The sequence below is a fragment of the Spermophilus citellus genome, assembly GCF_964194105.1.
Source record: "Spermophilus citellus genome assembly, chromosome: 5".
Taxonomy (NCBI): Eukaryota; Metazoa; Chordata; class Mammalia; order Rodentia; family Sciuridae; genus Spermophilus; species Spermophilus citellus.
The window spans coordinates 125,882,714-126,171,071 of NC_138186.1; the positions used below are offsets into that span (position 1 = coordinate 125,882,714).

At 37.5% G+C, this 288,358-nt stretch overlaps 3 protein-coding genes, 1 long non-coding RNA gene and 3 pseudogenes across 11 annotated transcripts in view; 3 read left to right on the plus strand and 4 right to left on the minus strand.

The window, feature by feature from the left end:
• Positions 1-513: 513 nt before the first annotated feature.
• On the plus strand, positions 514-161,486 carry LOC308648858. 2 transcript variants are annotated; one of them, XR_014021926.1, is made up of 3 exons: positions 514-721; positions 22,522-22,650; positions 161,348-161,486. It is a non-coding gene; the product is annotated as an uncharacterized lncRNA (long non-coding RNA). The 2 variants fall into 2 exon arrangements; XR_014021927.1 differs by lacking the exon at positions 161,348-161,486 and adding an exon at positions 42,535-42,696.
• Positions 122,711-123,617, minus strand: LOC308650418 (COP9 signalosome complex subunit 8-like; annotated as a pseudogene). The gene has a single exon. The product of its transcript is annotated as a COP9 signalosome complex subunit 8-like (transcript).
• Positions 134,234-225,216, minus strand: MCM9 (minichromosome maintenance 9 homologous recombination repair factor). 3 transcript variants are annotated; one of them, XM_081293927.1, is made up of 13 exons: positions 224,910-225,216; positions 221,916-222,234; positions 217,023-217,339; positions 215,846-215,927; positions 211,767-211,967; positions 207,867-207,992; positions 206,071-206,190; positions 173,479-173,653; positions 148,208-148,263; positions 147,123-147,326; positions 145,922-146,004; positions 145,309-145,454; positions 134,234-141,867 (listed from the first exon to the last, which is right to left on the minus strand). In XM_081293927.1, the coding sequence occupies exons 2-13, from the start codon at positions 222,217-222,219 to the stop codon at positions 140,412-140,414; spliced, it is 3,270 nt and encodes a 1,089-aa protein (XP_081150053.1). In that variant the 5' UTR covers positions 222,220-222,234; positions 224,910-225,216; the 3' UTR covers positions 134,234-140,411. The 3 variants fall into 3 exon arrangements, with proteins under 3 accessions (XP_081150053.1, XP_081150052.1, XP_081150054.1); XM_081293926.1 differs by having other exon boundaries at positions 148,061-148,263; XM_081293928.1 differs by lacking the exon at positions 221,916-222,234 and having other exon boundaries at positions 148,061-148,263.
• On the plus strand, positions 165,753-166,808 carry LOC308650031 (non-histone chromosomal protein HMG-17-like; annotated as a pseudogene). The gene has a single exon. The product of its transcript is annotated as a non-histone chromosomal protein HMG-17-like (transcript).
• Positions 190,061-202,737, plus strand: ASF1A (anti-silencing function 1A histone chaperone). The gene is made up of 4 exons (XM_081293930.1): positions 190,061-190,524; positions 196,451-196,566; positions 200,657-200,833; positions 202,279-202,737. The coding sequence occupies exons 1-4, from the start codon at positions 190,416-190,418 to the stop codon at positions 202,489-202,491; spliced, it is 615 nt and encodes a 204-aa protein (XP_081150056.1). The 5' UTR covers positions 190,061-190,415; the 3' UTR covers positions 202,492-202,737.
• A 22,639-nt stretch (positions 225,217-247,855) lies between the features above and the next one.
• FAM184A (family with sequence similarity 184 member A) overlaps positions 247,856-288,358 on the minus strand; it is a 129,989-nt gene continuing 89,486 nt past the window's right edge. Inside the window, exons 10-18 of one of the 2 annotated variants that reach the window (XM_081293924.1) lie at positions 277,902-278,114; positions 271,570-271,723; positions 263,555-263,682; positions 262,013-262,197; positions 261,429-261,575; positions 254,557-254,674; positions 253,013-253,117; positions 249,716-249,918; positions 247,856-248,221 (exon numbers count right to left, since the gene is read on the minus strand). In XM_081293924.1, the coding sequence (XP_081150050.1) occupies positions 248,140-248,221; positions 249,716-249,918; positions 253,013-253,117; positions 254,557-254,674; positions 261,429-261,575; positions 262,013-262,197; positions 263,555-263,682; positions 271,570-271,723; positions 277,902-278,114 (1,335 nt within the window). In that variant the 3' untranslated portion in view covers positions 247,856-248,139. Of the gene's footprint in view, positions 248,222-249,715; positions 249,952-253,012; positions 253,118-254,556; positions 254,675-261,428; positions 261,576-262,012; positions 262,198-263,554; positions 263,683-271,569; positions 271,724-277,901; positions 278,115-288,358 lie in introns of both variants that reach the window. The other variant, XM_081293925.1, reaches the window with a different exon arrangement.
• LOC308650337 (cytokine receptor-like factor 3) lies at positions 274,211-275,339 on the minus strand (annotated as a pseudogene). Its single transcript has 2 exons — positions 274,397-275,339; positions 274,211-274,285 (listed from the first exon to the last, which is right to left on the minus strand). The product of its transcript is annotated as a cytokine receptor-like factor 3 (transcript).

Here is a 288,358-nt window from a genome sequence, read left to right on the forward strand (position 1 = left end):
AGGCCCAACATCTAAGTTTCAGCTCACAGCAGGCTTAGGAGAACAGTGCAGGCTGGAACATCTAATCCCACCCTGGCTTGCCCTAAAATGGCCCCAAATTTGCTTGGCTCCTGAATCTGCTGCAGGATTAACTCCCTGAAGCTGTTTTCCAGAAAATTATAGAAGAGCAATGCTGCATTTGCTTCAGTTTTGATTGGGGTTTTATCACATTATTTTTTTTTTTAAGAATTTTCCATCTTTCCACATACCAACTTTTAGAACAGATGGCTTAAAATGTCTTAGAGGAAATGAGTTGTGGCAAGCAGATGAGCATCTTTGGGTTTCTGTGGCAAAGGTAATTATCACCCCTTAAGTATCTACCTGCTAACATGAAGCTGGGTCTGGCCACAGGAGTTTTTCTGTTGCCTTCTCATCCAGGAGTTTAGGATGAATTTCCTTAAGATGGTTTGATTATATATATACGGGCATTTGGCTGTGGCTATAACCTCCATAAGAGGGAAACCTTGTAGACTGCAAGGTGGCTGTCTGCTGAGGTGACTGCCAGCCTCCCTGGAGAAGGTGTCAGCTAAAGGAGACTCCTCAAGGGAAAGCCACCATGGAGTTCACAAGCCTTGATCCCTTTTCAAATGCTGGCAAAAGGCCAGACTCAGAGGATTGCTACAGGGAGTAGCTGAGTGAGTTGGCAGATTGCCAAGAGAAGGGCTGTACTGTCATTTATAAGGTAATGGTTTGTGTGGACTCCCTGTAACTCATCCTGCCACTTACCCAAACCCAGGGTTTTTTTTGGGGGGGGAAGAGCCAGATTGCTCTCCTATTAGAAAAAAAAAAAAAAAAAAAACTTAAACAAACACTAGACTTAGATTTGTGGGATTTATATGGAATGTGTGTCTGAAATACTTCAGTGTCTATTTCAGCATTGCCTTTGCATGATTGCATGTCCAAAGCACAAACTTTTCCTGAGTCTTTGGAGACTTTCTGTTCCCATGTTGCCTTTCAGGTCTCTCAGTCCACCATACTCAGGGACTTTGTATTGCTGTCTTTAACTGCCTTATTAACTCCCACCATGAGTCCTCTGAATCTGGTTTTCTTAAATATCAGGAGAATGTCACTTAAAGTGAGAGATGTCAAAATATTCAAGTAAAAAATGAATATTGATAAACTGAGTAAAATATAATCACCATATGGTATCATTTTCAAATCTTCTTTTAGTTTAATACTTCTTTTAGTTTAATACTTTAAACTTTTTAAAAAGTTTATATTTATTGTTATGGTCTATTAATACATTCAAGAGTCTATTATAATTTATATCCAGAGTACTTTTTCTTGTGCCTTGAGAAAACAATTTTAAAAAGGTGTCCTAAAAATGGTTTACAAGTACATTCCGATGAGGTTTGTTATTAATTTTCTTTTAAAGTTAAAGGGAAGTTACTTATACAAGGAAATTTTGCTGATTTATGATTTATAAAATTTTAATCCTACTTCATAAAACTATTAATAAATATTTAGGATCATTATGATTATGTTAAAATGTTTAGGTTTGACACATTAATGAACTAAAATCTGGATGCAGAAATTATTTTATATTTTTACTTTGATTATTAAAAAGTAAGAAAAAAGTAAAATACTATGAGATTCTTAATATCTAACAATATAAATATGATGTTATTAATAGTAACATTATTTGTTGACTTAATAAGTATATTTAGTTTATAGAAGCAATAACATATTTTTATACACAATATTCAGAAAAAAATTTATACGCGCTCGCCTGGCATGCGTGCGGCCCGGGTTTGATCCTCAGCACCACATACCAACAAAGATGTTGTGTCCGCCGAGAACTAAAAAATAAATATTAAAAATTCTCTCTCTCTCTCTCTCTCTCTCTCCTCTCTCACTCTCTCTTTAAAAAAAAAAAAATTTATACACAAAATTCAGAAAGCAATCCTAAGTGAGAGAGACACTGGAGTCTCTCTACAACCACTGTGTTAAAGGTCAATACTAAAACTACTATTGTACCACGAAGTGACTTGTTAAATTCAAAGTTGGCAGAATTGCAACAGATAAATGCAAAGAATGAAGTGCTGGCACCAGAGACTCAGGATTGGACATCAAATGGGATCATTGTAATACAAGCTCATCCAGCCATTGTGTTTGTGGGATGTTTTTGTTTTATTTTGTTTTGTACTAGGGATTGAACTCACAGGCACTGTACCACTGAGCAACATGCCCAGCCCTTTTTATTTTTAATTTCTGAGATAAGTCCTTGATAAGTTACTTAGTACCTCACTAAGTTACTGAGACTGGCCTTTAACTTGTGATCCTCCTGCCCCAGCCTCATACAGCCATGTGTGAAGTTAATATGATCATGTTTGAAGAATGCTTCATAATTCAGGTAATCTCATCTTTCTATGAAGGACAAAATAATTCACACAAGGAACTAGAATAAATTATAAGGTAGTATTGAATGATGAGTAATATGCAAAGAACTTTACATGCACTGCCTGCTTCAACTTCAAACAACCTGATAAAGAACAGGAAGAGAGCCAGGTACACACCTATAATCCCAGCAACTCGTGAGGCCGAGACTGGAGGATCACAAGTTTGAGGCCAGACTTACCAATTTAGCAAGCCCCTAGGCAACTTAGAGAGATCCTGCCTCAAAACAATAAGTAAAAAAGGACTGGGGATGTGGTTTGGTGCTTAAGCTCCCCTGGTACAAAAAAAAAAAAAAAAAAAAAAAGGAACTGTTACTATCTTCATTTTATAGATGAAGTAACTGAGGCACAGAACGGTCTAAAGAGATGTGGTTAGCAAGTAGCAGAGCAGGAATTCAAAGAGCTCTACCTGACTCTAAAACCTGAGCACTTTAATATTAGCTATACTATAGGGGAAAAATTCAATTTCATTAACAAGCAAAGATTTAATAACATACCGAAATGGAAATGCAAAAGAATGACAAACATCAAATTCCAGTTGTCTCTGTAAAGGAAGGTGAAGAGGACATTGGAATTGAAGGGAGTATGCAGATTTCAATATACGTAAAATTTTATTTTAATTAAATTTAGAAAATTTAGAAATTTGTTAAGATTTGGTAAGCCAGGTCCATGGGTTATACAATTTTTTCCTCAATACTTTTCTGTATGCTTAAAGTAGTCATACTAAAAAATTAAAGTAAACTGATATCACCCCATTTCATTCATATGAAAGTTTGCATTTTTAGGAAATAATTCTGATGATGGTTGGAAGAAACTGACACTTTCATATATTTTTGAGGATATAAACTGGTTCAACTCCCTTAGAAAGCAGTTTAACAAAATATATCATTTAAAACCATAAAAAATCACATTATTTGGTTCAGTAATTTTCCCTTGGGAATTCTATCTGATAGAAAAAAATATCAAAATATAATACACAGAGGCTGGGCTTGTGGTTCAGTGGTAGAGCACTTGGCTAGCACATGTGAGGCACTGGTTCGATCATCAGCACCATGAAAAATAATAAAATAAAATAAAGGTATTGTATCCATCTACAACTAAAAAAAACATTTTTTTTAAAGAGAGAGAGAGAGAGAGAAGTTTTTTAATATTTATTTTTTTGTATCGGCAGACACAACATCTTTGTTTGTATGTGGTGCTGAGGATCGAACCCGGGCCGCACGCATGCCAGGCGAGCGCGCTACCGCTTGAGCCACATCTCCAGCCCCCTAAAAAAACATTTTTTAAAATATATAATACACATATTCGCAGAGATGCACTGAAAAACTATATATTATATATGCATAAAGATGTCAAATACAATGTTATGCTAGTGTAATATAATCTAAAAGTTTAACTATAAAGAAATAGTCAATATTTTGCAGCCTTTGTAACTGTCAAAGTCTTTATAACAACTTGAGTAATGGTTGTGATGTAACATTAACTGAAAAAAAATCAGGATATGAAATTGCATAAGATTAAGTCAATGAAAAAGTAAGCATAGAAAAGTTCAGGAAGAAATATCCTAAAGCAAGGAGTTCAGTATTTATATTAAGATAATGAGATTAAATTTTTTACTTCTCTCTTCTGGTTCTTTGATAATATTTATCTGCCATATTGTCTTTGAAATGTAAAATTACCATACAGCACGAATCTTGCTTTGGAAACAGTGAGACACATCTGAAAGTAAACTTGAATACAAACTTAGAATTCAAAGAGTCTAAGAAAAGTTGAAGACAATACACAAATCAGTGCTGAAGTGACAGGAAAATCCATCAAGCTGGGGGCAACAGGCATGCTTCATGAGGAGAGGACATCAGTGTGCTTCAACAGTTGGCAGAGCAGGGTAAAAACTAGGTGGAGACTAGGACAGGGGTGAGAGAAGGGGGCATGCAAGCTGCAAAGTGGAAAGATCTAAGATGTTCTCAGGAACACAACACTGCATGTCATGGAATATGTTATTTCCAGTTTTTATCTTCTGATTTTTTTTCAGAAAATGTAGTGGCTTTAAAGTTTTCACAGTTGAATTAATTCTACAAAACAACTTCTTGTAGAATCATAGCAACATAATTATGAGTTGTGCTTCTGACTCTAAATCTTTTATCTAAAAATAATGGCAATGACTACATCTTGGGAAAACAAAGCCATTACCTATTCTTGTGCTCCAGCTATCTTGGTAGTCACTTACTGGAAAATGGATCACAAGTTAAATAACTATGTTTTTTTAGAACACTGTTTGTCACTCTTACCTTAAGTGAGTTGATTAATGAAATAATTTAAAAATTTTCAGCCTATAGGCATTCTCTAAATTGTGAATATGACTTAGACAAAATTCTTTACCATAACACAAGCCTGCCTGAGCTCTCCACAAGGCACAGCCCCAGCATTCCTGGAAGCCCAGACCGTTCCTTTAGGGAGTATATTTTCATGTACAAAAAGAAGAGGCAGGCAGGTGGCTGAGATGTAGGAAGATAGAGGAAGGATGTTAGGAAAGTCTCAGCCTTGATATACTTCACTGCCTCTACCGTGTACCATCTGCTCATAGTCCAGCTTCCTCGGGTTAGATAAATATTTCTTGAATAATATATGAATTAACAGGATGAATGATGATAGCTGTCATTTATCAAATGATTACTCTGTGCTGGGAGTTTACATCCATTACCTTTAATTGTCATTAAGAATCCTGCTGAGTCTGTAACTCAAGTGCCAGGGAACTGAGGTTCTTCAATTGATTCTGGTTTTTTAATCCTTTAAGATCAGGGTAAAATATAACTTTCCAGTTGTCATCTCACATGCTGGTGAAAAATCTACTGTTTCTTCCCACATCTCCAGCTTTCTTTCTTTGCTTCACATTCTTTTTACTTAGCAGGCCAAATTCTCCATTTGTCCTCACCTCTCCCTGTGTTTGCTTTCCTTTTTTTGCTGTTATCACCTCACCTAAGGCTATAAAGCATCACCCCAATCCCTTTATTCCCAAAGTATCACCCACATATGACTACCTGGGAAACAAACAGCTCTTTAACTTAGAGGAAAAAGTAAGCAATGGTCCATTCTATTGCCAAGTAACAAATAATTTAATATCGGATATTAAGACTATTGCTACCAATAGAGTTCCAAACTGGGCGATTTTATTGAACTTCCTAGTGTTGTTGCTTTCATCTTCAGCTCTGGGATGCTCATAATTTTTTTATTTTATTATGCAAAACAATTTATTCTCTGCCTGAGGCTTCCTCCTTCATACCCATAAAGGTGTTTATTCCTAAATTTACGAGTCCTAGAAATCAGAAGCCTATAGTCTGCAAAGTTTAAATAGCATTTTGTTCCACTGGTATGTTATTATCCGCATTTTACACAGGACCAAACAAGTTTAGTGAAATTAAAGAAAAAGAGCCAGGGCCTGAATTAAAAGCCTGGCTTGCCTAATGCAAAACTTGTATTCTTTTCACTACACCAGAATGAATGTTTAAGAATCAAAACTTCCTGAATATTTCATCGTGCTTAGCACTAAAAGCTTTAGGGCATTAACTCATAAAATCCTCACATTAGCTGATATCTATTTTATAGATACAAAGCTAGTAAATTGTTCAGGATCACGTAGCTAACAAGGGGGAAGATCAGGAGAGAACCTCGGTGACTGTGTCTCTGTGGTCTCATCATTAACCGTACTCCTTCACCATCCTCAAGCCTCAGCTCCCCTCACTTTCTCCCATGGTTGGAAATGAGATCTGCTGCTGGGTGATAGTGCAGTCTGCACCCTGAAAATAACCCAAGAGTGGGTTGGTAACTCAAATTTTCTGAGGGTGCTTGGAGTACAGGGGCATTGTGGGAGTCTATACCATTATAACTAGATTTACTCAGTGTCAAATCAAGTGGTAAACTTTGTAATGGCTGCTTTCAGAAACAATCATGTTATTCAGTTCTTCCCATTGAATGAGTTGTCACAAATTGACTCAATTCATTTTGCCAGTCAGTCATTCAAGACTGAATGTCCTCTGAATGTCAGGTACTATTAGGCATAGAGAAAAGATGAATCTTTCAGATCCAGGTTTCATCTTTAGTAGCCCTGAAGCTTGTGGGGACTTTGCAGTTCAGAGCATGCTATCACAGGACTAATTTACCAGATAGTTATGCATTTGATGATATTTGAAGCTAGAGAAAGTCAGATTTTTCAATCAGTGAATGTAAGAAATGTCTAAGAATTACTATTTTGGAAAAAGATAAATAGTTTTATCTCCAAGGGTGACAAACTCTGACAGGGGAAATGGATAAGCAAAGCCTGGGTGACTACCTGGCTAGAATTCTATAAAAACACTTAAATCTCTGAAAACTCAAAGAGAGTCCATGATCCCTATCCTGAATTCCAGAGGAGAATCATGTAATAGGTGTATGGAATTCTATCAAAGGCATAAACAGGCAGGTTAAAGGGTGAGATTATGGTAAGTATTTAGATTCTCTCCTAGTTCCTTTTATTTAGTTATTTTTTTCAGTACTGGAGCTCTCTACCACTGAGTTGTATCCCCAATCCTTTTAAAGTTTTTATTTTGAGACAAGGTCTTGCAAAATTGCCCAGGTTGATCTCAAACCTGTGATCCTCCTGCCTCAGGCTCCCAAGAAGCTGGGATTACAGATCTGTGCCCCCAAACCCAACTCTGGCCCAGGTCTCTAGAGAAAAAATTACTAACATGAGGAAGGGCATTAAATTAGGTCATCATTGCTTCTCGAGAACACAGAACTCACTTTGATTTCTTTTATACTCCAAGTTCTGCTTGAAGTTTCCATTTCCTTAGGGGACTTGAATATCAGGGCAAATGTCCCATGTAAATGATAACAATCAATATTTGGGCAGGAACATCTCTCACTTTAATAAGACGTCTTCTTGTAGAACTGGATCTTGAGCATGAAATAAACCAGTTTTTTTCCAAGCTGTACTTCCAGGGCCTCAATTGCACTCAATGAGCCTTTTTGGCGGGGGGGCGGGGGCGGTAATAGAGATTGAACTCAGGGGCACTGGACCACTGAGCCACATTTCCAACCTTATTTTGTATGTATGTGTGTGTGTGTGTGTATATATATATATATATATATATATATATATATATATATATATATATATTTATTATTTTTTTTTTTTAGAGACAGGGTCTCAAACTGAGTTGCTTAGCACCTCACATTTGCTGAGGCTGTCATTGAATTCGTGATCAATCCTCCTGTCTCAGCCTCCGAAGCCACTGGGATTACAAGCATGTGCCACCACACATACAAACATTTTAAACAGCATATTAAAAAAACTGCATCATTTTTGGTGTCTGGTTTATATTTTGGATATCTGCAATCCAACTTCATTTAGGGGGAAATAAAGAGCCCCATTGCAAGAAGTGAACACCTCTGAGATTTTGGTCCATTTCTCAGTTCACTAAGGCCGGGAGATGTTAACTAATTCACAGAAATGACAGAGGTAAATCTTAACCCCATATCATCCTCCCAGCCTGTTCACTGTTCAGACCTCTCACTGTCTACAGCTGCCCACAATCAGCCTAGAAAGCATGGAAGTCACTCAGGTCAAATGGGAAAATTCTATGAAAATATTGATGGGCCAGCCAACATTTATTATTTAAATGATTAAGTGCTATGCATTCTTATTTATCCTCACAGTGATATGCTGACTTGAGCTAAACAAGTATCTCACCAGCCCCATTCCTAGTTTTATGAAAGATAAAACAGTCTCAATGAAGTTGAGTTCCTCAGAAATTATATTATTAGATAATCAAAAAAGGCTCCAATTCCAATGTTCTGACTTTTAGAAAGACTAGGCTCCATTCATTATATATGTCCTGTTTGCTGTGCCCATGTAGACAGGAGAGCAAATGATATGATTAAAAGGGAAAACTCCCCAGATTGACAGGCACAAGATGAAAGACAAACGTTAGATACCAACCCATGTTGCTTGGATGTCTGCAAGCTTTAAAATTACTACCAGGGGACGTACAGTCCCACGAGGTATGCTTATCTACCCTACATAAGGTGGCTTGCGTTGATATGTACAACCCATCTTAAAATGAATATAGATGTCCTCTTGTTCAATAAGGTATGATTTTAATAAAAAGCATTACTGAGTTTATGGCAATGTGTTTTGCCCTTATATACTTTCTTAGTCAACTTCTACTAAAAGTACAACTACTATTATGTGAAGCTCTGTGAAATGTTTTTATGCTAAAAATGAGATCATAGTTGGAAATTGGGGGACCATCTGTTCAAGGCTAAAATAAAGGGAACACAAAAATATGAAGATAGGAAATCATTATTGCAAAACATTTTGCATCTTTTTCTGTATTTCTATTTTAAAGTTATGTATTTAAATTATTGTTCTGTTTTCATGTTGAATGGTTGCTAATTATCCCAGCTCTGTTTATTGCATGTGGTCAGATCATTGATTCTCAGAAAAACTACCCTGTAGCCTAGCCCTACATTCTTCCAAGATAATATCATCTGCAGGAGTCAAGTTTCTTGCCAGGAGAGCTCATTTGCAGAAGTAAACAAACTGGAAGTAAAAGCATGAAATGTTAAAGAAACTTTCAGCCTTGGACAGGACATTAATAACAAATAATATCTATCGTAAGCTATTTTATGTCTTTTTAAAAAATATAATATCCGGTCAAACTGACCTAGGAATTAGAACAGTAAACAGAGCAGAACAAGGGCTGTCAGCAATACCATCTAGGAACACTGAGGTAATGGAGAGGCTCCCTGTCTGCTGGGGAGCTCCAGAAGAACAGCTGCTCCCTTCTCTCAAAACAGTCCCTCCTCCAGTACTGTTAGCTTGCTAACCAGCTCAGATCTGCTTTTGAGGAGCAAGCCAAACACATTGCCACTGGTGATTAGGAAACTTAAAAAAACAAAAGTCAGCTTGAAAAGACCCGATTTTATATCTTTCCTCCGTCTCTGGCAACCCTCCACTCCCATTTCAACCTACCCCCTTGCCCTTCCTTATATTTGATTCTTTGTTCCGTGAAATGTGGGGACAATGGAAAGCAACTGGGAAACAAACCAAACATTTCCTTCTGGAAATATTGCCTATTTAATAACAACAGCTAGGAGCCTGTAAATATTTTTTTAAGAAATTCACTGCCCCCCCCCAACACCCATACTCACAGAGCAGTCATTCTATGAAAAATCAATTTCTCTAAATCAGAACCTAAATTTTAAAGCCCCCCCCCCAACACACACACACAGTACTACTAAAGGTCTTCATATCCACAGCCAATCCAGGCTTATACTCTGAAAACTGAAGCTCAGAACCTTGCATATTTATCTCTCAAACTAAACTAAGAATTCCATGTTGAATGTTTGGAGGTAGAGTGTAGAAGAAAAGTTATAGCATTTAGTTCATATAGAAGACCTTTAAACTTATTGTGTGATCTTAGCCCAATCCCATAGTTTCTATGGGCCCCTGGATAACTCATCTGTAAAGTGAAATGATCACCCTAGACAACCTGCAAATTTCCTTTCAGATCCAACTCTGTACAATTCTTAGAAGTACAATTATGTGTTGCACAACAGTGTTTCAGTCAGTGATGAACCACATGTACACGGGTGAACCATAAGATCATAACAAAACAAGAAAACTCACCCAAGTTGTAACCATCCTGACATGGTAGAGTGTCTGTAGTGGGATGGTATAAACAAACAACTACATTGCTAGTCATATGAATGTATAGCATATCTATACATAAAAGTACATAATGCTTCTTAATGATACTAAATGACTGTTACTACCGTGCGCAGTGGCACATGCCTATAATCTCAACGGCTGGGGAGGCTGAAGCAGGAGGACCTCGAGTTCAAAGCCAGCCTCAGCAAAACTGAGGTGCTAAGCAACTCAGTGAAACCCTGTCTCCAAATAAAATAGAGAATACAGCTGAGGATATGGCTCAGTGGTTAAATGCCCCTGAGTTCAATCTCTGGTATAAATAAATAAATGGCTGTTACTGGTTTATGTACTTAGCATACAATACTTTTTATCCTTATTTTAGAGCATATGCCTTCTAATTTTATATATATATATAATTATATATATATATATATATATATATATATATATATGTTTTTTTTAAAAGATTTACTGTAATACAGTATGCCATGTTACACCAGCAGCAGCCACATACATCTTTTTAACCACATCAGGAGGCTACATTGAGTAATCTATCCATCCCATCCAAGTTTTTTTTAAATATGTACACTCTATACTGTTCACACAAGAACAAAATGGTCTAAAGTCAATTTCTCAGACTTTATTAAGTGACATATGACTGTATGAAATGGGAAATAAAAGATGAAGGAGAATATAAAAAAGAATTATGGCTGTAATAATTAGATTAGTTTCAATTCTTCACTCTCTCCCTGTTCTAGAGTCACACATTTGTCAAGTGGCTTGGCAATATCTCCCATCTGAGTAGGTAGAATGTATTTCCCCACCTACTTCATGCAGGAAGTGGCTACATGTCTTGTTTTGGCCAGTTGAAGTTAATAGATGTGAAGCTTTTTAAAAGCGGTCTTACTACTTTTGCTTCTATAATATACTGGATACTCACTAGTTTAAGAATGAGGGAATAAAGAGCTAATCAAACCTTTGAGCAAGAAAAATAAATATTTACATTGTTTAACCTCTAATAATAATGACTGGTTGTTATGTATCAGTATTACAGCAGAAATTTGACTGCTACAATAAACTTCTTGCTCTTTTACTTTTTTGAGGCTGTTGAGCTATGTTGGAACCATCTAGATATTTTAGGTTGATTGTGTAAATGTTCCCATTAGTACCACCAACAGGACTATTGCTGGTTTTGTGAATACCATAGGATCAGAAAGTATTTTACTGATTTTCTGTGTAAAGAACTGTGTCCTTAGCCTATATTGAGAATCAACTTCTTTGAAATGTGCTGTTGGCTGTAAGTATGGTAGTCATTATGATTTACAGTATAATCTTTGTGGCAACCTGTTGGAGAAATTTCTCTCAGGTTCCAGTAAATGCAGAAATTTTGCATCCTGAGCAACTGGTTGGTGTAAATCTTATAGACACTACCTTTCAACTGGTGGTAGGGGCCTCTTGAAATGACTTGGGAAAGTCAAAGCCAAATATGAGGCCCTGCACAAGCAAGGACTGTATGTGACCCCTATACATTTTGTTTATGAAATTCCCTCCTGGGCTCATTTTCTTTTTCCTACACTCTTTTTATTCTTTTATATTTCTTTATAAATTATGGATTTTGTGTTAACTGTTGTTATATCGAATATATTTATGTCAGTTCCCTTAAATCCTTTTGGGAAAATAAGTGAGAATGTATAAGTAAGAAAAATATTAATTTCAATTAGTATACTGAAGACAAAAGTGCAATTTCATCACTAATCAATCAACTCTTTTACTTATTTATTTGTCAGTTTAGAGGATACTGGGGATTGCAATCAGGGGTACTCAACCACTGAGCCACATCCCCAGCCTTATTTTGTGTTTTATTTTGAGATAGGGTCTCAGTGAGTTGCTTATCAACTTGCTCTCGCTGAGGTTGGCTTTGAACTCACAATCCTCCTGCCTCAGCCTCCCAAGCTGCTAGAATTACAGGTGTGTTAGGATTACAGTGCGCCCAGCTAATCAACTCTTTTATTATTAAAACTTGCTGAGGATCTGGTATTTCTGTATTCTAAGTAATCTCTAGATAGGTATTACGTACAAATTCTGATAACCACTTATATCATTTCAAATCTATAAATATAAGGAGAAAGCCTATCTTTCTTCAAGTTGTTTGAAATAAGGAGAAAGGTGTTTTTTTTTTCACCAAAGATTCGATGTAATATTCAAGTTAATTTTTCCTTTAACATTTGTTTAACATGTGTGTTTACACGAGGCAGGGTGCAATGGGCAATATAAAAATGAAACAGGTATTTCAGCATCTTTAAGGATCTTATGTTGTGTATCAAAGTCCATACTTGTAATCCCAGATACTCAGGTGATTGAAGTTGGAGCTCACAAGTTTGAGGCCAGCATGGGCAACTGAGTGAGACCCTGTTTCAAAATAATAAAAAAAAAAAAAAAAAATTAAAGGGCTGAGAATGTAGTTTTCAGTACACTTGCCTAGCTTTTGAAAAACCCTGGGGAAAATCCCAGGATGAAGAAAAGAAAAAAGAAAAAGAAAACCTCCTGTGTGTTAGGTGCTTCTATATTACAAAGACCTAGTTACCTTAGGTGTCACTGAGGCTGTCTAGGAGAAGAAGGAAAGGCCAGGCAATATGGAAGTACTAAGACCTTCAGAGGAAGCACAGTCAGGTTTCCTGATTTGAGTGAAATGCTTGAAATCAGTCACCAAGGTTGGTGGCAGGGAAGCTGAGACAGATGAGTATAGGAAACCTCAGCATAAACATAAAATAAGAGCCAAGGGTGAGATGATCAATGTTACTGAGTCACAGTCAGATAGGAACAAGACATTCTGGTGTGCTATTGCACAAAAAAGATGACTATAGATAACAACAAAGTATGATTCTGTTCCAAAAGTTAGAAGCATGAATTTTGAAAGCTTTTACCTTAAGGAGATGGTAGATGTATGAGGAGATAGATATTTTTAAACTGCTTTAAACATTACCCAAGGGCTGGGGCTGTAGCTCAGTGGCAGAGCACTTCCCTAGCATGTGTGAGGCACTGAGTTCAATCTTCAGCACCAGATAAAAATAAACAAATAAAGTAAAAATAAAGGCATTCTGTTCATACTCAACTACAAAAAAAAAAAAACTTTAAAAAACATCTCCATCTCTCTCTCTCTCTCTCTCTCTCTCTCTCTCTCTCTCTGTCCTGTTAATATAGATAACTTTATGTTTCTCTGTACTAGTTAAATAATAAATTCAACAGTTTTTTTTTTTAAAAAAAGGTGAGGAAAATAAAAACATGAGCAAATCTGGGAAGCCCAGAATAATCAGTAATGAACACATCCAAATGAGAAGCTGAAGAAAGGTTCTAAATCAAGATATTGATCTGAATTTATATTTTGAACCACCACTGAATATCCAACGGAATAGGAAAGGCAGGGGGTGGGGGGATAAGAATCAGTGCCTGCTATGAACTTTAGGGAATTTCTATTACAGTGTTCTATGTCTGGAAGCAAATGTGAGATATAGGGCAGTCAGAGAGAGTCAAATACCAATCCTACCATCATCTACAAAAAGTCCAGTAATACTGGAGTTCACAAAGGGTGTTTTAGTCAACTTTTTGCTGCTCTGACTAGAAGACCCAACAAGAAAACTGTAGAGGAGGAAAAGTTTATTCAAGGGCTCACTATTTCAGAGGTCTCAGTCCATAGACAGCCAGCTCCATTCCTATGAGTTTAAGATGAGGCTGAACATCATGGCAGAAGAGTGTGGTGGAGGCAAGCAGCTCAAATGATGATCAGAAAGCAGAGAGAAACTCCACTTGCCAGTTACAAAATATATTTTGCAACTGGTACACCCATGTATAAAATCATGCCCCCAGTGATCCACCTTCTCAGCCACACCCTAACCACCTTCAGTTACCACCCAGTTAATCCTCACCAGATTAACTTTTGGAGGATGCCTCACATCTAAGTCATAATACAGAGCAATATCCCATGGACTCCCCAGACAGCATACTAAGTAGTGTCTTACTGCCACAGATACCTAGAATCCAAATTTATTAAAAGTAATTGTGGTACATTTTAAAATTTTCCCTTCTCCCACTGACTGAACTTAACATTTGAACGAGACCCTCAAACAATTCTGACATTAACTGTGAATCCATTCATGGACATGAATGCCGTAAATAAATATATAAAGTATCTATTGGACAAAAAGACTCAGTTTAATCCTATAAAAGGAGAATTAACCAAAGGGATGAATTTAAATGTTTCACCCATGAGATGGTTGATAACAAAAAGAAGACAAAAAAAAAAAAACTTTAGAAAGATTTCTAAATTCCAAGTACTGGAAATATACTGGGTTATCAACAAAATTCAAAAGAACATACCATATGCACACTATGTGCAAACTTTAACATAAAATGAATCACAGACCTAGTTGTAAGAGCTAAACCTGTAAAACTCTTAAAAGAAAATATGGTAATAAATATTTGTGACCTTGGATTAGATAGCAGCTTCCTATATATGACTCCAAAAGCACAAATAATAAGATAAAAGTAAATAAATTGAACTTCATAAAATCAAAACCTTTTGTGCTTCAAAAGTAACCCATGAAATGAGAGAATATTTTTTAAAATAAATAGATAAATCATATAAATAGAAGATGATTTGCTTCTAGGACTTTGACAACTCAACAATAAAGAGATAATCCGATTTTTAAATAATCCAAAGAGGCATTGCTTCAAAGAAGATATGCTTATGACCAATAAGCATATGAGAAGATGCTCAACATTTTCTGTAAGTAAGTGCAAATCAAAACCACAGTAAAATGCTACTTCACACTTAGTAGAATAACTATGATGAAGAATATAGACAATAAAAATTATTGGCAAGGATGAAAAAGTTAAGACCCTCATACATTGCTGGTGGGAATATGAAATGGTACAGTCACTTTGGCAGATGGTTCGGCAGTTCTTCAAAAAGTTAAACATAGAGTTACCCTATGACCCAGCAATTCTATTCCTAGGTATTTACTCAAGAGAAATGAAAACATGTTTACACAATAATACATACAGCAATATTTATACAAGCATTATTCATAATAACTAAAAAGTTGGAAAAAACCTAAATGTCCATTAACTTATGATTGGTTAAACAAAATGTGACACACACAGGAACATATAATTCAGCAATAAAAAAGGCTGAAGTACTGACACATGCTATAACACAGATTTATTTTGAAAACATTATACTAAGTGAAATAAACCAGACACAAAAGACTATATGTTTTATTATTCTACATATATATGAAATGTCATATATCTAGGAAATTCCATAGAAAAATAGTAGATTAATTGTTGTCAGGGGTTGAAGGGGAGAGGAAACAGGGAATGACTGCTAATTAGTATGGGGTTTCCCTTGGGGATAATGAAAATGTTCTGAAATTAGATAGTGTTGAAGGTTGCACAACTCTGGATATCCTAAAACCACCAGATTTAAAAGAGTAAACTTTGTAGTAAATTAATTTTATTCTAGTAGATCTGTCAAAAAACTAACATGGTATTTTAAAATGGAAGCAATTTGATATTAGAAAAGATTGCTTTAGATATAAGAACATGATGCTACAAGCTTTGAAAAAATGAAATGGAAGCAATTAGAAAATGCCAAAAATCAGATCAATGAATTTGAAGACAAGCTCAAAAATACTTTAGAATTCTGAGGAAAATTATAAAAAGTGAGTAAGATGAAAAAAACAATGGTGTATTAGATTTGGATTATCTAACCTTAAAAAGAAATGATGAATAATAATAAAATATTTTTCCCAAGATCTAGAGAATCAGAATTCTTATTTTTTTACTACTTTTAGTCATTTTGAAAGTATTTTTATCAAACTAATAAGTGTATATATTTATGGGATACAGTATGGTATAATGGAATAATAAAATTATGGCAACTAACATATCCATCATCTCACCTACTTATTTTTATTGTGTGTATGGTGAAAACATTTAAAACTACTCTTTCAGCAATTTCAAAATATATATTAACAATAGACACCTAGTGTGCAAATAGGTCACTAAAACTTATTCCTCCTGTTTAACAAGTTTTGTATACTTTGACCAATATTTTTTGTTTCCCCAAGCTTCTCCTTACCTCTGGTAATCTCCATTCTACTCTCTGAATTTATGTATGTGACTTTTTAGATTTGCATATAAGTTCATGCAGTATTTACCTTTCCATGTCTGGTTTATTTGGCTTAGCATAATGTCTTCCAGATTCATCCATACTATGGTTAATTGTAGAATATCCTTCTTTTAAGGGATATTCTATATTCTTTTAAGGAATATCCTTCTTTTAAGGCTGTAGAGTATTCCATACTATTTTTTCATTCATTCATTCATTGACATGCACTTAGGTTGTCTCTACATCTTGATGCTTATGAATAATGCTGCAATGAATGAGGGAGTACAGATACCTCTTTAAACGATAGATTTCAATTCCTTTGGTTATATACTCAAAAGTAGGATTACTGAAGCATATGATAATTCTATTTTTAGTTTTTAAACTAATTTCCTTACTTACTGTTTGGCTGTACTAATTATATTCCCACTAAAAGTACACCAGGGTTCCTTTTATTCCCCATTCTCATGAGCACTTGTTATCTTTCACCCTTTTATTGTAGCCATTCTAATTGGTGTAAGATTATATATCATTATGGTTTTAATTTGCAATCCCTGATGATTAGAGATGTTGAACATTTCCTCACACGTCTGTTGATCATTTGCATGTATTTATTTGAGAAATGTCTGTTAGCTTGAAATATGTTGCTTGGAGAACTGTGGAGTCTCTCTACTCTGTATTTTATTTCAGTAGAACATTATGTCATTATCCTGGAAATCTGGGTTTTCTCACATATGTTGCTTGCCAGGGAAGGTGGCTTTGGACAAATCATTTAGCCTCTTAAGCCTCAAGTTCTTCATCAGATTAAAAAAAAAATAAGGGAGAAGAAAAGAGAAAGGAAAAGTTTGAACCAGATGGTTTTAAGCACAGTTGCTTTAAGCATTAGATATGGTCCAAGAGAGAAATAGGAGGGAAGGCATAAAATCTAGACAGGGGAGATGATGGAACCATTTAATGAGAGTGGGCTAAAGAGGGGGTGGGGATATACAGGCAATCTTGCCACTGTCCATAGTGCTTAGCCATCATTTTTGTGTCTGAATGCCATTTGGAGGAGTCAGAAATTGCTTTCATAAGCAATATGGAGATCTAACCATTTTAGAGCAGAACAGTGACACCCTAAGCTCTTTCACAACTATGAATTTAACTACCACATATATGCTGACAATTCCCTAACCTTTATCTCTAGCATTGACCTTGCTTTTGTTATCTTAATGCATAATTTTAACCATCTGCCAAGCATCACCTGATCTTACTGCATTGACCTGGCCAAAGTAAACTTGTCATATTTATTGATGACCCTGCTTCTTCCCCTATATTTTCTATTTTGATTAGTGGCACCAAAATTTATTATCTGTGCCAAGCCAAAGACATAGGACACTTAGATGATTTAACCATGCCCACCACCTATAATTAACTAATCACCAGATCCTCCTGATATTGCTTTAAATACATATTGCATTCATCTCTTTTCTCCACCCCATGATCACTGCCTCTATTTACATTCAAACATTTATTGCTTGGATGATTATAGCATCCTTTTAATTAATCTCCTTCTCTTGAATTTTGCCCCCGTACACTTATACATACAATTAAGTTGTTTCCTTGCTAAACACCTTCTCTGGCTCTATTTGATTACAGCACAAAATCCAAGTTACATAGAATGATACTTCATCCTAAAACAATATTTATTAGGGAATTCCCCATGGATCAAAACCTGTGAAAGAATGGAGGAGGCTGGGGTGGGCAGAGGTACAAGTTGAGCTGTGATCCAGCCCCAACAAAGGCCTCTCAGCCCACCGCATATGTAGCTCTATAGCTGGAATGGCCATCCAGAGTTGTTCCAGGTTGGACCAAGTGGGCCAGGGATTCATGGATCATGCATTGGATGCAATATATCTCTGAAAGGAAGTATGGCTTTTGACAATACTATATTTTGCAAATTATTTTCTGGCAGCACACGCAGAAGCTAGATAAACAAGTCCTTCATTTCAAAAGGTAGAATTGAACAGCATTATCAGGAATTCTACCACACACTTGTCTATCTGTACACATCCTCCTCGGCTTCCTTGGCCCTCTGGACTTATTTTATCATAGCACATACCACACTTTCTTTTTTTCCCTCCTTACTACTCTATATTCCACATTAGACTGTGAAATCTGTGCAATAAATCCTGTAAGGATGTAAATTGTTGTTACATCCTTAATGCTTAAAACAACAAGTCACTAGATAAATGAGCCATTAAGCCAATGAATGTGTATTTCATTTCTCCCCATTCTTTATTCTCTGGTGGACCAGTCAAACCAAACTGCTTGCACTTCCCAGAATTTCACAAGACTTCCTTTGAATCCACGTTTTTGCATTTGCTCTTCTTTTGAATTGAAATGCTTTTGTCTGACATGATCACCAGCTGAGTGTCTACTTTTCTTTCAAGAATCAGCTCCATTGTCACTTTTGAAAAACTTTTTCCCAGGCACAATCCCAATCCTCATCCTCTGCTTTCCACAGAACGTTTTTGTATCAACTCTCACACTCCTGCTCTAATTTACATGTCAGCACTCTTTCTGGTGGTACAATACCTTCAGCAGTATCCATTTTTGTTTCCTTAACACTTGAAGGGGATTGGGTCACACAGTTAACAACAACAACAACAACAACAACAACAACAACAACAAATGACAATGATGAAAAGTGTAAGTCACACACTCCAGGAATATTATTTTGAGAATGGATTAAAAAGGGAGTTGTAAGAGAAAATTATTAGGTTATACACAAGGCATGTGGCTGTGGATTCTGAATTGAATATAGTTTCTTATTCCCCCCCAAAAATTCATTTTTTCCATGTGCAAGATGAAGAACAGAATAACAGCCTTAGTATAAGATGGTTGTTTTGCCTGGCATATGACTATATCATGTCAATTTATTTCTTATTCAATTCCATCATAAAAGCATCAAAATCAATGCCTTCAGGGGGTCACAAAAATTACCTGAATGTGCGGTGATCCAGTGGAGAACTAAGAGTCCATTGGATATATATTTAATTCAATTTAAATCTTGTGGTCATCAGACAGAACACAGACATGGGCTTGATGTGGCCTGCAAACCACCTGTCTACACATTTTGAAATCTCATTTTCTAAACTACATTGGAACAGAGCAGAGAGAGATATGGACAACATTTTCATACTTGCAGAAAAAGAGGTACTTTGCATATTTCTAATTAGAAGTAAAATTCTTTCTGAAGTAGTTTCATAATGCAACAGGAAAGTAGATCAGAATTTCACTGGCATAGATAACACTTGGCACTCTTTGGCACTGCTCTTTTTTTTTTTCCCCCAAGTTTATTTTCTTCCTAAAAACTAATGCAAGCTCTGTATAAAATATTTAGAAAATAGATAAAATAAAAAGTTAGGAGGTAATCTAACAAAATTCTACCTCCAAGGAGCAAAACTCTACCAGAATATTAGTTTATGAGTCAGGTACTAGGAGAGATTGTGAAATGGTCATGCAAACTCAGAACTAGGTAGCAGATAGGAAGGAAAATAGTTTGCTCATGAAGAGTCTGGTTTCTGGGGGCTGGGAATGTGGCTCAAGTGGTAGCGCGCTCACCTGGCATGCGTGCGGCCTGGGTTCGATCCTCAGCACCACATACAAACAAAGATGTTGTGTCCGCCAAATACTAAAAAAATAAAATAAAATAAAATATTAAAAAAATTCTCTCTCCCTCTCTCTCTCTCTCACTCTTTCTTTAAAAAAAAAAAAAGAGTCTGGTTTCTGTAAAAACTTATGATCCAACAAAGCTAATAAAGGTGTCTGAGATGACTCTAAAATGCCTGACTAAAACCAAATGTCCACAGTATAGGACCAGATGAGGAGGAGTTTACTGCTACATTGTTGTTGAAATGGAACTTGGTTCTGTATCCACAACAGAACTATTGTGCATATGACATTTGCTTTGAGTAATGAATACTGGATTGACAGTACACAAGAGCTTTTGAGTCCAGTCCATAAAGAACTTTCACTGGTTGCCAGTGTCTTACCAGTAATTCAACATAGAAAACTACAGTTCTTGACCTTAAAAAACTGAATGCAGTCAATGTTAAAATTGAAAGATGTAGATACCTCTTGAGAAGAAAATTACTATTAACAGAGCCATGGTTTGTTTTTTTAATTTTTAAATCAGGAACCGTGTTGTGGTTTTATTTAGAGCATTTGGTGCCGAGGTATTCTCTGGCTCATCTGTAAAATCGTGAGGGAGACAGGAGTTAAGAAAGAAGGAATTAGGTAGGTCAGAATACTAATTATCAGGGATCTGGAATAAAAAGAAACTCCACGTGTTCATTATGAATAGTAATCAGACCCAATGTTAATATTTTTAAGAAAAAGACTTAACAGATTTCAAAATAGCTCAAGTTGCTGAATTTTTATATTCTTGCAATTTTTCTTTTAATAGTACTTTGTATATCCCTTAAAAATTTCCTGCAACATAACTGGTATATTTGGGAACAGAATTTTAAGAATATCTCAGATGAGGGATTAGAAAATTTAATCCAGCCAGGTGCAGTGGTGTATGCCTATAATCCCAGCAGCTTGGGAGGCTGAGGCAAGAGGATTGCAAGTTTAAAACCAGCCTCAGCAAAAGCTGAGTTGCTAAGCAACTTAGTGAAACCCTTTCTCTAAATAAAATACAAAATAAGGTTGGGTATGGGGCTCAGTGGTCAAGTGCTCCTGAGTTCAATTCCTGGTACAAAAAAAAAAAAAAAAAAAGAAGATTCAATCCATTATAAATATGTTTCAAATATAGATCAAACTTACTTTAATATAAAAACTGCATTGAACTTTTTTTTGGCAGTACTGGGAATTGAACCCAGGGACATGGTATCACTGATACCAGGGTACACCTACAACCCTTATTTTTCACTTTGAGACAGGGTCTCACTAAGTTCAACCTCCCACATTACAGAGGTTATAGTCATACACCATCATGCCTGTCTCTGTATTTCACTTAACACCATGTTGCTTTAAAATGTTTTTATCCACATTAATATTCACTTCAAAATTTTTGCTCTTAGGAAAACAAAAACAATCAAGGAAGAATATTGTATTGAATCTAAGAGTTTAGATAACAAAAGCAAGCAGCTTTTCTTTCAAGCTAAATATCATAAACTGACTTAATAAGTCTTTCACTTCATAGTCACAGCAGTTTCTAAACACAGGTTTACTAAGTCATTAATTCCTTTTATTCCTTTCACTTCCCAGCCATGGGTTTTGTACGCTATGAACCCAGGTTATACTAGACACTGGAATTCGGAAACATGGGCTCTCTGTAGGTAGACACAGGCTTCCCCTCCAGGGTCTGTAGTTTAATTCCATAAAGAAATTTTAAAGAAGGGATGTTTCACCATGGATTAAGGAAACATGTAATTTGTCATCTAAAGCACAAGGAGCACAGTGTCTCTTCTCTACTGCTAAATTAGCCATATTTTCTTACGTTTCAGATAAGTGAAATTTCAAACAATATGTCCTAAAACTTCCAGCTAGAATAAAAAACCCTCCTATCTCCTCAACACACACACACACACACACACACACACACACACACACACACTTGGCTTGCTCTAAAGTGTTGCTCTTAAGTAGCAAGTAATTCGTACCAAAATGCTATTTTTAGAGTTCAGTGTTCCAATACAGAAATATGTCTAGGATGTGGATCTAGAAATTTATGTCTTTCTTTTAAGTTCCAGAGTGCTAATAATAACCACAGTGAATACAAGGAAAACAACAGAACAATCAAAACTGGGCAATATTGCCTGGATTTGAAAGAGTACCAGTTTTTATCAGGCATTAAGATTAAGGAAGTTGGAGCCATCAAGTCACTACTAAGAAAAGTTGTAGACTAGTTCTTCCTGGAGGCTTCCAAGGAGCCATTGATCCTGAATCACAAAAGTATGCAAATTTCTGAAGAATGCAGGCAAGATGATTTTGAGAGATCTCATACTATGACTACAAAAATCTGATAACTACTTTTTAATATTGCATTGTGGTTTTGCCATTTAAGATGGCAGCAATTTCATCAGACAGCTTTCTTTGGGGAAGACATCCAAACCAGTGTCTGGGGAGGAATCTAACCTTTTTCATGCCAAGGTGGTGGAGTTTTCTTCCTGCCTTTGAACATTTTTATGAAAGGATCTGAACTGTATACATTTCTATATGAAACCCTTTTTGCCTTTTACTAGATCCATTGCCCGGAATCATTTGGCCCGGGAGGACAGGAAAAGTAACTTTCCCCAAGGCAGACTGCAACCAATCTTCCTTTTACTTCCTCAACTCCAACAGTAATGCTGGTAAATCGGTGCAGCATCCTGGTGAGTTTGACAATGATCACACTTTCTGGTCAACATATGGTGACAGATCAATGTCCATCCATAGATTCAGTTTTTTTCTTACTGAAATAAGAAGGGATGTATCTGGGTGTAGTCTTCTACAGCTGCCTAGTTTCATAACCCTTATACTAGTTAATTAAAGGGCAGGATTCAAAAACATAATCAACTCAGTAAATGCCCTAAACTTAATCAGCTGTTTCTTGCAAATGTCAGCTGCAGAGTAAAGAGGCATTTGTTGGCTCATAGGCTGCTCCACACTGGAAAGGGATCTTTCTAAACACTGAGCTCTGTTTTCAGGGAGCCTAGGTGGAGGACCCAAAGCAACCTATTTTGCCAAAGTTCCCTTTTGCCTTGCCAAACGGTCTTTCCTTTCAAAACACTGAGTGGAAAACAAATGTTTAACTTTTAGTAATAACAAATTCTTTTTGTTTAGTTATCCCCAATGATTTCATATCTATACTAAACATCCATCCCAAAGGATTTACACAGGAAGTGGAGACCAAAGCTAAAACAAACTCACACCCTTTAAAAAAAAAAAAAAACAGCAATTAAAAATCAAAACATCAAACAAAACCCTTTCTACTGAGATATAGTTCCCCTAGACTACATTTATAAATTTCACCCTACTTCTATATGGAATTTTTGCTCCTCATGATTTTTGGTTCTCATTATTGGGGTTTTAACAAGCATGTGTAAAGCTTAAAGATATTTTGAAAAATATCTGTAAAAAAAAATCAAAAAATTAAGAGTGTACTCATAATGAAGGAAATGAAGCCTAAGTATTGTTTCTTCCTGTACTTATCCCAATAGGGCTGAAGTTTCTTCATACCTCTGAATGGCATGTCTGTGTGTATCCATCTCCCTTAAGATAGGACTAATAGTAACCCACAGCCTCATAATTCACATAGCAGGGCATTAGGATGTACATGTTTCCTTTCAGATGATTTTAATGGAATTTAAAATCTCACTCTTCTACATTTTTGAAACTAAGAAATCAATATGCTTGAGGATAAACATATTTTGGTTTTGAGTTGTTTTAGCTTTTTGGCTATGATGAACAATACTGCTAAGAACACTTGTGTGGTCTTTGTGTGGACGCCTACATGCATTTTATGCAAATTGTTGGCCAAGAGATCTATCTGTTCATAGAACATACAAAGACTTAGGCATCTTCTGCTCTACAACTACAGGGACCACAACTGCATGAACACACTTCCCACACAGCAGCCACAGTGGACTTTTAAGACAGAATATAGGATCACATCCCTCTTCTGATAACATTTCCCAGGAGCTTCCCATCACACTGAGAATGAAGCCTTTATTCCTTGACATAGCCTGCAGGTTACATTTCATTTCACCTCTTACCATTTCTCTTCTCCTGTTCAACTTCACTTGTATTGAGCTTTTTGCTCCTCAAACATTAGGGCTTATTTTAACCTCAGGGCTCTTAGGTTATTCTTTTAGCCAGTAATACCCTTTCCTAATGTTCTTTGGGCTAACTGATTCTCATTCAGTTATCTCCAGAAATGTCATTCATGTAGAGAAGTCTTCAGTGAGTGCCCTATCTAAAGTAGCAGCCATGTTTTTCTATTACTTTACCTTGCTCTGTTTGCCAACTCAAATTCTGAAACTACTTATTATTTACTATCCCCCAACCAGAGTACAATCTAAAGACATGTATATCAATCTTTTTAAATAAATTTCCACCACCTAGCATGAGATGTTTCTTTAATTTTTCAAATTAATGTACAAATTAAAAGCAGAATTAGCTGAGCATGGTGGTGCTTGCCTGAAATCCCAGCAACTTGGGAAGCTGAGGCAGGAGGATTGACAAGTTCAAAGCCAGGCTCAGCTATTTAGTGAGACCCTGTCAAACAAACACATAAATAAATAAATAGGGCTGGGGATGTGGCTCAATGATTAACCACCCCTGTTGAACAATCCCTGGTACCAATAAATAAATAAACAAATAAATAAATAAAGCAGAATTATCCCTTCTTTTTAATATTTCTATGCTCTACCTCTAGAATCTCCAAAAAATCAGTTAGATCATGCTATGAATTCAGTGTGAATTGCTAAGTCAAGTGCACCACAGGTCAAACAATGACAAGTCATGTGCCTGATTTGGTCCTCAAGTATGTTTGTTTGATATAGAAGATAACTCGGACCACATAGCTAATATTTTCACTCACTTCTGTTTTACTTGCAGCTTCAGTGGAGAGTTTCTGCTTTAGTTAGCTTATCACCACTGTGAACAAAATATCTGACAGGAACAATTTAGAAGAAAAGTTTATTTTGGCTCACGATTTCAGAGGTTCAGTCTATGGTTGGCCAAATTCATAGCCCTGGGTCAGAGGTGATGCAGAACATTGTGGCAGAAAGGTGTGACCAAAGAAAGCAGCTCAGACATGGCAACCAGAAAGCAGACAGAGAGCTCTGCTTACCAAGGACAAAGTATAAACAACAAAGGCACATCCCAGTGACCTACTTTCGTCAGCCACAATTTACCTGCCTATAGTTATCACTCGGTTAATCCATACCAGTGGATTAATCCACTGAGTTCCCATCTCTCATAAGCTAATAATTTTACCTCTGAAAATTCTTGCATTGCCTCATACATGAGCTTGTGGGGGGACATCACATATCTAAACCATAACAGTTGTCCTAAGAGCTCAAGTTCACCTTCTCATTGACAGCATACCACCTCTCACAGGTACAGAATTATTTCTGTTTTCTGCCTCGGGGCATCTCCTATATTCTGAAATCAGTAATGTGAGTATGGTAGTGGAGAGGGATGCTCTTCAGGGCCATTATGTTCCCTAGGACAAATGTCAGTCATCAACCAACATGGAAGCCCTGTTTCATCCACTCTTTCTTCAAACAGAAAGTTTTGGAAGACATTTATACTTCCCAGATGTTCCAGGAAAAATAAGTCCCGTTACCTTTAGCAGAGATTTAGATAAGATCCTTTGGATTGCCTTCTCTTCTCCTGATTCTCTCTACTCCCTTACTTTTGGTTCTTGGAATCACCTCCCAATCCCATGACCTGAAGCCACATCTTTGTCTTCTCCTCTGCTCTCAGGGGAAGCCAGATTAGATTTATGACTTGCAGTTTTAGAAAAATGTAAATAATCTGAATTTAAGGCTCAAACTATTTCATATTAAATTCTGGGTTTTCAAATTTATACCATAGTATTCTGTAAGTAAGTTCATATATCATAATTTTCATGGCTGTTATTTGCTAAGGAAACTTACAATTCATATATATAGACATTAGCTTGTTTTCAAACCTTCAACCTTCAGTTGTTAATAGGTCATTTCGGCTGTTCTGTGAGGAACTGACCTCTTAGGAATGGAAGGATATAGGGAGCTATTTCTATTACTGAATGTGCCCACCCCCCCACACACAAAAAAAAAAATTAAGGAGTTCTTCACTTCATTAGATTTCCTGTGGAATGGAAAATCAAGCAACTAGTAACCATAGTGCTAAAATGAACAATAGATCAGTGCGTGTGAGTATACCTTCTTTCTTACTAACACAGCTCAAATGTATGGTTTCAAGGCTAAGGCAATTGTAACATGTGAACAACAAAGGAATTAGATTTTTTTTTTTTGAAGTCCCAAGAGTACCACTCATTTATTGGAGTATTTGTAATTAATGAATTACAATAGTGATACATTTTTCTCACCTTTGCACACTATGTTTGCTTTTAAGAGCACACCCTTTATCTTCCCATCTTCAGTAGAGTCACCTAATTGTGGTTCTTGTCCCAAGTGTAGCTATATCTCCTTATCCCCTGCTTCTGATTTGTTAAGTTTACTTAAAAGCAACTTTTTATGTCTGAAGTGACACTAGCATTTGATCTTATTTAGAATAGAGACTTGCCTGCTATTCTGGAGACCATTTTCTATGCCTGTGATGATACAATGTATCACCTTGCTATGCCTGAACCAATCTTGTAATTTGGGATTCCCAATTCTGTGTCTGGCATGTAAACCCTATCAAGGTACCATGCCTCACTATAACCCTAATACTCTCCTGCTCTTTTGGACCTATATCTTCAGAATGAATGTTGAGTATACCACATTATATCCAAATCTGTTAAGTTTTGAATGCACTAAAGTTTTTTCTTTCAGGAAATACCTGTATGCTCCCTGGTGGGACTGTTAATCTCAAGGCATCATTTCCCCCTTGCTTAGTAGTTGGTAAATTTATTTATTTTTTTTAAAGAGAGAGTGAGAGAGGAGAGAGAGAGAGAGAATTTTTTAATATTTATTTTTTAGTTCTCGGCGGACACAACATCTTTGTTTGTATGTGGTGCTGAGGATCGAACCAGGGCCGCACGCATGCCAGGCGAGCACGCTACCGCTTGAGCCACATCCCCAGCCCAGAAGTTGGTAAATTTAAATTTCATATTAAAATTATCCAGGCTGGCCAATTTACAGTAGTCTACCCATCAATTCCAGAATTGGTTCAGGGATACAGACTAGGTCAATCATAGTCATGTTTTGTAATTTTCTTCAAAACCACTAGGAAGAGGTTAAATCTTTTTCTTTTTATTAAGATTGCTATTTAACATAACTCCAAAACTGCTGGTGACCATTTTGCCAAAATGTGGGGCATTTTCCAAGAAAATTGACTTATTAGAAGGGAAAATGAAGGATAAATATGAAAAAAGGAGACATAAACAACAATAAAGAGATAAAACAGGATAGGCAGAATTAATATTGTCAAAATGACCATACTACCAAAAGCATTATACAGATTTAATGCAATTCTGATCAAAATCCCAATGACATTTCTCATATAAATTGAAAAACCAGTCATGAAATTCATCTGGAAAAATAAGAGACCCAGAATAGCTAAAGCAATCCTTAGCAGGAGAGTGAAGCAGATGGCATCACTATACAAGACCTTAAACATCTGAACAAAAACAGCATGGTATTGACACCAAAGTAGACTGGTAGGCCAATGTACAGAATAGAGGACACAGAGACTAACCCATATAATTACAGTTATCTTACATTAGACAAAGGTGCCAAAAATATGCATTGGAGAAAAGATAGCCTCTTCAACAAATGGTGCTAGAAAAACTAGAAATCCATATGCAACAAAATGAAATTAAACTCTTATCTTTCACCATGCACAAAACTCAACTCAAAGTGGATCAAAGACCTATGAATAAAACCAGAGACCCTGCATCTAATAGAAGAAAAAGTAGACTGAAATCTCCATCATATCAGATTAGGTCCCAACTTCCTTAATAAGATTCCTATAATGCCAGAATTAATAAGTGGAATGGATTCAAACTAAAAATCTTCTTCTCTTTAAAAGAAACAATCAATGAGATGAATAGAGAGCCTACATCCTGGGAGAAAATCTTTACCCCTCACACATCAGATAGAGCACTAATCTCTAGGGTATATAAAGAACTCAAAAAGCTAAACGCCAAAATAACAAATAACCCAATCAATAAATGGGCCAAGGACCTGAACAGACACTTCTCAAAAGATGATATACAATCAATCAACAAATACATGAAAAAATGTTCTTCATCTCTAGCAATTAGAGAAATGCAAATCTAAACTACTCTAAGATTTCATCTCACTCCAGTCAGAATGGCAGCTATTATGAAGACAAACAACAATAAGTGTTGGTGAGGATGTGGGAAAAAAAAGTAAACTCATACACTATTGGTGGGACTGCAAATTGGTGCAGCCAATAAGGAAAGCAGTATGGAGATTCCTTGGAAAACTTGAAATGGAACCATCATTTGACCCAGCTATCCCACTCCTCGGTCTATACCCAAAGGACTTAAAAACAGCATACTATAGGGCCCAGCCATATCAATGTTTATAGCAGCACAATTCACAATAGCTAAGCTGTGGAACCAACCTAGATTCCCATCAGTGGATGAATGGATAAAAAAAAATGTGGCATAGATGCACAATGGGATATTACTCAGCAATAAAAGGGAATAAAATCAGGACATTTGCAGGTAAATGTATGGAGTTGGAGAATATAATGCTAAGTGAAGCACGCCAAAAAAAACCAAATGCTGAATGTTTTCTCTGATATAAGGAGGCTGATTCTAACCTTTAGTAAAACTTAACTAGGACACTAAGGGTCTCAGTTGAACTAAATGGTGTTCAAGAAAGAGCCATGTACTCATATAAGGGGCAAAGAAATGAAAGCAGATAACCAATCTTTGCCTTCCAAAGCCAGCGGTAATACAATCATTAAAATAATCTCCAAGGATAGTATTCAGAGCTAAGGGTTGAGACTATATAGTACAATCCCCCCTACCAAGAGGAGATTCACCCTCATTCACTACTTTGAAGCATCTGGATTTTGTTTCTTCAATAAAATAATTTATTTATTACACCAATTACATGAAAGCATAAAACTAGATGTCTGAAGTGAAAAAAAAAAATAAGCCTTCCGAATAGAAAAGGCAACAATGCCCAGGTTCTTTAACAGACCTATTAAAACTTACCACTACACTCCTAGGCTCATGGTACAGCTGGCAGTGAGCTGTACCACTACAGAGGAAATAAGATAAAGTGAAGCTACCTTGATAGTAGGGGGCATGTGGGACTTTTGCTGGAGGCAGGGATAGAAATCATTAGAAAAAAATATCCATTAAAGTTTGAGCTTTGGCTTTTTTGTACATTAGTGCATCCTTAGTACACATGCTAGACACATGCCCAGCTCATGGGATACCAAATTGTGAGGTTAAGGCTATTTAAATCCTTTTAATTCTCTTTGGATTGGGTCTAACAAATAGGCATAAACAGATTCTGAAGGTGGGAATCATGTGTCCCCAACTGTTGAGATGAGGTGGAAAGAAAACAGAGACCTCTACCTGAGATGATTGGAAAAACAGCTGAAATTACTGCATTCCTTTCAATGCCAGTTCAATGTTAAATTTTTAAATCCTTGTAAGAAAAAGGGTTTCTCTTATTTGCCCCTCTAGAGCAGTAACAAGCCAGGTCTAGCACCACAAACAACATGGAAGGCATTGCCTTTCTTTTCCATTTCTAAATCTGAGATTTGGTTTTCATAGAGTCAAATATTTTAAAAAAATTTTCTATACTTTGAAAAAGAGATGTTTTCCTCTTTAATTATTTGTGTACCAGCTGGAAATTGACCCAAACAATATTACTACCAGGTGGAAAAACATTTGTCTTCCTAACTTTTAATATCATCAAAAAGTAAAACTTCTAAAAATAGTGTTATTGCTACAAAATGCAATTGTTTCTTTTAGAACAACATCTCATAATTTGATACAGAAGATCAATGTCAACCAGGAAGCTCACTGCAAATAATACAACTTGGCTCTGCTCAATTTGGTCAGAAAAGAGAGTTATTGGAAATATATTGGTTAGCTCAAAAAATTGTCAAAGATAACAACCTTGCTCAGAGGCAGTGCATCTGGGAATACAACCAAAATTACATCACAATACTGGTCCTGTTTAGACATTGCTACTGCTGCCACTTAGTGTCAGATAGGGTCAGCTTTCACAGTTGACATTGTTGGTGCTATACTTTGGCTACTACTGTGGATGTGGCTGACTATGCTATCCTTGAGGTGTTCCCTCTTCTTATTTGCAAAATTTGCTCCCAATTCAAAGGCCATTGTTTGAGTCTAGAGCATATGCCCATATTCTAAGGCAACCTGGAAAGCAAATACCCAACATTTTGTGTTTCTGCAGTGAGTAGTGAGCTCTGACTCCCAGCAAGACTTATAAGATAAGGAACTGCCCAAACAGAAGCAAGAAAACAACCTAAGACCACTATAGTCCACACTTTTGCTTGCCCAGCTACATATATTCTTTACTTAAGTTAATTCAGTATGTCTGCCCAATATTCTGCAGATATATCTTAAACAGCAAAACATACTCCCCAAAGAAAAACTAAAATGTAATTTATTACTGCATCCAGTTTCAAGTTCAAAAACTTGATTTCTATTCACTTTCTAGTTCTGACTTAAATCCATTGTGATATAAACTATGGATTACATTGTTCAAGTTCATTACCACCACTCAATATAAAAGAATGGAGAGGAAGAAGAAATTTTCAAACTAGTTAAAATATAAATATGAATCATACTTTACCAATCTAAATATATATATATATTTCCTTATAATTTACCATGTGTGGAATCAGTCAATGGAACAACATCTGAGTGGCAATTATGGTATTGTATTTTCATTGACTTTTAAAAATATTTTTCTTTTAACCTGTGCAATAAAGTAATATATGATGGAAATTGGATCTAAAAACATCTAAAATACTTAAGAAGTATGAAGTGAAAATTCTAAATGAAAAGCAGGAATCACATCATAGTGCAGTAAGTAGGTGGTGTGTATGTGAAGTGTGTACACTTGTGTGTGTGCGTAAACACTAGTACATAAGTGTACATCTTATGATTTATGGCCTTGTGGAGTCAATGAAATAGTACATAACAAAAAAGTAGGAGTATATACTATGTATAGTATACTTTATGCAATGATTAAAAATTTGTAGTGATAGATTCCTTACTTTACCACTCATTTGAAGTTCCCATTTCTTCCAGGACTCACCCTCAGTTGGTCAGTGTTTTTTGCCTGGTAGAGTGGTCCAGATCTTTATTCCTGAGGAATAAGAGCCCAATAGCTTGTCCTGTATATGGAGGGTTCTTTTAGTCTTTCATTACAGAGAAATAAGCAATAGAGCTCATAGCCTGTGTCTTACCATGTGTCCATTAACCAGAAACAGAAGCAATTTTTGAGATAAATGGCCATCTTGTGGTACTGTCCTAAAGAAATGTGATTGTTTCATATGACAGGGTGGAAGGTGTCCTAAGAGACCCTCTTTGTTCCATTAATACTCTTTCCTTTCCCTAATCTTTACAAGCAACCCCATTTACTCTCTATAGACAGTGTCAATTATTCAAGTAAACAGCATAATGCATTCTTTCCTATTTATTGAGTGATAAGAGGATACAAACATGGCCAAATTACATTTTCAGTTTCATACTTTGGTAAAAAATTCTTCTCTTTAAAATAGTAGGGTTTTTAGTTACATGGATGAGAAGGAAATATAAATATAAAATATGTGGTAAACTACTGCAACTGGATCATTTGAAGCAATAATGGGAGATATTCTACAACTTGATTGGTAGGTATATTGTACTTATGGGGTCAAGGAGTTGGTTGATATTTAAGAGTAGGGGTTCTCATACTTCAGTGTGCATCAGAATTTTCTGGAGGGCTTAAACATTGATTGCTATGCCCATCCCAAGACTTTCCAGTTCAAAGTCTCTAGGACATGGCCATATAATTTGCATTTCTAACAGGTACCCAGGTAATGCTGAAAATCTTGGTCTTGGGATTACGTTTTGAAAACCATTGGTTCAGAAACTATGTTGCTTTCTATGAAACAGAATCCCAATTTTATAATTTGTCTCAGAGCCACCTCTTTCTGCTTAATAGACATATGGTAAGTCATAAGAATAAGCTTTACTGCTTATTCCACTAGAAAATGGGTTTTCAGATCAGAAGCAATGTTTGCAAGATACCATACTGGTGTGTGAGTAGGGGAAATTTATAATTTGTCATTCAAACTGGAACACTTTTGAGAGTAATTGTGCTATTAATCATGCCAGAACAATGGCAATAAACTGGGACTCTCTTGAGCAAATTGGAATGATCACACAGTGTATAAGATATTTAATATGCCCAGGATGATTATACTAGCAAGTGTCTGGAAGGAATGTTAGTCAGAAAAAGAAAATTCAAACCCCTCAAAAATTTCTGGTACAGTGAGGACAAATTTCTGTCTTTTCTATGATTATAGATAAATAAATTAACCTGCCGCCCTACAGCTGACTGGCTGGTACCTTTGGGTATAATACCATATCAAAAGTTCAAGATTCACTGTTGCTTATAGCAAAGTTGGACATACAGCAATGACAGTCAGCGCTGGTGGTGGAAGGTCCATATCACGGAGTCTATGCATAATCTATATCTATGTTTCTATGGAAACTTTTGTTCATAAGCCCACAGAGTGAACATGGGGATAGATGGAGAAGGACACTGACTAACATGTGCAAGGTGAATCATCTTCTCCACTTGCTTATTGAATCTCTTTCACTAGAAGGTTATTTATTGAGTGTTATAGACTTTTGGCTGCAAAGAAATTAAAACCCTGGATAGTTGGTATAAACAATAAAGCATTTACTATTTCACATGTATTATGGTAGCTTAAGAGTTGGTTGATTAGATGGTTCAGCAGCTGCATCAAGGATCCAGGTTGTTTCCATCTTTTTGATTTGCCATCCCAAACATATCACCTTGACTTATTTCATGGTTGTAAGAAAGCCACAGCTATTCTAAACAACACATCTTCACACACTACATCTAGAGGCTGTAGAAGGGGTGATTCCTATTTTTACTGTGATAAAGAAACTCATGGAAATAATTCCACAGTAAACTTCCTTAAACATCTCATTGGCCAAAATGGGGTCTCATGGCCCTTTCTAAGTCAACCACTCATAAGGAGAATAGAACCACCAGAAATACCTAGATTCATTGCTAGGGCAGAGACATAGTCATTCCACCCTCTAGCATGCATGAAATCACAGGGAAGATCTTGGCTACCTATACAAAACTGAAGTTCTATTTACAAGAAAGAATAATGGCTATTAGATTGACAATGTAATGAAAATGTCTTTATATCAAGGGCCCATTTTGTTTATGCATGCAAATACTTCTCAGACCCACTTGTTACCAGTCCTCTCTGGTTTTGTTCTTTCTGCTTCCATCACAACCTAATTAAACCATTTGTTACTGTCTATTAGGCTGTATATTTCCAGGAAAAGGCAAGATGATATGCCATGCAAAGTTCTAACCCACTGGGAGAATTTTACTTCTCCACTTTCACTTTGGTGGGACTGAATGGAACTGAATGGACTATCACAATATATTTTGTGAGTTTATTTTTTATTGTGCCCACTCACTATTCAAAGATAAAGCTGTGCTAAAATTTTCTTTTTCTCCCATTAACCAAAGTAGATAATAGAGAATTATTTACAAAAGTATACTTGTTGGTATTGGAGAGGTGGCAGTGTGGCATGACCGGGAATACTAGGAAGATGAGCCATCAGCACATGAAACTTGAGCTCTAAGGACCTGCTCAGATGCACTCACTTATATACTATTTCCACTTGGATGCCTCTGACTTTGTAACTGGGTAGATCAGGTAACTTTCAGTTCATGATAAACAGCTTTCATTTCATGGTCACCTGGTTACCTTCTGGTCCCAGTAGCAAATCAAGTGCTATTCCTCCAAAGAATAATGACTGCTCACTAAAGAAGGTATAGCTTTGCTCTAAAACCCTGATGTTTTTTCTCTGAACCTCATAATCAGTCTTTTCACAGACTCATTTAAATTTGAGAATCACTGGTCCCACTAGGTCCTAAGGGACAAGTGGGACATTTCCAGCCTGGACCAGCTGCACAGCCTTCCTCTGAGCCCTACTTAAAGTTGTCAACTTTTCAAGTTACTTAGGAGAAAGAGCTGAGGATCCTACAAAATGTGGTATATGTTGCTTCTAAAATCCAAAGAGCAATATCAATCATAGGACATTTTTATAGAGGTAGGAAACCAATAATAATAATAATAACAACAACAACAATAATAATACAATTTAAGCTCTAATGTAGTTTAAATGGGAAAAGTGGGTAAAAATAGTAATATGTGCACATCTTTAAGTATATCTTTTGATTCACCTGTGCCTTCCAAAGCAGGTTGACACTTTCCGAATCTGGTAGAATAAATTGGTTACAGTCTTGTTTGCAATTCCTTCCATCAAGACATTAAGCCTATTTTTTTTTTCATGCTTTAAATTTGCACTGGTCTTGTTACTTGCTTTGAACAAAATGCTGCAGAAGTGACATTTTATGACTTATAAACAGGCCTCAAGAGGCCTGAGCAGCTTCTGCTCTGCCCTTTTGGGGTCTCTACACTAAAGAAGCCTGAGCCCATCTGCTGGAGAGACCAAGAAGAGGAGAATTGTGGTACCCAGGCCCTTAAACTCAGATTGCTTGCAATTGCAAGTAAACCCAATCAATTCCATCTGAAGCAGGACGAGTCACCTCATCTGAGTCCTACATGAATTGCTGCCCCAAGAACTATGAATGATAAAAGGCTGTTATTTCAGACTTGTAAGTTTTGAGGCAAGTTTCATGCTGTGATAGATAATGGATGCACCAAAACTTTCACAACTATCATTGTTCCCTCACCTCTTTCTGTTTTATCTGCTGAAAAACAAAACTAAATTTTAGAACTGTATGGGAGGTGATAACCTAAGTAACTTCTTACACCCCTATGAAATGTGATATGACAGCCCAGAGCAGAGATTGGGAAAATGCCATTCCAGTCCTGAGTACTACAATACCTAATGAGCCGGTACTCCATGCCCTTATAGGATGCATTATGGTAGGAGGCACTTTAGGTTGAGGGTTGTTTGGGGAACGGATAGTGAAGATGGAGAGGTGAAGGTTCCGTTAATAAGCAAATCCCTGAAACAGTGAAATAAAATTTAAAATATGCATCTAATTTTATCTTTATCTCATTATTCCTAATAAGTCTATCATATTCTATTGATCTGTGTTTCATTAGATACCTCATGTACATAATTATGAAAAAAATTGTGCATATGATAAGCAAATGCTCAAATTTTAAATATTTACACATGATAAGGATCAAAACATGTGGAGGCTGGGCCAGGAAGCATGTTTGCCCTTTTAGGAGACAAATATAGAAGAGAACTGTACCTGCCATGGAATATAAATAAACTCATGCATGCCTACAAGATATCATGTAACCACCATACAAAGACACTGGGAAGATCTCAAGGCACATCTATCCATAGTAAATATTTATTGACCTGCTCTGTGCTATGACCCTGTAATAATCTGTTTGGAAAAATCAAAGATGGAATTAGAAGTTTTCTTGCCTAAAGTATATCCAGTTATCTTGGGGTTTCCCTTTTGGGTCAGACCTGATGTAGTGGTCTAAAAATCTTAAAGTTATTTTAGGGTCACTCAAAGGGTTTATACCTATTATAAAATGTTATAAAAATATCCCTGTAGCTACCCTGCCTCCTGAGTCATTCTCTGAGTGGCCTAATGAGACTTAAGTGGTGTGGAGTTTGTTCTGGCCATCTTGCTCCAGGTCCACCCTGGTGTGACCTCAAACACCAGGAAAGAGCCCAGTTTCAAGTGGAGTGTTCTCTGTACTAGGGCACTTTATCCCACCATCTGCCTGGCAGCTTCCACTGCAGATGTTCTTACCCTGATGGCTATTTTCACCTTTCTTTCAGCTACTTTTTTTTCCAACTATTTTTAATTCACAGTCTTTTGGCTTTTAAATACCTACCACATCCATTTTCATGTTTCCCCCTCGAAGCTCTGCAGTGCATTCTCCTCTTAACCTCTCTCACCACCACATATGCTTTCCTCCCTTTCATATTTTCCCCATTCATGCATTCCCTGCTGTCCTATTTTTCTTTGTTCAATTCAGAATATCAGCCAGAAGCTTCCCTGTTGCTAAGAAACCACATCACCCACACACACCCTTTTCCACTCTCATTTCTTCTTCTGATATTAAAAAAAAAAAAAAAAAAGAAAATGAAGGGTGCTGCTGTTCTATTTCATACCTCGGGGATGTGCCCCCTATCACATCTGTCTCCTCTCATTAGATTTTTGGCTTCTTGATTTATTAATAACTTGCCCCAGGCTGTGAGATACAGCACAAAATGCCCTTTGAGCTACACAAATTATGAAAGTCAGGAAGAAATATAATTCCTACCAAAGAAACAATGAAAGAGAAAATACTTAAAATTTAGTTTTGAGGCCTGGCATGGGCTCATTCAGGGCTCTTGTATAGATCTCTGAATCAAATCCAGCCCTCCCCAGTAAGAGGCTTCCATTAATGATCAAGTTAGCTGACAAGTCCCTCTTACAGACCTTCATCCTGTCAAGTTGTGAGGAAGCTGCTAACAGCATGTTGAGTGTGGTCTACACAAACTAAAGGATAAAAACAATACAGAAATTCATTGTGCTGTTTTCCAAATCTAAGTCCTTTTCCAGGCATCAATCTGACATGGCGCTTGTGTCGGAGGCATAATTGGAGGTGTGGCAGCCCGTCTTACAACATGTTCTTAATGGATTCCAAGTCTGCTGGCACGCTTTAATACTTTAATGGGAATGGTAGCTCCATATGTCCAAACACTAGGGCAGAGGAACAGATACCACAAGATTTGAAGAAATCTCCTTTCACCCTTGCAATACCATAAATAATTTCCCTCCCTGGTGTGAATTCTTTCTCTGTCTTTGTGCATGGATGCCATGCCTGAGAGGCCTTCCCTGCTAAGCCTGCCCCCACACAGTTGCTCTCAGCTCTTTGCCCACTGTTAGCACTGCACTAATTGGGCGGCGTTAGGAGTCCCTTGGCTGATAGTATCCCAGCCTTTCATGTACATATGTTTGCTGGCTTCTGAGTACTGCTCTCTGTGAAAGAAGGACTCAGAGCCTGCATGTAACAAGTGATCAATAAACTGCCTTAAATGTAATCAGAGAACACAGATATTCAGATAAGGAGGATATTTTAGTTTCATTTTCTGGAGAGGAGAAGGAACAGTTGTTTTCTTCATGTTAAGAATCAAGTTCATCAGCAAAGTAACAGAAATGAAACATGTACTTTCAGACAGAGTATTTCAGACAGTAGAGAAAAAGGTCCAGAACTTTTTTTTTTTTTTTTTTTTTTTGTCAGAATCCACTGATATTCTGAAAGTGGAATCCCTGTGAGACTAAAACCCACTCCAAGGTATTCTAAGAATGCCTGACCAGAACTACAACTGGCAAGTTATCACTATTTTCCTTCTAGAATCCAGCCCCTAGGAGATGTTAGGTCTTCTGAGAGGTTCAGAAAGTTCTAACATGATTTTACAGTTTTTATCTCAACTATTGAAACATGTATATGATCTTTCTAGGATTTATATTTGATGTCCTGCTTATTGTAAACAACTGAGAATGATATAAAATGTCTACTTTCATGTTCATTTCTCATTCTCTTGAGGTTGGTCAACATTGCCAAGTTATGCTAATTTCTTTTTTTTCACATTTATTTATAATTAATTCTTTTTTGTCTTCCATCCCATGCTATCAATATGGTCTATAGTCTCATAGTGCTTCCTGTCACTGAAAACAGTGGCATCCATCCCAGAAAACAGACTAATTTTCCACCTGAAACCTCTACTGGTAATATAACCAGTGCCCTGGAGGCCTCTCATTTTTCTTGGCCTCTCAGAGCAAATAACTCCTCCTCCTTTCTAACTACAACCTCAGTCAGCCCCTCCTCTTCTGGGTCTGCTTCACTCTGAATCCAATAGGTCAATGTTTTTCTCTCCATCACAATCCCCTGTTCTCCCAGCTCTCAGTTAGCGACTCTTCACACCCCCTGCAGATTTCTGCTTGGTGAGTGGTGTCCAGACATTCTTTCCCTCTTAGTTTCCCTTCTCTCTTTGCTCCTTTTTCTCCTATTTGAGCACCCAGGCAGGCAAGTCCTAGTCCTCAGAGTCCAGGCTGGAAGACTGAAACTGAAGCTGAAATTCTAGCAGTTAAAGCGGAGCCTCACACTCCAAAAAGCTGTAACTTTGTATATTGTTCTAGGAGATATATAAAATATCAATTTTTGCTAAAATCTAGTTATTTTCTTTTTAAATATTACAGAAGTAATGAAAACATTCTCTTTTTTAAAAAATTCACACATTACAGAAGTACTAGGAATAAAAGTGGGCTGTCTCAACTCCCCCTTTGCCAGGCCCTCTCCCTGCATATAAGCCCTGTCCAGGAACCTGAAATGCATCCATACAAACCTTATTTCTGTGGGTTTAAGTTCATAAAAATATTTTCAGACATGTACATACACACCCACCCAGTGGAAACTACATAATAAATCATCTAATGGGGGTGATATTAAATATTCAAAGGTGTTTCTTCCTTTAGATTGAAATAAACTTCCCTACAAAACAAATCACCTGGACCTAAACTTAAGTTTTAAATTCAGGTAGTATGTATAAGTTGAGAAGAAAACTAAATGATAGAAAATGTTAAGATCCAGGAACAAGATTCAGTGAGTCAGCTAATAGTTTGTAAGATTAAAGACAATAACAAAGAATTTAATTGCTGGCTTATCAGGATGAGTGAAGATTTCAAAAAGTCATTTTGTTATACACTTTGGTAACAAATTATATTGGAAGTTAGGAAATACAACAGATAACAACTCCAAAATGCTTTCACTGCAGACTCAGTATTTTCCTATCTGACGTGTAAACGATGTTGGGCTATTGATGTCAAGGTTTTCAAAACACATTTTAAATAATGTTGAAAGGCATACACATGGCTAATACAGATAGAATCAATAGATAATAAATCGCACCTCATGTTACTCATCAGAAATAGCTGAACCTACAGGGAACTACCCCTATTGAGCTTTCTTTTCTGCCTAGAACTAAAGTCATTTATATCCCACATTATAAAAATAAAGTGCATTTAGAATTAGACCCAGCTTTTATAATTGTTGTCTCTTTGTTGCCATGGGTCAAATAATAGTTTGTAAGATTAAAGACAAAAAGAAAGTCACTCTCATCCACAACGATGGAATTATTATATTATATATTATATAATATAATAATTATATTATATATTATATAATATAATAATTATATTATTAATTATTCTATTCTATTCTATTCTTATTATTCTATTCTTATTCTATTCTACATTAAAGAATTGCCATAACTTACTAAACTACTTTATGAAAGTTCTTTTTTTTTGTTGTTATTATAAACAATTCCCTAATGATCCCATTATGCAGTTATTTTCATTTATATACCTAAGTATTTCCATAGCACACTTTAAATTGGAATTTTTAGGTTTTAAAAAAAAGCTTTGTACTTTTTTGTTTTATATATATTGAAAGAAATATAAACTTTTATGTGTCAAAATTAAACAATGGGATTTTACTTTATAGCTATTAAACCATCAAAATTTTATAAGATCAATAAAATATGTTATTGGTGGGAATATGGGAGAGAGTTGTGAACATCTATGAAAATTTAAAATACATATAGGTTTCAACCAATGAACCTGCTAACTCTTAGACTCCAATGCCATACAAGTAGGACTTAAAAAAGAAAAAAATTAGAATACCTAAACAAAGATATTTCTGTCAACATGTTTTTTGCTTAAAATATTAGTACTAAGTCCCATATTGCCATCACTTCAGGGATGGACAAAGCACAGGCTCTACCTTCAGGTACATGCACAAGCAATTTGAGTTCACAAGAGAGGTTCTAGGGAAGTAAGCTGGGCCCAAGGTGGAGTGCCACAGAGTTCACCAAAAAGCTGATGTACATGACTACAAAATAAAGCACACTTCACATCTGGTGAAAACATAAACTTGCCATCAAACAATTGTGTTAATTAAAGTCACAGGTTCTCTGGGGGTTTTTTGTTTGTTTTGTTCTGTTTTTTCTGGTACCAGGGATTGAACCCAGAGGAGTTTAAGCACTGAGCCACATCTCCAGCCCTTTTTATTTGATATTTTGAGACAGGGTCTTATTGAGTTGCTTAGGATCTAAATTGCTAGGGCTGGCCTCTAACTTGTAATCCTCTTGCCTCATCCTCCAAGTTGGGGGGATTACAGTGTGGGCTTTAATTTTTCTAATGTTAGTAGAGCCAGAATATGAGATGCACTATGAAAAAGGGGTTTGCTTTTTCACAAACAGAATAACAGACCAAATGATGGTTTGTTTAATGCCTGGTACGTTCTTGAAAAGTACCAGACCAAATGATGGTTTGTTTAATGCCTGGTACTTTCTTGAAAAGTATTTGTTGAATCAATAAGACATAAGAGCATTATAAAAGTTTAGCTCACATAAACTGGATTCAGTCAAATCTCGCCTGTTCAAGATTGCCAGGAATAAAGCATAAATTTTTTCCTTTCATCCTCCTCCTTCTCTACTTTTTCCCACTCTCCCTCCCCTTCTTCCATTCATTTCCTCCACCATTTTTCAGGAAAATGAAAGACTTCAGTAAAATTGAAATACTAAATCCTGTTAACCTCACTTTGACCCCATTATTTCACTATTTAACAATGAAGTGAAACCACCAGCTCTTAAATAATAGACTTGAAATGCCAAAAGAGAGCGCTGAGCAATTTTAAAAGCACAAATGTTATATAGGGAAAAAAATGGCTAACATTAAAAACAAACAAAATAAAACATAACAGCTCATTAGAAGTTGATGATGTATGACAATCCCTTTGGTAACAGATCTCCAGAAGGGATTGCTAGCCCACAGAGGAGCAAGGGCAGCCTATCTACAAGGTCCACTTACTCTCTAACTATTGTCATTTCAGGGAAACCCATTAGCAAGGTTCTGTCACGGAAAGGCTGGGACCTCCACAGAATAATGAAAATGTTCCCAGAGTCTAAGCACTGCCTGGCATGGCTCCCATATCAACAGCAAAACAACTGCATAGCAACCTGCATTTGGTTGGTTCCTTATTCATGGCTGCTCCAACAGAGATGACACTCCTGCTTACTCCCTGTCCACTGTGTAAAGTGTGTCAAGCAGGAATTGAGTCTATATGCCAAATTGAGGAGGGATGCAGGCTGGCATTTCCCAGAGCACTCTGTTCACCACGTGGTCCCTGGAGCGCTGCCTCCTGGCTCACAGAGGAGCCAGGGCTCCTCTCCCCTCCCCCACTTCCTCTCACAAAGACAACATGTAACAACCATTAGCAGGTATGTGTGTGCAAGCTCCCAACTGTCCAAGTACCTTTCAGATCCAGTGACCTGTTTTATGAATAATAGGGAAGAGTTTCCAGCCTGTTTTCTGCATTCTTAGGAGTATGCAGAGTTCACAGTAAGAGAACAGCCACTCCTAAAACAAAGAAAAACCACTCTAACTGCTGCTTTGCAAGGAGCATCTGCCATCTGTTCATGTCCTGTGGCAGTGCTGCTGATCTGGACTCCAGTAATGGCACCATCCTACCAATCCAGACCAGGGCACTTTTCCTCTGTCCCACAGGGTGTTTCCTTGCACTTTCCCATCTGTTTCTAAGTAAGTGCAGAAAAATATTATTTATAAAATAAGACTAGCAAGTGACTCACAGCACATAAAAATAAGTCAGGGTGCAATTTGTCGTCATCTTTAACAAGAAGAAGAAGAAGAAAAAAAGTAAAATGCTCCAGAATTGGAGAAACAACTTACTTTTTCAAACCTCCTCAAGGAGCGTCTTCAAATGATAGGCAGGAAATGGACTTGTGGGGTGAAGTTAAGCTCAAGCAAACTCGAGTGGCAAGAGCACCAGCCCCATCATGCATATTCATAAGAGGCAACCTGAGCGCCTGTGTAAAACCACAGTGTGGCTGTGTTTCTTGCACATACTTTGCATCCATACTGCCAGGAAACACGGCAGCCCTGAAGAGACCCAGCACTTTGCTGTGTAACATGGTTCAGAAGAATGATCATTGTTCTTTGGAGATTTAACCCACACATCAACTAGATTTTCTCCATAGGCCTGTAACAACCCAAGAAGTGCCCATCTGTCAGGATGCCGTTTTAGAATCATTATTGTACAAGTGTGAATTTTAAGGGTTTTGGCTACTAAGAAGCAAAAACGAATATGGAGATTGACTTTCAGTAAAGGATTTTGTATTTATTATCAATACGATAATGAAGAAACAGGTCAGTGTGGCATACACAGGAAGATAATTGTATTCTCTATGCCGCTTCTCTTCTTGACAGATTTTCTACAAACAAAATGCCAGAGTTGGTTTCAGCTGCCAGAAAACATAAACCAAGGGCTTTGTTTCACCAGGCTTTGGAGTGCATTGGTGGTCTAGTAGTGAACATAGCTGCCTTTCAACAGGATTTGTGAAGTATGTACTGGGTTTTTCATTCATTCACTCTTACAAATATTTATTGAGTGCCACTGTGTGCCAGTTACTGTTCTAGGTACTTGGAAAACCACAACAAACAAAACAGACAAAAGTTCCTCCATCATAAGGCCAATGACCACCTGAGTGCTTCATATTACAATGCTCTTCTAGGGAGAAAGAATACTTTGTCACGTACCTATCATTAAAGGGTCTGGACATTTTTATTCAATTTCTCTCAAATATCCTCCATGATTCTATAAATGAAGAAGTTGGTATATGTGTGCCCAGATGTGCTGTGTAAGGAAGAGAGAGGGGGAAAAAAGCACAGAGAATAAACTGAGAGGGAGATTATCCAAAAAGTGATAAAAAACTTTATGATCTGGTAAAGATGGAAGACACTAGTATTGGGAAACACAAAAGAATACAAGTACAGATGGAAAAATCTATGAAATACACAAAATAGTATCAAGATGTCAATTCTTCAATTTAATCTACAAATTTTATATGAAATAATAAATTTTATAATTATGATTTGAATTAAATAAGCTGATTTGAAAACATGGGGAAAAAATCTGAGAGGAGAAATGTAATAAGGAAGGAATTAGCCCTACAAGATGCTGAAATATAAAGTTTTGATAAGTAAAATAAGTGAGATACTAGCCCATACAAAAATAGACAGACAATGGAACTGATTTAAAAACCAAGAAATAGTTCCAGATCCATTTGGGAATTTAATATCTGTTCAAGATAGCACATTTCCAGTGAGTCTGTTGACCTCACTAGCATCAGTATGGTGCTTTGCCTCCTTCTTATTAGAAGGCTGGGTACTAACCACAGGTTCTGGGCATTGAACACCTAGGAGTAAGAAATAGCATAAGGCTTGAATGGTACATCACCCAAGCACTAATCCTGCTCTAACACCCGTAGCTTGATGACTTTGAACACACAGCTTAACCATGTTGAGAGTTGGTTTCATTGTCTCTAATAAGTGGGTAACAAAACCCATCTTAAAGATTATTCTAAGGATAAGTTGATATACAAGTAATATATCAACAAGTAGTAAGTACTTATAAAAATAAACATTTCCTAGTTGAACAACTTAATAGGAATCTTAACTACAGGCCAATAGTCTCAGAACCTGTCATCTGCAGACAGAAATTGCTTTCCAAAAATCTCAAACCCCTCCTTGCCACACCACATGCAAACAAGGCTTGAAAAGGGGGAATAATTCTTTTTAAGCACAACTTTTAGAATTAGTGATTTTCTGCAAAGAAAACTCTTTAAGAATGAGATCAAAGTTGTGAGTGGGGTTGATGAAATCAAGCAAGAGAAGTTTTCATTGCATAGCACAGAAAATAATGTTCTTTTTCTAGTGTGTGGAAGGAAGAGGAGGAGTTTTTAAAAGATGGCCCTAGACTGAGTGTGACATTGATGGAAACCTGCCCTGTGTTGGGCTCCTGCTCCCTCAGGCCTGACCTGGGTGAGGTGTTGGAATGGAGACTTGACTTTTGTACAAAAGAAGGTTGAAAAATTTATGGAGAAGGGCAGAAACACAAATAAAATTCCAGATAAACTTTTAATTTCCATCCTTGGTGGTAATGTATCACTCAGTGCCTAAGGGATAAAAGGATGTTGAAGACTTTTGTTAAACAGGGAGTTCACATCTACTCTTGAGAAACTTTACAACAGTGGACAACCTGGAGCAGTGTTGGAAAGGGATGGAACATGCCAGGGAGAATGGCTCAGAGGTGGAAGGCAGCCAAAGAGGGAACAACAGCAAAGGGTTTGATGTCTGCAGTAGGGCAAACAAGATAATGAGCGAGAGATATGCTGATAGAACATTTGCCAAACAACCCTGAATTAACCCATTCTCCAGATGCATATTGTAATGCTAGATTCATGGGACCCCAATAGACCTCCAGGAGCCAAATCCGACGCAATCACACAAGAGTCTTTATTGCAAGCTCGAGCCTGGACTCAACAACTGTTCCCAACACAGCGGTCCCAGGGAGTGAATCCCAGTCCTTTGTTCAGTAAGATTTTATAGGTTTTGGGGGGGATACTCTATGCATCACAACATCACACAGCAAATCATTCCATACTGCGGGAAAGTCAAACAACAACTCTTAACATTGATTAGCACATTCACTGGCAGGAACAAGTTGGGTAAGGGTGATTGGTTAGTCCAAGAGGGGAATTCTTTGAACTGATTGGTTTAAGCCACAAGGGGTGTACGTGCTAAACTACATGGTTTCCCAACATGTTATCAACCACCATAAACTGGGGTTATCTGGCATTCCAGGTATTTTCCCTGTCTCATGCTGATTGGTGGTTGCTAGGGGGTTGCTAGGGGTCCTCACCTAGCCTAACTGAGTCAGGGACACCTGGCACCGCAGATCTCTCCTGTTATTTGTAGATAAACAACTCAGCAGGGTGGGTATGTGCTTAGGAGTGCTCTGTGGGTTTTTCCAAGGACAAGGGTCACGCCCCCTTCCTTGGACAGGCTTTCCTCTGAGGTAGAGGCTGGTTTCTCAAAAATGGAGTCACATCAGTTTTTCAATATGTTCAGAACCCATGGGGCTGAAGACATCCAATGGCTTTGAGAAACACTATAGAGCAAGGAATCATGGCATTGGTGATGTTTTTTGGACAAAATTATACCAGAAAAGGTTTAGCAAGGTTGGGAACATAGAAGGCTGGCAAAATACATAGCCATTGACAAGAGAAACCTTCGGATCTGGAAAAGGTTTATAACCAGAATAAGGATGAAAATAAACTGATTTTGTCTACAAAATTTATCTGTGGGTGGCAATCAATGAACATATGACCCCCAACTCCACCAGAGGCAAAATCAAAGCTAAATATAATTAAATTCAGAACTTGGAGCAAAAGAATATTGTGCTATTTTTTTCATCACAAAGCTTTTCCCATTTATAACAGGCAGAAAATATACTTATGAAGGTTGTGCTTACCCCTGACCTACATCTTCTGTAAAGAATGCATATGTTACAGACACCAACAAAAAGATCTTTCCTCCCTGCCCCTCCTTGACAGAGAAAATAGCAAAGGAGCACATTTTGACAGTCTTGTTAACAGGGAGAAGCATTTCATGAGGCATCATCAGCTCCACCATCTGTTTTGCTCCAAAGTTCACCAGCTGCTAAATTAATGAATTTCCTTTAGTCATCATTTTGGTCCTTTTTTGGACACTGGTCATTAAAAAGTTGAGTCATCATGGGGACTCCCAGATAGATGTCAAAGATGGGACCATGGCTGGTTGTGATGTGAATACGAGATATATATATATATATATATATATCTGTCACAATGTCATCTAAGAAAATCAACATCATTATTTATCATTCACACCTTCTTTTTCTAATAACTGGATTGATCATTCATTCAATTCACTGGGTTTGCTTTGAATAATGTTCAGAACTCTCATTCCCACTTCCCATGCCAAGGCATGTCCTCAACATTTTTTCCAGAAATTTTGAAAAATTTTCAGAAGAATGTATAATGTTTTCAAGCATTTTTAGCAGCAGAAATCATATTTTCTGGAACTGGGGCTATGGCTCAGGGGTAGAGCACTTGCCTCGCATGGGTAAGGCACCACACAAAAATAAATAAATAAATAAATAAATAAATAAATAAATAAATAAATAAATAAATAAAAATATGTGTCCATCTATAACTAAAAATATTTTTAAAAATTTTTTAAAAATCATATTTTCCTAATGAGAACCCCAACATACATTTTAAGTAGTTGACAATCAGGAAGGTCTTTCTCATATCATTTAAATTTTTAGGGATTAATGAAAAAAGTCATTTTTTTGTGAACCTTTGAAGTATCTTTGAAAATGAAAGTAACTCCAAAAGAGACCCCAGCATCTTTTAAGCACCAACAGAAGGGTGTGGCTACCTGATTGCATACAAAGCCAACAATAAATGGTCTGATGTGAATTTTTTTTAAGAGAGAGAGAGAGAGAGAGAGAGAGAGAGAGAGAGAGAGAGAGAGAGAGAGAGAATTTTTTAATATTTATTTTTTAGTTTTCAGTGGACACAACATCTTTATTTTATTTGTATGTGATGCTGAGGATTGAACACAGTTCCCCGCGCATGCCAGACGAGCGCGCTACCACTTGAGCCAAATCCCCAGCCCCTGATGTGAATTTTTTAAAAAGCATTAGCCACACCTTGTGGTATACAAAAGCACACAGGGTTTAGACTCAGACAGAATTGGCTCTGAATCCCACTGAATGATCTTGAGTAGGTTACTTAGCCTCTGCTAGACTCTCTTTAAGCATCTCTGAACTGGCCATAATAATATTTTTTAAAAGGTGCTATGAGGGAAAAATTGGACAATGTGTATAAAAAACTAGTACAGTGCCTAACATACAGTGAGTGGTCAAATATGGTAGGTTTATATTACTAGCACTAATAATATTGGCCTTATTTTGTGGGTATAATCAACACAGTGCATAAGAAAGCACTGTGGGTTAGTAATAAATTCATACCTGGCCAGTTTGACTCAAAATGGAATTTCTAATTCACCTAATGTTAATAACATTGGCAAATAAGACACTAAGGAATCAAAATGTCTCCTGGGTGTAAGGTTCACCAACAGATCCGTTGAATGGTGTACCTATGATTCTAGTTAGAAGACCTTGTCAGCTAAACCCAGCCTCTTCCTTCTGGATCCTGGATGCTCTGTCTATAGAATAGTCAATATCTTATTTTAAGAACCTCTAGGGAAACAGATCACACAACTGCTCTTAATAACCTATTTCAGTATTGGTAACTGTATCTCAGTAAACCTGAAGAGCCAATCTGAACCTTGTACTCTAGTTTAAGGCCAGTCACCTCATGTTTAATTTAGTATTGATACCTGGAATGGCATTGAACCAAATTACAGCTGCAAATACGGACAAATGTGTGAGTTTTCAGTATGAGCATGTGCTCTCGACAATCACCTATGATGAGTTATTGTTAATGTAATCAGAGATATTATTTTAGCCAGCCTTTTCTATTGCTACAACAAAAGGGCCAGCAAGAACAATTTTTTTTGGGGGGGAGTTTATTTGCTGTTCACAATTAAGAGGTCTCAGTGCATAGATGGTGAAGTCCATCACTCTGGGCCCACGGCGAGGCAGACACAGGAACTTGTGTGGAGGAGGAATGCAACTTGGAACATGGCAATCAGGAAGTGGAGAGACATTTCTCCTTTCACCATGGACAAAATATTTACCCCAAAGGCACAAACCCAGGAACCCACCTCCTCCAGCCACACCCTACCTGCCTAGAGTTACCACCCAGATAATCCCATTTGGTGGATTAATATTCTGATTAGGTTAAGGCTCTCAAAACCCAATCATTTCACCTCCACATGTTTTTGTATTGTCTCACACATGAGCTTCTGTGGGATGCCCCATATCTAAACCATTAACAAACATATTAACAGTGTTTATTTAAAGCACAGCCCTAAGCTCATCCTTGACAATTGTAGCATACTGGTTTGTGTGACATGAATCAGAAATGAGTAGTATTTTAAAAGCTAGCAAGATGAAAGGATTGTCATTGGAGCAGTTTTCTGCAGAGTTTTTGGCTCCTTGAGTCAGCTGCATCCCAGAGATTTGGTTTCCGGGTGTGGAAAACCAACCTTCTACAAGCAATGGAAGGTACTACTTCCTGGTTTACCCTCTAGCATGGTGTCAGGCTTCTGCATAGTGTACAAGATTAATCAAACAGAAATAAAACCAACAAATCCACGCAAGCCAACACCAAGGTACAGCTGACTTGCCTTCTTTTTTTTTTATTTTTAAAGTGCCAAATAATTATCAGTCCAAGTGCCACAGCTTTGTTTTAAAAGCGTTAAAAAGGATCTCAAGTTGGAAGATAGTAGGTGCCCAGGGTATCTTCCTGGCAGAGCCAGGCTGACTACTGAAGTCTCTAAAAAATGTCTTGTAAATTTGGGCAGAATTCTTGAAGTGTGTTTTTTTGAAACATGATCTCTTGAATACTGCCCTCCTCCAAAAGAAAAAAAAAAAGTGGTTAAAAAAAAGGAAGTATGGTGGTGAATTATTGACCATAACCTTAAGAAGACATTTGTGTCTCACTCCAGTAAGAATGGCAGCCATTATGAAGTCAAACAACAACAAGTGCTGGCGAGGATGTGGGGAAAAGGGTACACTTGTACATTGCTGGTGGGACTACAAATTGGTGCGGCCAATTTGGAAAGCAGTATGGAGATTCCTTGGAAAGCTGGGAATGGAACCATCATTCGACCCAGCTATTCCCCTTCTCAGACTGTTCCCCAAAGACCTAAAAAGAGCATATTATAGGGATACAGCTACATCAATGTTCATAGCATCACAATTCACAATAGCTAGACTGTGGAACCAACCTAGATGCCCGTCAATAGATGAATGGATAAAAAAAAAAAACATGGCATTTGTACCCAATGGAATATTACTCAGCACTAAAAAATAACAAAATCATGGCGTTTGCAGAGAAATGGATGGCATTAGAGCATATTATGCTAAGTGAAGTTAGCCAATCCCTAAAAAACAAATGCCGAATGTCTTCTTTGATATAAGGGGGGGGGGGCGACTCAAAACAGCAGGGAGGAAGAGCATGAGAAGAAGATCACCATTAAGCAGGGACGAGAGGTGGGAGGGAATGGGAGAGAGAAGGGGAATTGCATGGAAAATGGAAGGAGACCCTCATTGTTATACAAAATTATATATAAGAGGATGTGAGGGGAAAGGGGAAAAAAAGAGAGAAATGAATTACAGTAGATGGGGTAGAGAGAGAAGATGGAGGGGAGGGGAAGGGAGGTGGGATAGGAAAGGCAGCAGAATACAACAGACACTAGTATGGCAGTTTGTATAAACGTGGATGTATAACCAATGTGATTCTGCAATCTGTACACGTGGTAAAAATAAGAATTCATACCCCATTTGAATCAAATGTATGATATATGATATGTCAAGATCATTGTAATGTTTTGAGCAACCAATAAAAAAAAAGAAGACATTTGTGTCTTATCCAAAGCCTTATACCTAATTTATATTCATTTTTGTGTGTTCCTTGGACCACAGTTCCCGGACTGCTCTGAGACCCACTTTCCTGTTCTTTTCCACACCCCAGAAACATGCTGGGAGGTGGAGATGTGGAGGACCTAGACATGCATGATGGTTAGTGAAATTTTCCTATGTGATTGCATGGATCAGTCTCCTCAAGTTTGCTTTTGAAAAGCAGAAGTCCCTGTGTTGGTGGAAAGAGCCCTGTGGGGCAGTCAGAAGGCATCTGGAGTCACCACTTACTGATTATAATCAATTTTTTGGACTCCTCTGAGATCCAGTCTCCTCCTGCAGGGAACAAGGTCTGCATATAATAGTGCTCCATGCTGTCATACCTGAGTTCCAGATGAGAGCTAGTCTGGATCAAGAACATGGGTGCTCAGCAATGCTTAAACACAAATCACCTGTGGGAGCTGTGCACTGTCATTCCCCCTCCCTGCACCCCACTCAGACCAAGAGCCGTCATTTTTGCTTTCTCCTGCTCTGGTTTCACAGCACAGGGCAGCTGGAGGTCACCACGCCTAGACACTAGCAAGCCCCAGCCACCCAGCCACCATGCACGTGCTCTTGCCACATTGCCTGCAATGGCCAGGGCCTGCTGGAAGTTTGGCTCAGAGGATGTGCACTGAGTGCAGGGCTGTCTGGGTTTGGGGTTTGGGTTTCTCCCCTTTGTTCTCTCAACCAGGAGAGCATTGGAGTCCCCAGCTGACTCTTTTTGTTCTTGTCTAACAAGCCTAATGTTCTTAATTTCCTTTCACTTTCTTTTTTCCCTTGAACTCTCATCTCTCCTTTTTCTGCTTTGATCTCCTTTCTTCACATTTCTTCATGCTGTCCTCCAAGGTCCTTTTGAAAGCTTCTGCACAGATAAGCCGATTCACTTTTCTGCACAGATAAGATGATTCACTTTTCTCAGTATTGGTGGAGCAGCTCCTCTGTGAGCTCCATGCAAACTCTGCAGCTGCCCCGTGGAGCCTCCAGCCCACACTATTTTGCTGTGGAAACGTGCCTTACATCATCAGTCAGTGCTCATGTGTGGATAGAACTGCAAGAATATTTAGCCTTAGAACATTTGACCCATCTTGATATTTTCTATTCCATACTATTAAATTTCTTTTATTTTTTCTTTGCTTCCTTCCTTCTTTCCTTTGTCTTTCTTAAGCTGTTACTACTTACTAAACTAATCTCAGAACTCATTACCATCTTTAATAAATTGAGATTCATAATTTGAAAAATACTGATATAAGAACACTGTCTACCTGCCCTGCATAAGTGACCCATTCCTTTATTTTCTGAAACACAGGTTATCTGTATATAATAAGAATCCACTCCCCACCAAATAGATGAAATTTAGTTCTGGGGTGAAGGTAAGAGATAAAGATAGAAGGAGAACATGTCTCTGCAATATACTGGAGAGCCATCTTGAGGTTCAGGAAATAGCGTGACCTCTTGATGCTTTGAACTCCTCTGACTCCTCTCATCCTCCTTCTTTTTGCCTTTCATTCTCTTCTCCCCCCAACATCCACTCATCAAAACAGCAATAAAAGTTCAGAGGAAGGATCTTGTGGTAGACAGAATAATGGCCACCTGATGCTATCCATGCCCTAGCCCCTCATACCTGAAATGTTAATGGCAAGGGGAAACTAAGGTTTCAGATAGAAGCCAGATGTGGTGGCACATGCCAATAATCACAGCTACTCAGGAGGCTGAGGCAGGAGGGTCACAAATTCAGAGGCAGCTTGGGCAACTTGATGAGACTTGTCTCAAAATAAAAATGAAAAGGCTGGAGATGTAGCTCAGTGGCAGAGTTCTCCAGAGTTTTCAACCCCAGTTCCACCACAAAAAAAAAAAAAAAAAAAAAAAAAAAAAAAGTTGCAGATGGAATTAAGACAGTTAATTAGTGATCCTATGCACAGTGTAATCACAAGAATTGTTTCCACTCCCTCCCCAGTGCTGGGGATTGAACCCAAGGCCTCTTGCATATTAGGCAAGCACTCTACCACTGAGCTGCATCCCCAGCCCCTCACAAGTGTTCTTATCTGTGAAAGAAGGACAGTTAGAGTCAGAGTCAAAGTCTGACAGAGGATAAGATTCCACCCCACAGATGGCAGTTGGCACTGAAAATGAATATGCACAGCCTCTGGAATCTTCTAGAAGCTGGAAAAGGAAAAAAAAAAAAAACATATTCTCAGTGTTCAGAAAGGAAAATGGACCTGCCAGCACCTTGAATTCAGACCAGTGAGACCCATGTCAGACTTCTGACCTCTAGAATTGTAAATTCATAAATTTATGTTATTTTAAGCTTCTGAGTTTACAGTAATATGTTACTGCAGCAATAAGAAACTAACACAGATTGTGCTCTTGGTCAATTGCAACACACTATGAGTTATAGCATTTCCGAGTTCAGGGTTTCTTTATTTAAAATAAATGATTTTTCTTTCTTTTTGCAATACTGGGGATTGAACCAGGACCTTGTGCTTGCTGGGCAAATGCTCTACCACTGAGACTCACTACCAGCCCTCTTTAAATTAAACTTATTTTTTAACTAATAAAGATATGTATAAAAATTATACATACTAATGGAGTATCGTATGATGTTTCCATACATTGTATAATGTTTAAATCAAATTAAACATATCTATCTCCTCAAACATTTATCATTTCCTTGTGGTAAAAATATTCCAAGTCCTTTCTTCTCACTATTTGAAATGTACCTTACATTTGCTGTACAATAGCACACCGGAAATTTCTTGCTTCTTCCTTAATTGTAACTTAGTAGCTTTTCTCCCTCCCCTCCTACTCTACCTGGTCTCTGATAATCATCATTCTACCCTCCACTTCTATGAGATTAACATTTTAGTTTCCATTACTATAACAAAATGCCTGGATGATTCACTTAAAAAGAGGACGGGACTATTTTGGTTCATGGTTTTGGAAGTTTCCATCTATGATTGGTTGGCTCCATTGTTTTGGGGACTGTGGCAAGGCCTATATCATAATGGGAGCACAAGGAGGAGGAAGCTGCTCTCCTTGTGACAGCTGAGAAACAAAGAGAAGGGAAAAGGTCCCAATATCCCCTTCAAGGGCATACCTCCATATGACCGGTAGACTTCCAACTAGGCCCCTTGTCTTAAAGATTCCATCACCTTCCAAGTGCCGCAGATTGAGAGCCAAGCCCTACACAAGGACCTTTGGAGGATACTTATACAAATCGTAGCACCACATATGAGTGAGATCATATGGTATTTCTGTTTCTGTGCTTGGATTAAATATCCAGGGACAAAATACAGAAAATGATTTCCAGTTCCATCTATGTTTTCACAAATAACAGGATTTCATTCTTTTTTTAATGACTGAACAGTGTTCTACTGTATAAATCTACCACATTTTCTTTACCCATTCATTCATTGACAGACACTTAGGCTGCTTCCCTTTCTAGGATCTTGTGAATAGTCTACAATGAACATATGAGTACAGATGTCTCTTTAACATACAAATTTTTATTTCCTTTGGATATATATTTTATTTCTTTTGGATATATACCCAGCAGTGGGATTACTGGATCATTACTATAGTTCCAATTTTTTGAGGCAGCTCTGTACTGATTTCTTCTTACAAGGTTTATTCATGATATTGTCTTTGAAAAGGACAAACAGTCAAGAGATCTTGCCCCTTGAACAATTCTTCAGCCCGACAACCTGCAGAGCTACCACAGAGCTACCAAGTCCTGGGTCACTGTCTGAACACTGCAGAATTAGAGGGGTGGCTGTGAGGCTGAGGAAAGCAGCGGGTGCCTGGGGAACGGGTTCTTCCTCCTAGTTCTCAGCAAAGATCACCAGTCTCTGTCAACCTGTGTGTTGTAATTTTAGCTTATTTTAAAAATAGGAATAAAGACAGTAGTCACTGGGGGACCCCTCAACTGCAATGCTGGAGTGAGGACGGCTGCATAGGACACTAAGATGAGCACCGTGGTGAGCTCCTGTCAGGCTAGACCCCAGCTTTCCAGCTCTCCCTTCTTCATAGTTAGATTCTATCAGGACTGGCATTGCTTGGCATTGCTGTGGTTGAATTCCTTAGTCACTTGAGGTTCAGGGCACTGCCATGCCCTTGCCAATCTCCCTTCTGGGTACACTATCCAAACCATAAATTACTACCATCCTCCTCCAATATATTCTACCTGCCTAAGTTCTTGTTGGCTCACATAATGTGGCCACTCACTGAAACCTGTATCGGGACACTCTGCAACCTTGCTCTGAACCTCTCATTACTCATTGCTGACCTACAGAGCAGCCTGTCCTGTGGCTTTCTGCTAACTGCATTTTCCCTTGAAACCTATTCCCTGGTGCCTGTTTCTTACCAGCCCCTGCAAGTCTGCATGTCCCACTGTAGCTAACTGGGTTATGCCTGGCCGGATCCCAAGATATGTCAACATTTGATGGATCAACATTTTAGGAGCTAGAACATTTTATTAGAGTGAAATGTTAATTAGAGCAGGAATTCTTGGAATGTAGCAGCAAGCAGCCATCAGATTTGGGCAGTGGAGAATGTATAAGCATTACATTAAGGAATTACTGTCTAAGCAAAATGCAAAACTAGTTGCTTCAAACTAAGGAGAAAACACATGGCTGCTGATTTTACAGAGCCTGGAAACCTTAAAAAAAAAAGTTCTGTTGTTTTTGTTGTCAATTTTTAAATATTTTTAAAATTATGTTTAATTGTGATAAAATGCACATAACATAAAATTGACCATACTAACTGTTTTTAAGTATACTGTTCAGTGGCATTGAGTACATTCACATTGCTGTGTAACCACAACCATTTCCAGAACTCTTCTCATTTTGTAAAACTGAAATTCTTACCTGTTAAACAATAAACTCCCCTCTCCTTCCTTCCTTCGTACATACGTACACACATTTCATAAATCTACTCCTCTGTCAATGGACGCTTGGGTGGCTTTCACTTTCAAGATGTTGTGAACAATGCTACTATGAACCTGGATATACAAATATCTTTTTTGACTCCCTGCTTTCAATTCTTTGGGCCATATACCCGGAAGTGTGATTACCCTGGGTCATATGATAATTCTATTTAAAATTTTTAAAAGAAATCTAATACCACTTTCCTTAGCAGCAGCACCATTTTATATTCCTACCAATAGTACACAAGAGTTCCAATTACTCTATATCCTCTGAAACACCTAGTATTTTCTGATTTTTCTCCTTTTTCTTTCTTTTTTATTGTTCTTCTTTCTTTCCTTTTCTTCTTCTTCCTCTTCCCCTCCCCCCTTTTCTTCTTTTTCTTCTTCCTTTTTTTTTTAACTTTCTGTAACCAAGCTAATAGGCATAGGTAGTATCTTTTTGTTTTTCATAAATCATCTGTAAAACATTTACAAGTAAAATCTTATCTCACTCTCCACAGAGGAATTATGGTAACATTTGCTATGTTTTCCCATGAGAACAACTGGGCCCAGATCTAATTTATAATCAGATCTTGAAAAATCTGACAATTCTGTTGAAGCTACTTCCTCAAGACTACTTCATCCTAGCAACTCTCAGGACACCTAATATTGAAGAGTGAAGGAGAAACAAGGTCAGTCCTTTTGGTCTTCCCCAGCGGGAACTGGCGGGAAATGGCAGTCATCTTCCTACCCTTTACTCTTTCTCCTCTACAACTCTATTTTCACTCTTGCAGTCCCAGTCTTTGGGATTTCTCCTGCCCCGACCTTGATCGTCCTTCCATTCTTTCTCCAATTACATTGCATATCTTCAACATTGATTCTGTATCCCTGCTCTCACTTTCTCTTTCCCTGAGTGCTTTTGAGAGGGAAGATAATTGAGGTATGTCAATTGGAGATCACTATCTTCTGCTGACACTGAATATCTCCCCCCAAAGTCCAATGGGTAAAGTGATGCTTAGCATAAAGACAGGGACTCTGTAAATCAAATAGGGGAGAGATTCATTCTGTCAAGTCTGAGGGAAATAGAGAGAAAATTAATAACAATCATGTGAAGAGATGGTCATATGAAGCTTAGGCGTAAAGAAAATGCTAAGTCCCACTTCCTACCCACCTCCAGATCTCCACGTGGAATTTTGCAATTCCCATGTCAGTCCCCTCTCCTTCTGCACTCACCATACTTACTTCTCTCTTTTTCTCCTTCATAATACATCAGCACATCCAAGCATCACTACTTTAAAAATACACTTTAGAATATTACACATCTTAGCAACTCTGCCACTCCTACCCCAGCCCCAACAGCCACAAGATCTTGCCTGGATTATTGTGATAACCTTTAAACTTGTCTTTTTGCTTTTCCATCTTTGCTTTTTATTCTATTTTCAACACAACTATCAGGATGGTTGTTTTAACAGAGAAGTCACATAATATCACTTCTTTGCTCAAACAGTGCATTCATAGCTCATAATAACAAAATCCCAAGCTCTAAAGGATGTTCCAAGGCCTTCTATAAACTTTCCTTGGATGCTTTTCTGAGCTTGTTTACTATTACTGCACTCCAAACTCACTGACCTCGTTGAACCTTCCAGGCAAGCTCCTACTTCAAGTCTTTGCAGGCATTATTCTCTCTGCTTAGAAAGGGGCCTCCTCGATATCCACACAGCTTGTTCTCTGAAGTAGCTCAAGTACTGTAACAAAAGACAGCAGTTTCATATAAGAATAGAATTTTACTTCTCTAGCATGTTAAAGTGCAGAGATGGCAGATCAACTCTGCCGTTCTCAATATGTAGTCTCCAAGGTTGTTCCAGTGGTGACCATCTCCCATTTAGTAGGGAAAAGGCAAATGTCTTCAAGGAGATGCCCTGGAAGTTGCACACATCCCTTTTGTTTACATCCAATTGATCCAAACTTAGCATGCGGCACATGGAGCTGCAAGGAAGGCTGGGGAACATAGAAGTTGTCATCCACTTGCTTAGTAAAAACTAAGCTTCTATCAATAAAAGCAGTAAAAGGACAAAGGATACTACTAGAGGATAATTAGCAGTATCTGTCATACTCCTTCCTTTGATTTGGGATTCTGCTGTAATATGTCTTTGTCAGAAAAACTTTCCCTGTCTTTCTTTCTGAAAATGTCCTCTCACTATAACTCTTTATCTTTTTATTCTATCATTAAATTCCTTCTTAGCAAGTATCATCAGTTGGTACACTTTTTATTTATTTATTCATGGTGTCCCCTCATCAGAATGTACACATCAAACACCCTGAGAAAAGGTACCTTGCTCACTTACTGCTTTATCCCCTAGTGCCTAGAGCAGTGCTTGGTATACAGTGGGCATTAAAAATTGTCAGTGAATGAATTAATCATGTGCCAAACACATTTGGGGTATGAAATAGAACATGACAGAAACAGAACTTTAATTTATTCTTGAAAGTTGTAAAAACACCAGTAAAATATGTCTCTATAACACATTTCCTTTCACTGGAAACTAGTGAATAGAATGGGCTATTTATTTATTACAAATATGTGGCAAAAATTCAGCACATTGTTTCAGGGAAATTATGCAAAATTATGGTTAAAATAAGGATATTGCCACTTGAATTGTTAAATAAAAATTAAGGGTGCATTTTATAAGACTTCCCTTATCAAGTTGAAGAAGGGTATTAGGAAATTTGGGGGTTAAATTGGATGAACTTAAAGATTCCTGTTGCATCTTGAAGTTCTCTCACTATAACTCTTTATCCTTTTATTCTATCATTAAATTCCTTCTTAGCAAGTATCATCAGTTGGTACACTTTTATTTATTTATTCGTTATGTGACGTTATTCCAAATGTGCCCCCACGGAGGTGTACAGCTTAAGCCATAGCAGGAGGGAGAAGTGAGCTGATCACCTCTTGACCTTAAACTGAAAGTTGAAGAGACCCTGAGGAGTGGGCCAGGCCTGTACCAGGACCCAGACTTCACATTTGATGTCCAAAGTGTTGTTTAGGATTGTGAAACATACAACCAACCCTTTGAGTGCCTTCTTTGGGAGATGGGGTCTAACTGATCATGGGGTTTAAGTCCTGTCAACTTAGAAGACTCTGTCTCAAAATTTAAAATTTTTAAAAGGGCCAAGAATGTAACTCTGTGGGAGGACCCCTTGTGTTCAATCCCAATACAAGAGAGGAAGAAGGAAAAAAATAGAGAAAAGAGATGGAAGGAAGGAAGGAAGGAAGGGAGGGAGGGAGGGAGGGAGGGAGGAAAAATAAAATGTATATTCCCATTATCAGCCACCCAGTATGGGAAGGAGATGCCTTAGGACAGAGGAGGAAAGGAATTCCTCTTTCTGAGACTAGACTCCAAGGTAGGAAGATGCCCAGGTGTGTTCTTTGGGAATCTGGCCTCTCCACTTGGAAGCCTGATGGAACTTTCCTCTAATATTCCCTTTCTCTGAGACTGGGTCAGGGTTCAATGACCCTTGGGAGGAACTTTTAGAAGAAGTGTCTGTTCCTCTCCGTACTAGGGGGTTGTTCATTCCTACCACAACCTAGTCTTAGTTAGACCGTGAGGGATAAAGGGAGTAACTAGAGTCTCTGGTTAGAGCAGAAGGTACAGGGATACCAGAGCAGCCTGGAGAAGCCAGATGCAGGTTGGACTGGGGGGCTCAGGGAGTTCCAGAAAGCACACCTTCCTCCAGAGACACTTGAGAGGTGAATCCACAGGAAAGTGGGCTGTTCTGTCATCCATGAAATGGGGCTTCGTTGTAATTTAAGTGCTGAAAGGAGAACATTCTTGTTTATAAGTCTCAAGCTGTTGAGACTGGGGCTGTATCGATCACAACTAATTGAAAATATCAAGAGAAGAAATCATGTCTTCCCCAATTTTTTCTAATTATCCTAAGCAGGATCACAGCTGCTCCAAACATTTCTCAGAAAAAAAAAAATCATTCTAAAAGTTGATGTCATACAGTACCAATTAGAATAAAGGAAACTGATCAGCAGACTAGAGTATACCACCAAACAAGCCCTCTTTGGACATGAATTTCATTCTTAAGGTGCTAATGCCTCCCTTTTCTAATATCAAGCTGATATTCCACTCCTTGATTTTTTCCTTTGCAAAAGAAACTTGCTGCACATTGAACTTACTCCCCCCTTCACATGCTGTTCAGCCCAAGGGTTTGCCTGACTCTGTTTCTGACCCATCTTGTTCACCCTGGCCTCCGTTTTTGTTCATTTGTTCACATCACCTAGCACTGTGTGCTGAGCAATCATCCTTGGATTTAGCCATTGCCTTGAATTGATGCCAAACGTTTGACATCTGTTAAATTCTTCAGTTAGATGATGAGTCCCTCCAGAGGACAGGCAGTTTCCTTTGTTTTGTTTTTTAACTGCACCCACCACCATTCAGGTACTCAACTAGCTCAGTCTCAGTACCACAAAAAAAATACAATAATTTTTTATTAATCTGTCAAGAAAAGTCTGGGAACCTAGAACACATTCTTAAAACAATGTATCCTTCTTCCTCAGGAAAAAAGTTAGAGTTAATTTCCTAATGCTACAGTAACAAATTCCCACAAACTTCATGGCTTAACATAACAAAAATTTGTTCTCTTACAATTCTAGAGCCAAAAATCGGTTTCACTGAGCTAAAATAAGGTGTTCAAGGCCACACTCCATCTGCAGCTCTAGGAAAGAATCCATTCCATGGTTCTTCAGGCTTCTAGGGGCTGTCACAATCCCAGGCTTGGGGCTACATTCCTCCATCTGCCTCTGTGATCACAGTGTCTTTTCTTCTATGTGTCAAATCTCTCTGCCTCTCTTCTATAATGACACTTGTGATTATATTAAGGCCCTTCCTGGATCAACTAGGATAACTCCTCATTTAAAAATCCTTAATCAAATCTGCAAAGAACCTTTTCCCATATCAGGTAACATTTACAGATTCTAGGGATTTAAGACCTGATATTTTGGGGGGCATTGTTCAGTCTACCACAAATTGTGACCTAATAACATCCTTAATATTTGGTTAAAAAACATGATGTTAATGGAAAAAGATAATGTTGAACTAGAAATGAAGAAATGTAGTTTCCAATGAGGTGATGACCAACTCTCTCTACCCCTTCCCTCCCTCTACTTACCTACCCTCCTCTCTCTCTCTCTCTCTCTCTCTCTCTCTCCCTCTCTCTCTCTCTCTCTCATACACACACACACCCCTATATACACAAAAATCTGTGTGTTAGCAGAAGTATATTATATTGCATTTTTAGTTTCTCTGAGAATCAAGGTCTTATTTATAAAAGAAGAATGAAAACCATATTTTAAGGCATTCAACTGAGACTGCCAAAATGACAAGAAATGGGTTGGGCTCTATGTAAAGAGAAATTTATAAATTTCAGTTTATAACTGACGTATTTCGAAACTTCATCAGAAAAAAAAGAAAAATAGCATTTAAGGTTAATGTGGGTTAAGGAATTACTTGAACAAGTAGCCTGAAAGATAAAACACAACTGAATTTGCAAATGTTTCCATGAAATTACAATCTCATTCCACTACTTCCTTCAACATCACACAAGGAATTAAGGAAAACTGTGGGCTATAATTATAATGCCCCACACTTGTATAACAATTTATAGTTTACAGAGCTCTAGACATATCTCATCCTATTTGATTTACTCCATAATCTGGTGAAACTGGCAGGATAGTATTATTACTCTTAGTCTTCAGAGAAGTGCACAAATTCAGAGGAGGCCAATAATTTGTTCAAGAAAACCTAGCAAATAACTATCAGACATTAATGATAATGGGGAGCTTCCTACTTCTCAGTTCAGTATACTTTTATATACACCAGTGTTAAATTCAAGATAAGAAAAAAATAGTAATTAATTTAACTGTTAATTAATAAATTTGCAAATCAACATCTGAGGAAGAGAGAATTCTTGGCTGATGAACTGTTTGTCCTGCTGGAGCCCTGGCAGCTACCCACTCTACCAATCTGGATCTTCCATATTCATCTGGGTCTACCTCTAATCTGGCCCCAAACATAATTCAAATATGGGGATATTCCTGACATACAAAAATACTGGGAGCAAGACCAACAATCTGGTTTTTATTTTGGCTCTGTAGCTTAGTCTAATGAGCATATCTTGGAACCTAACTTTTAGTTAATCAAACAGTATTATTGATCCCAAAAATATGTATAAGATATTATATCAGGTACTATGGAGAACCCTAGAAAAGCATCTGTCATCCACCCACCCATCCACCCTCCCATTCATTTATTCACTTAATAGTAACTGATCATCTACTATGGCCAAACTGGAATCAAAGATGAATGAAATATGGGCTACTATTAAGATGCTCACAGTCCAATGAGGAGAAAAGGCATATTAACAGATCATAAAATAAAATGTGAAAAATCCAACACTGGCTACGTGCAAAGCATTCCTGAGGTCAGGAAAGCATTCCTGAAGTACACCTAAAATGTGTCTTTTAAGAACATGTGAAGTTAGCAGGATGGTAGAAGAGTAAGAGAAGAAAATAGATGACACTTAAATCAAGGCACGGAGCCAAGATACACCAAGGTATGCATTCACTGTGCTCTGCATCATCAGGATCAAGACACCTAAAACCTGGAATCACATTTTTCATGCAAATTCTACCATAAGCTCCCAAATGAACGTTACAGTCACAAGAAATATTCTGGACAAAGCCACTTTCTTAGCAGCACAGGCCACTTGTGCAATGTTTAAAGCTGATGATCTGAGCAGGACCATGCATTTGAGTGTGCAGCCCTGCTGTAAAAAGAAAGGAAATAGGAACAATCATGGTAGCACATGCCTATAATCCCAGCAATTTGGGAGGCTGATGCAGGAGGATCACAAATTCAAGGTCAGCCTGGTCAACTTAACAAGACCCTGTCTCTCAAAAGGGGCGGGGGAGGCATGGGCTGTGGAAGTAGCTCAGGGGTAAAGCACCTGTAGGTTCTATTCCCGGTACTCCAATGTAAAACAGAAGGGAACAGGGGATCTGGTTTCTCAAACTCCATTAACCTTTAGGGTAAGTGGGTGATTTAAGAGCATCAATGACAATCCAAAGGAAGAATCAAAAGCTAAAGGGAATATCTAAAAAGACCTTTCAGGAAGAAACAAAAATTTCTGATGTCCAACATTTTTACTCTGTACCCTGAAACCCTGCTTTTTTTGTCCTGGATCCTTCTCAATGTTCCTTTCCCCTTCCTGGTAGGAAAGAATATAACCCCTAGTGGTTGCAGTATGGCACCACTAGGTATCAGGTAGTATGGTATCAGGGCATGGAGGAATAGGACCACTATAGTGGTCCTGCAGATACACATGCAGTAATCCTGCTATGCGTATACACACACACACACACACACACACACACACACACACACCATTTCATATATATATATATATATATATGTGTGTGTGTGTATACATACCCATACACTTATCTTCATTTACAGAGCCAAACATAGGACACGAGGTTAGTAAGTGACGCTAGAGAGAGTCTCAGGGGAAAGATCAGGAGGCCTTATGTGCCATTTAAAGTAATCAAGAAGAATGCTGCCAAAAGAAATAGAATCTGAGCCAGAAACATATTGTCGAATTTTGTAAGACAATACATTAAAACAACAGGAAGAAAGAGGTCAAATTAATTTTAACAATATATTTTATTAAACCCTATATATGTAAAATTTCATCATTTCCATTTATATATTAAAATACATAATTAATGATAGAAATTTTTTTAATAATAAGTGTTTAATAATAAGTGTTCCAGGTCCACTGAGTATTTCACATAGCACATTTCAATTCTGAGTGGCTCAATAACCATGTGCCACTAGTGGCTGCCCTGACATGATCTATATCTAGAATTTTCCCTTAATGCTCATGGAGTCATGGAGGGTTTCTAAGCAGAGAAGTGGAAAGATGAGATTTGTATTTCAGACACATCACTATAGTAGATTTGAGGAGAATAGATTCAAAGGAGAGTACTAGAGCCAGGAAGATGAGTTATAAGATGATGATACAAGTACAGCTGGGGATTCCCAGGATCCAAATTAGCAGTTGATGGGACACATAAGACGGGAGAGTTAGGATCTGGTCAAAAAAGACAGAACCATCCTAGGTTGTTCAAAGAGAGAAAATTTAAGAAAGTAAATTGATTATCTAGTGAAAAGCCTACAATAAGACAATAAGGCAATTTGGAAGTTAGCAACAGCAGGCTTTGTCAGTGACCAGGTGGATGGGGTGTTAGAAATGGAGTCAAAAAGAGCAGGTCTGGGGACAAGATTGAGTGTTTGGGTATTTGACCAGAAATTCAAGCGAGAGGTTATGTCTAAAGACATAATCTGGGAGTCCTCAGCATATAGGAGTAGCTAAAATCTAGAAATGATGAGATCAATCAGACAGCACCTAGAATGAGAAGACATGCAAATGAGGAAGAAACAAACTGTTTCGGGAAAAAGTGTCCACAAAGGAGGCCCAGGAGGATGGTCAGAGAGGAAAATAAAGAAGGTGCCAAGTCCTTGAAGCCCAGGCGTGGACCCTTTAGTGAGTCATCAGCTCATTTATTTAATTAGTGCCTGTTGAGTGCCTGCCCATGCCAGGCACCTTTCGAGATACTACGGATGTAGCACTGAACAGAGCAAACAAAAATCCCTGCCCAGAAATGATTTATACTGTGGTGTGACTGAAGCAAAGAGGTTCAGATAGATAAAAAATGAATAAAGTCCACTGGATTGAAAATTGCTTTGGTGAAAAATGAAAGCAATCCCAAAATGATAAGTTCAGAAAATAAACCACTGGCCATGTGGGAGGTGAAGGAATAGAGACAGTGTGCAAAAAGTATTCTTTTGAGAAGTTGTATTTTTAAAGGAGCAGAGGTTCACTTGATAAAGTTAGCACAAATTCAAATGAATGTTGTTTTTCTTTGTCTGAAAGCCTTGTATGCATTCTTGCATGGATATATGGGCCAGCTGCTAGGGGAAAGGAGCCAAGAAAGATGAGGAAGTTGAAGCTTTGAAAGGAGCAGACTTGGTGGAGCCAGGTTCTGAAGAGGCTGGGAGGTAAAGTCTTGAGTCTTGCACATTAAGAACACCTTGATGAGTATGATTTAAAAGCAAACTTTTCTTTGACCTTTTTTTTTTTTTAACTTACCACTAAAACAGTGTTCAAGTTCAAAACAAACCTAAGACTAGGCCATGTGTTTCACTGAATGGGAAGAGAAGCTGTTTTCACTCCTCCTTCACCGGCTTTGCACCATCCTCCTGATTTTGCCTCAATAGTATCTTAATAGCTAAGACAGGACCCAGAGTAGCCTCCCTAGTCCATTCAGAGCTCTGCTTGAGCAACTCTCCACCTAATTAGGCCCACATTCAGGAATCCTGACAAGCAAAATTTTCCAGGCAGCAGAAGTGCTCAGGATTCTGGGAATAGCTAGCCCTGAGGGGTCAGTGTGCAGATGTGTGTGGGGGTACCAGGGAGCATTTGAGCACCACTGAGTGCAGATGGTGTGTTTCCCGACCTGGGCTGCTCTGGGACACAGGACATTCCTCAGGACCTGGGAGGTACTTCCCTACACGAGAACTCTCCAGCTAATATGGGCAGATTCATATGGAACAGAAGTCTGCAGCCCCAGCTCTGCCCTCTCCTCCTCATTGTTTGGCTGCATCTTTCTAAATGAAGACAGGACTGACCTTCAAGATCTGCAGTGAGCTGAGTTTATCTCCATTAATGCATTGAAGTCCCTCTTGCCAGGCCCAGCCAGGAGGCATTTGGCTGTCTGATTCATTCCCTAGGTTCTTCTGCCTTGCCACCTGACCCTGACCCAGGACAGAGAGATAGGGGGGCCGACACTTCCCTTCCTGGCTTCCCCAGGACCAACACACCACTGTGTGCTCCATGCAAGTTCAGTGTCACACACACTCACTGAGTTTTCCAGGACACGTTTCCTTAATACCTTCCTTCCTGATATAGTGGTCAAAACAAACCCCAGTTTCCCATGATGTCACCTTTCCCAAATACCTATGGTCACAGGCCAAGTCCTGAAACTATGACAGTTGAAAAGAATGTTTGGAAACAATAACAAAAAAAATCTCTAAAGGGCCAATCAAGGAAAAGGCTGGGGTGTATACTTATTACATATGTATATGTCTACAAATATATTGATGGATTCATGCAGATATATTCACAAACACATCCCCCTAGTGATAAATGTGCACCAAAAGTAATTCATTTCATTCAGAAGTTGTTTCAGAAAATTTTATTCAAATGCTCACCTACATAAAACAACAGAAAACGAGAATTTGGCTTTTAAAAAAATTACTTCTAATGCAGTTTGTTTGTGATTATAAAACAACCAGATGGAAAGCAGTCTGGGGAAAAAATCTGTTTCATCACTGGAGTGAACAAACACAATTAGTATGCTAACAATATTAGGTCTCAGGGAACTGAGCAGAGCAAGAACTTTACACATGCTCCATGATTGGCTGAGTGTGCAATATACTACTGAATATATATATCCACCAAACATCAGTAACCTCTGGAGACGCAATATCCCTCACTGCATCATTTGCAGGCAAAAGAGGAAGAGCTGGCTTACTGGAAATCAGTCCTTCATATTCATTTTTATCTTGCTACACTGTAGCAACAGTGGCCTATCATCTTTGCCTTCCTTGCTGCCTTGCATTTCTTTTGAGTAAAGCAAGATTGGCAGACTTCCCTTACTCACTTACTCATTCATTCATTCACTCATTTTCCTCTTAAAAGAAAAAGAAAATCCCTAGAGTTTTCTTCAAGTGCCTTTTGAGTAATCTGAGCTGAAACAGTCAGAAATTCATTTATTATTAATGTGCAAGTATCTAAGAAGAAAACCATTGAGTAATTTGTGCCATCAATTTCAATAAAAAAAGAAATCTAGATTCAAGACACACAGGGAAAACATGGAACAAAAATGTGGTCAAAGTCTTGAAATCCAGTAATAGAAGACAGAAGGTAAATTTCTATGTGCCTGCCTCCTTATATTTATCACCAAAAGCACATGGTCAGCTACTTAGCCATGTTCTTGCCCTAAAAATGGAAAGTCAAGATTAAATCATATAAAAGTAAAGTATTAAGAGCATTTTAAAGTAAAGGGGTAAACCATATTTCGCTGCCCTGTTATTTTTCTCTATCAACTTCCATTTATAATAAATATTGTAAATTTGTAAATTGTAAAGAAAAGTTCCTTTCTTCTTTAACCAAATCATACTTTTATTATCAAATTTCCTTTCAATAAATGTATTTTATTTAAAATGGAAAAATATGCACTATCCTGACATACATGTTTATATAACCACATCTAGTATTTTGATTTTTCCATATAATTTTTTCCTTTTGCATAGATTCCTATTAGTTATTATTAAAATGTATTAATTATTTTATTCTGTTTTTTTAAACTGAATGTTCACTCCCTGATATTTTTCATTTCTCTTTTAAAAAGTTTTTATTAGTGAATTATACTTATATATAATAGTGGGATTCATTTTGATATAATCATACATGTGTGGAATATAACTGTCTCCGTTTCAGTCTCTAGTACTTCCTCTTTCCTTTCCCTCCTCCTTTCCCCTCCCTGATGTTTTTCCTATGATGCTGTTCAGCATTCTTAATAATCATTTTAAATGAGTGTGCAATATACTACTGAATATATATATGCATATATATGCATATGTTATATATAATAATTTCTTTTGCTAATTTTACCCTTTTGTTAAATATTTACTTGTTTCCAGGTGTTTTTCTACTATAAACAATGCTATAACAGATATCAACAGTATACATTTTCCATATTTTAGATGATTTTCCTTGGGTCTATTCCCATAATTAGAATTATAGGGTTACACTGAATAAATCTTTGTTATAGTTGATGTATTTTGCTTCAATAATTTTCCCCAGACTGCTTTCCATCTGGTTGTTTTATAATCACAAACAAACTGCATTAGAAGTAATTTTTTTAAAAGCCAAATTCTCGTTTTCTGTTGTTTTATGTAGGTGAGCATTTGAATAAAATTAATTATTTTCTGAAACATTAGGCATTGATTCTAATTGAAGTCATTTTTAGGATCATTGCAGGAATTTTCTAATTGATTTATTTTCTTCTTTTTTCACTTTATTATGTCACTAACCAACAAATCATACTTAGAATAATCTGAATAAAACACCAATTTCATTAAGGTTTTCTTGACACTACCACCATAATTTCTCTTCAAAGCAGAAAATTTATGCAACCGATCCTGTGATTCTGTGTTTGCAAAATTGCCTACTCACTAAAATTTATTTGCAACTCCACTATCAATACTCGCTGTGCTTTGGAGGTCACTCACAGGTGTAGGTCAGTGAAATTTAGCAAGGTGACACTCTGCCTTCTCCTTTCATGCTTTCTCATACTGTAAACAAGCACCCTTTTCATGGTTTATTTCATGTCATGTATTTTCTTTCTTTTCTCTCTCTCTCTCTCTCTCTCTCTCTCTCTCTCTCTTTTGGTACAGGGGATTGAACTCAGGGGCACTTGAACAATGAACCACTCCCCAGCCCTATTTTGTACTTTTATTTAGAGACAGATTCTCACTCAGTTGTTGAGCGCCTCACCATTGCTGAGGGTGTCTTTGAATCAGGATCTTCCTGCCTCAGCCTACGGAGCCACTGGAATTACAGGCGCAAACCACTGCACCCAGCCTCTTTTTTTTTAAAATTGGTGATTCACTGTTTAAAATGACCCCCAAGCATAGTATTGAAGTGCTGCCTAGTGTTTCTGAGAGCACAAAGACTGTGATGTGCCACATGGAGAAAATAATTTATTAGATTAGCTTCTTTGGGGCATGAGTTATAGTGTTGTTGGTCATGAATTCAATGTGAATGAACCAACAACATATATTAAATAAGGTCTCTAAAAAGAGAAACACAAGGTAAAAGATAATTATATATTGATCAACTGATAAAAACATTATGATCAGAGGCTTGCAGGAACCTAGCCCTATATTAGAGAAACAATTTAGTATTTGCTAATTCAGTTTTTGAAGTGACTTTATAGTACATAACTACAGTGAATCACAAAAAAAAATCAAATATCTTTGAATAGTTAGTTTGAAAGCTTTAAAAAACAACAACATTATTACAGAATAGTTTACATCCCAAAGCTTTCCATCCTATATCTTTACACCCCAAACTAATTCCTTAAGTTTATTATTGACTAGTCCCCAGTGTAAACTTTTATTACCAAGATTCATGTATGATTCGTGTATGATTGTGAAAGACTTGGTGGAAACAAACACCTTCACTTCTGCCAACAGAAAACTATCAGAAATGCAAGGCTGCTTTAGGGTAAAATTCTACAGACATAAAGGTCTTTCCTTTCAGGCACCTAGAAAAGGAAACTTGCCTATTTACTTCTCATGGCAGCAAGCTCTCAGGGCCCATTGTTTCTAGAAAACTGTTTCATGGCTGCCATGCTACTGACTGCACAGTCCTATAGCCAAGTCTGGCTGTTTTTATGTCGTGCCACATGAGCTCCTGGCTCAAGGGAGCGGGGGTTTGCATGCTGCACTGATGTGCACTCTGACTTTCTTTTAAAACATACATAGTATTGTAGAGAGAAACTAGACTGGGAAGCATAATTAAATACTGACATCATAGTGCAAATCCTATATGGGTGGGTACAAACATTTTTAATCATTCTGCAGAGATTTTTCATATTAAGAATCACAGGGGGCTGGGGCTGGGGCTCAGTGGTAAAGCTCTCGCTTAGCACATGCAAGGTGCTGGGTTCGATCCTCAGCACCACATAAAAATAAATAAATAAAATAAAGGTATTTAAAAAAAGAATCATAGATCATGGAATTTGAATTTTAAATCCAGGCAGTTTCTTGTTTTGTTTTGTTTTGGGCTAAAATGTCAACATTTACCATCACTCAAGATCATTAATGGGCTGGGAATATAACTCAGCTGATAGAGTGCTTGCCTCACATGCACAAGGCCCTGGATTCAATCCTCAGCACCACACACACACACAAAAAGAAGAAGTCTGGTATGTCTTTACAGCCTGTATGACAGTGTATCAGGGAAAATAATAAGAGTACAGCTCCACATTCTCCTTTCTGCAGATGAGAATGCAGAGGCAGCAACAGGGTGTTGAACTGCTCAGTGGTCCAGGGGTTCTAGGCAGTGACCAACCATGCAGCAGGCAGTGCTGGGAGGAGTGAGAGTGGCAACAGAAGTACCTGCACTGTGGACAGGCTCAGAAAGCAGGTGTTTCCCCGGAATATTCGTTGGAGGGAGGCAAAGATGGATCTGGGTTATATGCCATGTATGGGCATGTCGTTCCAATAGACTCCTATTGCCTGTGTGATTAATTACAGATTCTTCAGCTTCAAAATCGTAAGCTTGTGCCCAACCTCCTTACCACATCATCTCCTTCTACCCCACACCAACCATGTGTTCCCTGCCCACCACTCTGTTCTCCAAACACATCGCTCCTTTATGGCCTTAGCTTGCCACGACTGTGGGGATTGCCCTTCTCATTTCCTGCAATTAGCTCCCTCATTTTAAGCTTCCCTTCACCTAACAGCATCCTCAGTTCTGCATGTTAGTCCCTCTGACCTAGACGTCTTCTCCTCTGAGCAGCTTTCCCCAGCCTACTCAGGATGACATAGTTGCTCATTCCATCCTGCGTGTTCCCATAAGCACCTTCTTATCCTGCATGCTGGAACTACTCAGATTGTAGTTATTCCTTTTCATGTCTGCCTATTCGGCTAGGCTATGGAGCTCACTGAGTGGAGAGGCTGCAGCATCTTGCTCCCATTTGGGTCTCAGATGTCGGCTCAGTGCCTGCCATGTGTAGGTGCCCCGGTGTCCTGATGGTTAAATAAATGAAAACAGGGATGCATTTTTGAGATATAAAATTTCTGGTTCTTGGTTGTCCTGTGGTCCCTGTTAACAGTTAAGGCGGCTGGCTCAGAAGGTAGAGTTCTTTCTAAAGTTAGAGGAAGGTAAAGTGATATGACTTGCTGCCCTAGGGATGACATAAGAGAAGCTGCAACCCGACACAGAGAGGAAGAAAGAGACCTGCCTCCACCCACCTAGTGCGCAGGGACAAAGAGAAAAGAGATGGAGGCCAGGGAAGCAAGCAGTCAAATATGCTCTGACTTCATGTCAGACAAAATTCCAAACAAGTGTTGGTTTTCTTGGAATCCTTTTTTGGATTCCAGCCAGTGTTGAGATGTCAGCACTGGCTGACATTGGAGACACAAATAAGATAAAGAATCCGTTACTGCTCTCAGGGAGTTCTGTAACCTAGTTAAGGGGGGCAGTCATGAAAAGGACTCTTTCTGATCCAATCTGAGTAGTTCCAGCATACAGGGTCAGAAGGTGCCATGGGAGCACACTGGATGGAGAGAGCAACTCGGCATTGGCCAGAGCAGGCTGGGGAAGGCTGCTCAGAGGAGATGACAGGTTAGAGGGAACTGACATACAGAACTGGGGGTGCTGTTAGATGAAAGGGAAGCGAAAAGTGAGGGAGCTTATGCAACACTTTCTGGTTAGAACTCTGGAAGGACAAAAACAGGGTAGATGCAAGGCATGTGTTAACATTGCACCACTGTGGTTAAAACACCTAACAAAAACAAATTAGAGGAGGAAAAGTTTATTTGGGTCTAATGATCTCAGAGGTCTCAGTCCATCGATGGCCAGGTCCATTGTTCTGGGTCCAACATCATGGTCAAAGGGAACACTGGACAAAAGCTACTCACCTCATGGCTTCCTAGAAAGTAGTCAGAGAGAAGGGGAAGGGACCTCAGGGAAGATGAACCCTTCCAGGGGATGCCTCGAGTGACACCTGCTCTAGCCCTACCCCACTTGCCCACAGTTACCACCAGTCCATTCAAACTGGGATGAACTGATTAATCCATAATCTATTAATTTCATAATCTAATCATTTTACCACTGAATATTCTTGCATCCACACAGAAGCTTTGGAGGGACACCTCATGTCCACACTGTAACAAGCACGCATGCTGAGAGAATGTCTGGTGCTCCTGAGCTCCTTCTCTTCCCCTGTGGTGTGGGAGGGATACAGTCTTACAAGCCCTGTAGGGACCCAGCAGGTAGCTGAGAAGTAACTGCCATGATGATTCTATCAGGAAGAGTGAGGTAACTTCTGTGTAGAGACTGAGGCTTAGATGATTTAAACCAAAAGCCAAATGCAAAACCTGACCAGGACTTAGAGGGATGCCCAGTATCAGCAAGAGCAGAGATGAGGCTGGTTAGCAAGGGAGGATCAGGGCTCCACCAAGAGAACAAAACTCAGACCACCAACCTCAGGCTGCAGCTATAGATTCTGGTAGAGCTCCCTGGTGATCAGGAAGACAAGGGAAAGGCTCATGACACAAAGGTTCATGAGACCTCCCTATGTGGGTCTGAGTCTTTTACCCCTCTATTAAGTCATATCCATATTCATATCCATAATCATTACTTTGAGAAATAGAGGACTAAGGAAGAAATTTAAAAGATGGAGTATTTATATGTAAAAGAACTGGTTAAGTTAAGAACAACTAGGATATATATTTAACTGGCCAGTTAGGGCTTCCACCTTACCCTATCTACAGAGGGGAAAGCTCAAAAGAAAAATCCACCCAGCTAAACAGAAAGGAATCACCATATGTTACCTTTTCAACCTCACTGGAAACAAAAAAGACACAATAGGTCCATATATATTTAATGAAAAAGCTCCGGCAGTGAAACAGTGCTGCTATTCTGGGAACTCCTCTGCCATTTTGCCCAGAAATCTGTCTCCTGTTAGTATTTTCAGACCTTCCTCTTTTGCAGAGATCTTTGCTTTCTCAAAACCCTGGGAAGAGAAGGAACCAAGCCACACACCACGGACTCTGGCTTCAGAAGTCAGCTGTTGTTCCAGCTGCTGCTGCTGCAGCTGGCAGATAGAATTTGCCTCTTGGCTGCCCCTTGTTGAAACGCGTAGAGGCCCTGTGGGTGGGTGGGTGAGTGTGCGCATGTGTGTGTGTGACACACACTGCTGGTTCCTCTTATTTTTCTCTGAGCTGAAGGGCCTCAGGGAACCAGAGTTCAAAAGTCAGGTCTTACAGATGAAGAAAAGGTGGTCTTGCCCTTGCCCCACCTTGTTGGTGGTCAGGGACAGAACCAGTCTCTCACATGGAGCAGTACAGGCTGTGCTTCCTGGCCCATTACTTTGTCTCTCCTCACTCCCCAGCAAGCACTCAGATTAGTGCAAAACCCGTCTTTCAGTTTCCTACTCTGTGTGGCTTCTGTGTCCGAATTCTAAGTCTGGCTCTTAAAGACCTTGAAATCTATGGTAGAAATTCCAGCACTGGCTCCTCCACCGTGAGAAAGTTATATTGCCTACTTCATTTTCCTCCAGGTCGTCCCAAGTACTAACCCGGTAACTATTGCTTCCTCTATCCACTCTACCTCCAGCAAATGCCGCAGCTTCCTTTACAACTCTCTGGGCTGCCTGGTGCTCACTCAGGAAGTGCCCTCCCACATATTACTCTCAAACAGTTTTATTCTTGCAACATTTTGAAAATATTCATGAGGCAATATGGTTAGCTATAGCTAGTTACCACATATATTCAGTCACTGTGATGGGTGTAACTTGCACTAATTCATTTAGCCCTTCAAGAACTCGAAGATATCGCTGTTTTACAAGTGGGAAAACTGATGCTTAGAAGGGTTACAAGAGTTGCCTAATGCTACAGAGCTAGTACATTGTAAAATCTGAATTTGGACATTTCTTTGCTTGGTTACAAGCACTAAATGCTTAACTTTGCATCAGACAGATCCCCTTGAGAAAACCTTTCCCTTAAAATATTCCTACAATCCCAGCAACTCTGGAGCTGAGGCAGGAGGATGGCAAGTTTGAAGCCAGTCTTGGCAATTTAGCAAGACCTTGTCCCCCAAAATTTTTTAAAGGACTTGGGATGTTGGTCAGTGGTAAAATACCACTGAGTTCAATCCCCAGTAACACACACACACACACACACACACACACACACACACACACTTTACTACAACTCCAAATTTACTTTCCCAACAATTTCCAGACAAGATCTCTGTTCTCATAAAGTTTGATTATACAATTCATGTCAATTTACAACTTGATTTTTTCCACTTACTACTTGTCATTGTCAAAAGACAACTTTTAAAGACCAAAAACAATGACTCTTGTGTTATTATAAAATGAACACAGTACAAGATTTTGTTCAACTTATTAATTAATGACAGTATGGTAAGATGTTACAACAAGCTTAAGGGAGAATGCAAATTACCACATATTTACAGGCAATTAGAAATGCTGAAATGCATTTATAATAACATGCAAAAGTGGTCAAGATTTACAAGGAAATAAACACTTGCATTCCATTGGACATAGTTCATTTGCATTTCTTTTTTTTATGATTTATCCATTTATTTATTTTTTTTTACTTGATGGGAAGCCCGATTTTCTTGCCTTTGATATGTTTTCTCTTTCTGTTTCTTTTTTTTTATTCTTATTGTTGGTTGTTCAAAACATTACATAGTTTGACATATCATATTTCACATTTTGATTCAAGTGGGTTATGAACTCCCATTTTTACCCCGTATACAGATTGCAGAATCACATCAGTTACACTTCCATTGATTTACATATTGCGATACTAGTGTCTGTTGTATTCTGCTGCCTTTCCTATCCTCTACTATCCCCCCTCCCCTCCCCTCCCCTCCCCTCTTCTCTCTCTACCCCCTCTACTGTAATTCATTTCTCCCCCTTGTATTATTTTTCCCTTTCCCCTCACTTCCTCTTGTATGTAATTTTGTATAACCATGAGGGTCTCCTTCTATTTCCATGCAATTTCCCTTCCCTCTCGCTTTCCCTCCCACCTCTCATCCCTGTTTAATGTTAATCTTCTTCTCATGCTCTTCGTCCCTACTCTGTTCTTAGTTACTCTCCTTATATCAAAGAAGACATTTGGCATTTGTTTTTTAGGGATTGGCTGGCTTCACTTAGCATAATCTGCTCTAATGCCATCCATTTCCCTCCAAATTCTATGATTTTGTCATTTTTTAATGCAGAGTAATACTCCATTGTGTATAAATGCCACATTTTTTTATCCATTCATCTATTGAAAGGCATCTAGGATGGTTCCACAGTCTTGCTATTGTGAATTGTGCTGCTATGAACATCGATGTAGCAGTGTCCCTGTACCATGCTCTTTTTAGGTCTTTAGGGAATAGAGCGAGAAGGAGAATAGCTGGGTCAAATGGTGGTTCCATTCCCAGCTTTCCAAGAAATCTCCATACTGCTTTCCAAATTGGCTGCACCAATTTGCAGTCCCACCAACAATGTACAAGTGTACCCTTTTCCCCACATCCTCGCCAGCACTTGTTGTTGTTTGACTTCCTAATGGCTGACAATCTTACTGGAGTGAGATGGTATCTTAGGGTGGTTTTGATTTGCATTTCTCTGACTGCTAGCAATGCTGAGCATTTTTTCATGTGCTTGTTGATTGATAGTATGTACTCCTCTGAGAATTGTCTGTTCAGGTCCTTGGCCCATGTGTTGATTGGGTTATTTGTTATCTTATTGTATAATTTTTTGAGTTCTTTGTATACTCTGGATATTAGGGCTCTATCTGAAGTGTGAGGAGTAAAGATTTGTTCCCAGGACGTAGGCTCCCTATTTACCTCTCTTATTGTTTCTTTTGCTGAGAAAAAACTTTTTAGTTTGAGTAAGTCCCATTTGTTGATTCTAGTTATTAACTCTTGTGCTATGGGTGTCCTATTGAGGAATTTGGGGCCCGACCCCACAGTATGTAGATCGTAGCCAACTTTTTCTTCTATCAGACGCTGTGTCTCTGATTTGATATCAAGCTCCTTGATCCATTTTGAGTTAACTTTTGTGCATGGCGAGAGAAAGGGATTCAGTTTCATTTTGATGCATATGGATTTCCAGTTTTCCCAGCACCATTTGTTGAAGATGCTATCCTTCCTCCATTGCATGCTTTTAGCCCCTTTATCAAATATAAGATAGTTGTAGTTTTGTGGATTGGTTTCTGTGTCCTCTATTCTGTACCATTGGTCCACCCACCTGTTTTGGTACCAGTACCATGCTGTTTTTGTTACTATTGCTCTGTAGTATAGTTTGAAGTCTGGTATTGCTATACCGCCTGATTCACACTTCCTGCTTAACATTGTTTTTGCTATTCTGGGTCTTTTGTTTTTCCATATGAATTTCATGATTGCTTTATCTATTTCTACAAGAAATGCCGTTGGGATTTTGATTGGCATTGCATTAAACCTATAGAGAACTTTTGGTAATATCGCCATTTTGATGATGTTAGTTCTGCCTATCCATGAACAGGGTATATTTTTCCATCTTCTAAGATCTTCTTCTATGTCTCTTTTTAGGGTTCTGTAGTTTTCATTGTATAAGTCTTTCACCTCTTTTGTTAGGTTGATTCCCAAGTATTTTATTTTTTTTCTGAGGATATTGTGAATGGAGTGTTTTTCCTCATTTCCATTTCAGAGGATTTGTCGCTGATATACAGGAATGCCTTTGATTTATGCGTGTTGATTTTATATCCTGCCACTTTGCTAAATTCATTTATTAGCTCTAATAGATTCTTTGTAGACCCTTTTGGGTCTGCTAGGTATAGAATTATGTCATCTGCAAATAGTGATAATTTAAATTCTTCCTTTCCTATTTTTATGCCTTTAATTTCTTTCGTCTGTCTAATTGCTCTGGCCAGTGTTTCGAGAACTATGTTGAACAGAAGTGGTGAGAGAGGGCATCCCTGTCTTGTTCCAGATTTTAGAGGGAATGCCTTCAATTTTTCTCCATTCAGAATGATGCTAGCCTGAGGCTTAGCATAGATTGCTTTTATAATGTTGGGGTATGTTCCTGTTATCCCTAGTTTTTCTAGAGTTTTGAACATAAAGGGATGCTGTACTTTGTCAAATGCTTTTTCTGCATCTATCGAGATGATCATATGGTTCTTAATTTTAAGTCTATTGATGTGGTGAATAACATTTATTGATTTCCGTATATTGAACCAGCCTTGCATCCTAGGGATGAATCCTACTTGATCATGATGCACAATTTTTTTTGATGTTTTTGAATCCGATTCACCAGAATTTTATTGAGGATTTTTGCATCTAGGTTCATTAGAGATATTGGTCTGTAGTTTTCTTTCTTTGAAGTGTCTTTTTCTGGTTTAGGAATCAGGGTGATGTTGGCCTCGTAGAATGAATTTGGAAGTTCTCCCTCTTTTTCTATTTCCTGAAATAGCTTGAAAAGTATTGGTATTAGTTCCTCTTTAAAGGTTTTGTAAAACTCTGCTGTATACCCATCCGGTCCTGGGCTTTTTTTAGTTGGTAGTCTTTTGATGGTTTCTTCTATTTCTTCAATTGATATTGGTCTGTTTAGGTTATCTATATCCTCCTGACTCAATCTGGGCAGATCATATGACTTAAGAAATTTATAGATGCCTTCACTATCTTCTATTTTATTGGAGTATAAGGATTCAAAATAATTTCTGATTATCTTCTGTATTTCTGAAGTGTCTGTTGTGATGTTGCCTTTTTCATCCCGTATGCTAGTAATTTGAGTTCTCTCTCTTCTTCTCTTTGTTAGCATGGCTAAGGGTCTGTCGATTTTACTTATTTTTTCAAAGAACCAACTTTTAGTTTTGTCAATTTTTTCAATTGTTTCTTTTGTTTTGATTTCATTAATTTCAGCTCTGATTTTAATTATTTCTTGCCTTCTACTTCTTTTGCTGTTGTTTTGCTCTTCTTTTTCTAGGATTTTGAGATGAAGTATGAGATCATTTATTTGTTGGTTTTTTCTTTTTTTAAGGAATGAACTCCAAGCAATGAATTTTCCTCTTAGAACTGCTTTCAATGTGTCCCATAGATTCTGATATGTTGTGTCTGTGTTTTCATTTATCTCTAAGAATTTTTTAATTTCCTCCTTGATATCTTCTATAACCCATTGATCATTCAGTAACCTATTGTTCATTCTCCAAGTGATGCATTATTTTTCCTTCCTTCTTTTATCGTTCATTTTCAGTTTGATTCCATTATGATCAGATAAGATGCATGGTATTATCTCTACTCCTTTATATTGTCTAAGAGTTGCCCTGTGACATAATATATGATCTATTTTTGAGAAGGATCCATGTGCTGCTGAGAAAAAAGTGTAACTGCTTGATATTGGGTGGTATATTCTATATATGTCAATTAAGTCTAGGTTATTAATTGTGTTATTGAGTTCTATAGTTTCCTTATTCAACTTTTGTTTGGAAGATCTGTCCAGTGGTGAGAGAGGTGTGTTGAAGTCTCCCATGATTATTGTATGGTGGTCTATTAGACTCTTGAACTTGAGAAGAGTTTGCTTGATGAACATAGCTGCACCATTGTTTGGGGCATATATATTTATGATTGTTATGTCTTGTTGGTGTATGGTTCCCTTGAGCAGTATGTAGTGTCCCTCTTTATCCCTTTTGATTAACTTTGGCTTGAAATCTATTTTATTTGATATGAGTATGGACACTCCAGCTTGTTTCCGAAGTTCATATGAGTGATGTGATTTTTCCCAACCTTTCACCTTCAGTCTATGTATATATTTTCCTATCAAATGCGTCTCCTGTAGGCAGCATATTGTTGGGTCTTGTTTTGTGATCCATTCTACTAGCCTGTGTCTCTTAATTGGTGAGTTTAAGCCATTAACATTTAGGGTTATTATTGAGATATGGTTTGTTCTTCCAGCCATATTTGTTTATTTTCATTTGCATTTCTATGAACAAAAGTCATTTGGGTTATTATCAATTTTCTACAACTTAGTATATAAAATAATTCAAAGACAATAAAGGGTAGAGAAATGCTACCTAGGACATGGAGTAGTCATTTTTACCCACTTTAGGTGTTTTGTAATTTTTCTTGATGTTATAAATATAGTATTTTATTATTTAGTTGAATCTTAATATAAACACTCTTTATCCATGCAGATGGAGAAGCTAATGTAGATTCAAGTTGGGAAGAAGTATTTTCTCTTTAGAATAAACATAATAGAAGCACCTGGTCCTTCCAACCTCTTAAGCAGCATCTGTTAGAGGAAAGTACTTCATAGTGAGCTAGATATTATTCCAAAGGATTCTCCCAATAGCATAGGTTACTTAAATTTCTTTTCCAAATCCTGTTATGAACCGATTGTGCCTCTTACCTTTAATGTCTCTCAATGTTCATGTGGCAGTCATTCATAGGATAGTTACAAGATAGGAAGTCATGAAGCCCAAATTAAATATTTTGACTAGAAATCTGTCTTTGCTTTAACAGAGTGTCCCAACATGAAACAAATGTTTACTAAAAGTACTTCCTAAAAGGGGATATGGTTTATCTCTTAAAAAAAAACAACTTCAATTTCTTCCTTCCCCAAACACCTGTTTCCTGCCTTGAGAATTTAAGCTCTTTAAGTCAGTAGTAACTAATACTTGCTGAGTAAGAATTTACCTGCTAAAAGGAAAAAGCAAGACTCTCCCAAGACTCCAAGCATGGCCATCCAAAATTGATTCATTCGGCTGTTGAAGATCCAAGTTGCTTCAGGATCTAAGACATCTTCTTGCCTCTTGGGGAAACAGAGTCTGAGACAAGAACTCAAGTGCAAGTGCTTTATGTGGGATGCGCAGGGCATCCTCCTAGAGGAGCAGGGAAAGAAGGAAGTGGTTGGCCGGCAATATGGGATATGTGATGGAGCCACTGTCACAGTGGGTGAATGAAATTTAATCTAGCAGGGAATCTTGAGGAAATGGTACAAAACATATACTTTGGAATTATCTACCCAGGGGACAATGGAGCTGGGGTGGTGCTCATGTGTCAACTCATGTGAGCCATTAACTAAGGGATAATCCTGAGAGGCATTAATTCCCTAGAACTTCTAGCTTACTGTAATATATGGACATAAAGCCTTTAGTTTCAGAAATACACTGGCAGCTGGAGTCAAATGGCACCAGGGAAATGTTGGGGGAACACAGGGGGAATGTGGAGTTGGAAGAAACTGATGGTATCTGCTACCCATCTCCAACAGCCCAGGAAAGCTGGTCTTCCCTGTAGTGCATACCATCCATGTGACTCAGTCCCTTTCTTGGTTTCTGCTTTCTTGCTTTTTCTCCTGCTACCAACTCACTTCTATAAATCCTGGTTCTGATTCCAGAAAGAGACAGCCTGAGAGAGATCTGATTGACAAGCTTGTCTCATTCTAGTCCTCATTGGTTCAGGGCTTATTGCCCTGGGCCAACTCACAAGTCTCCATCAGCCTCTGGATTGGTTGTCCCAGGATCAGGCTTGGACTCCTTGTTTCTGTTTCTGGGTGTAAACAGAGTCAGGTGACAAAAAGCATGATGCATTGCTAGAAAAAATAGCTTGGGGGCTGTGAGCAGGACAGCTTCCCTAGGCAAGGCAGACATCACACACATTCTCCTCTTGCATAAAAATAGACACTAGAGCTAAGCCTTTGGGTGATTTTGCAAGTATACATTTACTCACCAGTAGAAAAAGATGACACTTAAAGTCATTAGAATGCCTACCCTGAAGCTGTGGGACTTTGTATATACTTTTCCTCTTAGAATTTTGTGTTTTCTTTTACTCCCACCATTTCTTTCTTCTCCCTTGACTACTTTCATGAATGAAAACCTGACATATATGCAGTAGGATTTCATTCTTCCAGGAATTTCTGCCATCCTGGTTTTTAGGTGTATGTAGCATTTAAATGTGGGACCTTATTCTAATGGTACTCATCACCATCTGCATCTTCTCTGAAAGAGCCTATTATATTCTCTCTCCTTGCCATGTTTTATTTATAGCATTCAGCATTCATTACAACATGTTTTTTCATTGTTTGTTTACTGTTGATTTCCATGTGAGCTTCATGACAAGCAGATTCCAGAATGAGGCAATTAAATTAATTTTTTGAATGAATTAAAATAAAATAAGGATTTTAAGAGCTTTTTCTAGGAAAGAGCATGAGGGAATTAATTTGTATTGATCCGGTGGTGTCTGTTATGTGGACATCATTGTCACCATTGTGACAAAGATAAGTTTTAGGGTGGTGGCTGGCCAAGGGCAATGTGGAATCATCAGGCAAAATGGGTCAGTGCCTATGCTTCATCCATGGGGCTTAAACTAGCACAGCGTCAACCTAGACATGGAAAAACCTGTGAGGAGCCGTCAGATAAGACTAACAGGGTAGAGTCCAGCTTCCCCCACGTTGAAGTTAGAACATTAGAGAAGCACACGGAGGCAAGCATATGAAGCAGGGTTTATTTAAAAAGGGGTAACATAGACTTCTCCCTCGAGGGAGAAGGGGGCCATAGCTGGTAACATGGTATCCCAAGAGGCGAGGTGTTCTGCCCTTTTTATTATGTCCTAGGCTTCTTTTGTTCTCCTGCCTTTCCCCCCTTATCTTTCTCCTTCCTGTGGACGTGACTAGGCTCAGGAATGCTCAGTGGGATGGCCAAAAGGTGGGAAATAGGTGGGCTGTAGGGGGAAGGACAGGATGGAATAGACAAGGACACATTAGCAACCTTATGGCTCCCTGTAGAGAGGGGAAATTCCTGGGGCAGGTTACCTTGGCAACAGGTTGGAGCAGGGGCTACAAGAAATTCCTAGAAGAATGAACTCTTATCCCTCAGGGGACAGTCTCCAACTTCCCAGACTCACTCAAAATTGGCCTCCTAGATCCGACCTAACTCGATTTACCTATCTACACTTACTGCCTGTCTAATTCTGGCTTCAGTAGGAGCGTATGGGTGGGTAGCAAGTCCCCCAGAAATATCTTGCAGAAAATGCCCATTGGGGTGAAGGACAAAGGTTAATCCACCCAGAGGTCCAAATCTGCCTTGCAGCTGAGCAGAGCTGGCCTTGCCAAAAGCCATCTCCGAGTGAGAACTCTGAGTCAGGGAGCAAATTCTCAGTGGCCACATTGCTGACGGCAGCCACTGCACCACAACCCATACTCGGCACAACAGAGTTTTCTCAAGGCCAAAATAAGCAGCTGTAGAGAATGAGCTTCCAGGAGATCTGGATTTACTGTGCTTCTGGAGACACTTGCAGAGGTCTGCACTCATTGCAAAGGCCAGGAATCAGCACATGTACTTATGTAAATTTGGTCTTCCATTCATTTCTGATTTTGGAAATTCACATTGGATATGAATTTTTAATTGATAAAATAAGCATAATTTCAATATTTTCCATACCGACATCTCTGGGACCAAGCAGTAAACTCAACTACATGTTAGAGGAAAATATCAGAAAGCACTTAACATTTATGTTACGAATGAAAGATATTTGGAGAAAAGGGATAAATGAAAATAATGTCCATTAGAAATGTGTTATAAAGATTTGAGAATGCTGTGAAAGTGTTAAATAGCTTTCAAATCAAGGGCAGTAGAAACAGAGACTATTATATCCAAATGTGAGAACTGTAACATTGAGCTTCAGAAAGACAGGGCAATTAATAGGTACGCTCTGAAATCATAAAAAACAGGACATTCACTTGTATGGCCCTGTGGCAATGAATGTATAGAAAAGAAATGGACTTCAGTGGCACATGAGGAGAAAAGTCTCATTAGAAGTTTCAAGTGTGAATGGAATAGTTGAGTTATAAGAGGGCATGATTGAGTTTGAGAGAGGAAAGATCCAGATGTTCAAGACCCCAGATCAAGATGTAAAGAATGTGTCACATTGACACATTCCCTGAATTAAAAAAAAAAAAAAGACTCCACCAAAGATTATTCAAAGAAAAATGACTGCAGAGAATTCCCTAAAACTACCAAGAATTCTCTCTCTCTTCTTAGTACATGCCTACCTATAAATGCCATTTGTTCACTTTCAATGCACATTATATCTTTAATTCAAACCAATAGTAATGACATACTCTGCAATAATGTTCTTCAAGTTAAAGATAGAGCTTCAAAACAAGGGACTATTATTCAACCTCAGGAAGCCCTGAGGCTTCTAATCAGGTTCTCTGATACTTCTGCCAAGGAACCAGGTTTGTTCTAAAACACCAAAAGGGGAGCTGCTCAGAACTCCTCAGCTTCACCGGGTCTTCAGAGCCAAAGGCAGCCATTGCACTTCACCCTGCTTCAGTCCTACTCAGAACCCTCTCAGATCTTCTAATCCCACCACAGCTCACTGCCCTGTAAGTTCTATTTTACTCATGGTTACTTTCTGCACTATATTGCCCTCACTAGGAAACTCATTCACTCATTAAATAACTATGTATTGGGAAACTGCTCTGTGCCAGGCACTGATCTTACATCAGTGAACAAACAGACAAAAATCCAGGGGAGCCGGGTGCAGTGTTACACCCCTGAAATATCACGAGTTCAAAGCCAGCCTCAGCAAAAGTGAGGTGCTAAGCAACTCAGTGAGACCTTGTCTCTAAATAAAATACAAAGTAGGGCTAATAGAGCTGGGGATGTGGCTCAGTGGTCAAGTTCTCCTGAGTTCAATTCCTGGTACCAAAAAAATTTTTAAAAGATAAATAAATAAAATTTCAAAAAAAAAAAAAATCCCCGGGGGCACTGGGGATGGGGAGTCTGATAGGGAAGGAAGTGCATAATAAATAGACCTAATAATAAATAACATGTTAGCCAATGAGAAATGATTTGTGCTGGGTTCACTAAACGGGAGGAGGAGCTGGGAGTGGTTTAGAGTGAGTGGTGTGCTACACCCATCTTGCACTGGTTTCCTGAGCTGATTGTGTGTCTTCTCTTCCCAGCTCCAACTTCAGCAATGCCAATTCGGTGACATTTTCTTAGTAGCTTGAAATTGCCAAATATTTATGCCATAGAACTTGGCAAATGCAAACAGTGTGACTTTTTTTTTTCTCCCAGATAGGCAGCTGATAATCATTTAGCAGCATACCGCTGGCATGATTTCAAATTAACCATTGACATTTGAACAAAGACATGAATGAGGGATGTAGAAGAAAAGCATTTGCAGCCGTGAACAACCACTGCAGAGGCCCTGAATCAGCAGCAGGCCTAGTGTGTCCTAGGAATAGCAAGAAGTACAATGGGCAGGAGTAGAGCAACACAGAAAGAATGGCAAAAATGTGTTTCATGGAATAATAGAGAACAGATTGTGGAGGACCCTGGAGGTCATTAGAAGTACTTGAGCTTTTACTGAGTGCAATGAGAAGCTACTGGCGTGCTAGGAACAGAGGAATATCAATATCTTTATGATACTGAGGCTAAATTGAATTGGGGAGAGTTGTTGGGAAGGAAGAAGGTTTAAGCAAGAAAATCTATTCTGGCTGTTCTGCTCTATTACCTAGTGAAATAAGGTGGCTTAGAGTCAAGGCAATGTATGTAGTGAGGATTGGTTGGCTTCTATATTTGAAGGTACCAGTCAAAGGTGCCAACTCATTGGCTATGGAGAATCAAAGAAAGGATTTAAGGTGACACTAAGACCTTTGGCTTATCCTTCCCTTTGGAAGAATAGAGTTACCATCAGCCGAGAAGTGGGAGACTACAGGTGGAGCAGATAATCAGAAGTTCTGTTTTGGACAGTTGGAATGTGAGATGCCAGTTATGTTGAATAAACAGGAGATGCATGTATGAGTCTGAATCTCAGGAGGAGTTCTGGTCTAGAGATACATATTTGGGATATATAAGTATCATGGGATGGAGTGAGTATAGATAGCAGAGAGGAGAGGAGTGAGGATTTAGCCTTAAGATACTTCAAGACTAAAAAGGCAGGGAAAAGAAGAGGAACCAACAAACCAGCAAAGGAGAAGAAAGGAACACTCAGAGAGATAGGAGAAAAATCCAGGGGAGGGTGCCCTGGAAGCCAAGTGAAGAAATTGAGGAAGTGATCTTTGTCTAATGCTACTAATAAATCTGATAAAATGAGAACTGAGAATTGATCATTGTATTTAGCAAACTGAGCATCACTGGTGACCTTGACCAGGCTGGTTTCAGTGGAATTTCAATGGAGAGATATCTCAAGTGGGATTAGGAGAAAAGGAGGAGGAAGTGCAAAAGAGAGCAGAGAACCCAGACAGTAGCTAGCATGTGATTAAGAGAAAAGCTTTGTTTTATTTTGTTTTGCTTGAAGATAAAAGAAATGATAGCAAGCTTATGTGGTGATATTAATAAACTACTAGAGAGACAATTGTCAGTAGAGGGGACTTCAGTTCCTGACTCTTCTTTTTTCTCCTAGGCTGGTTCCGTTTCCCTCCTTGCTTCATTTCCCTCTTTAGCCAGGCTGGGCCTATGACTACCTCAATTATGCTTTAACTAACCCCCAGAACGCCTCCCTTTTTTTTTTCTTTCCTCCTTTCCCAAGTCCACCATTTTCTTTCTTCTCTAGAATTTGTGGGCTGCCAATTGGCTTTACTACAATAGATTCATGCTGCCTAACCTCAGTCGAACTCACAAAGCCATCCAAGTATTCTTTTATTCTGATATTCTTTCATAGTTTACTTCCTAGCAAACGACCTACAGTGTTTATTCCAATTTTTTCCCTCACTCAGCATTCATTCAACACAAATTTATTGAGCAACAATCATGTTCCAGACACTGGAGCTACACACAGCCCTCACTGTTTTCCTAGACTCTTAGCAAATGACCTTTATTCTACTTTACTGAAATGATTGATGTGAATTCTTATATTTTCTCCTTATATTCACGATCTTTAAATACACCCTTTTATCACTGTTTCTAAAAGATAAAGTCTCTCTGGTAATCTCAAAGATTAAGTCTTCCCCTTGGGCCTTGATTCTATTATGTATTATATTTAAAACTTTTTTTTAATCCATTAATTTCACCTAAACCCACTGCATCTATGGCATTGCCCCTCCCCATTGCAGACCCTTCTCTCTTCCCAGAGGTGACAACTGAACTACCTTTTGAATTAATCATTTTTTGCATTGCTTTATGATACCCACACATATAAATGTGTGTGTATATAACACACACATACATATCTCTTAAACAATGAAGTGTCAAATTTTGACAAAAACTGCAGTTCTGCTGTGGACTTTTTTAAAAATAGATTTTTAAATTGTAGATGGACACAATACCTTTTAAAATTTATTAATCTTCTTATATGGTGCTGAGGATCAAACCCAGGGGCTTACATGAGCTAGGCAAGCACTCCACGACTGAGCCACAAAACAAACCCTGCTGTGGACTTTAAGTCAAACACAAACCTAGCTAAGGATAGAGAAAATTATTTTGCCACTATTCATAGAAAATAACCTCAATATATTCTTTGGATTATAGTCTGGCTACATTAGTACAGAGGTTATAAGTGTGTCCTGGAAACTTGGAAGTTGGGGCATCTGGCAGGAAAATATACCGGTGGTGGGGACTGCTGTACATTTTCTCTTCTATGCTCCCTGTAGCTTATCTCCACATTAGCCCAAAACTCTTGAACTTTACTGTCTTCACCCCATCTTGAATGCTTCCTGTGGCTTCCAGAATAAATGTATATAGCATTACTACCTTTAAGGCAGTATTTTCCATGGTTTCTGTTTTTGCTGTCTGTGTCAAACTAAACTACTGCAACCATTTCACTGAATGAGCAGGACTCTGGACACAATCAGAAAACACCTAATTCTTCCTAGTCGCAGCCTCTTCAACCTGCTGAGCCCTTCTCCTTCTCCTTGAGAAACTGATGTAACTCCATTTTTGAAAACCCAGCTTCAACCTCAAGGCCTGTCCAAAGGGAGCAGGCGTGACCCTTGTCCTTGGAAAAACCCACAGAGCACTCCTAGGCACTTAGCCACCCTGCTGAGATGATCTACTGCACCAGGTGTCCCTGACTCGCTAGGACCCATAGCAACTCCCTAGCAACCACCAATCAGCGTGAGACAGGGACAATACCTGGGATGCCAGATGACCTCCCCCAATAGTCTCGGTGATTGGGTGATTGATAACATGATAGGAAACCACGTAGTTTAGCGAGTATACCCCTCACGGATTAAACCAATCAGTTCAAATGAATCCCCCTCTTGTACTAACCAATCACCCCTACCCAACTTGTTCCCACCAGTGAATGTGCTAATCAATGTTAAGAGTTGTTGTTTGATTTTTCCCGTGGTATGAAATGATTTGCTGTGTAATGTTATGACACATAGAGTATCCCCCAAAACCTATAAAATCTCACTGAACAAAGGACCAGGGCTCACTCCCTGGGACCACTGCATTGGACCGGTTGTGAGTCCAGGCTCCAGCTTGCAATAAAGAATCTTGGGCGATTGCATCAGATTCTGCTCCTGGTGGTCTTTCGGGGTCCCTCCAAATCCGGCATTACATCCTCAGTAAAGTTTTAGTCAGGTCACATAGTTTAGCTGCTCACTCATGGAAGATAAAAGTCCTCTGGTCACTATAGTCTTAAGAATAGCTTCATTTATATAAATAAACAATGTAGTCCTATATAATAGAACTTAAACTTCATCAGAGCCTCTCTTCCCTAGATCAGGCTACCATAGGAGGACACAGTGGGAACAGAGGGCAAGGCTGGCTTCTGAATATGTTTCCGTTACAGCCTTTGCTCATGAATCTCTCCTGGATCCTCGCAAAGGAACCAGGGGGAGGTAAGGGTAAGACAAGGAAAAGTTCTCCCTGTTCGACAGCAGTGTGACCTGGCACTGGTTCCTCCAAGTGGAAGAAGTTTAAAACTGATATTTCTCTTGGAGTATCTTTGTGGGTCTATTGAGGTCCCATATTTCCCCTGATTCAGGGGATGCATTCCACTCTGCTCAGTGTTCTTTCTCAACCCTGGGACTCCAGTGGCCTAATCCTGTTAGGATCACAGCCCGCTCCAGGTAAGGTTGTCTCTCCTTGTGGTTACCTCTGGCCCTCAGAAAAGCAACACAAGTATCTTTTCCCCAACAAACTCCATTCCCACTGTAACAATCTAGTCACAGTGAACACTAAATATTTAGTATTTTCCAGTGATGCTTCTGAAATTAGTCTCTTGTCTCCACAAAATCCAGATCTCTGAGTGGTTTTAAATCCTTTTCATTTGGCTTGAGGTGAAAGGAAAATACTTCCAAGTGTAAGGAAGAAATTATCTGTCAGGTTTCTAATCTCTTATATACAATAATTTTTTTTGTATATTGTGAAAATAATGCATGTCTACCTGGGATCATGGCTCAGTAGTAACGTGTTTTCCTAAAATGTCTAAGACCCTGAGTTTGAGTCCCAGCATCATTAAATTAAAAAAAAAAAATTTTAATTAAACAAAAAAATAATTAATGTCCAGAAAAAGAAAATACACATATGAAAAACAGAAATACATACGTTGGAAAGCAAAAGTATTTCCCTTAGGAAATTTACAGCTTGAAATACCTATTTTAGAAGAAAAGGAAAGAGAGGTAAAAATGACCCCAGATTCACCAAAACCCTGTGCTGTTGCATCCCTGTGTCCAGAACCTATGTCTTGCCACCACTGTCACCATGTCCAAGAGAAAGATTGAAAGGTGATCTTAGAGGAGATAAAACAAAGGTGAGGGAAAAACCACAGAGGAGATCCAACAGACCCCAATACTCTTAAAGGCATATTCTATTCAAATCTTCAAGGAAGAGGTGATTCCAATTTTAAAAAAGCATATTCAGACAATGAAAACAGAGAGAACTGCTCCCAATTCAATGCACTAGGCCAGAATAACCCAGCTAACAATGTAAGAATGAAAGAAAGCTAGTATAGGCCAGTCTCACTTAACAGCATAGATGTAAATATCTAAATAAAATATTGGCCAACTACTCCCATATGATTGGCTTTATTTTAGGAAAGCTGTGATGTGATCAGTCACATTAAAAATCTAAAGGGGTCGGGCTGGGGATGTGGCTCAAGCGGTAGCGCGCTCACCTGGCATGCGTGCGGCCCGGGTTCGATCCTCAGCACCACATACCAACAAAGATGTTGTGTCCGCCGAGAACTAAGAAAAAATAAATATTAAAAATTCTCTCTCTTTCTCTCTCTCTCTCTCTCTCTCTCTCTCTCTCTCTCTCTCTCCTCTCTCACTCTCTCTTTAAAAAAAAAATCTAAAGGGGAAAAATACAAGATTATCTGAAGAGATGGAGAAAGATTGTTTAATAAAATTTTTAATTTAAAATTGTTTAATAACACTAAACATAAAAGAGTTTACATAAAATGTTTAGCATTGGAAGAGAATTTTCTCATCCAGGTTGAAATATAGAAACTTCAGAAAAATCCTCTAAACTAAATAAGGCCAGGATGCCAAAAATCTCCACTTCTGGAGTGCTAGATGGCGAAATAGGAGAAGAAAAATTAACAACATTTTCATAGTTAATTTTTTCACATTTAAACATTTCTAAAATTAAAATATCTTAAACTTGATGAAACACAGTGTAAGGATTGGGAAGGGAAGCGTGTATTATTTGCAGAAAGTAGAATCTACAAATTGATACATAAATTAAAGAGTCTGAAGAGGATGATGGATATAAGACAAGTATAGGTTTCAGAGGTTTCAGTCCATGGTTTCTTGCCCTTGTGACAACACAGTACATCATGGCAAAAAGTGTGTGGCAGAGAAGGTCTGTTCACTTCATGGCAAAGAAGAAGGAGAGAGAGAGAGAGACAGAGAGACAGACAGAAAGACAGAGACGCAGACATGGGGGAAGGGGTAGGGTTCTAATATTCCCTTCAAGGACAATACTGCCCTTCCACTAGACCCCACTTCCTAAAGGTTCCAATACTTACCAATAGTGCCATGGGCCAATCCTTTAACACTCTTTCAACACATGGGCCTTTGGGTGATACTTTAATATCTAAACTATAGCAGAGAGATTAAATATCAAATTCATGATAGTATGTGTTTCTGGGGAGGGAGGAAAGGAAATAATATACAAGTCCTTAATCCCACCTATAATGCAAAATGTAAAGACCAGGTATTAGAGATAATAACAAGAATATTCTGAGGCTTTTTTAAAGGCACAAATGTTGTAGCATTTCATTACTTTATAAGAAGTGTCAAGTCCTTGGCTTATATCAGTAATCATACATCAAAGCTTACAGCATTTGAATTGCAAACCTTTGAAGCCTGCAATTAGAAATAGCAGACAGAATAATCTAAATGTATTAAAGACTTTCAAAGTAATTTCTATTGGTATAAAAATAATTCAGTAAGCCATAAATTTCTTTCTAATGTTGACTTCCATCTTTTGCAAAGTCACCAATCTATAGAATTCAGGATACAATATTCACATAAACATTTCTGCTAACATGTCTCTTATTCTTGTAATCTTTTATTTCCAAGGACAGTTTGTAGAACTGTAATACCTTCATCCTCTTCTCAGAAAGGTCCTGATATCAAATTCACAAACCTTTCTCAGTTTGGATATCACATTCTGTCCTTCCAAAGACATGGGTCAACTCAGTTCACTGCACCCAGAGCCCACTGTTAGTCATTTAGTTGGTTATCAGATCCACTGCTGTGGTACTTGCATTAAATAACCTTTATTTCACTTCATAAGGGTCCTGAATTGCAAGAATAGTAATGGTAGCAATTCAGATATGACAAAGAAAAGTTGTGAAGTGCTTTCTTTAAAAAAGGGAAAGTACAAGATACTTTGAGAGAGGAAGAAAGTCTACAATCACATAACTTTTATTACATTATATTTTTGTAATTCTAATAATTTTGTAATTCTATAATTTTATTAATATCTATTGTTGTTAACCTCTTACTGCTTCTAATTTATACATTAGACTTTATTATAGATATTATATGTACAGGAAAAACTATATGTATAGGATTTGGTACTAATTGCAATTTCCAGCATCCATTGGGGGTCTTTGAACACATCTCCTGTGGACAAAGGGGGACTATTGCCCTTTTAAGAACTACAAACTTCTGTGGTATAGTGTTGTAGTAGATGTATAGTACATTGCATAATAGTAATAAGCAGGCAAACATTAGTTTAAGTATAATATGCTCTGAATGAAGCCTGGGTTTTTAATCATTGATTGAGGACCTTGTGTCTGGATAGCCAAAATCAAACTTGTTCTATTATGTTTTTAAATGATTTTTGCATTTTCTCAAAGGTGCTCTCATTATTTTAGGGTCCCTCATCTAAAACAGACCTTCTTTCTATTGTAGCTTGCTCAAGTAGATACTCTTATCTCAAGAATTTAAAAAACTGTAATCTGGAAATAATTGTGGTAGCTCTTTTAAAATGAATTTTAGCTTGAAATAAATCATCACTCTATGGAAAAAGAAAGCATGATCATCATGAATTTATTTTGAGTACTAGACATGTCCAAGTATTGTGAAAAACATTGTTTTGTAGAAATGGGGTCCTGTGCATGGAGAATCCCTGCTTCTGGCCTGCGCAGAGGGATCAGTGATGCTATCATCAGCTGAGGGGACACTAAAGGAAGAACAGATTTAGGAATAAAAATCCCAGGCATTGAACATATTGAGGCTGAAGGAGCTTTGTGGTACTCTTGTAGAGATTCCAGGAGGCTGGTGAATAACTGGGTTGGAATATAAAGAGAAATCTGTGAAAGCTACTCATACCTGGAAGTTTCCTATAACACCGGCAGATGGATCGCACCCTTTCTGTACTCCCATATCCTTTTTAAAAACACAAATTGTATTGGTTGTCCTCTGTTGTAGCAAATGTTCTGTTATGTGCTATTCTATGTATTAGTTTCCCAGTGCTGATGTTACAAATTCAGTGATTTAAGACAACATAAATACATCGTCTTAAAGTCCTGGAGGTCAAAAGTTCAAATAGGATCAACAAGATGGCCTCTTATAAAGGCTTTGGGGAAGAACTGGTTTCCCTGTCTTTTCCACCTTCTAGAGTTGGTCTGCATTCTTTGGCTTGTTTCCTCTTATCAGTTTGACTTCTGTTTCTGTCATCACATCTCCTTCTCTGACTCAGATCCTTCAGCCTCCCTTTTACAAGGCTCCTGTGATTATATTGGGTCCACTCAGAATATTCCGGATGATTTCACCATCTCAAGTTCTCTAATGTAATTACATCTGCAAAGTCTCTTTTGCTCAGTAAAGTAACAGTCGTTCTGGGGATGAGGATGTAGATCTCTTTCAGGAACCATTGTTCTGCTCACCACACCTTATGTACTTGGTTGTTTGTAAGTCTCCATAAGCATCTCTGATCTGGGGGTCTACTTGGGTCTTTTCCATATTCCCTCAACATTTAGCCTAATACATGGCATGCACTAAATAAATATTATTGGAACTGACTAAAGAGTCTTGCTGTGAGGTAAGGTGCTAGCCAAAGATGGTCATGCTAGTGGGACTGGAGGGGAGGTTTGTGGCATCTGAAGGAATAGACCTGCCTGCTAGGACTCGGTGCTATGACATAATTGAGGGAAGGACTGTGCCCTGCCGGAATGGCTGAGAGATGTCGTGAAGCAGGAATGTATGGTAGTAACTTGATAGAATATGCCAGAAAACATCAACTCTCCTGATGCGCCTCACCTGTGTACCACGCTGGGTTTTGCTACAAAATGTGTTGAAACATGTTTTAAAACAGAGAATTGGTAAAATATTATGCAACCATGGTATGATTCTCCTTTGGTTTATCCAGTTCTAGATTAATATGTCAAAGTCCTATGTTAGACAAAAAAAAAAAAAAAAAAAAAAAACAGGCTTGGGGATTTTCATATAAATGAAATCTGGTATATCTTAGAATGCCCCAAATGAGTTAGTTCAAGAAACAGAGGCCAAAGACATAAAGTGCTCCTACTGAGTCAGTGAGTTGGCGTTGCTGGGTAGATGTCCTTGACCATGCCCATAGCACTCAGACTCATGGCCCTGCTCTTCCTCTTCCAGGTTAAGTGATTCCCAGTGTCCAATAGTTCCCTGGCAGTTAGAATCCCTTAAGTGCTGATTCTACTCTAATGATTGTATTGTGAGAAATACATCCCTTTGAAGGACCACAAGGCCCCAGAGTTTGGACTAGAAAAACCACATCCCCTGAATTAAGAGAATGGGAAAATGGAGGGGGTTCCATATATCAGTTTGATGGTGGCACCCTTGCTATAAACCTGTGTTGTGTGAGTGACTGTCCTTGGTGAGCCTGATAAAGTTTTTGCTGAAAGCTTGGTCCTTGCTCCTAGTTAGGTCGGTGGTGGCGACTTAGTGGCAACTTAGAACAAAGCAGCCCAAGCGGGAAAGGAACATCAATCAGATGCCGTCGGAAACACGTGTCAATCAGCCAGATCTCCTGACTAACGCCTGTCAATCAGCAGGACCCCCTGGCCAATCCAAACTCCAAAGGGGCAAGGGACCCTAGAAACACCTTTTCCTGTCCCAAGCCCTCCCCTTTCTGCTGTAAGCCCCATAAAAGTCCAGTCCAGTCGAGCTTCCACGCGGTTTCTCCTCAGACCCTTCTCCTGTTCATTCTGTGGGTCTGCTGAGTTCCGCCTGGGAGTGATATCTCAATAAAGCCTGTTCAGCAGCCCTTTTAAATCTGCCTTCTTTCGTTGCTGCCTGATCTGACATTCTTGATGCAAATCTAAAAACAAGGACATGGTTTTGAGAAAAAGGAAAAAGAAGGTTCATTGCTTTGTTAGCAAAGGAGAAACACAGGGAACTCCTGTCCCAAAGATTGTGATTCTGCCCATCAGTAGGAACAGGGGGCTTTTAAAGAGGTGATTAAAAAGCTACATTCCACATGCTCTCTACTGGAGTTGTAATTCACTTGTGATTTGGAAGATAGTCATTTCTGAGATCTTCTGGTACCATCCCCAAAGTCTAGATTACTTCCTTCCTGTGGTGGATGTGTACTTAGGGACAGATAAATCTGCTAAAATGGGAAAGAAAGGTAATCCTGTTTCCCCTGAGGGAGGGGGAGAGATTAGGGAGGAGCCAGGAGAGAGGAAGACAAAGAAACATGTCTATTTTGAAAATAAGTTAGTGGCAGAGCAGCAAGGGCTGTATTCAAAGTATAAAGTGCACCACTGTTCCAAGGTTAACAATGGAATGCTTGGTAAGAATAGTCCAGGAGACTGTTCAAGCCAGAGAATGAGAATGTAGGTGCATAACAGGGTTAGAGGTGATGTTTTCAGGGGCATCAAAACAGTGAGTCAAGAAGGTAGAGATTCCCTAAGGAGGAGAATCTCCAGAGAAAAACAGGAGTGAGGATAAAGAGAGATAATCAAGGAAGATAAAGAAGGGCAAAACCATGGTCAAAGGTGAGATGATAAATCACATACCCTGTAACACACAGAAAAAGGGCAAGTATCCACAGGAAGGCTCAGAATTGACAGCCCCTTCTATCCCAGCAGGGCACCAATCACTCTGAGAATCAGTGGTAGATCCAGAGTTTTGGCATCTAGCCCCAAAGCCCTTCTGGCCCAACCAGCTGGAGTTCAGGATTTCTCTGCAGCTCCATATAACTGCTAGCACAAGCCTCCCTCTTGTTTGTAGCTACATAGTTTGGAGCACTAATTTATCCTGGCACCTGTGTGGACTCCAGTGAGTTTGAACTTCCCTGTTATTTCCAACTTTGCACTTGGTGTTCCCACCTTCTCTGTTCCAGCAATCTGACTTCCTGACCCTGAATCCAATCACTGACCATTCTCACTGAGGGTTGGGCTTTAGCCCTCTCCCCATGTGGGAAAGAGCTTCTGGGAAGACACTTCAAGGTCCCATCTGTACTGTAGGAAAAAAAAAAAAAAAAAAAAAAAAAAAAAAACCAAAACCAGTGATTGGTAGAATCAGGGAAGAAAGCCAAGGAGAAAAAAAGAGGCTGGAGAAAGTATCAAGTGTGTTTCTGCAGTTTTAAGAGCAGGAACTTGAAGATCTAAAAAAATGAGAAGGGGACAGTAAACAAAAAAGTCAGTAAAAAACCAAAGTGTTGCTACAAGAAGAACCATCTTGAATGATTAAAAGCACCTTTCTGACCCACAATGCCTAAAATGGGAAAGAAAAGTGTTCCTGTTTCCCCTGAGATTAGGGAGGAGCCAGGAGAGAGAAAAAGACAAAGAAACATGTGCATTTTAAAACTAAGTTGCAGTGGCAGAGCAGCAAGGGCTGTATTCAAAGTATAAAGTGCATCACTGTTACCAGGTGACAGTGGAATGCTAGTAAAAAGTGGTCTTTGGCTGGGGGCTGGGGCTGTAGCTCAGTGGTAGAGCATTTGCCTAGCATATGCAAGGCCCTGGATTCCATCCTCAGCACCACATATAAAATAAATAAATAGAATAAAGATATCGTGTTAACTACAACTAAAAAATAAATATTTTTTTTTTTTTTTTTTTTTTAGAAAAGGAAGTGGTTTGTTTCTCTCTTACCCCACAGGGAAATTTTCTCTCAGTGAGAATGTAACGGTGGTCCACTTTATACTTTGAATACAGCCCTTGCTGCTCTGCCACTACAACTTATTTTTAAAATAGACTTGTTTCTTTGTCTTCCTCTTTTCCTGTTCCTCCCTAATCTCTCTGCCTCCCTAATCTCGGGAAACCAGATTACCTTTTTCCCCATTTTAGGCAGATTTATGTGTCCCTGAGTACACATCCATGACAGGAAGGAAGTAATCCAGACTTTGGGGATGGTACCAGAAGATCTCAGAAATGACTATCTCCCAAATCACAAGTGAATTACAACTCCAGTAGAGAGCATGTGGAATGTAGCTTTTTAATCACCTCTTTAAAAGCCCCCTGTTCCTACTGATGGGCAGAATCACAGTCTTTGGGACAGGAGTTCCCTGTGTTTCTCCTTTGCTAGCAAAGCAATGAACCTTCTTTTTCCTTTTTCTCAAAACTTTGTCCTCATTATTGGATTGGCATTAGGGACAAGGACTGAGCTTTTGACAAAAAGAACACTGGAATCTTTCAGAGGAAAGCAATTGGAAACTAATGGCTTATGTGACATGTGACAGAAGAGGGCATTTCCTTACAGCAGCTTCTGATAAAGGCATGGTCACTGTCCTCTTATTCCTTCAAAGGAAAGCTCTTGATGCCCTTCTGAGTTCTGAGCTTTCAGCATGGTGTCAGTCTTTGGGTGTCCTTGGTAAACAGAAAGAAAGGAAAGGAAGCTGAGCTGCCAGCTCTGCAGGACCCTGTTCCTGTGCTCTCTTTTCCAATCTAGAATGGGCAGTCAACAGACTTGCTCAACTTCCTCTTCTTGGTCTTTAAATCTTAGTCTGAAACAAAAGCTACTTGGGCTGTGCTGGTTCCCTTCTAAATGTGCCTTAAAATGTTCTGAGCAGCAGCTAAGATATTTTAATCACATCCCCTGTTTACAGGATTCCCCCAATCTATATATAAAACAAATTAGCATTGATTATTTGCATTACCAAACAAGTTGCTTATATTAAAAAGTATTACCATAGCATATTTTCAAAACTTACAGAACACAAATTTTCCTTAGTTATTTGTTGACCAGTTCCTTGACCAATAATAATGATAAATTTCAAATGATTATCACTATTCTTTTCTCCTAATAGCCACACAAGCATTCAATCTAAGATAAAAATGAAATATATATATATATTCATATACATATATATATATTCTAAGATAATATATAATATATGTATGATATAAGATAAAAATGAAATATTTTTTTATATTCCCTCTAAATTTTGGCATCACATTTTGCTTTGGAGAGAAGATTGAATCATAACTAAATTTGCAAGAACTTCGAAAAGCGTTAAAAAGGCGGCGGAGGGGAGGTCCTAAATTGTAGATCATTGGAATTGCTTTTGCTGAGAGAAAAAATAAATAAATTCTTAAGAGATGGAGCTCTCAAGTATCCCATAAAACTTTTGTAAATGTATTATCACATGTTCTCTGTTCTTTCATCTGGACCCTGCATACCTGTTGGTTCGTTGTTCCTATAGGTGTCAGAAAGCATGGAAGCACCTAACAGTATGTATTAGATACTTTCATCCTTTCCAGCAAATGAACCTTGATTAGCTAATTTGTGTCATGTGCCATTCAAGAGACTTGCAGGAGGGGCAAAAAACCCCTGCAGAGGTCTATCAGACTCCAGAGCCTTCCTAGAAGTAAAGGGTTAGTGGGAGTGATAAACTGCCATTAAGCTGCTCTTGCTGTGCATCAATTCAATTTCCCTTCTGTTTAAAGTGGCCTTGGGGACTGAGAGCAGCTAACAGACTATGTGTTTAATGGAAAGAACAAGAGCTTGAGGGTACAGAAGCACCAGGACGAGCCTCAGTTCCATCACTTTATAGCTTCAACCTTCGGCCAATTAACTATTCTAAACTAGATTTCGTATCTATGCAAGACAGGTAAAAAAATTATACTTCATAGGGGGTTTACATGAATTAAATCAGTGTGGTTTAATCCAGCGAGGGCCCTGGGGACAGACTTCACGGATTCAAATTCCAGTTCAACCACTTATTTGTTGTGTGATACTGAGCAAGCTGCTCCACGTCTTTAAGCCTCGGTTTCCATGATAAAGATGATATTTCTATAAATGATTCTGACCTTATTGGGTAGTTGTGATGAATAAATGAGATTTTTCTATAGAAATAACTTAGCATAGTACTTGGCACATAGTAAATGTTCAAATGAATGCTGGCTGTTACTATAGAAAGCACAGCACACAGTAAATGTTATTTCCTGTTCTCTTAACTAGGTTGCAGATTAACATGAGGCAGTTGTGCTAGAAGTGCCCAGAGGCAGACTCTTCTTTTTACAAAGAATTTCTTTCTTTTTACTTTTTTTTTCCCTTTCAAGATTGTTCTGGTACACATTAGCAAAATGCCTTGGGGGAGAAGAGCTTGGAAAGATTTTAAGTATGTGTATTTCCTTCACAACCAAATCCTTGTGCTTTTAGAATAAGCAGGTCCTGGAAGGAGGCCAGTTAGAGTAAGTGCCTAAGACTTATAAATAAAGCAGAAAAGGAGAGATTTTGTGAGCTCAAATTAAAGATCTATTATTATCCTAGTTAATACCTTTGTTAGCAATGTTTTTCTATATATATATGCTTTTTTAAAAGTACCAATTATGGTTAGTTTAAAGACTGAATTTTATTGAAGGGGTAATTGTGTAGGTGTTTCAAATTGTAGAACATCCCTTTGGTAATATCTTAGTCCATTTTCTTTGTGTCAATCAAAATTCACTAAAAATTTTCAAGAGAAAAGATGAGGCTTTATTTTAAAAAGAAAAAGACAGTTTATAAACTGAGGAAGTCACAGCCTTCAGTACAAAAATGAAAGAGGATTTTGAAGGAACAAACAGAGGCTAACTTAGAGGAACTTCCTGCCTAAGTTCTCACTCAGGTATGCTTATGGAAATGAGGGATGAAGTCACACCCATTCGTAACAGAGGTTCACCTGATGCTTTGACTATATCCCTTGTACCTTTGAAACTTACATGTTTTTGTTGCTTAAAGCTCAGTCCTTGTCCCTGATGCTAATTCAATAACAAGGTCATGGGTTTCAGAAAAAGGAGAAAGAAGATTTATTGCTTTGCTAGCAAAGGAGAAGGAGACTCCTGTCCCAAAGGCTGTGATTTTGCCCATCAGTATGAAGAGGGGGCTTTTATAGAGGTGATTCAGAGAAAATGGGATTAGGGAGGAGAGATGAGGAAGAAGAAGATCAGGGAAAAGTTTAGGCAAAAGAAGATCAGGGAAGTGTCTGTTCAGGTCCTTGGCCCATTTATTGATTGGGTCATTTGTTTTTATTGGTGCTTAGCTTTTTGAGTTCTTTATATACCCTAGAGATTAGTGCTCTATCTGATGTGTGAGGGGTAAAGATTTGCTCCCAGGATGTAGGCTCTCTGTTCACCTCACAGATTATTTCTTTTGCTGAAAAAAATCTTTTTAATTTGAGTCTAATCCATTTATTGATTCTTGATTTTAATTCTTGTACTATAGGAGTCTTATTAAGGAAGTTGGGGCCTAATCCCACATGATGAAGATCAGGGCCTACTTTTTCTTCTATTAGATGTGAAAGGGTAACGTTTCTAAGCTGCAAAGCCTGAGTTAAAATGTAAAGGATCAGGCATTGTAAAGCTGCTTCTAAGCTGCAAAGCCTGAGTTAAAATGTAAAGGACCAGGTATTGTTAAGTTCCTATGCTACACTCAAAACCTCAAATTCCTGTAGCTGTTAGGACAATTCCCGGGACTGCCCAGTAGATATTCCCCCTGACCATTTAGTTGTTTAATAACCTAGGACCCTGTGCAGTTTGGCATGTAGGCATCTCAGGGCCCAAACCAATCAGTTTGAATGTACCCCCCTTCTTAGGACTGACCTATCACTCCCGCCCGACCTGTTCCCGCCAATGAATGTACTAATCATGTTTGAGAATTGTTGTTTGATTTTCCCGCGGTGTATGGTGATTTGTTAAAGGAGACTGTGATGTATGCAAAGTCCCTGCCCTCCCTAAAAAAGTGGACTTAAGCACTGCTCAACCCCTGCTTGGGGCTCTGGGCTGCTCTCCCTTCTTGAGTGAGCACGGAGCCCCAGCATGCTGGATTGGATCCTCAATAAACCCCCTTTTGCTGTTGCATGAGTCGGTCTCTTGGTGGTCTCTTCCTCCGACGTTTGCCGGACCCTTACAGATGTAGTCTCTGGTTTAGTTTCTAGGTCCTTGATCCATACTGAGTTAAGTTTTGTGCATGGTGAGAGAAATGGGTTTAATTTCACTTTGTTGCATACAGATTTCCAGTTTTCCCAGCACCATTTGTTGAAAATGCTATCTTTTCTCCAATGCATGTTTTTAGCACCTTTGTCTAATATAAGATAATTGTAATTTTGTGGGTTAGTTTCTGTGTCCTCTATTCTGTACCGTTGGTCTACCAGTCTACTTTGGTGTCAACACCATGCTGTTTTTGTTTCTATTGCTCTGTAGTATAGTTTAAGGTCTGGTATAGTGATGCCACCTGCTTCACTCTTCCTGCTAAGGATTGCTTTAGCTATTCTGGGTTTCTTATTTTTCCAGATGAATTTCATGACTGGGTTTTCTATTGCTATGAGGAATGTCATTGGGATTTTGATTGGAATTGCATTAAATCTGTATAGTGCTTTTGGTAGTATGGTCATTTTCTTTTTCAAAGAGAGAGAGAGAGAGAGAAAGAGAGAGAGAGAGAGAGAGAGAGAGAGAGAGAGAGAGAGAGAGAATTTTTTTTAATATTTATTTTTTAGTTTTCGGCAGACACAACATCTTTGTATGTGGTGCTGAGGATCGAACCCAGGCTGCATGCATGCCAGGTGAGTGCGCTACTGCTTGAGCCACATCCCCAGCCCGGTAGTATGGTCATTTTGATAATATTAATTTTGCCTATCTAAGAGCAAGGTAGATCTTTCCATCTTACAGTAAATAAACAAATATATGAAAAAATGCTCATCATCTCTAGCGATTAGAGAAATGCAAATCAAAATTACTCTAAGATATCATCTCACTCCAGTCAGAATTGCAGATATTATGAAGACAAACAACAATAAGTGTTGGTGAGGATGTGGGGAAATGGTACACTCATACATTGTCGGTGGGACTGGAAATTGGTGCAGCCAATATAAAAAGCAGTGTGGAGATTCCTTGAAAATCTGGGTATGGAACCACCATCTGACCCAGCTATCCCTCTCCTGGGTCTATATGCAAAGGACTTAAAAACAGCATACTACAGGGACACAGCCACATCGATGTTTATAGCAGCACAATTCACAATAGCTAAACTGTGGAGCCAACCTAGATGCCCTTCAGTGGATGAATGGATAAAAAAAACTGTGGCATATATACACAATGAAATTTTACTCAGCAATAAAAGAGAATAAAACCATGGCATTTGCAGGTAAATGGATGGAGTTAGAGAAGATAATGCTAAGTGAAGTTAGCCAATCCCAAAAAAACAAATGCTGAATGTTTTCTCTGATATAAGGAGGCTGACTCATAGTGGGGTAGGGAGGGGGAACATGGGAAGAATAGATGAATTCTAGATAGGAAAGAGGGAAAGGGAGGAGGCAAAGGATTAGTAAAAATGGTGGAATTGGTGGACATCATTATCCAAAATACATGTATGAAGACACAAATTGGGTGTCAACCTACTTTATATACAGAGATATGAAAAATTGTGGTATATATGTGTAATAAGAATTGTAATGCAAAAAATCCCCACAAGTGCATGTATAAAGACATGAATTGGTGTGAACATACTTTATACAAATATATGAAAAATTGTGCTCTATATGTGTAACAAGAATTGTAATACATTCTGCTGTCATGTATTTAAAAGAATAAAATCAATTAAAAAAAAAAAAAAAGACCAGGGAGGGGAAGTTCATGAAGGAGAAGGTTAGGGAAGAGAAGATCAGGGAGGAGACAGTCAGGGAGAAATTTGGGAAAAAGAAAAAAACATTTAAGTTTCAAAGCAACAAATGATATAGTCAAAGCATCAAAATGAACCCCTGTTATATTTTTTTCTTTTTCCCAATCTTCTTCTCCCTGACATTTTCCTCCCTTATCTTCTCCTCTCTGATCTTCTTTTCTCTACATTTTTTTTTCTGATTTTCTCCTCTCTGATCTTCTTTTCCCTAAATTTCTCCTCCCCATCTTCTCCTTCTTCATCTCTCCTCCCTAATCTCATTTTCTCTGAATTACCTCTTTAAAAGACCTGCTGATGGACAGAGTCACACAGCATTTGGGGTAGGAGTCCTCTGTGTTTTTCCTTTGCTAGCAAATCAATAAACCTTCTTTCTCCTTTTTTTCAAACCCGTGTCCTTGTTATTGGATTGGCATGGGGGACAAGGACTGAGTTTTTGGCAACACATTCATGATTGTGTTGCTGAAATTCATGACATTTACATATGACTAGGTCATAGTTCATTGCTCAGGCCCAGGTGGCAACTTGAGCCTTTCCAAAAATTGTTCACATTGGCAGTTCAGAGGAGCATTCAAGGGCTGCAAGGTGTGGTTTGTGTTTCTTCTAGGAACAGAGTGTGCCTGTGGGGTTCCCAGCCAGCAAAAGGCTGCCAAGACTTCAGTCTGAATTTAGGCCCTATTAGCCAGCTGGGACCTTTCTTGTAAATTCAACTTTTCTTAAAGTTTACAGTTACTGTAATAGAGTATCTGGGACTTATCTAGAATAGTGATGTATTTTGGCTTATAGTTTTGGAGGGTAGGAAGTCCAAAAATTAAGCTGGGGTCTCATGCTGCTTCTACTCATGGCAGAAAGAGGGAAGTGTTAAGTAGTAGCTAACAATGAGCAGTGAAATGCAAGGTAAGGTCACAAAGTGTTCTTTAAATTACTTTAGGGTCCTTGTCAAGTAGCTGAGAAAGCAGTGAGTGGTAGTTAATTTGTAGAAAATAAATGGAAGCAAAGGAGCTAATGGGAAAACACGCCAAGAGAAAAGGATCAATGCGACTAACTCTTGACAGTGTCCACTGAGGTTGATGTGAAGTTAGGAATTATAGCGATAAGGGTCTCCATTTGTCTGGGAAGGAAGATTTCTTAATAGCACAGGTGCACTAAGGTAACTTCTGACCATCTATTAGCCCCAGTGCCACATTAACATGGGATTGACTTGTAGATGAAGCCCCCCTAAATAGGATGGCCACCAGGACAGTTCCAGAAAGAACCAACTAAGGTCAAAAACTCCACCACCTGTCATGAAGAAGGAGTTGAACACCTGACTGGCAAAGAGAACAGAAGGTGGTCCCCCGTTTTTCTGGTAAACATCAAGCAGTACTAAATTGGGGGACAGCATTGTCTCCTTGGTCGTTCTCTGCTCAGAGATGGCTCACTCTCTCTCGTGAGACTGCTCTCTGCTTAAGCCTCACTTTGCTTTTACTTTACTTTCACCTATAATAAAGTTCTCTTGCATCACTCTTGGTGTCTGACTTTAAATTTTCTTTTGTCGCAACACAAGAGTTTTGGAGATTCAGCTCCCTGCTTTCCTGTGACAGGAAGGAAGCCTTCCCTGTGAGGAAGGGAGAAAGGGGGCTGAAGCAAGATGGCTAACAGTTCTTACAACAGAAAGACATCCATTCATGAGGACTCTGGTTCCATGACTCAAACACCTCTCACAAGGCCCCACCTCCCAACACTGCCACATTGAAAAGTTTAGGTTCCAAAAATGAACTCTGGGGGAACACACTCAAACCATGGTAGATAATAGTTAAATTTTTGACTTTGGAATGGTGTTTGGAGTTCAGATAATGACTACTATAAATTTTTTGGTTGAGGGTGTTAGGGAATAGACAGAAGAGTATGATGGAAACATGAGATTAAAAGAATAATTCCATAAACGGGCCCATTTTGCTTAGCCCCTCATGCTTTCTTTGCCAAAAAAGCAATTTGCCTGCAGCCCTGCCTGGCCTAAGTGGACAGGATATGTCACATTCCTCAGCCATCAACCTGTTATCTGCAAAGAAATGCAGGTAGGGATAAGAGGAACCTAAGTTACTTTGAAGGGAGAGATTTTTGTGACCCTTTTCACGCACCAGATTCTGGAAGATAAGGATAGTTCCTCCTAACCATAAAATCTGTTAAAATTGTATGGTTAAGAATCCAGTTAGAACTGGCCATCATGGGCCAAGATGAAGTCTGATGTTGAAGTGGCACCCCCTTTCTCCACAGAAAAGCCCTCTTCCCCATGGCTGATTTTAGGACTGTCAGCAAAAGAGTCTATTGTAGATAAACTTCCTATTTTCATTTCACCCTGTTTACTTGGCCACTGGCCGAGAAGATACCAGCACTCCAGGTGCTGGACACCCCCTTACTAGTTTTTCACAAACGTATCCAGTATAGTACTTTGAAGAAATGTGCAAACAAGGCCTCTGGCCTTGAGCTGGGCTTCACAGAGATGTCTACATTTTTAAGATAAGTTACAAATGGGCCCATGGTAACAGCTGGCAGGGGGAGGAAAGAAAGGGGAGAAGAAGCTCCCTCCTTCTCAGATGTTGTCCTTGAAGAGTTAACTTGCCCAGAACAGTGAAAGAAAAAGCTGCTTTTGTGCGAACTTCTGCAGACTGTGAACTTCTGAGCCCCTCCCCTTATACACTGGGTATAAAATTCTGAAATTTCCTGAACTCAGGGTTCAGGGGATTGATTGATTACAGCAAAGGCTGTACCCTCTGAACCTGGCTGCAGCCAAATAAAACTGTTTCCTGCTATCTTCAGTGCCTTGCCTCGTTTGTCCCTACAACAATGTCACCCTGATATAACTTGAAAGTCAAGAGGTAGATCTGGGCGGGACTCTTTGGAAACTTCTCTGGGATCCCCAATAAAACTGGAATGTAGGAGAGGCACATTGTCCCTGTCCTCTATGAGAGGACCCACTGTTTTCCTTTAGAGTATCCCCTTTCCCTTTTCCTGTCCCTTCAATAAACACACTCCGGTTATTCTGAGTGACATGCCTGAAATCTTTCTGACTTGGTTGCAAGAATTGGGGTTTGAAGGGTGTCTTCAGTTTCTTGGAAAGCCCCAGCCCTGTAACAAGAGTGCGGTCTTGCCCCTGCCCTGACTCTAGCAGGCCCCTTACCCTCCTGAGCTCCTTCTGAGTTCTTAGAGGATTTCAAAAGCTCCTCACTTTGTCTAATCCTGCTGCCCCTCATGTGGGAACTTCATCATGCTCAGCAAACTCATGTGGGATTAGGTATCATTTTTACTTGGCATGTGCAGGAGTGTTTGAAATTACCAGTCAGCTCCGACGTTCACTATTAGGAAAAGGTAGAGTTATGATTTTCGCTAATTCTCAGCTTAACATTTTTCAGATAACAATTTTCCTTTTTGTATATGACTTTCCCATCCCAAGACAGACAAAATGAACGTGCTTATAAAAATGATATTTTTGTAGTTACCAGGGGCTGTGGGATATGAGGAGTTACTGTTTTAACAGATAGAGTTTCTCTCTGAGATGATGAAAGCATCCTAGAAATGAATAATGACGGTGGTTATACAGCACTGTGAATGCACTTAATGTCCATGAATTGCACACTAAAATATGGCAAAAATTGTAAATTTTAAGTTATATATATTTTAGCACAATAAAAATAAAGTGATACTTTGACATGAAAGGTTTATACAGACATGATACTTTCAAGTAAGAGAGTTTTCAGGGAGCCCCAGTTTTAATTGTCTCTCATTTGGAGCTAGAAACCTATAGTAAAAATACTGCCTTCCAGAAGTTATAGGGACTTTATTGAGGTGACCAGAATGCTGTGCTTCCTCATTAGCCTGTAAATTATTTGCATAGAATTAGATGCTTGCAAAGTACTCAAAGGTTTGTTACTTTTGGAAACTTTCAAAGTCATTGACCCTTTTCAATTCATTAATCCAATTTATAGACCAACTGTTGGTGCATCTCATCATATGTTGTAAACGCCACAAATAGAGGAAGCAAGTGTCTTTCAAGCAAGCAGTGTCTAGAAGATGACTGGTTGGGATGTAACGCTTAATAACTTTTTCTTTTAAAGTAATAGAAGTAGTTGTCATTTAGCAACTTTTTATTTAGATTTTCAGGAATGATGGTTACTGAAAGGAGAGGTGAAGGATAGTTATAAAAGTAAATCTTCCCACTCCTCACCTCTCTGTTCTACTTAATTTGAGATTAGCTGGCATCATCCAATTCTAGATTTGGTAAGACATTTATATTTTAAAAGTAGCTAATCCTCATGGAAACACCTAAACATGTTTTTAAAGTTCTAATGTTTGCATGATATTGGTAAAAATCATTTCCTGGGATGGATTATTTTCTATTTTTCTGAGGTGAGGTAGTTAGGGAAGAGATGGCCTTCTATGTCTTAGCTTTATTTCAAGAAAGATTGTGCCTGTGAAATGCAGATTATCTTTTTTTCCCTCCAAGTATCTTTCTCTATTCATTCTTCTGATGTTGAGTCTTTACCTCTTTCTCACACCAGGCACTACAGTAATCATACTTTAAATTTGTCTAGCATTCTCTTCTTTCCATTTGATCTTGAAACAACCATGTGTGATAGAAGATGGTTAAGGCAAACATTGTTATTGCCATTTTAAAGATTTTTAGATAATGAGATACTGACAATTCACAATAGCTAAATTGTGGAACCAACCTAGATGCGCTTCAGTAGATGAATGGATAAAGAAAATGGGGTATATATACACAATGGAACATTACTCCACATTAAAAGAGAATAAAATCATGGCATTTGCAGGTAAATGGATGGAGTTAGATAATATTATGCTAAATGAAGTAAGCCAACCCCAGAAAACCAAATGCTGAATGTTTTCTTTGATATGAGGATGGTGATCCATAATGTGGAGGTTGGGGGAGAATGGGAGGAATAGAGGAACTTTAGACAGGGCAAAGGGGAGTGAGGGGCATGGGGGTAGGAAAGATGGTGGAATAAGATGGACATTGTTACCCTAAGTACATGTATGAAGACACAAATGGTGTGACTCTACTTTGTGTACAACCAGAAACATGAAAATTTGTGCTCTATATGTGTAATATGAATTGAAATGCATTCTGCTGTCACGTGTAACAAATTAGAATAAATAAATAAATAAATGCATATATTCAACGTGGAAAAAAAAGAGAAAGAAATGAGATGCTGAAAATTTAAGTTTACCTAGGTAGCTAGGTACAGGAAAACTTGGTCCTGAAACCCACATCTCCGGACTCTTGTCTAAGTACTAGTTCTATAACTACAACAAGGATTCCAAGAATCAGGTAGTCTATAAAGAGAACAGGGACACAGCATAACTAGATATATAGACCCTGTGACTTAGACAAGTGCTCAGCACAATTATTATGTTCTCCCTGGAAATACTTCCATAAACTGCTATCCTGGCTCTTGAGTGGCCCCCATCCACCCATACATCCACGCAGAAAGGAGGTGAAGGAAGCATTCAGTTGGAGGAAGTCAAGAGATACATCTGCCCTCTGAACCCTGGAGACTACAATGCTGAACTCCTCTTAAAGTCAGACTGAGCACTAAATTCAGCCATTTTTTGGGTCCAGATAGCTGGAAAGATAACCTATCAAAATTATCTCTCCATATGTAATAAAATGAAATTAGATTCCTATTATCTCTGATCCTGCACAAAACTCAACTCAAGTAGATCAAGGACCTAGGCATTAGATCAGACACCTGCTCCTATTAGAGAAAAAGTAGGTCCAAATTTTCATCATGTTGGCTTAGGAACTGAATACCTCAACAAGAAGTAAAATCAATAGTCAAAAATTGGGATTGTATCAAACTAGAAAGCTTCTTCACAACAAAGGAAACAATCAAGAACATGAAGAGAGAGTCTACAGAATGGGAGAACATCTTTGCCACCTGCACTTCAAATAGAACATTAATCTCCAGGATATATAAAGAACTCAAAAAACTTAACACCAAAAAAACAAAACCCAAATAATTTAATAAATAAATGGTCAAAGAAATGGAATAGACACTTCACAGAAGATATACAAATGGTCAACAAATTATATGAAAAAAATGTTCAACATCACTAGCTATTAGAGAAACGCAAATTAAAACTACACTGAGGGCTGGGGATGTGGCTCAAGCGGTAGCGCACTCGCCTGGCATGCGTGCGGCCTGGGTTCGATCCACAGCACCACATACAAACAAAGATGTTGTGTCCGCCGAAAACTAAAGAATAAATATTAAAATTCTCTCAAAAATAAATAAATAAATAACCTCACACTTGGCAAAATTTCAGTATTGTCTAATATTCCTTAAAAAAAAAAAAACTACACTGAGATTTCATCTCACTCCAGTCAGAATGACAATTTATCAAGAAGACAAGTAACAATAACTGTTGGTGAGGATGTGGGGAAAAGGTACACTCATACATTGCTTGTGGCACTGCAAATTGGTGCAACCACTCTGGAAAGTAGTATGGAGATTCCTCAAAATGCTTGGAATGAAACCACCACTTGACCCAGTTATCCCACTCCTAAGCATGTGCCCAGAAAACATAAAATTAGTATGTTGTAGTAACACAGCCATATCAATGTTTATAGCAGCTCAATTCACAATATCCAAGCTATGGAACCAACCTAGATGCCCTTCAACAGATGAATGGATAAAGAAAATGTCATACATATACACAATGGAATATTACTCAGCCATAAAGAAGAATGAAATTATGACATTTGCGGATAAATGGAAGGAACTGCAGACTATCCTAAGTGAAATAAGCCAATCCCCAAAAAACAAAGGCCGAATGTTCTCTCTGATAGGTGGATACTGACTCACAATTGGTGTTTGTATGGGGGGGATGGGCTCACTAGATTGGACAGGGGGTAGTGGGGGAAAGGAGAGAGGATGGTAATGGGAAAGACTGAAATAATGAATGAATCGTATATTACTTTCCTATGTTCATATATGACTACACGACCAGTGTAACTCCACATCATGTACAACCACAAGAATGGGAATATATATATATATGCATGCATTAGAATGTGTTCTACTGTCATATGTAACTGAAAAGAACAAATAAAAAAATCAAAAATAAAAGATGATCTTGATCCCTTAATAAATAAATAAAATTATTTCTCAAAAAATAAATTCAGTTGTCATACTGAATGTGTTAGTCATTTTTCTGTTGTTGTAAGAAATACCTGACAAAAATAAACTTAGAAATAGGTAAGGTTTATTTTGGATTACAGTTTTCATGTTTTCCTTTCATGGTCACTTGGCCCTGTTGCTTTGTGGTCTGTGGCAAGACAACAAACACATCATGGTGGAGAGTGCATGGTAGGGTGTCTGTGAAGCCAAGAAGAGAAAGATGAGACTGGCATCCTACAATCCCTTTTGAGGGCACACCTGCAGTGACCTAAAATCTCCCATTAGACCCCACCTCTAAAGTTTTCACCACCTTCCAATAGTGACAAGCAGGGGACCAGGTCTTTAACGCATGGTCCTTTGAACATATTCTAGACCTAAATTGTAGCACTGAATTATTACCCGGGTAATTCTAGCTTAGCATATACTGGATTTGGGTAAGTTAATTTAAAAACATGTCTCCATTTCCTTTTTCCCTCAAAGGACTGATTTAGTAATGTTAAATTTCTAAAGATTAGTAAAATAACCTTATTATTTTTACTAATTTATGTCCATCATGCTGGAATGTCATAACTTAAGAACTCTTCACTAGCTTCTTAAATCAAGTCTGTATTTTTTTCTTTTTTCTTAAATTTAAAAAAGAGAACCTGGTCTGAGAAGCCTGAAAAGTAACTTTTAATGTATACCAGAAACAATTTCTAACTTTTATTCTCCATTTGCTATTACCTGGAGAGGAAAAGCCTTAGGAGAAAATCTCCAGTTATAAGTCAGATGACAAGTCACATTAAGATGCTCAAGTGAGAACTAAAGGCCAATTCAGAATTAGATCTATTTTGGGGGCACCCTCTGGTGGCTGAAAAGAGTCACAAAATCAGTGTCCACGTGTACAAGATTGTAAGTTTCACTCATTAGGACCCAGAAGACTGTGATTTTTGTGCCTTTTTCTATGGCCATCACTAAATTTTCCACACAACATTGAAAATGTATACAGACCAGGGAAGCAAGAAGGAGTGGAAGGAATTTGTAACCATATGACTTGGACTTAAGTCAGAGCTCTGTCATTTGGTAACTATGTGAACCTGTGTCTGCTGGGTCAGTTTCCACAATTAAGGCAGGATCTGGAGTTTCTCACTGGAGATAAGAAGCAATGTCAAAACTGCTAAATACTAAATGGCATATGATCCCATTTATCTGATATGTCCAGAAAAGGCAACTCTGTAGAATCGGAAAGTAGATTAGTGGTTGCCTGGGGCTGGGGAAGGGAATGGGGATTAACTGTAATAGGCATGGGGGATCTTACTGGGGTGATAGAAATATCTAAAACTGGATCATTTGTACTGGTTGTACAAATCAGCAATTTTCTAAAGATCATTGTATTGTACATTGAAAATGGCTGGATTTTATGGTATATAAATTATAACTCGATAAAATCATTTTAAAAAAATCCTGGAGGTAAAAACTGAGTGGATAACCTCTGGAGACATTCTAGGTCCAGAGCCAGAGGATCTATATCTTATAATTGAATGGGAGGAAAGGGACTATGGGCTAGGGAAGTGGGTGAGCAGAAACAGTGTCTATCACTTGTGCTGTTGGAACTTTATTGTCCACTCCATACAGTCCTTAGTGTGTGCCCAGGTGGGCCAAATGGGGCTAGTACACCATGACCTGGTATAGCCTCCTGTTGCAGGAAGGCTCAGGGCTTCCATGAATTCAAAATGGGAAGTTCTGATGATTCAGGGCATTTCTGATGGGGCTAAATCACTAAAGCAACCAACTTGATGTAGTTGCCTCAAAATGACCATTTTGAAATGTAAAAACCATGTTTTCTTCATTACTTTTCTCAGTAACAAGTTAATTCAGTGTGGTTTTGAAATTAGGCTACATTCAAGAGTGGGCTGGGAAAAGAATGTCTATTTTTTACATTACTTACTAGATTGTGTAAACTTGAGAAGGAGGATTTCTAAAAGTACCAGAAGAAAACTCAAGTGAATACCTCTACAGAGTTAGGATAAAGAGGAACTTATTAGGAATAATACCTAACCAGAAACTATGAAAGAGATAATAAATGGATTTTTAAGTGGGGGGCCAAAGAGAAAGAGGAAGAGGAGGAGAAGAAGGAGAATAAGAAGAAAAAGTTAAGACAAAAACAATGTGTTAGGATATAATACTATATTTTACAATATCAGACAGATTTAATGTTCTCAGTATAATAGACATTTACAAATCAGAGAAAAATGGATAAAGGGTAGATAATTCACAAATGGAAAAATAAATTAAGAAATATAATCTGTCAATATATAAAATAGCATTTAACTTGGTTACTAATTAATAACTGTATTAAGAAAACAATGAGACCTTTTTCACCTATGAGATTAGTAAAGATTAAGAGTATAGATTCAAATTACTCCCAGAGCTTGAGTAAACTAGTACAGCTTTCTGGGAGGCAATTAGGCACTCTGCCTCAAACTGTAAATATGTGTACCTTTTGACCCAGCAATTTCATTTTGGAGAATTATTTTGTGTTAATAATGACACATGTGTGAAAAGATACATTGGGATGTTCATGACTAAGTTATTTGTGAAAGCAAATAAGAGAAAGTTTTTCTAATGCCCATCAACAGGTATTTGATTACATCAGTATTGTACATCTATCCAATAGAACATCTTCAGCAATTAAAAATGCTTATGATCTATATTTGGGATCATGGGAGAAGTATTTAAATCATGTTGCTAAGTTAAAAATATTCATGTAGGGCTGGGGATGTAGCTCAGTGGTGGAACTTGCATGAATGTGTGAGGCCCTGGTTTCAATCCCCAGCACTGTAAACAAAACAAAAAAAGACACAATAACCAAAAAATAGGATCATAAGAGCATAGATGATATGATCACACTTTTGTTTAAAAGTAAATTGCATGTGTGTGTGTGCTTGTGGGTGTGAGGGAGAAACATGAAGATGTACTACCAGGTATCCTTTAATGAAGGACTTGTTGCCCTAGGTGTCCCTTTAGGGATCATCTCAGCTGCAAAGCCGCCTCCTCCAATGTCCCATCTCCCTGAAGAAGTGGGGTGGTCACATACTGGTTGAGGCAGGAATAGAAGGCCAGGCCATTCCAGCCCAACACAGCACAGTTCTCCTGGGCCGTTTCCACCACAGAGCTCCCAGTGGGAACAGCCATGGCTGTTGTCAGGCCTGTGATTCAGCCTGATTTCTATCTTTACCCAATTCTGCTTTCTTTCCTTGCTTTCCACAGGTGTTGACCCCAAGGACAATTCTTCAAAGATATCATGCAGTCAAATGGTATCTTCCATCCAGATTCCTTAGTTTAGAGCCTTGAACTATTTAGCAAAAACCATATGAGGCCTATGCTGAAGGAACTATCTTTTAGTTTCCCTTTGACTGTTCTGTTTTTTTTTTTTTTCTAGACTTAGGCTGCATCTTGTGGTCATGTTCTGGGGCATAGGGAAATCTTAGGGCTAAAAGCCACTGTTGCTGAAAACAAAGTTGTTGGGTTTTTTTTTTCTCCCTAACACAGACTTAGAAAATACTGAATTCATCAACTGTGGTGAAAACTATGAATTATTTCCTAAAACCCACCCACTTTCATTTGTTAATAGAAAGCCAAAGGCTGCACATGGTTGTGCAGCTAAAGACTTCATTTCCCTTGGGGCTGGGGGTGTGGCTCAAGTGGTAGCGCCCTCGCCTGGCAGGCCTGCGGCCCGGGTTCGGTCCTTAGCACCACATACAAACAAAGATGTTGTGTCCGCAAAAAAAAAAAAAAAAAAAAAAAACCTAAAAAATATATATATTTTTAAAAAAAGACTGCATTTTCCAGACTTCCTTGCAGCTAGATGAGATTAAACAAGTAATATCTGGCAGTAGACTCAAAGTTCCAGGCTATCTCCTTAAGAAAGCAACTTGTCTTGCTTCCATCCCCTGCTTTTCTGGTAACTGGGATGCAGAACAAGCAGGTATGATTGTGAAAGTTCTATGCAACACTCTAGGGACTGAATAGGCAACAAGATGCAAGCAGTTTGGAGACCTGTCCCAAGGAAACTACCCTAGCATCCCTGAGTACTTACACTTGAGCCATGAAGATAGAAACAAACTTCTTAAGGCACTGAATTTGTTGATGGAGGAATTGAGTGGATTGAGTGTTTATTATGTAATTATTTATTTACTTGTCTATCTCCCTCTTTAGAATATTTGTTTCTGAGGCATTCCACAAGTGTTTTTAAAATGTGTTAGTAATTGAGTAGTGGGAAAAATTGTAGAAAAGGTGAGCTGGGGAACTAAATCTTAACTTTAACTTTACAATTTCAGGTAGCTTAAGTTTCCTCAGGACTCTCTAGCCTGGCAGGGTGAGGGCAGGGACAATAGGGTCACATCAAGAAATGCATAGGACAATAATTATCATCACGTCAGTATTCATAGCTTTCCCCTCCAGAGAGAAGTCCTGTTTCCTACTTCTCGTTTTGTGTCAAATCACCTTCATTGTGATTGAAGCTCACAGCCATCTTTCAGATCAGGTTAATAATCATTGTGAGGAGCACCATTGAGATAGCAGGTTTGTGTCAGAGAGGTTGAAAAAGGGAACTGGGAGGGGATACCCAGGAAGCTACAGCATGTGAGAGTGGGAACCCGGAAGAAGGGGACTGGAGATTATAACCCATAGTTTTTTTTTTTTTTTTTTTAATGTCACCCAAGAGATACAAGTTAAGACTCGAATTTGTTTGCTTTTGATTGTGGTTTTGTATTCTTTGAATGACACCACAGTAAAGACTGGGGCCACAGTCAATGGGAGTTTTATTCTTTCACACAGGTAATAACTAATTTTACTGGCTTTTAACCCACCTCTTCATGAAATAATTTGGTGTCTTTCCCAATTCACAAACTATTTTAAGTTTTCCCAGATATTGCTTCTCTTGTAGAAATGAATTCTGACTCTCAATGGGATGTCCACAGTTCATGAAGACCCAGGAAGGCAGCCTTGACTCTCCATAACTGCCACTGGTATCCTGGGGTAAGTTGCTGTCTCTGCCCAGAGTATGGTCTTCATGTGCTCCAAAAATCTTCTGTTAAGGGTGGTTCTTTATGCCATGAATTGTCCATCTCTGACCTGGCATTGACTCTACCTTCTGAGTTTGTTCCTTTTCTCCACAGAACCCAGATGTGAGTCTATTGCAGTGGATTGGCAAACTTATTTTAGTAAAGGGATAGATAGTAACTATCTGAGGGCTGGGGATGTGGCTCAAGTGGTAGCGCGCTTGCCTGGCATGTGTGCGGCCTGGGTTCGATCCTCAGCACCACATACAAACAAAGATGTTGTGTCTGCCGAAAACTAAAAAATAAATATTAAAATTCTCTCTCTCTCTCCCTCTCTTTAAAAAAAAAAAAAAGAAGATAGTAACTATTTGAGGCCTTACAGGTTATACACTGTCACATGTTGCTCTTGTTTTTTTATTCTTTAACAATCTTTAAAAAGGGTAAAAATTCTTGTTAAGTTGCACACAGTACAAAATTAGTCTCTGCTTGATTTGGCCTGCAAGCCACAGTTTGCAGACCTCTGTTCTCTAGGAATGTCCCAAGAAACTCGTATCCATAATCAAAGACTTCCTCATCTTAAATGGCATCCCACATGTGTATACAAAAATTAAAGATAAAATATTCTTTCTCTCTTCTTCAGCTGAAAAATCATCAATGCATTTGAAACTCTTATGGTCCTGCCCCTCAGTTTAAATGACAGGTCCAAATCATTCTCAGGCTCCAACTGGGACCTGGCGTTAGTCTAGTTAAAGCTAATCTTAGCAGAATGAACTGAACATGAGAGCCTTATCAGCTTTTCAGCTTCAGACAGCCTTGGAGTTGACACGCCTGAGCTGTGGCAGGTGGGCAAACCACAAGTAGCCAACGGTTGCCTTATACTTCAGGAGTCTGAGTGCATCTTTGGACGGTTGACAAACCGACTTTTGTTATCCATTTGTCTGATGGATGCACAGTAGGAAGCCATATCTGAAGGCTGGCTGTTTCTGAGCTTTATCAAGCGTTATTAGTTTATTTAAATGATCCGGAAACCTGCAGCCAGTTCATGGAATTTTGAATACTCAGGAAATTGAGCTGATTATGAACAAGATTACTGAATTTGCAAAAATGCACTTTGTTCTTGTCTTTTGACGAACATAATTTTGCTTCAGTTATTTAAGATGTAGCTCCTCATGGTTGGTAAGGAAACAATCTGCTGTGAATGTGCAAAGTCGTGACATTTGCAAAAGTGGGTCCTTCGGGCAGCAGCCATATGGTTCATTTCTGCTGCTGAGTGAGCTCCCTGCTAGACTGTGTGTGAAAAGGTATGGGAAGTAATAGAATTCTGTTTTGGCAATAGAGAATTAGGGAACATTTACTAAATACATTTTCTGTGCATCCATATTTTAGTAGAATTCCAGAGGATACAAAGCCATACAATCAGTAATTTATTCAGTAAATATTCTGTGTGAGACACTGTGCTGAATATTGATACTATTTTTTTTTTTTAAGATACTGTGGAAGAAACCCAGGGCTTCATATATGCTAGGCAAATGCTCCACCTCTGAGCTACATTCCTTGCCCCTAATATTAAGTATTTAAGCATAGTGAATATATTTGCTCAATGAAAAAAAAATCCTGATACCTCCTAAAGAAAGAATAGAACATTTAAAATAACTGTTCTAAAGTGTGGTCAGTTTATGTAGCAGACATAAAGCCTGTAGCTATTTATAGCACCAAGGATTGTAAAATCTATGCAAAAATGTGAAGTAACACACACACACACTCACAAACACACTCAGTACTTTATGGGAAAAGAAAAGGAAGCTGGATATGCCTAATTAAAGGATGTCTTTTCTAACACTTTAGTTATTTGAAAGCTAATTTAAGCTCTGAGAAAAAAATGTAAGTCATCTATTAAATGATCATTGGGGCTGCTCCAAGGCAACTATAGATCTCAAATGTAATGATTTAAATGTCAGTATTTTCAGTCTCCTTTCCTGTGGTGATACAGAGAGCTCCATTGTCTATTCTCTTGGACAGCTCATGCTGGCAGATTCCACATGCAACCACAGAGAGCAATTCTCCTTCTCTGGAAGTGGGTGTAGTGGGAGGAGCACTCTGCTCCTGGGGTTAGTTCAGCTCATACAGCTCTAGCCTGCTGCAAGGAGAGGGTCTGGCTGGGGGAGGCACAGGGCAGCACTGACTGGCCAGGAGGTCTAAAGCTCAAGGACTGACCCTCCCTGGGTTGGTAACACACTGACCCACCCGCTGTCTTCTGCAATGGGTGGAGCAACACTAAACTCCAAGCAACACTAAGGGTTTCATTGGGCCAGCCAGGCCCCCACCTCCGTATTGCTGAAAATCTATCCTTGAAGATTTCCTCACGCAGAACACCTAGAGATGAGCAGAAGAAACTGAGTCCTGGGCAAATGAAAAGACTGTTTGGAATGAAAGAAAGAGCCATCATGTAGTGTGTGTGTGTGTGTGTGTGTGTGTGTGTGTATTTGTGTGTGTTGGTGTGTGTGTGTGTGTGTGTGTGTGTGTAGTGTGGAAATTGTAGAGGGGTGGTGATGGAACATTGTCAATCTTCTTGAAAACTTGAGAAAAATCCAATTAGATTTCTACCTCATAGGATGTAATAACAAAAGCAATAAATAAATAAATAAATAAATAAATAAATAAAATCAGATGAATTATCTGTATATAAAAAGATAAAAGGAGCTTGGACATATTTGAGGAAATATTTAGGTGAATCAACAAAACTCTGTGACTGAATTAGATGTGGAAAGCAAGGGAGAAGGAAGAGTTAGGGCCAACAACTAGAAGTCCGGCTTCGGCAGTCATGGGGCTCCTGTGCCTTTTCTCAGATTTGGAGCTGGGTGGATCACCCTGAATCACCCTCTACTTGCTGCTCCCTGCTGCTCTGTCACCAAATCTCTCAAACAAGGCAGTCCCTGAATTCCATCCTACGATAATCACTTCATTTTGCCTTTAGTTAATGAATCTATTTTTTTTAAATTTCTTCTAATTAGTTATACACGACAGTAGAATGCATTTTGGTTCAATGTAGCACAGCTTTTCATTTCTCTGGCTGACACAATGTAGAGTTGCACCATAAATGCAGTCATACATGTACCTAGGGTAATGATGTCCATCTCATTCCACCATCTTTCCTATCCCCATATCCCCTCCCCTTCCCTTTGCCTCATAAAAGTTCCTCCATTCTTCCCACTATCCCCCTACCCTCTTATGGATAAGCATCCACTTATCAGGGAGAACATTCTGACTTTGGTTTTTGGGGATTGGCTAACTTCATTTAGCATGATATTCTCCAACTCCATCCATGTACCTGCAAATGCTATGATTTTCTTTTCTTTTAAAGCTGAGTAATATTCCATTGTGTATATATACCAGTTTCTTTATCCTTTATCTATTGAAGGCCATGTAGGTTGCTTCCACAGTTTAGATATTGTGAATTGAGCTGCTATAAACATTGATGTTGTGGCTGTGTTACTATAGTATGCCGATTTTAAGTCCTTTGGGTCTCAACTGAGGAGTGGGATAGCTGCATCAAATGGAGGTTCCATTCCAAGTTTTCTGAGGAATCTTCATACTGTTTTCCATAGTGGTTGTACCAACTTGCAATGCCACCAGCAATGTATGAGTGTACCTTTTCCCTACACCCTTGCCAACACTTACTATTGATAATTGCCATTCTGACTGGAGTAAGATGGAATCTTGGAGTAACTTTGATTTGCATTTCTCTAATTACTAGTTTTTTTTTCATATATTTGTTGATCAATTGTATATCTTCTTCTGTGAAGTGTCCCATTTATTGATTGGATTATTTATTCTTTTGGTGTTGAGTTTTCTGAGTTCTTTATATATCCTGGAAATTAATGCCCTATCTGATGTGCATGTAGTAAAGATGTTCTTCCACTCTGTGGAATCTCTCTTCACATTATTGACTATTTCCTTTGTTGAGAAGAAGCTTTTTAGTTTGAATCCATAATTCTTGATTTTATTTCTTGTGCTTTTGGTGTCTTGTTAAGGAAGTTAGGACCTAATCCGACATGATGAAATTTGGGCCTACTCTTCATCTATTAGGCACAGGGTCTCTGGTCTAATTCCTAGGTCCTTTATCCACTTTGAGTTGAGTTTTGTGCAAGGTAAGGGATAGGTTTAATTTCATTTCATTGCATATGGATTTCCAGTTTTCCCAGCACTATTCATTGAGGTATCTTTTCACCAATGTATTTTTTGATGCCTTTGTCAAGTATGAGATAACTATATATATGTGGGTGTGTCTCTGTGTCTTTTTTTTTTTTAAGATTTATTATTTAGTTTTTCGGTGGACACAACATCTTTGTTTGTATGTGGTGCTGAGGATCAAACCCGGGCCGCACATATGCCAGGCGAGCTCACTACTGCTTGAGCCACATCCCCAGCCCAGTGTGTCTTCGATTCTGTACCATTGGTCTACATGTCTATTTCGGTGCCAATATCATGCCAATAAAATGAATCTATTTTTGATCCAAAACTTGGGACATATATATTCCTCTTCAGTCTGACACTGAGACAGAGCTGTGCCTGCAAATGCGAGTGTAAGGTATTTGAGACTGATCTGCTTTTAAGACTCCAAAAGTGTGTTTCAATGGGGGATCAGGAATGCAAATGTAAATTCTTTGATAGTATGTATTCTAGCTCCTCAAGTCAGTAGGAGAATCATGGTTGATTTTATAAGTGCATATAGGTAAGGTTGGTCTAAATGAATCTTGGGATTCTGTAATCCTCAATGTGACCCCTGAAATAATTGTGTTTCTGTAAATTATACTCTATATATGTATAATATGTCAAAATGATGCAGTGGTAGTGCACTTGCCTTGCATGTGGGAAGTCCTTGGTTCAATACCCCGTATCACAGAATACACTCTACTGTCATGTGTACCAAAAAAGAACAAATAAAAAATAAAGAAAGAATTCTGTTTTTGAAACCATTCTAATCCCATAAAACTCTAAGAAAGTAAAAAAGGAACAGAATTTCTGATTTCTTTCCTTTTTATTAACTAAGTAAAAGAAGCCCTAATCCATTTCTTTATCAATGGACTTAAGTTCCATTTTCAGGCCAATTGGAAACCTAATGAAGAAAATATGTCTAGAGAGAGGCCCTTCAGCAATGATGGGAGCAGGAAGTGCCAGTTCTAGTCACCACAGCAGTGCATTGATTTGGGGTGCAAACAGCAGGGTTTTTTTTTTAGAAGTTTTTTTTTTTAAGATGGATACAATATCTTTATTTTTGTTTTTATGTGGTGCTGAGGATTGAACCCAGTGCCTCACGCATAGTGGGCAAGTGATCTACCTCTGACCCACAACCCCAGCCCAAGACAGCAGCTTTTAAACTAGCATATAACAGCAATAATAGTCTTTCCTCATCATTTCTGGAAAGTATAGGAGCTGTGTTATTTCAGATTTGATAAGAGGCCATCAATGTTCTGATTAAATAAAAATTTTTATTACATCTCACCTAACACAATATCTTGTTTTGAACTCTATTTCTGTCAATGTCTTTGGAGGCTGGGAAATAATTATCTGCTGTGTTTCAAAGTGTCTTATCGTATACTATCTTTTCAAGGATATTTATATACAAAACCACCTTGGAAGATAGAATCTCTCTTTGGGGTAGATTGATTTCCAGGCAAGGATAATAAAGATAGTGTCTCTCTCCAGGACAGAGTTTGGATGGGTTTGTTAGCAATGCACTTGTAAGTTTAAAGGCATCCTAAACTTGAGGTTTCTCAGGTGTGACATGAACCAAATGCATGCATAGCATCCACCTGGGCCCACCTTTTCATCATCACAACAGATTTTGGGCTCAAGTGAACATGAAGCTCATGTTGCCTGCTATGCTATGAGGAACAAGTCTTTTGTCTTTGGCCAGGAGTCTCATATCTTCTGCCAGTTTCAATGACACTGACTGGCTCACTTTTACTTTCAAGCAGGGAAACACAAAAGGAACAAACACCCCAGACCTTCACTATTCTTTACATTATTGTCTTGTCATCTCTTTGGGCCATCATTTGACTTAGAGTTGGAGGAAATTATGGTGTAGAAAAGATAAGGACAACAAAGGCAAATTAAGTGACTAACGTGAGATTAGTGTTGTTCTCTTCAAGGATCTGCGAACATTCTGATCATCTTTGCCTCTTTCTTGCCCCCACAAAGCAAGGATCAAGTCAGTGTATTGCAGGAATAAACCTAGTTATTGCTAATAATAGTTCTGCCATATAGTGATACTTCCATGTACCAGCCCCTACTTAACATATGGTTCCTGGTTGTCGAAACAGTTTGAAAATTTGGTATTAACCCTGCCCTAAAGGTCAGAAACATTAAAAAAACTGCCCAATATCACAGAACGTAGTTGTAGAGGCAGCGTTCCCACACAAATTTATCTGGTAAAAGCTCACATTCCTTCCACCACACCCCACAATATCACAGCTATTCAAAAAAGTTTTCAGAGGAAAACAAGAAATATTTTGGTGGTGATGTTGGCCAGTTTTCTTAACTTCCTCTCCCCAAAAGACTACTACCCCAGTTCCTGGCTTGCTACCCTAAATTTATTTGATGCATCTTATTACCAATCCACAGCTATTCTTCTGTCCTTTTCCCATTAGCATCTCCTAAAATGCAGAGCTATTGATAGTATTTTTTTCATAGCTGTTTAGAAATCTGTGTGAGGAAGTGGGCTAAAAGGCATTGGGTTATGTATGATGTAACAGAACAAATGAAAGGAAGTATAAAATGAACTGACACTTGACAGTAATGAAAAAATAATCCATGACCTCAGCTTCCGGTGCAGTCCTCAGAGTTTACTATGCATCCACCGGAAACCTGAGCTGGGAGCTTACGTCTCCAGATCTCCTCCATGGGGGCTCATTTGAGGGATGGTTGACATTCAGTCTATAGTTTCAGGAAATGAGACTTCAATTCCTTGTAGTGTTAACTTTAAAGGGAAGGACTTTGATGATTCTTGAAAGGGGAAGAACATTTGAAGAAAGCCAAATGAAAAGACGGAAAAAATCATCACTCACTTTTATTTTCCCTTGCACAGCACCTGCCACTGCATATGTACTGGATGCGAAATTCCCTGTGGCCTTTGAGCAGTGGCAGAACATCCTCTGCATGAGCTACTGATTTCTATATTTCCAAGCTCCTCTTTTTTTTTTTTTTTTTTCCTTAGACTTCACCAAACTCCTCAGTTCCAGGAATTGCTTAGGGCAGGGAAGATTTACCAACTAAAATGTGTTTACAAACTCACCCTCCCTGTCAGATGAAATAATGCTGTATTTTCCCAGCAAAATGTTCATCCGTCGCTGCTTTCAGGATAATGTCAAGGGTAAACAAACTCTAAAGTATACCAGAGTTCAATATTTTAATGTTCATTTAAACTATCATTAGAGTTGGGTTAGTGAAAATTATATAGTTGAGAAGTCATTTGGAAAGGCCCAGGGATGCAAAAAAGAGAAGAGAGCATAAGAGGAATTAGGGAGATGGTTCCCAAGGGTAGAGAATGAACAGTATTGGTACAGGAACTAATGGGATTGATCCAAGTCTCTGTGGTTAAGCAAAAAAGTTCAGTGTAGGGCAAGACATTTGAAAATCCTCCTTTTCTTATCTACTTATTCTTACCCAACTGTCATAGTCTATTCAGATCTTGTAGCTCCTGCCTCTTGAACTGCACATGAGGGTAGAATACAGCAGCGATTAGGTTAAAGAAGGGTGAGGCCTGGCCTTAGAAGAGGTATCCAAGGAGATTCCTAAGAAGAAAGAAGAGACATGATTTGCAGTTTTTGATCTGTTTGTCAATAGTCTCTGGTTACTTCTGTGGATAGTCAGACTAGCTATGTCTTATTTCCTGTCAGCCCAGCCAGTTGCTAGCCATTCTCCGCACCCCCCACCCCGCTCCCCCGCCCCCAGCAATGCTAGTTGTTGTTGTTCTCCTCCTCCTCCTCCTCCTCCTTCTTCTTCTTCTTCTTTTTTTTTTTTTAATTTGTATTTTGAGCCAAGCTAAGTTGCAGAGGCCAAGCTTGCCCTTGGGATCCTCTTACCTCGGCCTCCTGAGTCACTGGGGTTACAGTTTTGCCACTCACTGCACTCAGCCCTGGCTACCTTTTTGACGGATGCGGATTTCTATCGCTGCAAGTTTCCCCACTCTGACTGGTTTTGCCAAGCCACATTGTGGTTTTATTGGCAGAACAGTAGAGTATCTCATTATTAAAAAACATTGGGTTTGTGTGGCTTGTGGAACAAGTTTTATTTCTAACTTTGGTGTTGGCTTTTGTATTTTTGTGGTGTAAGTTAATTTGTTTAATCTAATTAGGTATTAGCAGAATGCACTTTGATTCATGGTGCCCAATTGCATCCCAACTTTTCATTTCTCTGCTTGCACACAATGTAGTTGTGGTTTTGTTTGGGGCATAAGCAATGTGACACAGCTTTTGAGGCAATGGATGTTATAAAAGCTGCAGTGTGGGACCCTCTGTATCAAGTATTTCCCCGTGTACTGTACATCTGCCCATCTGTTTCTGGACCTCGGAACATCTTTCTCTGCCTTTCTCTTTGCATCACTTCTCTTTTTAACTCTTCGTCTCCTTTTATTTCCTTCCTCTGTTTTTTGCCTCCTTTCCCCCACCCTTTCCTCTCCTTTTAGTTGGATTGAGTGCAAATAATTGTATGTTGTCACTAAAAACTATACAGTTATCTTTCTTTCTCCAAAAGCCCCTAAATCAAGTGGCGTTTTCATGTACGTACCTAATTGATCTTGTTTTCCATCCTTCTGATCCCTGATGGAGTTTTCTGAGAATGTATATTATATCAACCATATTATAGTCAATACAGTATGCTATGCCCTTCAAAGGTGGTAAGAAATAAACTGGGAAAATGAGAGCAATTTCTGGTGTAGAAAAATGAGACAATAATTTCTGTAAAAAATGTAACATTTAATTAAGCTTCCTGATTTTAAAGTTTTTTTAAAAGCATGAAACATATGGCCTCTGAAAAGCATGGAAAAAGAACTGAAAATGTGACAAGCTGGTCAAAGTTTGAATTTCCTTCAAATCTACAAACAAGGCATTTAAATCTTAAAATGATTCAGACCTGTGTCTGGGTTGCTCTTAATCTATTTTTTTCTTTAAAATAACCAGAACACAGACCTCCAAAGGGCTTTAGACTATGAGTACTTCCAGAATTCTAAACTCAAGAAAGCTTCCAGAGCCAGTACCATACCATTTTGCATTCCAGCACTAAATACAGGAGTTGAAATTCCTTAAGAAAAAGAAAAAAAAAAGGCTGAAAATTGTTTTTCCCTCGAATATAGTATCACACTTTCTAAGAATCTCTCAACAGCCTATAATTACTGGAAGTCCTCACATTTCATACCAATAATTCAGTATTAGTGGGAAACTCAAAAGACATGAGGAAAGACAGAATTCATTATTAATGAAAGTACCGCAGCCCTTTAAGGGAACACAGTGCACTTAATGCTCAGTTTATTTCATCTCTCCATCAATAAATCCATGCTAATTGTTTATGGCCTTCCTTGGTAGGTTCTCGGGAGAAGATGACAGCTAATTAAACAAACGCACTTTGGCCTTAATTAAGCCTCCCTTTCCTGTCTGTGTCTTCATGGGCACTACTTTCATGTAAATTAGACATTTCCTGCTTTATTTTTCACTCCCATTACAGAACTGGCTCAGATTATTTCTCTTAAATCATGGTCCAATTAAGTTCCTCTTATCTAATGAAATGCATGTATTCTCCCAAATTTTGTATTTTAACATGAGGGGAATTCATTTAAAAAATGTGTATCACTCATCATCACTGCTTCCTTGTCCACACAAGACACTGTGCACTTAACCTTCCCCTTCTGAAAGAAGACATCCGAACTTAATACTTGGGAACATCGCATTTGCACAGCAAGCAATGCACTCAGGCTAGTGGAAAAAAAACTAACGCTAACAAACTGGTTTACTCAGAAAAAGGTCGATTTACTCCTTAGCTATATTTCTGTACTTGTTAGTGATTCTCCAGAGGTGGGGAGAAGAGAACATTTTCTCTCAAGAGGGTGAATCACAGCCCCAGCAATTCAGGTTCTTCCTGGGCATGGTCCTGCTCCAACCCAAGTGTAGCACTGCGGCTATCTACCAGTGGTGCAGAGATGGGTGTGTGCGGGGCCGGGCAGGCGGCTGAGAACACTGCTCTATACCAAGCAGGGGAGATTGAGTTATGAATCTCCAGGAAATAAATATAAACTAATTGGGTAATACTGATGGGCTCCAACCAGATTGTTAAAAATTATAAAATGAGAATTGCTTTAACAACTATTTAGCATAATGTTTAAGGACAAAATACATATAATATTTTTATATTATATATGTATTATATCACATACTCAGTAAGAAATGCTTATAATCAATCCAGTAAATTGAAAATAAAATTTGATATCTCTGTATTTGTCAGTTTACAGGATTCTAAAGTGGATGCTGCATACAGAATGGTAAAATTTTCAAAGATAGCTATGTCTTTGGTCAGTCTGGCTAACTGCTGTTCATTGGAAATTTGTGGACCTGCGGCAGGCTCAGATAAAGGAAACATCCAGGGCCCCTGCAACTGAGTTTCTGGGTAGAACCATTCTGGTGGTGGAGTCAGCATGCCATCCTTATTCTAGTATACCTTTCACAGCCTCTACAGGAAGTCCAACAAAATCACCAGCGATTATCAAGGCGAATGCTTGGTATACCAGGGCAAAGGCATATCTCCTTGTGGCATCTCAAGTGTGTCCATGATTGGCTGCACCGTTCAGACCACTGGTGGGCACTAATGATCATACAGATACCAGAGAAATCTCACTGCCAGATTCTCTGTCCTACTGACTAAATTCCCCCAAGTTCAGAATTTGCAGATTTTATAGCAGGTGGTATCCTTTTTTCCAAAGATACCTTGTATTATTCATGTTATTGTGAAGCAAATATGAAGCTTGAGGCTGACCATCCACTGGGTATGTAGCAATTCCTCCCCCAGGCGTGCACAAAGACCTGTCACCACTGAGCCCATACTCAGGCATGGGGTCAGTTCATTCAGAGATGGGGACTTTGGGGATGTGATTAAGTTATGAGGACTCTGCCTTCATGAATACAAGTAATGCCTTGATATAGGAAGCTTTGGACTGCTGCTAGGCCCTTTTTCCTCTCTTGCACTTCTACCATGTGAGGGCACAAGAAGGCGGTGCCATTTTGGAAGTAGACAGCCAGCCCTCACCACGCACTGAATGTGCTGGTGCCTTGATCTTGGTCTTATGAAGCCTCCAGATCTGTGAGAAATATTTTAAATTACCTCATCTGTGCTATTTTTTCTAACAACAAGAACAAACCAGGCAGCATCCCTGCCTCATCTAAACTGGGTTGTGTTCTTCCTTGGTCCTCTCATCCCACCCTACACAATACTTCTTGCACGGTTTTGTGGAACTATTATATATCAACTTTTAGACTTGTTGATGTATTCATCTCTCTGCAGTGGCCAGAAGCCCTGTGTATTCATGACTGATCTTACTGTTCAGCATAGTTGTTGCTAACTGTCTTTTCTTTCATTACACAAACTGTATTGAAATAATTTGTGTGCTGAGCTCCTGTGGGCCAGGGGTGAGTATGTTAATTGTTTTTCATCCTGTGTCAATCAGGATTCTTAGCTACAAGGAACATTCTGTATGGATTTAGGTACAAAAGAATTTGCTGAAAGAAATTGGTAGCTCACTGAATCAGTGGGAAAATCAGAAAATTGGATTTGCAAAGGTAGGGAAAAGAGAAACTAAAAGCAACCAGGGCCAAGGTCAAAATCCTGCCATCAAGCAAGGGTGAACCACTCATTGCCTTTCTAGGGCATCACCAACTATTCCTGAAGACAAGAGACCTACCTCTGCCACAAATCTCCCACAGGTGCACTGTCCACACTCCCTCTTTCTGGTCTCTCTGGCTCGAAAGTCAGACTGGGGTGTGTACAGATTCTGACTGACCAAGCCTCAAAGGACCCATCGTCTGTGTTCCAGGGAAGCTGAGAAAATGAGTAGCTGGTGTTTGTGACCTGGGCAAAGATGTAGGGGAAACCCCTTAAACAATAAGGGCAGCTGAATATTACCAAAAGTAATCTACAGATTTAATGCAATATCCATTGAAATACCAGTGACATTCTTCACAGAAGTAGACAAAAACAGTCCTAAAACTTGTAGGGAAGAATGGAGGATCCAGAACAGACAAAGCAACCCTAAGTAATAAGAGCAATGTGGAGGTATCATAATACCTGCTCTCAAATAATACACAGAGCTATAGTAACACATACAGCATGGTATTGGCATGAAAACAGACATGAAGATCAATAGAAGATACAGAGAAAAAATCACACAGATGCACTTATCTGATCCATCACAAAGGTGCTACATACACACATTGGAGAAAAGATATCCCTTTTTAAAAATGGTGCTGGTAAAATTGGTTATCTAGAAGAATGATACTAGATCTCTCTCACCTTGTGAAAAATCAACTCAAAGTGGATCAAAGACTGAGGAATTAGACCAGAAATGAAACTGATGGAAGAAAACATAGTAGTAACACAACATATTGGTGTAGGCACTGACTTCCTTAATAAGATTCCTAAAGTTTAATACATTGTGTGCATGTACGAATATTTAACAACAAGTCCTATCATTATGTACAACCATAATACACCAATAAAAAAAATGTGGAGAAAAAAGAAAATAAAAAGGAAATTTTATTGGGAAAAAAGACTCTTGAAGCTTAGGAAATAAAACCAGGAATCAATAAGTGGGATAACATAAAATTTAAGTTTCTGCACAGAGAAGGAAACAAGAATTCAAAGAGAGAGCCTATGGAATAGGAAAAAATCTTTACCAGCTACTTTTCTAATAGAGGATTAAAATCCAAAATATATAAAGAATTCAAGACACTTAACACCAAAAAAATAATAAGCCAATCCATAAATGGGCAAATAATCTAAAAGGAAATTTCTCAAAAGAAGAAATACAATGGCCAACAAATATATGATAATAATGTTCAGCATCCTTAGCTATCAGGGAAATCAAAATTGAAACTCCACTGAGACTTCATCTTATTCTGGTTAGAACATCAATCATCAAGAATATAAATAACAGGCTGGGGATGTGGCTCAAGTGGTAGCGCGCTCGCCTGGCATGCGTGCGGCCCGGGTTCGATCCTCAGCACCACATACAAACAAAGATGTTGTATCTGCCGAAAACTAAAAAAATAAATATTAAAAAAAGAATATGAATAACAATAATTGGTGATGAGAATGTGGGGGAAAAAGGTACACTTATACATTGTTGATGAGACTGCAAATAGTACAACCATTTTGGAACGAAGTATGGAGATTCCTTAAGAGAGAATACTCACCATATGACCCAGCTATCCCACTCCTTGGTATTTATCCAAAAGAACTAAAATCAGCATACCTTAGTTATACACACATACCAATGGTTATAGCAGCACAGTTCACAACAGCCATCAATAGACAGATGGATAATGTAGTACATATACACAATACAGTTTTATTCAGCCATAAAGAATGGAATTATTTTGTTTACTGGCAAATAATTGGAACTGGAGAACATCATGCTAAGTGCAATAAGCTAGACTCAGAAAGTGAAGGGTTCAAATAAGAGAGGTAAATAGGGAGACTACATCCTGGGAAAAAATTTTTACTCCTCACACTTCAGATAGAGCCCTAATATCCAGAGTATACAAAGAACTCAAAAAATTAGACAATAAGATAACAAATAACCCAATCAACAAATGGGCCAAGGACCTGAACAGACACTTCTCAGAGGAGGATATACAATCAATCAACAAGTACATGAAAAAATGCTCACCATCTATAGCAGTCAGAGAAATGCAAATCAAAACCACCCTAAGATACCATCTCACTCCAGTAAGATTGGCAGCCACTATGAAGTCAAACAACAACAAGTGCTGGCGAGGATGTGGAGAAAAGGGTACACTTGTACATTGCTGGTGGGACTGCAAATTGGTGCGGCCAATTTGGAAAGCAGTTTGGAGATTCCTGGGAAAGCTGGGAATGGAACCATTTGACCCTGCTATTGCCCTTCTCGGACTATTCCCTGAAGACTTAAAAGAGCACACTACAGGGATACTGCTACATCGATGTTCATAGCAGCACAATTCACAATAGCTAGACTGTGGAACCAACCCAGATGCCCTTCAATAGATGAATGGATAAAAAAAATGTGGCATTTATACACCATGGAATATTACGCAGCACTAAAAAATGACAAAATCATGGAATTTGCAGGGAAATGGATGGCACTAGAGCAGATTATGCTTAGTGAAGATAGCCAATCCCTAAAAAACAAACTCCAAATGTCTTCTTTGATATAATGAGAGCAACTATGAACAGAGTAGGGAGGAAGAACAGGAAGAAAAGATTAACTTTAAACAGAGACATGAGATGGGAGGGAAAGAGAGAGAAAAGGGAAATTGCATGGAAATGAAGGGAGACCTCATTGCTATACAAAATTACATATAAGAGGTTGTGAGGGGAATGGGAAAATAAACAAGGAGAGAAATGAATTACAGTAGATGGGGTAGAGAGAGAAGATGTGAGGGAAGGGGAGGGGGGATAGTAGGGGATAGGAAAGGTAGCAGAATACAACAGTTACTAATAGGGCATTATGTAAAATTGTGGATGTGTAACTGACGTGATTCTGCAATCTGCATTTGGGGTAAAATTGGGAGTTCATAACCCACTTCAATCTAATGTATGAAATATGATATGTCAAGAGCTTTGTAATGTTGTGAACAACCAATAAAAAAAATAAAAAAAAAGAAACTCTCGGAGAAATAAAAAAATAAAATAAAATAAAAAAAAAAGAAAGTGAAGGGTTCAATGTTTTCTCATATGTAGAAGTTGCGGGCAGGGGCAGGGCGTTAGTGGGGGAAGAAGGCAAAAGAAGAAGGAGAAAGAGGGCTGGGATTGTGGCTCAGTGGTGGAGCATTTACCTAGCATGTCTGAGGCACTGGGTTGGATCTTTAGCACCACATAAAAAAATAAGCAAATAAAATAAAGATAAAAAAAGGAGGAGAGGAAGGAGGAGGAGGAATACAAAAGGGGATCTTATCAAAATAGAAGGACGATCAATAGAGTAGAGGAAGGAGATTGAGTGGGAGAGAAGGGAGGGCATAGGGAAGTACTGAGGAATTAACTATCAAATTATGCTGTGTCCCACTTTTATGTATAATGCTCTAATTAAAATCATATTGACTGTAATGATGATAATGACAGAAGGGACATCAGTAGAACAGAGCAAGCAGATCAGGGGAGGAAAGAGAAGGTACCGAGAAATGAGATTGATCCATTATGTGCATGTATGAATATGGCATAATGAATCCTACTATTACATATAATTATGATGCATCAATATAAAAATGAACAAAATTAATGGTGGCTGAGATCATGGTGGTCTGAAATATCCGTTAGAGATCCCCTAGGCCTACCACAGCTGGGCAAACAGATAAGTAAAGGCAGATTAAGAAGCAAGTATGAATCAATCTCTTCTGTATTTCAAGAAACCCATTCTGCCAAAGGGAATCTTAACCTGGCCCTCCAATGCAATACTTTACAGGTGGTGAAGACAAGGATTGCCGCAGTCTGGCTGGGCACAATTCAGGAGCCACTTGTCAAAAGAAACGAACTTTATTTTTAGAACCACACAGGCCAAACAAAACAGCTCCTCAGGAAAAACCCTCAGAGCCCAACTGCCACCACGCTTCCCACAAGCCTCTCCCAAAACCACAAGCCTCACCACCTCTCACAATCCTCCTGCTCTTGAGGCCATTGGCTGGGTCACGTGGGCGGAGCCAAAAAAGTCCCCCAATGAGCAGCTCCGTGGTCTAAAAGGGCAGGGAAACAGCCCAATGAACATCACCGCAGAGGAGCCAATCAGCTAGATGTTGCTGCGACCGCTGTGAGCCAATCATCAGCTGGCAGTCTGAAAGGGCAGGGAAAGAACTCAATGAACATCACCGCAGAGGAGCCAATCAGCTAGATGTTGCTGGGGCTGCTGTGAGCCAATCATCAGCCGGCAGCTGGAAGTTTGCTGGCAGCTGGAAGTTTGCTGGGGCCCCTTGGGCTGTGGCTCTCAACAAAGGATGGAACAGGTTGAAAGGAAAAACTAATGTGAATGAAGTGTCTTTGACATTCTGTGTCGGCACAGTAGAGATGATCCTCACTAGGTTGGAATGTTCAAGAGCAGAGGCCCAGCATGTCTGTCTTATCATTCATCATATCCCCAGTGCCCAGCACAGTTCCTGGCATATAGTAGGTACACCATCAATGTAATTGCTGGTGAACATTCACAAAGGAGATTGTGTGCTATTTTACTGACATCCAGAAGCTTAGGTTCTGACTGTCACAAAGCTAGTGAGCAGTGTCTCCACCTGGTGCCCAATCCCATGCTCTTTCCATCATGATGTCTGTAACATACATCACCGATATGCAGGGACTGCTTGTGTGAGATTCTGGGATTTTATTTTTAAGCATCTAATGAACAAAATCCCTCTGAAGACCTTGTGGATTTGGAGTGTGACTGCCCAGCACCTCCCAAAGGATCACATTATCAAATGTTGATTCTTTAAATTGGGCCTGACCTCAGGGCTCAGAAGGCTTCAAAGCCCTGTTGCAGGATGACCCTTTAGGTAGGCATTTTATAAGTCTTCAGACGAGGCAGTCTTTCCATAATGATCAAATGGCACGCCTCCCGAGGAGCCTCCTGTTCTCCTGGCCCACTCCCAGATGAGATTGATTTTTGAAGAAATGTTTTCATCATGGAGTTGAACGCAGGCAAGCCTCCTGCTTTGCATTCACAGCCTCGGTAAGTTCCTCTTTCAGGCACTTCCTGCCCCCTAGTGGTGAGAAGTTGCAGAAAGGACGGCTGACCTAGATTTGGTTTCTAGGGCTGCCCATTCACTCGTTGCTCAAGAGACAAGAGCAGGAAACAGACAAAAACCTTCAGGCTGCCCATACAGGGTCCAGTTCTGAATACATTTTACTGAGGAAAAAGTGTCCGTGAAAAAAGTGTTTGAGTATATTTAATGAAAAATATAAAGGAATATTTTGCCCGGCCCCCTTGCCACCCTCCATGGACATCACTGCCCACATGTTCCTGGTGGATGGTGCCCCAGAGCCCAAAGCCATGGGAATGGTCCTGCCTGGTGTTTTGAGGTCAGCAACCCTGCAGTGTCACTTCATTGTTTTTTAGGTGCTGAACCAAGGCCGAGGCAATAAGGGTTCCCCTCCCTAGGTGAGCAGCTGTGGGGGACGGCAGGTAGAGGAAAGGGCACCACCCTTGGCTTGGGGCATTGCCCTGGCTAGTGACTACCAGAAGAGTGCTGCCCCACAGGCATAGCTCTATCTCAGGAAGTGAATGATGACTGGATGGAAGATGAACAAAGGACCCTGATGAGTTTGGTTGTCCTGCTTTGCCCTAACACAGTTGTTTCTTTTGGAAGGTGTCTTGATATAGTTCACAGAGTACTGGCCTTGGAGTCCAAGAGTTCTTGCTCCATCATAGTCCATTGTTAGCTGTGTGACCATGAAAAATTAATAAGCCTCTCTGATCCTATTTTTGTCTGTAAAGCCCAGTTAATGATACCTGTGAGAATTGCTGTGAGATCTAAATACCTACCTACCTATATATCTCATATACATCTCTCACACACATATAAATGTCTAAATGATGCCCTAACACATAGTAGGTACTCAATTTTGGTCCACTTCCTTCATCCTTCATATGCTCATGATCCTCCACGCTCCTCAAATCTCTGTGTTGTGTCCTGGAGGACAGCAGTCCTCACGCATCATGGGGCAGGACCACCTCAATACCCTGGCATCTCCATGCATGGCTCTTATTCCAGAGATGAGAAGACAACCGCACAGCTCACCTGATTCTGAAATTTCTCAGTGCTAAATTTCCATTTGGAAAGTTTGGGGTTTGTTTTCATTTTTCTTTATTTTGTTTTTAGATGACATCAGAGACCTGATACTTGAGGTTTCTCCCATGCCTTGCTGGGATGCAATCTCATTTTTCTATAGTGAATGAGAGCTGCCTTCAGCCCACTGATAATTATATCTACCCAGAGACTCCCAAGTTCCCTTTATTGACTTATAAAAAAAGTTAGACATAGCTGGGGGTGCAGATAAGGTGGGGCGTGACGACGACAGGCCCTCCAGAAAGGAGGGGACTCAAGTCAGTGCCTGGCAGACCTGGCCACATCCTTTTCTCACATCATCTGCAAAACTGCTTTCTGGCCCAGAAGATGCTCTCTTCATCTGCTAACCCAAGCCTAGAGGCTCCCCTTCAGGCTCCTGGGGTGGGGGCAGTTTTTGAGGATATACAGAACATTTCCAAAAACTGTTATAGTTATACTGACCACAACTTTTATCAATGATAAAAGTTGTGGTCAGTACAATGGAACATATTACATACATCCCTTAAATCATCATGAAATCAATTAAGATATATTTAAACCTACACACCTCAAAACTGCCCTTTGTAATAAACTGCACTCTATTTTGGTCAGGTGCTTTCCCTAAATCACATGTTGCACCCTGCCAAGTCTCCGGACATTAAAGTGAAGACAGTCTCTCATGCACAGTAAATGTTGGTGCAGAAATACTGAGAAAAGAAAGGGGAAATAGAAAATGCAGATAAATGCTAACTATTCCTTAAAATGTCAAATATCTCATTTAACAAATATTTATTGAACACCTACTACATGCCAGGCACTCTCTAACTATTGGGAGAACATCAGTGAGCAAAACAGACAACCCCAGCCCTCACAGAGCCTCATTCTAATGAAGATAATACGATGCTAAGCCATAATGGAGTCTCAGGCAAAACAAGAAATCAGCAACACTGATCTTTATTTTAAAATTTGATAGTCTGTTCATCGTGGATTTTTTGTATTTTTACTTTTAAAAATACTACATCAAAATATTTATCTTGATTGCTCAATTTATTTATTTTTTTTTGTTCCCAAATCAATCACCTATTCTTCTAATCCTAGTTTTAGCCCTGAGACAGATGCTGGTAGATGCTGGGTAGGTGGTAAGGTATACTACCCAAATTTCCAATTAAGGCCAATGGACCCATTTTCCCCCAGTTGCTGAGGATGTAGGTAGCTGACAGCTCACAGCTGAATGCCCCTCCTGAGACTGCCCTCAGCTATAGAGAGCCTTAGCCCAAGGTCATTTCTCCTCCTCAGGGTCAGCCTTCATCCAATGACTGATGGAGAGAAAAGATCCCAGAATAATCAAGGCCAGGAGACCACACTGTCAAAAACAAGGCAAGAAAAAATATTTCAACAAACAGCAAAGTCAGAGCGGCAAGAGGGAAACTGACTCACAGAGGGCTGTGGAAATGGCTAGAGTCCCTAGAGACAAGATAGAGTCAGGCAACATAATACTCAATCCAAAGTGCGGTCCCTGAGCAGCAGCAGCAGCACCTGAAAATTGTTAAGAACACCACCAGTTCTTAGCCTCAGCCCAGGCCTATTGAAGTAGAAAATCTGGGGGTTGAGGACCAGCAATCTATACTTTAACAAGGCCTCCAGGTGACAATGCACTGATTAATAAAAAGAAAGAATGACAAGAAGGCGAAGGCAGTTGTGATAATAAAGGGTCAAAATTCTGTGACTAGCTTCTGTACTGATTCACTTTTTGGACCCAGAGCCTAGTGTCTGGGAAAAAAAGGCCAGGGCCTCAGGAGGAACCACTCTGCAACACCTTGGCAAGTCTGTGAGACAATGATTACCCTAGTCCTTCCCCACAGGGACCAATAGATATTTAATTGGGTAACTATACTGAGGGAAAAGAAGTAGACCAACATTTTGGGAACCACTGGATACAAGGTGAGTTCTCAATGACACCCAGTGTTATACAAAACATGGTCCTCCAGTAGAGCAGATGCACATGGCCACGTAATGCCTAGATTCCTAAAAAGCATCCACCTCCCAGTGGATCCAGCTGGTCCAAGGACCTGCTCACTAGCCATGCACTTGGCCTCTGAATGTGTAAATGGAATGGGTAACACTTGTAAGTTGGTAGAGTACGTGCATGCTCACCTTGTTTCCTGGCCTGTGGGCAAAAGCAATCATAGTGGAGAAGTCACAAACCATCTTACATACACCCTTCAAATGACAAGCATCTCAGAGCAAATGGCAAAAATTAGTTCCACCCATAAATACCGAAAGCAAGCACATGGTTGATTTTCAAATCTCCATTTAATTTATCAGTTTGACTCCTACAACAATCAGATAGGTCCTGGAAGATATCAGTGGAATACCCCAGGCTCTGTCACTAGCAGTGCCATTAAGGTAGCTTCTGTGGCAGGAGCTGTGGTCGGAGCCTCAGCTGATCTGGAGGAAGCAACTGTTAACTCAGCTGTCTCCTCTGCCATCCCTTCCAGGTGTCCCTCACCCCTTGTTAGCACCTGAGAAACAGACAATATATAAATGAGTAATTTTTTTAAAAATCAGTTTTTTAGATGTTGATGGACATAACATCTAAATGTAATTTTATTCATTTTTATTTATTTATATGCAGTGCTGAGAATTGAACCCAGTACCTCACACATGCTAGGCAAGTACTTTACCACTGAGCCACAACCCCGGCCACAAATGAGTAAATTTTATGTAAGTTAGATGACAAAAAAGTCATTGGATTGGAAAATTGGATAAAATGAAGACATTTTGAAATCTTAACTCAGGGCAGGCTTCACTGAGAGATGATATTTTCTCATTCTGAATGAATGTGAGGGTGGGATTCTTTGGCAATTTAGGGGAAGAATAGTCCTCAAAGATGGAACAGTAAGCAGTCAAAGACTCTGAGGCTGGATCATGTCTTTGCAGAAACAGGAAGAACATCTGGGAAATTGGCATACTATGTCAAAGAGGTAGAAGACAGCCAGCCATGTAGGGCCTTAAAGATCACTGCCATGTGAAATTTTGCTTTTATCCAGAGTAAGATGAGCTCATGGAAGTTTTGAAATAATAAGTAACATGACCTGACTTTACTTATGAACAGGGTCATTCTGACTTTTGTGCTTAGACTCTAGGCAGATAGGGGGTGGGTGGCTAGGCAAGAGATAATAGTGGCTTGGACTGTGCATTAGCAGCAAATGTGGGAAGAAGTGAACAGATGATCAGATTCTGTAAAGATTTTTGATATCCCATAGGATCTGCTAACAGATTAGATGGTAATAAAAGGTAAATTGTCAAAGATGACTGAAGTTTTTGGTCTAAGCAACTGGAAGGATGGAGCTCCATTTAATATGCTGAGATGGATAAAGTCTGAAAAAAGGACCTCCTCACCAGCCATGCACTTGGCCTCTGAATGTGTAAATGAAATGGATAACACATGTAAGTTGGTAGAACATGTTCATGCTCACCCCGTGCGGTATATTTTGGGAGATCAGGTATGTTATTTGGGATATTGAAATTAAGATGTCCTCAAATACCCAAGTAGAAATATTGAATAGGAGTTGGATATGAGTGTGGAGTTCAAGAAATGAAACTTCAGCTAATGAATGGGTATTAAGAACTCTAAGATTGAAATGGGGATGTAAGAAATAGATGGGGATGAAAGAGAACTAGACCACTCAAGCATTAAAGGTACAGGAGAAGAGAAACCAGGTAAGGAGTGGAAAAGCTGAGGAGGTCAGAAGAGGCTGGGAAGGAAAACCACAGGCACAATGTCCTGTAAAGCCAGGGCATATCAAGGAAATTAGGGAGAGACTCCAAATGTGAGGAATCAAGAAAGGTAAGAACTGAGTATAGCACTGAAAGTCACTGGTAACCTTGCTAAAGAAAGATTGGCACAGAAGTTAGGGCAAAACCTTAACTGGGATAGAAACTACTGGGGTGTCTGGAAGGCATCACTCCTTTCATCCAAGGATGGAGCATGATGTACATACAGATTCTTATTTTTTTCCACCTTTACTAATTCTAGGTCTACATGAGGAGCCTCACTAGGGACTTAGTGTGCCTATTATGGTTTAGATGTGAGGTATCCCCCAAAAACTCATATGTGAGACAATGCAAGACAGTTCAGAAGTGAAATGATTAGATGATGAGTTGTATCCTAATCAATGGATCAATTCACTGGTATGGATTAACTGGGTGGTAACTGTAGGCAGGTCAAGTGCAGCTGGAAGAGATAGGTTTGGGATTTGTATTTTGTCCCTGGTAAGTACAGCTTACTCCCTCTGCTTCCTGATTGCCATGCCCTTCTGGGGTGATGTTCTGCTTCACCTTGGGCTCAGAGCAACAGAATTGGCCATTTGAAACTGTGAATGCCAAATAAGCATTTCCTCCTTTAAAACTGCTCTTGTTGGATCTTTTGGTTACAGTAGCAAAAAAGCTTACCAAAACAGTGCCTCAGGCAACAGTGTCATTCCCCACTTCACACTGAGAGCCTTAGGAGACAGCAAATCATCTTAGATATGGTAGATCTCTCAAGATGATCTTGGGGGGGGATACGGTAGAACGGTTGCCTAGCATGCGTGAGGCACTGGGTTCAGTCCCTAGCACCACATAAAAATAAAGATATTGTGTCCACCCACAACTAAAAAATTAAATGTTTTTAAAAAAAGATGATCTTAGGCCTTCCAACTATAAAAGGAGTTTAATTTCCCTACAATGATAAAAGAGATCATTAAATATTGAAATTGCATTACTTCTCCATTTAAAATTATTTGGTACTATTCCTTCTGAATAGTTCTGAAAAAAGATTAAAGGCGGCCTAATGTACTTAGGTATTTCCCTCTCCTCAAAGAGGATTTAGTCTCTGCTTTGTTGACAATTGTAAAGTTCAAAAATCTGGGATATGTAAACATGTGTCTTAATTGCTGAGTATTCCTAAATGTATTTCAGGGAAATACCCTTCACATACTCTCATCTATTGATTTTCATCTAAGTACTTTTAACAGCTCTGATATAGTTGTGATGAGCAACTTCAGCATAGGAAAACAGAAGCTCCATAGGCAGTGACACAATAAACAGTTCTCTGCGGTCTGCAGCCTCATCTGCCCTTGGAGTATGGCCAGAAGCTGCTGTTCACAGTCCCTGGAAATCACCTGGCTGCAGATGGCTAGCAATTTACCTGGCTCCTTTGGGAAAGACGATCCAAATATCTTCAGAAACATGTTCTCTCAACTCAGGCAGTAGAACAAAATCAATAAAGTTTATAGAATTATAGGACCTGTAGCCAAAAACCCCTTGGAGAAAGGGATGTGGTAGACAGGCCAGCCACTGCTTCCCACTCAAGTGACTGTCTCTATTCACAGCCCAGGCTGTTGGGTTTATGCCAGGTGGCCACTCACATTCCACCATCCACTCCATTTTGAAGCAAGGCGAACAAATCAAGATTTTTGAAATAAAAAGCACAGAGCCAGAATCAGTGAGATGAGATGGGTGCTCATTTGGAAAAGTTAAGAGAGATCTAGAACCAGGCTCCAAAGTCGATCAAAAGCTATAGGGGCCTGGAGTGAACAAGCCTTAAGCACAGACAACAGAGTTTCCAGAGGGCAGGAAGCCAGCTCACTGACAAGTAGTGGGGAGGGAACTTGAGGACCCAGGAGAGACATAGGGAAGAGCTTCAGGCCTGACTTTCCAGCTCTACAGCCATATTGATCCAGTCAGACTTTCCTGTTCTTAATGAGTCTCCCTGCTATATTCTTACAGCAAACCTACTTTTATTTCAGCTAGCTTCTGAGGTTTTTCTTTTTTTGTAACTCAATAATACTGACTCAAATATGCCTGGTCCTCTGCTTTTATGGATGAAACAACTGACCATGACAAGGTTACTGCTGGCCAATTCTAGAACCCAATTCACCTGATCAGTGGGAACTGATACATAAATTAGATCTGAAACCTTAAGCAATATTTCAACACTGGCTTAATTTATTATGAAAACCCTAAGTTAAGCCATGTTTGTCTCTATATTAACATAACTTGTTTTCTCATGGCTCAACTATGTTAAGGCATTAAGGTTCCAACCAAACAGAAAAAGTGGTCTAAAAATAATTTGTATTCATAAGAGAAAATTTAGTCTCTACTTTGTGGTAAGATCAGGCCCAGTGTAAGTATGTGTGTATATACACACCATATTTTCTTCCTTGTATTATATCTCACACTAGAGTATTTACATAGACACATCAACACTTTTATTTCATCTACTTCATCGTTTGTCAAGTATACTTTCACAAATATTATCCTTAGATGCATTTTTAAGCCTTTAAGTGAAGAGGTGTGTCTGTAGAGTTGATTTAAGAAAACAGAGTGTGTCATAAGGGGAGTGACCACCACTTCCTGTGTATGTTCTTAGTGATAGTAAAGAGGATTTGTGTGGGTGATGGTTCCATACATACCTCAGAGACTATGCTGCACACAGATGGGACACTTACAGCAAAACCCCAATTGGAGAGAGTACTAACATGAACCAAGAGCCCTTTATCCCCCTTGGATGTTAATAATATGAAAAGCGGACATGAAAGATGTTATTCTGAATACTGAGTAACCGGCACCAGCTTCCTCTCCCATCTGTGAGGTTGTTAAGCTTGGAACTAAGTTGCTTGATAAACTATCTGAAAGGCTCACAAGGTCCTGGGTAGTCCCTAGTAATAACCCCAATTCCAGAGTAGGTGGGTTCTGGACTGCTCAATGCTGTGGTCTGGCTAAGAGTTCCAGGAATCCTCCTAGTGGTTGCCCTAAACTCTTTTCTAGCTTTGGTCTTCCAGGAGGGTTAGCATTTGGGTAAGAGATCAAGATCAAGTGCACATAAAGAATATGTAGATTTGAATTGTCATTAACTTGTCTTTGTACTTTGGAAGTAACAACTTCTTTAAAGACCCTAATTGGCTCTAGAAAAAAACTGACATTTTAATTAAAAAAAATGTAAATTGGTTAGAATTAAAATTTGTTAACCAAAAATGAGTCTTTATTATTAAAATTTTGTTGGTATGCTTTCAGAAAAAGCCTAAAAGAGTTAAAAATATCAGAATAATTTGCTTAGTTTGCCTGTATCTCTATAGAATACTGAAATTATAATAATAAAATTCTTTTTTAACTTTTTAATGTAAATATACACTGAAGATTAATTTTTTACAGGGTCAATTTTTTATAATCAATTTAAAGTCTACTCTTTTCGCTCACAAAAATTAAGTATAGTTTTTATTGTTTAAATAATTTTATAATTATTAAAATGATATTAAGGAGTCCAATGACCTGTGATAAAATATTTTGGCATGATGATTTGGAATTAAAGGTTATTTTTTACATCTTTCTTTATTGTCTGCAATACGATTTTTTAGATTCTACACATTCCCTCTATGTGTTTCTTTGATACACACAAAGACCATATGAGAGATTGTTTTAGTTGTACAATTACATAATGTAAGAAAGGAAGGGCACAGCAGGATAAAATGTGATCTCAACATATTAAAATATTTTCCATTCTGCAGCCACTAAGAATGACCCAATAGCAGTGGTAGAACCTTTGCTCACTAGTGACTCTTTTGTGTATCTCTGAGACCCAGAATTTGGTCTCTAAACACCACTGACTTCTAAAGAAAACAGATCTACCTTGGGGCTGGCTGATTCTGTAACATGGGGGAGGAAAAAATAAAAGTGGGTCTGGATTGTTCTCAGATAGCATGGATGCTTTCAGAAATATCAGGGTGCTAAAGGGACACTGGAATCAGCACAAAGGGACCACTGACCAAGCTGTGAGTCTGAATCAAATACAAGTACAGCAAGGGGCCATAATGCAAGAGCAGGCTGTACTAAAAGTTTATTTATTTATTTTTTTGTAATTAGGTGAGTGTTTACACCAAATATTTTTCTGCTAATAATTTTGTTTATAATATTGCCATATGTGGTTATTTCTATCTGGGCAGGCACCAAAGAATAAGCAAGAAGAAATTATAATTCAGCCAGATGAGCCTCGTAATAGGTACTAAAGTTGCACAAATAATAGGATGTTGTCAGCCTAATATAAATAACAGGAGTATGATGGGCACAAATAATACCATACAGAAAATAGCCCAGGTGGTCACACAAAAGACCAAGGAAGAGATACAATTAAACACTGTATTTTAAAATATGAATTACTTAATGTTCTTGACAAGTTAACTAGAAAAAACTACAAAAATTATTTGGTTTTTTGTGGTGCTGGGGGATGAGATGGATATCATTACCCTAAGTACATGTATGAAGACACGAATGATGTGAATATACTTTATATAAACCAGAGATATGAAAAATTGTGCTCTATATGTGTAATATGAATTGTGATGCATTCTGCTGTCATATATAACAAATAAGAATAAAAAATTTTAAAAAACTACAAAACTGAATTTCTTATCACTAAGAAATGAAACAGAATGAAGATTCCCAACAAAGAATACAAACATTTTAAATGATAACAAGAGATCAAAATATCCTAATGACAAGCCAATAGGTTAGGTATTGTCAAGCATGTAAAATCCAATGTGTGTCATTACTACAAAATATACCAAGTTTCAAACATAAAAAGTCAGCTCCACACTGTGGCTCAGGTTTGAATTACTCTTGTCTATACAACAACCATATCCAGACTAGATTCAACTGGTCAAAAACCCAAACCCTTTCTTTTCCCCTTTGTTGAAGAATAATGAAACTCAGGAAAGAGTAGGAATACATTAGATTAAGAATTGTACTATATAGGAAGTGACTGACCAAGTAAAGAAATAATAAATTACTTACACTATAATCTTAATGTTTTAGAAAAGGTGTAAGTCAATTTTATGATCATTACTTGTATCTTTTATCAGCTGTTTGAGATGTTTGAAGACTTCAAAAGACTTATAAATACTGAATTTGTACTCATAGTTTAAATTTTTTTTAGAAATTTTAATTAGTCAATATTTGAATTAATGTTGAAATGTTTAAGAAAAATTTGTTTACCAAATTTGGCTTTCTCTAAATTTAATGAAGTAAAAGCTTAGAAAAGTACATATATTTGAGTAATTTTCATGCCCAAAAGTTTTTCAGACAATTAAGGAATCAATCATTATGGTACAAATGCATAATTCAGAAAAGAAAGACTGTAATTAAGTAATCCCAAGGACCCTGCTAGAAGCCAAAGGAAGAAGTGATTTAAATGCACACAGAAAAACAGAGTTTAAGTTATCTATTCCTGTCAAAAATAATCATTTGCTTTATTTTAAAGACAAATGAATCATATCTCGGTAGGAATCACATTTCCATATTAACCACTTGGGTACATGTGACATGATGTATGGCTGAGACTAGGATACACTCTTTTTTACTGACCACATAATAATTTAGGTTGTGTGAAAGGTAGGTCCCTGAGAGGAAAAAAGAATCTGAGGCACATAATGTTGGATCAAGAAAAAAGAAAACTCAAAAGATCAGTACTTCAGAAACCTACTATTTGACTAGGTGCCAGATCTTCAGAATGCTATCGAGTTGTAAGGATACCTCTCAGAGAAAAGTATTAGCCACATTTAATCTGGTGCATGAGAATAAACACAAAAGTAATATTAGAAAAACACATGATAATTCCAAGTGATAATAAATATTCACCATACTTAGTACATCCTGGGTAAAGATAAAAAAGAAAAAAATAGAAGAGTTCATCTGCCTTTGGACTTATGAGTGCTACCTTTGAAGCATTTTTTTCTTGGAAAGAAGGGATTTAGGAATGAGCCCCTCCTCATTAAAAAAAAAAAAAAAGATGAAATAACAAAACCATCTTTGAGAATACTCCATTTGCAAAATTAAGCACAATCCATTCATTTCGAGTGCTGTTATCACTCTTATTCAAATTAGACAACTTTTTAAAGTCATGAAGATAAACCTGAAAAATGAAACTTGATGGGGAAGCTGGTATTTGGAATGGTACTCAAAATGGACATGGATGATAGTTCATACACTTATAAATACTACACTGATAATCTGAGGGTATTATGTTGAGTCAGGGAAGGTGAATTTGATCAGAAAGCTTTCCACAATTATGGCTTTTTTCTCATCTCTTCATCCCAGTCAAAATCTAATGCTTCATCATCTAGCTCTGATAGAGTGAAGAGAGAATTTTTAGAAAGAATCAGTTTCTCAGCGGAGCCCTGCAGCTGAAAAGATTTCCTTTTACTCTCAAGCATTGGATCTGTGGTTGGAGGAGGCGGGCTGGGGCCTCTCTCACCCCAGTTCTTCCTTTCAGGAGGAGGAGGGGACTCAGATTTGGATTCCAGCAAGGAAGTAAAAGAGAAGTTTGCCAATTTGGCCAACGTGCCAGCGTGAACCTTGTTGCTTTTCTTACTGGATGAAACCTCTTCCTTTCTGTCTGTCTCACAAGTTAGATGAGAATGCCCAGTCTTGTTCCCAAGCTCCAACTCAGGCTGAATAACCCTCTTTTCAGGGCCACATTCCTTCTCCTCTCTTGATCCATCCTTCTCTGGTGGCTGATGTAACAGCTCCTTTGTTTCACTCTGTTGCTGATTGAAGTTTCTGTTTCCTGAGGTAGAGGCCAGCTTTTCTGGACCCTGCACAGACACAGCTGCTTCTCTCCGTATTCTATGTTGGGGAATTTTAGGACTACAAACTGTTATTTTACTTGTGCCAGAAGATGCATGACTGTGTTGTTCAGAGGAGTGAATCAGTTTTGACTTCTGTTTGAAAGTAAACTTTGCCAGTTTGGCTACTGGGAGAACTGGATTAACACTTTCAAGTTCAGACTCTTCTTCCTGAGCAAGGGATCTCAATCTCTTTCCTTTGGATATTTCTGGTGTTTTTTCTGGCCCATGTGCAGGAATGGACTGAGCAGCAGAAGGGTCTGTGGGCTGTGAAGGCACCCTGGTGGTACTTTTGGATGACACCTGGGCCTTCTCCTTGCGCAGCTTGAGCAACCTGCTAGGGACATGCTGAGTCAGTACCGAGTCGGGCTCATCAGTAGGGACTGCTGCTTCAGATGCCAGTGCTCTCTTTTTGGCCTTTTTACCCTCCACACTTCCTGGCCTCAGTGGACCACCTGTTGCTCCTGGTGATAGAAGTGGCCCAGATTCTTGGCCTGGCCCACTCTTTTCCCTACCTTGAGATTTGTTCTTAGAGATTTTCATCGCCTTGTTTTTTTTAGTTGCTTCGGGACCAGGAGAGAGAACAGTATTTTTAGGTTCTATCTTATTTGGTGCCATGAAGTCAAACCAGTCCAAACCGTCATCTCTGCCATCTTTGAGCTCAGCTGAATGTCTTCTACTTGTTGTTTTGTCAGACCTCAGTTGGGGTTGGAGGTCTAGAAGTGGGCCTCCCTGGGGACTGCCTCCAAGGGAGGAAGTATGTGGGCTACAGTTCAGGTCCTGCTGTGTTGAAGTTCTAAACTTTGGTTCTTCCCTTGTATCATTCCCTGAGGACCCTGGAACAGTTTCTGTCTCCATTACCCGTGGTTGGGATTGGCATGCACTTTCATTCCGTAACCTGGAACGGAGACAAATAAGGAAAATAGGTATTGAAGGGAAGAGAATCTACATTAACCTTTTCATTTCTTCAGTCTCTGAGATCTCATCTTAAAGGTTTAAGTCTAACATAATTCCAAATTAATATGAAGCATAGATGCTTAGGGCAGCAAAAGGATTATCCTTTATTAAAAAAATCAATATAGAGTTCAGTGCTGTGATAGGCATTCTAATTTTAAATAAAATTGTAGCAAAATTAAGAAAATGAATCAATGGTTGGTCTACAATTTTAAGTCTCTCTGAAAGTTCATTTAATTCATTTAAGATTGGAGGTTAGTGTAAAATGTTCAGTCTTATCTCTCATGCAAAAATGTTCAAATATAACTGGCTTGTTGCTCTCTGTAGATCTCTTCACCCAACCAAGGAACTGGATTTTAGTGCACCTAAAAGTCACTTTCCCCAGGAATGAGGTTTCTATGATACCTCTATGCTGGCACTGGCACTGCCCCGAGAACATTCACATTCATAGTGGATAATTGCAGGTAACTCTGACACCCTTTCCTGCAAAGCCCAGCCATGCTTCAACATAAAATCTGGGCAGTGGCTCTCTTATCAATCTGATAGAGAGCTAAAGCCAACCCTCTCTGAATGATCTGTTCAGTGATACTCATTCTAAATATTGGGCACATTAGAAACTGAATTTCTAACAGGGATTGTACTACTCCCAAAGTATGCCCATTAAAAAGCCCTTAACAACCTAGAAACATCTTCTCAATATAAAGTGTGGCATGACCCCATTTCCATGTACTAAATCTGAAAAAAAAAAATTATGCCCAAAAGCAGATGAGAAAATTATTCTAAAATTACGTGTAATCATAGAGAAGAGACTAGAAGGAAATACAAATTTATTTCCATACATTAAAATGTTAATAGTATTTATCTATGGGAAATAAGATTGTTATTTTTGTTTTCTTATTACTGCTAATTTCTAAAATAGCCCACCTACAAAGAACATGTTTTACCTTTATACTCAGAAAAAAGAAGTTTTAAGAAAATATTGAGTTATAGTCATTTACAGTAAATTTAGAAATATTGACATGGAAAATCCATGTTTATTATGACTAATTTGAGTTATAATTAAAAAATCAAGTAGCTTTCAAAATTACTGCTGTTCAGCATCAAATAGAGGTCAGGAGGTCTCACTTGTTAAAGCTTTATAACAATATACTAAATGATGAGAAATTTTAGGAATAGAATAATTTTGCCCTATTATTTTTATCTAATTCTTACTCAGGAATTAAACACTCCCACAAATAAAGTTTGTGCAGTTTTATTATACTTTCTTATAAGACATCTTTGTGCCCTCTGCTTTCTGATTCCCCAAAGTGAGTACTAGAATGTCATTATTTGAAGCATGCTGTCTCTGGTAAAGCATTTTCTAGAAAGTATGACAAAAATATCAGTGATTTTTTTTGAATTATGTGATTTCCTTAAGGAATGAAGAACTCTTTCTTGAAGAATAAAAACCTATACGCTAGTTGTATTTTTCTCACTTGATAAGAGTAGGTCAGACTTTCAGCACCTGGTTTTGTTGCTTTGAGGATCAACATTGGAATATACTTCTGCATTATGAAGAAATACAATAAGAAACAACATTTTATGACAGAATCCCATCTTTCAGATAGTCACATACTTTTTTCCTCCTGTTCTTTTCCTTTAAGCGAGTCATTCTGAATTTGGCTAATCCAACTGTCATTTTTCTAACACACAACACTGGTTCTCCTTTCTTGAATGCATCATTTTTCAGCTTCTGGTAGCTTGGGCAGGTCAAAATGAGTAGCTCCTCCAAAGGCTAATCCACATCTAGGAAGGGCTTGAAACAACTGGCTAGGTCAGACCATAAACCACCCAACAGAGTAACTGATCTTAGCATCATACTCTGGATCATAAGAAGAGATGAGAAGCCAAAAGAAAGGGGGGCTGATTTCATACAGACTGCAAGTTAATTGCAGCCTGTCATCTGGGCACTGGTGGGATAAAGCCAGTCCCTTCATGCCTGACTTCCCTAGGGGGGCTCTGATTAGGTTTTATAAATAAAAAAGAATGCTGCTAGGAGAAGGAAGCAAATGGAAGAGAAACGAATTCTCAAGGTTTTCTAGATTCCCTCCAATAGATGAATGGATAAAGAAACTATGGTATATATACTAAGTGGAATATTACTCAGCATTAAAAGAGAATAAAATTATGGCATTTGCAGGTAAACGGATGGAGTTGGAGACAATCAAGCTAAGTGAAATAAGCCAGTCTCAAAAAATCAGGGGCCAAATGTTTTCTCTGATAAGTGAATTTTAATTCATATGGGGGGATATGCATGGGATAAGTGGAGGAACTTTCTATGGGACAAATGGGAGGGGGGTGGGGGCAAAGGGGTAGGAAAAACGGTAGAATGAGATAGACATCATTATCCTAGGTACATGTATGATGGCATGAATGGTGTGACTCTACTTCATGCACAACCAGAAAAGTGAAAAATTCTGCTCCATTTGTGTACAATGAATCAGAGAGCTTTCTACTGTTGTGTATAACTGATTAGAGCTAATAAATAAATAAATAATAACAAAGAGGGCTGGGGATGTGGCTCAAGCGGTAGCGCACTCGCCTGGCATGCGTGCGGCCCGGGTTCGATCCTCAGCACCACGTACAAACAAAGATGTTGTGTCCGCCAAAAAACCGAAAAATAAATATTGAAATTCTCTCTCTCTCTCTCTCTCTCTCTCTCTCTCTCTCTCTCTCTTTAAAAAAAAAAAATAATAACAAAGAATTCCAAAGTTTTACTTAATACAGTATCTATCCCATTGTGGTCCCCAAATTCTCCTGGAGTTGCTCCACCTCCATATGCACTTCATTTATCAGATTCAGGTCAATTATTAAGCCATTCACATTAACATGAAGATGCCTGAATGAGCAATCTTGCCATTCCTTACTACTCTTTCTCAGGTACACAAAGTCTAGCTTTTCAGAAACCCATGTATTTAGGAAATAGGCAAACATTAAAGTTATGGCCAAATTTCTTCAGGCAGCCAGAGTCCATGCTTCCACTGATTTGCTTTGACTAACACATTCCTTCCCATGTGTCTGTCACGTCTATTATCCACATCTTTGCAAGTCATGAGAAAGCTAAGTTTCTGAGGTGTCGCCCCAGCTGACACAACACGGAGTAAGTAGCAAGCCATCTCCCCTGAGCCTGCCTGAATTTCTGACTCCCAGAAAGTGAGCATTAAAGTTGTGGTATTTTTTTTTAAACCATTCAGATTTAGAATGGTTGATTTTATAGCAATAGATAACAGACACAATGCTCTTCAAACAATATAGATAGATTCTATTCAGTTTACATTCCCTTGTTTCACTAAATGCCAGAGAAGTTATTTTCCACTATGTGCCTTTCTTGGTTTTCCTTCCTCACCTTTCAAGTCTTTCAAGCTCTTCATTTAAGAGGCTCTGCAGCTCCAGTTTTTCCAGAATAAGTTCACACTGTCTCTGGTACTGCGCCTGAGGATTTTCAGGAAAGGAAGTGTGGAGAGCGTTCACACCTCCCAGCAGTGCACCTCCCTACGGGGTGAGAAAATACCAGAGTCACAGGGCCATCCAGCACATAGCAAGGACACAGAGGGTCTTCAGCTCCCAGGTGGCTAAGACCAGCACTAAATACCCCCACCTTGGGGATGAGAATCAACTAGGAAAATTTTTCACATTTTAATAGTTCTCTTTCCCAGTTCTGGATGGCAATCATTGATTTAAGAAATGATACTGTCACTAGAGAGACTGTGAACATCACTCAGGTGTACTGAGAAGAGTTGAGACACACTATTTTCCACCAATGAGCAAAAGCAATGTCAATGATGCAATGAAAGGTCTCTATGACATTTCCCCCTTCTATTAAATGATTATCTATGGATATTTTTCCAGAATTTATAGGTCTAGCTAGAATAAGATCATTTTTATAACTCTTGATAGTATCTTTTTTTGAAAGAAAGCTTGTAATAAAGGTACACATCAGATACACAAAATATCCTTACCTGCATTGAAGACTCCATTACTGATACCACAGTAATAGCGTCTTCCAGAGTCACAATATCACGAAACATTAGCCGAGCATGAGCTAAGAAAATAAAATGCATTTGAATTTAGGATTATTTAGGATGATACAAGTAATTCTCTACTCCTGCTCTCCTCCACACACACACACACACACACACACACACACACACACACACACAAATCATGCTTTATGAATGAACACTAATAACACTAATAATTTTACTAGAACAAGCACAAAATTCTACATGCAACTAGTTTTACAGTTGTTTCTCTAACAATAGACCTGATCCTTCTGCACACGTCATGTAATTTTGTATACATCCATGAGAAAGTACTCTGGACAGTATAGAAAGGTGCTACAGAAACATATATTTAATACTTTAACAACTTTTAGTCCTTGTTTTAATCTATTATAAAACTACACAAAATAAAACTCATTTCTCAATTCTGTTTTTTTTTAATCTATGATTTATGAGCTTTTCAAAACTACTGACAAGCAAGCTTGAATTTTGGGTACTCTTGCCCTAATATTAGACATAAATCCTTGGAAAAAAATGAGGTCCATTACTTTTATAGTATCTTTTATTAAGCTTATATTACTTTATCATGTGATTCATAAAGTTCATGGGAAGTTTTTAAAATATTATTTAAACATAATCTAAAATGTAAAAGCCAATGTTAGAAAATAAATGTTTGAGAGGCACATTAGCTATATGTGTATACGTTAAGTTCTATGACTTAGGAATGGGACAGGACACAGCATTGTTGATTTGGTTGTTTTAACAATGGGGATGGGTCATGACTGGAAAATACTGAGCAAGAGCCACAGAAGATATATGGAAAACAATTCTAAGCAAGTAACTGTTCCACTAAAAAAGCTAATAGAACTGAGAAGACATCAGAAATGAGGCTTTCTAAATAGTGGTATGCTAAGTTATGGGAGGTCTTGAGATGTCAACCAAGATTCCTCTTTCTTAATGATACAACATTCCACTTGACATCCATTATCTGTCCTCTGATGAGTGGAAGTCTTAGGGCTCACAGCCTTTACTTTTTAAGTGACTGTGAGCATCTTAGAGTAGGGATTATTCCAATTTATTCTTGACTCCACAGTTCCAAGCTACATGCTCTGCACACAGTAGGCACTCAAGAGAAGTTATCACCAGATAAGAGATAAACCTTCTGCTAATCTAATCAAGCTTTCCAACAGGCGGATGGTTGTCCTGGCGGCATTCCGGGAATCACTCTGCCTTTGCCTCTGGTAGTACCGGAGAAGAACTTGATTGCCAGCATCAGACAGAGTGGGCTGGAGAGTCCTAATGAGGCAGAAGTATGTTTTCATCTTTTCCATACTCCACAGCTTCTCTGATTTGCTTGGGTAACCTGTATATTACGTGTTGGGTTAGTAAAATTTAAGAACAGGAAAATATGTCATCTTAAGGGATTTGATAAAGTTCTTATACTCATTTTTTTATAATTTTATTTTATTTATCTTTGGTACTGGGGATTGAACCCAGGAGTAATTTACAATTGAGTTACATCCCCAGTCCTTTTTATTTTGAGACAGGTTCTTGCCAAGTTGCTGAGGTTGGCTCAAACTTGTGAACCTCCTGCCTCAGTCTCCTAGTCACTGGGATTATAAGGCATGTGACACTACACCAGCTTCTTGTACTCATTTAGGTTTTTGTGTTCATTGAAATCTAGTCCTATTCTTTGTAAAGCATACATTCTAGAATGGACAGACTTACAATCTAAGCTTAATAAAAACAAGCTATCTCAAGGGTTAAAATTATTCAGAACACTTTTGGTCTGCTTCATAGTAACAAATGTAAAGCTCACTTTTAGAGATTTCAACTCATAAAGCAGTTCAGTTTTCTTTATGTGCAAGAGTTGAATGGAAATTTTATATCATAAGGTTGCACCCTTTCATCACAAAGCTCATTGTACCAGGTGGAGAAAGCCTCTTTTCCTTCTCCTCATTATTCTGGGGCCCCTGAACCAGATTCTCTCACTCACTCCCCTCTGTGAGATTTATTTAATTTTCTTCAAGAGAAATTTCCTTTAGTAAGGTCTAATCTTTCCTTGCCATATTGGATTATTCATATATTTTCACATACCTTTATTTTCTAAGATAAAGGAGGAAATTACATGATCCCAGTCTTTATTCTTGGTATCAAGCAAAACCAGGATAAGGTCAAATCGACTTAAAAGTGGGCTGCCGAGGGCGACGTTCACAGACACAGACTCCTGGGGATCATACTGGCCTTTAGGGTTGGTTGCTGCTAGTATGGTGGTCCTTGTGTTTAGCTTGCACACGAGGCTATGGAGAGAGAGGGTGAAATTCACTGACTGTGAGATTCAAATAAAAACCAAGATCAGGGGAGTAGGGAAGATGGCAGCGAAGGGAGTGCATCAACCCTGTGTACCGCGTCACTGTTCGGGAGAATGATGAGTTAGAACAGCTAAAAATTATCTTGTTAGGAATTTCTAGCAAAACTGGGGTGCTCCAAAACCTAGTGGAAGGATTTTCATCGCACGAGGATCAGCTACAGGGGCTCAAACGCAAGCGATTTGTCTGCACGGAGGGTCACGCTGCTTATTCAGCTAATTGCCCCGCGGCTAGAATCTGCGGCACGTGCTGGGAAGCAAGAGATAGCAACGCAAAGATACAGCGCTGCAGATTCTGTGGGCTCCTGCCAGCTGTGCAATCACTGTACACAGTGCTGAATTCTGGGTTTGAGACGGGGGAAGGAAGCGGTCCAGTTCGGTTCTCCACACGGGTCAGACCACAGAGGAGGCCAGCGGCCACCATCTTGGAGAGCTGACATCATCATCTCTGTTTTCGACTGATCGCAGCTCATTCAACTATAGAACAGGTAATTTCAGGCTGCCATTCGCCTGCGTCTCGCAGACAAATTACTCAGGCTCAGTGCTAAAGAACCCGCGGAAACTGCTTCTTGGAGCCTGCTCCTATCAGAACATACACCGAGCCTGGAGCGGCCGAATTCTGGCTCCCGGAACTGCTCTGGCCCAGGGCTAAAGAACCTGCGGAAACTGCTTCTCGGTCCGGATCCTGCTGAATACTGTGGAGGCCAGAGGGGCAGAGCAGAGCCGCCGCACGCGCCCGGAACAGCCCCAGCGACCCGCCGGCGTGGTATCACTTCACCCCAACTGCGGTAGGGGCCGAGCAGAGCCGCTGCCCGCGCCCGCAAGGTAGGCAGACCTGCGACCGATCGGTGGAACAGGCCAAGCGGCCTGCCCGCATGGTAGACACGTCACACCAATTGGAGTAGGGGCAGAGCAGAGCCGCCGCCCGCGCCCGGAACAGGCCTAGCGACCCGCCGGCGTGGTATCACTTCACCCCAACTGCAGTAGGGGCCGAGCAGAGCCGCCGCCCGAGCCCGCAAGGTAGGCAGACCTGCGATCGACCGGCGGAAAAGGCCCAGCGGCCTGCCGGCGTGGTGGACACATCACACCAATTGGAGTAGGGGCAAAGCAGAGCCGCTGCTCGTGCCTGAAACAGGCCTATCGACCCGCCGGCGTGGTATCACTTCACCCCAACTGCAGTAGGGGCCGAGCAGAGCCACCGCTCGCACCCGCAAGGTAGGCAGACCTGCGACCGACCGGCGGAACAGGCCCAGCGGCCTGCTGGCGGGGTAGACACGTCACACCAATTGGAGTAGGGGCAGAGCAGAGCCGCCGCCTGCATCCGGAACAGGCCCAATGACCCGCAGGCATGGTAGTCACGTCACCCCAATTGGAGTAGGGGCAGAGCAGAGCCGCCACCCGTGCCCGCAAGGTAGGCAGACCTGTGACTGACCGGCAGAACAGGCCCAACGGTCCGCGGGCGTGGTAGACACGTCACACCAATTGGAGGAGGGGCAGAGCAGAGCCGCCACCCGCGCCCGCAAGGTAGGCAGACCTGCGACCGACCGGCGGATCAGGCCCAGCGGCCTGCCGGCATGGTAGACACGTCACCCCAATTGGAGTAGGGGCACAGCAGAGCCTTCGCCCACGCCCGGAACAGGCCCAGCGGCCCGACGGCGTGGTAGACACATCACCCTAATTGGAGTAGGGGCAGAGCAGAGCTGCCACCCGCGCCCGCAAGGTAGGCAGGCCTGTGACCGACCAGCGGAACAGGCCCAGCGGCCTGCCGGCGCGGCAGACACGTCACCCCATTTGGACTAGGGTCAGAGCAGAGCCGCTGCCCGTTCCCACAAGGTAGGCAGACCTGCAACCGACTGGAGGAACAGGCCCAGCGGCCTGCTGGCATGGTAGACACATCACCCCAATTGGAGTAGGGGCAGAGCAGAGCAGCTGCCACCCGCCCCGGGACAGACCCAGAGGCCCGCCGGCGTGGTAGTCATGTCACCCCAATTGGAGTAGGGGTAGAGCAGAGCTGCCGCCCACGCCCGGAACAGGCCCAGCGACCCGCCGGCGTGGAAGTCACGTCACCCCAATTGGAGTAGGGGCAGAGCAGAGCCGCCTCCCGCGCCCAGAACAGGCCCAGCGACCCGCCGGCGTGGAAGTCATGACACCCCAATTGGAGTAGGGGTAGAGCAGAGCCGCCGCCCATGCCCGGAACAGGCCCAGCGACCCGCCAGCGTGGAAGTCACGTCACCCCAATTGGAGTAGGGGCAGAGCAGAGCCGCCACCCGCGCCCACAAGGTAGGCAGGCCTGTGACCGACCGGCGGAATAGGCCCAGCGGCCTGCCGGCGCGGCAGACACATCACCCCATTTGGACTAGGGGCAGAGCAGAGCCGCCACCCGTTCCCACAAGGTAGGCAGACCTGCGACCGACTGGAGGAACAGGCCCAGTGGCCTGCTGGCGGGGTAGACATGTCACCACAATTGGAGTAGGGGCAGAGCAGAGCAGCTGCCTGCACCCAGAATAGGCCCAGGGGCCCGCCGGCGTGGTAGTCACGTCACCCCAATTGGAGTAGGGGCAGAGCAGAGCCGCTGCCTGCACCCTGAACAGGCCCAGTGGCCCGCTGGCGTGGTAGTCACGTCACACCAATTGGAGTAGGGGTAGAGCAGAGCCGCCGCCCACTCCCAGAACAGGCTCAGCGACCCGCTGGCGTGGAAGTCACGTCACCCCAATTGGAGTAGGGGCAGAGCAGAGCCGCTGCCCGCATCCTGAACAGGCCCAGTGGCCCACCGGCGTGGTAGTCACGTCACCCCAATTGGAGTAGGGGCAGAGCAGAGCCGCTGCCCGCACCCTGAACAGGCCCAGTGGCCCGCCGGCGTGGTAGTCACGTCACACCAATTGGAGTAGGGGTAGAGCAGAGCCGCCGCCCACGCCCAGAACAGGTTCAGCGACCCGCTGGCGTGCAAGTCACGTCACCCCAATTGGAGTAGGGGCAGAGCAGAGCTGCCTCTCGCGCCCAGAACAGGCCCAGCGAACCGCCGGCGTGGTAGACACGTCACCCCAATTGGAGTAAGGGCAGAGCAGAGCCGCCACCCACGCCTGCAAGGTAGGCAGACCTGTGACCGACCAGCAGAACAGGCCCAGGGGTCCGCGGGTGTGGTAGACACGTCACACCAACTGGAGGAGGTGCAGAGCAGAGCCGCCGCCCGCGCCTACAAGTTAGGCAGACCTGCGACCGACCGGCAGAACAGCCCAGCGGCCTGCCAGCGTAGTAGACAGATCACCCCAATTGGAGGAGGAGCACAGCCGCTGCCCGCCCTGCAAGGGAGACTTTTCAACTATACAAGAGCAATATAAATATATAGGGGGAAAATTTCAAAAACACAACAGTTTCACCAAGCAGAAAGAAACGCGAGCAGTATGAAACGACAAGGAAAGAAAGGACCACAAGCAATGCAGGTCAACTCAACTTTAGAAGAGGTAATAGCTGCAGCAGATGGAATGTCAGATAAAGAATTCAGGATATACACGCTTCAGATGATCTGGAGTCTCAAGGAAGACATGAGACAGCAAAATCAGACAATGAAAGATCACTTCGACAATGAATTACATAAACAAATCTAAGAAGCAAAAGATCAACTATACAGGGAGATAGAGGTAATAAAAAACAAACAAACAGAAATCCTAGAAATGCAGAAAGCAATAAACCAACTTAAAAACTCAATTGAGAATACTACCAGCAGAGTAGAACACTTAGAAGATAGAACATCAGACAATGAAGACAAAGTATTTCAACTTGAAAAGAACATAGACAGCTCAGCAAGACTGTTAAGGAACCATGAGCAGAACATCCAAGAAATATGGGATAACATAAAGAGACCAAACTTAAGAGTCATTGGGATACAGGAAGGTATAGAGCTCTAAACCAAAGGAATGAGCAATATATTCAATGAAATAATACGAGAAAACTTCCCAGACTTGAAGAATGAGACAGAATCCCAAATCCTAGAAGCCTACAGGATGCCGAATGTGCAAAATCATAAGAGATCCACACCTAGACACATTATAATGAAGATGCCCAGCATACAGAATAAGGAGAGAATTTTAAAAGCTACAAGAGAAAGGAAGCAGATTACATTTAGGAGTAAACCAATCAGGATAACAGCTGATCTTTCAACACAGACTCTGAAAGCTAGAAGATCCTGGAATAACATATTTCAAACACTGAAAGAAAATGGGTTCCAACCAAGAATCGTGTATCCAGTGAAATTAAGCTTCAGGATGGAAGATGAAATTAAAACCTTCCACGATAAACAAAAGTTAAAAGAATTTGCAGCTAGAAAACCATCTCTTCAAAACATCCTTGGCAAAACATTACAGGAAGAGGAAATGGAAAATAACAATGAAAACCAACAGTGGGAGGTAGGACAGTAAAGGGGGGAAAGTAATCAAAGAGGAAAACAAATCAGGTTTAGTAACATTAATAAACAAATATGGCTGGAAGAACAAACCATATCTCAATAATAACCCTAAATGTTAATGGCTTAAACTCACCAATTAAGAGACACAGGCTAGTAGAATGGATCACAAAACAAGACCCAACAATATGCTGCCTACAGGAGACGCATTTGATAGGAAAATATATACATAGACTGAAGGTGAAAGGTTGGGAAAAATCACATCACTCATATGAACTTCGGAAACAAGCTGGAGTGTCCATACTCATATCAAATAAAATAGATTTCAAGCCAAAGTTAATCAAAAGGGATAAAGAGGGACACTACATACTGCTCAAGGGAACCACACACCAACAAGACATAACAATCATAAATATATATGCCCCAAACAATGGTACAGCTATGTTCATCAAGCAAACTCTTCTCAAGTTCAAGAGTCTAATAGACCACCATACAATAATCATGGGAGACTTCAACACACCTCTCTCACCACTGGACAGATCTTCCAAACAAAAGTTGAATAAGGAAACTATAGAACTCAATAACACAATTAATAACCTAGACTTAATTGACATATATAGAATATACCACCCAACATCAAGCAGTTACACTTTTTTCTCAGCAGCACATGGATCCTTCTCAAAAATAGATCATATATTATGTCACAGGGCAACTCTTAGACAATATAAAGGAGTAGAGATAATACCATGCATCTAATCTGATCATAATGGAATGAAACTGAAAATCAAAGATAAAAGAAAGAAGGAAAAATCATGCATCACTTGGAGAATGAACAATAGGTTACTGAATGATCAATGGGTTATAGAAGACATCAAGGAGGAAATTAAAAAATTCTTAGAGATAAATGAAAACACAGACACCACATATCGGAATCTATGGGACACATTGAAAGCAGTTCTAAGAGGAAAATTCATTGCTTGGAGTTCATTCCTTAAAAAAAGAAAAAACCAACAAATAAATGATCTCATACTTCATCTCAAAATCCTAGAAAAAGAAGAGCAAAACAACAGCAAAAGAAGTAGAAGGCAAGAAATAATTAAAATCAGAGCTGAAATTAATGAAATGGAAACAAAAGAAACAACTGAAAAAATTGACAAAACTAAAAGTTGGTTCTTTGAAAAAATAAATAAAATCAACAGACCCTTAGCCATGCTAACAAAGAGAAGAAGAGAGAACTCAAATTACTAGCATACAGGATGAAAAAGGCAACATCACAACAGACACTTCAGAAATACAGAAGATAATCAGAAATTATTTTGAATCCTTATACTCCAATAAAATAGAAGATAGTGAAGGCATCGATAAATTTCTTAAGTCATATGATCTGCCCAGATTGAGTCAGGAGGATATAGACAACCTAAACAGACCAATATCAATTGAGGAAATAGAAGAAACCATCAAAAGACTACCAACTAAGAAAAGCCCAGGACCGGATGGGTATACAGCAGAGTTTTACAAAACCTTTAAAGAGGAACTAATACCAATACTTTTCAAGCTATTTCAGGAAATAGAAAAAGAGGGAAAACTCCCAAATTCATTCTACGAGGCCAACATCACCCCGATTCCTAAACCAGACAAAGACACTTCAAAGAAAGAAAACTACAGACCAATATCTCTAATGAACCTAGATGCAAAAATCCTCAATAAAATTCTGGCGAATCGGATTCAAAAACATATCAAAAAAATTGTGCACCATGATCAAGTAGGATTCATCCCTGGGATGCAAGGATGGTTCAATATACGGAAATCACAATAAGAGAGATAAACAGGGAGCCTACATCCTGGGAACAAATCTTTACTCCACACACTTCAGATAGAGCCCTAATATCCAGAGTATACAAAGAACTCAAAAAATTAGACAATAAGATAACAAATAACCCAATCAACACATGGGCCAAGGACCTGAACAGACAATTCTCAGAGGAGGATATACAATCAATCAACAAGTACATGAAAAAATGCTCACCATCTCTAGCAGTCAGAGAAATGCAAATCAAACCACCCTAAGATACCATCTCACTCCAGTAAGATTGGCAGCCACTATGAAGTCAAACAACAACAAGTGCTGGTGAGGATGTGGAGAAAAGGGTACACTTGTACATTGCTGGTGGGACTGCAAATTGGTGCGGCCAATTTGGAAAGCAGTTTGGAGATTCCTGGGAAAGATGGGAATGGAACCACCATTTGACCCTGCTATTGCCCTTCTCGGACTATTCCCTGAAGACCTTAAAAGAGCATGCTACAGGGATACTGCCACATCGATGTTCATAGCAGCACAATTCACAATAGCTAGACTGTGGAACCAACCCAGATACCCTTCAATAGATGAATGGATAAAAAAAATGTGGCATCTATACACAATGGAGTACTATGCAGCAATAAAAAATGACAAAAATCATAGAATTTGCAGGGAAATGGATGGCACTAGAGCAGATTATGCTTAGTGAAGCTAGCCAATCCCTAAAAAACAAACTCCAAATGTCTTCTTTGATATAATGAGAGCAACTATGAACAGAGCAGGGAGGAAGAGTAGGAAGAAAAGATTAACATTAAACAGAGACATGAGATGGGAGGGAAAGGGAGAGAAAAGGGAAATTGCATGGAAATGAAGGGAGAGCCTCACTGCTATACAAAATTACATATAAGAGGTTGTGAGGGGAATGGGAAAATAAACAAGGAGAGAAATGAATTACAGTAGATGGGGTAGAGAGAGAAGATGGGAGGGGAGGGGAGGGGGGATAGTAGGGGATAGGAAAGGTAGCAGAATACAACAATTACTAATAGGGCATTATGTAAAATTGTGGATGTGTAACCGACGTGATTCTGCAATCTGCATTTGGGGTAAAATTTGGGGTTCATAACTCACTTCAATCTAATGTATGAAATATGATATGTCAAGAGCTTTGTAATGTTGTGAACAACCAATAAAAAAAAAATTTAAAAAAAAAAGAACCATATGATCATCTCGATAGATGCAGAAAAAGTATTCGACAAAGTACAGCATTCCTTTATGTTCAAAACTCTAGGAAAACTAGGGATAACAGGAACATACCTCAACATTGTAAAAGCAATCTATGCTAAGCCTCAGGCTAGCATCATTCTGAATGGAGGAAAATTGAAGGCATTCCCTCTAAAATCTGGAACAAGACAGGGATGCCCTCTCTCACCACTTCTGTTCAACATAGTTCTCGAAACACTGGCCAGAGCAATTAGACAGACGAAAGAAATTAAAGGCATAAAAATAGAAAAAGAAGAACTTAAATTATCACTATTTGTAGATGACATGATTCTATACCTAGCTGACCCAAAAGGGTCTACAAAGAAACTATTAGAGCTAATAAATGAATTTAAAAGTGGCAGGATATAAAATCAACACGCATAAATCAAAGGCATTTCTGTATATCAGCGACAAATCCTGTGAAATGGAAATGAGGAAAAACACTCCATTCACAATATCCACAGAAAAAAAATAAAATACTTGGGAATCAACCTAACAAAAGAGGTGAAAGACTTATACAATGAAAACTACAGAACCCTAAAGAGAGAAATAGAAGAAGATCTTAGAAGATGGAAAAATATACCCTGTTCATGGATAGGCAGAACTAACATCATCAAAATGGCGATATTACCAAAAGTTCTCTATAGGTTTAATGCAATGCCAATCAAAATCCCAACGGCATTTCTTGTAAAAATAGAGAAAGCAATCATGAAATTCATATGGAAAAATAAAAGACCCAGAATAGCAAAAACAATGTTAAGCAGGATGTGTGGTATACCGATAGCAGGTGGTATACCGATAGCAGACTTCAAACTATACTACAGAGCAATAAAACAAAAACAGCATGGTACTGGTACCAAAACAGGCGAGTGGACCAATGGTACAGAATAGAGGACACAGAAACCAATCCACAAAACTACAACTATCTTATATTTGATAAAGGGCTAAAAGCATGCAATGGAGGAAGGATAGCATCTTCAACAAATGGTGCTGGTAAAACTGGAAATCCATGCATCAAAATGAAACTGAATCCACTTCTCTTGCCATGCACAAAAGTGAACTCAAAATGGATCAAGGAGCTTGATATCAAATCAGAGACACGGCGTCTGATAGAAGAAAAAGTTGGCTACGATCTACATACTGTGGGGTCGAGCTCCAAATTCCTCAATAGGACACCCATAGCACAAGAGTTAATAACTAGAATCAACAAATGGGACTTACTCAAACTAAAAAGTTTTTTCTCAGCAAAAGAAACAATAAGAGAGGTAAATAGGGAGACTACATCCTGGGAACAAATCTTTACTCCTCACACTTCAGATAGAGCCCTATTATCCAGAGTATACAAAGAATTCAAAAAATTAGACAATAAGATAACAAATAACCCAATCAACAAATGGGCCAAGGACCTGAACAGACACTTCTCAGAGGAGGACATACAATCAATCAACAAGTACATGAAAAAATGCTCACCATCTCTAGCAGTCAGAGAAATGCAAATCAAAACCACCCTAAGATATCATCTCACTCCAGTAAGATTGTCAGCCATTAGGAAGTTAAACAACAACAAGTGCTGGCGAGGATGTGGGGAAAAGGGTACACTTGTTCATTGTTGGTGGGACTGCAAATTGGTGCAGCCAATTTGGAAAGCAGTATGGAGATTTCTTGGAAAGCTGGGAATGGAACCACCATTTGTCCCAGCTATTTCCCTTCTTGGTCTATTCCCTAAAGACCTAACAAGAGCATGCTACAGGGACACTGCTACATTGATGTTCATAGCAGCACAATTCACAATAGCAAGACTGTGGAATCAACCTAGATGCCCTTGAATAGATGAATGGATAAAAAAATATGGCATTTATACACAATGGAGTATTACTCTGCATTAAAAAATGACAAAATCATAGAATTTGGAGGGAAATGGATGGCATTAGAGCAGATTATGCTAAGTGAAGCCAGCCAATCCCTAAAAAACAAATGCCAAATGTCTTCTTTGATATAAGGAGAGTAACTAAGAACAGAGTAGGGACGAAGAGCATGAGAAGATTAACATTAAACAGGGATGAGAGGTGGGAGGGAAAGCAAGAGAGAAGGGAAATTGCATGGAAATAGAAGGAGACCCTCAGGGTTATACAAAATTTCATACAAGAGGAAGTGAGGGGAACGGGAAAAATAATACAAGGGGGAGAAATGAATTACAGTAGAGGGGGTAGAGAGAGAAGAGGGGAGGGGAGGGGAGGGGAGGCGGGATAGCAGAGGATAGGAAAGGCAGCAGGCAATATGTAAATCAATGGAAGTGTAACTGATGTGATTCTGCGATCTGTATACGGGGTAAAAATGGGAGTTCATAACCCACTTGAATCAAAGTGTGAAATATGATATGTCAAGAACTATGTCATGTTTTGAACAACCAACAATAAAAAACTTAAAAAAAAGAAAAAAAAAGATAAGGAAAGTAGCTTATGATGACTTCAAGAATCAGAAAGAGACAGTAAAATTAGCAGTAGATATCAAACACATGAGACCAATAGATCAAATGAAAAATAAAACATATGCATTGTTTAGTGTGTTGCCAAAAGTGGGTGTGGTGCTTAACTGGCCACCAAACCTTTGTGTCTCCCATTTCAAAGACTGAAATCACCACCTGGAGGTAAATGTGAACCTAGGGATAGTATTTTCTGGTCATTCTTCCTTCCAGATGTGGTCCAGTTCTCATCAATGGAAGGTTAAAAGTGACATGGAGTCACTTTAAGGTCAAAGGTTTTAAGAAGTGAGGGTGTTTTGCTCTTTGTTCTTTAGAAACACATTCAATGTTAGGAGATGAACCATAAAGATAAAAGGAGTCTGGGCCATGCAAGATGAAATAAAATTCTATTTTTAAAATAGTAAAATTTTGGAAGATGATTTATTATATGAGCCAGGGTTTTCCTAATAAAATTTGAATTTGTAAAAAAAAAAAAAAAAAAAAAAACCAAGATCAAACTTGTCACTAAAATGGGACTTCATTTTCACCTTGAGAATCCAGAGGAAAAAATGTGACATAATACAAGGTGGTATCACAAATAACAAGTTCAAATTAGGTATACTGAAACTAGTTTATCTTGAAGAGCAACAACTGTTGAATGAATACTCTTTATGCTCCTCTAGTGAGCACACTCTGCTAAGAGCTAAGAAGTATATGAAATTAAACCAAACATGGATACTATTCTTCAGAAGCTCGTAAACTACCAAGTATAATGTAATTCAAGGCAGCAAATGCTAGGTTCTATAAGTATAAAGTTCCCAGGGAACTAAGGAAAATGTTATTTGTCTATGTGATGAAAAAGATGACCAGGAAATCACTATGATATGACTTTTAAACTGGACCCTTGAAGACACCTGGACATTTTTAAGTGGATAGAGTCATATACCTGTGGAGAACAAGAGGTAGGGATGACTTTGGGGAATGGTGAGCAAAAACTTTCTGTATATTTACTTGTTTTGATTTTTCTAATCATAAAAGAGAAAGGAAGGGAGTAAAGAATAGGAAATCAGGAAATTAAGGATTGGTTTACTTTTTTTTTTTTTTGCTATTCCTCAATACCAAAAAAAAAAAAAAAAAAAAAAAAAAAAGAGTGCTTAACCACTGAGCCACATCCCCAGTTCTTTTTATTTTTTATTTTGAGGCAGGGTCTCACTAAGTTGCATGGCTACCCTTGAATTTGCAATCCTCCTGCATAAACCTCCTAAGAAACTGGGATTACAGGTATGTACCACCATGCCTGAACCATAGAGTTTTTGAGGAGCATTTATGAAAGGGTGTGTGTATGTGTGAGGAGGTTTGGGCCTAGTGGTGTGCTGGACAGGGAAGGAATGTATGTGGGACATGGGTGGGATGCTAGTGTAATGGTTCAGTAAAGAGGTACTAAAGTCCTAAGTGTGATGGTAGCAGGATAGGTATGGATATGACATAACTTAGATACTGTTCTTAAACTGATAAATGTTGAGCAAGTTCTCAAAATAATATGTATATTCATTGACAATAAGAAATGTAAAATAAATGATCTGTAAATGGGTATGTTCTGCACTTGATTCCATTTTTAGTTATAGTGGGAGGTCTGCTTCTCCTAAGTCACAGTCCTATGACATCAGCAAACATGTGCTACATCTGTTAATCTTCTATCTATTTCAAGTTGGCTCTAGAAGTTACTTCATTCCCTGAGAAGAAAAAAGTTTAAGAATCTTTGTGGCAAAAACAAAACAAAAACAAAAACAAAAACATTCATTGAACAAGAAATACAAAGTGCTTTTACCAAAGACTTAATCCCCTTTAAAAAAGATTAGTAAAAGGAGAAAATTCTGAAAAGATAGTCCACATCTTACAATTTGTGTTCAAAAATGGTTTCTACACAGCTAGTTTAGAACTTGGGAATCATTTTCCAAAAAAGCAGTGCAGTAAATGGTTCCTACTGATCCCACAAAAGCACATTTAACATATAATCAGGTGAGACTTTGTATTTACCATAAAAGGAGTATTTTTGCAATACTGGCAATGAAACAAAATATACTTGCATATGAAATAATGAAAAATATTTTTAATACTATGTACAATTAATCATTCTTCCTTTGTCTGATCAACTAATATTTATAGGCTATTTTCTATGTGAAAAGGATATACTGAGAATTCAAAAAGGTGTTCAGCTAGTTCCTGACTCCAATTATTTTACAATAGAATTGCTGGAGGATGAGGAGGCCCAAGAGAGCACCTGGCAGATAGTAGGTGTGCAAGGGATTCTGACTATGGTATCAGGAGACAGAAACTTCTAAGGATACGCCAGAATATCTATGAGAGATACAATCCAATGTGAGATGCAAAGACAGAAAGAAGGTGGTAAATTATTCCTGAGGTAACCAGAAAAAAAATGAAATTAAATTTCATGAAGTGGACCAAGTAAGAGTTGTATGCAATGAGAAAAGGCTTCCTGAGGTGAAGAAATGAAAACGAGGAAAAACAGGGGAGTAGATAAAAGAGGTGACAATGTGGAATAAGAAGTTAGGAAAATCTCTATAGCAAAGAAGGAGGATTCAGACAATGCCAGGAAGTCTCTAGGCAGGTGAAAGAGGGGAAGGCAATTAATAAACCTAGTGGTTACAGACCTGTTATCATTTCTGTTAAAAACTGAAAAGGGCTTTAGAAAACAAACAGGTATGTTCTCTCTCTCTCTCTCTCTCTCTCTCTAATCCAAAATACTTTGTGCATACTGGTGGCTCACAAAGACCACTGAATGAATGAGCTCATGAATTAGTATAAGGTAATTCATTTTTCTAATCCAATGTGAACATAACCTTCTTCAATTATATTAATAAAAATGATTACCACATTTGTAATACCAACCACTGTTAAGATTTATACATATTATTTCATCTTCACAGAAACCTGAAAGTGAGTGCTATTATCACAAACTTAATAAGGAAGCTAGAAGATTAGATATTAACTTCCCCAAGATTACAATGAGACAGTTTTTCTGAGATTCAAACCTATATCTGCTAAGTTTCAAAAATCAATGTTTTTTTCTTTTCCAGATCTCCTCCCCTATGGGCTGTAACATTTTAGATGTACAACTCCCGTGATCTCAAGATTCTACCTGATGTTTTTAGGTATCTATTTATTTGCCTTATTTGTTCCTACTAAATTTGTTATTCCTTGAGGGACTGACTTATTGCTATTATCCTTACACATTAAATGCTCAATATATTTGTATTAATTAAATGATAAATAAAAGTAAATCTTAGTTCAGTAATCCTAAAATTCAGTTACTATATTTTCATAGACTTTAACAGTCATAAAACAATGCTGATACACATTTTTTTCTTCATTAACTTCAAGGAATGAAAACACTGGTTTCTAGAAAAAGCTAGCTTTCCATTCATTAAATCCACGTTTAACCTTACCTATAAACACAGTAGTAATTTTCTTAACATTATAAACTTAGGTAACACATATTATTTTTACCAGTACAATACTTCCAGAAAATTTTGTTCTTTTTTTGGGATGATCTCCATGACTCCCTTTATGACTCTTATTGAGCAATCTCCATGTTTACTTGTAACAGAGGCCACACCAGTGTCTTTGGCAGCATGATACACAAGAGCCAAAAGGTACAACAGCTCAAGTGTACACAGATGAAGAAAATGAGTTCTACACATACAATGGAAAATTATTCAGACTTAAAAAAAAAAAAAAGGAAATTAGAACACATGCTACGACATAGATGAACCTCAGGAGCCAGTCACAAACAAATACTGTGTGATTCTACTTATGAGTTATCTGGAGTAATCAAGTTCATAGGAAAAAGAAATCAAGTTCATAGGAAAAAGTGGTTGACAAGGATTGGGAGGAGGGGAAATGGGGAGTTATTTAATGAGTAATGAGTTTCAGTTTTTAAGATGAAAGACTGGTTTGCACAATGAAGTGACTATACTTAACACTAATGAAATAGTACACTTAATATAATTAAATGGCAGTTTTTGTTTTGCACTTTTACTCCCCCATGTCAAAAGGAATAGAGGCTGTTATGAACTGAATGTTTGTGTCCCCCACCAAATTCATATCTTGAAGCTCTAACACCCAATGTGATGGTATTGGGCAATGGGACCTGTGGGAAATAGTTTTAGAAGAGTTTATGAGGGCAGAGTCCCCTTAATGGGATTAGTGTCACATACATACATATACAAGAAATATACAGTGTTAAGCTACTATTTGCTATGGCAGTTAATCTACTGTGAGTAATATACAGTAAAACCTCTAGCATGCTCCAGATCCTTTGGCTATGGCAAACCCAGTAACAGTTGAGTGGTCTCCTTACCAAAAGAATCTGGATAGAAAACAGTCTGAGATGCAACTTTCAAATATCAATTTCTAGACTGTCTCACATGTCTACATTAATTCAACCTCAGTTTTAAAAAATCGAAACCATTTAGTACAAAAAAACAAAAAACAAAACCTATTCTCAATGCATTATATATATATATTTGGCAATCTTAAATACTAGGTATGTACATTCTTTCCCATCTTTTAACAAGGTCTTTAAGTTGAAAATTACCTTTCACACCTATATTAGCTCAATGAGTAGTAAGACAACTCATAAGCAAAGGGAATAGGAAAGAGGAGATGGGGGAAGAGTTCTGATTATGTGGTCATCTAGAAGAACACAAACTCTCAAAGTACATGATTTTAGATTATATTTTCATATCTTGGTGGCACATCTGGTTGCTTCCAAGGAACACTTCTCAACCTATTCTATAGTCCCATTCAGTCCTCTCAGGGGGATTATGTAGAATGACTAACTCCCTCCTCTCAACAGGAGAGTAGTCTACGAAGACACAGCTTCCAAGATCTTGGGAGGTAGAGGCAGATTATCTGGGTGCACAGCAATCAGTCTGGAGCAGTGGTCCCTCTGCCAGGCTGTCCAATGAGACCTAACAGATTCCAAGGTCCATCTCAGAGACTCTGACTCAGTAGTCTAGTTGTGGGCCAGAACACTGATCAGCAATGGAGTAATCAAGTTCAAGTTTGTGCCATGGCTCTTAGAGGGCTGTTAGACTGACAGTGTACAATAAATGTTTACTTGTCTGTCTTGTAAGCACATCAAGAACAAAGGCCTTGTCCTTTCATTTTTTTGTGGGCCAGAAGCTGGCAAACAGCTCTACACTGATGAGTGCTCAAGACATGAGTTTTGAGCAAAACTATACATTGCTACCTTGCTGTTTAATGTTCAGATTGTTCTTCCTACCTGGGCATGTGAGTATAATTTAATAGCACCAAATATATAATTATAATGCCAAGTTGTCCTTAGCAAACAGCTAGCATATCCTCTATTATTGAAGAATCCAGTGATACTCTGCCCTTGATGAGGCATTATCTATAGTTAAGTTTGAGAAGAACCCTGATTTTTCCCAAATCATTTATTTAGTTTGGTATTCAAGGCCTTGAAGGTCATCATCACATAAAGTTCTTTCAAAGGACCACGCACCATTGTATGGCACTGTGCTGCCATTCTCTCAAGCACAGATGCTCATTTGCACAGTTTAAAAAGAATTCACCTAAACTCAAGTACTGTCATCCCTTTTTTAAAGTTCACATTACATCATTTGCATTTTGGTTTCCTGTTCTATTTCATTAAGCAGCTAGGGAAAATGTAAGTGAACTCTCAAACTTTAAAAATATTTGCAGATTTAAGTAACATAAACAAAGAAAAACAACATTAGTGGTCTTCTCAAACATGCATTGACTCAATAAGACCTACATTTTGGTTATTGACACTGTGATTTACATTTTGGTAGACTCTGGGCATCCTGAGCATTTTACCACTTTTTTATTCTGATTATAAGTTTTATACTACAGAAATCATGTAGGTTCCCTCCCAGTCACGTAAGCATTTAAATGGTAAGTGTATACACTATGATGGCCCCTGAAGTTGTATGCCCACCATGTGAAACAATGCAAAAAGTTTAACCTTAACTCTAAAAGCAATTTGTGAAGTTAGCACAATTAAATGGAACAAAATAAGTATACTGTTTCTTTTTATAAAAAAGAACTTTCTAATAGTCTGCAGTACATATAAAGTGACACATTGAAAAAAAATGAGAAATTTCTGTAGTCTTGGAGGCCAGGTGGTACCCTGATTCATTGGTTCACACTAATATCTTTAAGGGAGATTGTAATTCAAACCAAAACCATTTCACAAATCAATACCTTTACCTTTAGTCACCTGAGATATAGGAGAGAAAAAAGGAGAGAGAAAGCAAAAAAAGACATTTTACAATTTGATGATGCAAGGAAGACACCATGTGTCTCAAAGGAAAACCTAATGTAAGTAAACCCTGAGAGACAGGGTCCAAAGTATACTGATGGTGGTAGCCTGGTAAATGACTCCTATCCTGGAGTTTCCAAGCTTTGGGCCAAAATGAGTAAAGTGTTTGAAATGGAGTTTGAGGAGAAGGTTAGGTTTTTAAGGTTTTTCCTAAGGGTAAAATTTGGAGTACTATATTTTGTTTTATTTTGTTAGAATTAATGATTAAGTGTTCCTGTCTTCACACTTAACCCCATGTATTACTAATTAACACCATGTTATGCTGCAGGTCTCTAGAGACATTTTCTCGAGTTTTGCACTTGGCAATTTACTGCATACTTTGCATCAGAAAGATTAACAGTCCTCTAAGTGGTAAAACTTGAGATTCCGAAAGCTATTAGCCTAAAACATTAGATGGGCCACTGTTGGAGATAGAACCAACTTTTTCTTAAACTGGAGAGTGACATAGAGTAAGTGGTATGAAAAACGAACATAAACTAAAGTGGAATTTAAAGAGAGTTCTCATGGGTTCATACTGCCAAACAGATGATAGATAAAACACTGGTGATTCAGGGCACACTTTACTGCTGAACTGAAAGCAAAAACAATGTATTATTCTTGCATTTTTCTGTGATATCGTCAAAATAAAAGTTAAAAAATAAAAAAAGTTAAAAGGCAACTTATATAGAGGAAAAAGTATCACGTAGTTGGTTGAAGCTTTAATCTGGAAAGAAATTATAAAAACTACTATAGAGAGGGCTGGGGTTGTGGCTCAGTGGTAGAACACTTGCCTATGCGCATGTATGAGGCATTGGGTTTGAGTCTTAGCACCATATATAAATAAATAAGATAAAGGTCCATTGACAACTTAAAAAAAAAAATTGTACTAAAAAAAACTACAATGGAGTGAGACCAAGAGTCTACAGCTCACTAGTACCTGAGATTAAGTACTATCTTTAAAACCCTCCCATTCCTTCTGTCTATTTCTTTGAAACCCAGTGAGCTCAAAACTTTTTTCATAAGAATCACCTCCTATAAAGATTGATTTCCTAGCAGTGTGAAGAAGAGGAGGCGAGAATGACCCCCGGACCGAGAACGACCCCCAGACCGACCAAAGCCGCGCACCGCTGCATCCCCGCGTCTAGCGCCTGCGTCCTGCCGCCATCGCCACCATGCCCAAGGGAAAGGCTGAAGGGGATGCTGAAGGAGATAAAGCCAAGGTGAAAGACGAACCACAGAGAAGATCTGCAAGGTTGTCTGCCAAACCTGCTCCTCCAAAGCCAGAGCCCAAGCCTAAAAAGGCCCCTGCAAAGAAGGGAGAGAAGGTACCCAAAGGGAAAAGGAAAAGCTGACACTGGCAAGGATGGGAAAAACCCTGCAGAAAATGGAGATGCCAAAACAGACCAGGCACAGAAAGCTGAAGGTGCTGGAGATGCCAAGTGAAGTGTGTGCGTTTTTGATAACTGTGTACTTCTGGTGACTGTACAGTTTGAAATACTATTTTTTATCAAGTTTTATAAAAATGCAGAATTTTGTTTTACTTTTTTTTTAAGCTATGTTGTTAGCACACAGAACACTTCATTGTTGTTTTTTTTCGGGGGGGGGGGAAGGAGCATATGTCACTAGTAGAATGTCTCCAAAGCTGGATTGCTATGGGGGAAGACACCTTTCCCTTCTAGTTTTGAGAGACTTCCTCTTTGTTCCTAAGAGGAAGGGATTCCCTGATGTTGGCACACATAGCCACCTTGGCACAAATGCCTTGTATTATGGAAAAACTCAAACTCATCTGTATGTCCTCCTGTCCCTCTCTGCCATCGGCATAGACTTAACTCCCCCAAACCTGTTGGGACCTGATTCCCAACAGTTGGTTTTACCAGTGTGTGGGGCAATCTGGACTTTCCAGTGACGTCATTGAGAATAGTGTCCCTCAGAAGAGTAGCAGTTCCTTTTCTAGATTGTGGATCTCCAGATTAATAATTTTTGCCATTTTCCTTTCATTTCCTGAAAGTCAGGGTTGGCTTGTGAAAAGTTGTTAAACAACATGCTAAATGTGAAATGTCAACCCTCACTCTAAACTTTCCCTATTCAGAGCATCAAATGAAGACTTCATTGGGTTTTATAGTGGCTTTCTGATTTTGGTAGTCCATTAAAGAAGGGAGTTTGAAAGTTGTTGTATACTGTTAACGATTGTCTGCCCATGTCCTGCCTGAAACACCATGATTGTTTATGAAAAGTATCTTTAATAAAGCTGGATACAGTTTGGCTTGGAAAAAAAAAAAAGATTGATTTGCTAGGATATTATTCTGCCTGCCTAAACTACTATTTTCCAGCACTGAGGAACCTACCTTTTCTTCTGACCTGCTCTGTGGTATACTCCTGAAGTGATTTTTTTGTCCTCATTACAGTCTAGATAGGCCGAACATTGGAGTGTTCACTAAGCACATAACCCTGATTCCTTTGGTGTAAACTGCCACAGAGGAACTGAATGGACTGGCAGCTGACCCAAGAACAGTCAATCCATAAAATGGCCAGAGGCCAAGGAGCTGTTCTTGAATAAATCTTTTAGTAGGGATGACAGTATCTAACTGGGCCTCTTTTGAAGAAGTTGAAATGATGGAAGAAAGGAGAACTCAAATATTAAATAGAAGTGAATGAGTCTAAAAGACCCAACAAACACACAAAATAGTGAATCATACTGTGGGAAAGTAGGTTTGAAGATGACTGAACCTCTGATGCTGCAGCGGCAATGAGGGAACAGCTGGAACTGAGGCTAGGTCTCAGGGCACAGAAGTGTTTGCTCTTTCCACTAGGACCACAACGACTTCTCCATAAAAATATTAACAATTTAATTATGCTTTACTTTAAATAAGGGATATTCACTGCTATTGTTATTGTTGGGCACTTGTTTATGAGAGATGACAGTACCAGTTTTAAGTAATTCTGTAAAGTCACAAAGAAGAAAAGAAAAATTTGAAAGGGAAAACATTTTCCCTTCTTTTGAGTTCTTATTTCTGTATGGAAAGCTTAGAGCCTAGTAACCCTAGGTAGGAGAGAGTCAAATACAGGTTATATGACTGCTCTGATTCTAAATAAAATTTAAAATTTTTGATGCATAAGAAGTGTTAAGTCTGATTGAAATTTTCAACAGGCCAGCATATGTTAGAAACATCATGTTGAAAATCAAATACAACGAGATGCTTGTCAGCACACAGTAGTCCTACTGTTCCTGGGAGTAGGCTAGAAATGAGTTGAGTAATTTCAGAAGAGACCACTGAAACTCAGGTTTGTTATTACAAGGTAATTAAAAAATATCTTCACTAAATTGATCAAGAAAAAGAAATCTTTCCAACATGGAGAAATGACAAAGAAAAAGAAAACGAAAGAAAAACCAAGAGGGGAAATAAAACATACAAGCCACTGAAAGTATTATATAATTATACAGTATGCAATGCTTAGAAATTGATTCTTTGCTTATGATAAGAATAATATGGTATAAATGTCTTCAAATTCCAAAATAGTTTAGTGAGGAGAGGAACAAAACCAAATGTCACCAATATCTATACCTGACACTCAATAAAGACCTATTTAATAACAATAACTAGAGAACAAAGTCCTGTAATTCCTTAAATGCACTAAACTATAGTGATCTTTAAATGAAATAAATATGCTAAAATGCTCTGCAAAGTAAAAATTGTTATGTAAAGGTAAAGAAATGGAAGCCTAAAATATTGGTTATAATCCATGTCTTAGTTCAAAGAGTTATTACACTTTAGATAGCAGCCAAGACAAAACAAACGTTTGCAGGTTTTTATCTTAAAACTATAAATAATACAAATGTTTAGCACAGTAACCGTAACAACAATGTCTACCACAGTGTGGTGGTCTAAAAAGGAAGCCAAGAGAAAAATTCATTAAATCAAAGTACTCAAAGTGCTTCTCAGGCAAAACTCTGATTATATATATATTATATTTGACAGATGGTTTAAAGAAGAAACAATGAAAATTTGACTATAAGTACAAGTAGCAAGATAATTAAAGTTCAAATCTCTTGCCTCCAAGCTGTGAATCCTCTCCTTTTCAGCAGACAAAAGAAATCCAATCTGAAAGTTATTCTTAAAATTACTTCCTCTAGAAGATGTCACTCCAACTAAAAAAGGATTTTACTGACAATGAATGTACATCTCCCCTGGCACTGTCATTTCTTTCCATGCCCTTCCAATCTATTCTTATGCGGTATCTTTCTATGCTGGTCTACCAACAGGGTACAAAAGCTCAAGCTGTATACTTGTCCTATTCGCCACCAGCCAGGGTGACACAGGATGACAGGATGAGCACAGGGAGAGTTAAGTGTTCAGAAACTTCAACAACATTTGACAGAGTGATTTCAAGTCTGGTGAATGTAAAAATAAAGATTTGAGTTTATATATTTTTAGAGTTATGGTTGTTGTGGTATATTTATGTAACACTAAAATCCACCTTTTTAAAGGAGCCCCTCTGTAATCATTCGCCTCCCACAACCCACAACCTCTAGCAACCACTGATCTGACTTCCCTCCTTCATTTCATCTTTTCTGGAATTTTATATAAATGGAAGCGCTGTAGTTTTTAATGCTTGATGTCTTTCACTTTGCATAATACTTTCAAATATTCACCATGTCGATGTATGCACCAACAGTTTATTCCTTTAAATTCCTAGTATATATTTATTAAAATCCACTCATTAATTTATCAGTTGATGGATTATGTAAGTGTTCTAGCACCATTTTTTAAAGTGGCTATCCTTTCTCTACTGAATTATCTTGGCATTTTCCTGAAAAATCAATTGACTTTGTATCTGTGGGTCTATTTCTAGACCTGCATTCTCTTCCACTGATCTGTGTCTATCCTTATCTGAACACTACACTATTTGATACAGTAATAAAGTCCTCTAAATTTGTCCTCCTTCAAACTTGATTTGGCTGTTCTTGTTGCTGTGATTTTCCATGTAAATTTAAAATCAGTTTATTAATTGTTTTCTTTCTTCTTCTTCTTTTTTTTTTTTCGCACCAGGGATGGGCACTTAACTACTAAGCCACAATCCCCAGACCTTTTTTTTTGGTATTTTATTTGGAGACAGGGACTCACTGAGTTCCTTAGTGACTCCTTAAGTTACTGAGACTGACTTTGAACTTGGGATCCCCAGCCTCTCTAGACTCTGGGATTGGAAGTGTGCGGTACCATGCCCAACAGTCCGTTTATTAATTTCTACCAAAAATAAAAAATTGGTATTTTGACTGGAATTGCATTGAGTCACATTTCTTTGGGAAGAGCTTAAATCTTTACAATAACAAGTCTTCTGATCAATGGAATTAGTATCTTTCTCCAGTATTCTCCAGTGTTTAGGGTATAAATCTAGAACATATTTTGTTAGATTTATTCCTAAAGAATTCCTGTTTGAAGATGCTCTTATAAATGTATATTTTATTTTGACTTCTAATTGTTCACTGCTATCAGATAGTGATAATTAATTTTTACACATTGGTTTTGTACTCTATTGATATTTTTAGATTCGTTTATTATTTCTAGTAGATTTTCATAGATTCTTGAATATTTTCTATATAGGTGTTCATGTCATACAAAATAAAGACAGTTTTAACTTCTTCCTTTCTAATCTGAATGTGTTTTCTTTCTTTTTCTTACTAAACTAACTGGACTTCTAGCACAATACTGACCAAAAATAGTTATGAGTAGACATTCTTACTCCTACTCTTAAGTGGGAAACATTCGGTCTTTTACCACTAAGTCTGTGATGTTTTTTGTAGGTTTTTCAGAGATTCCATTTAAAAGACAAAGGAACTTTGCTGAAAATTTTATCATAAGTAGTTAATTTTGTCAAAAACAATTTCCCTTTCTATTTTGGGATACAGTTTTTTTTTTTTTTATTCTGCTAATATTGTGTATTATACTGACTGATTTTCACATTACACCAATCTTGCATTCTGGGGTAAGACCAACTTGGCTATAAAGTTAATCCTTTATCTAGTGTTGAATTTAATTTACTAAAGTATTAGGAATAATTTTTGTGTCTATATTCATGGATGATATTTGTTTGAAGTTTTATTTTCCTGTAATTTTCTGGTCAGGTTTTTTTGTTTCTATTATATAAATGTATTTTTTACATTTTTTTAACTTACTGATGTGTCTGCATTTAAAGTCTGTTTCTGTAGAGCATTGTATAGTCAGAGCTTGCTTTTTTATTCAACCTGACAGTCCCTGAATTTTAATTGTTTTACACGATTTATTATTAGTATAATTATTCATACAGTTGTATTTAAATCTATTCATCCTGGAGCTAGGCATGTATGTAGCTCAGTGGCAGAGCACATACTTAACATACAAAAGGCCTTAGATTCAACTCTCAGTACCACAAACTCTTTTTGTTATTTTGCTAATTGTATTTTATTTGTCCCATTTATTATTTGTTCCCTTTCTGATTATTTTTTATTATTCCATTTTATCTCCATAACTGGCTATTATTATGACTCCTCTGTTTTCATGTTTTTTTCTAGAGTTTACATCGTTAAGTTATTTGTCTACCTTTAAACATTATTGGACCACTTATGGATAACGTAAAAACTTTGTAACAGCAAACTTCCGTCTCTTCCTTCTGTTCTTTAGGCTACTACTGTCATGTATTTCTATTTTTGCTATAGATAATTACCTTGGTAAATGATCACTAAGTCTGGTTCTGTTGATTATTTTTTTATTTTCTCTTATGTCCTACCATTTCCAATGCTCTTCATTTGTGCAGAACCAGATTTTCACTGTGAATCATGTTCTTCTGTCTGGAGAACTTCCTTTAAATAAAAATGTCTTACTCTAGATCTGCTTGTCTAAACAAATATTTTGCTGTAAATTTTGAATGCTGTTTCCTAGGTTGACAAATTTTCTTCTCAATTCTCATCTCTGTTTTTCCTTATGAAAAGTTTTTATTTTTCTTCTGGCCTTTTAAAGAGTTTATCTTTGGATTTCAGCAGCATGATTATAATGTGTCCGGATACATACTATGAGTGTGTGTGTGTGCCTGTGTAGTATTTTCCTGCTTGAAGTCCCCTGAGTCCTTTGAATCTGTAATTTGATATTCATCAATAATTTTTGTATAATTAATTACCATGGCTTCTTTAAATATTCCTTCTGCCTCCTTTTCCTCTGTGATTCTAGTAAACTATTTGTCACAAAATTTGGCATCATGCTATATCACTGTATGTATGTATTTTTTACTCTTCTGTCTTTTCATGTTTAGTTTTAGGTAATTACTATAGACCTATAAGTTAACTGAATCATTCTTCAGCATAATCTAGTTTGCTCAGAAGTCTAAGGCATTTTTAATTCCTAATATTGTGTACTATTTGGCTTTTCCAGTTGATACTTATTTAAAGCTTCTATTTCTACCTATGTCTTGCCTCTCTTCATTCATGCTGTTTTTCTTTCTCACTAGATACTTCAACAACATATATAGTTATTTTAAAGTTTGTGTCTTATAATTGCAACTTCTGTCTCATCACTAAATCTGGTTCTGTTGATTACTTTATCTTTTGAAAACAAAATGTTCTTTTCCTTTTTCCTTCCTTCTTTCCTCCCACCATTTTTCTTTTCTTCTGTGTTTGCCTTGTAATTTCTGACCATGTACCAGGCACAGTGAGTGGAAGCACAGCAAAGAATGAGATAAACAGTGTTTATACCAGAAAAGGACTGGTTCCTTCTAAAAGGCCATCAGTGTCTATCAGGCCATCATAGTTAAACTGGACATTGGTGATATTATTGTTACCTTATGTACCACAGACTTTTAATCCTTTCAGTATCGAGGTGCCTTTACCTTTCACTGAGTGGGGGCTTATTACAGTGCAGTGCTGGAAGATTATCCTCAGTGTCACTACTCCACAGCAACCATTGTACATCTATATTATAGAGGGGGTCTCTCTGTATACTCCTGTATCTTCTGATCTGATAATGGTTCTGCCTAGTTCTTTCTGGTATGCTTTTCCTATGGGCTATATTCTGTTCTCTTTTCCTTCTTCCCTCAATTCCCTTTACTTTTTCACTAAGATATATAAATAGATCTCCTAGAATCTATATATACCAGATTCTGTCTGGCTTCTAAGTACCCACTACTATTTGAAAACACTGCTGGCAGCTCTACTTGCACCCTTAATAGCAACGTTAGGGCTGAGATAGCTCTAGTCCTGTTGCGTGTGTGGAAGGCCTGGAAGCTTGTTTGTGTAGGTGGCTAACCTTTATAGTCAGGTAAGTTTCTGGTAGCCACCTCAGGGCCTGGGTGAGTGGATTTCTGTCTAAACCTGGCTTATTATTCATTCCTTTGGTTATATGTAGACAGAGATTCATATACTTCAATCTTGAGCATCACTGAGTCACAAAAGGCACTTCATCTTATGCAAATATATATTACTTATTATTTAGGTTTCCATATGCTGTGGTCAACCTTTCATAGATGTATAAGAGGCTACTGAAAGCTGAAACTATGATCTTTTTTCCTTCTTGAATCTTTCAAAATTCCTAATACAATGATATGCCCAGAATACAATATTTGCTGAATAAAAGAAAAAAATGAGTTGATTCCCATATTGAAAACTTTTCATAAATCCATTCCATTGGTTATATCAATCTACATTTATACTTGCTTTTTCCCCAATAACTCATTTTTACTTCCTCACATACCTCTGCATTCTAATAAGGAAAAACTTGAAAGGTGTATCTTGAATGGTAATAGCTGATAATCCAGATAGAACAAATAAGGTTCCTATTTTCTCTAAACCATGAATTAAATAATCTGTTTCCATAGATTTTAAAGAAAAGAAATACTTACCCAGCCTTAGCAACACTTATGGTTTGTTGTTCCATTGCTTCGTGGATGCTGGTTCTATCGTGTTCTTTAAGGCTGTTAAACTCATCGATACAGCAAAGGCCTGCATCTGCAAGTACTAATGCCCCAGCCTCCAAATTCCATTCTCCTGAGTCCTTTACAGCAGTTACCGTCAGACCTAAGGAAAAAAGGAAGCTGTCAGCTTTTATTTTCAAAAGCATGTCTCATACCTATAAAGGAAAAAATGCCTTTATATTAAGAGAAAGGTGTAGAACCAAGGATTTTATTTGTAGTCTACCAAAAATGGATGGCATTAGGACAATTACTTCAAGTACCAGGCAGTAGAAGGCCCCAGAAGTTCTTATGTTCTGGAAAATATTCAGGATTTTATTGTAACTAGAAGTCCCCAAATTTTCTGTATCTCCTTTTAGGTGCCCTGACTGAGTGCTCTACTATTGGAAGAATCAAATAGATCTCCAGAGATCTTATGACAAGAGGGTCCACATATGCTATTTATAGAGAAGGGTCTGATTATAGAGAACAGCAATTATTACATGAATATGTATACATTTGTTAAAACCTACAAATCATAAACACCAAGAGTGAACCCTAATGTAAATCATGGACTTGATTAATAATGATGTGTATCAGTGTAGGTTCCTGAACTCTAATAAATGTTTCTCTCTAAAACTCGAGTTGTGTATGTATGGAGAAGTGGTATGGAAGGAACAAGGCATTCATGGGAATTCTATTTTCTGCTGTTTTGTTGCTTACCTTGCATGCACAAGGCCCTGGGTTCAATCCCCAGAACCACAGGGAAAAAAAAAATGGGGGCAAAAGATTTGACCAGATTTTTTACCATAGAAAATAAACACACAGCAAATAAACATGTGACAGATGTTAAACATATGCTCTCTTCTGACAGTGCAGGCCTTTGTGACTGCCCTAACCAATATGGTTAAAGCAATGCTCTGTGATTTTCAAGGCTGGATCATAAAAATGCCATGCATTTCTGCGTTGTTTTCTTGGAACGCTAGGTTTTGGAACCAAGCAATTATGTTATGAAAAAACTAAAAGCAACCCAGATAGAGGCCTTTCTGAACAGAAAGTGAGACCTAGGACCTATATCCCTGGGTGCGCTACCAACCTATAGCCAGTACCAAGGTGGAAGCTATGAGTGAGCTATCTTGAAAGTAGGTCCTCCAGCCTCTAGTTGAGCTATGTTGGCTCATGTACAAGGGAAGAGAGAAAACCTGTCTTAGCTGAGACTTGCTTCAATTGCAGATTTGCAAACAAAAATAAGCTTCTGGATTTTGGAGTGTTTTTTTTTTTTTACTCAAGCACTGAACAACCTAACCAAAGCCAATAGAAGAAAGACCAACAATTTAATGGAAAAACCATGAAGAGACTTAAAAAGGTATTACACAGAAGAAAAATCCTTACAGTCAATAAATATATAACATGGTGCTTACTCTCATGAGTAATGAGAGTACTTCAAATTAAAGCCATAATGTGATATTATTACATACCCACAGATATGGCTAATATCTAAAAATCAATTCTCACATGCTGCTAATGGGAGTAATAACAGACACAACTACTTTGAAAAGAGTTCTTGACAATATCCAACACATTGTGATTATATATATTCAGAAATTCTACTGCTAGGTCTATTCTCTAAAGGTGTATGATTGTGTGTACCCAGGGACAGATGTGTATAAGAACACTCACAATTCTTAACATATACATAATTCTCACAAATTCTTCTTGGATAGTTAAACCTAGAAACTGAAGAGTCCACCAACCAGTAGAACAGATAAATAAATTGTGTTACATTCATACTATGGAATATAATGCACAACAATGCAAAACAAAATACAGCTAAACACAACATATATGAAACAATGAAATAATATTGAGCAAAAATATAATTTGGTTAATGTAAAGGGAAATAAAACCAAAACAGGCAAAAAAAATTGGTGTTAACAATCTAACAGACCTACTCTACAAGAGATTTTATGGGGAGTCTTTCAGGCAGACATGAAAGGACACTAAGACAATAAATCAATTCTAATCTATGAAATAAAAAGCACTAATAAATATAACTTCTTGTTGTTGTTTTTGTGATGCTGGAGACTGAACCCAGGCCCCTGCATGTGCTTAAGCATACACTCTACCATTGAGCTATGCCCTCAGCCCCTAAAGGTAACTTTTATGTATATGAAAAAGAGTATAAAACATAATTTTGCTTGTAACTCTTTTCTTCTCTTATCTGATTTTACAGAATATTAAGTTTATAAAACATGTTGATTGCTTTACAAAAGATAATAATTTGTATGGATAATAAAGGAAGATGGAGGGAATGGAATTATTTACTAACGAGTATTTTATACAATAAAGTACTGAAGGAATATAAGAATGAAGAGACATTTGTAGAAAACAAAAAGAGGAAAATGGCATAAATATGTACTTTATTAGTAATCACACTAAATGTAGACACACTAAATGTGTCAATGAAAACAAAAAGGTTGGTTTAAAATAAAATATGATCCAACTACATGCTATCTATAAGATATACTTTCGACGATCTCATTCAAACAGTAACCAAGAGAAGATTGCAGTAGCTATGCTAATATAATACAAAATATTTTAATACAATCTTACAAAAATGTTACTTCAAGAACTGCATTCACAAATGAAGATATAATTACAGTGGGCTCTATACTAGTTAGTTAAACTATGATATATGGGCAAAATCTACCCTAGTTGCCTATTTTTGTAAATGTAGTTTTCCTGGAATACAATCATGCTAATTTGTTTAGTATTGTCTATAGTTGCTTTCACACTACAAAGGCAGAGTTCAGTAGTAGTGATAGATAGACATTATCTGGCCATCCCAAACTAGAATATTTATATCTGGCCTTTTACAGACAAAAGATGCCAACTTTTTTTTTAAAACATTTTTTTTTAGTTGTAGATAGACACAATATCTTTATTTTATTTATTTTTATGTGGTGCTGAGGATTGAACCCAGTAGCTCAGATGTGCTAGGCAAGCGCTCTATAACTGAGCCCCAAGGATGCCAGCTTCTGATGTAAAGTGCTAATTTCTACTTTGGGACATCACACTTTAAAAGAGATACTAATTACATCAGAGAAGGGTAATGAGATAATGGTGAACATGTAAAGAATACCATTTAAAAACAGTTTTAAGCCAGGCTCTATGGTGCTCACCTGTAATTCCAGATACTTGAGGGGCTGAGGCAAGAGGATCCAATAAAGCAACTATTCAAGAAAAGGTAGAATGTGCACTTGACAGTGTAAAAAGGTATTTATGCAGTGAACCACTTAAAGGACTAAAGGTTCTAATAAAAAAACTACAAGTTTTCAACTCTATGATTCTTAGAAGTATACAAGGGCTCTTCCACTCTCTGTAATCTGGGGCAGAGATAATTACAAACTAGGATACCTAAGTATTTTAGCCCACTTAATTAATTTCTTGAATCCCAGTGATAGAAGGGAAAAAATGTTAACTTTGCCTTTTCAGAGGGAAGAAGGGAGAAAGAAATATTATTTATAGTGCTTAAAAGGTGATTATATTTAGGAAATCTTTCCTTATAAATGTTGGGTTTGTAGGAATAGGGAAGGCAGTAGAAGGCAGCCAGGGGGCAGAAGGGTAAGCCCAATTCATTCTTGCTTCTTGGAGATTTGTGTGTTCAACAATTCAGCCAGCATTTATTGTTAATATAAAAGAATATGCTGTTGAAGGCAGCATAATGTGCTCAAATACTTTGTTGGTCAGGGATTAAATCTAGCTATATAATAATGTTTAATTATAAACCTGAACTCCCCTGAACCCATCCTTTCCAATCCTGCCCCCTCGCCCAACCAGATACTTTACATCTCCTTCCTCCCCCACACTTTCTTTTTAATTTCCCAACTAGAACTTCCAATCGATATACACTTATATATAAATATCCTTTAAAAAGCACAGCTGTCATGGGAAGTTATAAAAATTGAAATTGCTCAATTAAGTGTTTGGCAATTTGGGCAGAAAAATTAACAAAGGATAACAATAGCACTTATCTTCATGTTGACTTGTGGTGTGTATGTATCCTAAGGTAACGCTCAGTGGGTCAATGAAATTTATTGTATAAATATTACATTTCCTTCATGATGATATGGAACTGCTGGCCCATTCTAATAAGATTCCTTAAGAACACAATGGGTGGAACGGTTATTCCGTTTACCAGAAGTTATTGGTAAACCAGTTAGAACATCTACACTTAGAACAACTGAACAATAAAAAGGGAGCTAATCACATCATGGCATCACTTCTGGAATGGCCTTGTAAGAAGTTCCACAGACATGCTCCAGTAAAACCAGCGTAACTGGAAATTATTTTTAATAACCCAACCAGTTACAGTTTTTAGAACACAGTAAACACACACACACACACACACACACACACACACACAGAGTCTCACACATACACATACACACACATAAACATATTTACTCAAAAAATCTTGATAAGAATAGCAGGAGTCTATGACACTTAAATCACAATCTGCACCCCCCCACACAGCGTTTAGCTGGATAAAAGCTTCACAATGGATGGGTGTAGTCAATAAGAGGGGCTCTGTATCACCTCAGTCTGAACAAGGGATAATATATCTCACCAGAAAAGTTAGATAGCATTTTTTATCTACTCAACTCTGATAATACAGGCTAAATCCCTGATGGCCAAGAGATCAGGGACCTTCCTTCTTCCTATACTCTATCACAACCCACAGACCTAGGTGTGACATACAAAAATACAGGGACAGGGGTTCCACTTAAGTTCAATTCAGCTCACTCTTAGGGTGAATATTCTAGTCCTGAAAAGGCAAAGCTAATAAGAGCAGAGACTACCATTCCTACCCAGAGCCTGGGACAGTGGCTCAGAGAGTTTGACCAGGTGGAGAGGCTACTAGGATTTGGATGATTTAAGTATATGCCCAAAGGGTTCATGTGTTGGAAGCTTGGTCCCCAATGTGGTAGTGTTAGGAGGTGGTATGAAGCATTTAAGAGGTGCAAGATGACTGGGTCACTGAGGGCACAGACCTTGGAAAGAACTGATAATAGTTTTTGTGGGACATTGGTTAATTCCTGCGAGAGGGCTATTTTTATAATAGCAAGACTGGCCCCTCTATGATCTTTTCCTGGTTTCTTACATTTGATCTCTCCCACTTGTACATGCTCTTACTATGCCATTCACCATAATAAGATTCAGCCAACGGGGGTGAATAACCAGAATGAGCATCATGATCTTTGGACTATGAATCTCCAAAACTGTGAGATAAATAAATCCCTTTTCTTTATACATTATCCAGTCTTAAGAATTTTGTTATAGTCATGGAAAACTGACTCATACTATACAGACAGTATAGTATCAGACACAAAAACTAAAAACTCCAAAGTTCTCCCTAAAAGAACTGATTTTATTTGGAATACAGTGCAGGGAAGTGACTGCCTACTCAAAATTTTGAAGAACATAAGAAGAAGGAGGAGGAGGAGGCGGCAGTGGCGGCGGCAGCTGGTAGCTTATTTAGTAATAAACTAAACCATAGTTGGTGCTAGTTTACCATTTAGAACCAGGAAAAGAGCTAAGAAGATACCTCTTAGGGTCAGAACAAATCTCAAATACCTAACAAAAAACTACTTCTGACCAGATGTAATTAGTCCAGAATACCTAGCAACTTATGCCCTGGGGTTTTGTCAAAACTAATAGAGAGTGCCAGGCCTATAATCCCAGCAGCTCGGGAGGCTAAGGCAGGAGGATCGCAAGTTCAAAGCTAGCCCCAGCAACCTAGTGAGGTCCTAAGCAACTTAGCAAGACCCTGTCTCAAAATTTAAAAAATAATAATAAAAAAAAAGACTGGGGATGTGTGACTTGGTAGTTAAGCACCCTGGGCTCAATCCTTTACCAAAAACAAAAACAAAAAACTATACAGTAGTAAGCAATAAAGGGAGCCTAACAGGTACGTATTACACCAAATAGGGCAGACAGCTTAACAAGGAGATTCAGAGAAGAGAAAAGTCTTGCTGAAACCATTATCACCCTCAAGTGACTGCATGCATGCAAAAGCCTGTTCCCTTTAAGGAGTAACATCAGAGACTATACTGCCAGGGTCACTTAATTCACTAAAATAACCTAGCTGAGTTACTTAACACATAAACAAACAACAAAAAATAAGCCCTGGAAAGGGTGAAGGGAATCAACAATATACTAATTAAAATACTCAGTTTTAAACAAAAATTATAAGACACACAAAGAAGCAGGAAAACATGGCCCATGCATAGAAAAAGAAGGCAAGAGACACTGGCTGTGAGAGAGCCCAGATGTCAGCCTTAATACGCAGAGACTTCAAAGCAGCAATTATAAATGTTTGAAGAACCAAGGACAAGGAAAGGACAATATCTCAACAAATAGAGAATATTAAGATATTAAAATGATAAGAAACAAATGGAAATTCTGGATTTGTAATGCACAATAACTGAAATGAAAAACTCACTGGATGGCTCAACTCTAGAACTAGCAGACAGAGTTGGCAAATCTCAAAACACATCAGTAGAACCTTTGCAATACAAACGGAGGGGAAAGGTATAACCAAAAAAAAATGGGTAAACGCTCATAAAAATGTTGTATGTCTTTAATGGACACATACATAAATAATAGGAATATTAGGAGGAGGAAAGCTGATGAGACAAGCAGAAAAAAAATCTCGGAAAAAATAATGGTTGAGAACTTTCCAATTTTGATGAAAAACATTAGTTCACACACCCAAGAAGCTCAATAATCCTCAAGCAAAATAAAGAAATTCACAAAAACATAATCAATACACTGAAAACCTAAGGTAAAAAGAAAAAAATAATTTTAAGTAGTAAGAGAAAAACAACTTTTCACTTATAGGGGAGCCCCTATAAGATTGAAGAGATAACTGTTAACTAAAAAGACAAAAAGTAACAAATGTTGGCAATGATGGTGATAAAGGAGAACTCTTCTACACTGTTGGTGGGAATGAAACTACTATAATCAATACAAATAATCATATAGAGATTTCTCACAAAACTAAAAACAGAAATACCATATGCTCCAGCAATCCCACTACCAATCTCATTACTTTGGCTACTTTGATAGCCAAAGGAAAGGAAATCAATATGTCAAAAAGATAGCTGTACTTCCATGTTTATTGTAGCACTATTTGTAATAGCCAAGCTAATACACTTGTGTGTCTATCAACAAATTAATGGATAAAGAAAATATGGTATATATGCATAATGGATTATTATTAAGCCATAAAAAAGAATAAAATCCTGTCACTTTTGGCAACATGGATGAGTCTGGAGGACAGGTGTTAATTTGTAAGCCAGGCATAGAAAGACAAACACTACACAGTATCACTCATTTGTGGAGGGTAAAAAAGTTGGTCTCCTAGAAGTAGAGAATAAAACAGTGATATCCAGAGGCTGTGAAAGAGAGAGAGGACATAAAGAGGTTGGTCATGGTACAAAACTATAATTTGATAGGAAGAATAAGTTCCAATGCTCTACAATATAGCAGGGTAACTATAATTAACACTAACTTATTATACTCAAAATAGCTAGAATAGAGAATTTTGAGTGTTCTCACTACAAAAAAAAATGATGTTTAAGGTGACATATCTGCTAATTACCTTGACTTGACCAATGGATACTTGGACTAAAATACCACACTATACACCATAAGTTTGTATAACTATTGTTAATTAAAATTAAAAATAAGAAAAAGATTAAGAGTTGACTTATCAGAACATGTGAAGGTCAGAGGCAGTGGGACAACATATTCAAAATGCTAGAAGAATTAAACTGTCCAGCAAAACTATCTTCCCCAAATGAAGACAAAATAGACATTCCCAGATAAACAAAGCTGGGAGCATTAGCAGCAAGCACACCCATCATAAAATAATTACTTTTAAGAAATTACTTAATGTGCTTGCTTCAGCAGCACACATACTAAAATGGGTATGAAACAGAGAAGATAAGCTCAGCCTCTGCAGAAGGATGACATGCAAATTTGTGAAGCAGTCAATATTTTGTATAAAGTACCAATAAAAAAGTGGGAAAAAAGAAATTAAAAGAAAGTTCAGGGTCAAAGCAAAATCACCCCAGATGGTAATTTAAATCCATAAGAAAGAAAAACAAGCATCAGCAAAGGTAATTATGCAATTAGCAAAATCAGTTTAAAGGCATATTTCTTTCCTAAACTGATTTTTAAAGAAATTGTATAAAATAACATAGGTAATTACATTGTTGGGCCTATAAAATATAGAACCATAATATATTTCACAACCTAAATTTTACCTTAAGGAAATGGGAAAAAGAAGAGCAAACTAAACCCAAAGCAAGCAGAAGGAAGGCTAGAGGTTCTAGGTAGGGCAATTAGGCAAGAAAAAGATACATAATAGGCACTTGAAAGGGAAAGGGAGAAGTAAAAATATCTCTATTTTAGAGACTTTTTTTTTTCAGGTGACATGATCTTGCATATAGAAAACCCTAAGGAGGCCACTAAAAATTTACAAGAATAATTGAGTTCATCAAGACTGAAGGATACAATAAAAATTATATGTCTATTCAGTTGCAAATACAAATGAAAAAAAAATACGATTAATGTTTCAATTTACAAAAGCATCAAAAGAAGAATAATGTACTTGGGAATAGTTAGCAAAAGAAGTGCAAAATTTATACTCTGAAACCTACAAAATATTATTGAAAAAACTAAGGGGGACCAAATAATTGAAAAGATATTTCACATTCACTGATAGAAAAACTTAATACTTTATTAAGATAGTAATACTCCTCAAAGTAATCTTTAGATTCAATGAAAATCCTATCAAAATCTCAGATGGCTCTATGCAGAACTAATAAGGTATTCTTAAAATTCATATGGAAATTCAAGGGATCCCAAATAAACAATCTTGAAAAATGAACAAAAGTGGGCTTATTTCCTGATTTCAAAACTTATTACAATGCTATAGTAATCAAGAAAATGTGGCAATAGTATATGATTAAGGATCAACAACCTGGGTGCAGTGGTGTGTGCCTGTGATACTAGTGACTCAGGAGACAAACAGGATTGCAAGTTTAAAGCCAGATTCCACAATTCTGTGAGACTCTCAGCAACTTAGCATGACCCTGTCTCAAGATAAAAAATTTAAAAAGGGCTAGGAATGTAGCTCAGTGGTTGAAAAAAAAAAAAAAGCGAGAGAGAATATGGATCAATCACAACTCAGAAAACAGAATTGTCTGGAAATCTGGAAATAAACTCATTCATTTTCAGGTCTATTCATTTGCGGGGGTTACCAGAGATTGAACCCAGGGCCCCTTAACCACTGAGTCACATCTCCAGCAAGTTTTAGATTTTACTTTGAGACAGAGTCTTGCTAAATTGCTTAGGGCCTCACTAAGTTGCTGAAGCTGGCTTTGAACTCATGATCCGTCAGCCTCAGCCTCTGGAGCTGCTGGGATTACAGGTATGAGACACTGCATCTGGCTGGTCAATTCATTTTTGATAAGAGTTCCAAGTCAAAGTATACTTTTTTCATTAGATGCTGTTGGTAAATTGGATACCCAGAAAAATATGAATTTGAATTCCTGACTTCAACCTACACACAAAAATTAATTTAAACTGGATCAAAGACCTATCTATGAGGTGCTAAAAGTATAAAACTCTTAGAAGAAAGCAGGTGTAAATTTCCATGACCTTGGATTAGACAATGGTTTTTGAGAAACTACACCAAAAGCACAAGCAAAAAACAAAAACAAACAAAAAACAGAAGAGAGAAAATGGATACAATATAGGCCCTTTTCTACAAAGGATACTACCAAGAAAATTAAAAGATAATCCATAGAATTGGTTTAGATTTTTGCAAGCCATGTATTTGACAAGAGACTTGTATTTAGAATATGTAAAAACCACAACTCAATAATAAAAGAATAAAAAATGACTCAATTAATAATGGGCAAAAAATCTGACTAGATACTTTTCCTTAGAAGACAGGCATATGGCCAATACATAAATGAAAGGTGTTTAACATCTCTAGCCATGAAGGAAATGCATATCAAAACCACAATAAGATACTGCTCATACACTATCATAGCTGTAATCAAACAGGAACAAGTGTTGATGGTAATGCGGAGAATCTGGAAGACTCACACATTACTGGTGGGAATGTAAAATGATGGCTCCTCAAAAGTCTATATGTGTGTGTGTGTGTGTGTGTGTGTGTGTGTGTAACCAAGGAATTCTATTTTTAAGCATATACTCATAAAAATGAAAACCTGTACATAAATGTTCACAGCAACATTATTCATACAAGTCAAAAAGTAGAAACAATCCATCAAGGGATAATAGATTATTGGGTAATTAAAAGGAATTAAATATCAGTAAGTGCTATAACACAGATGAAAACATCAAAAAGAATGAAAGATGGAGGTTGCAAAAGACACCTATTATACAATTCTACTTCTACTTATATTAAATATCCAGGATAGATAAATCTATAGACAGAAAGTAATTTAGCTGCTATCTACTTGTGGGGGGAAGGGAGCACTGGGAGTGATAGCTAAGGGTATAAAGTATGTTTTTGAGATGATGAAAATATTCTAAAATTGTGGTGATGGATGCATAATTGTGAATATCCTAAAAACTGTTGACTCAGTTACCTTAAATGAATGAATTATATGTTATGTGATATGTTTATATCTCAATAAAACTGTCATTTAAAAAATATTACTGTGTAATCATACCAGATGATACTTGGAGGTGGATTCATTGTATGTCAGAATCAATACCTCTGCAGGCACAAATTATAGCAACCAAACATCTACCAATTAATTACGTATTAGCTCATTTGTGAAAACTGTCCCCTTCTTAACCTTCCCAGTTTTTGACTCTAAATGACTGTGCATATAAGGCCTCCCATCTCACAAAGCCTACTTGCCTAGTTTCTGCCAAGCGTGACTCCATCTAATGTCATTTGTCTCTATAGTAACCGACTAGAAAAGGCTGCTATGATCAGCAGTGGCTCTGTACAAGCAGTGGTCTAGCCTAGAGATGTCTTAAAGATTTGAGTCCTTTATTGATCACACTTTTCCCCTGTATCAGGTAAGAGGAGATCCTCTAATGAATGGGAGAGGCAAAGGTTAGAGACAGAAAAGGATGAAACATAAAACACGAAGGAAGAGAGACTAAGGGAGACTAAGTTCAAGAATGTAAAAGGAGCTTGATTTAAAAGAGAATGAAGAAGACATAGTAAAAAAAAATAGACATAGAAACAAAAAACAATTGTGTTAGGCATTTCTATTCATATTCTTTTGGCCAAAACCAATATTATATTAAGACCAACAAACTGTCAACAATAAACATAATTATGGTGCTTCAGAAAGCTGAATGAAGCCAGACACACAGTGGCACACACACCTATAATCCCAGCACCTTAGGTGTCTGAAGCAGAAGAATCACAAGTTTGAGGCCAACCTGGGCAACTTACGGAGACACTGCCTCAAAACAAAACAAAAAGGGCTGGAATGTTAAAATGGGCAAAAAAAAAAAAAAAAAAAAGACGGTTTCTTTTTACTATTTCTAAAGGACTTTTAAGTAGCCTGTGTTTTTGAGCTGACCAGTATCCTGATATGGTTAGAGGATGAGGTGATATCATCCCATTTAACAAGTAAGGATGCTGGTGCTCAGAAACCTACTTTCTTAATTGTTCAGAGGTATGGTACTTGCCTAGCATGTGCAGGATCCTTGGTTTGATCCCCAGTACAAAAAATAAAACAGGAAGCTGAATAATATAATTTATAGCTATCAAAGTTATAAATATGTAAATCATAAGGAATTAAATATATCTATACTTTCACAAACTTGTAATCTCATGATGGGAAGCAATGAATATAAGTGATGACTTTGATTAATGAAGTAGAGCAGAGAATAGGGAAAGAACATATTATGCAATGGACATGGAAACCTTATAACATGTACAAGGCTACATTTCAGGATGTGTAGTTCCGTCCTCCTCTTTTGCAGCAGAAGGCTGGATCTCTGTAGTACCTCCTTGGGGAGACTCCCCCAGCTTTGCCTGGGCTGAGTCCTCTGCTCACTCACTGCCTACATATACCTGCATTCTCGATTGTTAAATGGGATGATAACACCTCATCCTCCACCATATCAGGGTACTGGACAGCTCAAAAACATAGGCTACTTAAAAGTCCTTTAAAAATAGTAAAAGAAAACACACCTTTTTCTTTTGCCCATTTTAATATCCATCAGTGAAGTTACAAGTAATACTTTCTATTTTGTATCACAATTATTTAATTACATAAATTACCTTTCTTACTAGATTATAATGTCTTTGTAAGTCTTATCTTTGAACATTTCACTGAGTCCAGCACAGAAATCTCACATAATACTCTCTGTATATATGCAATGAATTATTACCCAATCATTACTCTGGAATTTATCCCATTTAGCAATATCCATAAACTACAGCAAATTTCTACATTCTACATTTTTAAAGAAAAACTTAAAACTATCATTAAATTTTGACATTTCATCACTAGTCAATAAAAGACAGCCTTTTAAACTAAAGTTCATTTAAAAACTACTTTGGTAGAGCACTTGCCTGGCAATGTGCAAGACCCTGGGTTCTATCCTCAGCATCACAAGAAACAAACTATCACAACAACAAAACCCAAAAGAACACCAAAAAACAAGTCTTACTTTTTTTTTTTTTTTTAATGATGGGGACAATAATACAAATGACTCTTCAAAGACAACTCAACGAAGTGATAACATTAATTATCCCAGATGAAAAACCAGGTGATGTGAACAAAACTAAGACATTAGTACTTTCATTCCTATGATAACTTTTGCAACAGTCAGAAATTGAGACTCAACTTAATTCCTAGTTATAATAATTTTAATACAACACATTTTAAATTAATTTTATTTAGTTCTATGGTATTTTACTTTACTCTTTCATCTTGTGTGTGACCTCACTTTGACTTCACATTTCAGATTCTTAGAAGCCCTCTATAGAGGAGACTTGGACCCACAGAGACAAGTTACATCTTGTTTCTTCAAAATTCAAGCTGTATGCTCGATAATAGATACTTCTCTGAAGAATGGCTACACCCACTACACCACACCCCCACTGGCACAGCTAAATGACCACCTCATTTCATACCACAAAACTCACTTTAAAACTCATCAATACTAGGATTAAATAAGTTTAGACTTTCAAATAAGCTTAATTCTTAGTGGGAAAAATGTATCATAGCCGTATTAGTTTGTTAGGGCTGCCATGACAAAAGACTAGAGACTGGAAGCATAAAACAATAGAAATTTATTTTCTCACCATCTTAGAGACTAGAGTTCAAGATGAAGATGTTAGGTTAGGTTCATTTCTTCTGAGGTTGAATAAATGGCTCTCTTCTTGCTGTGTCCTTACATGTTCTTTTTTGTGTGTATGTATGCCCCTAGTGTTTATTTATAAGTCAAAATCTTCTTATTTTATGAGGACACCAGACTAGACTAGGGCACACACTAATAACCTCACTTAATTTAATCACATAGTTAAAGGCCCTATCTCCAAATATAGTCACATTCTAAGGCACTAGATGGTAATGTTTCAACATACGAATTTGGGGGAGGCATAATTCAGCCTAAAACAACAGCTAACTAGGTTCATTTATTTCTGCCCTAGGCACTAATTTAGGTTTTGTTCATCTTAAAAGCCAAACGACCTCTCAGCCATTCTTCCCCTAGAAATTTGGGGCTTACATTTCACATAGCTGTCCAAACCTCTTCTGTAACCCTTTGGGTACTTAATGAATGAAAACATACATAGTGATCCATCAGTTGCAATATGGCTTGTTGTTTGGGAGTCATCAAAAAGTTGTTAAGTAACAGTTCCTCTGAAACCAGAGAGATATGCTTTTTACTTTTTTTTCCCTTAAAGCATACTGTAATTTCAAAATATCCATCTGATGAATTATTTTGGTCTTGTACATGGTGAGGAAACTATTGAAAAAAGTGCTCAAAGACCCTTTAATATTTTCAATGAGCACTAATAACATTTAAGAGAGGCAGTGTGAGAGGCCTATAATTCATTCTTGCATATTCCAGTAAATTATTATTAAGGGGCTGAGGTTTGTGGCTCAATGGTAGAGCACTTCCCCAGTATGTGTAAGGCAATGGGTTTGATCCTCAGCACCGCATATAAATAAATAAAATAAATGTCCATTGACAACTTAAAAAAATCATTATGAAGATGTTTTTTCCTTAAATACTGTTGTACATGACATGTTTAAAAAAAGTGTAAAATAAGCCAAACTAGTTGTATCCAGGTAGATCTTCTCAGTTTCTGATACAGCACATCCATCAAAACTTTTTTTTTTTTTGGTAAGCCTGGCTTCATTAGAAGACACCTTAGGTCAAACTGCAAAATGCATTTGTTTCTTTTCTAGGGGGTGCTAGGGATTGTACTCAGGGGTGCTTTACCACTGAGCTACATCCTTAGTCCTTTTTATTTTGAGACAGGATCTTGCTAAGTTGCTGAAGGTTTGACTAAAATTGCTGAGGCTGGCCTCAAACTTGCAATACTTCTGCCTCTGCCTCCAGAGTCACTGTAATTGCAAGACTGCTCCACCAGGCTGGCTGCATTTCATTTTAACAAGCATATAACCTCATTTTTATAATACAAGTGAATTAGCATCTGCAATAATCAGACAATTGCATGCACATTGTCACAGGACTCATGTTTCAATCTTTGAATGGTCATTTTACCTTCCCTATCCAGCGTATCTTATATTATACAGCAATTTCTACTTTATCTTTACAGGTATAAAGACCAGAACTAATAAGAGTGAAGAGTATGTTGTTTATCAGCCACAGTAATCTGTTTCTATCACCAAGTATGACTTTTTTACTAAAATGTGCACAAAAAACTAGACTTGAAGAAAACTTATGTAGGTCCTATTAGACTATCCAATCCATTGACAACAAAATGGCATCCCCCTCCCAGTCTAATTAACTTTCTTTAACGTTGGGACACCTGATATTAGCTGTCCCACATTAACTTTAAAAGATCATCAGATGAAGACATCTCATCAAAAGAATGCCTGTAATCCCAGCAGCTGGGGAGGCTGAGGCAGGAGGATCAAGAGTTCAAAGCCAGCCTCAGCAACTTAGCAAGGCCATAAGCAACTGAGCAAGACCCTGTCTCTAAATAAATTATAAAAATAGGGCTAGGATGTGGCTCTGGGTTCAATCCTGGGTACCAAAAAAAAAAAAAAAAAAAAAAAATCTAATTAAGTATGAACAATGACCAAAGAATGACTAATTAAAATTTGGGGCACTATACAAAGAAAACACTCTTCAGATACTTAGGAAATAATTTCACTTTGAATTTTAGTCAAGTTTAGTGGTTTCATTTACAACGTTTAAGGAAAAAATGATAGTTTGTGAATAAAACCATCATAAAACAAACCTTTGTCACTCTTGATTAGTAAATAATAACAGTTGACACACACATGCTAAAAACTGTTTTTCATAATGGTAGTCAAGCAGCATAAATGAATCGATGTTTCCTAGTTCAGATTTTAACTGGCTTAGGAAAGTAAAGGGGCCTCAAAATTTGTTTTACTGACATTTTTATTTAGTAATGGCTTAGGTTGTAAATTTTTTAAAAATCAAATGTTTTAATATACCTTTGTGTTCTCTCCATTTCCCTTGCCTACATTTGTCGTGGTTTTGGGTCTTGGACACTTCCATTTTCTTCTTTTATGCTCCCCAAATGGCAAAAACCTGGAGTGTAACTCATCATGTCTGTTTTTGTTTTGTTTTTCTCATTCTAGAAGATCTGGAATGGGAGTTAGAAAACCCAGGTGCAGCCAAGGATTACCTACTTGGATTTTCTAAGCCAAGTGTGTGTGGAAAATCATCTCCTCGCCCTTCATTTTGTATGTATTTAACGGCGCTGTCGTGCCTAAACGTAGACACTAGCCAAGAACTCGATTTCCAAAATGGCTTTGCTCCTTCAGAGCTGACATTGGTCTATAAAATAGAATTTATTTCCACTGCAACCAACCCTTCTCTCTACTCCAATTACATGATACAAGACAGCTGAGCCTAACCAAGTGTGGACAACTGAATCTGATCTGTTAAATTCAGCAGAGCCGACAGATCCGTTGCACTGATGTAAAAAGTGTGTTAAAAGTAAAAAAAGAAAAAGAAAAAAAACCCCCAAAACCCTCCCGGAGCACACGAGGGGCGGGATCGTGCCCTCCCGCCCCGTCCGCGCCGCAGCCACGCCCCCACATCGGCCACGCCCCCTCCCATCCCTGCCGCGGCCACGCCCGACGTGAGGCGCAGGAGTCGCCGGGCCGGGGGCGGGGCCTGGGCCGCCCCTCCCCCAGCTGCCGCCGCCGGCGGCCTCCGCGCGGGCCTCCCAGCCCGTATTCCACTCACTTTGTTCTCCGCCTTTGTCCTAATCCACACCAGCAGGTGGAGCCGCAGTTAAAGTTTCCGAGTCCATTCCGGGAGCGGGAGCCTATCTTGTTTGCCGCCGAGGCCCTCGCTGGAGGAGGAGGGTCAGAGCTCGGGTGCAGCCAATCGCGGGCAACGCTGCTAGTTATCAGAGCAGAATGGGCTGTAGTTTAGTGAAATAGGAAAGCTGCAAAACACTGTGGAGTGCTCCCGTGTAAATAAAAAGAGGAAAAAAAAGTTTCTCAAGTCGCCGCTGCACGACGTCGGGCCGGTGCCGGGGCGGGGGTCTGCGCTCTTCCGAGCGGCCGCGCGCTGGACTTTATTGTGCCGCAACAAGCCCCCGTCCCCATTGTTTGTGTTTTTTTCAAAATATGGCAAAGGTTCAGGTGAACAATGTAGTGGTGCTGGATAACCCTTCTCCTTTCTACAACCCGTTCCAGTTCGAGATCACCTTCGAGTGCATCGAGGACCTGTCTGAAGGTGAGTCGCGGCGCCGCCGCCCGCCCAGGCTGTCAGTTGCGGCTGCAGACGTTGAAAGTTTCCCGGGCCCGGCCTCGCGCGGGCGGCCGGCCGTGGCGCCGGGCGGGTTGCGGCTCGCCTCTGCGGAGGGAAACTTGAAGTTGATGGACGACGGCCGCCGAGGCGCGCGCAGGTCCAGCCGCAGCCCGGGCGCCTGCCGTGGCTCAACTTGCGAGGAACTTGTTCGAGCGGAGGTAGCCATGTTGTCAGCTTTGTCTGGCGGGCGGGAGGGCGGTTCGCGGGTCCCGCACTCGCGCCCGCGGCGCCGGCCGGGACTAGTGCCGGGCTGGCCCCGCGCCGGGAGCTGCCTCCGCGACCCCCGCGGCCAGACTGGGCTGGGAGAGGCGTGTATATGGTCGCCCCGGCGAGTTAGCAGCGGAGCCATCTTACCCCAGTAGAGAATTGGGCTGGCGACCCCAGCGTCACGACGCCTCCTCTGCCCCGCTGCGGGTGACGAGCACGGCGCCCCGCCTGCCCACCTTCTTGCCCCTGAGCCGAAGGCAAATCCATTTTTAGAGCTTACGGCAGAGTTGCCGTACTCTCCTGGCCGGCCATGCCCGGCCGCTCCGGGGAAGAGAGCGAGGCTGTCCTCGCGCTGATTTCTGGTTTCCTCGGCCAACCAGCGGGGAAGGCGGGAGCAGGCTCGGCCCCTCCGCGCCGCTGGCTCCCCGAGGGCCGCCCGTCCTCCCCGGCCGGTCCTCCCGGCCAGCGCCGGGGATGCTCGTGGCGCCCAGGATGCTGGCGCGCAGGCTCCCCGACCAACGTGGACTCCTTTTCCTTAGTGACGGAAATCTTCTCTCCTCTCTCTCAGGAAGAAACATATTGCTAAGATAGGAAGTTACATTTAATCCAAGAGCAGAAATAAGATACTTTAAAAAATTCCCAGGACTTAATCTCTGGCTTCTAAATAGTCCGAAAGAAGACCGTCTTCGAGAACGTGTTGAAATCTAATTAAAATAACCACATCCAGACAGATACAGAATACACCCTGAACATAAAACACAAACGTGGGCTAGGAAATAAAAGGTAAAGTCCTGATGGCAACGCAACAGTCTTTAGTATTTTTACGTTTTTAAGATCTTAAAAAGAATCTTTTAAATACTTGCAGTAGTACATACAGTATTTAGAAAGCTAAAACTTGATAATCTTTAATCTGTGCTTTTTTTAGATTTTATTAATACAATTCAGTGCTTTATTTTCAAAATCTGAGTGGAAAAAAGTTTGACTTAAGTATTAATTTCACAGTTAAAATAGGGGACCATCTTTGAGCTTACATGTATATTTGAAAAAATGCATTTAAAATTATTAGGCTAATCATGGCACTGTAAAGCATTTTTTCATTTTAAAAATCAGTTCTTAATCTCTAAAATGTATTTTAAGATGTTAATTTTAAAAGCAATGTGCACTCATTGCAATAAACTTTTTAAAAAGTTGTACAAAGTAGCAGTCCTCAGTACCTACCCTCCTTTAGCTAACCACAATTAACACGTTAATATGTGACTTGTTTTAATATATACATCAAGCATAAATGCATGTATTTCATATGGAGCATATTCTGAAGGATTGCTCATTTATTAAAATGTAGTAATCTATAAAGAGGTCATGGATAATAAAAGATTATTTTTCTTACTATTTTGAAACCATTCGGTTACATACATTTACATGGTACTACTAAAAGCATTTCAACTGCCAGCCCATTTTTCATACCTAAGAGTCAGTCATTTTTCTTCCAATCAATTGCATACACAAATGGGTAAATATAAGAAAAATATTGATCAATCCATCCCAATTTATACTAGGTGTTTTGGGCATTAGAAGACCTTCAAGTTACCAGTTTTTCTCAAAGATGCCTTCCATTTTAGGATGTTGTTACAGGGTCTTTACATGGCTAGTTTGAAACCTGCCATTTATAGAAGCCAAACTGTTCCATTTTTAACGTGGATCCTTCAGAACTCAGCTCAATAACATCACAGATTTCAAGAATACACCTACTTCCACTGGTAACACTTCACATGGGGGTACCATCACTGGGCATTTATTTAGTACTTTTTAAAATATTTTAAGCTGAGTCATTGAGGAGCTGCAAAGGAATCTTTCAAAAAGGTGCCATGCTTGTGTACTCCACCTAGAGGCTGTGTGGATTAAGGAAGTTGAGTTTACTGAGCAAAGGTTCCTTTTAGGTTCCATACTTTTATATTGTAATTAGTTTTTAATAATCTATTCCTGAAATTAAACTTCAGAATATTCTGAAGAGAATTTATAAATTACTCTTTCTTGATCCCCAAGCTATAATTAAGCCACCATTTTTCATACTGTAACTGGTCAAAGTCCCCTTTAAAAACTACACTATTGGTTTGCTTCAGAAAAAGCCTTATATAGTGTTTGTTCTTCAGATAATTGGATTGTTTCTAACATAAGGCCTATGTCAGGGAGTAAAATAGTTCTACAAAATGAAAGGTCAAGATTTAAGCAGAAGTTGGACTGGGGTTGTAGCTCAGTGGTAGAGCACTTGCCTGGCATGTGTGAGACACTGGTTTTGATCCTCAGCACCACATAAAAATAAATAAATAAAGGTATTATGTCCATCTACAACTAAAAATAAAAATATTTAAGCAGAAGTTACAAAGCCTTCACAAGAATTGACTGATCTTTTTACCAGTTTTTAAGTTTGTATATCAATAATTACAGCTACTGATAGTTGAATATTTACAGTGTATCAGAATTGAACATTGTGATTTATACTCTGAATTTTCAAGCTTATTCTAATGCTAAGTGCTGCATCTTTACCCTAAACCATAGGTCTTTCCAATAGTTTAATTAATTTTAAATCCCCTTTGTTGACTTCCTTGGGTCACTCCCACCACCACAAACAGATACTTTCCGCCTGGGATTTCTACAACTGAATGAAATTTAACTTTTTATATAAATGAATAAGCTCTTTCAACTGGTAACCTACTTAAAGTAGATGACCTTATCCTTTCCTCTTTGAAATACGGAGGGCTGGATAATTAAATCTAGGTTAAAAATAATAAAACAAGTAACACTTATTTATAAAAATTGCTGGCCATTTAAAATGCAGTAGGTTCCACAAAGATCCCATAGCATAAAATCAATGTGTAGACATTCCTTGATTTGGTTGGCTTTTACTAGCTAAGGCTAGATTATCCCTTCATCCCTTCTTACTTTCACCTCCCCACACCACCACCAATTACACTGCCTTATTTCACTATTAATTCAAGAGCTAGAGAGGTAAAAATTTATCTTCCCAGTTATGTTTTGGAGAGTCCAGACTTTGGAATTGCTCTAGCACATCTTGGATTTGATTCTTTAATATGTTGTGAAGATGAGTAGGTTAGAGTCCCACATAAAATACCTAAAAATATATACATGTATTTGCAAAATTACATCTATATAATAAAGCTGTTGAGGTTTTACCAACAGTGTTAAGTGGCAGAACCAGTACAAGCAGGTTTATAAATTATGGGTACATTCCCTATGTCAGACAACATGCCAGCTTATACCATTGAGTCCAAGATCCTAGTGGTACAAATACATATGAAATTAACAACCTTATGAAAACCTCTATGACAATTCTCAGTCTTATCCTCTCTTGGCTAGCTTAGTAGCTTTCACATCTCTTTCAAAAGCTTCTTGGCTTTTCGGTCACCTACCTAATTAGCCACTAGTTTCCTAACCTACTTTATTGATTCTTCTTTATCCCATCAATTATAATGGCTTTACATACTACTGCCAATTTCCAAATTTTATCAGACCTATTTAGTTATCTCCACTTAAATATGTAGTAAACATCTCAAACATGTCTACAACTAACAGGATAATTTTCCTCTCCTCCCACCTCAACCCCTGCAAAAAAAGTGTCTCTTCCTGCTTCTGTCATCAGAATTTATCCAGGATATAACTGTTTCACATCCACCATGGCCACACATAGTCCATGATACCATAATATTTTGCCTCCATCATAATTTTTAATACTTTTTTTAGTTGTAAATGGATCTTTTTAATTTTACTTATTTGTATGCAGTGTTGGGGATAAAATCCAGGGCCTCACACATGCCAGGCAAGTCCTCTACCACTGAGCCACAACTCCAACCCCTCATCATAATTTTTTGAAATAGCCTCCTGTTGTCTTGCCCCCTTATAGTCTATACTGAACACAGCAATTTAAATGATGTTTTAAAATGAAAATGGATCCCTGTCACTTCTCTGCTCAAAACCCTTCAATGGGGCTGAAGGTGTGGTTCAGTGGTAGACTGCTTGCCTGCCATTCACAAGGACCTGGATTTGATCCCTGGCACCACAGAAATAAAGAAAACCTTTGGTGGCTTCCCATGTCATTCAATGTAAAAAGTCAAAATCTTTAAGTTGGCCTTCAAACCCTTGTCTTATGGTTGGTTACTGACCCCCTTGTTCATTCTGTTCAAGTCCAGCCTCACTTTTTTTCTGACCATGCCAAGCATGTTTTCTCCCTGACTGGATGCTCACATTCCCTGCTTCTTCATCTCTATCAACAAGTAGGTGTTCCTGTGAGAACCCAAATGCGGAAACGTACTAAAAGTGGGCAATGTGAGTGGTCAAAATCTAGGATAGAGCCATGACATAATAGGCCCTCAACAGTCACTGATTTTTAAGAACATGTATAAACCTGAAGCAGCTTTCAATTCAATAAATTGCAGTTTATAATAACATAAAAATGTACCTATCATTTCTTTTATTAAGATATAAAAATATCTATACAGTTACACAAAAATGGCACTAACTAAATTCTCTTGTAAGTGATCCAGAAACTCATGTCTTTGGGGGTGTTTATGTGGTCTCATTGAATCTACCATGCAGGATTCACTCATGAATCCAAGAGCAGGCCACACATATTAAACACCCTAAGAGGATAAGGAAGTCTCTTAAAGATGATTTGTATTTATAGAATTGTCTTCCTTCCCCTACTAAAGAGGAGGCTCCTTCAAAGAGTAGCAGTTTTACTTATCCCTGCGTTCTCCAGAGTACATTGTAAAAGGTGTTCAATTAAGTTTGCTATTGAATTACATATCAAAGTCTTAGAGTGCACCTGAGTTTGTTTTATACTCCTTGTGCCCATTGCTCCTATATATACTCTGTTGTGCAAACAGGTGGAAGGTTCTGGGTTTCCTCTTCCCGGTTTAAAGAATATATGACCTGAGGGAAAGAAAACCCTGTGGTCCTTTAACCACAGTTAGTATAGTTAGTAATAGGCATCAGTCCCAACTAAACCAGTAATGTGCATCTTCAGTTTATAGTTTCAGCCATGAGAAGTGATGATAAAACAGCTACTTTGTTTCAGTTGATGAGCTAATAAAGTCCTTACTTCTGAGTCAAAAGGGAGTTATGCTAATAATGATTTTTCTACTTGAGAGCTCTGTGCTGATTTGAATCTCACAAGACAGGCCTTCCAAAGTATGTTGAGGAGGTTGTTAAAAGATGACATGCAAAAAAGGGCTAAGGAATTCCTTAGCCAAATAAACATGGGAAGTGCTGGACTAAGGTTCCTGGTATTTTTTATTAAGGGATGTCTCAGAACACAATGTTGGCATGCTTTATAATAATCTTTTAAGACAAGGTGTATAGCATTTCCCACTTTTCTGGTCATGTAGTCTTTTTTGTGAAGAGCACTGTTCAGGGACCAGTGTTTCAGAAAAGATATTTTGAGAAAGTGGTATGAAGAATGAACTCTGGTAAGAATTTTATAAGAAGTGGTTCATTGCCTTTCTGGATTTTCTGCTATTCGAAATCATTTTGCAGCCAATGTATGGCTAAGTAGACATTAAAAGGGTCTTTTGATGTCATCTGGAATGTAATTACTGATATGAAAAAATGTTTTGGTTTTTAACTCTAGACTTGGAATGGAAAATTATCTATGTGGGCTCTGCAGAAAGTGAAGAATATGATCAAGTTTTAGACTCTGTTTTAGTGGGTCCTGTTCCTGCAGGAAGGCATATGTTTGTATTTCAGGTAAGATTCATCTTAGTAAACTTGTATACCAGATGTTTCTAAATTGACTGTCTCATGGTTCTTATCCTTTGACTTTTGTGTTAAATCACTGCTTCAACTACTTTTAATCTGCTGTCTTTCAGGCAGTCTCTGTTATAAAGGGACTGCACTTCTTGGTTTTTATGTACTGAAGTGATGTTAATAATATTTTGCTTCAGGGAAGTACACAGCATGCAGTAAATCTTATACTATATGATGGCACACATGGTGATTAATCTTGGGCTCTTCTAGGAGATCAGACTTTTAAGATGGCTGTCCAGAACATGGATTCAAAACACTTTTTGCTAACTGGTACAGTTAACTGAATAACCCGGCAATAATATGAATCAATAGTAAGGGAAACTAGACCATTTAGTAATAAACATTTTCAGTTTATGGTTTCAGCCACTAAGAGTGATGGTAATATAACAAAAACAAAAACTTTATTTCAGAGTAGTCAGTAACTAAGCTACATTAACTATAGATGGAGATGTGTGATATTGAGGCATTGAATTTTGAGGGGATCAAATCCAGGAATTTCTGCATGCTGGGCAAGCACTCTATAAATGAGTTTATCCCCAGCTGAGTCACTGGAATTAAAGTCCAGTGGTTTACTAAGGCATCTAATCTACATACCTTATCAAGGACTACTGTTGTAAGTCCACTAGTCATTTGTGAAGAGGAAATCTACTAATATAAATTATGTCCTCAGATACCACTGACAGTATTTGGTCTGTGCCAAGGCTTCAAACATTGTCTTCTGTATGCAAAAGTGTGATTTCTTTTAATTCATGCTAAGTTGCTATATAAAACTATTGAGTCATTTCTAAATTCTCCACGCTTCTTGGAGGGAGATAGTAATAATATTCCAAAGAGTAATTAGCCATAGGTGTTTTTTTTTTTTTTTTAATAAACTTATTAGTTTTTGTTATAAGTATTTCTACCAACAAAGTCTCACTGAAAAGTCTTCATCAAGAAAGAAAAGTCTGGGGCTGGGGTTGTGGTTCAGTGGTAGAGTGCTCGCCTAGCATGCACGAGGCACTGGGTTTGATCCTCAGCACCACATACATGTAAAATAAAGATATTGTGTCCACCCAAAACTAAAAAATATTAAGAAAGAAAGAAAGAAAGAAAAGTCTAACTCTTCCTGTCACAGATATTCCTGTTTTCTCACTTCATAGTGACAAACCGTATTCAGTTAAATTGGCCCTGTCTGAAATCAGCAAAGAGGGATGAAGATGTGGCTTAATAATGGAGCACTCACCTGACATGTGTGAGACTCTAGGTTCAATCCCCAGGGCCACAAATAAACAGGCAAAAGAATCACTCAAACACAGTCCAGCTCTAGGGATGCCTTTCCTAAATATAGAATTCAGAGACTTGTTCTCTTAGCCTTAGGAGCTTTATATTAGGAATGCATAAATAATTTAATGTATCAAAGCAAATGGTGAAGAAAAGCTCTAAAACACATTAAAAGGGTTAAATGAGTTGTACCAGTGTATAATCTTGTGAAAAGTGGGTAACACAGAACGCCCAGTTCTGCAGAAGGAAGCACTGCCATTACCGAACTTGGTCTAACCCCACACCGCTGTGTGTGAATTTAGACAAGCTCATCTCCCTTAGAGACTCCACTGTAGGTAGGATCCTACCTTCATGAGAATGTTATAAAGAATAAAACAGTATCATCACTGACAATCTAATTACATCTATAATTAGAACTAAATTTTTATTCTCTTAGTTTCTTGAAATTGTTATATAAAGAGGCAGGAACTGATTTGGCGACAAGCTTGGGGAACCCTTACTTTACTGATAGTAATTCATGGTGTAGTAAAAGAAACTTGGATTGACATATAGTGCTACTATAAATACTTAGATAAATGCCTTGGTTTTGAAATAATCTATTGAGAATCTTTTTTTTTTTTTTTTTTTTTTTTTTTTTTTAATATTGTTTGGAACAACACTCTCCTAAGCTCTTGGTTAAGTGTTATAAGGGAAAAAAAATCAATAGTATTTCCTTCTAGTGATAAGTAACTTTACCTTGATATCAGTGTACATATTGCCAAAAAGAACAGAGAAAACACATGTCATTTGGATCATACGTTTACCTATGTGTCTCCCATGTTTACAAAATTAACAATATCAATAGAAAGTGGCTAAGGTACAGTTTTTGATGTTTTAAGTAAAGCATGCCATAATACTCTCCTGTTCTGCTATGATTCTGCTTCAGAATTATTCAACTTGCCTGTTTGAGTTGTCAAAGACTAGCAGTAAGACAGCCAGACATCTGCCTCATATTGCTGGTTGAAGGCAAAGATCTGTCCATCACTTTCTTATCCTGAATGATCTGAAAAACTTGCTACTTTCTCTAATTGAATTTGCTAACCTGAGTAGTTTAGCAAACTGATTTTTAAACAAACATGCCGAGAACCTATTTGTTGCGTGATGAGAAGCAATATGGAGGAGAGTTCCCATAGTGCTACTGAACTATTTCCCATCTCCAACTACTGCAACATGAGAAACCCTATGGGTACTTTAAAAGTAACCTAACCCCTCTGGGGAAGAGGTGTGTAAGATCTCTATGACAGTCATCTTTGAGATAAGCTCTCTGTCCTCATCATGGTGTCTCTCCAAGGAGATCAAAAACAGCTTCAAGACAGGATCTGAATAATGAATAAATTTCAAAACACTAAATGCTTAAAGCTGTACCAAACATAAGATTATAAAGATGAACTAGATGGAACTCCTGCCCTGGACAAATTAGGGAAGACTGAAGAGTAAACATAATTTGATTGTTGAGCATACAAGTACATTTTAAAAAGCTGCTAACTCTACCTTCTTAGTTAGGGCTTATAAGGATACAAATTTTTTCAGGATGTGAGGGAAGTACATTTCAGGCCAAGGGAACACTATGTTCAAGGCACAGAGGTGGGAAAGATTATCAGCACATCTTAAAGAACTTGTTTAGTAATTCATATCTAGAACAAGAATAGAATTAAAGGAGGTATGAATGGAGTTATTGGAGAAAAATTATGAAGGATCTTAAAAATGAAGATAACCAAGATTTTGATCCCTACAAAATGGGAATAATCTATGGTTTTCAAACCAGGCTAAAGGACAGAAACAGATCTGTGTTTGAATCCTAATGCTGGCAGCAGTACAAATGATAGGCTAGAGGTGAAGAGACAAGTTAGAAGGTTTTTGCAATATTCCAGATAAGAAATGAAGACATGAAGCCAGCCTTCAGCAATGAGAGATGTTGAGAATGACTGGATGAGAGAGATAAGCATTGGCTGAAATTTTACCTAGGCCCAGGATGCTCCTTAGTGTCCTGACAACAGTAAGCTAATTTGTTGGAATTTGCTGGCTGCTTCAGGTTGAACTCAGGTATTATCACCGCCCATGTCTTCTCTGTCTGTGCCTCCTTCCATCCAGTCCATGTCTTTATTTCCTGTACTCTGCTATAGATACGGCCCTAGCCTTTTCTTGTGTTTGTAGCCCCTTCTCTTCTTGTTTCACCTTCTGCATTAAAACAAGGTCTTTGATATCATCTACCTAAAACAATCTTCACCCTCATTGAATTTCCACCAATATAGGTGGTTTAAACAGCATGTTTTTTTTTTTTTTTTAGCAAAGTGACTATTTACAACAGTGGATTATTAACATTTTTTTTTTAAAACTGCTGTATGCATTTCATCTTCATTTTATACTAATTTACAATTAGAATATCTGTTAAGTGGGCATGAGAATATAAGTGTCCTGGTATAATAAACATTTCTTGCCAATAGGCTGTATAAAGATAATATTTATTAATTAGGTCTGTAAATTATAACTGGACAAAGTTAAAATCCATAAGACTATTGATTTGATTGCTTAAGGGTACCTAATTATAGCAGGGATAAATATGAGCAATATTTTTAAACTAGAAGCCTATCTCAAAAATGAACACTTGCCTTCCTAATGTGATTTCTAAGTTTCAGATGCACCTTCAATTGAGTGTTAAGATAATGAAAACTCTAGCCTTTCATGCCATTAACAGCTTTTTTGTGTTTCTTTTCTTTTTAAATTATTTTAGGCTGATGCACCTAATCCAGGACTCATTCCAGATGCAGATGCCGTAGGTGTAACAGTTGTGCTAATTACTTGTACCTATCGAGGTCAAGAATTTATTAGAGTTGGCTATTATGTAAATAATGAATACACTGAGACAGAATTAAGGGAAAATCCACCAGTAAAACCAGACTTTTCTAAGGTAAGATTCCTATCATTACTTTTAAATTACTTATAGTTTTTTTAGGAAGTTGCTATTTCACAGTACACTATGAAAGTGGCTTTGATACAAAATAAATTTGAAGTCCTTGTGCCATCTGGGCAAAGTGATTATTGTTCCATTATCATGGATCACCTCAAACCCTACATCCAGTGAATTACTAGTATTAATGTTGGGCAGATACCTTGACAGTCTCTGATGGTTTACAAAAATGAAAGTGCCTCTTGTAGAACCAGGCCTTTGTTTATGGCTCTGTTGCATTTTTCAATGCGTCAAGATTTACCTGATTTTAACTTTTAGGACAAGCAAGTTCATATCGGTGATATTATTGATTAATCACTATTTTTATCTATAAATTTTCCCAAAATTATAGGAAGAGATTTTCTGTTTGCATTGTATATGAATATTGTTATCTTATGCCACCTAAATGCTTTGTTTTAGCTGCTATTCTTAGAAGTTAGACTATAGGTCTTAATTTTGTTTTTTTTCCTTCTGTACTAGAGATTAAACCCAGGGGCATTCTACCACTGAGCTATATCCCAGCCCTTTTTCTCTTTTTCAGTTTGAGACAGGGTCTCTGTAAATTGCCCAGGCTGACTTCTAACTTGGATCCTCCTGCTTCAGCCTCTGAGAACTGAGATGACAAGCAAGTGCCACTATGGGTGGCTTAGGTCTTAAGCTGTTTTCCATAATCAGAAATATTTAAGTTCCATGAAGTTAAAATATGATTTAGTAGTTTCAAAGATATTTAGTATCTTATAAGTTTCCATTAGGAACCATTAGCAGTTTAATAACTGGTGATTTTGTGAGGATGCAAAGTAAGCAAAGTTAAAATGGCACTATCTGTCAGACCTTTCAAGAAAAATTTCATGACTGTGGAATAGAAAGTTCTCCTTTCTGATAATAAGGCTGGAATGCTTTTTATCCTATTTGTGGGGCCTTCCATTGATCTATTACTTGTATTGAAGAAAACAAAGAACCTACTACATTGTTTCTAAGAATAAGCCATAATATTTAAAAGGTAAAAAGCCACTATAATGAAGTTACTATGTATTCATAATAATATAATATTTGGGGAACTTATTCATTTTCCTTGAAAACATCAATCTAAAGAGATATTGTTTCAATAAAGCATCCTCTGAAGCATTCACCTACAAAAGACTTTTTCCCTCCCTTTTAGGAAATAAAGTATAGAAGAGTTAGATGGCTTATTGGTAGTGAAAGATCTATATGAATTCCCTCAGATTCTCCTTTTTTTGTTTCTACTAGGAAAATAAGTTCTTTGCCGTGGCCTCAGTCTTCGTTTATTAGTTAGGCCTGAAGGGCTTTATTTGACTTATACCTTTGTATGTGAATGCCTCTACTTGCTATGGTGATCTAACTTTCCTAGTGTTTACCATTTATATATTTCCTTCCTCTGTGTCTAGCTTCAAAGGAATATTTTGGCATCTAATCCCAGGGTCACAAGATTCCACATTAACTGGGAAGATAACACAGAAAAACTGGAAGATGCAGAGAGCAGTAATCCAAATCTACAGTCACTTCTTTCAACAGATGCATTACCTTCAGCATCAAAGGGATGGTCCACGTCAGAAAACTCACTAAATGTCATGTTAGAATCCCACATGGACTGCATGTGACCACCTGCCATCCCTTTAGTACAGATTAAGCTATTAAAAACAGAACTATTTCCCTGAAATTCCGTAAGTACATAGTCAAGACACAATGTGAAGAATTTGTTTAAAAACATCCTGTAGAAAGTTTATAAGAAAACCAGTATTTGAGCAAATTGTGGAATATAAATACAACTATTTTTAAGTAATTTTTTTTCTCTAATGTGTTATTTTATTTGTTCTGAAACTAATCTGATTAAAGCATATATATTATTTTCTTCTCCTTTATATGTAATTAAAGCACTTATAAAAAGGAAAATATGAATCATCAAACCAGATTGTGAAGATGTCTTAGCCTCTTGGACAATAATCTTGGGACCACTATTTTACTGGCCTTTGAAAGAACAAAGTTGACTTCAACTAAATGTTTCTTCCTGTGAAGACAAAGTGTGGTTTTAATTTAAGAGGCAAATTTCCACTGGTTAACAAAAAGGAGTCCTTAAAAGGGGAATTTGAAATCAACTAAAAACTACCAAGAACTTTAGGTTTCAGTTTTTCCAGGCCACCATAACATCTTGTAGCTGCTATTATAGTTCATGTAATATTGGACAGTAGTTGGTTTGGTTTCTAAAATAATAACAAATGTGGCTAATTGTTTATAAGGTCCTCTGGCTATGGTTTTGGTTTTATAACAGGACATCAAAACACATGAACTATAACTCATTTTTGAACAGTGATTTCGACATATCAAGAGTATATAAACTCCCTAAGTTTAAGAACATGAGATTATAATAGCTCAAATATGTTTATTAGATTTATAAAAGTACTATGAACTTTAAAAATTCTTTTGATAGATCATCTGTTGTTGGCACTATTTATATAAAAACTGGATTTAGAAAGGTATATTTAGCTTTATCATAACAGATTAGTTACTATTTTGGAAATATCTATATTTTCACATCTATACTACTCTTTCCCATGTCCTCTGACAACTCGAGAAGAATAGGATCAGGCATATTTGTAGTTGACACATTCTAGATAGCTTTTCCAGATAACAGGTTTTTGAAAAGCAATAATGGAAAGGAATTTATTAACTAAATGGGTCAAAAGGTTATTTTTCTTTGATGACATCTAGGTACTTCAAAAAGTCTCTATACTCCATTAAATTAAAGGTAGAATATTTTCATTTGACTCTTGCTGCTAAGCAAGGTAGCCATATGATTACAGCTTATGCAGTGCCTTCATATCTAAAACTTTTATACTGCACTTTTTAAAACTTTTATTTTGAGGAAAGGAAAAAGCATTTGTCTAAATACAGACTCTTAAGTTGTATATATTTCATGTCATTCTAAAAAAGTGAATTTGTGAAGCAAAGTTTTGCTAAATATTAAACTTTGGAATTTAATATGCCAGATTATTAGAATATTGTCCATTAACTAGTTCACAGATTTTAAAAGCAAAATGCCTCTGTTAAAACTATATGAAGAAAATATCATCTTTGTCTAACTGAAATTAAAAGAAAATGTTAAGGTATTAAAATGAAAATAAAAGTAATACTTTCCAACAAAGAGCTCAGTGATTAATCTAGTAGGAATAAGATATGTTCTCATTAGAAATAAAACATATAAACTAAATCACCAAATAATGCAATCCACCGCTGACTTTTTATTCTAATTAAAAGATCACTTTGTAGTGACATCAAAGAGTTAGGTTTTTATATCAATTTGGAAATTGACAGCTAATTTTCACACAAATTTCGGACTTAAAAACAATTACCTTTTATTACCTTAAGTTTTATGGCTCTGTTAAGTTAGTTTTAAAAAAAAATTAATGACTGAAAATCGATTTGGAATTCAAATATTAATAACTAAGAACTAGTGTGTAGGCTTTTTTCTCCAAGGTAGCCTCATTTATAGACACTATATCTGAATTTAGCTGGCAGGCTTAGAATTGTTTTTCCCGCCTTTTGATCATGAAGAATATAAATGTGAACAAATCACCTAACGGCACTGTAGAGATAAGCTGAGTAGGTTGGAGGAAATCAGGGTATCATTTGAGCTGAGAACACAATCCAGGAATCTGAGGAAGCATATGTGCATTTGTCCTTTATAACCTTTAGATTTCTATATGGTCTTACCCTGTGGTTTTAGGATTTTGGATTTCTAATTTTATCAAAAGTCTGACAGCAATTTTCAAATTTTTTTACCATGATCCAAAATAAAAAAAAAAAAGCATGACCCTGTAGCAACACAAGTTTATATTAATTTTCAACGCATCCTTTAGTGTACCTCACTATGTGCTGCATGACTCCCTAATGGGTTGTAATAACAGTTTGAATAAAAGCTAATCTGGTCCTTTGAGTAGGTGAGAAGTAGCAGTCAATTTTCTACAATTATAAAATTTATATTCCCTCTATCAGTCTTTTTGCTCATATTTAGGTTATAAAATAGCATAAAAAAGAGGTAAAAATACATTAGCATTTTCCCAATTCACTAACACAGTGAGTTAATAGCCATTCATGATGAAACTTCCTAAATAATCTTATGTTACTGGTAGTCCACAAGATGACTTGGACTTATTTCTTGACACACCAGGTAATTAGGAAATATTCCATGTCAACATTCCACATAATTACTTGGGAAACATCTTTCTTTGTTGCAGACACCACTTTATACAGAACCCTAGAACACTGGATTGTAAAGATTCTAAAGTACACAAGTGTTCTTTATATAATCTTTCCTACTTCCTTTCAGTAGTAGGTTTGTCCACTATTTTCAATTTATAAATTTCTCCTTGTTAATGCATATTAATGTACTGTTTTATTTTAAAATTTGAGAGGCCATTAACTTATATGGGAACAGTGGAATATCTTGTTATATGATAAACTTTGAAGTGTAAGCTTCTCATAAGAAATTTGAACATAGGCTATGGAAATTAGGCTCTCTTAACAAGTAGCAAATAACAAGATGTGTGAAACCAAAGGCCCATTTTTAGAACAGGAGAAACATTCCAATCAAAACTGTAAAAATACAAAATAGCATCAAAATACATTTTTTAAAATATTTTTTTCTGAATTCCGAAGTTGCTTTATAAATATTTACATCCTATCTGGAAAGGCTTTTAAATGTACTTGATGAAGAATCATTACAATATATGAATGAAGCACCATGTTATATATATGAAAGTATGCTTTCCAAATAGTAAAACAGATATCTATCTTTACCAAAGAAATTTCAGTAAGAAATACTATTACCCATGAGACCTATGAACTTAAGTTCTACACCATCTATCTAATGTTTTGTTTACTGGAACTTCATAAAATGCCAGATGATATGTACATTTTCCTGAATAAATCTGTATGAAAGTAATCATTAGAAAATGAGAAAAATCATAGCAAAACTAAGATGCAAAGATAAGTAAAGGTGAAGCTTTCTAAATATTTTCTTAGAGCTACAAAAGTTGCACATTTCTTTCAATTTTTGGCAGTTACTCTTAGAAAAATTAGCTTGACATTTATCCTAATATAGGTACCTTTTCAGAAGACATAAAGTCATTGGCAAGCTTCTGAGGAATGTTTAAATTATTTGAAATTGTCACGTACAGTACCTGCACTGGTAGATCCAATTCCTGTGGTCAACACAGATCTTGGTGTAATCTTGGCTGCATATTTGAGGAATTGAGATTTCCCTGTGCCAGGATCCCCAACCAATAAAAGATGAGGTTCACCTAGAAAAAATTAAATAAAATTTAAAATTGCTATAAAAGGATCCATGAATAAATATAATCAAAAAGAAAATGATCCACTTGGAATGCTAACATAGTTTATTTTATACAGTGTTATTGATGTATACTTTTATGTAAGGTTCAAGAAAGGATTTAGACAATCTTTAGAACAGTTAACTCTCATAGTAAGTATCAAGTATCTTTACTTGATTACTGAATGTGACATTTAAAATCTAAATTCTATTAATAGATTGTGTGCTATTTCCAGATGTTTAGGCCCTTGCTTAATTTTTTAAAAATTTGGCTTATAAAATTTCTGATTTTATTCTACCAATTTTAAATACAAACTACTGTTATATTAAATCTTTCCATTCAAGTCATACAAGTATTTTATTCTATTTTTATTTAAATATTTCTAATTGTTGGAGATTTTTAAAAGTGCTTTATACTTGTCAAATCATGTAAGATCTAACAAATAAGCAAAAGCATTTCTTATTTTATGAAAATTTTAGTAGCTTAATAAAATATCTATCTTTAAAAAATAGGTGGTTGTAGTGGCATACACCTATAATTCCAGCAACTCAGGAGGCTAAAGCTGGAGTGTTGCAAGTTAGCCAGACTCTATATCTTAAAATAAATGAGTGGGAATGAAGCTTGGTAGATCTCTCAAAATAATTAAATATTCTTATATTTCAAATGCAACATAAACGAACAAGTGACCATTCTTTGGTACTTGTTATCTCACTGACCAAATGTCTTTAGTTTACTCTAGTGTTTTCTAAATATATTAATAGACAATCTCTATTTAAGCTCAACAATTATCAGAGTACCATGTAGATAACAGATGATGAAAACACATAATGTATACAAACCCTATACTTAGTATTCTATGCTGAACTATTTTTTAAAGTCTCTACTAACAGCCTGATTTACAATAATGTTCTTTTAGTTATCTAGTTTACTCTTTGGTTATTATGGCCCATATGAGGGACATTCAAGTCAGTTAAGTGTGTTAGCTGCAAAAGAGCTCTCTGCTATCCAAACATAATTATACACTTAGAGTAGTCTTTGCTTGAATGTGTGACCTACAGCAGCATCTCATGGCAGATGGCACATTTGCTATCTACCAACAGAAGGGGAATCAGCAGGCAGATGACTGAGAGCAGCAGTCTGAGAGAAATATACCGACAGTCCCAGATGGAGAGACTGACTTGGCAATATTAAAAATGCGCTATTTCTAATCTTCTTGAAGAAAGACTCAGGATCCCATAAAAATTACTAGTAATAAAATCATAAAAATTTTATTTAGCAGCACCTGTATAGGGTAGATCAATACTATTTACCTATTGAAAAACTTAATTTTTTAAAATGTTTCTGGAATTTGGGAGAGTAGCTTCTGATAAAGGTGCTGAACTAAGTATGAAATACACAACAGTCAGAAAATCTCAAAACAGTGCTTTTACTAGGAAAGAAAAAGCCTAGCTTCTGTATTTATATGTGTTAATTTTTTTAAATATTTATTCTTAAGTTTTAGGTGGACACAATATCTTTATCTTACATTTATGTGGTGCTGAGGATCGAACCCAGTGCCCCGTGCATGCTAAGCGAGCTCTCTACCACTGGGCCACAACCCCAGCCCCTGTGTTAATATTTTTTAATTTTCAAATCAGTATACTAACCTCTGACCCTTGTTCCTGTAGCATCAGTCCTTTGAATCCCACCAGCCAGCACCATGGCCACGGCAAGCTTTACTAGATACATCCCAAACACTTGAGGGCACAAGCTGGCCAGTATTTCATTCCTTCCTGGGAAATGTAGAAAGATCAGAAGTTACCAGCAATTTTCAAGAAATGCTAACTGGAATCTCCCTTCCTATTTTAACCGACTATAAACATATTCTTTCTACTAATTTAAAATGATCATGAGGGCTGAGTCTAAATGATTAAAGAGAGCAACTGTTGTGGTTCTTCTTTTCTTATTAATGCAGTGAGAGGATAGTCTGATTTTTATTCCTGAGACCTGCCTGTTTAAATCTCTCATACTTCTGAAGGGGCACAAAGAAAGGGATCTCCTTTTCTTCCTCATCTACTACCTATCAGGCCAGCATTTCCTTTAAAAGTATACCAGCTATACTTTCCGTGAGATAATTTCAGTAAACTTAATCCACTCCTAAATTAAAAGGAAAGTATTGAATGTTAAAAATGAGTCAGAACTTAACAGCCAGAAATCTTTAAAGGGGTAGTTGGAGCTTATGAAGCTTCTCGAAAAGTGGTAGAGAAGTAAAATCAATCCACCCTGCAAGTCAATTTGACATTTACTCTGAGCATTTTGGTAAATTCTTTTAATCTGGAATAGGTTACTGGAGTTATCAGAGTATCAGTATTAAGATCATCGCAAACTATTGCCCCAGCAAATCAAGCAGGAAATTTTGAATTCTTATAATTATGTGCTTTAAATAAAAGACTATCATTGTTTTAAGTTCTGTTTTTATACATATCAAAACACCAATCTGAGAATCTCCATATCCCATTCATCAATTAGTCTTTTATCTCATCACTGACCTAATCAATCTATAATACTCCAGCAGGCCTTCCCCGAACCTTTCCATGATTTTTAAAAAAAATTTTTTTAGTTGTAGATGGACACAATATCTTTATCTTACTTTATTTTATGTGTTGCTGCTGATGGAACCCAGTGCCTCATGCTTGTAAGGCAAGTGCTCAACCACTGAGCTACAACTCCAGCCCCCATTCCATGATTTATGGCCCTACACACAAGGACTTTTTGTATTGACACATTTTTGTTTGTTTGTTTGTTTACTTGTGTTTGTTTGGAGGCTGAGCATTGAACCCAGAGCCTTGTGCATAATAAGCACATGCTCTGCCCTCAGCCCAGTAATGAATCAAATTGACTCTTTCAGGTAAGCTATGGTGATTGTGACCTGGGATTGCAGAAAAGTAAAGAAACAAAAATCTTTTAGTAAAAAGGGAACCAGAAAGGAAATGGTAAATCCAGGAAGTTCATTCATTACCAGAAGTCCCTCCCTTTCCAGAGTTAACAAAGTTTAGAGAAAAAAAGTCAGGGATCTAAGCAGATAAGGTCTGAAATGAGGTAGGTAAACTGACCAGAATCTATGGCTTACACATAGAAGGAAGATACCCAACTAGCAGGTTTAAGAATAAGTACACTGACTTGGGAGTCACCCAAGTCAACACTGTTCAAGGGCCAGCTTTGTTGAGTTGAATAAAGGTAGATTTAGTAACTAACGTGCTGATGGGAAGCATATCCCAGTGGTAAAATCACAGGCCCCGGTATCGTGTCTGGACTCAAATCTGAGTGCTGTTATTTACCTCGGATTTAACTCTGGGTGTTTCTCAACCTCTCTGCTCTATTTCTTTCTATATAAAATGAAGATAATATTGGTATCTCAGAATTCTTAAGGATCAAAGGAGTTAACAAATATACAGCATATAGAAAGTTCCTAGCACACAGTAGAGACTTCTTAACCATTAATTCTTTCCTGAATTATTTGTGCTTGTTTCTGATCTCAAGATCTCCTTAATACAAAAGATACACAATGAAGGTAGAACTGGGGTACCAGCAATAAGCAAAAGGGGAAGACCATTATCCTAAATGTGCTGTCTAAGTTGAAGAACATGATTCCTTGGATTATAGCAATAGGTGCTTCCATGGCTTTACCATGGAAAATACATTAGGGTGAATACCATTCCATCACCTCCTCCCTCCTGAAATTTCTGGTTCTAGAATTTGTTAGTGGTATGGCCATGGCCAAGTTATTTCCTCTTATGGCATGGCCCTCAGTTACATCAATGAAGGAAACCTTTGATCTAAGATAACTAAGTCACCCTAGAGAGGGTTCAGATGGCCCAACAGACCTCAGCACCAGGGTTAAGAGGTCCTTGAGGTCATTATAGGTCAGAATAAAACTTCTTGAGTCTCATCCAAGTCAATATCCACAGTATCGAGAAACAAGTCAACCTCCAAGAGAAGAGCAAGCTCCAGCCTTAAGACGCAGAAGGAAGATGTCCTGTTGGAAACAGGTCCTCCTCATCTTCACCTCTCCTCCACCAATACACATATAGACTTTGAAATAGTCAAATATAGTGCACTGGAACCTGATATATAGGAAACTAAGATAGAAACAAGATAGGCTTTTAAATCATCAGCACAAAGCACTTGTGAAGGTCTGGTTAGAGCACGGCATGATGACCAACCTTCAGTGTTATAATGCAGAGTTGAGCTGTGACACCGAAATGAATAAGGAATGACCATGTGCCAAGGAAGAGTACAAATTATTATTATAAGGACCTCATCCTAAGAAAACAATTTTGATCAAAAAGTTCACTTAATATATGTGATTCTTAAAGCACTTCGTAATAAAGCCACAGTAGAGAGAACTTTGGGCTCTTTTCTATGTAGATCAAATAAAAGAAAGATCAGAAACTATTACATATGTGTTACACACTTAAGTTTAAAAAAATCCTGCAAGGGCTGGGGATGTGGCTCAAGCGGTAGCGCGCTCGCCTTGCATGCGTGCGGCCTGGGTTCGATCCTCAGCACCACATACCAACAAAGATGTTGTGTCCGCTGAGAACTAAAAAATAAATATTAAAAATTCTCTCTCTCTCCTCTCTCACTCTCTCTTTTAAAAAAAATCCTGCAAAATATAAACAAATTCCCATGTTTAGGTAAATGGAAGCTATTTTATGAACTCTCATCTGTCTAGTTCTGCATGGGACGTAAGAATAAATATATATTTGGTTTGTGGTGAAGTTTATTAGAAATCGTCTATTACAGGCTTCAGTTTAGTTTTCTCAGAAGGTGCCTCCAAGGAAGAATGAAAAAAGGGGAACATTTAATTGGTGTTTTTTTCATTTGGTATTTCCAATAAAAATATATATACCCAAAGGCTGTGATATTTTATTCTATGTAATTACACCTTAGTCTGATAGAATTTTTGCCGTGGTGACAAAGTTTATTCTTTGTATCTTCTCATCATTTCCTATGTCCTCCCTATTTAAAAATCTTCAGCTAAAACAAGGAGAAGTTGTCTTTATTGTCAAAAATACATTAGAAAGGGGCTGGAGTTGTGGCTCAGTAGTAGAGTGCTTGCTTAGCATGTGAGGCACTGGGTTCAATCCTCAACACCACATAAAAATGAATAAAAGTATCATGTCCATCCATCTACAACCAAAAATATATTTTAAGAATACATTAGAAAATAATGGCTTGAAGAGAATAAGGTTTTACAACAGGATGAATTTTGACTTTTTAAAGAATTGCATTCTTAATTGGTAAAGAAGGTAGGAAACTCTAAAACTGCTCTGACAGTACAACAGTTGTTTAAAATAACTGAAAGAAGTAATCTCTAGGAAGATCTATAAGTAGAAAAGACTATGCCGGAAAAGGGAGACTACATCTAGAGGTACTAAAGCTACTCTTTGAATTACACCACTGACTTATGTAGTACATAAGGCTGTTCCCAAATCACAGACATCGTATTTAACTACTGAATTTAATACCATTAGTTCATAAGCTTCATTCCCTTGATCACAAACCTGCGAAGGGATCATTCTTATAGTCTTCCCAAAAGTCTTCAAATTCCTTTCGGATTTCCTCATCCATAATAATCCTTGATGATTGCTCATTATTTACTTGGACGTAGTTGGCTTTCAGCACTATCTCCACTTCACAGCGTATATCTTGCTGAAAGGGCTTCCACCGTTGCATTACAACCCCATAAATAGTGAGGTCATCACCTGGAAAAAGCACCAAGTAAATCCAGCAATAGCTGCATCATGCATGTTGCACACAAACTCATGTAACAAGGGACCTGAAATTATAAATAATTTGCTCATCCAGAAAATAATTTGGGAGTAAAAGGACACCCCTAGGCTGGGGATGTGGCTCAAGCGGTAGAGCGCTCGCCTGGCATGCGCGGGGAGCTGGGTTCGATCCTCAGCACCACATAAAAATAAAAAAAAAAAGATGTGTCCACCAAAAACTAAAAAATAAATATTTAAAAAAATTCTCTCTCTCTTTAAAAAAAAAAACAAAGGACACCCCAGATTCCTAATTTTTTTTGGGGGGGGGGGATCGAATTCAGGGGCACTCAATCACCAATCCACATCCCCATCCCTATTTTGTATTTTATTTAGAGACAGGTCTCACTGAGTTGTTTAGCACCTTGCCATTGCTGAAGCTGGCTTTGAACTTGCAATCTTCCTGTCTCAGTCTCCCCCAACTTTTTTTAAAGGTACTTGTATATGCAGAACTAAAACCTGAAATCAGTATTTTTATTTTTTATAGTATGTGATAAACAAAATTATCATTCTTCACAGGAAAAATAATTTAATGGATGATTTATTCATTGTTAGGTTGGGCAACATGTTCATCCTCTCAAGAGTTTCTAACAATTTAGTTCCAATTTAGAGGAGATGCTGCAGCCAGGCAGGGTATCAATTTGGTGTCAAAAAGAGACAATCTCGTGATGCCTAGCACCTAGTGTAGTTTCATACAAGTTTATTTTTTACTTAACATATTTGTTAATATTTTACTCACTACCTCCTTTTAAAAAATTAATCAAAGGAATTATGAAATCAGTGAGTACCTTTTCTATTTCAAAGCAGGAAAGCACAAAGTGACAACCCAGCTCCTGCTTTCCTGGTGGTCCCTTCCTACTTGAAAAAAACACCTATTTTTGGTAGATAAACTATTAGATTGATGTATTTTTCCTAAAAGGCCTGGGTAGTTCATATACACATTCACCAAATGATAACATCTGTGCTTTTTTCATACAATGCAATTTATCAGTTAACAATGAAATATGAATGCTTGGCATTCAGTATTTTGGTACTGCAGAAACAAATGCCAAAACCAAAAGAACAAAAACCCATAAACTTAATCCCCGCAAATTTCAATCACATTGAATACAGGATGTTGGACATCTCAAGACTACATCTTGGTATTTATATTTTGCACAACAAACACTGTCTCAGAACTAAGAGGCAAGTCTTCATGCCCAAGCCTTTGTGCTATGTGTATGCTATCTGCTGATGCAAAATGCCTTTCACTCTCTAAATTTCAATATGTAATGTATAATCTGAAGAGCTTTTGATTTCCTGAAGAAAAGTAGTCCACAAATGCTGAAAGCCTGGAACCAACAGTGCCAATTTACAGAATAGAAAGTACATTTCTAGTTACAGGCAACTTCAGAGTGATAAACACTAAACAGGCACTTTACATGTTTCCAAGATTTTTCCTAAACCACTGCTTAGATGGTCTTCAAAGCCAACTGAGAATAATAAATAATTTACTACACTGTGTGTCCCAATCTTTAATTTATTTATTTAGTTATTCATTTTTAATTAATTTATTTGGTACTGGGGTTTGAACCTAGAGATTCTCTACCATTGAGTGACATCCCCAGACCTTTTTTAAAAAATGTTTTTATTTTGAGACAGGGTCTTGTGAAGTTGCTTATGGTCTTGCTAAATTGTTGAGGCTGGAATTGAATGTGTGATCCTTCTGCCTTAGCCTCCCTAGTTACTAGCCACATCCCAGCCTCCCCAAACCTTTTAGATAAAAAGAACCGAGGGAGTATGTCTCAAAATTAAAAAGTAAAAGGGTCTGGGGATGTAGATCAGTGGTAAGCAAACAAATACATACATACATACATACATACATAAAACCATAATCAAAGCAATCTTTATGAACATTTACTTGAAAGAATTCTATATTACCATCATTCTAATGGATTTCTACTGAGGAACTTAACTTTAGATATAGCACCCACTAGCAACAATCTTTCAGTAAGCAGTATTATATGGAAAATGTGGAGTACTGAAGAGTGTCCAAGAATGAGTGTCATCAAATTTGGATTAAATACCAGCTCTATTGCTCATTTGCTATGTGTGACCTTGGACAAATTACCTATTTTCCTGAGCCCGTTCTTGACCTACAAATTGAGAATAATTAGATTTACATCACAGGACTACAATGAGAATTAGGTCAGATTATGTATATAAATTAATGTAATATCAAAAATACAGTAAGTGCTCAATAAGTATTAGCTATTTTCATAAAAAACTTGCCTTACATTTATAGAGCAACTAATACCTCTGTAAACTCTTCAACATTTAAATATTTTCATTCATTCAAATACCTCTTGAATACAAGATTTGTGTCATTAGAACAAATGTGAGATATATGTGGTAGTCCAAGGCAATGACCATTAATTTTAAACTTTTGAATTTTTTATAGTATGTATAAAAACTACTATTTTTCAGGAAGCTAAAATTCTTTTAAACAATTCAATCTCTTTTTGTGCCTCTGTCTTCTACAGGATCTGTACTATTGCAGCCATTTCTAGTCAGACCCATTTTCTCATCTGCTGCACTGACAGTTGTCAGCACATAACCTCCAACTTTACTACTCTGCATATTTCAAATTGGAGTTTGTAACCTAAGCTGTAAATTCCCAAAGGGCAAGGAGTGTGTGTGTGTGTGTGTGTGTGTGTGTGTGTGTGTATATATATATATATATATATATATTTCAACACCAAATTTTATCAAATTATTGCTAATTATTGATATAAAAAATTCTTATGCACTCTTTCTGACCTATCACCATAGTCAGTACCCTATCACATCCACACCTAGTTGCTTCATCAGCACCTAAATTGCTCTACCTACTTCCAATTCTCTCCTATTGATTCCAGAGGTCTGGGGCTACAGATAAATGAAAAAAATTGCTATTGACAGACTGCTTCCATCCATCCTTTATTATTAATGACATTCAAAAGAAAAATAGCTTATGATTTATTTTGAATGCAAAAATAATTCAATTTAATTGTAAACATTCTCTACTAAAGAATATTCTTTTCAAAATTAATGTGATTCCTTTCATAATGTCACCAATACATAGCAGAGAAGAACAATCACCTCCTTTTTTTTTGGCATTAGATAGACTTTCAGCAACATTTGACAGTCATATTCTTTGATTCATTTTATATAAGTGTCCACTAAATCCACTAGATTCTTTGTGTGTGTGTGTGTGTGGCAGGGGTAAAAGGGAAAGAAAGATAGATATGTAAATAGATATGAAAGCCCCACACATGTTAAACAAGTACTCCACCACTGACCTATATCCCCAGCCTGTTTGTAAGTTGCTGTAGTTAAGTTATGACACAAAGAAAGGGCCCTGGAACAGAAATAAATGGATCTGGATTCATACTCCTTTGCTGCCACTTAACATTCTAAGTGACCTTGGGCAAGTAGTTCTTTGTCTATAAAACAAGTAGTGGGGCTAGATCTCTAAGCTCCAGTCCAGTTTTTCCTTTGTATCATCTCCCACCTCCATGCCAGTCTTTACTCTCAAGGCGAACAATTAAGTTTCTACATTCCTTTGCAGTGATCTTGGGGAAAATAAAAAGTGACTTTTCCTAATCAATACTTAGGACTGTCTATAGAAGCTAAGAAACTTCATTCTTGCTGGGTATGGTGGTATATGCCTCTAGTCCCAGTTACTCAGGAAATTGAGGTGCTGAGGTGGGAGAATCACTTAAGTCCATGAGTTCAAGACCAGCCTGGTCAACATAATGAGACTCCATCTCAAAAAAAAAAAAAAAAGTTCATACCAGATTTGCAACTGTCTACTAAGTCATCTTCCAGGATAACCTTCATAGATCGTGGGATACTTCCAACAGACAGCCTTTGAACCTAGCAAAAAAAAAAAAAAAAAAGAAAACAGAAAACAGATACTAAGCCTGCTTAAATACATACTAAGTATCTAGAAGTCAACAGTATTTGAAATTACTGTTTCCATTTCTCTGGTATTTTCATACAATTTAATTATGATGGGGACTTAAGAAATTTTTCTTGAAAACTGTACCATCAGACACGAATTGGATGTCAACATACTTTATATACAAACAGAGATATGAAAAATTGTGGCATATATGTGTAACAAGAATTGTACTGCATTCCAATATCATGTATTTTAAAAAATAAAATAAATTAAATGAAAAAAATAAGAATAGAAATCATGCACTAAGTGATGCAAAACATGGTGTACACCTGTAATCCCAGCAACTCAAGGCAAGAGGATTGCAGGTTCAAGGTCAGCCTCAGCAACTTAGCAAGGCCCTAAGCAACTTAGTGAGACCTTGTCTTAAAATACGAAATGAAAAGGGCTGTGATGTAGCTCAGGGGTGGAGCTCCCTGGGTTCAAGTCCCAGTACCAAAACAACAATAACAAAAAAGAGAGGTACAAAAGAAAGAAGTCTGAGTCCTTAACTGAAGAGACTATATACTAGCCTTGGATTGTCTATCTCCTGCTTATTTTAGATGAGACAACAAACCTCTGTGATTAGTGAAGGAAAATCATGCTCATTTTTGTTAAAGACAAAGGATACCTCCTTTGGCACAGCAATTAAAACTGAACTGAAATCCTGAATCCTGTTGTACCCATGTTTCACAACCAGTTAAAATCACTGAATTTCCCCCTGTCCCTAAGTGCAGCATGGCTATTTAGAATTCTTAAATATTCATCTTAATAATAAACATACTTAACCTAATTATTAAGTTATTCCATATCTTTTTAGCAATGTTCTATCTGGAAAGATGATTATTTCATGGCCTCTAAATCTAAAAACTATATTCTGATATATGTGCAACAGTTTTAAGATTGATCTTCCATAAAATGATGACACAAGTCTGTGTACTCCTTTTGTATTACCTAATCCTAACAATTTGACCACAATGGAAAACCACTTCCTCAAATTTGTTGTTTTTCTCATTTATTGGATCACTTACTTGTTCCTGAATTTTGATTTCCTGGTAATCTCTACACCGGGATGGAGATGCAGACAAATCTGAAAGGCAGGTAAATTTAGAAGAATCACAGCTCTCCAAGCTGGGACACGAGGATGGGCGGCAGAAGGTGTAGTACTGCTCGAAGTCAGCCTTGACCACAAATACATGTTTGCATTTGTTACACATGTAATCTCGTTCAAACTCCAGCACCTTCACCAGACTTGTTCGAATCACTGTCCCAGTGACAGATAAAAAGTGTCCCACATCCTTGGTTTTAGGGATGTGTTCCCTCACCAGCTCAGGACAGACAGGCAACCCTAGTAGAAAAACAACATCAATTTGCACCTTCAGATTTGACTCCATGGAATATACTCTTCCTATTTCCTGGGAGAGAAATTACAATTTCAGGAAAGAAAATATCTGTATTTTACTTAAAAAAAAATCATCAACTCAATTAAGAACATAGAAAGGACTTCAAGTAACAATTTTCAAAGGACTCTCAAAAGCATATATCAAGATGCTGTAATAACCAGGGTTAAAAATAGAATTTTTCCTCATAAATTGGCTATCCCAGTAGGATCTAAATATGGGGTGTAATTGTAATCATATTTCACAAAGAAAATATTGCTACTTGCCACACATAAAATAAGTTGCGGATTCCTTCAGTAAGTCACAAAGCAGAGAGAGAGAGAGAGAGAGATGACAGACAGCATGACGACCAAAGAGTTTCACAGAGCTACCTGATTGGTTTTTTTTTTTCAGTTAAGTTCAGTATTTATAAATACATAAATCTGATGGTGTTTTTAGGTCTTGATTTACCTAGAAGTTTATCCACAGCATCACTTTATTCTTTAAAACCTGTGTTGTTCAACATAAAAAAGAAAACAAACAAAAAAACAGGGAACTAAAAGGATGCAAAATGCCAAAGAAAAGTCTAGTGCAGAAATGCCCTTTATATTTGCAATGCATCACTGAAGTGGAGAGATGCTGGTTGTCACGGTCAAGGCTACTTCCCAACAGGTTTATTAGGGTAGCATTTGTTATACTAGTTCATGCCCTGTGATCTGTTGTTTTCTCCTGAGAATTAAGTGGCTCAAAACCTGATGACTGTGCACACTAAAGATTAATCAATCAGGTTTGCCAAACTCATGAGAAATAACCATAGTAGGTATAATAATACTTTAAGATTCTATAGTGAGCATTTTGATGCATGCACTATAAAAGCCTAACAATAACGTAATAATCAGAAGGTAGTCCAGGCTGGCCTACCCACACTTACATAAATGGCATAACTTAGCAAAATCATCAACTGATGCAAAATGGCATAAACAATGTCTTTTATATCTGAAGGAAACTTCTACCCAGGAAGAATAAAAAGAAGGTATTCTTTGGTTCCATGGACAACTTCTCCTTACAGATGATGTTCCAGGTCCACATATGCTAGATCATGACAAGTCTACATGAAACCCACCCCACCTTTTTTTCTTTTTTTTCAATCAGCACAAGAAAATGTGTTGGAAACCTGCTTCACATTTGGAAAGAAGGCAAGTGGTAGGTATCAGGGAGGAGGCCCAGCCCTACCTAGGTTCATGCTCAGCACTCCCCTCTGTATCCTCTCTAGAGGGTAGCCAGAATAAGGGAATCCCTTACTGTTCTTCCTTAGCAAGGACACTGTGTCTAATCAATTTTACTATCTCTTAAGAAAAACTATGTAAACAATTCCAACCAATTTTCTAAGAAAATTAACTTTTATAAGTATCTTCTACACTTTTATAGTACAGGGCAATATGTCATCATTAATGTTCTCAAATTAGAAATCTTAAAAGTACAGTTTACATCCTACTAAATCATGCAAGTGATACATGTTAGGCTAAGGTGTTTTTTTTTTTTAATTAGTCTAAAACATGTCAGATTAAATGGCTTGTTTTATATAGAAAGTATACTTTTATTTAAAAAGGGTTACAGAGGTGAGTACATTTCTGGGTCTTCAGGTTCTTTTCTTTCATCTCACATGAAGATGTTTAAGATTTTATATTAAGTATGAAATATGATATGTCAAGAACTATGTAATGTTTTGAACAATTAATAATAAAAAATAAAAAAAAGATTTCATATTAAAAAGACAAAGGCAACAAAATTTTAAGCAAAACTGGCCATATATAGTCAAATCTTAGAAGTATTGAAAAAGGCTGAGATAGCATTTTAATAGGTCAATTTATTATTAATAAATTTATTTTGACACAGAGAATTTTATTCCTATATATATTACTATGTATGCTTTTCAATTATCCCAGTTGAATCACTTGGAGCTCAGCTACCATTAGTGCTGAACGCAAGAACCTTTAGCATTCTCTGACCCATTCCCTGATAAAAGAACAAAAAAATTTTTTGAAATAGAGATATGTCCACATCAATTATTTTAGGGCCATGGTTCTCAGAGTATAGTCACCAGACCAGCAGCACCAGCATTATTGAGAGCTACTAAAAATGCAAATTCTCGGGGCTGGGAATGTGGCTCAAGCGGTGGCTCGCTAGCCTGGCATGTGCGCGGCCTGGGTTCGATCCTCAGCACCGCATGCAAACAGGGATGTTGTGTCCGCCAAATAATAAAAAAAAATAAATATTAAAAAAAGTTCTCTCTCTCTCTCCCTCTCTCTAAAAAAAAAAAAAAAAGAAAAGAAAAAAAAGAAAATGTAAATTCTCAGGCCTCACATCTGCTATCCTCAATTAGAAACTCGGTGGAGGGGGGGCAGCAGTGACAGCAATCAGTGTTTTAACAAGCCTTCCAGATAATTTGGATATTAATATTTGAAAACTACTGCTTTAAATAATTCATGAATATTATTCTTTGTTATCTACTTTTCATGTAAACCACTGAGAATACCAAATAAACTTTAGGCTAATAAAAATTCCAGAGGACAAAGTAAGAAATATAGGTAAAAGAAAAAAAAATATAGGTAAAAGAATAAAATTCAATGTATATCCTGGTAAAACAAAGCTGGAAACTATCTTATATTCCTAAGGAGAGTAAACCACAAAGGCATCCTGAGTTTTAACAATTAAATTCCTAATATGGAGTCTAATATAGAGGTGCAACATACTGAAAATCAGACTATTTCAGGCTCTGATCTTTTACACAAGTTGTTCATTCTTCTGGGACACCTCCATCCTTCACTGGCCTTATCTTCTTGAAACCTCCAGCTATTCTCCTAGAACTAATTCTCTGTTCTATGAGCTAATATATACCTTAAACATTTCTTGAGGGAGGCATGCATTGTAAAACAAATGCTGTCATTAAGGTCCTTTACAATTCTGTTTAATATGTACATATGCATGTATCCATAGGCATGTGCTAAATATTTAACTATATAAGATATCTCCCCCAGTCTTGAGTACCTTTTTGAGAAAGGACTACCCCTTACTCTTTGGTTTCCCAAAATGATATGATACTAAGGTAATAACATAATATTTTTTTCAGATAAGAATTGAAAAAAAATAGGCTAAATTCATCTGAAACTGATAGGGTCACTTAAAACAGAATTTCATTATTTAAATTTAACATAAGAGAAGTATGGAACCACTTTCTAACTACTATTTCAACAATTTTCAATTGTTAAAGCCCCCTTTTAACAATCCTTTTGCAAACTTATTAAAAAGGAACATTTCTTCTTGACCCACCAAGAGATTATCTAAGTGCCCTGATGCATAATGATTAATAATCTTCATAATTTTAACCTAGAAAATGTAAATGCAGGTACTATTTCTCATTTAAATCAAATTTCTGCTGGGGAATCTTAATTTGCCTCCAAGGAGGTCTACTCTAACCTTTTTGGAATCGTATTAAGCATTTCTGTTGATTATAAATCCCCACCCTCCTCAAATGTACTATAAGGTAAACATTTATTTTTAAACAAAAGGGTATGTGTATTTTCCAACTTAATTACAGGCCGCTTTAAGTATTCTGGAGTCGGCTTTTAATTTCACCAAATCCTTCTTTTTCATAAATAGATTGAGGTTGTACCTGCCTTTATTAGTTTATATAATGAGGACAAACTTTAAATTTAAAGAAAACCAAAAGGCTAGGTGGTTAACATGGACTCTAGAGGTAGTTTGTTCAATGAGATAAAGTAATTTGCTCAATCTCCCAGCCCAGCACATAGCTCTAACCAGACATCTTCCAAATTCATTTTTCTCCTTTCATCATTCCACACATCTTCCCAGAAATGATTCCCATGGAATGAAGTAATGAAAAATTATTACACTGTAGTGCTACTTTCCTAAAATTCTTAAGAGTGACTCTTCAACTCTATCCACTTTGTTAAAACTCATTTTTAAATGAAGATAAGGATCAAGGAGCCAGGAATACAAGGACATGACTTTGCCACCAAAAGTTATGATTACTCCACTGTAGTTACTTAAAAATTAAGATGCTTAATCTGTCATTCCTTCAACAAAAATGTATTGGGTTCCTGACAGGTAGACAGTACAATGCTAATCTTAATATATAAGAATAATGAATTTCCTAAAATAGTTTTGAAGCTCACTGGGCAGGATCTACCACTTTTCTAATCCTTACATTACCAACTCTTTTATTAGTAGTAGTCACAAAACCTCATAAAACTGCTTGGGATTACAATTTTACCCACATAGAGAATTACACATATATTATTGTCTCCACATCTTTTTTCCCCTCTATTGGATGTCTGTTACCCCATGTCCAGAGATGATAATCATTATTCTAATTTGAAAGAAGTAACCAATAGCTACCCAACAGTTATGTATTTTACGTAAAAATACAAATTAATTTTTAGTGCTCTGAATCCCACAGGTATTCTGTTTTCCTAAAATCTTCATAGAAAATTACATGGCAGTAACATTCTTAAAGTGATCTACCTGATATCCTGGCATGTAGATTCTGCTTCATGGAAGCACCCTCAGGCTGAGAAAGGGACTGGAGAATTGTCAAGGCTGACCTTCGCAGTGCATTATCAAAAACAGTTAGCACTTCATTGGGGAATGCATTGAAATATTCTCCAATTTCCATGTTGGTCTCGAAAAGGTTCATAGCATTAACTACAACTGGGTAATGAGCATCTTCATCTCTCTCCTTCAAGATCAGAAGAATGTCATTCTTATGGTATTCTGAAGCATATGACTCGAACACTTGACCCACCAGCATAACTTGATCATTATTCATCTTGAATCTAGATTACTAAAGAAAATGAAAAAATTGTATTATCTCTTTGATATTCAAGATTTTCACAAAATCAAAATGATTTTTTGGTTGTAAATCATCCTGGTTTTAGGTCATGCTATAATCACAAAAATAATATCTGAATTCAAACCTTAACTAACATGTACATTAAAAATGAGAAAAGAAATTTAAGCCAAAAAATTAAATGGTACTGATTATGGAAATCCAAAATGATAAAAGTATTTCCCATATCTTTTCCCAAATCTTTCTCTTCATTAACCCTATATTGATATTATAATTTATGTAATATATGTAAAAGGTAACACTTTTCTTTGACCACATTACATACATACACAGTTGCTCTCAAGTATAATGCCTTAAACATCAGTCTTTTGTCCAAAGTCACTGCCAGTGGAGTTCTTTGCAAGTGTCCTGGTTCTAGGCTTTTTTTTTTTTTTTCCTTTTTCAATATTTTTTATAGTAGATGGACACAATAGCTTTATTTTATTTTTTATGTGGTACTGAGGATTGAACCCAGTGCCTCACATGTGCTAGGTAGCATCCTACCAACTGAGCTACAGTCCCAAGCCCTGATTCTAGGTTTTATTCAAAGAAAAGCATACCATTTTTTTCTTTCTTTCTTTAATTACACACACACACACACACACACACACACTTTCATATATATTCTACTACATAAATGGAACCAGTTTTAACTTGAATAATCAATTATTTTCTTTAGAAATGTTTATTTAGAGGTGAGTTTGTTTCCTAATCTAGGAAAACTTCAGACTTCAGCAAAAACAGCTATAAAGAAAACAAGCACACACCTGTAATCCCAGTTATGGAGGAGCTAAGGCAGGTGGAAATTCAAAGTGAGGCTGGGCAAGTTAGTGAAACCCTGTCTCAAAAAAACAATTAAAAAAGGGCTGGGGATGTAGAGCAGCAGTAGAGCACATACCTAGCATGCATGAAGTCCTGGGTTCAACCCCCCAGTACCACATACACACAAAGAGCACAAAAGAACTAGACAAACTGAGGAAAGAAACACTAAGTTTTTGAATAATAAATAAGATTGGAAATAAACATAATATACACCAAACTTCACCTATCTCATTCCACTGGCAAACATCATCACCATCATCATCTTCTTTCTAAATATACACTTGCAGATTAAAAAGGGCCTATCCCCATTCCATTTTCATGAATACAGTCAGACCACAAATTATATATGCATAAAACCAATTCGATGTCCATTTCCTAATATATACCTTGCAAAAGACACCATTCTGGCAAATGAAAAATATAGAAAAAAAAAAAGGCTCTATGTCCTCAGAGAACCAGAAGACAGGTCAAATGAAAACTGCCCCACCAGTGGTAAAAATGCAATACAAATAGGACCACAAAGGAGAAAGGAATTAAATTTAAATGGGGCAACAAGCCCACTTGTGGGAATTTTAGCTGCACTGGGGCAGTTACAAGTGAACTGTCCAAATATTTGTTCAAATTTATACATGGTTTGGAAACAGAGCAAATACCTTAGAAGAGGTGTACTTTAATCCAATTTACTTGATTCATCCAACATTTATTGTACTAGGCTGTACAAATACGAGGATTAAATAACAGTTACAAAGTTTACAGTTTAGCATCCTGAATACGTGTTACATATGCTATATAGGACAGCCAGTGTGAGATTAAGAGATGAACAAATTTACATTGAAGAGAATAAGTGAACGAAAATTATGAACACCACATTGATACGTGATTTTGTTTTAGTTAGGTAATAAAAAGTCAGCTGAATATAAATCAGAAAAGCCCTTGACAAGAACTAATCACACAGCGCTTCTACAAAGATGTGGTCTTTGCTTAAAAACAAACAAAACCACTGGGATCCCAAGGGTGGCTGCAAGAGAATCCTAAGATTCTCTTAGATGCATATTCAATTTAGAGCCACAAATTCGGCAATTTGAAAAACAGCTCCATAAAGTGAAGAGGGCAGCTGCAGAATTCAAGTTCAAATTAAAGTTGGATGAAATTTTGCCTAGTTAGACCATCAATTTATATCCTTTTATGGACCAAATTTCTGACAACAGCATACTCTTTCAATACCTGTGCAATGCTGACTACTCAAATATTTTATATGCAGTTCGTTCACTCTATTAACACGCCCACCTAGATACAGGATTAAGGCACAACTCTGGAGTCCCCTATTCCTTTTTTTTTCTTATTGAATATTTGGAGACAAAAGCATTTTGCTTTATTTAGTTCTCTTGACCAAAGTGAAGGGCCGTAAAGGAAAATGCAAAAGCATGGGGATCCTGGTCGCCCCGCCTCTCGCCGGCTGGAACCGCAACCCGAGTCTAGGACACGCCCCGCTCCCCGCGGGAGCGCGCCCTCGCCGCTCCTCCTCCCGGCCCGCTCGGTGGCGCGGCAGACGTGGAGCCGACCCGCTCCCAAAGGAACGCTTTACAAACTAAATTCCTAATCCACACGGTCTGGGCGCTCAGCCCCTGCCCTACGACACCTCCGCTGGTCTGACCCGTTCCGGGCTGTGCTCCCGGGCAGCTCCCTCGACGGACCGGTAGCGGAGCTAAACAGTTTCTTAACTAAAAAGACGTGAGCGAGACTTGAGACTAACTACTAGAAAATAAATAAATAAACCACCGTGAAACGAGGCAGCGGCTGTCACTTACCGGCTGACACGCAGTGTCAGAAGTCGCCGGGGACGCGCTCCTCCCAAAGGCGCGGGAGCTCCGGCCCAGCGGCGGGGTAGTCCTCGCAGCCCCCGGGGCACGAGGAACCCAGTGGGGGCGGGGCGTGCGCGTGGCCGCTCGGAGCGCTTCGGGACGCGGGGGCGCGCAGACTCCGCAGTGTTAGCTTCGCGCGGCTGCTCGGCCAGGCCTGCGCTCCTGAAGATCGCCCAGCCGCGCACAGCCTCAACTTTGCAGCCCCGGCAGCTCTTCCGGGTGGAGACGCAGGCGGGCGCGCGCCCCGAGTCGCGGTGGGCCGCGAGCGATGGGGCGGAGCGGGGCGGAGCCGCGCAGGTTGAGGAGGGGCCAGGAGGGTCGTGGGCGGGGTGAAGGGCGGAGCGCCGCTGGGATCTAGCGCCTTGCTCAAGGCCGGACTAGGGAAGGGGGCGCTGTGGGGCCACTCGGGAGAACCGAGGATTCCAAGGAATCTCCCCAACCCACGGTCGCAAATCTTCTCCCGTTTTCTGTAAAAGTTTAAAAATTCTAGATTTTTTTTTTTCTGGGGATTGAACCTAGGGGCAATTGGCCACTGAACTACATCCCAACTTTTTTTTTTTTTTTTGAGCCAGTGTCACTAAGTTGTCTAGGTTGGTCATGAATTTGTGATCTTCCTGTCCCCCTCCTCAGTTGTTTACAGGCGTGCACTACCGCACTTGGTACATTTTAGGTTTTGTATTTAGATTAAGGATCCAATTAGAGCTAATATTTTAGTAGATGTTGCAAGAGTAGATCTTAGGTCACCGTTTTGTGTCTGGCTCTGCATTGGCATTTGTTGAAAGATTTCTCCTTTTCCCACAGGATGTGGGGGGAAAAGGGAACTTCATACTGATGTAAAAACTCAGTTGTTAAAAATGAAGAGAAAGAAAGGAAGAGGAAGGAAGGAAGGAAGGAAGGAAGGAAGGAAGGAAGGAAGGAAGGAAGGAAGGAAGGAAGGATGAAGGAAGGTAAGTAAAGGCAGAGAAAGGAAAGGGAGGGAGAGAGCAGGGGGAGGGGAGAGGAGTGGAAGGGAGGGGAAAAGAAAAGAAAGCCCCGTCTTGATTCTTGTACATTCAGAATGAGTCTTGAAAGCAGATAGTATTGCCCTTCAATTTTATTCTTCTTTTTCAAAGTTGTCTTGGCTCTGGTAGAACCCTAGTGTTTTTGTGTGAACTTTAATGAGCTTGCCATTTTAGATTAGAGCTACATTGAATCTGTGGAACCATATGAGAATAATTTACATGGTAACATATTGAGTCATATGGTTTGAATGAAACAAGCCTTTCCATTTATTCACGTGTTATTTCTGCCCACGTGTTATTTCTGCCCATAATATTTTGATCTTTTATCAGTTTAATCCCCTGAACTAGGTGCGGTGATGCATGCCTGTAATCCCAGCATCTCTGGAGACTCAGGCAGGAGATTCCACGTTCAAGGCCAGGCTCAGCAATTTAGACTATAGCTTAGTGGTAAAGTGCCCCTGAATTCAATCCTCAGTACTGGAGGCGGAAATTATCCCTAAATCTAGGGGTTTGGGAGGAAAACTACACTTTTTTATGCTTTTCAAAGTGGCATTTAAATTTTTCAATTTCTGTTGGTCTTTGCTAATATAGAGAAATGCATTTTAAAAAAATTAGCGGTAGATGGGCACAATACCTTTATTTGTTTATTTTTATGTGGTTCTGGGGATTGAATCCAGTGCCTCATGCATGCTAGGCAAGCGCTCTACCACTGAGCCACAACCCTGGACCCTGCAACTGTTTTTTTGTAGTAGTTGTTGTTGTTCAGCATTGATGTTGTATCTGCATTTTGTAAAAACCACCTATGAATTCTAGTGGGAAGGCTATTCCGTGGGAAAAAAAAAATTGATTTTTTAGTATTAAGCCAACTTTGTTTTTTTGAAAAAATTCCAACTCATTCATGATGTATTATTATTATTATTATTTGTGTGTGTGTGTGGCACTGGTGATTGAACCCAGGGCTTTCTGCATGCAAGGCAAGCACTGTAACAACTGAGCTATATCCCCAGCCCTGTATTATCTTTTTATATGTTGTTTGCTAATGTTTTGTTTAGAACTTTTGCATATTATGTTTGGGGTATTCATGTAATTTTTTGTTTGCTGGTGTTTCAGGTTTGTAATGTGTTTGTCTTATTTTATTATCAGGTAATGCTAACTTCACAGAATGAGTCAAGAAGTTTTCCCTTCCTTTTGATTTTCTAGAAAAATTTAAAATTGAGGTTTCTTCCTTAATTGTTATAATTTACCTGCAAAGTAATATTAACTTGGTATTTCCATAGTGGGAAAATTTTAGCTACAAACTCAAATTCTTTGAAAGATAAGTGTCGTTCAAACTATCTATTCCTCTTTTTTTTTTTTTTTTTTTTTGTTCTTGTTCTAAAATACTCCATTTATTCTGGAAATATTCTCAGTATTAAAAAAATACACTAATTAAGCAATAATGATTTCACCTCAGACCACTTATTTGAAATAAATAACCTCAAAGAGTGAAAGTGTTGAAGACAGTTGACCCCACTCTTTTCATTAATAGCCAGGAAATGACCCAAACCAAAATCATTATAGACAATCCACATCAATTTTCAAGAAATGTTTGGACTAAAGGGTGACATGGCATTTACAAAATTCTAAGCGACATACCAGGTCAGGAGCATGGTATCAAAATATGTTGACAGAATCATAATTTTTCATGGAATTATGATGAATTCAGGATCATGGATAATTTTTATATTATTTTATGTGAAGATTTTTAATTTATTATTATTTTTAATTTGTCATAATATCCATTCACACAATAAAACAGTGTAATTCGATCAATTTCATTCCCCAATCCATCCTCTTTCCCTCCCATCCCTTCCCCTATTCCCCTTCATTCTACTTTTAAAGAAACACTTCTATGTTTCTGATGATTTTTTAAAATTTTAATATTTATTTTTTAGGTGTAGATGGACACAACACAATGTCTTTATTTCTATGAGGTGCTGAGGATTGAACCAGGGTCTCGCCGTGCTAGGGGAGCGCTCTACTGCTGAGCCACAATCCCAGCCCCCCCCCCTTTTTTTAATTTGTTCTAATTAGTTATACATGGTAGTGGAATGCATTTTGTCATGTTGTACACAAATGGAGTATAACTTCTCATTCCTCTGGCTGTACATGGTGCTGAGTCATACCAGTAGAGTAATCATACATGTATATAGGTAATAATGACTGTCTCATTCTACCGTCTTTCCCATTCCCACTGCCCCACCCCTCCTCTCATTCCTGTTTACCTCTACATAATCCAAAATTCCTTTATTCTCCCTCCCCCACCCACCCGCTATGGATCAGCATTGTTTATCAGAGAAAACATTTGGCCTTGGGTTGTTTGGATTTGGCTTATTTCACTTAGTATGACATTCTCTAGTTCTATCCATTTATGTGAAAATGCCATAATTTCATTCTTCTTTATGGCCGAGTAATATTCCATTCTGTATATGTACCACATTTTCAAGCAGCAGGAAAAGATAATTCATTGAAGTTCAATATCAGACAGTCAGAGACTCTTAGATGTTGGGAGCCACTCAGGACAGTAGCTATATACACACCTTTTAAGTCCCGGGTACTGAACAGGTATTGCACCCATTGCAATGCAACTGGACTTTACCTCCACTCAGATGAAAGGTACAGCTCCAAGAGTGGGCATCACTTAATGGGGTTGAATTACACCCATGTGTTTGTTGTAACCCTACCCTTTGCCCTTTTTTGGATAGAATGTTCCATGGATTAGCTCCTCCCATTTAATAAAACCCAGGTTTGAGGAGTGCTCCTCCTCCTTTCTTGCCTGCCTTATCCTCCTTTGGGGAGTTGTGGCTGAGGAGCAGTCACTGAACCCAAAGAAAAAGGTATTTCTCTTTGTGTGATTATTTCGTATCAGTTCTAATTCACTTGGAGTGACCCTGATTGATTTAGTTGCGTGAAGCCGCACTTAGAGACCCATAAATTCAGTATATTGAAAAAAGAATAAGAAAGAGTGTATTGGATTGAAGCCAGTAGCAGCAGTGACAGCAGGACCAGTTAACTGCAGAAGTGAGGGATAATAACACACAGAAATAATGGACCAATTGGGCATGGAGCAACTGTCGGACAGAAAAGCAGGCTGAGCTTAGCTGAACCAGAGGTTGTACGATGAGCTGGTATTTGAAAAGTATTGAGTTTCTCAACTGGTAAATGGAGAGCTGAAGCAGGAGCCATCAAGAGGCCACTCTGCAGTTTGTTCCTGTGGGAGCCTGTGAAGTCATAGCAAATATTGCCGTGCTATACAGGCAAGCACCTACTGTGTGGCTTAGGGTGTACCTAGCAGAGCACAGAGGTACAGGCGCAGAGAGGATTGTACCCAGCAGGATTCAAGTCAGAGATATGCTGGTGAGAGCAACTTGCTTTTCCTTTGAGTCTGATGGCTCACATAACCAGTTGAAGAGGATGAGGAAACTGAACAGGTGGGCATGCTTTCACTCTGGAATTCTGTACACTGAATCTGGAAGGCCACATTTTTGGGTAATAGAGTGTGTAAATCTGTGGAGTGTTGGCTCCTCTTCCCTTCTAGTAGAATTCTCAGGAGATCCCTTGAGATGCAGATGGGCCTCTACCTGGCCCAACAGGTGTGTTCATCTAATCTCTCCAGAGCAGGTACCAACCAACAAAGTTCCAAAGGCTTGATTAAAGCCAAACCTCAACTGCCAGAAGTTTCCATGTAGAACTCTGTAGCAGTCCTACCCTGGGAGCACTTTGATTTAGTCTGTCCAGACAGAACTCCAAATGATAGTACTTCCCATTCTGTTCTTCCTTATAATTAGTGAGAAGGGAAACTGAGAACTATTTCAGCCAGCTGTGACTCCAGGTCACTCTAGCTGGCAAGTTGGTGAGCAACACAAACAGAGCCAAAGTTTAACAACTTCCAGTCTTTGCTGGAGGTTCATAGCCCAAGGGGTACATAGCACCAGAAGAAATGGAAAGAAGGGTAGTCTGGCATAGTGAGTGAACACCCATTTTTGTTGACAGTTTTCATAACCTGAGCACAGAAAATTCATTTTTCATTAAACCCCACCACTACCACCAACACCCAGGGTTCATGCTGTGCTGATTGGTTTTGTGGATGCATATTTGTTTCTTTTTTCTTCTTTATGTTTATTATTTTTCTTTGTTTTCTGAGGGTTAGGGGTTTTATTTTTCTTGTTTGTATCTTATATAAAGGGCGTTTGTGCTTTCATGTCATGTTAGGAGGGGAGAAGTTTTAGGAGTAGGGCTAAAGATAGGTTCAGGGAATGAACATGTATAAGCATATATTTAAATAAAAAAAATGAAAATATCTGTGCAATTATGTAGAAAAACCTTTATAAATGTGTATATGCTCACAAAGGAGGGTTTTCAGTCTATCTCTGTTCTGATGTTTTGATTTAAAACTGGGCCATAGACTCATAGCTGAAAATATGTTAATATATATGATATTATAGGTGAGTATATAAATGTATTTGGCAAAGTATCAATGAATATTCATAAAAATATAAATGATTATATGTGTAAGGGCATTTGGTTTTTCTTTAGTGTTAGGTAAGAAAATATTTTAGGTAAGGGTGGTCTAGGGTTAGGGTTAGGAAGTGAACATGGATAACTACATATTTGAATTAAAAAATGGAAATTTACCTGTGAATATATAAGAAAACCTATTAAATGTACATGTTCTCAGAAATGGAGATTTTTTTTCAATCCATCTCCATGCTGACATTTTTGTTTAAAACTGGGGTATGAATTTATAAGTTAAAATATATTAATATATGATATTATAAGTGAGCATATAATGTATATGGCAAAATATCTGTGACTATTCATATAAATGTAAATGATCTAATGTGTAAGAGCATTTGCATTTGATTTAGTGATAAGTGTGGGAGTACATTCATGGATAGGGCTAGGCTTACAATTTGGAAACAAACATTTATAGCTATGTATATGAATAAAAAATGAAATAATACATAAAATTATGTCAGAAAACTTATACAAATTTATATGTTTTCATATATAGATAGTTTTTGGCTACCTCTGTGTTGACATTCTGGTTTAAAACTGGGGCATGCGTTCATAGGTGATATTAATATATATGATATTGTTACTATATAAATGAACAAGGCAAAATGTTTATGGATATTCATATAAATGTGAATGATTATATGCATAAGGGCACTGTCATTTTTATGTAGGGTTAGTGGCAGGATAGCTTTAGGGCTAGGGCTAGGGTTAGGTTTAATGAACAAACGTGTCACTATAAAGAAAAAAATGAAAATATACATGAAATTATGTAGAAAAAGCTATATGAACATCTATCTTTTCAGCAAAGGACAGGATTCAGTCTATCTCTGTGATGACATTTTGGTTTAAACTGAAGCATAGATTCATATGTGAAAATATATTTACATAAATGATATTAAAGGGAGATCCAAGATGGCGAGCTAGAGGGAGGCAGCATTCTTTGTCGCTCCATGACTCAGGATTCAAGCAGAGGGAATACCTTTTCTTTGCCAGGTAGCCTAGTAGCTGTTGCTACCCATCAGTCCCCTGCTGTTTACCCCTGAATCATCTTCCGTGGATCGCCTGCCATCTGGTAGCATATCACCCACTTTTTTAATGCAGATGGCTTGCTGACTGCCACCTATCGTCCATCATTTGCCCATTTGCCTGCCTCTTGCCTGCTCATCACTGGTCTTTTGAAAAACCAGCCTCTATCTCAGAGCAAAGTTTGTCCAAGGAAGCAGGGCGTGACCCTTATGCTTGGAAAGACCCACAGAACACTCCTAGGCACACGCCCACCCTGCTGAGTTGTTTATCTACAAATAACAGGAGAGATCTGCTATGCCAGGTGTCTCTGACTCATTCAGGCTAGGTGAGGACTCATAGCAACCCCCTAGCAGCCACCAATCTACATGAGACAGGAAAAATACCTGGGATGCCAGATGACCCTTCCAGTAGTTTATGGTGGTTGATAATGTGTTGGGAAACCATGTAGTTCAGCACGAACACCCCTCTTGGCTTAAACCAATCAGTTCAAAGGAATCCCCCTCTTGTACTAACCAATCACCCCTACCCAACTTGTTCTGCCAGTGACTGTGCTAATCATGTTTTAGAGTTGTTTTATGATTTTCCTGCAGTGTATGATGATTTGCTAAGAGATGCTATGATGTATGTGAAGTCCCTGCCTTCCCCAAAGAGTGTATAAAACTGCTGCAAACCCTGGGCTCGGGGCCTCTCAGTGTCACCTGTTGCTGTGTGCACCCGGAGGACTGAGCTAGCTCGCAATAAACACCTCTTTGCTGCTTACATCGATCTTGGTCTCTGGTGGTCTTTTGGGGGTCCCAAATTCGAGCATAACACTTTCATCTACCCATTGCCCACTGGCCAATGTCCACCCATCCATCACCTGCCTTCAGCCTTCAGACCACCCACAGATCACCCGCAGATCGCCAGCAGATCACCCACTTCCCACTGCCCACTACCTGCTGCTGCCTGGCAGTCCATCATCACAGTACCAGCAGATTTGGTTACACATGGCAGCTTCCATCTTGGGACACCCACCAGGACCCGTGGGGTTTGTCATCACCATTGTTGCTATCTCGGGCATGGCTGCCTCAGTTTGGGAACACCATCTAGGGGCTGGATATATATTGTCAGGGTACCTGCAGGTCTGGTTTCACCTGAGGTCTTTGCTGGGTGTGCTAATGGCCGTCATCTGGTGGCCTCTTTGCAGGGTCACTCCCCTGTGTGAGCACATCCCTGGTTGTCTCTCTGCAAGTTAAAAAGGCATTGAGATCTTGGGACTGCAGCAAGGCAGAGCCTGGGAAGCTAAAGCCCAGGTTCCTCAGATAGCAGTTGGGTCTTTGTGAGTCAGTCTGGGTCTGGCAACCTGTGGAATGCCAGAGACTGGGAGCAGTTCCTCAGGGGGAGCATAGGTTGGAGAAACTAGAGAAAACTGGCTCTCTCCAGCTCAGTGAGTCCTGAACTATGCAGGGGACAAAAGGGGCCAGCTACAACAGGTGGGAAGACCAGAAGAGGGCATGAGAGTGTCTGCACAAAACTTGCCCACCCAACTGGTCCCATGCCCACCTATTGGAGCTAACATCAAACTTAAGATAACCCCACCTATCAGTGGAGAAGGGAAGCAGAGAAAAATTTTGAAAGCCAACAGAAGTAATTGTTCAATTTTCAATTGAGACTTTAAAAATCACATACAAAAACATATTTAAAAAATAATGCACCATGATCAAGTGGGGTTCATCCCAGGGATGCAAGTTTGGTTCAACATATGGAAATCAATAAATGTAATACATCACATAAATAGACTTAAAGACAAGAATAATATGATTATCTCAATAGATGCTGAAAAGTATTTGATAAAACATAGCACCTCTTCATATTCAAAACATTAGAAAAACTAGGGAGAGAGGAACATACCTCAACATTGTAAAATCTATCTGTGCTAAGTCCAAGGCCAACATCATTCTAAATGGAGAAAAATTGAAAGTATTCCCTCTAAAAACTGGAACAAAACAGGGATGCCCTCTTTCACCACATCTATTCAACATAGTCCTTGAAAGACTAGCTAGAGCAAAATTAAAAGAATGAAAGAAATTAAAGAAATACAAATAGGAAAAGAAGAACTCAAACTATCACTATTTGCTGATACATGATTTTATATTTACAAGATTCAAATTCCACCAGAAAACTTCTAGAACTAATAAATGAATTCATCAAAGTAGCAGGAGATAAAATCAATGTCCATAAATCAAATGCATTTCTATACATAAGTGATGAATCCACCGCAACAGAAATTAGGAAAACTATCCCATTCACAATAGCCTCAAAATAAATAAATAAATAAATAAATAAAATACTTGGGAATCAATCTAACAAAAGAGGTGGTAGATACTTACAATGAAAACTACAGAACACTAAAGAAAAAAATTGAAGAAGATCTTAGGAGATGGAAAGATCTCCCATGCTCTTGGATAGGCAGAATTAATATTGTCAAATGGCCATATTACCAAAAGCTCTATATAGATTTAATACAATTCCTATTTAAATACCAATGACATTTTTCATAGAATTAGAAAAAGCAGTTATGAAATTCATTGGGAAAAATAAGAGATGAAGAATAGCCAAAGCAATCGTTAGCATGAAAAGTGAAGCAGGAGGCATCACAATACCAGACCTTAAATCATACTACACAGTAACAAAAATGGCATGGTATTGGCATGAAAACAGACATGCAGACCAACAGAACAGAATAGAAGACACAGAGACAAACCCACATAAATACAGTAATCTCATAATAGACAAAGGTGCCATAAACATACACTTGAGAAAAGATAGCCTCTTAAATGGTGCTGGGAAAACTGGAAATTCATATGTAACAAAATGAAATTAAACCCTTATCTCTCACCCCGCACAAAACTCAACTCAAAGTGTATCAAAGACCTAGGCATTAGATCAGAGACCCTGTGCCTAATAGAAGAAAATGTAGGCCCAAAACTTCACCATGTTGGCTTAGGAACTGACTTCCTGAACAAGACTCCTAAAATGCAAGAAGTAAAATCAAGAATCAATAAATGGAATGGACTCAAAGTAAAATATTTCTTCTCAGAAAATGAAACAATGAAATCAGTAATGTGAGGAGAGCCTACAGACAGAGCATTAATCTCCAGGATATATAAAGAACTCACAACACTTAACACCAAATAAAACAAATAACCCAATCAATAAATGAGCTAAGGAACTGAACAGATACTTCACAGAAGAAGAAATACAACTGATCAATAAACATGAAAAAATGTTAATCATCTCTAGCAATTAGAGAAATGCAGATCAAAACTACTCTTAAGATTTCATCTCACTCCAGTCAGATAGCAATTATCAAGAATACAAGCAATAATACATGTTGGTGAGGATGTAGGGAAAAAGGTATACTCATACATTGCTGGTGGGATTGTAAATTGGTGCAACCACTATGGAAAGCAGTATGGATATATCTCAGAAACTATGAATGGCACCACCATTTGACGCAGCTATCCCACTCATTGGGTTATACCCAAGGACTTAAAATCAGCACACTATAGTGAGGTAGCCACATCAACGTTTATAGTAGCTTAATTAACAATAGCTAAACTATGGAACCAACCTAGATGTCCTCCAATGAATAAAGAAAATGTGGTACATATACAGAATGGAATATTAGCCATAAAGAAGAATGAAATTATGGCATTTGCAAGTAAATGGGTGGAACTAGAGAATGTCATGCTAAGTGAAATAAGCCAATCCCCCCAAACTAAAGGCCAAATGTTTTCTTTGATAAGCAGATGTTGATCCATAGTGGATCAGATGGAGGCAGGAAGGGTAGGGAATAATAAAGGAACTTTTGTTTGTGCAGAGGGGAGTGAATGCAGGAAAGCGACAGTGGGGGTAGGAAGGACTGTAGAATGAGACAGACATTATTAATCTAATATGATTAATCTAGTATGATTACACTACTGGTTTGACTCAACACCATGCACAGCCAGAGGAATATGAAGTTGTGCTGCATTTGTGTACAACGTGTCATAATGAATTTTTTAATTTATATTTTGCCATCAAGAATAGCAAAACTGGGGCTGGGGTTGTGGCTTAGTGGTAAAGTGCTTGCCTGGCATGTGTGAGTCACTGGGTTTGAGTCTCAACACCATATATAAATAAAATAAAGGTCCATCAGCAACTGAAATATGTGTGTGTGTGTGTGTGTGTGTGTGTGTGTGTGTGTATTTAAAAGAACAGCAAAACTGAATTACAAAAAAACGAGACTGAGATGATTTGAAATATAATTCAAGGAACAGAATTAAAATTTTAATGACTACTAGAAAAACTAGGTACTAGCATTAGGTATTATTTTATGTTTTAAAAAATAACTGGAGACATTGAGACTATGTACATATTATGGCTGATTGTGCATACTCTTCAGTACTCTTTATTAAGAGGGGAAAATACTATAAATCTACAGAAAAATAAAAAACAAATAATATTATAGTTGAAAATATAAATGAAACTGTCAAAATATCTATGAATATTCATGTAAATGTACATGACTTTAGGTGTAAGGGCTTTTGTGGTTTGATGTAGTGTTAGGGGAGGAAGAAGATGTAGGAATTGGGCCATGGTTAACGTTGGGTTTCAAGCTTGGGTAACTATATATTTGAGTATAAAAATGAAAATGTACTTGAAATTATGGAGAAAATCTATATGAATGTCCACGTTGTCACAAAGTAATAGGTTTCACTGTATGTCTGTGCTGACATTTTGGTTTAAAACTGAGCCATGGATTCATAGGTGAAAATGAAGCAAGAATGAAAGACAGGTAATTGTAGACAGGTAATTGGGTCAGATAGAGGAGATAAAAAATGGTTTGGGTCTGGAAAGTTGGAGACTGCCTCTGAGTGAGTGAAATGCTAACCCTTTCAGAGTCTTTCACCCATCACCAAGGTTACCTGCCTATTTGTTCCTCACAACAGGTTAATTAATGCTGTTAATTAATGTCTCCTGGGCTGCCGCTCCTTTCCTGCCTGGGATCACTTCACCTTTATTTAGCCCTTCCAGCCCGTTGACTTCTCACTTTTTTTTCTTTTTCTTTCTTTCTTTTTCTTTATTTCTTTTCATAATGGAATGCATCACATTCAGTATTATCCATTCACAACACAATTTTTCATAACTATAAAGTTATATAAAGTATGTTCATACCAAATTATGCCATTATACATGAGCTCTCTTATTGATTTTTTTTGCATTACAATTCTTAATACACCTTTATACCAGAGTTTATCATATCTCTGTTTGTATATAAGGTATGTTGACACCAAATTCACATCGTCTTCTCCTTTTGGCCATTCTACCGGCATCTCCCAGACCTAGTACACAGGATGGGGAAAGGAAGGGGAGAGATAAGCAGGGAAGAGGGAAGGAGAACAAAGAAAATGTAAGAGGTTTAAAAGGGGGGAGGATCCTCCCACTTCTTGGGATACGAGGATACCAGCTGTGGCCCCCTTCTTCCTCCACGGAGAAGTCTGTGTTACTATGATTTAAAGAAAACTTGTTTTTTTACGCTTACCTCAGGGCTTCTCTGGTACAAACTTCAATGTTTGGGGAGGCAGAACTTGTCTCTGGTAACTGGCAGTAACAAAAATATATAAATATATATGATATTGTAGGTGAGTATATGAATGTATATGGAAAAATATCTATGAATATTCATATAAATGTTCATGATTATCAGTGTAAGGTCTTTGGCATTTTAATGTAGAGTTAGGAGTGGGCCTAAGTTTAGGGGTAGGGGTAGGGTACAAACATGTAAATACTTATTTGAATAAGAAAAATACATGTAGTTATGTAAGAAAACCGATATAAATGAATATGTTCTACTCAAAGGAGAGGTTTTTTTGGAGGGAGGTACTGGGGATTGAACTTGGGGTTGCTTGACCACTGAGTCATATTCCCAGCCCTATTTTGTATTTTATTTAGAGACAGGGTCTCACTGAGATGCTAAGCACCTTCCTATTGCTGAGGCTGGCTTTGAACATGCAATCCTCTTGCCTCAGACTCCAGAGCCGCTGGGATTACAGGTGTACGCCACCACACCAGGCAACAGAGAGGTTTTGGACTAGCTTCATTCTGACACTTTGGTTGAAAACTTGGCATGGAATCCTAATTGAAAATATATTAATATAAATGATATTATAGATGAGTATATAAATATACATGATAAACCATTTATGAATATTTACATGATTGTGAATGATTATATTTGTAAGGGCATTTGGTTTTGATGTACTGTTGTATGCTGGAGTAGCTTTAGGGGTACGGCTAGAGTTAGGGTCAAGGAATAAACATGTATAACTACATATTTGAATAAATAAATGACAATATACATGAAATAGTGTAGAAAAACTTATATAAATGTCTGTGTTCTCAAAAATAGATATTTTGGTGGAAAACTAGGCCATGGATTCATAGGTGAAAATATAGGATGTTATAGCTGAATATATAAATGTACATGGCAAATATCTATGAATATTCATATAAATATCAATGATTATACCTGTAAGGATTTTGCATTCTAATGTACTATTGTGGGAGTAGGTTTAGGGGGTCTTGGGTTAGGGCTTGGGAACAAACATGTACATCTATATATTTTAATAAAAAATGAAAATATATGTGAAATTATGTATGAAAATATATATAAACATATATGTTTTCACAAATGGATAGGTTTCAGTCTACCTCAGTGCTGACATTTTGGTTTAAAACTGGGCTATGGATTCATAGGTGATAATATATAAATATATATTAAATTACAGGGGAATATACAATTGTACCTTTAAAAATATCTATGATTATTCATTTTAATGTACACAATTTTATGTGTAAGGGCTTTTTCATTTTGGTGGAGTTTTAGGAGAGAGAGTAGGTTTGGGGATAAAGCTAAGGTTAGGAATATGGAACAAACAAGTATAACTATGTATTTGAATTAAAAATAAAAATGTACGTGAAATTATGTAGGAATATATGTATGTGATACTATAGGTAAATACATAAATGAACCTGGCGCGCTCTCTCTCTCTCTCTCTCTCTCTCTCTCTCTCTCTCTATATATATATATATATATATATATATATATATATATATATATACATACACACACACATATATATATATATACACCTACATAATATATATACATATATATGTGTGTGTGTGTGTGACACACACACAAACAGATTTCGGTCCTGCTCTAAGGTAACATAGTGATTTAATAGTGGGCCATAGATTCTTGCATTGAAATATATTAATATATATGTTATAGGTGAGTATATGAATGAACCTGGTAAAATATCCATGAATATTCATATAAATGTAAATGATTATCTGTGCAAGGGCTTGTGGTTTTTGATGTAGTGTTATGTTGAGAGCCACAGCCTAAGGGGCCCCAGCAAACTTCCAGCTGCCAGCAAACTTCCAGCTGCCAGCTGATGATTGGCTCACAGCGGCCCCAGCAACTTCTAGCTGATTGGCTCCTCTGCGGTGATGCTCATTGGGCTGTTTCCCCACCCTTTCAGACTACGGAGCTGCTCATTGGGGGACTTTTTTTGGCTCCGCCCACGTGACCCAGCCAATCAGCCTCAAGAGCAAGAGGAGGGGAGGAGATGGAGAGGCTTGCAATGGAGATTTCACCTGTAAAAAGTTATAAGGCCTTTACTATTATGTTATGTGTTGTACGTATTATATTATGTGTGCACACTTGTGTTTTATGTTGTATGTTTGTATGTACATATATCCATATATCATATATGATGAGCGCTCATGAAAAAATGGATCCAAATAATGATTGTTTTTATTCACGTGATTTAAATGGTTTAATTTAAATTGGGTAAACAGCTGATGAGGATTGTTTTAAAATGTGAACAAAAAGGAGGTTAACAGATCTGTTTCTTTACTTTCACCTTTCCTTTTCATTATATTTAATAATTCTGTTCAAGATAATGTAAATTGTTAAGAAAATTGTTCTCTTTTAGTGCCTTCTGGAATGTTACATAATTTTTTCTTTAGCCATTATTGCCAGAATTCCTATCTTCATCCCAGTGCTGGTGAAGACAAAGATAAAACCAATCTACAGCTTCTGCAATTGCCATCACTGAACTGCTTGCAGAACTTTCCTGGACTATGTATCACTTGTATGCATTGTGAACTCACTTGTATGCATTGTGAACTATCTGTTGGTGCAGCGACTTGTGGTAGTGTTGGGATATTTTTGCTGATGGTGTCATTGGTGGTACAATTTTTCCAAAAGGAGCCATCAATTGGCTTGGTGTATCTTCCTCCCTTCTGCTTGTCATGGTCGTTCAGCTAAAATTTGGGGGCCAACAGAGGTGAGGCAAAGAACCTCACCCCCCCGCTGGTACAAAGACCTATCCACAGGTGTGGCTGTATGCTGAACTGGTAGTCAATAACGGGTAAGATCCAATTGCAATGGTACCAACGTAAGACAGGAGGCTGACGCCTTGAGGTCAGCAGATCCGATTACGGGTAAGGGCCATACGTACTATTGGACAACCTAAGGCAGGCACAGTCCCTAAGCCACATGCTTGTTGTTTAAACAGAGAGGGGGAGATGTTGAGAGCCACAGCCAAAGGGGCCCCAGCAAACTTCCAGCTGCCAGGAAACTTCCAGCTGCCAGCTGATGATTGGCTCACAGCGGGCCCCAGCAACTTCTAGCTGATTGGCTCCTCTGCGGTGATGCTCATTGGGCTGTTTCCCCACCCTTTCAGACTACGGAGCTGCTCATTGGGGGACTTTTTTTGGCTCCGCCCACACGACCCAGCCAATCGGCCTCAAGAGCAGGAGGAGTGGGGGAGGTGGAGAGGCTTGTGGGAAGCCGGAGGTGGCAGTTGGGCTCTGAGGGTTTTTCCTGAGGAGCTGTGTGGTGCGGTTTGTGGTTCTAAAAATAAAGTTCGTTTCTTTTGACAAGTGGCTCCTGAATTTTGCCTAGCCAGACTGCGGCAGTGTTAGGTATGGGAGTAGATTTAGGGGTAGAGTTAAGGTTAGGGTTAGGGAACAAATATTTATAATTATATATTTAAATTAAAAAAAATATATATATATATATTTGAAATTATGTAGAAAAACCTCTGCAAATATATATGTTCTCACAAATGGTAGATTTTGGTCTAGCTCTGTTGTGAAATGTTTGTTTTAAACTGGGCCTTGTATGCTTCCTTGAAAATAAATTTGTATATATTATAGGTGAGTATATAAATGAACCTAGTAACCTATATATGAATATTCACATAAATGTACAAGATTACATGTAAAAGTGCTTTTGTTTTGATGTAGTGTTAGGGGTGGGAATAGGTTTAGGTGTAGTCCTAGGATTAGGGTGAGGGAACAAACATGTTTAACTATATAATTGAATAAAAAATGAAAATATATGTGAAAGCATGTAGGAAAACCTATATAAATGTATATGCTTTCAAAATGAATAGGTTTTGGTCTAGCTCTGTGCTGACATTTTTGTTGAAAACTGAACCACAGATTCACAGGTGAAAATATATTAATATATATGATATTATAGATGAGTATATATATGTACTTAGCAAAATATCTATGAATATTCTTTAATTGTACATTATTTACATGTAAGGGCTTTTGTGTTTTGATGAAGTGTTAGGCATGGGAGTAGGTTTAGGGGTAGGGCTATGGTTAGGGTTAGGTAATGTACATGTGTAACTACATATTTAATAAAAAGATGAAAATATACATGAAATAATGTAGGAAAACTTAAACAAATGTACATGTTTCCACAAATGGATAGGTTTTGGTCTAAATCCATGATGACATTTTGGTTGAAACCTGGGCCATGGATTCACAGGTGAAAATACAGAAAATATATTAATACATATGATACTGTGGGTGAGTATATAAACGAAATTGGCAAAATATATATGAATATTCACATAAATGTACATGATTATACATGTAAGGGCTTTTGTATTTTCATGTTTTATTAGGTGTTGGAGTAGGTTTGTGGGTAAGGCTAGGGTTAGGGTAAAAATATGTGTATGCATATATTTAAATAAAAAATGAAAATAGACATGAAATTATGTAGGAAAACCTATACAATTATATGTTTTCATGAACAAATGAGTCAGTCTAGCTCTGTGCAGATAATTTGGTTTAAACTAGGTCATAGATTCATATGTGAAAATATAGTATTATACATGATATTAATGGTGAGTATATAAATGTACCTAGCAAAATATCCATTAATATAAACAAAAATATACATGATTATATGGGTAAGGGCTTTTGTGTTTTGATGTACTATAGTGATGGAAGTAAATTTAGTTGTAGGGCCCAATGTTGTTTAAAATTGTGCCTTGGATTCATACATGAAAATATATTAATATATATGATATTATTTCTCAGTATATAAATGTACCTGCCCAATACAAATATTTATATAAATGTACATGATTATACATGGGCTTTTGTTTTTTGATGTAGTGTTAGGAATGGGAGTAGGGTGAGGGGTAAGGCAATCGTTAAGGTTAGGGAATGAACATGTGTAACTATGTATTTGAATAAAAAATGAAAATATATGTGAAATTATGTAGGAAAACTTATACAAATATATATATTTCACAAATGGATAGGTTTTGTTTTAGCTTTATGCTGATATATTGTATTAAAACTGGGCTATTGATTAATACATGAAAATATATTATTGTATGATATTATAGGTGATTTTACAAATGTACCTGTAAAAATATCTATGAATATTCATGTAAATGTATATGATTCTATGTGTAAGGGCTTTTGTGTTTTGATGTAGTGTTAGGGGTATGAGTAGGTTTAGGTCACATTTTCTTTTCTCTTAATGAAGAAAATGTATTTTAATGTATCTTAATGTATTTTACCATCTTTTAGAACTATTTGGTTTATATAATTTCTGCCCCCACCATTCATATTGTTGTGGTTGTTAGTAACATGGATGGCACTATTGCCACCTGTGATTTACATCAATGTCAGAACAAGTTCATAGCTATTTATTGATGTTGCTGTAGGCATCTGCTGATCTTGTCATTCCTTTTTGTGGTAATTAGTATTGTAGGTGCCATATTAGGCACCTGGTATTTATTTTAATGGTATATATTGTTTACTGCTTTTTTGCTTTTGTTTCCCGTTTCAGTGAGGTGTACTACCAGTTCACAGGACAGAGACTCTGCTGCTGAACTACACCCAAAACCCAGCCAAAAGAAACTGCATCTGGGTCCACACACTAACTATATTCAAACTTCAATAATACCTTAATACAAATAACAGGGGAGACAAAAACCCCTAAGGAGAGGTCCTTAGGTCCTCCTCATGAACATCCACTTCTACAGCAAAAACAGAATGAACCACAAAGACTATGGGCACCACAACTATGAGGGGTCTCAATGTATATTGTTTCCATATCCCTTTGGAATGTAGTATTATTAACTGAGGAAGAACAGGTGTACCTCATACATCTTGCTGGATACAAAACTTGTTGAAAAAAGAATCCTATTCTTTTTTAAAATACAGTTTTGGTTGTATATGAACACAATACTTTTCTTTATTTTTATGTGGTGCTGATGATTGAACCCATTGCTTCACATGTGCTAGGCAAGCACTCTACCACTGTGCTACAATCTCAGCCCATGAATCCCATTCTTGTGAGACCCACAGGGAAAGTGGGATCCTCAAACTCTGACACAGCACATGCTGTATTGAAATATACTCATAATCACCAAAGAGCTAGCAGGAAAACTATACTATACAACCCACTTGGAAATGAATTGAAAAATTCATAAATACCTGGTATCCCAGAGTGCTTTGCCAAGAGAAGTGTGTGTCCTAAAAACATACACATAACCATAGAAGAGAAGTTTATCTCAACAGATGCACAAAACTCAGCACAGGAATACAAGAAATAGGAAAAATAAGGCAACTTGATACCTCCTAAAGTTCTTAATTTAGGACAACTGACTTCAAAGACATCTAAGTGGATGAAATATCAATAAAGAATTCAAAAGGATGAATACAAAATGATCAAGGAATTCCCAGAGACCACAGAAAAACAAATGAATGAATTAAGGAAGTTAATATAGGATATCAAGAAATCCAATAAGAACAAGCCACTGAAAAAGAACCAAAGAGAAATCTTGGAAAAGAAAGACACTACATGTGGGGTCTCTGATGCCCTTATGGCTGTGGCATGCCTGGTGCCTGGGAATGTTTCTGTACAAAGGTGCAGGTTGCCTAGCTGCTGTGGTAATGCTTTCCATGAGGAGATTCTGCTAGAGTCCTGTCAGCCTTGACCTTGCTCAGGCACATAGCTTCTGGGAATAGAGGAACTTTCTTTTTTCTTTTTAAAATTATTTTTTAGCTGTAGTTTGACAAAATACCTCTATTTTATTTATCTATTTCTATGTGGTGCGCAGGATCGAATCCAGCGTCCCACATGTGCTAGGCGAGTGCTCCACCACTGAACCACAACCCTAACCTCAGAGGAACTTTCTTGCTAGACAATCACAATGTTTCACCAGCTCCTGAACCTGCCCTCATAACACTAACTTTAAAAAATGGACTCTCTTGAGAGCTACACAAAGCTCCTAACATTGCACATTGCAACTGAAGAATGCAACTATGAAAAAGTCATAATGTTGTTAGCCTTGTAACTTTCCTGAATAAAGAATAATGCATAATGCTTGTACAGTCTTTAACCTGATGAGACATATATAAATGAAGATTGCTGATGTAACTCTTTAGACCTGCTTCTTTATCAGAGAGCAGCACTCCACCTGACCCCAGCTTTATCTTCAAAAACATCTAAATGTGAGTCTTTATTTTTCTTATCTTCTTGCACCCCTCATAGAAACCTGCTAGTTGGGCTGTGCTTTCACGACAACAATAAATCAAAATAAAATGTTCAGTTGAAAGTCACTCTTAATAGAGTACACCATGTAGGAGAATCTCAGAGCTGGAAGACAAACTGGCCAGCCTTGAACATTCAGATAGTATGAAAAGAAAGAAAGAAAAACAGAGAAAATAATCATGACCAGAATATACAAGTACTCTCGCACAAAATTAAGAAACCAAATTTAAGAATCACTGAGATCAAAGAGTGTTTATGAACTCTAGGCTAATGGCATGGATAACTTCTTCAGGGAAATAAAAGAAAATTTTGCAAATCCTGGGAATGAGATGGATATCCAGATATAGGAGGTATGCAGAACCCAACATAGACAAGATGAACTAAGAATCTCCACAACACATTATACTTAAAATACCTAATATTTAGAACAAGGACAGAATTCTAAAAGTCTCAAGAGAAAAATATCAGGTCACATGTAGAAGTAAGCCAATCAGAATTACTTCTGATTTCTCAGCACACTCTCTAAAATCCAGGAGGGCTTGGAACACATCATTAACACATCATTAATGAACATTGTTATGGCAAAGCTATCCTCCAGAATTGCTAATGAAATAAAAACATTCAAAGATAAGCAAAAAATAAAAGAATTCAGGACTACTAAGCCAGGACTATAGAAAATATAAAAAAATACTACATACAGAAGGAAGAATCAAAAACAAATTCCAAGTATCACAAATGAACAAATCTCATTTGAAGAGTAAGTAACCAAAGGCCAAACATTTATTTATAATAAACATTATAAATAAGTCAAAATGACAGAAATTTATAAACATGTCTCTAAAATGATACTGAATAGCCAGGCACAGTGAAGCATGCCTGTAATCCCAGCTAGAGGAAGGAGATTCTGAGTTCAAAGTGAGCCCAGCAATTTAGTGAGGCCCTAAGCAACTTAGCAAGACCCTGTTTCAAAATAAAATATAAAAGGGCTGGGGTTGTGACTCAGTGTTTGAGTGTCCCAGGGTTCAATCCCCAGTATAAACAAACAAACAAATAAATAACACTGAATTAAAGACATAGGCAGGAATAATGGATTAATAAACAAAACCCAACTATATAGAGGCAGATAGCCACAGGCTGAAAGTGAAATGATAGAGACTTATTATAATATGCAAATGGAGCCCCCAAACAAGCAGGATTAGCTACTGTCACATTTGACAAAGCAGACTTCAAACTAAAACTAATCTGATAAAGAAATCAGGAGAATGATTACATTCATAATAGCATCAAAACAAAACAAAACAAAAAAATACCTAGGAATACATGTATTCAAGGTGGTGAAGGACTTCTGCAATAAAAACTATGGAACACTGAAGAAAGAAACTGAAGAAGATACTAGAATATGGAAAGAACTCCCATGTCCATGGATATGAGAATATTGTTAATATGGCCATGTTACCAAAAGTAATACACAGATAAAAGAAACTTTGCAACTTCTCGAAGAAAATAGGGTGAACATGCCAACATATAGGGAAAAGCAACAACTTCCTCAGTGAGATTCCTAAAGCTCAGAGGAAATAATACCAGGACTTATAAAAATGGATGATGCCAAATTACAAAAGCTTCTGCACAGCAAAGGAAACAATTCAGAATGTGAATAGAGAACCTACAGAAAGGGAAAAAATCTGCTAACTACTAACATCCACAATATATATAAAAAAATATTTACCACCCAGCAGGGTATGCCTGCAGTTCACCTAAGTGAGCCTGTAATCACAGCAACTTGGAAGGCTTAGATAGGAAGATTGCAAGTTTAAGGCCAACCTCAGCAATTTAGTGAGATGTTGTCTCAAAAATAGAAAGGGGTAGGAATGTAGCTCAGTGGTAAGGTGCACCTGAGTTCAATCCCCAGTACTGAAAAATATATAATTAAGTAACCCACCCACCCACCCCCCCCCCGCCAACAAAACAAAAACAAGTTGCTACACACAAAAAATCCCCAATTAATAAATGGGCCACTTAACTAAACAGTCACTTCTCAAAAGAAGAAATAAAAATGACCTAACAAGTATATAAAAACATGTTCAACATCTTTAGCAATTAGGGAAATGCAAATCAAATTAGGGAAATGCAAATCAAATTAGGAAAATGCAAATCACACTTAGAATGCCAACCACTGAGAATGCTAACAATAAAAAATTGCTGGAGAGGATATGGGGAGAAAGGAGCAGTTTTACCCTACTGGTGGAATTTTAAGTTAGGACAACCATTATAGAAATCAATATGGAGGTTCCTCAAAAGACTTGGAATGGAACCACCATATAACCCATCTATATAACTCCTTGGTATCCTAAAGAATTAAAGTCATCATATTATAATGATACATGCCCAACCACGTTTACAGCAAGGTGTCCTTCATGAATGAACGGATAAAGAAAATGTGGTACATATACACAATGGAGTTTTGTTCAGCTATAAAGAAGAAATTATGTCATTTGTGGGAAAATAGATGGAACTTGAGAACATTATGTTAAGTGAAATAAGCCAATCTCAGAAAGTTAAGGGTTGTATGTTTTCTCTCATATGTGGAGAGGAAAAAGGAAAAGAAAATGTAGGTGGGAGAATCTCACAAAAATTATAGGGAGACTAGTAAAGTAGAGGAAAGGAATGGGGGTGGGGGAAGATGAAGGGAAAGGGGAAATTCTGGGCAACAATATGAATCAGATCATATGGTTATATTGTGTACATGTATAACTATGTAACAATGAACCCTCATATTATGTATAATTATAATAAAAATATGTAAAATATTTAAAATCTAAAATATAAATAAATACAATAAGCATAAACTCATTTTTCTTTCTTTTTTTTTAGTTAAAGGGAAAGAAAACCCCAATTTAAATTAAGTATTTTGTAGAAACATTTTTCCAGGAAAATAACAGAGATAGCTATCAACTGTGCAAACTCATAGGCAATGGTTTATTCCTTCAGGATTTTATGAGGTTTAAATGAGATAATCCTTACACTGCTCCTTAGCACAGGCTATTATGTAACCATTTTAAAAAAGTTGGTATTTAACATTATTATAATCACCCATTGGTCATGTATTATTTGTATTCATCAAGTTCACCCAAATTCTTCAAAAATATGCATTACTAAAATAATGTTTTATTTTACATTCTTCAAAGTCCAGAATTTACACAAATGCTTCAATTCTAGCCTTGTAAATTTGAACAATTTAGTTAAAATTATACATAATAATAAATTATCACATTTTGTTATAATTAATATAGTCAAATAACTTGATTTCATAATCATTAATGCAATATACTTTTGTTGTTAAGTCTCACTTGGAATTTAAAAAGTTATTTAAAAATGGAAGCAAATTTAATAGAAAAAAAGAAAGAATTCTTGTTTGTTTTAACAAAATTTATTATGCAGTAATTACAAAGATTAAAGACTCTTCCATCTCAAATAAAAATAACTGCTATAATTACACACATATTATAGTACCTTATAGAGTGATTCCAATAAATATGACAGGAAATACAGTGGATTTTTAAATTGGAAAACAAATACTTTCTCATTCACAGTGTTTGACACAGGAAAGCCTGTTCACAAAAGGATTTGTATAAAGTCATGCTCTTAGTAACAGTCCACACAGAGCTGTGTCAACACAATTCTTTCAGAACGTGAAGTACCGGGCAAACCACTCCTGGCGCTGGGGATCTGGAGAAGCCACCGGGGAAGCTTCACTCTGAGGAGGACTGAATTCACAAAAAGAGAGAATGTAACCCAACATTAAGAGGTTTTACAAAATAAAGGGAAAAGGCACATAAAATATCAATGTAGATTTTCCCAACTGGTTCCCCATGTCAGAAGCTATGTTTTAATGACTTGCTACTCCCTCTACACTATGATCAATTCTCCACTCATGAGAGCACCAGAGTGCATCAGTCAGTTAAGGAGGAGCCCCATCACAAATATTAAAAATCAAAAAACAAAACAATTGAGAAAAATAATGTCACCTTTGGAAAAAAAAATTCTGGAAAAATTGTGGGAATTAAGAGAGAATAAAATAACATTCTCTTTGAGCACCTTTCCCCTTTAGTTAATTAAAATTTCAGAATCTGACAAAAACATTTGATTTTCACAGATATGTCCATATATAATTGAATTAAAGTAACTAAGTCAAGGTATAGTATTTTTTACTATTTGCATATTTATATTAGACTTTCATTTCATAATTCTATAAGCAGATACTCCAAGAAAAGGAGTGCATTAAAAATAGAATTTCTCCTTTGTCTTCAAAGTTACATAATTTATACTATCTTAATTTTAACTAAAGATTCTTCAGGTTACTTGAGAAAAAAAAAGAATCCCTACCGTCTTTGGGGGAAATTACAAGGCACGCAACAATGTGTAATGGAAACTCCAGTAGTCATGTTCCTTGAGCTCATGCACATGCATCTTACTGATACCTGAACGTACCCATGCACAAAGGAAAATAAGCAACACAAAGTATTTAGCAGAAGTCACATTCAGAGATGTTATTTGACTATTTTTTCACTATTTAAAATTAGTCATTAACTACATCATAAATCACTTAGTTTTAAAGAAAACTTTTCTACTTATAAGACTCTTATTAGTGGTACTACCTGACATTTACAGTCTTTAAAATTTAAAATTATAAAAATAGAAAATATTGAACTTAAAGGAGCTTTAAAAAAGCTGTAGTAAGGTGAGCATAAAACAAATACATTTTTCTGCCTTTATCTAATGGCTGGATAGCTGCACTTCACTTAAAAATTAATTCATTAATATATTTAATCAATAGTTCTACAGAGATTCATATACAAAAAGTCTGGTAAACAGGTAAGAAAAAATATAAGAAACAAAACCAACTAATAAAAATTATTTTAAAGTTCTGCAATAAGGATAGATTATTAATAAAAAACTGGTGACAATACTAAAAATGAAGCAAATTCATCCATAAATATTAAAATGTTAAACACGTGAATTACATGAACACCTCTTCCATCATTTGAAAATGGATTGACAGTAAAATAAAAAAAAAATTCTTTGAACAGAATAAAAAGGGAGTTCACTAGAGAGGTGATATAGATATTTTAAAAATATTTCACAGTAATATTTCTTTTCTTAGGATGTTCCTAGAGTAGTGGATTTCTGTAATGTAAGAAGATAAATTATCTCAAGTTAAAAAAGAAAAGAAAAAAAATAACTGGTGAGACAGGGCTCACCTCAAAAATGTCTTGGGCTCTTTGGGTGGCACTGGCTGTGGAAGTGGTTTGCTGCTGTTGAACTCAATATCGTGGACTGGAGAGTTAGGAATGGGATCCAGGCGGTTAGGATGTCCATTGCCCACTCCACTGGATTCCAGAGCACTTAGATTGGGAACACTCACAAACCTGTTTGTTGGTGATTTATCATTCTTCTTCTTTTGCTGTTTTAAAAATAATACATGTGAGGACAGTCCCTGCATAAGGACAAATGAGAAAATAATAAGAACAGTACAACAGTAGAAGATGTAAATTTGGCATGGGAAAATTTTGGAAGCTTTGTATGTATTAAATTAGGATGTTAAAAATTAACCAGTGTTACCCAAAGTGTGGTCTGGGGATCCTTAGAAGTGTTATCTACATGGAATCCTCAAAGACAGACATGCTACCAGGACAGAAAGAATGAGGTAGAAACATTCAGGAGTGGTTCATTCCTAATTGTGAACCACTAATTGTGAAATTAGGGGAGGAGAAGGATGTGGAAAGGAAAAGAGAATATTGGAAGGAAAAAGGGAAACAAGTTGGGGAAAGAGTAGGTCTTGCAGATATCATCAGGTTACATGGATTTAGGCTAAAATTAGGAGAAGGAATAAAGTCAAAAATAATTTTAAAAGAGAAGTCCATGAACTTTAATCATCTGTCAAAGGGAGGCAGTTCTTGCCTGGAAAAAAAAAAAAGGAGTGAGAAAATACTTGGTAATGTAGTTTGAAACAAATCTCACATTTCTATTTAAGACCTAAACCTTAGAGAGATAATTTGGTTTTAAATTCACTGTGTCAGCTTTCTCAGGAAAGAAAATTAAATCTGTAAAACAGTTTAATTTCTCAATTAATTGGCAGAAGCTTTGGCTGGCTCATAATTTTTTTTTTTAATTTAAAGTTTAGAAAACAAAAGTAATCAATGTTCCCCCCCCCCTTTTTTTTGTTTTTTCAGGAGCACTTGATCACTGAGCCACATCCCCAGCCCTATTTTGTATTTTGCTAGAGATAGGGTTTCCTCCAAGTTGCTTAGCACCTCGCTGTTGCTGAGGCTGGCTTTGAACCTGTGATCCTCGTGTCTCAGCCTCCCAAGCCAATGGGATCACAGGCGTGCACCACCACGCCCAGCAGTCAATGTTTCTCTTACATAAAATTTTAATCAGTCTTTAAAATTAATAGAGAAAAAAATAAAATTAATAGAGATAAAAAGAACACATTTGCAGACTGTCAAAAACCTAGCAGCTTGCAAATCATTATCTTTTAGTCTCAAAATATTTTATTCATACTTCTAGAATCAATGAGTATAATATTGTTATGCAGAATAAAAACTACGTGTAGAGCATTTATCTGGCAAGTATAAGGGGCTAGGTTCAATCCTCAGCACCACATGCAAATAAATATTTAAAGGTTTTATGTCCATCTACAACTAAAAAAAATTTAAAAGATATTTAGAATATTTTTACTTTTTAATAATTAGATGTATGCTAATTAAATTTATGGTTTTCTCTCAAAATGACTTGAGTTTGAAAAAATACAACTAGGGTACACAATAGTACTTTTCTTTCACTTATTATAAAGTAATTTTCTCACTATCTAGACATTTTCCTTTGTGTCATATTCTGTGATTTACAGATTGTATGACAAGGAGGCTATTTTAACATTATTGTTAAAAAAAAAGAAGGAAGAGTAATACCTTCTTCAGAACTATTTGGGAAAACTGAAGTCATTGTTAGGGATTCAAATGTAGCTGAGAAGTTCTTATAAATCTATCTTGCATTTTCTTATTCTAATCACCAGAGGGCATACTAAGTACTCTATTTTTAAGAAATCAAAAGCATCCTTTGTGAAGCTCTACAGTAATGGCTTTATAGTTGAAAATTTTCATTCCAATAAAATAACAAATGAAAACATATTTCTATTGTCTTAATTCATCAAGTCTTATAATTTTGATTTACAACTAAAAAGGTTATACAACCTAAATTATCACTTTAAAAATAATTCTATTCATCCATCCACCTGTTAATTTCTTCAGAACAGTCTATATAATTTCTTAAGTCTCTACTTTAGTCATTTCATTGCACAAAACACTTTTAAGTTCAAAGTTTGAAGCATTTTAACTTGTAAAAAGAAGGATGGGTTCAGTATTCTTAACAGAGAAGTTTTAAGAGCTTTGGAAGGAAAATTTGTGAGTAAGGGCCTACTAGAAATTATCATGATGAGAAACAATAAAATATTTAAGAAAAAATAACTTTATCATTAGCACTTTTATTTATTCTACTACTGACTTCTCCCCAAAGATTCATAACCCCTGGGAAGCCGATACACATTTATTTATTCATCACTTGCTTTATTTCCAGAATAATATATGGTGAATTGACAAAAATATGTTGAAATTTTGCAACTAAGCAAATATTCATTGAATACCCACGTAGTCAAAGCACTATAATCAGAGGCATGGAAACTGGGGTAAAAGAAAGTATAAGATCTAGCCATGTCCATTTCAAGGCTCTTCTATATATGTCTTAGGAGAGTAATAAAGTATGAGAATAAGCTATATTTAATTTTGATACTCAAGAAGTAAAGTCCTTTTCTTTCTTTTTTAAAAAAATTATTTAGTTGTAGATGAACACACAGTATCTATATTTATTTTTATGTGGTGCTGAGGATTGAACCCAGTGCCTCACACATGTGAGACAAGTGCTCAGCCCACTAAAGCCCTTTTCTGGACAACAAAAATAAATTCCATTAAGACTGTAGGCTTTTTTAAAAAATATTTTTTTTAGTTGTAGATGGACACAATATCTTTATTTTTATTTATTTATTTTTATGTGGTGCTGAGGATTGAACCCAGGGCCTCACATGTGAGAGGCAAGTGCTGTACCACTGAGTTACAATCCCAGCCCAAGACTGTAGGCTTTAAGCTAGGGATAGCAATGGGTCTCCAAGATTGGAGTGTCTTTCTGGACCCCATGAAGGATTGTGATCAGTAAGGACAAGACAAGAAATCTACAAAAGGAGAGTTAGTAGTTTTTTTCCTTTGGAAATACAAAAAACAAAAAGATAGAACCAAGGTTTTATTAGTAAAATATTTTAAGGCATAGCAAATAAATATTAAACAGTTTCATTCTGAAACTAATAAAGAACTCATAAATTCTGGTGCCAGATTATTAAATTAAAAAAACATTTTTGAGATTTTTATTCTTTGCCTCTCCAAATAATTTAGTAAATTTTTAATCAAGTGTAAGTCATGCCCCTATTTTACAGTGTTTATAGTACATACCTTAGCCAATGGATTAATAACACCAACAGTAGGACTTGAGTTAAACACTTTGTTGAAGTTAGTTTCTCGATTGACTAATTCCAGCTGATAAAATTTATTATCCTCCTGTGCAAAAGAATTATAAACATCTTTTCAACGTTTTCTGTTGAGTATTTAGAAACTTAAATGTATAAATGCTGTTTTACAGTCTTACAGAACTATGGTGTTCATGAGGGTGAAACAATCCTTGGCTGCATTTCTAGGCCTGCTAGTGACTGACTGTGTTGCTTTGGAAAGTTTCTTTATTCTTTGATGCCTAAAACCTACCCTTCTGTGAAGATAAACTATGCTTCTGTAATACCCCTCCTGAGTAAGAACTGGAAAACCAACAGCTACTTTATGGACCATAAAATATATTTATCAAAACTGGTAATTGCATGTGTGAAAAGATACTAATTTTCCATGAGTCTAAAGCTACCAGATAGAGCTATCTATGAAGCCTGTGCTCATGTGTATGATGCTTACATCACTGGGTGATTGGTGGATAGAAACAGTGTACCACACTATTTACCCAAGGCCTCCTCCCAAGTTCCATCTATGGAACCTAATCTACCTTCTTGTTTTCAGTGGTACTTCTAGATCCAGAAAACATCCAGAATGAGTTTCCTAAATTCTAACACACACACACACACACACACACACACATACACACACACACACACACACACACACACACACACATATATATTTAGTTGTTAATGGACCTTTATTTTATTTATTGGTACATGGTACTGAGAATTGAACCCAGTTACTCACACGTGCTAGGCAAGTGTTCTGCCACTGAGCCACAACTGCAGCCCAAGAAACATACTTTTAATAAAAGGACTTAAGAAATAAATGCTGCTCTCAATGCTTTCTTTGTATGCTAATATCTAAAGTTTTTAGTTGAATAAATCAATGAACATGTACAGTGATTAGGATTCTATTTCTTGTTTTACTTTGAAAAATGTTCATTTACTAGTAGCAGTAAAAAGCAGTATTTTAATTATTGACATATCATTTTAGAAGACTCTGAAATGTTTTATAAATTTTAAAACACTTGTATATTTTTTCATCCTTAAGGAAAAATGGCTTTAATGAAGGACATTTATTTATTGTTAAATCTGTATTTTCTTCCCAGACACCCTTCTCAGGGCCCTTGGCACTTCTATGTTATTGAGTCCACAAGAGACCTGGAATCCTTTTTATATAGCATCTCTGGATCAGTGTGTGGTGGAACACAGTTTAGGAAATTAACATGATTTCCTAAAATGTGCATGGATGTGTTAACTGTTCCTTCCCAGCCAGTTCTAATTCTATATGTATAATACACATACATATATATACTTCACTGGTATATTAAGTGTTTAGTGGTAATGACATATTTAATACTTGACGTGTCAAATGTTCAATTGCAATGGAGATATTCTGTACTTTTTGTTTTCATTTAGAATTACTTAAAAATATTCCCCATGTTTTCCCAAACAATAGTCTATTGATAACTATAACAAAATAAAATATCTTACAATTAGTTTCTTTATGACCTGGTCTCTCTCTGTAAGCATGGCTTTTAGTTCTGTAATCATCTGTATATCTTCTGGTTTTGATTCTCTCTTTAGATATTTTTCTTCTACTTCTTCTAGTCTAAAAACAAGAAAACCTTTAGCTCATTGATATGACTCAAACACATCCTTTTGTAATAACCTAGTTTCCAATTAGTCCAGGTAAACAAACACAAAAATTTTTAAAAAACCCTTTTTTTTTGTAATAAAAAAACTTTCAAACCTAATCATATGATTGCCTCAAGAGCTATAGTGTTATATTAACAGTTTTGCAGGGACAGATAACATTTAATGCTTTGCAGGTTACTTTTGGAAGAATTTGCTCATTTTAAGTCACTGAAGAATATCCAGAGATGAAGTGAAGTAAGGTGAGGTGAAGTCTGCAAAAGAAATGACATGCTGAATGATACTAACCTAACAAACATGGGTTTAATGCTAGCAATACAGGTTTACTATTGGGCTCGGTTACCATAAATACAATATTGTGAGATGACATAAGGTTTGGTGACATATATAAAAGGAACAAGAAAATATACACAGAAATGGGAATGAAAAGACACACGTATATGACATCATTCTCTCCTTATTTATGAGAAATGCAGTTTAAAAATTCTATAACAGCCAATACAAATAACAGTGGGAAAAAAAGGTTCTTCAAGTAAAAGAAGAATCTTCTTTCTTTGTATGCCTATTTTTTTCCCTGAATGGTAAGAGACAGCAATAAGACTGAATGCCACTGAAGAATAAATCAGAAGTCTGAGAATATAGGACAGGGCAGATTAAAATGAATGCAAATGGAAACTTCTGGCTTAGTTTGAAAGAAAAAAGCACTTTCAGCTTTAGAAAATATAAATAATTAGAATTATTAAACATTTTTATTGTTTTCAGAATATAAAGGACAGAATTTAAGCTTAAGTCATGGGTAATGAAGATTCATAGAAAAATTTATTCACTCAACAAATATTGAGTGACTTCTAAATGATTATCTAGAAACCAGTGATCTATCCCTGCATCACTATTCTCAAATTCCAGAAGGGTACTAGGAATAAAAGCCCTCCTCAACTCAGTCTAAGCTAAAGATTTGAAGATAACACATTTGGCTACCTACCTTGCCTTGACTGAAGCTCTACATGTGTGGAGGGCTAAGGGTGACGAGGAACATGGGGTTAGAAAATAACCACCTAAGGATCTTTTATTATCTATACTTTTCCTCTTTTGGGACAATGCAGACTAAGAGAAAACTAATGTGATTCTCTGAGCTGGAGAGTGGCCCTCCATTACATCATGATATGGAAGGGTTTACTCTTATGTATTTTATGGGCAATGATTTTAGGAAGGTTAAGAAATACTATCTCTTCAAGGAAATGACATTTGGGCTTTGTGCTGGGGTAGCCACAAGATGTCACTGGAGTACTTTATTTTAATCACTACAAGCAAAGTACAAGACTTGTGAGCTGCTTCCTGTACTGAATAAGAATATTTGATATAAACAGTAGTTAAAAAGCTAAATTGACAGCCTTATTTAAAACTATTATTTCTTTTTAGTTCCATTATTTATTATTTAAAACTATTATTTCTAGTGCAATGAGAAGTTAAGGTAAAGTGAGTATAAATCAGTTGAAACCTCTGAACCTCCTTCACTGCATAATAAAGGTCTGTGCTGAACCCACATTCTAGTGCATGTTCTTATTAAGCATAAACATTCATTACCTACAGAATTATCACAGTTAATCCCCTCCACAAACTATCTTTACATTTCCAAAACATTTTAATAAAAAAGGTACCTGGATATTAAAGAGAAAAAATGATGGATCAGAAAAAAAAGCTATATAAATATAAAAGAGAAAGCATTAAAGGAGAGAACGAGTAATAGGATACAGATTTAACTTGCAGATATACCTCTAGAATTATTATTTTCAATATTCAAATGGAGAGAAATCTTGGTTCTCTTATGGTATGTACTTCAAGCCAACCCTAATCAACATTTTCCCTTGTTTCAGGTATCCAGGAAGCTCTCTAAACCAGCGTGGCTTCTCCAAGACCAGCTATGACTGACTTGACTGGTTATGAAATGATTCTTTGTTTGTTCTTTAATCTTTTTGATCACATGAAGGAGAGTGCCTGTTTGGTTCTATATACATAACTGGTCTTCTAACATATGCTTTTACTCCATTTTACAACACTCAGACAGACCCTGAGCATTAAGGCTAGCTAGAATAGAACTATTTTATTTTCACAGAATTTACATATGCACAATTAGAGCTTAACTCCTACTTAGAGAATGGGTAAGATTGTTTTCAATACTGATCATAGTTTTACTATAGTGCTACCACAGGAATATCAAATATTATCCTGTTAAATTTTTAAGTCAAAATGAATAACTTAAAAGTATTAAAAAATAATAGTATAGGTAGCCAGAAAGGACCAAATGCCTAAAGGTTGTATAAGAATGATTAAAGCTTGGGGCTGGGGATGTGGCTCAAGCGGTAACACGCTCGCCTGGCAAGCGCTGGGCACTGGGTTTGATCCTCAGCACCACATAAAATAAAAAATAAAGATGTTGTGTCTACCCAAAACTGAAAAATAAATATTAAAAAATTCTCTCTCTCTCTCTCTCTCTCTCTCTCTCCCTGCTAAAAAAAAAAAAAAAAAAAAAAAGAATGATTAAAGCCTGGAAAACATTTCCTTGAGGGAACCATACAAGTTCACACAACCTTCTATTTAAATTACAGATTCTCATTAAAAGTAACACAAAGACAGAATAGAAAGGAAAAGTAGAACACATAAAATTACTAATTAAGGGTCACTGTTGGATTCTCAACAGGCATACATGCCCTGATTTTTTTTTTTTTTTTTGTCTTGGGAATATGTAGGTCAATGTGTACAGTCAATGAACAAAAAAGGCATATGATCTGAATGCCTAAAAACTTGTACAAAATATTTCACCAGAAATAGTCCCCCCACTATGTTTCGTAAAAAACAGATGTTTTGTTAAAAAAAAAAAAGCAGTGAATTAAGACTTTAGAGCTAAACAACAATATTAGGAGGCACGCATGTATTCTAGAATTTAAGTTTATAGAGATGAAAGAAATCTATTATGCCAAGTAAAGAAAATATAGGACTTAAGCATTTTAATAATGAACTTTTCCAAAAAACTCAGAGCAAAGACTCTGATTTGCAACAACAGGACTAGAATACTACTTCCTCACTTCCCACAAATTCATGAAAACCACCTGAATAATAAATTAAAAATCAAACAAAATTGTTGTGGTATCATAGATAAAAGGAGCTAAACTTTTAAATAATAATCAATTATGGTATGGTAGAGTGTTTTATTTTAATTAGCAATTACTGACCTATTTAAAGTCCAAGTACAGATTCAACATTTCTTTCATAAGGAAATGATTTTTTTTTTTTGTTAAGTACAGTAACAAGTGAATTTTGTAAAGTAAACCTAAACAATCAGGAATAATCTCTAATCCATTTGGTTTTTTTGCACAATAAAGATCTGCCATAATACATCATTTAGGTAAAATTGAATAGCCTGTTCTCTCATTAAAACAAAAAACAAGACATTTTAATTATATACAAGGTTCTTATTAAATAGATACAATATACTAAAGAAAATAAAATTTTTATAAAACTACCCGAAAATCTAAAAGGACTTTAATACCCAACATTATAGAAGATTTCCAATAATAATTCCATAAGAGACAACCCATTCTTCCCTGGAGTCCAGCAGGAGCTGGGGCAGCAGCAGGAGGAAGCAACTTGCAGCTGCTTCAGAGTTTCCTCAGCTCTATGCTTTGGCCTAAAAGATTGACCCACATTGCTTTGAGCCCTTCACCAACACCTTCTAAGAATCCATGGGTTGGGGCTGGGGATATGGCTCAAGCTGTAGCGTGCTCGGGGTTCAATCCTCAGCACCACATACAAACAAAGATGTTGTGTCCGCCGAAAACTAAAAAATAAATATTAAAAAATTCAAAAAAAAAAAAAAAGAATCCATGGGTTTTCCTGGTTTTGAAGTTTTAAAACCATGGCAATTAATTAGGAACTTCAAAAGGTGACCCTAGTCCTTTGGAACAGGCTGGGAATGGTTCGGATCTTCTTTCTCCAGCTCCACAAACTATGAAGGACTGTCTCAGCTCACTACCCAACTACAAACTACTCAGCAGATCCAAGAGGACTACATTTAAGAATGTGGCCAGAAGTGTCCAAAACTTTAAAACTGTGCTAATATAGTAGTCACTAGTTGATATGAAGCTATTTACATTCAAATTAATTAAAATGAAATTAAAAATTCAGTTTCTGTTATATTGGCTGAAGCTCAAGTGTTCAATATTCATTTGACACAAACTTTACTTTTTATAAATTAACCTTCTCAAGGGGATAGGACACATAGACAGACAAAAGTGTTTTCTTTTTGTGAGCATGGTTTTTTTTTTTTTTTTCAGAGTAGGAATAAGGGGATGGCAAGATTTCAGTCTCTGCCCAGTAAACAAAATGAGGCTAGAAACAGCGATAGTGACATCATAGAGGTTTATTGCTTCTCATTTCTGTGGAATGCATGGGGTTATAACCTCTTCTTCAAGGCAGATATTTGAGCTTTTACTGTGGCTCAAAAGGCTTTAAAAATTGTAACAATAGCAATCATCAAAATTACTGTGATCAAAGAAATAATAACCTAAGTCTCTCATGATTTCAAGGGAAACTTCAAAAAGTGAACCTTCAAAAACTTCAATATGATGGGGAATCTTCATAAAATTCATTCATGACCATTCACTGAGTGCCTACTGATGTGAAGATTATGACTGGTCCAACAGAAAGAACACCTCACCTCAGAGGACATGCAAGTAAATGCCAATGACCAGGGGTCTGTCTTTTCTTAGAGAGAGAAAGAGAGAAAGAGAGAGAGAGAGAGAGAGAGAGAGAGAGAGAGAGAGAGAGAGAGAGAGAGAGAGAGAGAGAGAACGTGCACGTGTGTGTGAGCGCGCTTGCACTTATGTAAGTAACAATATTGACTGAATTGCTGACATGGATGAAACAGGAGAAGACATTTTAGCTTTGAGGAAGGTAATCAGATAGTAAGAATATAGGCGGTTATTCCAGACTTTAGAGGACAACACAGGAGACTCTTAGAAGGAAACTGAGAAGGTTGGCTTGGCTGATACAAAAGACAGCAGACAGGACATAGAGCTGTTATTATTATTATTATTTTTTAGAGATACACATGAGAGTTTATTTGTCAGAGTTGACAGATAAAGGCACATCTCTCCATAGACGAGAGAGGCAATAGGGGCTTGAGATTTGGGAATTTTATGGGGCAGGTTCAGGGATTAGAGACAGGCGGGTCCTAAAGCAGGCAGTTAAGGGTGGAGTTGGTATGAGGGAGTGGTGATATGCCTTAGGGTGGGAAAGAACCGCAGGCGTGAAGGGTTGGGTTGGTAAGAGGGAGTGGTGAGCCTTTCCCAGAAAGGCCCTTGGGCAGGAAAGCAAAAGTTTTCTTAAAATGGCGGCTGTCACTTAAGATGGCCATCTAGTTGCTAAGTGAACACCTTACAAAAGGAATCTTCCGTATTTTCCCATTGAAGCCCTAAACCACCCCTTTTTGTTGAGTTGATAATGTAAACCTTTACTTTGGGCCATTCCATGAGTTTCCCATTATTGGGAGTTCCTGTATGCAAGTGTAAAGAAAAAATTGACCCAGGGCTGAAGGCACAGCTCAGTGGTACTGCACTTGCCTAAAGGACACAAAGGCCCCCCCAGCATTGCAAAGCATCAGTTCCCGGCAAGTTTCAGAGACCTCCGTCCAGAGTCAGCCAACTCCATTGCTTTGGCCTGAGATGAGGCAGCATATCATGGCAGAAGCATGTGAGGGAGGAAAGTAGCTCAGGACATGGTCACCAGGGAGCCTAGAGATGTTATTTGATGATGCAGAATAAGATCTATTGGAACTAAGTTCAAGTTTGATTTCGACTCTAAGGGTAATGGGATTAGTCACTAATTATGATTTTATTAATGTGAAATATAGGTGTATGAACTTTTAAAAATTGGAAGAGGAGAGACATAAGGTGAATAAGCCATTAGAGGGATTTTAGAGTTAGTTAATTCTAAAATAACCTAAAGTGGACCAGGCTTTAGGTCACAAAGATGAACTGAATACAAGTTGCCTTGACTAGCCCAGTTTATAAGTATCTAGAAGTGGTTAAAAATATTTTTTAAGGAATACTAAGTAATGTTTAGAAATTTTGATTTTAACAACACTGGATTTACCATGTTATCAGTAGTAATGTCATTAGTAATGATTTTCCATTACGGATTTTTAAAATTGTAGAACAATTAAATGCTTGTTGTAGAAATTCTAGCAATACTTAGAGGATTATTTAAAAGAAAAAGTTTTTCCCACCCTTAGTACCTCCTATTCTACTCCCCAAAGTTTGTATTTGTTTTTTAGGATATTTTTATTTTTATAAGATATGTATTATTATTGTGTGCATAGGATTATGACATTCCTATTGATCATAATATGGTCTTTTTACTTAAAATACATAATGAGTATATTTTGAGTTGTTGCCAAAATATCAGTGTCCTATGAGGGACATTCTTACAGTAAGTATTGTCTTGGAAGAAATGTAGCAATAGCAGCTGATGAAACATAATCATTTAACTGCCTTATCCTAATGAAAGAACGTATCACACTACAATTACCATCTTATTCTTCCTTTTTAAGTATCATTTTATTAGATTCAAAAGAGTAGCTAATCAGAGCTTAGAAACAGTATTCCTCAGTTTATTATCTAAACATGAATTTTCTTTAACATAATATGACTTACGACACTTGTAAAGCTGCATTTATTTCCTTGAGTAGTTCGTTAGTCTTATTAAAATCTGCCCGCATGATATTTTTCTCTCTGAGATGGTCTGCTGTCATGACATCCAGCTCTTTTTCAAGTCTCTTGTTTAAATCTTGTTCATGCAACCTGTTTAATTTATTTTTAGTTAAGAAAATGTTATTCTGAAGTTGAGCTTTCAATACTTTCTATATTCTACCAGAATTGAATTTTTTTTGGAAAATATATGAAAACATAACATAAACAGCCTAATTTAAGTGACTAATCTTCTAGCTCATGTTAAAGTTGTCTCCTTTAATGCTTTTACTAATAAAATTTTTAAAAGACTTTAGTTAATTATGTACACAATTTCCAAAGTTAGTGAATACATAATATATATAATTCAAAATACAAACATTTCATCTGTATTCTGGGTTATAACATAGTCATCAAATAAAGAAAAAGTGGTTTTCAGTATCTTACTAAAAGTCCACGTAGCTGCAAAAATAGGCACATATTTCTAAATATCACTGCAACCATCCTTCAGATAATACTGTATATTCCTTCTGTTGTAATTATCAGCATACCTCATCTGTTGGTTAGATTCACTTCGTATTCTGAGGATTTCTTTCCCCTTAAATTCCAATTCTTTGGTGAGGGCAGTTATGTTCTCATGAAGGTGCTGTACCTCCTTATCCAAGTCAGAGATGTGATGCTCTCTGTGCCGTAATTCCTCCTGCAGATCTGTTATTCTACACATGTGCTCCTTATTCTGTAAAACACAAATAATTCTGAAAAGTTTTTTTACATATTGGCTTTCTGTGTTTAAAGGAAGGAAGGAAAATGACATCCTAGCATGCTAAATGTAATCATTCTCATATACTTCAAAAGCAAACTGTTAAAATGAAAAAACATCAATCCCTCCTTCTCTTTCCTTATATCTAAGAAATACTTCTATGGTTACAATTTCAATAAAATCAGGGCTGCAAGAGACGCAAAAGATCACAAACGCACAGCTCTCTCTTTTTATAAATAAGGACACCAATACCTAAGAGATAATTTGGCCAAAGGTAATCTGTAATCAATGGCAGAGTTGAGAATAGAGTACAAGTCTCTTACTTAATAAGCTTTATATGGTCTTGCAGTAAAATGTTGGGTATGATTGTCCTTTAATCTAAAAAGGATCTACATCTGTAGAAGTCCTCCAACTCATGCACATATCTCATGGTGTTTAAATCATACTTTGCCCCTTTAGTGGTAGTCTCGTAGTTATCTGATAAATAAGTTACCTTCTGTTTTCTATAAGTACTGTAAGCCTAGATACTGTCAATTTCAGTGACAATTGAAAGAATATAATCTGCCTCCATGGTTAATATAAAGTGTGCATGTAAAACTCCCTAGCAATGAAAAAAAAATTTGGTCTGAACATTTAATACAGGTGAAAACTGACAAAGTAAAAATTATAAGTCTAATAAACTAATAAAAAACAGCTTTTATTGCATGGTGCCTAAAAATCCATCCATCCAGATATATACATTCAAGTTCACAAACTACCTAATTAAAGGAAAGTACACTGGGTCAGTAAACAGTGTTTTACAAGTATAAACAGTAGCTCTGCTAGAAAGCTATAGAAATATAAATTGTTCTTTTTCTCCTTGAGCAACTACTCCTTCTATAGCTGTGCTATCTAATGTACGTGTTTAAAGTCAAGTTTAAATTAATTAAAATTAAATAAAACTGAAAATGTAGTTTCTTGGTTGCACAAGACATATTTAGCCTCAATGACTACTGACTGCTACAATGACAACACACACACAAATAGTACACACCACCATGGATAGTTAGTTCTTCAGGGTAGTATTATCCTCACTCTTCAGATTATATTTCATTGTTCACTTTCCAAACGTGAATAAAATTCAAAAAATTCAATTAAAGTTAAAAAAATAAAATATAATTTTGTGATCAGTATGCTGAATAGAATAGAATCATTTACTTCCCTTGAAAAACAAAACTATTCAACACATAGTAAACTGTAACTAGTGAAAATGATGTTGGTTGCAAAATAATTTTCAAAAAATTGTGAAAATTCGGTTTACTCATATTTCAGAAATCAGAATATTTTCACTTACCTGTCTTCTGCTGATGTCTATGCTTCTCTCTAATTCCATTTTAGCAGCTGCCAATTCTTGATGATGATTATGCCGTAACAAATCAATTGCAGCTGCATGTTGATGATTTAGTTCTGAGCGTAAGGAAGCTGGAATGCAAAGACAAAAGTTTAGCAAATTCCAAAGTATTATCAATACTTTAGATAAAAATTGTAAAAGTTACAGAATATTATTTCAAAGTAGGACACATGTATGCCCATTACATTATTTATTTATTTATTTATTTAATTTAATTTTTTTAGTTTTAGATGGACACAGTATCTTTATTTTATTTATTTTTATGTGGTGCTGAGGATCGAACTCAGTGCCTCACGTGCAAGGCAAGTGCTCTACCACTGAGCCACAACTCCATTCCCTGCCCATTACATTATTATTAACAGACTATTAGGAACTATCATGAATTGAAATAGATTGTTATTTACTATTCTGAAATTGAAGTTTATGTGGCATTGATAAAGATAAGAAAAATTTCAAATGGTTAAGTGATCAAGGTATTTTCAAGGTATGTGTTCGGTTTAAAAACAAAGTGTTAATGGAGATGAAATGTTTTCAGCTCTTCTATTTTACTATTAAAATAATAAAATTTAGGGGTTGAATGATACCATAACAAATATTTAGGCACTAACTTGCCACCCAAGTAAGAATTCTTCCACAACAGCTCTGAAATATGTTAGGCACTGGCTAGTCACATGCTTTTAGAGGTCATCACTTTCATTTGAGTTTAGAATTGACCTTTTCATACAATCCAGTTATTGAATTCCAGACACTATTCTAAGGGAGAATAAAATATGATCTTGTCCTTGTAATTGCACAAGCTAGAAGGGAAGGCATTATTCTATGGAAGTAAGTGGGTTATTAGAGATGTCCCAGGAGCAAGAAAGTGGGGATGTTATCACAAAGAGATCAGCATAGTAAATGACTCTAAAGACAAAAGACTGAGTTAGAGCTCTCTAAGCAGAGAAAAAGTCTTCATCAAGAAGCTGGGGTTGTAGCTCAGTGGTTGAGCACTTGCCTCTCATGCGTGAGGCACCACATTAAATAGATAGTAAAGACATTGTATCCATCTACAACTAAAGAAAAATATTAAAATAGACATTATTATTGCTGTGGTATATATGTGATTGCATGACCAATGTGATTCTGCAACCTGTACACTCAGAAAAATGAGAAATTATATCCCATTTGATTCAAATATATGATATTTCAAGATCATTGTACTGTCATGTGTAACTAATTAAAACAAATAAAAAAAGAAAAATATTAAAAAACAAAGAAGGGTACATATGCAAAAGCAGAAAAAACCTGGTCTGTCTGACAAACTATGAGATTTGGTATGGTAGAGGTTGCAGTGCATGTGGTGATACTGGAATAAAATGAAACCCAATCTGAGAAAATTTTAGTAGAAAATGGTTTTTACTTTAACTATAGGTCCCTTGTTCTCAAACTGCAATAAGTGGCAATAATACTCCCATAAGAGCTTGGAGAATACACGTTATCTTCTGAAACATGAATTTTACTTGATGATTTTTTGGGAAATTCATAACTTTTTATCTTTTTTAAAAATATTTTTTTTTTAGTTGTCAATGAACACAATACCTTTATTTCATTTTTATGTGGGGCTGACCAGTGCCTCATATGTGTGAGGCAAGTGCTCTGCCACTGAGCTACAATCCCAGCCCCATTACTTTTATCTTAATATGAAAATATGAATAGTGATATAAATGAGTAAAATAAAAATTATAAGTTTTAAACTAAAATACAGAAACTTTGCAGAAATGTTGTGCTTGTAGCTCCTGTAAAGACTTCCACATAGGGCATAAGTTTATCTCCTCCGGTGTTGAGGGTGTCTTTAAAGAATAACATGTCTGGCCCTAAGGTAGGACATGGGGACTCACTGAAGGACTTAAACTGGGAAGTCATATGGTGAGATTTAAGCATTACAAAGCTCACCATGACTGTAGTCTGGAGGATGAATAGCAGGAAGAAACATCAGCAAGAAGGTTATGGCAATAATCAAGGTAATAAATGACATGACCATGAACCAAGTGTAGCAAAAGGACTAAAGATGAGGAAAGAGATTAAGAACCACTGAAGAAGAAGAGCTGACAAAAAGGATGAGGCAGTGAAAGAGAAAAAAAAATTGAATAAAGCTCTACTTTCTAAGATTTGGCAACTGAGTAAATGGTGATATCATTAATTAGAATGGGAGGTCCAGGAATGAAAACGCATTTTGGCTTGCAGGGAGATAGTGAGCTCATATTTTAAATTGCTGAGTATAAGATGGATTATCTAACATGTAGTAAGAACTATAAATCTGTGGACAAGAGAAGATGTTTGGTCTAGAAATACAAATTTGGAGCCCCAGCACACAGATGGTGGCTTAAGCCAGGGAAGTGAATTCAGCCAATAAGGGAAAGTCTGAAGACTAGAAAACAGACAAGACAGCTGGGGCTAAATCTTGGGAAATGGCAATATTTAATAATACATGAGGAAACAGAAATGGTAAATGAGATTATAGGGTAGATGTCAAAAAAATAGGAATACCATGAGTATATAAACCATCATAGACATCAATCAAGGGGAAAAAGATTCAAGAAGGAGATGGTCTAAGGGCTCACAGGGAAAATAAGGTGACATTAGTAAGTCATAATAGTTTAGATTTGTAAGTTCAAAAGTCAATGGTAGCCTCATGAAGAGCAGTTTCAGTGGAATGATGGGGGTAAAACAGACCTGAAGGAGCTTGACAAAAGACTAGTATCTAGAATATGAAGAATGCTCAAAACAATAATAAAAATAAACAATTATAAAAGAAGATATTCAGATGGCAAATGAGAACACAAAAATGTTCAGTATCATTATTAGGAAAATGCAAATTAAAACCACAATGAATTATCACTATACTCTTCTTAGATTGGCTAGGATGTGAGGGAACAGGGTCATTCATACAATACTTAGTGGGGTACAAAATGACATAGCTCCTCAGGAAAACATTTTGGCATTTTTTTTAAAAAAAAATAAATATGTAACTAACATGTATCCCAGCAATTGCACTCTTGAGCCCTGGGCATTTATCTCAGATAAAGGAAAACTTATGTTTATATACAAACTTACACATAATTGTTTATTTATGTATTTTTTTAAATGACAACTTTCTTGTACTTTTCACATTCACAGACTTTTTGTTAGGTGCAAATACTTATACATGGGTCAACTGAAGGCTTTTGCATATCTCTTCTATTCCATGTTTCTTTCCATACTACGTTCATTTATACGTATATGCTGGACAAAGTGACTGCAGGCATCCTCACATACTTTACATTAATATGAGTTATCTTCACTGTTCATGTTTGATAGAAAGAAGTCTTACCACAGTCTTTGGTCAGGATTACTTTCCCATGAGTTCTTTCATCTATGAGAACATAGTAGGATTGAATGCTTTCCCACACTGTTTATATACATGGGATTTGTGGGTTTTTTCATGTATTTTAATATATCTGGAAGAAATAAAGGCTTTTCCACATTGCTTACAAACATAGGGTTTCTTTCCAGTGTGAGTTCTTTGATGTCTGAGAACATGACTGGACCAACTAAATGCTTTTCCATGCTATGTGCATATATAAGGTTTCTCTCCAGTATGAGTTCTTTAAATTTTTAATGCAATGGGAAGAACTAAAGGCTTTTCTATACTCCTTGCATAATAGGGTTTCTCTCTACTGTGAATTCTTTCATGATTTTGAAGGGAAAAGGAAGAACTAAAGGCTTTCTCACATCACATACATACATAGGGCTTCTTTCCAGTGTGAGTTCTTTTGTTTTTGAAAGAAACTAGAGGCTCTCTCACACTGTTTATAGACATAGGGTTTTATTCCACTGTGAATTTTTGCATGGTCTCAAAAGGAACCAGAATAACCAAAGGATTTTCCATATTGCTGACATACATAGGGTTTCTCTCCAGTCTGAGTTCTTTCATGTAATTTAAGGGACCTGAAACAGGTGAATGCTTTTCCACATTGTTCACATACATAGGGTTTCTCTTCAGTGTGAATTCTTTTATGTCTGTGACAGGAACTAGATTCACTGAAGGCTTTCCCACAATCTTTACACACATAGGGTTTCTCTCCAGGGTGAGTCCTTTGATGTGTGATGATATTCCTGGTTTGACTGAAAGCTTTTCCACATTCCTTATATATATATATAGCATTTCTCTCCATTGTGTATCCCTTAACATATTTTAAGGTAACAAAAAGAATTAAAGGCTCTTCTAAACTCTTTGAATATAGAGGGTTTCTCCCTAGTGATTGTTTTTTCATGATATTTAAGGGAAAAAGAAGAACTAAAGACTTTGCCACCATGCATACATTCATATTTTTTTTTCCATTGTGAATTCTTCCATGGGTTCAAAAGGAACTAGAACAACTAAAGGCTTTACCATACTGCTTACATACATAGGGTTTCTCTCCAGTGTGAACTGATTCATGTAATTTAAGGAAACTGAGACAACCGAGTGATTTTCCACATTGTTCACATATATAGGGCTTCTGTCCAGTGTGAATTATATTATGTCTATAAAAGTCATTGAAGGGCTGGGGATGTGGCTCAAGCAGTAGCACGCTTGCCTGGCATGTGCGGGTCACTGGGTTCGATCCTCAGCACCACATTAAAAAAAAAAAAAAAAGATGTCGTGTCCACCAAAAAACTAAAAAATAAATATTAAAAAAGTCTTTCTCTCTTTAAAAAAAAAAGAGTCACTGAAGGCTTTCCTACAATCCATACATACATAGGGTATCTCTCCAATGTGAGTTCTTCAATGTTTTCTGAGGGAACAGGGAAAAATGAAAGGCTTTCCTGCATTGCTCATATACACATAAGATTTCTGTCCATTGTGAGTTCCTTCATGTCTTTGCAAGTGACTCAAAGAAAAGACGACTTTTTCACATTGCTTACATCCACAGGGTTTATTTCCATTGTGATTTTGCTCATGTCTTCCCAAACTAGTAAAAGAACTAAAGAGTCTCCCACATTGCTGACATCCATGGGGTTTTCTGCCACTGTGAACCCTTTCACGGTATTGAAGATTGCTGTGATTAGTGAAGGCTATACCACATGGTGTGCATATATGTGGTTTCTCTCGGGTGTCAATCCTTTCATGTACTAGAAGGGGACTGGGACAAGTTAAGACTGTCTCACATTGCTTACATTCATGGTGTTCCACTCTGAGTCTTCCCCTGCTTTGCAAGCATTGGTGATAAATAATAGTTTTCCCATATTTCTGATATTCATATGGTTTATGTCCAGTGTGAGATCTGAAGAGCATATTTGGTGATAAATCACCAATGAGGACTTCTCCACACTCAAAGCTTTCACGTTTTACACTAAGAAGAGTTGTATTGTTCTCAATATTGTATTGTTCTATTGTTCTGGAGTTTGGCTCAAGATATTTCATGTTCACTACTCTCTCAGAGTCTCCCTAACACTTGACATAGATTTCTCCTAGAATTTTTACATGAATCTTCATTGGTCTTGTGGTATCTTTCTTTATTCCTAGAGAGGTTTCTAAAGGTTTGCACATTGTGGTAGAGCTTTCTCTTGGAGGGATCTAGCAAAGCCCACTTGTCCACAGTGAAGTTCACAGCCATATTCTCAAAGGACACCAACTCATCATCCATGTGTAAAGTCAGATGCGATGTGCCTCTTAAGGGATGAATGACCAAATAACCACTTCACACACGTGGCTTTCATATGGCTTTACTCCAAGAAGTGTTTTCTTGTTAAGAGTACGATCTGGAATCTGGCTGAACATTGCTTCACATTGTCTACTTTTTTTTTATATTCACTGAGTCTCTCTATCATTTGACTGATTTCTCCAGGGATTTCTGTATTCATCTTCAATGTTCTGGTCTTCCTGTTTTTGTCCTACAGAGGCCAGGTTCCTGAAGGTTTCCTGCATCACAGTTCTGCAGAGCTTCATCTGGGAACCAGTTAGCAATGCCCACTCTTCCTGGGTGAAGTTCACAGCCACATCCTCAAAGGTCACTGGCCCCATTTTCCGACTTCTGGAGTCTACCAGAGTCCCTCCTAAAAAGCATGCATATAGTCACTGACGGCCACAGAGCCATAGAGGTTGAGCCACCTAAGACCTCTCTCAGCACTTCACAAGCTATAATGGCTATGTTGGCTCCAGGAAGCACCACTGGAAGTAAAGGTGGGTGGCTAAATAATGTTTATTGAAGCTTTACTTGAAACAGCCCAAACTAAAAGCACAGATGACTTCCAGTAGGTGAAGGACAATGAACAATGGTATGTCCTTACTGTGGAATAATATGCAACAATAAAAAGGAACAAACTTACTGATACACACAACCACCTTGTTGATTCCAGAGAATTATGCTGAGTGAAAAAAGCCTGTATCTAAAGGTTAAATATTTGTATTATTCCATTTATAAAACTGGTTGTATTTTAAAGTGACAAAATTATAGAAATGGACAATAGATCAATGGTTGTCAGGAATTACAGATAGGAAGGAGAGAGAAGTAGGTGAGGCTACAAAAAGACAAGAAGAATTCTCATAGTGCTGCAAATGTTCTGTATCTTGATAGTATCAATGTCAACATAGTGGTTATATCATTATTATAATATGATATTTTACATATATTACTATATTATAGTTTTAAAAGATGTCACCACAGGGCAACTGGATAAAGGGTACAAGGAATTTCTTTGTATTCTTCCTTAAAACTACATGTGAATTTATAATTACCTTAAAATAAATACATTTTTTAAAAAACTCAAAACTCCTTGTCATTAAAAAGATATTTAAATAATGTTTCAATGGGTTAAACACTAATAGTTACAATACCTGGCCTGTAAATCTCTCCTCACATAGCTGTGGAACTGTGTATTCCCCTTTGGCCAGAAATATCCCACTCAAGTACTAGCCATGCCCTATTCTGCTTGGCTTCCAAGAAAAGACAAGATTGGGCACATTCACGGTGATATGGCTATGTAGACTCCCTTTGGCCATAATTATATAAAGGCCACCTCTGCTTTTGACAATCAGCTCTGTGCAAATTCAGAGCATGAGTTCATTTTTTAGTTCTCTTTGCTTAGCAAAATCTCTAGCATATACTCAGGTACTTCACAGACCTTTAGTAAATGTTCATACTTAATATGCTTTTAGTGCTAGCTATTGCAGTGTCTTTTCAAGTAGAAAGGAGAGAGAACTGTAATGACTTGGCCAAAGACTCCCAGTAGCAATAGAGAAGAAGAGGGTCAAATGGCTTTCCCTTTGAGGCCCCAAATATTTATAACACTTTGTTCTTGTTTGCTCCCAATTCCTACTTGGAAACAATATGCACTGAACTGTGACAAACATGCAATAAAAATATTAGTAGAATTTAGAATAAAACCAAACAGTAGAAAATCGGATGGTGGGAATAACAAGTTGCCAAATGACACTGAAAATAAACAAACAAATAAAAACAACATTAAAAAACAAAGCAAACACACACACACACACACACACACACACATATATAGTTTTTCTTTAAAAATAAACTTCTTTCTATGAAAAGATCCATTCTGTAGATTTAAACCCCATATAAAATATATCTTGACAAAAAGGCAGACCTAATCATTAAAAGAAAATCCTGAAGTGGAAAAATCAATATGACTATGTAGTTAAAAGATATATGGTTCCATGGGTCTGTCCATTAGACAGTGACTGAATTCTGAGATGCCTGACTCAGTCCCAAGTATCAATGAATACTGCTTTCATAGCCAGAGTATAGAGAAATCTGAGTAAACTTTCTATTCTACCCACTCTATTCTACCTCACTTGCCTTTTTAAATAAAATATGCTATGCATTTCGATATTATTTTGATGCTTCAAAATTTAAAAATAAAAGTGTTACTTCACAAGAATCTTAAATGGAAAAATATACAAATAAATATGAGAAATTATAATCCTTCCAAAATACCAAGCATAGCCTTTCCTTCATCTTCTAATTCAAACCGAAGAGTCTGAAGTTCCTGTTCCATCTCTATCCGGAAGCCCTCCATTGACTCTCGGTGTGCATCTTTCAATGACTGAAGCTCTGCAGAATGTTTTTGTTGTAAATGATTTTCAAGAGCCTAGACAGGAAAAACAAATTTTAAAATGATTAAGTTAGAATATAGGGAACAAATGCAAATAAGACAGGAAATACTTACTAAAACTCAGTTACTAGTTAAGAAGTACAAGGTATTTTAGTTCATTTTCAAGAAAATTAAATATAAGATAATCACCATTAGAAAAAAATAGTAGACTCAGTCTAGTAGAATAAGAATCACCACCAAACCAGGTTGAATCAACATATTTTGTTTGAATTGGAAATATGAACCTTTTACCTATGGTAGTTTTCAAATAAAATAATTTTCTAAAGCTGCTAATGGTTATAAATTACCTAAAACTAATAGACAATTCTTCTGTAAGCACATTCAGACCTAGAAAAGAACAGGAGGAAAGCATCACCAAGAAAAGATACCCTTCTTGTCGGAAAAGAGCAATGAAGCTTTTTTTTTTTTTTTAACTTTTGAGTTTTTTTTTATTGATTGTTCAAAACATTACAGAGTTCATGATATATCATCTTTCATACATTTGACTCAATTGGGTTTTGAACTCCCATTTTTACCCCAAATACAGATTGCAGAATCACATCTGTTACACACTCACATTTTTACATAATGGCATATTAGTGACTGTTGTATTCTGCTACCTTTCCTATCCCCTACTATCCCCCCTCCCCTCCCCTCCCCTCCCATCTTCCCTCTCTACCTCCTCTGCTGTTGTTCAATTCTCTCCCCCTTTTTTTCCCTCCCCCTTGCCCCTCACAACCTCTTATAATTTTGTGTATCATTGAAGGTTTCCTACCATTTCCATATGCTTTCCCTTCTCTCTCCCTTTCTCTCCCCCCATTCGTCTTTGTTTACTGTTAGTCTATTCCTCATGCTCTTCCTTCCTGTTCTGTTCTTAGTTGCTCTCTTTATATCAAAGAAGACATTTGGCATTTGGTTTTTAGGGCTTGGCTAGCTTCACTTAGCATAAATTTGTTTCAGATGGCTGGGCAAGGTGTCTATATCCTAGAACCTCTTTATAGTCACTAAACACATGAAAGGCACTTATACATAAAAAGGCAAGGAGAAAATTGGTCATGATTATCTAACAGGGAACAAGAGCTCCAAAATAAATTATCTTACAAAAAATAATCAAGCTTGCTTTTCCATTTTTCTACTACCTGTAAAAATGAAAAAAAATGCTTTTCAAATGTTAAAAAGTCTACAAGCTAGTATATCAAATTATGGCTATTATTTTTTCATATTAAGTCCTTCAAATAAATATCTTACATAAATTTAAGTTTAAAAAAATCAATCAAGTATTTACCCTGTATTTCTTTGGTCCACTAATAGACCATTTATCAAACTGACATTAACTGGACTGTAGCTCATAACTACAAATAGTAATATGCATATCATTGACCCTGGAGGCACATATGTGCATATCATATACTTGTGAAATGGCTAACACTGCTGTATTTACTACTTTTATAAGTAGCTTCACCCTGTACAAATCCTCTTTTTTAACAGTACTAGGTATTGAACCCAGGGCACTCTACAACTGAGCCATATTCCCAGCCCTTTTTATTTTGAAACAGGGTCTGACTAAGTTGCTAAGGCTGGCCTCAAACTTGTGATCCTTCTGCCTCAACTTCTCGATTTGCTAGAATTATAGCTGTGAACCACTGCATCCTGTATCTTCTATCTTGAATCAAACTGCAAAGAAAGAACAAAAGATAATACTTGCCCATTTTAGGCACTTACTCAGGCACTGTTAAAAAAAAAAGGCAAAAATCATAAAGCTTTTTAGACTTAATGATTATTGAAAATGGGATAAAAGCCAACACTGCTTTCAAATTCCTGAATATACAGTACACAGTCAATGCACTCATGTGGAAAAAACAAGTGAATGAATATTACAGAACTTTGGCTTCTATCTGGTCTGCTCCTGTTCTATTCTAAAGTTTCACATGGCCTTGGATGCTGAAAGAGATTTAATAAAATGTTACATTAACCAACTTTAAGAAGTACAGTGGAAGGGCACAGGACTTTGTTATCTTCCCAGATATTTAAAGCTGATTTATTTTATTATAATTTGCTATTTTTATTAATAGTATGATTAAAAACAAAATTCACTGAATTATGGTTTTGTCCACACCATTCAAACTCTCTTCTGGTAAAATATTGCAAAGTGAATCCAGTAGACACTTTTCATTTCCCATTGCCTGAAAGATTAATTTAACTTTAAAACAATAGCAACAACATTAATATAGTTAACAACCTAACTGGGTTGAGGACAGAGACAGTAAACCAAGCCAAGCATCCAAAACTTTAAAACACATGAATACATTCCATCCAGGATAAAAAGTAAAAAAAAAAAAAAATGAGCATCCAAAGTAAAGAGAACCACAAGACTGATCAAGCAACCAATCAAAAACCACTTGTCTATAATTTGAGCTAATAGTTCGGAGCTTGAAGTTTTCGCCTTCATTATTATCAGTAGTTCCCAGAGTCACATCTTCGATGTCAAATGTGACAGTGGATCAGGAGGCAACTGCAGGCAACTGATTAGTCATTTCTTGTGCATTTACAAAAACTGCACCATTGATACTAATGCATGTAGCCTGATCTCGCTGCAGAGTTATATCTGTTCTGCTTCTCTGCACATACTCCTATACCATCTCTTCTGTCTGGCTGTCCCACAGTTTCAACTCTGAATGTTAATGTCTGCCCACAGATATAGGTTGGAGTGCTGGAGTAGAGTATACCTGAGGATTCAGAATCATTCCAGAGTGCTATATTTCTTCGACTGCTCAGGTGATATCCCTCAAAGCCAGTTGTCTGCTCATGAGGCACCAATGTAGAATGACCTATTTGGGGGATGCTCCATGGACTCCACTCTTGTTGGACATCTTCTCAGGTGCAGACTCTGAACTGATAATCAACTTTGGGGTCTATGTGCAATACTATGAATTCAGTTTCAGAATCTACATATATATCTTCAAAATGTTTTGAAGAGCATTTTCGGAACTGAAGCCTGTAATCTTAGTCTGCGAAATCGTCATGCACCTTACGCCATCATTCTATGATGCCTTCAGGTTTCTCTATTAGTTTTTCTATTTGCACTGGTGGGAGAGATGCTACTGTTCCATGCTTCAAAATGTTATCTTTAATATGTTAAAAATTGAATCATCCAACTAAGCAGATAAACAAGGCACATCAACCAGTAAAGGCACTTCTGTAAGTTCTCCAGTTGTCTGTGTGAGGCCTTTGTGGTGAAGCTCCAGTTTCTCATTCTGCTCTTCTATACCACCAAGAACGGCAATCTCACCTTCTTACACTAAGTCCTCTGCCGTGTTAACTCCATGTCAGCTTCTGGCAGTCATCTAGTGGCTTAATGGTGTTTTGTTCAATGGTGTCCACCTCTTGCAAAAGAGTCACCAATCCTTCATTGAGAGGCTTCCCAAAGGTTTCCTTTAAATCATTAAAATGTGGTTTGAGGACATCCCTTGTCTGTGATGCACTCTCTTTGACTTGTCTCTGCACCTCCTACTGCCCCTCCAGCAGGTGACTCAACTCAGGCCTGTAGCTCTGCATGGCCTCCACGTTCTTGCTGCAGCAGCAGCTCTGGCTCCATTTCCCTGGTCCCTCTCATCAGGCACGTGGCAGGCGTCTGCAGGAGCACATATCGGAGTGTGCCCTGCGCTGGCTTGAGGCCCAGCACGGCCTCGCTTGTAGCTGATTTTTTTTTTTTTTTTTACACTCAATCTCTTTGCTCCTGCATTTGTGTGAAGAAGCAAAATCTCCTGGGAGAAAGTAGATAGGATAGTAAACTAAAGACTTCCATGTGATTAGTTTAAAGATCCTAGCCAGAAAGAACAGACCACAACAAGTAGCATAAGAGAAAAACTGTGCCATAGGAAAAAGAAGAGCTCAGAGTATTTCAAACTTAAGAGACTGAACTGTTCGAAAGGGTTTGTTTGTTTTACCATAATTTATAAAATGAAGCAATCCTACAAAAGATTATAACAAGGCTGCATTTCTCTAACCATTGCCCTAAAACACTATTTTTCAAAATTAGCAATTGACTACTTATGTTGTCTTAGAATATTTTATTTCTGAAAAATAAAGCATGGTTTCTTTTTAATTTTTTTTTGTTTTAGTTATAATTGGACACTTTACCTTTTTTATTTAAAAAATATTTATTTTGTTGTAGATGAACACACAGTATCTTTATTTTTATGTGGTGCTGGGGATCGAACCCAGTGTCTTACACATACGAGGCAAGCACTTTACCACTGAGCTACAGCCCCAGCCCCACCTTTATTTTTTATTTTTAATGTGGTGCTGAGGATCGAACCCAGCATCCCATGCACATGGTAGGTGAGAATTCTACTGCTGAGCCACAACCACAGCCCTGGGTTTCTTTTAATATAGGTAAAATAAAGGATTTATGCTACTTAGGTAGTTTGCCTATCTAATGAATACAATAAAATCGTAGGTTCTAATTTTCTTTGAGAAAGGATTCAAGTTAAGTGATAAAAGACTGTGTGAAATTAAATTACTGATATGAGAACTCTTATGTTATTTTAGTGCACAAGCGGTATCCAATGAATAGACTGTTTGCAATCAGGCATAATTTTTTTAAAAGGAACTTCCTTGACTTTCTGGACAAAATCCATAGACCACAAGCAAGTTAACTGTTTTTTTTTTTTGTTTGTTTGTTTGTTTTAGAAATAAGTTCTTTTTGTGAGCAACCTCTTTTTGTAACATATCATTTCTTAAAATAGTGCTTGTGGGCTGGGGCTGTAGCTCAGTGTCAGAGCACTTGCCTTACATGTGTGAGGCACTGGGTTCGATCCTCAGCACCACATAAAAATAAACAAAATAAAAGCATGCTGTCCATATACATCTACAAAAAAAATTTTTAAAAAGTAGTGCTTGTATCTGTCAAAAAATTAAGAAACAATCTATCTAAACTGTATTCTTCTGTCAAATCTTTGTCTTCATTAAAATAAGGTCCTTGAAAGAAATTGAAAAACATAGTGTTAGGAAATTAAATTAAAACAAGTTAGACTAAGACTATTTCAAACTAATATTTTAACACAAAACTGAGTAGTGGATACATGAAGATTCAGACATGTAATATGATTAATATAATAATGTATCAACTTGATTTAAATCCCTTCTGTCTGAGTTGTTGGTGTCACACTACTTTTCATAGAACCTTTGGATAAAAATAAGGAAATTATAATATTTTGAAATGTTTCCAATTTCTCTGTTTATGAATTTTTTGTACATGGGGAAAAAGGAATGTGAAGATAAACTGGGTGGGATAAAAAACATAAATCCTTTGGATACCCTTATTTTTTGTAGACATAAGACAAAAATTAAAAATTTGAGGGAAGACTATTACAAATACGAAGAGTACTAAATGATTAGAATTGTTGTATTTAGCAGAACCATGCTAAAAAGGTTAATTGAATTTATTTCTTCTTTAGCTTTTAAAAAAAATCACAATATATAACAAACTAGAGAGTGTATGAGTTTTAGCATTATGATCACAAACAAATAAAATGTTGGCCCCAATCTAGTCTAGTGTAGTGTTTGATTAGTGTTTATGTTTAATAATTCTGATAATCATAGGAAGTCACATCCTGGAAAATTTATTTATGTATTTTTTATTTTTTTTTATTATTAGTTGTTCAAAATATTACAAAGCTCTTGACATATCATATTTCATACATTTGATTCAAGCAGATTATGAACTCCCATTTTTACCCGGTATACATATTGCAGATTCACATCAGTTCCACAGCCACTTTTTTACATACTGCCATACTAGTGTCTGTTGTATTCTGCTGCCCTTCCTATCCTCTACTATGCCCCCTCCCCTCCCCTCCCCTCCCATCTTCTCTCCCTACCCCATCTACTGTAATGCATTTCTCTCTCGTTTTTTTCCCCCTTTCCCCTCACTTCCTCTTACATGTAATTTTGTATAACAATGAGGGTCTCCTTCCTTTACCATGCAATTTCCCTTCTCTCTTTCTTTTCCTCCCCCCTCTCGACCCTGTTTAATGGTGATCTTCTTCTCATGCTCTTCCTCCCCATTGGAAAATTTATTTAAATAAAAATAATACATAATACCTTGGGGCAAAAAAAATTCTTAAGAATTTGAAGGTTAATTACGTTTGAACATATGTCATATTAAACTTACTCTTTGTTCCTTTTCCTTTTCTTCTTCCATGGTTTGAAACGCGAGAACATGCGCTTCTTTTAAGGATTTATGCCTCTGCTGATGTTGTTCCTCTAATTCTTCAAGCTCTTGGGTAAGTCTTTGTCGTTCTTGTGTAAACTGGGCTTGCAGTTGTTGCAAAGAAGTTTGAGACTGGGAAAGCTGAATTTCCAGATTCTGTTTCAGCAAAGAAATCTACACCACAGAATGGCATACAATGAAGAATAAATACAAGGCATATCTCACACATTGCTAATCTCATTTCCTTTCATTGCTGAAAGCATTTCAAAAACATTTTATAAAATAATCTCTTAAGAAAGTTTAAAATGCTTTATAGTAAAATCTAATCCTGAGCTATCTTCATTTAAAATTCTATTTTCAGTAGATGTCTTGTTTGTAAAAAACTATCTAAGGAACATGATAGCCTATATTTAGAAATTCAATGAACACCCCTGCTGCAACATAATAAAAATTAGTAATATGAAATAACATATTTATAAGGTCATGGTCATTTCAAGGAGATAGTATGAAAAGTTAAGTGCAATTATTTGTGAAGAAATAAAATAAAATAGTTAAGCTTTATGGACTGAGCTAAAATCCTAGCTCTGTCATGTGTTTGCATCTACACCTCACCACTGTGTTAGAACTGTGTTACTACAGAGTCATCTAGAACAGCTCCTGAAGCCAGGCACAGTGGTGCATGCCTGTAATCCCAGCAGCTCTGGAGGCTGAGGAGGAGGATTGCAAGTTCTAAGCCAACCTCAGCAACTCAGCAATGCCCTAAGCAATTTAGTGAGACCCTATCTCAAAATAAAAAATAAAAAGGGCTGGTGCTTCTGACATGAACAATTCAATAAATAAGCTAAAATTGTTTGAGAATTAAAGACCTACTCCTTAAAAGATTTGTCAGCTTATAATTTAGAATCATTTGGCAGCCGCTATGAAGTCAAACAACAACAAGTGCTGGCGAGGATGTGGAGAAAAGGGTACACTTGTACATTGCTGGTGGGAATGCAAATTGGTGCGGCCAATTTGGAAAGCAGTTTGGAGATTCCTGGGAAAGCTGGGAATGGAACCACCATTTGACCCTGCTATTGCCCTTCTCGGACTATTCCCTTAAGACTTTAAAAGAGCATGCTACAGGGATACTGCCACATCGATGTTCATAGCAGCACAATTCACAATAGCTAGACTGTGGAACCAACCCAGATGCCCTTCAATAGATGAATGGATAAAAAAAATGTGGCATCTATACACAATGGAGTACTATGCAGCAATAAAAAATGACAAAATCATAGAATTTGCAGGGAAATGGATGGCACTAGAGCAGATTATGCTTAGTGAAGCTAGCCAATTCCTAAAAAACAAATACCAAATGTCTTCTTTGATATAATGAGAGCAACTATGAACAGAGCAGGGAGGAAGAGTAGGAAGAAAAGATTAACATTAAACAGAGACATGAGATGGGAGGGAAAGGGAGAGAAAAGGGAAATTGCATGGAAATGAAGGGAGACCCTCATTGCTATACAAAATTACATATAAGAGGTTGTGAGGGGAATGGGAAAATAAACAAGGAGAGAAATGAATTACAGTAGATGGGGTAGAGAGAGAAGATGGGAGGGGAGGGGAGGGGGGATAGGAGGGGATAGGAAAGGTAGCAGAATACAACAATTACTAATAGGGCATTATGTAAAATTGTGGATGTGTAACTGACGAGATTCTGCAATCTGCATTTGGGGTAAAATTGGGGGTTCATAACCCACTTCAATCTAATGTATGAAATATGATATGTCAAGAGCTTTGTAATGTTGTGAACAACCAATAAAAAAATTAATTCATGACAAAAAAATAATTTAGAATCATTGTTTTAAACATTGTTTTGAATTTCATTTTTGAAATTTTTGCATTTTGATTTAATTCAAATGATTTGCAAGCCTTTAAGCTTTTTAAAAAAAATCACAAACATGCCAGGCATAGTCACACAGTCCCTTGGGAGGCTGAGGCAAGAGGATCATAAATTGAGACCATCCTCAGCAAGTTAGCAAGACTCTGTCTTAAAAAAAGAAAAAAAGTAGGGGCCAGGGGAGGCTGTGGATGTAGCTCAGTGCCAGTGCCAGGGCAGTTCAATCCCTAGTATCATAACAAACAAACATCCCTTAATCCTGGAATTATATTTTTACATTAACATCAGGTGCTTTTGTTTCACTATGGAAAACTGATTTGTTACTCCTTTTGAAAACAAACATCAGCCCTAATATGTTAGCATTGTTTGGAAGTTTTAATATACTTAAAATGAAATATTTTATAAGAATAAAAATCATATATGTATATATTGTACATATTCATATATGCATTTGATGAAACCATGTAATTTGATCTATTTATATTCTCATGTAAGACTACTAAATTTGAAACTATGTAATTCAACCATACTCTAAAAGTCTGAGAACAAGAATTTAGGGGAACCAGATAAAAAGCCATAAGTTCCATAAATATCTTAAGACATCCTATGTGTTTATGTATAGTAAAACTGTTTCCATGGCCAAGAAAGCCAAGGAAAGAGGAAACTTTAAAGTGAGTTTGTATAATGGGAAAGACCTTCCTTTCATTGCCAGATGGCAGATGTAAGTTGCCTCACATGTCTTACAAGGAAAGGCAGAGAAAGGGTCGGGTCTCACCAGAAATGCAAAGCAAGAAAGGAGGAAAGAAAACCCACTGGAACTGGAAATGCCAAAGGCAAGTGGCTATCTTCCTTTAAATCAGCAGGAAACAGTCATAGACTGCAGTGAGCTTAGGTGGATCATTAGGAAGGGTTTTGGATAAAATTATAAATCAGGATTAATTGTAAAAGTTAGCATATGCTTTTATGGAAACAGTCAAGCACTGGTGAGAAATGATACAACTGGCATAGATATTCAATGTTATAATTTTATTTCCAAAGAAGTGACTGTATCTGTTCAAAGTTTAGGAATTCTACTCATTAATTTCTACGCAAATATAAGATTTCAGAGGTTATTTTATGTTTAGAGCAAAGAGGGAATTGCAAGGCTGTGAATCTAGGCAATGCAACTCCCCATTCCTCTGAATGGCACCAGAACCCATGGTTTAGAGTCTGAAATGAGTCCTACAAATGTGGAAATAACATGAGAATGCACAGCTGCATTTAAGGCCAGACTTATAGAGTAAGAATTATTCCATGTGACTTCTCACCATTTTATGCAAGGATAATCAGGATGAAAAAATATTAAGGACATCCTAGAGAAAATAAAATATAATGATCATATAAAAATTATAGAATTATATAAAATACAATAAAAAGAGGCAACAAAAATGTTTTTGAATGCTGATGTGTGAATAGTAGAGCAATTCTCTTCCCAGCCAGCTGGTTCTTGAAGTAGAAAAAGCAACTCTATCCATTCTCTTCCCAAGTTCAGCATTAGTCATTTCCAGGTGCGCAACCCATGGTGATGCCTAGTTATCTCTAGTAAGAACTGGTTAGAGTATATGTGGGAAAGGTGGGAAAAGTGTTCATTTTATGTGAGATTATGGTTGATACTCTCAAAGATTTTTTTTTTATTTTTTTTTATTGATTGTTCAAAACATTACAGAGCTCATGATATATCATCTTTCATACATTTGACTCAATTGGGTTTTGAACTCCCATTTTTACCCCAAATACAGATTGCAGAATCACATCTGTTACATACTCACATTTTTACATAATGGCATATTAGTGACTGTTGTATTCTGCTACCTTTCCTATCCCCTACTATCCTCCCTCCCCTCCCCTCCCCTCCCCTCCCCTCCCATCTTCCCTCTCTACCTCCTCTGCTGTTGTTCAATTCTCTCCCTTTTCCCCCTCCCCCTTGCCCCTCATAACCTCTTATAATTTTGTGTATCATTGAAGGTCAGCACGTGACTAAGTGGGGACTAAAATAGACCTAGCATTCTGCTCTCCAAGTGTCTGCCCTGGTACAGATAGTGTCCACCCCAAAAGAATGGGCATAATTTTCTTTTTTGCACGCAAGCACCATTTGGGCAGGCAATGAATCTGAATCCTACCCTCTAATTGAGTGTGCACTTAGGTCAGTGAGGAAGTCAACCATTTCACAGCATGTACATATTTTGTTTTCTGCAATATCTACTTTAAAAGTTCACTGAGTCAATAATCTTCCATTGTGTCACTTTGACTACAATAGTGTCAAATTGTGTTAATCTGACTACAATATTTAAGAAAAAACTTTTGAAGAAATATGACATTAAAATGAATGAATGAAATATCACAGTAACATATAATAGCCATGCATTTAAAATCTAACCAGTTTTAAACTTCTCCAGTTAAAATATGCTTAAATATTTTACTGTATTATAATATACTTTACCTTGTAAGAACTCCAAAATAATAATTTCCAACTTAGAATGTATAATTAGTCTTTAAATCTATACTCAAGAAAATAATATAAGCTATATGCAAAAGACATTATCATGCAGTTTAATATTTAAATATACTTATTTTTGTATTCTTAATTTTGAAAAGCGTACCAAAATAATAAGGCAATCTAAAATATTTTAATTCATGCTCACGACAGTAATGTGAATGATATGCAGAAAGCCTAAATCATGCAATGCAGCATCAAAACTCATTTATCTTTAATAAATAAATTAGTAGAATCACAATACATAAATCAGCCTTTATTCAGCATAAAAATTACATGGCATTTTAAAAGACAATGAGCAAAGCAATGTAAAATGATCTAATATTTTATAGCTATAATTTAAGCAGCTGGGTTTAATACATTTTATGGAAGTACATATTAATATAAAACTTCATTAATTCAAAACAACCAAGAACAAAGATTTAACTTTCCATCAAAAGATTTGGGCAATAATCTAGATTAGTACTTTCATTGTAGAATTATACAATACATAGAAAGGCATTTGTTAATTAATAAGAAATAGTAGATGCTTTGAATTGTATAATATATTCAAATTGGGTAGAACATTTCTACACATTTGTTACAGCTTCAAAAATTTTAATATTCTTATCCATTTTAAATAAATAAAAGATAATCTTTATTTCAGAAAAGAATTGACTCTTATTTTTTAAACTCTTACCACAGCAATTTAGATATAAATTATGTAATATTTTCTACTGATTAATATCAGATATTTTTCACATTTAAAACTACACTGACAGTAACTGCCCCCTTCTGACTTCTACCACTTAAATACTATTATCTTTCTTAAAATCAAATGTTGCTGTCTCTTTGAAAATATAGTACAGAAGACAGAATTCTGTAAAATTGTTACAATAAAATAATTAGAATTTAAAATATATGGATACTTTTTTTAAAAAAAGAGAGACAAGGGTTAACTCACAAGGGTTCTGTACCTCATTACGGTACTTGTAGAACGCCCTCAAAATAAAACTGAAACATCAAATATGAAGTACTGGATATGTAGAATGTTAACATGGGACGTTGTTATTAATTTTGTACATTTAATCTACAACCTTTGGTTTTTTAAAATTAACTATTAGGTATATATGACAGCAGAATACATTTTGATTCATTGTATACTACAATGTTTGTTTTTTGATGCAATGTTGGTAGCCCCCTACAAATCAGTCTTACAGCAGAAATCAAAGAATACAAAAAGTATACAATTTGTTCTAAAAAATAAAGTATGTCTTAAGGTAATATCTGTATTCTGTGTTCTCAAACCTGGCGTATCAGGTTTTAATAAACACAGTTGCTAGACTCTGACCCCTTGAGATTATGATTTAATCTGCAATTGGGGCCAGGCAGTGCAGCATATTTTTATTCCTAATTACAAAAGTAAAAAGCATTTATTGTGGGAAAAACTAAAAAATATGGAAGTATATAAAATAAGAAGTAAAGTCTCTTTATTCCCATTCCTTGTCCCAATCCCAAGAGGAAACGAATTATAACACTTGTTATGTATCTCTGTAGATTTTAACTCCTGGTGTCTGCCTTGATAAAACTGCCTGGTTTCTTTTGCTGTATCATGTGTAAACTAATAGATGATTTCACTAAATGTAGAGACTGTATCTACCACAATCTGACAAAATATTGGCTCTGTCTTCTACACAGAAGTTTCTTGGTGGTCATGGGGCATACTTCAACAAGATCAGCATTTATTGTCCAAAGCAGAAGAAACAGATACCCTTAGAGCTCCTGATGGCGGCAGACCGTCCATCTGTATCAGAGAAGTAAATATGACTTCAGATGTGAAGTCATGAAGGTGTCCTGACCTGCAGGTGTAAATAGAGTGGTTCTCACAGAGCCAATTCTGTGTAGCTTCCTCAAAATTAGTATGATCAAGGATTATTTAATGATATTTGGTGATTTTCCTTTAGGAAGGCCAGTGAATTTATGCTTGCAGTTTTTCCTCTTCCTTACAATAACATTCATAGGGTACACATGGTATGTAGATATGCCCCATTTTGCTTAATTGTTATTTTGGAGACAAAGTTTATGTTACCCAAGCTGGCCTGAATTTACAGAAATGGGCCACCATGCCTGGTACCCCTTACCCATTATTTTGAATGACTATACACATTTCTTATGGCAATTACTGTTCATTGCCTCTCCCCTTTTCTTTCTTTCTAGTTAAATGAACTTTCAAGTTTGTTATGGGATTAAATGGAAATCCCCATCTTAAAAAAGGTTAAGTACCTCCCTTTAGTAAAATAACTAGGATAAAATTGTCCTTATTAATTTAGGCATTAATATTTAGTTAGATGCTTTCAAATATATACATTAACACAGAAATTGCCAACCTAGGCTTAGTAGAGGATATGGTAATACACAAAAGAATATTAATACATCAATGACTTATGTAAATGCTCATGTGTAACACTTAAAGGTGCTTAAATACTTCAATTCCTTTTAAACCTCTAATTTGCTATTACTGAAGAATCTACTTAAGAAAAATAAGTTTGCAAAATAATCATTCTGAAAAAAATTTTGGTTCAAAAAATTTATAATTTTTGTTTTTTTTAAGACTTGTAAACTGAATTTATCAATTAAGAACCACAATAATGCTTCATAATTTCCTAGAGATACTTGTAGAATGTGTTACCAATCACATTCTCATTCAGAACTAAAACTATTTAGAAAGCATCTATAAAGAAGAGATGTATCAATAATCACTTGTTTAAAAAGATGACATATGTAGAAAAAAACCTTTTGCCAGGTGCTTAACTTTTACATGGGAGGCTGGATAGACATAGCGTGCAGAGAGGGTAGGTTATTCTCTAGATTTGAAGATTAGACTTCACAGGACATCTCTAGACTTGAAGCTTTGATCTCTCCAGGAAAGGATTGGTAAACTAGAGCCTGTTTCATAAATTAAGTTGTACTGGAACACAGTCATACCAACAGGTTGATACATAATCTGTGAGTGTTTCATGCTACAACTGCAGTCAAGTAGCGACCCACAGAGCCACAAGTATTTACCATTTGGTCTTCTACAGAAAAGTATACTGAGCCCCCTGCTTTAGGATATCAAGAAAAGTATTCAAAGATAACTCTGTTATTTTAAAGGACAAGTTAAATGTGGGTTTGGTATGAAAATAAAACTTTTTTGGTTTGTTTTTGGTGAACTGTTTCAGTGTGTGAAAACGTATTTCTGTTAGTAATTATAAAATTATGTAAACTACGTTCTAAACCTCATGAGCCTTCATAACTTCCTGATCCTTTTAAATAAAAAAGTGCACTAACACCACTTTTAAAAAAAGATTAACAAAAATAAATATTTATATTCATTTCCATATTTATGATAATCAACTAGTTAATAGTTTAAAAAATATTGCTATATCCTTCAAAGTTAACATTAAAGAATGAATTTTATGTTTGAGAGCTAAGATCTTGTTTGACTTTATTACTAAATTGTGTTTTTAATGCAATGTGGTAGATGTATGTACATACATAAATGAGTGGCTGAAAGTTAAAAGCAATTAGTATCCATATAACAAAGCATATTCTATTGAATTCCAAATTTTTATTTAAGTTAAAGCTTTAAAGCAGTGATGTCATTTATGCAAAATCAAAAGTGCAACATGCCCTTGTGTATAAATTGTAAGTGCTGCTCACTTACATTGTTGATAGATTTATGCAAAGCTTCACCCAGAGAATGCCGCTATGAAGAAAAGATCACAGGAATAAAGGGAAACATTCAGAAATCAACAAAGCGAAAGAAAGAGGGATAAAAAGGGAGAGTAAAACACAGAACATTAATTATAATATGTTCAAGAAAAAAATAAGCTGAAAACAGTTCTGAGAGAGAAGTTAGACAAAAAGAATTTTAAGACACATTCTAAATTATCTACAGTTTCTTAAACTGTATGATTGATTGTGCGGCTGGCGGACTTACCTATGCAAAATATTAAAGGCTAAAACATGCAAACCAGAATTCAGTTTAAAAGATGATGGTTACTGAAGAACCTAGAAAGGCTATTATTGCTGTAAATTCTTCCCAGACATTTAAAATCTGACCACTGAAAGCATTACACCAAGCACGACTAGAGATTCAGGAAGGATTTCTCCAGGGAGAAACAAGAAGAATCACAATACTAACCTGAATGACTATTTTGGGTCCAGAAATAAACATGAGATAATCATTAAAAATGTGAAGATTTAATAATAATCTGCTTTTGTACTTGAGAGGAATGGAAGGTGAGATGCTTTTATATATTTTTAATTCATTTTCTAAGCTATATTTGGCAAAATTATTTCCATTTCTTCAGAAGCTCATTGAAATTTTAAGTGATAAATCATTGGAAAAAGCGATATATTTTTCCCTTCAAATATAGCGAGAAATGTGAGTGATTTCATTTTCAATTGCTCACTTGTTTACTTTTACAAAATACAAAGTGTTTCCAAAATACAAAGTAATATTTTCGATTTATTTGACTAATTTAAATTTAAAAGTTCCTTTAAAAGTTGGGGATGTAGCTTATTGGTAGAGTGCTTGACTAGCACACACAAGGCCCTGGGTTTGACCCCAGCACACATAAAAAAAAATTCTGTAAAATGGTAGTTTTTACTCTGAACACATCAAATTTTCAGAAAGACCATAATTATTATTTTTTACATATTCCTTAAGGCATCACAAACTGAAGATAACTTTTACATGGAAAATAACTTTTGCTAATAGTTTAGTTTAACATATTTTAGGGTTTAGTTTACTAGAGTTAAAAAAATAAGGTGAGAAAAAGATACTTCCTATTTGATTACACAGTTTATCAACTATCTTATTATTTTGTTAGTTACATTAATTTTCTTTATACTTAAACACTCATTTGTATAATAATAAGAAATTTAATCTTTCCAGACTTGATAAAACTTAAGAAAATTGGAGGGATCTTCAGCTGTAATATTTTTACCTCTTTGTATTTCTCAGAATCAATGTTCTAGAACTAGAAGTCAATCTAAAAAGTGTGTTATTTACTTATGAGGTAGGTTTTATTTTTCATTCTTTTATATTTATCTTATGTAGGTATGATGTAGGTATGATGCTAAGCTATGATTTAAGGGGTCAGCTTACATGAAGACACTACCACAGTGTTGTTGGGCAGCAATGTTACTACAATTGGTTAATATAAAAGTGAAGTGAGATTTGTGTTTTTATTTAATAATATTAGATTACTACTATATTCCAGAAAATATCATAAGTGCTGAGTGAGATACAGAGCCAGGTAAAACAAACAACAAACAGATAACCCAAAATAAATATGATAAATGATATGAAAAATTATAAATATGACTTTTTTATTTTTTAATTTTAGGTGGGCCAAATATCTTTATTTTATTTTTATGTGGTACTGAGGATTGGACCCAGTGCCTTGTGCATGCTAGGCGAGCACGCTACCACTGAGCTGCCAACTATGATAGGAAATAACTGGAGATAATATTGGGTTGATAGTAAAGAAAAACCTTTTGGAAGAAGTCACATTGAAACTAGGTGTCCCTGCAGAAGCAGACAGGAGAAAACCTTGGGAATGAGTGTTTTAGGCAAACAGTTCAGCTAGGACAAAGACCCCAAGTAGGCAGTGAGCTGGGCATGAAGAGGGGAGCATGTCTGTGAAGTGCAGTTCAAGTGGTACAATGGAGGACTAAGAGCCTGACCAAGTAGGTGCCCTGAGGATCATCAGCAGGGTAAACAGCATGACCTGACTAACATAAAAGTGAAACTGGGGAGAAAGGGGAGGAAGGCCACTGTAACAGTGGCTTGGACTAGAGTTTACTAGAGAAGAAGGAAGAAGATAGAACTGGGGTATATTTGGAGGTAGAATAAAGAGGATTGAGAAGTTACATGTAAAACAAAGGAAAGAGAAATAAGACATTACTCTTTAAGTTTTATTTTGAACAACAAACAGTGCCAATAAATTAAGATGCTGGGAGAGTGGTTGGGGG

Excerpts from the sequence above, each read along its gene's own strand:
- ASF1A (XM_081293930.1), top strand. The coding sequence starts at position 190,416 with ATGGCAAAGGTTCAGGTGAACAATGTAGTGGTGCTGGATAACCCTTCT. Across the intron at positions 190,525-196,450 it reads CATCGAGGACCTGTCTGAAG|ACTTGGAATGGAAAATTATC; the intron begins GTGAGTCGCGGC and ends TTTTAACTCTAG. Across the intron at positions 196,567-200,656 it reads GGCATATGTTTGTATTTCAG|GCTGATGCACCTAATCCAGG; the intron begins GTAAGATTCATC and ends AAATTATTTTAG.
- MCM9 (XM_081293926.1), bottom strand. The coding sequence starts at position 222,219 with ATGAATAATGATCAAGTTATGCTGGTGGGTCAAGTGTTCGAGTCATAT. Across the intron at positions 217,340-221,915 it reads TCTACATGCCAGGATATCAG|GGTTGCCTGTCTGTCCTGAG; the intron begins GTAGATCACTTT and ends TTTTTCTACTAG. Across the intron at positions 146,005-147,122 it reads CTTGATTAGATTAGCAGAAG|CTCATGCTCGGCTAATGTTT; the intron begins GTTTATCTCTTA and ends TTATTTTCTTAG.